The 288358-nt window shown below is 38.5% G+C and overlaps 1 protein-coding gene, 1 non-coding gene and 1 pseudogene across 2 annotated transcripts; 2 read left to right on the forward strand and 1 right to left on the reverse strand.

The window, feature by feature from the left end:
* Window positions 1–18649: 18649 nt before the first annotated feature.
* Window positions 18650–154809, reverse strand: TPRG1 (tumor protein p63 regulated 1). Its single transcript, XM_004603015.2, has 5 exons — window positions 154591–154809; window positions 142824–142915; window positions 112967–113143; window positions 38988–39141; window positions 18650–18844 (listed from the first exon to the last, which is right to left on the reverse strand). Exons 1-5 carry the CDS (start codon window positions 154807–154809, stop codon window positions 18650–18652), a joined length of 837 nt encoding a protein of 278 aa, XP_004603072.1.
* LOC129402698 (U2 spliceosomal RNA) lies at window positions 111987–112095 on the forward strand (annotated as a pseudogene).
* Window positions 154810–234218: 79409 nt separating the features above from the next.
* On the forward strand, window positions 234219–234325 carry LOC129402818 (U6 spliceosomal RNA). The gene has a single exon (XR_008628859.1). It is a non-coding gene; the product is annotated as a U6 spliceosomal RNA (small nuclear RNA).
* The last annotated feature ends 54033 nt before the right edge of the window (window positions 234326–288358 follow it).

Consider the following 288358-nt stretch of genomic DNA (forward strand, 5'->3'; position numbering starts at 1 on the left):
TGAGATCTCTAAGCCTGCTCAGATCGGAACTGGGCCTCTTCCACCCAGATCCCCCATTTTCCAGTAGCTAGGTGGTCACACCCAGAAACTGACTCCGGCACCGTGTAATCCCATCAATGGCCAACATCCAGAGACTATAAAACGAAACTTTCAGAAGCCAAACATCTTATAGCCTAGTTCTCCCTCTCAGAGAACCTGGCAAGCTACTGAGAGTTTCTTGCCCGAATGGGAGAGTCTGGCAAACTCCCCGTGGCATATTCATATGCCAAAACCAGTAACAATGATGGGTCTCATTCCTCTGACCCTGAAAGAGCCTCCAATGTGGCACCATTGAGAAGGACGATGAAAGAGAGGGTTCTAAAATCTCAGGGCTAGGGCGAATGAAGACGTTACTGAGTTCGCTCGAGAAAATCAACAATCAACGGGATGATGATGATGATGATGATGATGATGATGATTACTATATTTGAAGAACCCTAAATACTCTAACAAAAAAATTCCTAGATAGATTCGCATAGTAAGGTGGCAGGTTAAAAAGAAATCAATACCCAAAAGTCCATGAGGTTCCTATATGCAAATGAAAGAGAGGAAAGTGATACTAAAAATCCTGTGGGGCTGGAGCGATAGCACAGCGAGTAGGGCGTTTGCCTTACAGTAAGCCCACCCAGGCTCGACTCCCAGCATCCCATATGGTCCCCCAAGCACCGTCAGAAGTAATTCCTGAGTGCCGAGCAAGGAGTAACCCCTGAGCATGGCTAGTTATGACTCAAAAAGCCAAAAAAATCCCATTAACAATCATGCCTCAGAAAATCAAGTATCTCGGAATGAGCTTAACTAAGGAGGTAAAGAACCTGTACAAAGAACACTACAAAAGCCTAATTCAAGAAATGAAAAAAAAAAGGAAAGAAATAAAAAGATATGGACTGGTGGTATAGCACAGTGGGTAAGGCATTTGCTTTGCACGCGGCCGACGTGGGTTCTATTCCCAGCATCCCATATGGTCCCCCAAGCACCGCCAGGAGTAACTCCTGAGTGCATGAGCCAGGAGTTAACCCCTTGCATCGCCGAGTGTGACCCAAAAAGCAAAAAAGAAATAAAAGAAGATATAAGGAAATGGAGACACATTCCCTGTTCATGGACTAGGAGAATTAATATTGTCAAAATGGCAATATTCCCAAAAGCATTATACAGATTCAATGTCGCCCCATAAGGATCACTGTATCACTGCCGTTCCATTGTTCATCGATTTATTCGAGCTCATGTTGTATACTTCAATAATTCATAATGCATTCATAGAACTGTAGCTATAACTCTTGGAGCTACAGCTATATTCTGTGGTAGTGCCTGCCTTGCATGTATAAGGCCTGGTTCAGTCTCAGATAACAGAACAAAATAAACCACAGAAAAAGGATTTCACTGAGCACTCCCTCTTTCTATGTAGTACTGTGTGCTTCCTCTTCTCTTGCACTCAACCGTAGGATAAGTATCAACTGGTTACAAGTGGAGACCAGCATTCTCAATATCCTTCCCTCCACTTAGCTTATCACTCCCCTCACCATTTTAAGACTAATTTGAATACTATCTTCTCTAAAGCCTTCTGCATGTGTCTATTTAAGTGAATCATTTACCCCATCTTCTTTTTTCCCTAACAATCTATACCTTTAAAAATAAGCAATCCAATTTGGTCTTAACCTAAAGTCACAGCATAAATGAGTGGGAGAGAGACAGTTACTGACTCTCTTGCTATCTAGGAATCTTCTAAGACTTTATCATATTTCTTTTCTGGATCTATCACAGTGATAACACCTGTGTAGTCAATTGTTTGCATGCCTTGCTGAGTAAATATGTGCGTCCATAAAAATATTAAATTCTAAACTGTAATGGTGGCACTGGGTGATTTGAATTACGGAAACAAATATTCATGCTTTTGTGTCTGAGTCAAAGAATAATTGCTTTTGACATTCCTACACCAAACTTTTCTGTAAAGGTAAAGCAAAAGGAAAGACGGCAATTAACCAGATCATTGTATTATGCACCTACTTCTGTACAACTTAAGCATTTTCACAAAACATTTTTATATGGCTTAATAAAATAAAATAGTACCTCCAACTCCCTCACCCCAAATAAAATAGTACAGGCCAGGGAGTCAGATTTCGTGTTCTTGGGGATCACCCAAAATCACTGTGTGACCTTTGGTATTCTTTCTCGCTCGACTGTAAGATGAGGGCGGTAGAATTACATGAATTCCAGGTTTCCCTCCAGCTCTATGTGCCTACAATCTAATAATTCTAATGATCAGACCAATTCTTGTCTACACAGTGACATTCTGTTCTCTTCTGGTATAACCCTGGCATTCTGAAAACCCTGGATAAATAAAAATATCAATAACACATTGGTAAAGAACCAATTGAAGTCACCTGAGGAAGAAAAGAGTATTCTGTTGGAAGGAAGGAAGCCAAGATTCTGGAGGAATGTGATGTGTGAAATGCAGGCGGGGGGACGTGGGGGGGTTTAATGAGTTTGAGGCGTGAAAACCCAAGCTTCAGGGCCGAATTCCCTGGCAGTGTTGGACACGGCATGTTTCCATGCTCTCTGCGGCTGAGTTCTATTTCAGAATGTACTCAGGGCTGACTCTTCTAAACCAGCTGTGACTGTCGGTCAGCTTTCAGGCATGCTTCTCCATTCAAGCAAACGTTCCTGGCCTTACATTGACAGACATGCAGAAAAGTCAGCAAGAGGAAGACAGACCCAAAAACTGCCAAGGAGTTGATTGATGGCAAAAGAGGTGGACTTTACAGAGATTGAGATGCAACAAACTTAGCTCAATGTTCCAATTTTGGTACAACTAATTCAGCCAAAGGGATAGGAATGCAATTAAGACGGACAATTACTCTCAAGCTAGTAAGAGAATATTGCAAGAAAGTCTCACTGCACAGCACCACCCACTAAAATTTTAAAAAAGCATGTAAGAACACCCTTACCTTTATTGCTATGGTTGGGACATAGTTTTTGCTACTTTGACCGCTTTGGAATAAAATAGAAGAGTTTTATTGAGGGGAAAATGAAAAGGATGATTGGTTTCATCATGTTGCCCTCCCTGCCCCATTCATAATTCTAGAATCCCCTCCAGGGCCCCAAATGTAGAACTGTCAAGTCCTGCCCTGAATACTTTGAGTTAAATGGATGCCCAACCCAAGTGATGAAGGTGTATCAGACTTGGATTAAGCTCTTCAGCTGCTGGGAAGGGCAGAAGTAGTCCCCATGGAAACAAGTGCTTCATTAATCATTTAGTGACTAACAAGGAGATCATTATGACTCAAAGTATACTAGAGCTCCTGGAACACCTATGCCTTTTCCTTGCAAAAAAAAAAAAAAAAACACTTTGAGACTATATTCTGGGAAAAACAACCACAAAGCAGCCACTTCCAAAATTAAATAGACAAGGCTAAGCTCACTCCTGCCTCCTGACTGTAGGCCTAGAGACTACATCATGAGCCTATGGATTGGGAACACTCCTACCAATGTGAATTCTGCATTGCAGGTAGTCTTATTTTATACAACTCAATGCCAAAAAATGTAAGAAAACATTGGGCTTTGTCTAGGCCAAGGTCAATTTTTTTATTTTTATTTAATTTAAAAAAATTGTAATTGAATCACAGGGAGACACACAGATAAAGTTGTTTGTAATTGAGTTTCAGTTATATAATGTTCCCACACCTCTCCCTTCACCAGTGTACATTTCCCACCACCACACCAATGTCCCCAGTTTCTGTCCCACACCCTTCCTCCACCTGCCACTGTGGCAGGCACCTTCCTTTCTTCTCTCTCTCTCTCTCTCTCTCTCTCTCTCTCTCTCTCTCTCTCTCTCTCTCTCTGGTTTCCTTTAGGCATTATGGGCATTATGGTTTGCAGTACAGATACTGGAACGTTAACATGTAGATATCTTTACCTACTTTCAACACGCAGAGTTGTTTTCAGAGTCATCATTTCTAGCTATTATCGTCGCCATATTGGTCCCTTTTATATCCTATCTATCCTAACTCCCTTTGTCCTCCTGCCACACACACTTAGCTCACGTTTTTTAAAAAGGAAAAAAATAAAGGAATTGAGAAGTAAATAATTAGTTCAAGGTTCATATAGTGAATCATATAAAGTGAATAGCCAGAACTGAAACCTAGGTCTTGCATTTCAAGTCTGAATGTAAGAGTGAATTTAAAAGTCCTGAAGAGTAAACTTTATGGAAAGTGAAGAAAATGAAGTTCAAAATACCTCTCTAGAAGGTTCCTTCTCAGACCACATGATGGACTTAATCTATTTCTATGGTCATAATTATTCTTTTCTTAATTTTTGAAACCATGATATTTTAAATGCAATGTGTTAAAAATTGTTTCCCTTCACATTCTTTCTTTTCCATCATCTCCTTTCTCTGGACATTTGAAACGCCATGGATATTTGGGAAATTTAGCTAAGGGGAAGTTGAAATAGTTTAACTTTTTGATGGGAGATACTAAGATACAATCTTTCCCAGGCATCATAATGAAGAATTTCTATTCTTAATTAGAAATGATGATGTACAACTGACCTCCAAGAACACTTTTATATTATAAGCACCAAAATTCAAAGGAAGGGTAAGACCAAAGTTCAGCTCCTATGGAGATATAGACAGGACATAAAATATCTTGCACATTTGAAGAGCTGACCAACAAATATGCAATTGACATGGTTGTGAACAAAGTAACACATGGTTGTGTTAATAATGTTATTTTATTTTATAAATTTTATATATTTGCTTTATAATATGTGTGAGTTTTGTAACTGACTTTAATATAGTTTACTTTAATTTGTATTTATAATATTATATACTTGCTTCTTAAAGAGTTCAGATAATGTAAAATTTATGAAATTCCTATGTACACCCTGCTTACGATATCCCTTTAATGATCTCATATTAATCATAGCTTATTAAAAATAATAGGATATACCCTGAGTAGTTTTTGTAGACTAGCAGTCTATACTTACTATGCAGTCACCCAGAAACTACTCTGATGGAACTTGCACTATAAAAGAATGTTTAGATTTAATTTTTAAATTTGCCCTTTGTCAACCCATTTGGTTCAATTCCATTGTTAGTAATAGGAACATACCCTTACAATACTTCTGTATTACTCACCAGTGTGATGTTTGTATACTCCCCATCTCCCAAGAAACCAAACATCTTAATCTCGTTTATTTTTACCAAAAGCAATTCATCTTCCGAATATATACATTTGCAAAATGCATCTAGGGAATAAGATGAAAAGATTTAATCACATTGAAGAATTATTGAAATTCGAGCTACTCATTCCTTCTCTGAAATTTGCTTTGAGACTTACCGTGTGAATTAAATAATGTATGTAAAATGCCTAAACCCAGACTCTAGCACATGAGCGTTTAGAAAATGTTATATTGTTGTTAATGGACACACACACAACTACACACACACACACACACACACACACACACACACCCCTCTTTCTCTTTGTCTTACATTTTTGGTAATGACTAAGAGTTACACATATGCTTGACTCTATGCTTACTAGTTGTAGCGCTCACACATTTAGGTCAGAGTGCTTACCATGATAATACAACTGAGCACAGTGCTCAGACATCTCTCAATGTTGTGCTCCATGGAGATCACATAAGTAGCACTGTCATCTCGTTTTCCACATCAATTTACTCCAGTGGGCACCAGTAACGTGTCCAGTGTGAGACTTGTTGTTACTGCTTTTTGGCATATCAAATATGCCACGGGTAGCTTGCCAGGCTCTGCCAAATTGCTTAGACATGGTTATGGTGCTCTGGGGATCAAACAGTTGTGGAACAGACAGTTTCAGACAGCATAGGATGTCTGGATTGAATTTACAACTCTACTTGCCTGGCAGGTACTTCTGTAACTATACCATCCTGCCAGGCCTTTATTAATGGATTATTTACCCATAGTTAATCATTTGCCAATCTTTGTTCATAAAACACATTAAATGTCTCAAGGATTTCCTACAACTCCTTAAAGAATGTGTTCACAAATGCATAATTTTCTAGTTTCTCTGGCCCAACACTAACCATGGATTATAACCATAAGGCAGAAAGCCCAACCCATAACTTTGTTGCAAACTTGAATGGTTAAGAAACCTTACTAAGAAGATATTTGTGAGATGATTACATAATCAGAAATCTTAATGGACTTTCATATATGTATTTATGACTTATATGATCTTGCCTTTCGCTCCCCACCCCAAGCAGAGCCTTGAGAGTTGAAAACCTCCGGAACCCAGCCACAGCCATGCTCAAGGCCACTCTCAATATGTTTGGATAAGCCTCACACATGAAGGGACTGGCAGAGGAACCCAGCTGTGCTGGACCTGGGGCTGAGATATCCAAGCTTGCTCGGATTGGGACTGGCCTTCTCCACCCAGACCCCACATTTTCCAGTAGCTTGGCAGCCACACCCACAAACTGCCCCCAGCACCGTGTAATCCCACCAATGGCCAACAAACCAGAGACTATAAAATCAAGCTCCCAGAAGCACCTTGGTGTAACATCTGATAGCCTTGTTATCCCTCTTGGAGAACCTGACAAGCTACTAAGAGTGTATTGCCCCCACGGGAGAGCCTTGCAAGCTCCCCATGGCATATTCATATCTCAAATACAGTAAAAGATATATACATACCTCTGGGAGAGCCCGGCAAGCTACTGAGAGTATCCCGCCCAAACGGCAGAGTCTGGCAAGCTACCTGTGGCATATTCTATATGCCAAAAACAGTAACAATAGTTCTCATTCCCCTGACCCTGAGAGAGCCTCCAAATCATTGGGAAAGATGAGTAAGGAGAGGCTGCTAAAATCTCAGGGTTGAGTGTAATAGACATTACTGGTGCCTGCTTGCGTAAATTGACAAACAACGTGATGACAGTGATACAGTGATGACCTTGGTTAAGTCATTATATTTATTTCCATTTAATTTATTTATCTAAAAAATAAATATAATATCTTCTGATCTTATGTTAGCCACAATAAAATTAAAAATGTAATAATTCAGAAACATCAATGATGAGATGTCTTCAATTTTTTCACAGCAGCACAGTAAAATGGAGCTAAAGGAAGAAAATCTGCAGTAATCTGTATTCCTGCTACTACAAGCTATATCACTGCTTTTCATAGAATTGCTGGGTCCAAACAGTTTGGCACTCTTAATATTATTGCAGAAGAAAATGTAAATATTCAGAATCATCACATCCTAGGTAATGCAGAGGTAAATACATATTTTGTAGAAAAAAATTAAGTTCTTTGAATAAAGGTGGAGGCATTACCTTACTATATCATTATTTGTCTTAATTAAATACAGGTGTGATACAAACTGAAAAAAGAGAACTGGAACTAATATTATATTATTGAAGTAATGAACATAATTGATAAAAAGTGAAAATAGTAAGCATTTAAAGAGGACAGTAAAGCATTGAGTATAGAATAAATGAACCAAGTTCTTTCCTAAAAGGATTTAAAGAGAGAATATCTTGTGCTGAGGAAAAGATATAAATGTACTTCTCAGTATTGTGGCAGTAACTGCTATCAGAAATCTGAAACGAAGCCATTAAGTGACCACTGAGTCAGAAGAAAAAAGAGATGAATTGGGATGCTGTTGATTTCCAATACAAACTCTTCCATATCATTTGATTTTCTTTACTATCATATTCCATGTAGAAGGAGAAAGTTAACAAGTCAAAAATATAAGTGCTGGGAACTTAGAGACAGTGGAGGGGTTAAGGCACATGCCTTGTACGAGTCCATTGCAGGTTCAAGCCTTGGCACTGTATGGTCCCAGAGCATCACTCTTGGTGATGAGCACACCAGGTGATCCAAAAAATAGATGGTGCTGAAAGGTCTAAGCTGTACTTCAGTTCAGGGTCTTGCAATGAATCCCAGCCTGATTAATTGGAAATTATAAGGAGAGACCCCAGAGAGACTCAGTTGTCCTCTAAGCACTGCTAAGGAGCCCCTACCCCAAAGATATGTGTAATTACTTATATTTGTACCTATGATTCCAGATATTGCATATTGTTGTTATAGATTATTCTCTCAAGCATCTCTGTTACACATGTGTGCTGATAAGACATATGCCTATACAAAATTAAACTGAATTACAATTTAGAATTTAACAGAGAAATTGTTATTTTTTATTATTGCAGAAATGTCTAACCTTGATCCATCCATACTTAGTGCTTTAACTGTCAATCATTCTTGTTAACTCCCTAACCTTAATCTTTAGCCCAACAAGCTGTCTCCAGAGGAACATGCTTCCACATGCATCTGATAATAAGAGAGAAACATTTCACTCTATGTTCCAGCATCCTTCCTATCTACCTTATCAAGATCTGGACACATCACTTCCCCACAGAAGTCCATTTTACCTCCTACTATCCTACCTGTGATAGTGTAACTATCCTCTGAAAAGAATCTGGAATCAGATGTCTGGTCTCTATTGCTTTCAGCTCAGTCTTCTGAAGCTGACGACTGTTCCAGAAGAACCTCAGCTTATCACTTGTACTGACATTCCTCTTTGGGCCAGATTATCTAGCAGGTCATCATGTTCCGTTTTCTCTAGGTGTGGCCTTTACTTCTGCTGGCACAGCTTCATTATGACACCAACAAACTCCTATTTGGAACTCTGGGCACTGGGCATCACTCAGCTAGTTTGATTTATAATATGTTTTCAAAGTCCCAGTAAAATACCATTCCTTATTTTCCCTATCTATGACACATTCTGAAAGTTGCTTTGTGTATATGATGCAACCACAACGAAGTCCAGAAAATAAAATAGTTTGTAATAAAAGTGCCATTTCTGAAGTCAGGGGCTAAACTTTGTATGCTCTCTGTAAAACAATACCACAAAAAGGCCGTGGTTTCACAGAAGCTTAACTGTGTGCTACTGAAATGGGTTGAAACCAAAATGCCAATGGCATTGGTGACGTAAAACACATTCGCAGATTTCCTAACATATGCACAGGTTATGCTAGAGGAGAAATTGGACTATGTTTGAGGAGGTCATATTCATCAGGGGAGAAGTACCTTAAAACTTCTCTTTATTATGTCAGGTTGTGTACCCAGAGGGATTTTTCTAACCTTGGCCGAGCGGGTATTTTTCACTACAGAAGTACAAAGCTAAATTTTAAAAATCTCAGATCCCTTTGCTGTAAACTTAATCCTGCTATTCAACTCGTGAGTGCACACTCATAGCTGACTTTCCTAGACTCCTTTATTTCACATGCCTCTCTTAATTGTTTTATTTTAAATTAATTTAATCCAGAGGCCTCCTGAGTGGTACTTGAGAGGCCCAGGGAATCCATTGGTAATTCGTGGCCAGCCAGGTTGTAGTTCAATACAGGAGATTGAGGACGCAGTGCTGTTTAGGACCTACAGCACCAGGGATTACTGAGATCACCTGTTAGTGCTCCAGGCCTCTGAAATTGCACCTGGTGATGCTTGAAGAACTATGTGATACTAGGGATCAAACTCAAGTTGATCTCACATTAGGCACATGTTCTAACCTTTGTACTATCTCCAGCTCCCCATATACCCACTTTTTAAGTAGAGGCTGCGGGGGCTGGAGTAATAGTACAGGGGGTAGGATACTTGACATGTAGCTGACCTAGGTTTTATCCATAAAACCTTATGTGGTCCATCCAAGCCCACCAGAAATGATCATTGAGCTCAGAACCTGGAGTATGCTCTGAGCACCCCTTGATGTGGCCCTTCAAAACAAAACAAAAAAAAGAGGTTGTAACATAAAATATTCTTTCATACACAGCATGGTCCTTACAAAAACCTCAGTAAATTCTTGTTACTTTGAGTAGATGAACTATTATTCCCATATTCTGCTTCAGGATAAGTAAGTAAAGAAGAAGGGGGTAAAAAGTAATTGCAATCTCCTGATCTTCGGATCATTGGTGACTACTGATGGGGTCTTGACTTCCTGATTGTCTAGATTCTTGTGTGGGGCAGAGGAAATGTGTCTCCATCTTTTGGCGAAGCAATTATTGAATTCAATTCTGAGTTCTTCTAGAGTTTAGGCTCCCAGACTTTCTAATGATGTAAGTGCCTAATTTCATATATTAAACCACATTGTTTTTTAAATACCAAAATGGTTTCTATTATGTGAAACTGAACCCAATCTGATAAGGCAGAATGGAAGAGTGGCATTGTGTTTCTGCCATTAGCAACATATGGAGGCTTTGTGAGTTAAACATGACCATTGCCAAGTAATATCACCTCTCCAGTTCTGTTTCCTCATTTGCAAACTATAATTCCATCCTGAAGAGGAACTTGAATTCTGCTTTTTTCTGTCCACTACAAGGAAATGCTATCACAGCTATATTTTAACACCACCATGGACTAGATGCCACAACCCTCAATTTTTCAGAGAAGCAGGATCATGTGGAAGTCAAATTTTCTCTGCTCACTATTGATTGTATCTATCTATATCTTTCCATGAAGCCAAAGAATAGGCTGAGGATAAAAAAAATGTGTAGGAATAGATGTGTGTGCACCTTAATCATTCCTTTCAGAACAGTTTGATATATGATATAGATTACTATCATCTGTATTTGATAATAGAATATAGGTGTGCCAACTCAAATTTATTATAATGTGTTCAGCAAACATTCATATTATTATAGACATCTCAGGCTGTTTTGAAACTGGGTAGACTATGGTCATGTAATCAATCAACTAATAAATTAATCCATAAGATAGACCAATAGAAAGCTTAATGTTTTGTCTCAGTAGAAAAGTTGTTTTCTACAATTCTGTTGTATCTTTGCTTTAAACCTGTGACTAGTCAATGGTTTAACTAGGAGGATTGGTTAAAGAATCCATATAGAATTTCTATCTGCCATAGAAATATAGAATTTCTATCTGCCATAGACTAAATTAAATCAGGTATCCTAACTGTATATATTGTGTGTTTTATTGGGGGAGGGGGGCACACCTGGGGCTGCTCAGGGCTCACTCCTGGCTCTGCATTCAGAGATTAAAGCAGATTGTTTGGGAGATTGACTAATGCATTGGACCAAAAAGAAACATATGTTAAATGAAGTTAAAATACTAGAAGAAGTTATCTAAAGAGAGGGAAATTAGGATGATGCTGAGGTGAATGTATGATATAAGACTATCACACTTATCCACCATGTTTCCTAACAAGTCCAGTGAATTTACCCAAGTCATCAGATACATATATTAGAGGGAAATACTGGAATTCTTTTCTCTTCAATTTTTTAATAGACTGTTCCCAGCAGTATACTCAGGTGACCTAGGGATACTTCCAATGATGCTGAGAGCATCAAGTCATACTGGGAATAGAACTCAGGGTTTCGCACGTAGTAGGCCTGTGATCTCTCCCCAGCCCAAATTCTTTAGCAACTTCATTGGGCTGTTCTCTGTAAGCCAAGAACAACAGTGGAAACTATTGCTATTGATGAACCACTTATTCTGAATTCAATAAAGATTATGGGTCTTGTAGTGACAGGCACTGGTTCAAGTTAGACTTCAGTTTTTATGTACATATACAGACATATATATGTGTGTAGATAGACATATATGTAGATACATACACATATATATCCCATATATATCCCATATATCCCTACATATGTAGTTTGGGATGCCCACCTACTTTTGCTCTGGGGAGGAAATGATCAACTGACCAGTGGGTACAAACTCTGAGGGTGAACCATTCAAGTTACTGCTCTGGTAGATGTCCTTCATGGTAACAAAATCAACAATATCTACTATGCTTCTATAATAAGCCCATCTTGTTCACTAGAAAATAAGCAAACCAAAGAAGCACCTTTACTTAAAAATTGTGTTAGAGGACAGCTCAGTGGTAGAACTTTCTGGCAGTTATTAGGCAGTGAATTTAATTGCTGTCCCTATCACATATGCTAAGTACCACTATTTAGGCATAACCATAAAATAAATTGCAATCACATAATGATTGGAACAGAATTTGAACAAAAATAACAGAACTGAAAGTCAAGGAGTGAAAGCAGTGACTATTACTGATATTAATACAGTTTTGCTCTAAGTAATGCATTTTAAGTTGTCCTCATTTATTTCTGAATAAAATTACTGTATCAGCATGAGTTATATATCATATAATAATGACCATAAAAGAAATTTTAACCATAAAATTTACCATAAAAGAAATTTTAATTTAGAAATAAACAACATGAAGAATGGTTGCAGTTACTAGAGATTTTATGTTTAACACATAAGCAAATTACCTCTGGAAGGTACCAGTTATCTGTCTTTATTTAAAGAGTGACCTTATAAAAGAGGAAGTGAGTAACTGCAGAGCAAAATCTGAAATCGAGTAGACAGACTTCTAGGACAAGAATTGGTTGTTGTATTAGAGAAAACATTCTACACATTGCAATTGTTTAGCAGTATATTAGTGACTGTTGAAATCTAAGGGTTCTGTGCTCTATGAGTGTTTTGTAGAATCTGTTTCTGAATTTTCTCTGTGCATTTGGTTGAGTACATCCCTGTACTCTGTAGGAGGTTGGTCTACATCACCTTTAAAACTCTTTTTGGTCTAAGTTTCAAGGTTCCCATAAACAATGAACAGGGAATAGCAATGAAAGGCAAAGAAATTTTCAAAAATACAAGTCTTAGCCATTGTGGAAAAATGCATAAGAAGCAAGGTGGTACTACAGAAAACTGATTCTAGAATATTCTTCCACAACATCACATCATAATGCCTCACACCTACCTCAAAACATGAGATTTAGATAAACAGAATCCTAAAACCAGTAACCTCTAAATAACCAATAACTATGATTCATTCATTTTGAGGGCGTGAATGTCCCTGGAAATGGAGATATACAGAATGGGCATTGGGCCAGCTGCAGGAAACTGAAGCTTTAGAATCTAGACCCAATGCCACTTGATTAATTGAGAAACTTCTTGTAAAGACTATTTAGTCACTGAAAAAGTTACTCATAAGATATTTACAAAAAGCTTCGAATCGAGAGCAAAGTAGCTCATCACATACAAAATCTACTCTCGGAAGCAATCTTTGACTCTCCTATTTCACATTGGTTGCAGCCCTAAAATAAGACTTTCTTTTTGGTTTTATGTTTTAAAAGCTAAAGAGAGAGTTTTGCAGGTGGTATTATAATTCCTCCTTCAGCTAAAGAATTATCCCAAGAGGTTGACACAAACAAGTGGATTAAGATAAGTACTGATCAATACTCAGTCACTGGTTGAATCTCAGTTCTTCTGCAGCCTCTAAGGAACTGATATCTGCAAGGGAATCAGGAGGCCTGGCCCCCTGGCTGCCTTTGGAGCACGTTGTGGGAGGTGCAGACCAAAGGTTAGTTTACACATCAGTGACTAAAGTTTCCTGCCACTAAGCATAAGAAGTCACTCATGAGCAGCGTCCCTAAACCACAGCTACAGGATGTGGGCACAAGCCCTTGTATAATTGTTGGCCAAGAGCCAATGAGCATTCATCCCTGTGCAAATACTAGGGCTTTTTTTTTTTTTCTGTTGTTAACCTTTCAAAACCACAGGCATTAGTCTCTCTTTTTCTTCCCCTTGGCACGAGTCATCTTCTTTTTTTCCAATTTGGTCTCTTGTGTGCAAAGAATTTCTGAGGAGCTTTTAAGACTAAATTCAATACTTTTGTCCTCCCCTGTCCTGCCCCACAAAATGCCAGGCAGGGGTAAAACCACCTTACAAAATCTCTGCTGGCTCTGCCGGCTTCCGCAGCTTTGTTTGGGCTTTTTGATCAGATAGGAAATCAGAGAGTTCTATGAGTGACCTTAGCCTTTACGAAAATACAGGTGATACCTGGAAATCCCCCCCTAAACAACGGCGAGCTATTGTTTTCTTGCCTCAGAATTAACCCAGCAGCCCTGATACACAGATTTGTTACTGATTTAGACTCTATATCTTTCCTTGGAGATGGAGAGAATTAGATCAGAAAATTCAGAAACTGCTTGAACAGAAACATCTTTATTATAGATTGAAAATTGCGAACTTTAGATTCTTGCACTAGTTTTGTCAAATACTTACTAGCTGCTTTTTGAGCCCTCTCTTTCTGTTTCCACACCTGTGCCTTATTTTCTGTGAGATGACAGTTGTTAAATTAGAGGTTTCAATGCTTCTTTCGCCTCTGTGCTCTGAGTGTCCTCTTTAGTAATCTGAAGACAATGAGTAGGAGCCCAAATCCAAAGATCCAAACAAAAGCTGGCCTCTTTTTTTCTGCCTTAGATCTCTTAAGACGCTGTTCAGCTTTATCTCCACACCCAAAGGCCTCACATCCTGGTGTGGCCATCCATGTTGAACCCATCCCAGCATCAGAACTCTGTTTAAAATGAAAGGAAGGCCAGATCCATTCCACAGACTGTTAGTCGACAGGGAAAAAAAAATCTATCTGTACCAAATGATCAGGAGTCTGTGAGTAATCAATCTATACTAAAGATGTTTCTGTTCAAGCAGTTTCTGAAGGGGTATTCAGGGGTATTCATTGTGGATTTTTCTAGCCAGGTTTCCTGACGGGAATAAAGATCAGATAGACAAAATGTTCAACCAAACTTTTTTTTTTTTTTTTAAATGATGGGATGCTTGTGTCTGATTCTGTTCCCAATGCAATCTATTATTGCCAGGGGAACATGTTGGGAGTCACAGGGAGGAAAGAAGTAGCCACAGAAGAGAAAGTGTTACCACCCTCCTCTCTACAACAACTCAGCCGCAGAGCCCGGGGTGATCAGGAATTGGAGGAAATGTCAATCCCCTATATTTACCCAGGTTTTAGATTTGTTGTCAATTCTCAAAGAAAAGAATTACAGAGAGAAGAGGGAACCAAAGTGGTTTGATAACGAAAGAGAAAGAAGAGGAAGAAGGAACTACCTTGAAGAGAGGACCAGTTCTCCCTAGTCACAGGAGAACATCCTATAAAGGAAATGTGTTGGACACATAGAGAGAGAGTAAGGGGTGCAGGGGACCCCAGAATTACTTTGCAGTATGCATGGCAAAGGGAGGGCTACTGATCTTGCAATGATGTTTTAATTGGCATTTTCTAAGATTTCCAGGCTTGGGACTTTCTGTGCAGAATGAGTCCTTTCATTGGTCACTGACCAGACAAGGGCTTTGAGCACCCATGGTATTTTCAGTCATTGTCTTCTCAGGTTTTTTTCCTTGCTGAATATTCTCATGGGTGGGTCAAAAATATGGCTTGAAGATGGCATCCTCAGTCTAAAGCTGATGGCCTGTGGGGCAGGGACTCCATTTTTGATGGGAATTTGATTTTTATGACTTTTTTAATTCATGACTTAGGTGCTCTATCTGAATGCCTACTTCAAAATAATGCTCGTTTTGGAAACTTTACTGCTATTACTATAGCTGAGATGATAGTTGAAAGCTCAGATGTACACATTGGTTATCTGACTTGTAGTTGCTGATTAAACTTAATAACAAGTAGTCTTACCAATAACACTAAATGGGAAAATGATGATAACAAGAGGATTGATGATCACCAAGGAATAATTCACAGAGGAAAATGAGTTTAGGGTAGTTGGATATTGTTCCATTTTATGCTGTAAAAGTTATATCATTCTGCAGGCAAGTTCCAAATGCTATTTATTTAATAAAAAGAATTCAAGTATATTTTATTGCATCCCCTCAAGACTTTATGAAGTAGGCAGGGGAGGTATAAATGTTTTCATTTTTCAGGTGATTAATTTAAATTTTACAAAGGTTAAGGCAATTTTTTAGGGTTGCATGACTAATTTAACTCTTTCAAATAAAATAACAACATAAATACATAATCAACGGTATTTGGAGAATTGTGAGTTGAAGAATCATGCCAATTGTCTCTCTGTAAATATCTACTTTATCTAGCCCCTAGGAGAATACATCACATGAATGTGCCAATTTTAATGGGCAATACATTGCAACTTTAACTTTTGTCTTAAATTACAATACAAATGTATAAATTTTCTCATCCTTCTCCCTAGACCTCATTTATTAGTTTATGAAATACTCCATAGGAACCTTCTTTGTTTAAATGAAAAGAAAGTTCTCATGTTATCTCTGACTTTATACTTCTCCATACTAAAGAGGTCTGTGTTATTAAATGCTTATCTTATTGCTACAGATTAGGCCTCAGGGCTAAGAAATCTTTTCTGATTTGTTCACCTTGATGTTGCTGCACTGAGTCCCTTTAAAGGTCACTTAGGAACAGTCCATCTTAGGTTACAGAGGGGACAAATGTGCACAGAGAACTCAATTGTCAGGCTGATCCTTAAATGGTAACGCAAAGGAATGTGCTGGACATTTCAAGAGGCCCCTGCCAACAGATGCCCCTATCTTGAGGCGAATGGGGATTTTTGGAAAGCAGAGCTATAATAATTTGCCAGTTATGCCTGCTTCAGAACCACTGCCAAAACAATCCAACGACTTTTCATTCCACTACTGTTGACAGGACAGCTAAGGATTTCAACATTTCCTTTTACAGTCTGAATAGAAGTCCTTTGCCTTGGGAACTGTAACAATATTTGCCATCATGCGGTGAAGGGATGAGAGGGGGCATATAAAAGTAAATGCTGGGGAGGGGGGTAGGTTGAAGAGAGAGAAAAACGAATTGCAGTAAACAAAGACAAAATAAAATGTGAAATACTCAGATTGGGCTACATATGTCTGTACCACATTGGTGTCTAGTATGTCAGAGGACAAATCTTTAAAATAGTAAGCTTTTGAAACCAAAAAGACTTTAAAGGTAGTCTGCCTAACCAAAATAAAATTACCTGAATTTTTAACATTAAATCCAACTAAATTGTCTTAAGTTTAGGTCTTAGGATAAGAAAAAGATAACTGCAACAAAGGTGATGGTGTTGGACATGAAAATTTCAAAATACATTGCAAAAATATGTTCAAAATACATTTCAAAATACATTGGACTGGAGCAATTGCACAGCAGGTAGGATGTTTGCCTTGCATGTTGCCAACCCGGGTTTGATTTCTCCATCCCTCTCGGAGAACCCAGAAAGCTACTGAGAATATCCTGCCCACATGGCAGAGCCTGGTAAGCTACCCGTGGCATATTTGCTATGCAAAAATACAGTAACAACAAGTCTCACAATGGAGACATTACTGGTGCCTGCTCGAGCAAATCGGATGAACAACGGAATGACAGTGCTACTGTGCTACAGTGTTATACTTCAGAAGTTTGAAAATCAAAAAGAAAAGACAAGATAAGAACAAATGAACAAATGAGAGAAGCCGGAGAATAAATTAATAAAAGTCAACAACAAGCTCAAACCCTTTAACCCCGTAACCTTTCATGCTCTTTGATAACTCCCAGCATGGCTGCACCAGGCAATTCCCCATCACCTATGTAGCCATTGGAATGCATGCCCTCTTGGCAGAATGTTGAAGGGAGCATTGTCCCCAGGTCTTTCGAGCACTTTTTGAGAGTCGTGCTTCCCCATTCCACATACATGCATAGAAAGAACAGATATCCTGAGTTGTTTGAAATCAGAGAAGTCAAGAAATGAGAGGAACTAAGAAAGCAGAGCATAAGAAATACAATAAGTTAGTGAAAAGGCTTTGAAAACATACCTCTAAATATTGACTAGGATCCAAAGCTTCTCACAGAATTATCAAATTCCATTGCTCTGAGAAAAATCCTATTATTTATGTTTTACCTAATATGTGCTATTTTGTTATCTCAACCCAAGCAGACAACTATTATATGCATTTAAAAAGGAATTTCAAAATACATTTCAAAATATATTGGACTGGAGCAATTGCACAGCAGGTAGGACATTTGCCTTGCACGCGTCCAACCCGGGTGCATTTTAGGGAAATTAAAATTGATCATTTTAGGGATCTTTAACGAGAACATGAAAATGTCTGTCACAGAGGAGTTCATGATTTTGAAGTTGGTGGATGTGAGTGGCCCCTGGAATCACAGAGGTAATTTGCAGAGAAAATACAGAATAGAATTGAATCTCTTGAAAGATATAACAGGGGAAAATCTGAAATTGGAAGTCATCACATTAAAAAATAAAGATAACTAAAATACTACAGTGAGACCCTAAAGCAACAAAAAAGATGGGCAATAAGGATCAGATGAAGACCTGGAAAATACCTGCATTTATAGGAAGGAGACAAAACACTGAGGATGTGCCGATGTTATGAACAGAGATGTTCATCCAATTACACTCTTTTATGTGATTTTCAACATTTATTTTAGTTTTCATGACATTTTATTTCTCATATATGCAGTTTGATATATGTCATCATTCTAACCAAGGTTTTCAGATTTCTTGATACCAAATATATATATTTAAAAATGCATGACTATTTAAAAGCAACTGGGTGTTTTCTTTTGCGGGAGGGGAGGTGGTCTCTGCACTCAGGAATCACACCTGCCAGTTTCAGGGACAATATGAGATACAGTGATTGAACCTGGGTCGTCCAGATATGAGGCAACCACCCTAGCTACTTTACTATCTCTCCAGTCCCTATACGTAATTGTTTTCTTCTAAAACATGGTGAATTAAGACAGAACCTCAAATTATGACAGTCAAAACATTCTTATATACCAGACTCTCAAAAACCAATACTCCCACGGGCAAGGGAATAGCCAAGCTTGTTGCGGTTTCCAATGAATGACATCAGTCCAGTATAGGTCTCAATCAAAATGGGTTCAGTCAGCACCAACAACTCCTTTTCTCTTCCAGATTCAGGTGAGTTCTTTTGAGCATTCTGGATAGCTGGAACAAGTTTAGATGTGAGTCCAGCCAACTGAAGAAGAAAAGGAGAGGGCACAGTGTCAGTGGGTGCAGAAGAAGTCCAAATCCCTCCCTTCCAAGACAGACTGCAAAAATTCGGACCCGTCTTTTGGGACTAGACTTACTCTTCTCAAATAGAAATGATTTCTCATAACTCTTAACATCATTTCTGACCAGTCTTGATGAATCAGTTAACAATTATATACTTAGTTATTTGTCTAACCTTGTTTTATTTTCATAATTTTCACAACATTGAGAAGTCAAGTTAACAAATATTTGCTGATAGTTGATTTTGAGTAAGATCCCTGTTAGGTGCTATTGAAGATTTAAAGGCACATTATAGAGTTCATCTTGAAAAGGGAGGAAATTGCAACAGTCTAAGAAATTGGCTTGCAATCATTACACAAAATTTACAAAAATAAAAAACAAAAAGTACAAAATATTAGTGGAACATTAAACAGGGAAAATCACATGTTTAGAGGATCAGGAATGTGTTTTAAGGAAGGTTGAAGGGTCTTGGGAGGGTTTTAGATGCTTAGAGGGGTTAAAGAGCTTGTCTTGCACATGAAAGACCCCAATTTGGCCCCTGACATCAACTATGGTTCCTTTAGCACTGTCAGAAGTCATACCTGAGTGCAGAGTCAGCAGTAAGGCCTCAACACTGGGTATTGTCCAACACCTCCTCCCTCAAAAGACAGCATCTCAAAGCCATCCTTGGATTCAATAGGATTTCAAGATATGAAAAGGAATGCCCTGCCTCAAAGGCAGGGTGAGGTGGTGAGGGATGGGGTGGGGGTGGCTGGAGGGATACTGGGAATACTGGTGGAGGAATGGGCACTGGTGGAGGGATGGGTAAGTGATCACTGTATGACTAAAATGCAAACACGAAAGTTCATAAATTTGTAGCTGTACCTCAGGGTGATTCACTAATAAAAAATTAAATTAATTAATTAATTAATTAAATTTAATACAAAATTTTTAAAAATATGAAAAGGATTTGTGGGGACCAAGTTGATAGCTGTTTACTTTTCCTGTTTTGTTTTATTTTTTCCTACCCATCCTTTTTGATACTTTTGAGATACTTTTCTAATTAGAGTATCTTGATTTTCTCTTTGTAAAAAAACGTTCTATTTTTTTCATACAATTAGCTTAAGTGATGAGATTTTAGACTAATTATGAGAAGAATTTATTTCTCTGGTCATAGTTTGACTCAGATATGTCTGCATGATCACTGCGGCTGCAAAAAGTGATAAAACACAAGCCTAGAGGTATTTATGGCATTTTGCCACACACAGTGATAATTTGACTGAGAATGAGGCCAACAAAAGTGAAAGAAGAGGAGGAAGACACCCTTCTAACAAAGGTATGTGAATTACTACATCAGCCAACTGCACTTTTAAGTTAAAAGAGGGGGAGGAATATCCTCTTTTTGGTCAAGCCAAAATAAATTTTGTTACTATGCTTAACATCAAAAGAGAAGGGTAATTCTGAGATTTAAAAAGGGATAAACAATAAAATGAATCAGGAAACTTATATATTTTATTTCCAATAAGCCCTTTTAAACCCATTATCTCATATTAATAAAATATGCCAGGTAAGCAAAAAAGATAATCATCATTCACCTCAGAAACTATGGCTGGGGTGGAAGGTTTATGAGTACTCTAGTAGTAGGGTTTGTAGTAACTGTACGTCAATTTCATAAACTTGAAAATTATTATAATTCTATTACCTAAACAGTAGTTAAAAATGTATAAATTGAAGATAAAAACAACTAAGGGCCATAGAGGATAAATGACTTACATTTACTTCACTTTTTCAATTGGGTCTAAAAATAATATTAGGAATAAGAGCCTCCCACCATGAGATCAAACTTTTTTTTCCTAAGCAACTGATCTACATTAAGACTAAATTAAGACTGACAGTTATATCCCAAGATCAGTTCAAATTACTAAGCATTCTCCATAAAATTATCATTATTCCTCCCATTTGTCTATGAAAAAAACCCTTGTTTTAAAGGAACAGCACAAAAGTAATCATTCAAGAAATAATCTGTCTTTTGCTATAATCAAATTGTGATATAAGTTTTTATTGGATTCCTATTTTATGCAAAACTGATCAAAGCAGGTCTCCATTTTCAGCCTAATTTTCCTTGTCAGTAAGAATAAAAGTCTAACTGAAAAAAACTCCAACATTTAAGTGCTATCTGCTCTCCTACAAAAATAAGCATATAAATGAAACATCTACAACGTACTAGCCATGTGATACTGTAAATTCAATTCCTAGTTACAAACCGAATTTTCTCTTTTGATAAGATACATTAGTTCTATGGTCTTTATATAATACCAAAGATAAAAATATAAAGGTTGATGATAAAATCACATTGAGTTTGCTAGCATATCCATATATATACTTTAAATTAAAGGAAAACAATACTTCTTTTGCTCAAACTAGGATAACCTGGGTTATTACAGTTGACACCCAAAAAGAAGAGAATTCAGAGAACCAACGTTAGCTTTTAAAATAAACTAAAGTAGTTCCCTCTATTCTTCTTTAAAAATAATTGGATAATATGAAAACATTAAATTTTTATAAAAGACTCACATCGGTAAGCTAAAAGTTCTGACAAGACAAATCAGATTTGCATATTATCCATGGCTTTATATCTACAATGACAAAGACAGAGAACCTCTTGCTTTTACTTTCAAGTTCTCTCTGTAGCCTTAGATGTGTTCTAAATATTGGTACTACTGAATGAACAAACCATGGTGATATAGTCAGGGAGGAAGGAAGGATATTTTCCCTTTCAGTAAAATCCATTAGGGCTTTAATTGATTGGGTAATATAAGAATAAACTCATGTTCATTCTTCTACTTCCAAAAGATAAAAGCATAAAGGAGAGAACAAGTTAATAACAGGCATGTAATCATTGTGTTGTTTTTTTTTAATTTTTCTTATTGAATCACCATGTGGAAAGTTGCAAAGTTTTCAGGCTTATGTCTCAGTTATGCAATATTCAAACACCCATCCCTTCACCAGTGCCCATATCCCACCACCAAAAACCCCAGTATACCTCCGGCCCCCGCCTCCCCACCCCTAACTGCATAACTGATGAATTTCACTTCATTTTCTCTTTACCTTGATTACATTCTATATGTCAACACAAAACTCATTATTGTTGTTGGAGTTTCCCCCCAAGAAAGACAGCCCTACTTCCAAGGAAGCATTTGATAATTAGTTTTCCATTGCTTAGAATGAAGAGATATGTAGTCCCACTGCTCCAGGTACAGAACTCTTTTTTCCCCTTTCCTTTTTTTTTTTTTTATCTCATACCCCCTTCCCGCGCCTCATAGTATGGTGGATGCCATGCCACGTTTCTCCCTAAAAATGGGAAACAACCGGGAAAGAGGAATATTTCCTCTTTTCGGCCGGTGTGGGGCTATGGCTTAGTTCACAGTCTAGAGAAATGCCTGCTACTTTGATTACCTTCAATATTTCAACAAAAAAATCACTGTTATTGTTTGAAGTTTCCCCCCAAAGTCAGACCTGCTAAAAAGGAACACACACAACAATCAACAGAGAAGCGGCCAGGCATTCTGGTGAGCAATGCGGCCCGGAAAATGCTCCGGACCCAAATTGGGGCCAACAACACCGGGGAGCCGGAAGGAGGAGGTGCAGCCTGCACACCTTCTCCAGATGGAGCCCTGGCGACACTGAGCAGCAACTAACATGGCTCCGGGATTTGGAACTGGGACACATCTGAGCCGCGGGGGGGCACTGGAGTGGGGCGGCGCCAGCCCAAACTCCAAGAGGTCCCGCCGCCGGAAGTCACGCCCTCGACCCACCCTCGGCGCCATCTTGCCACAATCAACAGAGAAGCAGCCAGGCAGTCTGGTGAGCAACGTGGCCAGAGAAATGCTCCGGTCTCGAAACCGGGTCAGCAACACCAGGGATCCAGACAAGGAGGTACAGCTGGCACACCTTCTCCAGATGGAGCCCTGGCGACACTGAGCAGCAACTAACACGGCTCCGGGATTCGGGACTGGGACACATCCGCTAACACGGCCGCACGACCTTTTCTAAAACCTGAAAACATATAATCTTTTAATGGAAAACTAATTATCAAATGCTTCCTTAATAGGGTTATCTTGTTTGGGGCTATAACTCCCACAACAATAGTGAGTTTTGTGTTGAAATATGGAACGTAATCAAGGTGAAGAGAAAATGAAGTAAAATTCATCAGTTATACAGTTGGGGTGGGGGGCTCGGGGTATACCGGGGATTTTGGTGGTGGAATATGGGCTCTGGTGAAGGGATGGTGTTTGAATACGGTATAACTGAGACATAAACCTGAGAACTTTGTAACTTTCCACATGGTGATAAAATAAAATTTAATAAAATAAAAATAAAAATAAAAAAATAAAAAGGAACACACTAAGAAGCTGCTCTGGATGCCAAAATGGGTTAGAAGATCTCTGGAATCAAAGTTTTTAGGAGCAGAGGGTCCGTTTTGCGCTCTGCAGCTCCGGATTTATCTGGGCCGAGGGCATGCCGGTAACACCCACTTCCCATGATTGCCTATGAGCCCCAAACTGTAAAAACCGTATACCTCTGGGTTAGGAGTCTTAGAAGGTGGCTCTCGCCACGTGGATATTGCTGCCGCCGCCATTTTCCATGCAGAAAAACAGGGTGGAGAGGAAAAATCCATCCCCGGGCAGCGCGCAGTTGTAGCCCAGCTCACAGTCCCAGTACATTGCTGTAAGAAGCCGCTCTGGATGCCAAAATGGGTTAGAAGACTTCTGGAATCAAAGTCTTTAGGAGCAGAGGGTCCCTAATCATTGTCTTTTAAAATCATGGAATCATTAGGTCATAAGTGATTGTAAAGCTTACAAATTCCAGCCCGTTACCTAAAATTTTATCTACCTTTGTTTTGGATAACAATGTTACCCCAAAACCCTGTCACTATAAAGGTAAGACCAAGATTTGGAATTCAACATTTTCTCCTTACCATATCTGAGAACATGCAAAAGTGGGGACATCATGTTAGGTAAATACCAACCACCACATCAGAATGTTGTTGAATTTGAGTGAATTAGTAAACCCATTTTGTAATCCATAATATCTGTATTTTTAGAGCAGAAAAAGCTTTCGATTCTGTAGTGTTATTCTCTTTAATTTCATACCTGCAGAAGCACATTAAAGTACAACTAATTCATCTTTCCTTATATTTTTGTTGTTATAATGACCAGCAGTTGCACGATCTGGGTTTGGGAGCTCTCACACTTGGCTGTGAGGCTCACCAGAAGTCATGTACTTAGTTTTGGTGGTTGTAGTAAGTCCTTGCAAAGTTGTGGTGTTTGTGGTGTTTTCGTTTCAACGCTTGCAGGAAGATTGCAAGTGCTGCATAACTATCTATAATGCTTACAATGTTCTTAGTTACCATGTTCACCAGGAGTGACACATTTAAGCATAAGTTATATTTTGTGCTTGGTTGTGTGAGGGGTCACACTTTGTTGAGGCACCAAGAACCCCAAATATCAGATCACCAATGATGCTCTTCTATGCAGGTTGAAATGGTGCCAGGAATTGAATGTGTAGCCTTGCACTTGAAAGTCAATGTATCTGCCTCTCAGCTATACTTTGGCTAAGAAAGCTCTTTTCAAAATGGTGATACAAAGCATTTTTTTTGCAGAACCTGGGGCAGGGCCTAATACAGGCCATCTATATGCTTTACACCCTGGTGCTGTATTATTTAAAAGTAATTGCCTCTGGATTTTAAAAGATATATTTAATTCTATTGAAATACTCTAACTTCTTTTGCAGTGATAGGCACTGTTATAAGTCCTAAGGGTTGGATACATTCACTGCTTGTTCATGGTCACTGGACACCAGGAACTTCTCAGGGCTAAGGGCTCTACAATGCTGTGGACTAAACCATGGCCTCAAATACATAAGACACAACCACTTGAGTCAAATCCGTTATTTCAAAAACAATGGGTTGAACATAAAGTATTGTGAATCTTCCCCAAAATACTAGACATAAAGGGAAAACACTAATGTTCCATAGAAAGAATTAAACAAACACCACTATAAGCAGGATACAAGATTAATTTCATGAGTATTAAGACATGTAGGCATCACAGCTCATGCTATGGTGCCGTGTAAGGAAGGCCACACATTATTTATGTGCCAGGAAAAAAAAAACACTCATCATTCAAATTGTGAGAGAAATTAAGCAAAGACAAGTTGAAATCCATATGACAAAGTACCTGAACAGTGTTCATCAGAATCACTGAATTCTGGGGCCTGAGAGATGGCACAGTAGTTAATATACATGCCTGGTGTATTGACTCTGGTTCTATCTCCAGCACAATGTACATTCCAGTTAACACATCCAGGACTGATGCATGGGCACAAAAATAAGAGTAAGACCTGAACACAGCTGATTATGACCCCAGAACAAAATAAACAAAAATATTGATATCCTAAAAGGAACTCAGAAGTAGAGCATTTGCCTTATAGGCAATTGAATTTTCTGAATTGGAAAAGTACTAAGGTCTTGAAAATAAAGAAAAAATTGAAAAACTTGCAATTTGGAGGAAAACTCATCATACATAACTCAAATATAAAATTAAATTCTGGGGCTGGAGCGATAGCACAGCAGGTAGGTCGTTTGTCTTGCACGCGGCCGACCCGGGTTTGATCCCCAGCATCCCATATGGTCCCCTGAGCACCGCCAGGAGTAATTCTTGAGTGCAGAGGCATCCCATATGGTCCCCTGAGCACTGCCAGGAGTAATTCCTGAGTGCAGAGCCAGGAGTAACCCCTGCGCATCACCGGGTGTGACCCAAAAAGCAAAAAAAAAAAATAATAATAAATTAAATTCTAATTTGGGTACTTGAAGCAAACATTAGAAAAAAATGAAAGCAGGTGAAATTCAAATAAGTTTTACAGTTTCATTATTATCGTTGTACCACAGCCTAATTTCCAGTTTTAATAACTATTTTACAGGTATGAAAGTTGTTAGAATAGTTTGAATGACAGGTTTATAGAAACTTTACTATTTTTACACTTTTTTCTATAGGTAAAATATCATTCTAAAATTTAAATAGCACTGGTTTTCTATAACCTAGACTAAAAGACAGGTCAAAATATTATCTCCTCTAAATCATTCGTCTTATATTGACTTAGGAGAAAGATTAAAATAAGAGATGTAGGAAATTGTTACTTTTTTCTTTTTTGCATTTAAAATTTACAATCTCTATTAAATAATAAATTTAATAAGAATTTTTTTTCAGGGACTGGAGCGATAGCACAGAAGGTAGGGCGTTTGCCTTGCATGCTGACTCCCATTGGATACCTCCATTGCCCTCAGAGAACCCCGAAACCAAGAGTATCCCACCCACATGGCAAAGCTGGCAAGTTTCCCAGGGCATATAAGATATGCCAAAAATAGTAACAACAAGTCTCACAGTGGAGACATTACTGGTGACCGCTGGAGCAAATCGATGAACAGTGGGATGACAGTGCCACAGTACTATGGAAAGAATTTTTATTGAGGATATTTTTCAGACAAAAATTACTCAGAGCCAATTGCATTCATTAAAGAACGTTTTATTGAAACAGTTAATTTTTTTAATTTCTCTACTTTTTCTAAACTAATTCCACTGAATTATTTTTATATAAAATTTCACAACAAAAGTATTTGTCCATTTCAAATACAGTTATAATTATTCTTCTAAGGATTTTTTTATATTACTTTTTCTGAATGTAATTTTAGTGTTTATTTAATTTTGACTTTATCTCTAATAAGACTAAAATTTCTTAGGCCAAATTTTGTTTTTAATGTCAAATGTAATATATGATTTTTCAGTTTATCTCTTATTTAACTTCCAAATACCATTTTATTTTTAGCTATTTTATTTTTATATATGTATATAAATTATTTTTTCAGTACTAGCACTGTATTTAATTCAATAATATAACTCATCCAAAAGATAGTGACAAGGCAGACCTATACTATATTTCAGGTATGTTATAAGTATTATGAGTTTATAGGCAAGAATTTTGTTTTAGTAGAGTCTATATTCTGGTAGTATGGAAGATGAAGAAAAAATAGATATGACCAAATTTCATGATGATAAATGCTAAGAAGAAAAAATATGGTAAAGGGAAAAATAATATAAGACTAGGGCAAGTTTATATATATAAGACTTATAAGTTTACATAAGAATATAAGACTAGGGCAAGTTTCCCCGAGAGTGTAAAACTTGATGCTCATTATGAAACAAACAGTATATATAGGTTTTCCCGGCAGGAGAAAACAGATATGCAAATACTGTGAGGTAGTTATGAGCTTATTTTACTCAAGAAAGAAGGAAAAGTGTTGTTTGTTTCATTTGTTAGTTGAGTTTGAGACCATAGCCATTATATTGAGTGCAAGGCAAGTATACTATCCATTTTATTATATTTTCAGCCCCAACAAAGAAAAGAATTTTAAGGCTATGGTTTGCAGAAGCAGTCAGAGCACCAGAAATAAAGAACCTTTGGCCATATAAACAACTTAGGATGAAAATGACTTTAAAGTAACTTTCAGCATCCACTTTTATTTAGAAATATTAATAATGGGTCTGTTTGTGAAGAATTTGCTATAGGGATGAAGAACAGAAACAGGAAAAACCATCTGGAAGTCCAGTAGTCAAAACAAAAGATGATAGTGCCTATTTTTGATAGTCTTCAAAAATATTTAAGAACATGAGGAATGGTTGAATTATGGATCTGGGGGGAAATAGTACCACAGAAAAGCAAAGAAAAGCAAAGAAGAGAAAAGCAAAGAAAAGCAAAGAAGAGAAAAGCAAAGAAGAGAAAAGGAAAGGAAAGGAAAGGAAAGGAAAGGAAAGGAAAGGAAAGGAAAGGAAAGGAAAGGAAAGGAAAGGAAAGGAAAGGAAAGGAAAGGAAAGGAAAGGAAAGGAAAGGAAAGGAAAGGAAAGGAAAGGAAAAGAAAAGGAAAGAAAAGGAAAGAAGAGAAGAGAAGAGAAAAGAAAAGAAAAGAAAAGAAAAGAAAAGAAAAGAAAAGAAAAGAAAAGAAAAGAAAAGAAAAGAAAAGAAAAGAAAAGAAGAGGGAAGAAAAAAGGAAAGGAAAAGAAAAACAAAGAGATTGCGAGGCCACTAATGCAGCCACACACTCCAGGAAAAATTGCATCGCTCTCTTCTGGGAGCTTTGTTTTATAGTCTGTGGATCTTGGCCGATAATGAGATTATATTGCAGATAGTAAGTAAATATTAATATCTAAAATGTCTTTAATAGCAATATTGACCCAGAAATCAAATGCAGTATTCAGAGTGAAATTAGTAGTTTGAGACAGGATAGAGAGATTGGGCTAGAAATCAGCAAATTCAAAATTTTGTTGAACAAGATACTAGGTATTGAGAGCAATGCACATGAGGGTACAATTATTTCAGAAATCTGTCAGACACCAAATAGTAAGAAACTGAACAAATTTATGGACTCAAAGCTCCTGGTTTAAGTCCCAATATCCTTTGGTTCTCCTTGATAGAATGATTCGGTTGTGAGCAGTAAAGTTATAATATTTAGTGAAGGATTCATCCGCCTGTCTTCAAAAGGAATAGAGAAAAGTAAGACTGTAATTTTCAAACCATGTTCGTTAGGACACTGTATTTTATTATGATTGAATAGTCATAGAATTTATTATCTAAACAAAGCTACTTTTGACCAAAGTTTTTAAAAGTAAGTGCTGTTACTAACAATGGTGGGACAACAAATAACTAAGTTTGAGGGGATAGAATTAGGAGAAGGGGTAGAAGCTGAGCAACTAACCTGCCTTGTTCCCCTCAAACATTTCAGTTTGAATTTCTCTATTTTATTCAGTTTTATGGTTTTGAGTTCAAATAGGTTCTATTTTCTGAAGCCTTTCACTTAACAAAATGTTTTTGTGCCTTACGACAAGCGTGTTACAAGCTTGGTATTCTCTAGCAGAGGGTTGGTGGGAAAGTCAGTTTCTGAAACTTTTATTATCTCTTTTCTATAAATAAGAATAAGAATAGCATTAAAATCACAGAGAAGCCATAAAGATTAAGTAAACTTTAGCAAATAGAGAAGTTTGTATAAAAGTTCCCTATATGTGTGCACAGACACTAATGTACTTCAAGAAAGATATGGGAAATGAAATTCAATGAGGCTGAAATCTGAGTCATCTATTTTCAAGGATAGAAAAGAAGTCTATTGTCAATAGTCAGTAAATATTACAAATAAATCACTGATAGTATCATCCAACTATTATTTTCTAAAAGTCAAAGTGAAATTCATTTCAGCATTTCCATTGTCAACACCCCCCCCCCCAGATTGTCAGGATGCTATTTCATAGATAGATCAATAAGTTTCTCAAATAGGATTACTCTATGCATCACCAGTCCTCATCACAAGCTTCATTTCACGAGAATCCTCTGTGACCTCATGAATCTGTGCTGCGGAGCAAAAGTTGACACTATTTCCTACTCAGTCAACATGGCATTTCATTAAGTCAGACAAACTTTATTTCCAGTGACTTCTGCGATTCCTCTAAAAGGAGAGGCCAGACAGAATGACAAGCAGTGGATCGGAGGAGAGGCAGACAAAAGGCCAAGTCCCCTAGCTGGCTCTTGAACATTTCAAACACCTGAACTCACTCTGTGTGACAGGAAGGCGGTGTCATCTGATATGAATGCCAACAGCCACATACTTTTCTTTAAAAGCTTTTATACACCCACCTCTGGCTCCTTCTTTTATTCCAGTCTCAAAAACTGAGGGTCAAGTTTTAACAACTCCGGTTACATAGGACTGTGTGTTGGATAGGTAGGATAAGTTATACCAGCGTGTGTGTGTGTGTTGTGTGTGTGTGTGTGTGTGTTGTGTGTGTGTGTGCGTGCTACTGGGGGGGTTGAGAAAGTTGGTGGGAGGTGGGGGGTGGCGATGGGAGGGATGTTGAATATTTTTGACTTTACAGCAATTATTTAACAGCTGAGTGCCTGGGCCTCTGGTGAGCTTCAGGTGCTGTCTGCCAGCACTTCATTGCCTAGAGTCTCAATTTTCCTTATTACAACCATCACTTGTTTCCTGTTTACACTGGGTAAAGAGACCAGGTTTCATGCCTGCAGGCTCACATTCCTCAGCTGAGCAGGTTTTCCAAGCCTTCAGGCCATTAAGTGTCAACCTCTTGGTGTAGTTTGAAGCAAAGCATTCTGGGATAAAGTGTAAGTACATCCAATAGCTAACTGGAAGCCACTTAAAATGCCACACAGCTGGATATAATATAGATAGATCCGGAAATTATATTTATGGCCATTCTATATCTCTGGAAGTATAGATAGGAAAGGAGGTAGTACAAGCTTCTTGCCCACAAAAAGAAAGGGATTTACATGGTCCAGGTTCTCATACGCGTCTTTAGCCTATCTGTCCTCCAATACTATCTTCCATATCAATGCTCATGTGCTTGTGTTCTTTCCCTCTCTTACACACACACACATACACACACACACACACACACACACATATACATGGCACACTTTAACCTCTAGCTAAAATGAACTATTCTTTATCCAAGGAAATTTAATATACCATTTTCAAAGCACATTTTTTACTTAAAGTGTATTTTCTGAAAAGGGATGAATGATTTTACCTGAGTATATGGTAGGTTCAGCTTCTAGTAATGCCATTCACTGAGTGTGTCTTGTTCACTGTTTCTGCACTGACATTATTGCCTTTGCCTTGGACAAGCTGTACTCATGAACCACATGTCCCATGTCCCACAGTTCTGGGCTACAACATCACCAGAGAACTCAAGCTTATTGTGGTTTTTGGTATGCTGCTATCCAAAAAAAATTCTGCTATTTGGACTAAAAAACTTTTCAAAAGCCACGGTTTCATTCCATTTCCATTCAGATCATTTCTTTCTGGGCACTGTAGAAAAAGAAGTCACTTTCTTTCAATCCTAAAACTACTAGAGCAAATAAAAGCAAAGAAAGTGAAGTTTAGGATGGTATTTTTGTTAATGATGATTGCGGGGGTGAAACTGCCCATTGCTTTTTAAGCCAAGAATGTGAAAGGCTCTACTTGTCCTCAAATAGGAGATAAGTTGAGATAAGTATTAGTGAAAAACAGAGGCCTGATCAGCAGATTGCAACTTGAGGGTGACTTTTAGGTCATAACTCCAATTCCATGAGGCTCTTTAGTAATACCATTCACTGAGGATGTGACAACTCTAAAGGATGATTTTGGACTTTTTGAAACAGCCAATCATGATAAGGAAACCATTTTTCATTACAGTGAGTTCTCTGGTGAATAAGGCTCCAACACAGTCTGAGTACCACGGAATGATTAAGATCATGGAGGAGAGAGAAGTTTAAAGGTGAAGTCTCTCGATTTGGTATAGTTGGAATGACCAACAAAGGGCATACTCTACAGGAAGGGGGGGTGTCAAGTTTTAATTGTGTGTTCTGGGCCAAAATGCACAGGCTGCAGCCTACAATATCGTGTCCTTGCATAGGGCCACAGTGCAGTGTGCGAAAGATGTTTGGCTTCTTTAAGTATGAAGTAGAAGATAACAAGAAGCTCTTTTTCCGTGTAAAAGAGGTTAAGGATGGCATTGCGCTCTATGTAGGAGATAGGGCAGAATTCTCAGTGATTCTTAATCAGTATGCTAGCAAGTGCAGCATCTGTAATGTTTGGTAAGTCTGCGAGGGTCCCAAGACTGTTATGGCTCTTATTCCTTCTAGATTGGTCAAAGAATGTCTCCCTGGATAGAAGCCAGTACCCCCTGCCTAATGGGTCTTAATCAGCACAGGGTACCAGAAAACTCAATGGCAAAACCCAGATAACTCAACATCAAAATGTGAAGAAAGATCTGTCAGACTGATGTAATTGACTAACCACATCCACAAAGCACATCATTGATCCACTCTGATCAAATTGAGAGGATTCTGTTGAAGGGTTCTGAATACCTCCCCTTTCATTCACCCCAAAATCTGAAATACTTATTATTTTGAGCTATTATACCATTTTAATAACCTCCTCATGCTTTTTTGAAAGTATATAAAATTAAGAAAACCATATAAAAATAAATAAAATAAACTATTTTTCCTCCTTCTATGATGATCAAATTGTTCACTCCTTGACTTCCACAACAGATTTTATTACCCCTGCAATCTTCTTAATCTGCCCATTTCATTTTATGAAATCTTATAAAATTAACTTGTGATTCTATCAACTGGTTTTATCTTTTTTGCATTTTAGACTATGGACATAACATTCAACTTGTAGTATTCAATTCCAGTATGTATTAAATTATTTAAGTTACATTTAATTGGTGAAACACTGTTCACTTTCATTATTTCCTTAAAATCAGGGGAAAGATTCTAGGAAAGAGTAAATACAAAAAAAAAGTTAGTGTCAGTATCACTTTGATTCAGGTTATAGAACATCCATCATCCACTCATTATTATTTACCTGCTTTTGTTCCAGTTACTAGTCTCTCCCAAAAGAACACTTCACATCCTCCAAGAACCCAGCAAGGTCAAATTAGGGGAAATAAGGATAACAGTTGCAAATGTAAAATGGATAAAGCAACTGAGGATAGTTGAGTCTAACCATCATGTGTTATGTATCATATTATGTAAATGAATATGAATGCACACAAAATCTTTCCAGGTTTATGCCCATTTCCTTGTTTGAGTAGAGAAACAGTCTCCAGCTGGAGTGAAAAGGATAGAACAGCAAATAGACCACTTGCCTTGTACCTGCCAGACCAGATTTTATTCCCAGTACCATATATGGTCTCCTGAGGAATGTCAGGGGTGATACCTGACTTCAAATTCAGGATTAATCTCTGAGCACCACCAGTGTGGACCAAAAATAAAACAACAAAAAATTTTTTTTCATTGATTTAATCACATTGTATATCTTCATTTCAAAATGGAGATAGCAATTCTGAACATCAGAGTTTTTATTAATTAATTTTATAAAATGAGGCCAACTCAGTAAGCAAATATGAATGGTGATTATATAATATTGCATATTATGTTATGGTATCACAAAATAAATGTAAAATGTTATTTTCTGTTTCTGTAATTCTGTTACAAATTATTGCAACTTATAATTTGTAACTAATTCTGTTACAAATTATTGCAATAATTTCTGTTACAAATTATTGTTACAAATTATTACAAATTATGTTACACATATTGCAAAGTATGTGCATACAACAATTGGAAAAGGTTGGGGGAAAATGTGAAATGTGGGGCTGGAGTGACATCACAACACATAGGGTCTTGCTTTGCACATGGCCAACCTGGGTTCAATACCCAGCACCCAATAGGATCTCCTAAACCCACTTAAACCCACTAGGAGTGAGCATGAGTGTGGAACCAAGAGTAAACCCTGAATTACACCAAGTGTGGCTAAATAAACAAACAAAAGAAATAGCAAAAATATCTGGAAATAAGCTATGTGACTATATATATGAGTGATATAGAGTGACTGAAGCTAAAAAGAAAAGAAATTATGTATTTTGGATCACATTGCTTACCTTTGTTTTTGTTTTTTGTTTTTAGGTCACCATGGAAAGTTAAATATAAATAAAAATTAAAATGTCAATGCAATTGCATCTATTAAATACCTTTACCTACCAACCCAAGGGTCCAGCTTTGGTCTAGAGTTCCCATTTGAACTCACACCTAAATTTCTGTCAAACAACAAAGTCGATACCATGTTATATGGATGTTTCAAACTCAGTATTCATAGCCTGAACCTCAAAATCAAGGTTTAAGTTTGCTTTGTTAAAGTAAATGGAATCATCATCTTTCCAAACAGAAACCATGTCATCTTTGGCTTGTCTTTGATCTACAAGATGCTGTCAGCGCCCTACTAAATATTGATTCTAAATATTTCAAAATATACTTATATTTTTCTCCATTTGTTGTTGTACCTTAATATCAACTTTCGTAATTGTGATAAGAATCATTAAGATATTTCAAATTGTAGCTAAACAGAAATATTCTCTAAGAACTTTTTGTATGTTTCCTCTCTTCATTTTAGCCAAAGTTTTGTATTTATCAAGAAATAGATAATTTGAACTTTTTGCATTTTGGGGGGTCGGGAGAGAGTGGTCTTCCACGCTCTGCTCATGAGTCCTGGGAATTCACCTTGAGATTCTCTGCCAACCATGCAGATTAAGGTTCAATGCAAGGGACCAAGAATGTGGTACTGGTCTAGCTCAGGTAACTTTAGAATGCCTCCAGAACTATACAGGTAGTTCTCAGTGGAACCAAGAACCAGGCCAGAGTCTTAGCCTTTATACTCTCTCTCCAGCCCCAATTTTGCATTTCTTTCTGCCGCCTCATTAAACAATGGTCTTCCTCAAAAGCAAGAACCTTGTCTCATTATGTGTGTATTCTTAACAATAATCACATTCATAATGCCTGGAAGTATCAGGAAATATTTCTTGAATAAAGAGATCATTAAAAAAAGGATACAAATGAGTGCAGTTCTTCGATGTCTGTCCCTCTCTTTCTGACTCATTTCACTTAGCATGATACTCTCCATGTCTACCCAATTATAGGCAAATTTCATGACTTCATCTCTTTTAACAGCTGCATAGTATTCCACTGAAGGGGGGTATGCCTGGAATATTGGTGGTGGGGAATGGGCACTGGTGGAGGGATGGGTATTTGATCATTGTGTAATTGCAATCCAAACATGAAAGCTTGTAACTATCTCATGATGATTCAATAAAATTTAAAACAAAAAAAAGAGAAAGAAAGAAAGAAAGAAAGAAAGAAAGAAAGAAAGAAAGAAAGAAAGAAAGAAAGAAAGAAAGAAAAGAAAAGAAGAGAAACAAACAAAAAATCTCAAAAAAAAGGATAAATTTGCATTAGAAAAATATGTGCGACCAGAGCTATAGTAACATGGGTAGGGAACTTGCCTTACACATGGCCAACTGGGGCTCAATTTCTGGCGTCTCATATGTTCCCTGCAGCATCTCCAGGAGTAATTCCTGAATGCAAAGCAGGAGTCACCCTGGGGACCACCAGGTGTGGCCCAACCCCTTCAAATTTTTTAAAATAAATAAAAAATAAGAAGCATTTCCTTTATTTGGGAATTAATTTGAAATTAATTTTTTAAATGTTGCATAGTACTAATAAGACACTCTCTCCTTCACAAAAAATAATAAAGTGATTTGAATTGTTTCAGGTATTTAATGTATATATGTATTTCCCCCATAGCCTTTTTTTCTCCACCTTTATTCACAAGTGAAATTGAATAGTTCACTTTTATTCTTCTTCTAAGATCTTCTAAAATCTTGTTATGCCAGGATATTTATATAAAAAAGTACACTATATCCCTAGAATTTATTCTTATTATTTATTCCTTTACATCAACATAATTGGGTATTAAAGTCTCTGGAAAATGTTTTAAAAACAAATAATATTGTGACATCAAAAGCAACAACAAAAGGGAAACTAAGACTCAAAGAACTGGATCAGAGTACCCATATCTCACATCCCAGATGGAGTTCACTTGTTTTCCTAGAGTGTTGAATCTTGGTGTAGCCTTTGAATAAGAAATGGCTTGGCAAATGAAGCACCAGACTGTTGCCAGGAAGAATTAAAAGAAAAGAGAAACTTTGGAGAAATAGTTTAACTAAAAAAGCTGTGAAGGAAACACGGTTAACAAATACACAAAGTAGTTTGATTGATAGAAATTCAACCAACCAATTATTCATCATGTTCATGCCCACACATGTACAGACATACATGCACGTGCATGCACAAGCACACACACCTGATATTTTTACTTTCATTCAAAAGGTACTATATGAACATCAACTCTCTCTTTTAACTGATGATCCCTTTTAATATGATGATTTAGGCAAAATTTAATTCTCTAGTCTACTAAATATATTCCATAATGTTTGGGCAATAAACATTCCATTAACTTTTAATATTTTATTTTTATCTTTCTTCTTAAATTATTGGTTTTATTTGTGTATAGTATAATAAAACAAATAACTATGAGATATTAGAGTTATTTGGTAGTATTTCATGGAAGGTGATCTTCTGTCCTTCCCCCCTCAACTTTCTGCAGCAAAAAAAAAAACTCAGTAAATTAGTATTTAAAACCCAAACATAAGAAAATTGGGAAGCTTTAGCCCAGGAAGATAAGATATAGTAACCAAAGCTCTTAGTATTTATTTTGACTTAAAGTAAAATGCAATTACTATTGATTTTAAATTATGTATTGCACAGCAATTCGGGAGTTTGTCTTGCACGTGGCTGACCCAGGTTCAATTCCTCTGCCCCTCTCGGAGAGCCTGGCAAGCTAAGAAGAGTATCCCGCAAAGCCTCAAAAGCTACCCATGGCGTATTTGATATGCCAAAAACAGTAACAACAAGTCTCACAATGGAGATGTTACTGGTGTCCACTCGAGCAAATAGATAAGCAAGCGGATGACAGTGATACAGTGATGATACAGTGATTGCTTTAATAGTTAAAGAAGCCAGACTTCATTTAAAGATAGGAAATTGTTTCAGGAAAAATAATTTGGAAGAGGAAGCTCGCTCACACTGTTAAAGGACCTGGAAATCGTGTCCAGTGATTGGAGCTATTTCTGGGGACTTTAGGGAAAAATTAAGTTCTTTTAGTTGGTTAGTAGAATTTGTTCAAATAATAAAATGCTACAAACAGCTTAGAAGAAAAAAATAAAGAAATTGGGAAGCAATTAAAATAAGATAGGAGAAACGATTATCAAATAATGGGTAAATATAATTAGCATGAATTTTTATAAATACGGAATTATGCTGTCCATGATATGATAATTATTTTGGTTTGATTTGGGTTTTAAGGTCACATCCAGCTGTACTCAGGACTTACTTCTGGTTGTACACTCAGGGATCATCTACTTGAGATCTGTGACATTGTATGATATGATATATGCTCCCACTGTCTCCCTGAAGCCCTTAGTATATCTATGCTTATATAAGGAATTCTTTATGTTATACTGCTTTTACTTGTTTTTATTTTCTTTTGTTGACTTTAGGCAATAAAAATCATATTAGTGACTATTGCAGATGGCTTATGTTGACTTACTGTGGAATGAGAGCATCTTATGGAGGGATAACATTGGTTTGTCCTTTCTGCCTTGCCACAAAGAGCTTAGATTTATTGGATTATTCCCATCACGGTGCTCCCGAGGCATTCGAATTTTTCTGTCTTTATCTGTAACCTCTTTCTTTGTGCCTGCTTCCCCAACTGGCCAATCACCTTTATCTCCTAGTCAGACTCTGTTAACTTGTAAATATAGCTTTTCTCTTCTCCTTATGTCCTTCACATAGTTACTTTAGAGTAATGTCCTTTTGGTATGGACAAAGGAAGACAGTCAATGCTATGCTTTTGTAACTTGGGAGTTATTTGAATCTGAATAATATTCACTCTCGGGCATCTATTTCCTCAACTTAAGACTCAACTGGCATTTCTTCCTAGCACCCCAAAAGCAGGGTCCCCATGAAGGACTGGATGGACACAGGGCAAGCTACAAGCTACCCTGGCTTCGAAATGGGCCAAATCAAAGCGCCATAATACTTAAGTATAAGTTAAGAGCATGGTCATGGACAAATTCTGTCATGATCCAAAAAGCAACAACTAGATTAGGACCTTGCTAGCGTTAGGAAAGATTAATCTGGCCTGAGCACTGTAGTTTGAAATCTAAAGGAGATGTTCCCGGGAGAGCCACCCTACAAGCTTAACATATCTCTTATTGTGTCCATAAAAAATGACTAATATTATTAAGAAGTAGAATTCAGATGAACGTTTAAATGGCTATTGGACTAAGGAAAGGAGAAAACATACCCTAGGTATGTCTTTGCCCTTATTATTTAATAAAAATATTTTGCCCTCGCTGCAGGAGATCAGAAAGGGCTTTCATATGTTGACCGTGCTACCTACCGGACCTGGGTATGGTTGCTACTGCCAAGGGTTGGAGGGTGTGAGAGACTAGAGATAAGGCGAGTCAGAGCAGAGAGACTAGCAAGGGGGACAGGAGAAGAAGGGAATGGGGAGTTTAGTGAAACTGGAACAGGCACGTGGGGAGAATGGAATAAATGACAACTGATCACCAAGCAGCCTGGCACTCATTTCCTCTTTCATCTGCCCATGGCATCAGCTGTCCCGGGTGGGGAAGTGGCCCGAGACCAATGAACACAGGCAGTGAAAGAGAACTGTGGGCTCCTTATTCGTTTTATGAGTACACAAATCTCTTGCACCCAGGATTGTCCCCTGAACCTACCAGGAGTATTCCCTGAGCACAGAATTAGGAGTAAAGCCTAAGCACATCTAGATGTGGCTTAAAACAATAAATAAAATATTGTTTGGTAAATAAGATACAAAGACATCGAAATATTCCTACTTGCTTTACAATCATAACAATTTATTACACATTGTCTCATTAGTATTCAGTGATGTTGAGCTGAAGGACAGAGCTTATTATATCTATTTTAAAGATTAAGCTAGCATGGCCCAGAAATATTTTATATTCCTCCAATTATTTAAATAATTAGAATTTAATTGTTATCATTGTCATTGTCATTCCATTGCTCATCGATTTGTTCGAGTGGGCACCAGTAACATCTCCATTATGAGACTTGTTGTTATTGTTTTTGGCATATAGAATATGCCATGGGTAGCTTGTCGAGCTCTCCAAGATGGGTGGAGGAATCGAACCCAGTTCAGCTGCGTGCAAGGCAAATGCCCTACCTGCTGGGCTATCGCTCCAGCCCAGAATTTAATTATATACAGAAAATTTTAATCATCCTACAGACAATAAACAGTAAAAAAAGCACAAGTTGTTACATTTTAAATACTACTACACAATATTGTCTTACAAATAAATTAACAAGGAGAAGGCAGCATAGTGTAGTTTATATGAACAACATTTGTTCATATATGACACTACTCAATTTTTAATAAAAATATTCTATAAACCTATTTTTATATATTAATACTCCACTTAGCATCTTTCCCATCTTTGATTTTTTAAATAATATGTTCTTTAGAATTACATAACTTTATCGACAGTTAATCCAACTAAAATTGATGCTAGTTTGCCTCCTACCTTGCAAATTTCTTGGAACTTTTCACTGGTATGTTTCATAGGATGCTCGGTGAATGTAGCATAAGGGACCTCAGTGGACCATGGGTTCCAGCGGGACAATAGAGATTGCTGCTCTGGTTTTCCCCAGTAGATCCGGAGACCTTCTCCTTGTCTCCTGCAGGAAAGGAATTTATTTAAGATTCACCATTTTTATTATTATATTAAAACAACAGCAGAGACTCTCTTGCCCCGTGCCTGGCTGTCTTCTCCGGGGCCCCTCAAAGGGGATGGGCTCCAGCTTCCCTCCCCGCCCCGAGCAGAGTTCTGGTGGCCGAAGACCTCCAGAGCCTAGCCACAGCCATGCTCAAGGCCCTTCTCCACATGTCCAGACAAGCCTTGAGCATGAAGGTACCGGTAGAGGAACCCAGGTGGGTGGAACCCGGGCTGAGACCTCCAAGCCTGCTCAGATTGGGACTGGGCCTTCCCCGCCCAGATTTCCCATTTCCAGGTAGCTAGGCTAAATGGTCACAACCATGGACTCCTCCTCCCAACCCCCCCTCCCCCACCCCCCTGCCAAGCGCTGTATAATCTCATCAAAGGCCAGCATTCAGAGACTTAAAAACAAGCTCCCTGAAGCTCCAGAGTTTATAGACTATAGCCTACTTCTCCCTCGGGGAGAACTGGCAGACTACCAAGAGTGTCCTGCCCACATGGGAGAGCCTCGCAAACTCCCAATGGTGTATTCATATGCCAAAAAAAGTAACAAGCTGGTCTCATTCCCTTGACCCTGAAAGAGCCTCCAATGCAGCATCCTTGAAAAGGAAGAGTAGAGAGAGGCTTCTAAAACCTCAGGGCTAGGACGAATGGAGAAGTTACTGAGACCGTTAGAGAAATTCGACAATCAATGGGATGATGATGATTAAAGCAACAGGAAAAGGATGGGAAAATTTCATTCAACATTTTAATTGATGCTGGTTCATGTGGCGTACCTATAAACAGGCTACATCATTTTATGGAATTTAGATGATACGAATAAAAAGGTGAAGCTTGTTCCAACTCTAACTATAAAATTAAGGTATTTCTGAAGATTATATATGAAGAGAGATATCTAGTAATAAGTATGACTCAGATACTCAGGACAGAGGCCAGGACAAGAAATTTGGATATGAAAATCATGCTAACATTTTGATGAGATTAGAGCTAAGAGAAAAAGTGTCAGGGTAGTAGAGCAGGAGCTGATACGTTAAGGAGGAAAAAACAGTTTCAAAGATAAAAGAGATGATAATGACAACAATTTTTACAAAGTAGTAAACACAAGCAAGGACTAACTTGGAATACAGACTGGCAACTCAATACAAAAATGAGGCTTATAGATCTTTAAAACGGACAATAACACATTTGAAATGTCCTGTCACAGCAGCTTCCAAAACTCATCGTTCTCTATTTCCTGTATATTTCACCTGGTAAAAATGCAGCAACAATCATGTCAAAGCCTGTAAGGAAATTATACCTTTTCTTTCCTATTAAATTCATAATCCGGGCCATATTACATAGAAGACAGCCTCTATCTGGTTTTAGCCTGATCTGGTCATCTGGTAAACCGAAGCACAGAGCAAAAGAAAGTTTAGGAGTTGTAGGAAGGAGTTTGTGGCAAGGTAAATGATCTCATTGAATAACAAAATTATAATTTCTGTGACTTCACTTATTTTTTTGTTCTGTATGTGCCCATCAAAATGCATGATTTGTGGTTTTAGACATCTCTGAATATAAACAGATCCCTGGAGTTTAAACTAAGCTCGGGTGCTTTGCATTCAACAAGCTTTGAAACAAAGTTGTCTGTAATTCTACACAGCCAACCCAAGGAACTTCACAGAGGTCTCATTTCTTCTGGAAATTAAATCCAGGGATCTAGAATAAAAAATAAAAAATAAAAAAAAACAGAGCTTAATCATAGTACCCTCACAAAGCTGTCACTTCCTGTATTAAGGAAGGATTCCTTTGGGAATGCCATTGTGGTTTCTGAATGTTTATCCATGTAGGATGTGTATAAACACAATCTCACATGCATGCATGTAACACCCCTCTTCCCAATTGGTTGATCATTGAGGACCTTCTTACAAAAGGAAAGTAAGAAAAGAGCCTGGCACAGTCTGCTACCCAGATCTCAGATTTTTGATGATTATATCTGAAAGCTGATACCCATTCTGTTTTTTCAAAGATAGTTAATCCTTTACCCATAAAGAAAGAGAGATAAAGGGGGAAACAAGAAAAAGAAAAAATATTGCATATACCTCTAAAGTTTCCTTTATGACCCAATACCTTCTCAGTTGCTATACTGACATTTATCATCAGCCAGTACTTTTCTTGTCTTTTTTGTCCCCCCTGGCCTGGTAATAAAGCCTAAGCTCAATGAATATTCTATGCATGTTGGTTAATGAAGCATTCTGGCTTGGGTCCACTAAAATAACTTGCACAATGGAAGTATTTACTGCTTCATATGTCAATTTATGTGCTGGGTGCAATTTTGCCTTTATCCAAAAGGGATGAAAATCTGCCAAGATTGCTTCTTTTGTAAGTACACTTTATATTCTTGCACTTTAGGGAAATCCCAAATGAAGTTTAGACAAGAAATTCAAGAGGGACCTTTTTTTCTAAATAACCAATCAATGTGAGCATGTCAATGACCTTTGTCAGAGATGTAGAATTGGTTAAAAGATACAAGTTCATCCAACTTTCTTTTTTGAGCTCCCCAAGTGATAGCTGGCAAGATAAACTGAGAATTAAACAGCCTCTCCAATGGAAAAGCTAAGTGGTAAGTGATTTATTTCTCAGCAAATCTTTAGTATCAGAGTGCTATGAACATTTATCTTGTCTGTCAATGTCATTAGGACAATTTCAGAGAATATTGATGCCTTTACAACTAAGAATATTTTATTAGATGAATACCACAAATGAAATATGAATGGCATTACCATGAATGTGAGTAAAGGAAAAAATGCAGTGAGCGGTGTGTCAATCTGCTTGCCATTAGAGCTTAATACTATTTTGACTATGGGAAAGCTCAATTCTAATTCTGAATCTCAGTTTCCCCAAGTGCACTTCTATGGTAATGATCCTCCCCAGTACTGCCCAAGAACCATGTGGATGTCACCACATGGTGCTACAAGGAGCAGGCAGTGCCAAGGATTGAATTTAGAGTTCTCATGCATGCAAAGTATGTGCTACACCCTTTTAAACTATCTTGTTGGCCCCTCCCCATATACTCTTTCCAGAGTTGCCATGTGGTGACATTCCATGATCTCAGTAGCTCTTTATGAAAGGTGTAGATAGCTATGATCATAATACTGCTAACCAGACAATACACTATTCACAAGAAGTATCTGAATTATGACTTCTTTAATTCAGAGGCATAAAATGAGTTCTTCTGAAAATAACATTTTCTGTTACAAAGTCTATACCATGTATTAGTCCATCAGTCATAAGAAACTGTTTTCATCTACTATAGTAAATCATACACATGAAAGAAAGCACAGATCAACTGCCATGGAGTATGATTATCACATTTCTAAGCCACAGAAAGATGAGCCAGGAAGCTATAGCCCCATACCTTATTTTTGAATATAAGAAAACTGAATCAGAAATAACTAGGGCTTTATTAAACATCTCAACAGCCAGAGATAAACAGGTAAGATCTATGATCACCTAAGACCACATGCAGGAGTACTTTCATTGTTCTAAGCAACTGTTAAAAATGCATTTAAGCTTAATTGCTGTCACTATACTATCTTATTTCTTGTAGATAAAATAATAAGAATTGACCTAAGGAGTCTGCTTATTATTTGTTTGAAAATAGGTGACCAGAGCATCTAACTAAAGGTCAGAAAGAAAAATTTGTCTCATTAATTTGGGGGAAAGGGTGAAGGGATAAGTGGGAGTCTTAAATAATGTCAGGGTTCTAGGGCCCACTTTCATCAATGGTCAAGGAACCAGACTATTCAATTCCCAGCCACGCATTACAGAAAATATTTGGGTCAGTAGTTATGAAGGCCACCAGAACAACCCAGGTAATTCTTGAGTGTCTCCAGACAGAACAAGCAGTGGATGGACATGGGCAGGGGGAAAGGGCAGAGGTATATGCAATGAACAATCCACAAGTCCCTCATAAAAGAGATGGTTCCTCAATAAGTTTGCATCTATAATAAGTGTTAGCAATTATGAAATTGTAGAAACATAAACACCAAAATGGAACTGATGGGGGAAGTTATTTCAACAGAGTAAGAATATTGGGTGTTTTCAATGAGCTCTGGACAGATTAAGCTAAGTGAAACACATTCCTAGGTATAAAATGCCAGTATCAAAATATCAAGCAAGTCTTGGTAGCTTAATTTATTTTAATTCTACTCATTGTAAACTCAGGCTTTCTCTTGTTTTGTGTCTTTGGCCATTTTGCACCATTATTCTAAACTTTAGGGAGCAGCCAATTCATGAGGAATAGAATACAATGGATGAATAATTCTTTTACACACAATAAAGCACTATTCAGACAGCAAACATTGAGTTCCTAGTATATAGCAAAATGCTTATTCTATACTTCTAGGGAATATATGTGAACATAAACTTAGATATAGATTACAGTCCTTAGAGTAATTTTAAATTATTTGATAAAAATATGATAAAAATTTACATTAATAGGAAACATAAAATATATAATCAGGACAACCATGTCACCAAGACATACTTATGAAATGAGAACAAAAGAATAGAAAGCCTGGAGAGATAGAACCTGGAGAGGTAGAGCACTTGCCTTGCATGTCATCAAGCTAGGCTCAATCCTTGACAAACCACATGGTCCCCCAAGCCCACCAGGAGTGATCTTTGAGTTCTGAGCCTGAGAATAGCAAGGTTGGCCCCCAAATAAGCCAACTCTCCTCCAAAAAGAGAAGAGCAGAAACATAACAATCACAAGACAGACAAAACCACAGAAGCCAATATTTAACACAGACGAGATATTGTGATCTCCTATTTTTGTGTTCACTTATTGATTTCTCTCCTTTAACCTGATTCTAGATCCCCAAGATCCTAATATGTTCATCTTCTGCTTTCCATCAATGTATGTATCTTTTTGTTTAAACTTGAATACATCAAAAATACTTCCATTGAGAGAGCTTAAATCAACCCTACTATTCTTCAGACTAAATAAACACAATTCCATAATACTCAAAGAATATGTCTTGCATAGTGAAGCTCTGCATTCAATCCTTGGCACCACATGCTACTAACACACTGACAAGTGTAATCTCCATGGCCCCTTAAGTGCTGCTTAGAGAGGTCTTGGAACCCCAACATAATTAACAACAAAAAAATATAACCTTTGTAGTCACTTCAGAAGTTATTCCAAAAACATTTCCAACTTTTCTTTTGGCCATTTTGATTTCACCATTTAATTCGAACAGTTTCTGTAGTTTGTCACAAGGAGAGAAATCGGGAATATTTTGTTCTCCACAGTAGAATTTCATGATCTGATGGTATCTGGACATATTTTACAAATGGACTCTCTATAACTCTAGCAGAAAGAAAAGGCCAAATATATCCTTGTAGAAGTAGGAAAATGTTTACCTATTACAAATTATTTTGTTTCTATTTTCTAATCTCAGGAAAATCAGCTAAATCAGATCTCATATCACACAGTAGAGACAGAAAGAAGGACAATGTACCTGCGTTTTTGGTAAATTTTAAAGACTCACAGAAAGACACTGAAATGTAGAAAGAGTTCCATAAGGTCTTATCAGGACTTGGAGGAAGTGGGTTTATAATAGTCAGAGACTTTAGGAGTCTAGATTGTGTTGGAAAGTCTCCTAAAGGCATATTTCCAATTCTTCATTTTATAGATACATAAACTGAGAAACAGAATTTTCAAAGATCAGAGTTCCTCCTTTAGTAATGATAATTACATGCTCTTCTAGGTGACTCAGACTAAAAATTCTACTCAAGTATAGTTGTTGGCAGGGAGAAAGGCTTAAGCAATTACTACTTTAAGCCATCATAGCAATCCAATGGAAGTTTTGATTTCTACACCTAAAAAAAAAAAAGCAAAGCAAAGACATGTTGAACAGATGAGGTCTGTACAGAAGAAACTAACTTACAAGAGCTGAAAAAACTTATGACAATTGCATATGGTTTAAGTCACAAAAAAAGAGCAACAAGTTGAATGGAAGGAAAACTTTCCACAATCAAACTTTCCAAAAATCAGACTTTAAGACAAGAAATTATTTATCAAGGAGTCCTCTCCTTGGAATCACTTCCAGCTGAATTATAAAAATAAGCCAGCCAGTCACCAGTCTGGGTTCATTAACTCATGCCACACATTCTTCTTCTGTGTGAAGCCAGCATCTTTTAACATAGCACAACATAGCCAATTTCTTTTTTCTCTCGGTTCTCTCTGCTCCTTCGCCATAGCCTTCACAGATGCTGTGTTGAGGCCTTGAGTTCCTTGTTAGAAGAACTAAAAAGAGGATGCCAAGCTCCCAGAGAGAAAAATGGGAGCTTCCATTATTACAGTCTTCAGTTCCCCCTCCTTTCTACTCATCTCAAATCTCAAAGCTCCATCACAGAATTAAAAACATAGCTCGAGGCACCAAACTGAGATTTATGAGGAAGCACAGACATTAACTCTTACTCTAAACACAGGGCGTGTGCTTGTAAGTATGGGTGAGCAAACAGAGGGAGGCTGTGTGGGGGAAGAGGGCGGGCTAGGAGGGAGAGAGAACAGTTCAGAACAACACAATATATTTTCTTAGTGTCTCCTTTTCCCCTACCTTACAGCTTTGTATAGTTGAAAGGCAGGCCTTCTAGACCCATGAAATGTTAGTCCCTTGCTTATTTAATCTGGATAAAAGAGGGGACTGAGTTGGCACCCCGGTGGGTATTCAATGCTCCTTTGCTCATTGAATGACCTCAGACAAAATATTTTCCATGACAAGAACCCAAAAGACGCTGGCACAGAGTCAGACAATAAGATTTGCAGAATGTGTTTACATTCTCCCCGTGTCCCCAGGCTGTTCCAAACCCATTGGCAGGTGCTGCCTTTATCTGCTCTCTTTGCTCACCTGGCTCCCTCCCAGAAGTTTCCAGGGCCCTGGGCTCAGAAATTAACCATTTACTGGCATGGGTAACCAAGAAATTCTGTGGGCTCCACTTCTGGAAAGAAAAGTAATAATGGTAAAGTAGAACCTATCATAGATCATCAGAATCTACTACATTATGGGTTGTGATATAATGTAATAAGCAGCTTGAATGACTATTTGAAGACCTGGATGCAAAAATCAGATCTGCAACCAATTTGTGATGTAACTTAAACCCCTTTCTTTAGAAGCCCATCAATAAAGTAGGCAGGTGACTTGGATAATTTTTAAGGTATTTTTCTGACCCTACAAATTAATATTTGTGCTAAAAGGTCACGTGGCTTACATTATGCTATAGCACTGTTGTCCCGTTGTTCATCAATTTGCTCAAGCGGGCACCAGTAATGTCTCCATTATGAGACTTGTTACTGTTTTTGGCATATCAAATACACCATGGGTAACTTGCCAGGTTCTTCAGTGCAGGTGGAATACTCCTGTTAGCTTGCCAGGCTCTCCGAGAGAGGGACAGAAGAATCCAACCTGGTTCGGCCACATGCAAAACAAACGCCCTACCCACTGTGCTATTGTACATTATGCTACTAGACAATAAATAAGAGGATCCTTAGATGAATTTGAGAAATTCTCAGAAGACAGATAAAATCCCTTCTTCCCCTAGAAGAATGTATAATCCTATGAATGTAGGATTTGAAAAAAAAAACAAACATAAGATTAGATCAAAATTAGAACTCTGAGAAAATGAAGATGAGTAATTACAAAAGGGATTACATAAAAAGAATATACTGTGTTTCAGGTTAGGAATTGTAAAAAATGATTTTTATCTATTTAGGAAACTTTAGATGTGTTTGTCTCAGAAGCAATCACATTCAGGACTGAATGAAGAAAACTGTTCCAAACCAAATGTCTGACTTCAGACTTTTGTGACTCACGTTATTCATCTGTGTACTGATGCATCTGTGTGTGTGCCCAGCAGATACTTATTCTAAAATAAACATTGTAGGGATGGCCTGGAAGAGATACTGCAATAGGCCAAGAGCTTGCATTTGTACACATCCAACATGGTTCAATCTTGGACACTGCATATGCTCCCCTGAGCAACATCAGAAATGATTTCTGAATTCAGAACCAGAAGTAAGCCCTGAGTACTGCTGGGTGTGGACCCCAAACTCATCAATCAAAGTAAGTATGATACTTACAGTGGCAGGCATATAGTAATTGCTTAATAAATTCCTAACAAAGATGAATGAATAACTTCATAGACTAAGTCAGGATGACTATAAGTTTCAAAGGTGTATATTTTTCATTCTTAAAATGTTATATGTAAAAGTGGTTAAAATACTTGGGCAAATTGACTTTGATATCTGGCACTGATATTCACTATCAGTGGATCATAGAATTGGGCACAACACTTCTGATTTTTTATTTCTCTTTTTAATCATCTGAATGTTTGTGCTACCTGCCCTGCAAATTTATATTCTGAAATGCTAATCCTCAAGGAAATGGGATTAGGAGGTTAGAATTTGGGAACATGATAAAGTCATGAGGGCAGAGTCTTTCTCAATGAGATTATTGTATTAATCAAAGAGACCCTTCACTCCTTCCAGTGTGTGAGGACATAGCCAGAAGATAACCATCAGTGAACCAGAATTCAGGCCCTTACTAGTCACTGAATCTGCCACAACCTTGAGCTAGGACTTAGACTCTAGAATTGTGAGAGAAAATTTTCTACTGTTTTTAAGAAATCCAGTCTCCGGTATTTCATTGATGCAGTTCAATAGATTAAGGCACCCTCTTAAGAAAAATAATAGAAGTACAGACTTAGGTACTTCTTTTTTTTTTATTTAGCTATTTTCTAGTTACACTCAAACTATGCACATATCTAATATCTCTGACCAACCCAAGTTAAGAATTACTAACCTTTGTAAGTAATAGCATACAGGTATATTAGCATAGATATATTATATTGGAATAGTATGAATGGATTATTTTAGATAGAAGTTTATCCCCTCTTTTTTTGTTTTAGTTTTATGGGGCCACACCCAGGAGAGCTCAGGTCTTAGTCCTTGTTCTGAGCTGAGGGATCATCGGGCAGGGCTCTGGAAACTGGGGTGGAAGAGATCCAACCCCGTGTAAACCACATGTAAGACAAGAGCTTTACCTGATGACTATTGCCCCAGCCCTTTCTCTTTTTTTTATAACAATAGAAGTCCCCCTAAAACATATGCAACTTATTTTCTTAAGCAGACTATGTTCCCAAAAGCAATTCCTCTAGAGATTATTATAAATCATTGCAATCCCTCAATCTTAAGACCTAAAAAATATTTATTACTAATCATTCATGTTCGACATCCTTGACTACTGTTTACCACAACAAACATAGAATTAGATTGAAAAAATTCCCTAAATTAATTCTCAAACACCCACTCTTCTCCATATTCTAATGCTAGCTCTATGAAAACTATTGAGGTTAAAAGTAAGACTGTTTACCCAAGCTTTAAAAGAGTCTTGACTAAGTTTATTAGTTCTTATGTCAGCTGTCTCTTTCCTCACCATCAGGCTGTCATTCGTGTTGCTATTAACATTCCTGACTACAACAAATCTTTTTTTTCCCCTAATTTGTTTTTTCTAAACTCAACAGGGAAACTAGAAATGCATTACAATTGGTGTTGCAAAATAATTAAACTAAAATGCTCTCTTAGATCTTCTCTTATAAGGTGAGCTTATAACTTTTTATAGCAGAAGGTTTGGTTTTATAGATTGTATTCAAGTAGAAAGCTAACTAGCTCTTCGGGTTGAACTAAGTTAACTAAGAAATATGCCTGTAGGCAAGTGTTCCAGAGATTCTGAATATAGAAGGCTTTACCTTAACATGTTGGTCAAGAGGCAGAAACGGAGGAGTGAAAGACAGTTTAAGAGCTGGAGTTTTGGAAAACAAAACAAAACAAAAAAACATTGCTTTCCTGATAGAGAGATTGTCTGCAGTTATGCTGGTCAGAATCTCCCATACAGAAAAACTCTTCCTTTGGAAGAAAACTGTCACACATGCCATGGGGACTCAGTTATAAAAGATATGCTTTTATAACTGATATGCTTTCCTTATATATAAAAATAAAAGATATGCTTTCCTTATAAATCAAGTCCTTTTCTTTCTTTTTTTTTTTTTAACAAAACAGATGGCAAAGAGAAATGCTGGGACCAGGTCTTAACATAGGTAAAGAGGAAAGAAATAAAAAAAAGAATGTAGAACCTCTAACTAAGGATGCCCCAGGGACAACCAGAATTATAAGTGCCAAAAGGAAGGTCTGTATCCATCTTGCTCGCCTTTCACTATAGAATCTTTTTAACCTCATCAGATAGTACTTGATCAATAAAGACTAAAGAAGGAAAACTGAATAAACTGACATGAAATCTTCAGAAACAAAGCTGTTTTAACTAGGGACAGAAGGAGAGCAGCCCAGTCAACTGGATCAAAGACACCAAGAAAGAAACCCCTGCCACAGAACAAGCTGCAATCTGGAAGAAATTTTGAAACTGCTGGATTTAGGCCTGGGGAGCTGGGCAAATAGGAGATAAAAAAAAATACTCCAGGTTGTGAGCAGGGGCTGAATACACAGCAGGAACCCTATTGGTGACCTCTCTTGACCTTGAAGTCTGAGCTAGGATGGATCTCCTTTGCCATAGCAACAGACTCCTGGGGCAAATTCCTGAGGCCTGCTCCACCCACCCAAGCAAATAGCTGAGCTAGCTGGGGGCTGCAAGACACTTACTTACCTTGATTACTAGTGCATGGTATACTAGTGTGGCCCATCCCTGTCCTTAACACTGCTAGCAAGGGAGTCACACCCCTACTCTCAGAAAACATCCTGCAGACCTCAGAAGCTTAGCTAGCAAGCAAGTCAGCTGCCCACCCCGACATGGTCTCTGAAAGGGCGTGCTCTGGATAAACACTCTTGCCAACATCCTCTTAAGCCTACCCCAGAATGAATACCCCTACCCAGTTTCACTTGATCCCAGTTGCCTAGAGGCTGTTGAAAACCAGTGACTTTCACGCCCCTGTTGCCTTTTAGGCTTCCTTGAACTTAATGCACAGGTACCTAAGGGCATTCTGAATGATTGAACCCTGGGTCATCCGCAGGCCTGCTGGAACTTGGTCAGAGGTGTCCCCAGGTCATCTTGAGCTCAAACTCCTGATTGTTATCCAGAGCTGCTCAAATTTGCTGCACAAGTGCCTTCAGGCACCTGCTGATGTTGAACATTTGGTCACAGCCTCAGCCTACTCAAACTTGGCCCACAGGCCTTGCCAAATGTTTGCAACTTGCAACATAAGACATTGCTCAGGTCCAATTGACCTTAGTGCTACAGTTGCTCCCAGGTGCTCTCTACTACACATCTCCTAGATGCCACGTGGGCCTGCACAGTGCTATAGCTACTGTCAGGGATTCGAGACACCACATGCTGGCAGCACTAGCAACTGTGAAGCTGGGTCACTTTCCAGCTTCCTCAACCTCAGTTCTACAGAGGATACCTGACAACATACCCAAGGTAGTCTATGTGAACTTGAAAGCTGCCTGGAACTAAGAACCATAAGGCCCCAGTCACTACCATGCCTCCCTGAAGCTGCATCCTCACTCCAGTGTCCCCCATTGCACCAGATATAATGAGGAGAAGGAGGAATTCATCCACACTGAGAGATGAAGACAACATGAGAAGAACCCCAAATACACCCATATAAACTCTCTGATGGTGAGGCAAAGAGATAGTATACACGTATGTGCTTGCCTTGCCAGGGATCAACTCAATTTCGAACTCTAGTACCACATGTTCCTCCTAGCACCACTAGGAGTGACCCCTAAGTGCAGAGCCAGGAGTTAGCCATGAGCCGGGTTGGGAGTGAGCCAATAACCAAAACATTAAAAGATAAATTCTCTTCTGAAGAATTTAAAACAACAATCCTAATGATGTTTCGTGAATTGCAAAAATCACCAGGAGTAATTCCTGAGTGCAAAGCCAGGAGTAACCCCTGAGCACCTGAGCATCGCTGGGTGTGACCCAAAAAGCAAAAAAAAAAGAAAGAAAGAAAGAAAGAAAGAAAGAAAGAAAGAAAGAAAGAAAGAAAGAAAGAAAGAAAGAAAGAAAGAAAGAAAGAAAGAAAGAAAGAAAGAAAGAAAGAAAGAAAGGAAGGAAGGAAGGAAGGAAGGAAGGAAGAAAGAAAGAAAGAAAGAAAGAAAGAAAGAAAGAAAGAAAGAAAGAAAGAAAGAAAGAAAGAAAGAAAGAAAGAAAGAAAGAAAGAAAGAAAGAAAGAAAGAAAGAAAGAAAGAAAGAAAGAAAGAAAGAAAGAAAGCTGTAAAAAGAAAAGTCAAACATTTGAAGAACAAGCAGCATGCTCCTGAGTAACTGCAGGGTCAATGAGGAAATCAAGAAAGAAACAAAAATTAAAATCCTAGAAAGCAATGAAAATGAAGATATGAATGATAAGAATGTTGGGATGCAACAAAGTCACACAAAGGGGGCATTTCTTAGTAGAGTTACTGTTACTGTCATCCCGTTGCTCATTGATTTGTTCGAGCGGGTACCAGTAGCATCTGTCATTGAGAGACTTATTGTTACTGTAACACAAACATTATCTGGAAATATAGATAGTGGTTCTATTTCTATTTTTTGGATAAATTTCCATACTGCTTTTCAGAAAGACTGAGTTATATTCATATCCAATGAAAGATGAGGATTATATTTTTCTCCACATTCCTACTAGAACTTGGTTTTATTCCTACCGTTTAGATATATCATTTATACAGGTGAAAGGCAATATCTTATTGTAGCTTTGATTTGTGTTTCCCTGATAGTAAATGACAATGAACATTTTTCCCCCCATACCCCCCTAATTAACTATTGGTATGTCTTCCTTTGTGTAGTGTCAGCACTTCTTCCCATTTTTTGATGGTGTTATTTGTTTTTTTTTTAATTTGTTTTTTTTATTATTATGTCTTGTGACTGTTTTATATACCACATTAGCCCTTTGCCAGAAGTATGGTATACAGATACCTTTTTTCCACTCAGTAGGGATGGGAAAGTATTTTTTTCCCATTCAGTAGGAATTTTGTTTTAATAACAGCTTCTTTCACAGTTAGAAACTATTTAGTTTTATGTAACCCTATCTGTTTATTTTACTTTTGTTTTTCTTGTCAATGAAGTCAAATTGCTAAAAACATTGTGTATGCCAATATTATAGAGTGTCAATGTTTTCATTAGTGTATTTTATGCTTTGGGATCTAATATCTGAGTTTTAAATATGGTTTGAGTTAACTTACATGCATGGTATGAAAGAGAGACCCAAGTTTGTTGTTTTGCCTGTGTTTAGTTCTTCAGTTTCCATGCTATTTAGTAAGGAGACTCTCTTTTCTCCATTTTATGCTTTAGTCATCTTTGACATATAATGCTTTGGTATGACTCAATCGATTTACTCCTAGATATTCATTCAAAGAACACAAAGACACTAATTCATAAAAATATACACATATTTATGTTCATTGGAGAACTAGTAACTATAACCAAGATCTGGAAACAATCCTACTGCCCAACAATAGTTGAATGTATAAATGAGATATGTACACAGTGGAATACTATTCAGCAATTAGAAATAAATAAAATCCTGCCTTTTGATGCAATATAGAATTGTAGGTGGCATGCAAGCAAAATAAGTCAAAGGGAGAAAGACAAATACTGAATACTATCACTCAATAATATTTTATAAAGAAACAAAGCAAGGAAAGTGTTTATGCCATCTAATGAAAATATTGCAAACTCTTAAACACTATAGAATTAAAGTTACAATGATAGCAGGAAATAGATCAAAAAGGTCTGGTGGACTATAGGAAAATTACTGGGTTTCACACATGTCAGGAAGATGCTCTAGATCAATCCGGCTTACACTATTTCTCTCAAAAAAAAAAAGGACTTTAAGTGCTTTTCTCTTAGAAGCTACTTTTGGAATTCTATGATTTAAAAATAAAAAAAAATGTGATTCCAGGATTTAAGATTACAATCTTACTTCTGTTGAGAAGGATGAATTGAAAGTAGAGAAGGATGAATTGAAATTATGTTACCTAGTGTCATACTCTGGTATAGTATTGTTATACTCCAGGGGCCAGAAAGATAGTACAGTGAATAAGGCATTTTCCTTGCATATAGCTGACGCAGATTTAATCCCTGTAATCTATACAGTCCCATAAGGGCTATGTGATCAGGAGGGACCTCTGATCACATAACCAAGAGTAAACCCTGAGCACCACTTGATATAGCCTAATGCCATAATAAGAGTATTGTGATGTAGTATTGTTATACTACAAGGGTCCTCAGACTCTCTTATCTCCTTCAAATCCATTAGAGTAGAATTCTCACAATAGTTAAATTATTCTGAGAGATATCATCAGCAAATCAGAGTAACACAGTAGAATTACTCCATAAAGTTGAGAGAAATTTTTTTGGATAAAATTATGATGAGGACTCAAAAAAATGACTAAAAGTTTAAAGGCTAATGAATTGAGGAGAGCTGAATTCATTTAATATATACTGTCTAACTTGAAAATTTCTGCCAAGTCTCTCACACTGTATCTTAGAACATACAAAATAAATATTTAAGAAAAGTAGAGCACTAATAACTCTATAAAAGAAGTTTTCTCTTAGTCAGTAGACTTTAAAGGATGTAAAAATGGTAAGTTGAGGTGACTGAGAAAGAATATCATTCAGTGTACTAGAAACTGAAGAAATTATGAGAACTAAAACCACTGAGTATGTGTGTAAGGTATCTAAAATAAGGAGGATAGAAATTCCTATGTGTATGTGTATGCCAAGTTTCTTGTGTACATCATGATCTCATAGCAGGAACATGTTAGTGAGCAGGGTGGAAAGAGGTGGCCAGAAGAAATCTACAGCACTTTATAGGTGTTGGTGATAAATGGCTGTACAGGACAAAGAAGGGTTAGCCTACCCTGTTGTAGAAGGAGAAGTGATTGCACAAATTTTACTCATTGATTCGTTCATTTTTCTTCACAAAATAGTAGTTACCCAAATTTAGAATAGTGGTATGAACTAAAGACACAGACCAGGAAAAGTAAAAATTTACAGCCTTACACATCTAAGCCAAAGCTAGGACCCTGATGTAGATTGTCTAGTTCAGAGCCCAACATCTATGGACAAATATACATGGTTGAGGTGACATGAGGGAGAGTAAATACGAGAGTGCTAATTGGCACTACTACAAAAGTCAGCAAGACTGTTCTATAGTGAAGGAAGAGGAAGGAAGGCAAGAATAGACAGCTTACTTGGTCTTGCTCCTGTTCTTCCATTCGCAACACTTAGTCAAATTAGCAGCAGGATAAAGTTTTAAAAGGGACTATATTCAGCCCGCTTCCTTTAGCTCATTATCTTGCTACATGAATTACGTGAAAGGATTAAAAGAAATATACTTTTAATTAGATTATTTATGATGCTATTATAACTATGATGTACTTTTCTTCTTTTGAACATGAAAATGTCCAAGGTGATGGTCCTAGTTGAAGTAGTAAGGGGCTGAAAGGCTCTGAGTTCCCTCTATTCACTTGAGGGCAATGCAGAAGGAACAACCCTTGGATAAACCTAAAATTAATTTGGCCAAAGCCTCCTCAAACACCATACCTAGGTAATACCTTGATTTTAGATTCTGTAGCCCTCCAGGATTGTGAGAAATAAATGTCTGTTGTTTAAGACCAACAGTGATTTTTTGAACTCACACTTTCCTTTGTACTCACTCCTAATTTCCAAAGTGCTAATCCAGCCATTTCAAAAATATAATGGGATGTCCAGTAGGCTATCAAGTTCAGAAGCACTTTCTAGTCTAATGTCAAGGCAAATGGCTCTAACATATATTTCCAGTATGCAAAGTCACAGATCCTCAGCACTCCAACCAAATGATTCATTCAACCAGCTAAGCCTGTTTTCCAACGTTTGTTACTTCACTAGTATGAAATTATATTGAAGATATGTCTTATATCATCAAATCGCAAGCTGTTTAAGAATAGGCCCATGTCTAAATCATGTTTGTTATATTCTTCAATATCACTTTTTTAGTATATATTTAAATGTCCTGAAATGAATAGAATCCCAGTTCTTTCTGCTAAAAATGCAAATCATTTCTCAGAGTGTATGTATCTAGCTACTGCATTTAGCTTCTATTCATCTACATTTCTGAATAACATTACTTAAAACTGAACTCAATCAGTTCCCTGCTTGCTTAAAGCGCTGGGGAATCCTTTATTAATTTATATGTAAATATATCAATCTATCTATCTATACATATTAAACTTCTAGAGAAATGCCTGGAGCAAAAGGGGGCTATTCCCTGGCATGCAGGGAGTCAATGACTGTTCTGTCAAGTCACAGATACTACTAACTAGATCCATAGGGGGACTTTTCTGTACCAAGATTCTGCCAGGTGTAGAGAATAGAGGGAAACTTATCAAAGAAATAAGCAATGCACAGTAAAGAAAACTCTTCTAAAGAAACTCCCACCACTGTAAGAGTAGGGCATGTGACATACTTCATTGTCTCAAGTTTTTGTATATTTCTCTCTTCTCCTTTCAAAGAAAGTTGAAGAGTGAAATAAATCAGCAAGGACACTGAATAAGGCAACAAGAGTTGCAACACCTGACTCAGTTTCTTCAGGTGCCATCTGGAGTATATAAAGTCTTTGAGCACTCACTAATAACAAAGTACCAAATTTTTAACAGAGAGTAGCTAAATTTGAAAACAACAACAACAACAAAAAAACAATACCAAGAAAAACAATTTTTGCCCCTGAATCTCATTTGCTTTCACTTCCCCTCAGGGATCAGGAATACGCACATGAGCAAATAAAAATCGAATAGTCACTGCAAACTTCTGGTCCAAATCTTTAAGGTCTTGAGAAATAGCTTGTATGCAAGATATACAAGATATACAAACCTTCTCGCTCAACTGTCCCAACCTAGCATCATGTTCTAAGACTGAAATTACTTTACTTTCTCCACTGTGGGATATCTGAAATAAACAAATTTCAGGCAGTTATGTGTACTGTATTTCCTTGTTTTTCACTTTGAGTTTATGAAAACTTTTCCCGGGAAGGCTATGTACAATGTTCCACATTAAATCATATGTGGACAAAGCAAAATATCTATCACTAACTTCTACACAAAGATGTAGTTTACAGTTAAAACATTTTCCCTTGTGGTCATACCAAGATGAACCATTCAAACTGTTCAATAACAAAGGAGTGTCAGAACCCCTTCTATCTCTTACCAAGGTAATTATACCCTACGTATGTATCACAGGTTAAATCCAAAAAACAGCATCATAGCATGCTGTGTATGAAGTATTTTGAAATTATACAAGGAGGTATAGAGGTATATAGAGGTATAGAGGGCTTAGGCCTGGGATCAAATACCAGTGGCCTGTATTTACCAGGCGAATTAAGGAAATCCTTATTATTCTCATTAATGTTTCCTTATTTATAAACGGAGATAAGGATGTCTACTTAGCAGAACTACTATGAGGCTGGTTATAGAATGCTCTCATGATTGGGCTAAAATATTCCTGTAGCAGAGATCTGAAAGGTAAATCATAAGTTTCTGAAATATATTCTACCCCTACTTGTTCCCTTTGAAACTACAAAAATGTTTTCCAGTACTAAATTTGGGAGGAGGGGGGAAATAAATAACATGGTGTAAGTTATCAAGTAAGGTACAAAGTTGAGAAATGTTATTTATTTCCTGAATTAGAACTGATAGACCAACATTCCACAGTGTATGTTTACTTTGGGGTAGGTGAATTAAGGCTTACTTGGGGGTTTTGATTTATCTTCATGTTGCAATAGTATTGCTTTGCATACTTATGAGCTTGGGTTTTATTGTTTGTTTCTCTTCAGGATTTACCTCTACCACAGATTTATATTTCCACACAGTCCTAGAGCAACAATATAAATAGAGATCCAGGATACATTCTCCTATTTTTTAATCTGGATATTCTGTTCCATATTTTCCTTTGGAATACATGAGTGACAACAATCCATCAATGCAGCCAAGTTCTATTGTCAGCTGCTCTCCACAAATGATCACTTTTTTGTCAGTCATCCTGTTCAAGTATATGTCTAGTGGTGGCATAGTATGTGCTTTTAAGTACAAATCCATCAAAATGCATACATGGTTATTAAAATAGTGGAAGAGTCTTTAGGGTGAAGAATTCTAGGATATCCCCAGTACTTAAAGCATGATGTGAAGTCTAGACTAGGGAAGTGGTCTTCAACTGCAGGTCTGCTGGTGTAGAGAGGCTGAAAACCACTGGTCTACAGACTTGCTTCTAACTGCTGATGTGTGGACCAATTTGTAGGGCAGCTGCCCTTCTGCAGAGCATGGAACTAGAGAACAATTTTAAGAAGCCTTAATGTCGACTTGAATCATGTGTTCTCATTCAGTTGATGGACTGGGTTGTTAGTTTCTGAGCTCTGTACTAGTCACAATTTTCAAGGTGATGTGTGGTTATATTTCCTCATCCTTAAGTGGTTCTCACTCTTTTGGGATGAACACAGCTGGATAAGGATCAAAGAAGAGCTCTCTTGAGTATAGACTTAGGACAGGGATCACTGTTGACCTTGTCCCTGATTCAGGACCTCACAGAATAGATGAAGAAAAAGTAAAAGAGACTTCTCTAGCAATTTCTTTTTATTAAAAGCAAACTTCAAAAGCTGAATGCCAGGGAGGGAGTTTGTCTATTATATAGTGCGATTATCAAAAAGAAATCCTTGATAAAATTGATCCTTTATTAATATAATAAACATAACAGATTTGTTTTATGATATTTAAATGTCTATAGTTGAATCATAGAATTTAGTTTTATGAATATACTATATGTGTACATACAATATTATATATTAATTAAAATATATTATATATGTGTATGTAATATTATTTTTATTAAGTAACAGCAGCACGGCAACTATGCAGGCACCTCATTCCTTTCAACTATTACTCATTAGATAAGGTCAATATCCCCCAAGCAGCTAGGTTACTCTCTTCTAAATATATTCCAGTTTACCAAGAAAGGAATTAAAACAAACAAAAAAAATTACAACCACACCCGCCACACACAATGATCCTAACATCAGAATATGCCACAACCACACCCTCATTCTGTATAGAAGCTGTATAGCAGCTAATGGAGCCAGTCACAGTATTCTCTGTGGCAATGACTTAGCACTCTGCTGAGTTATGTGGAGTTTGCCATCACATACAGTTTCTACCATAAAATTCTCTTCAGTCTGCTGCTGCTGAAATACTAAAATACTGCTATTGTGAAGTATGAATTTTAAAAACTGACTTTCGGAGAAAAGAAGACAATGGAAAATTGAACCCATGGTTAAATTTCACTTTTGGACTCTGATCTTTCATAAACTTTTGATCAGAAGCTATATGGGGAAGGGAACTTCTGAATGCTTATTTAGTCTAAATTCTCAAAGTGAAAACAAAATAAATGTGTAACATCCTGACCAAAATAAAAAATATAGTGATCGACTAACTCATCAGAAAATATTTCTCCATTTTAGAAATAGTTTCTGAATTAGAGGCAGTATGGTCACAATTGATAGATTAGATAGATGATAATGATGATGATGATGATGATGATGATGATGAAAATAGATAGATAGATAGAATGCTTTATTATGCTTGTCAATGCTAATAAGCTTATGTTAAAAATAATATATTTGGGGGCCTAGAGACATATACAGGAGGTAGTCATTTGGCTTGATCATGGCTGTGGGAACTGTAACCCTGGTTTGAATTCTTGGCACCACATAAGGTCCCTCACCACTACCACAGCTTACTCTCGAGCACAGAACCAGGAACAGTCTCAGCAACACTAGGCACCTCAAATAAGCAAAATTTTAAGATAATATATTTTAAATAAAACCAAATAAATGAAATTTTCATAACATTCTTAGGAGATGACAAACTAGTTCATTATACAGCGATATTTATTTTTTGTATTATTAGCATTATCTAAAATATTATCAGCACCAGACGATGATAATTTAATCATATATCATGCTTGGAACAAGCATATGCACCCTTGAGAAGCTCTGGCAATTGAAATTAAAATTTTCATGTACAAACAATCCCTTAAGATACATTGAGTACAGGGCCGGAGCGATAGCACAGCGGGTAGGGCGTTTGCTTTGCATGCAGCTAATCTGGGTTTGATTCCCAGCATCCCATATGGTCCCCCAAGCACTGCCAGGAGCAATTCCTGAGTGCAAAGCCAGGAGTAACCCCTGAGCATCGCTGGGTGTGACCCAAAAAGCAAAAAAAAAGATACATTGAGTACAAATGTTTTCTTCTGTAATATTTCTCCATATTTCTATAATGACCAAAGTAAGTCTCCACACATAAAAACAGGGCCTTCATAATAATTTAAAGTCCAGAGAGCAATCCTTTTTTATTTCTGTCAGTACCCAGAAATGTTTATATTAACTAAATCTAAATGCTAGCCAAAAATGAATTCTTATTTAAAGTCACAATGCCGGTGCAATTTTAAAGATGTAATGTATTGAACTTAACCTAAGCAACAATGCTGTTCATTAGATGAAAATGCGTGCTCAATTGAGTCTGGACCTGGCTGCATTCATCAGAGATCAACATTCATCATAAATAAACAAGGAAATTACTCTGCACTCTGCTTGCCTGCAATCTCTGAGAAAAAAACAAAAAAGCTCTAATATAGATAGGAGAAATCCATGAGAACAGAAGCTATAACAACAAGAAAGGAATCCCAATAACTTATTTGAGGATCACTGCATTCTGGAAGAAGTGGCGATTGGAGCAAGAATTTATAAGAAACAACACTCAAAGATGAGAATCATTACTCAATCGAAAGGCACAATTTAAGGCGTACATATGAAGAACTTGGAATTTTTCTACAACTCACCATTGACAGGGTAAGGATAGAATATTGTATTTGAACTTGATGTCTTCAACGGGTTCTAGAATGAGAGAGAAAATGTCTCTTCTACTCCTCTACTCCTACCCCAGAGTGAAGCAATGGAGATGGGGAAGTTGAGGAACGGAGGAGAGTTAAGTGTTTTGGGATGGCATAAGAAAATTGAATGTTTGCATGAAAACATAGCTTGGGTAAGAGAGATGCTACAGGAGTTTAGTGCTTGACTTTTATATAACAGGCTCCAGTTTGATCCCTAGTACCACATATAGTCCCCTGAACACCACCCCGGAGTAATCCCTGAGCACAGAGTCAAGAGTTAAGACCTAAGCATCAGCAGTTGTAGTCCAACCCTTACACGATCCAAACAAAATAAAACAGATTGAACACAGCAAAATCTCTTTGCTAATCCGTAATCTTTTCTGATAAGAAATATAGTCACTGGGGCCAGAGCAATAGCACAGCGGGTAGGGCGTTTGCCTTGCATGCAGCTAATCTGGGTTTGATTCCCAGCATCCCATATGGTCCCTTGAGCACAGCCTGAGTGCATGAGCCAGGAGTAACCCCTGTGCATCGCCAGGTATGACTCAAAAAGAAAAAAGAAAAGAAAAAGAAAAAAATATAGTTACTACTTATTAATAAGACTCTAAATGAATAAGATTCTAAAGACTCTAATCATTATCTAGACATAACAATCTTACAAAGTAAATATTTTCTATAGTTACGTATAAATTGGACTGGAACAATAGCACAGCACGTAGGTCATTTGCCTTGCACGCAGACAACCTGGGTTCAACTTCTCCGTCCCTCTCAGAGAGCCCAGCAAGCTACCAAGAGTATCCCGCTCACATGGCAGAGCCTGGCAAGATGCCCATGGCATACGTAATATGCCAAAATCAGTAACAATAAGTCTCACAATGGAGACGTTACTGGTGCCAGCTCGAGCAAATCGATGAACAATGAGACAACATTGCGACGGTGATATATATAGTGCTATGAATAAATTGATACAGACTATACAAAGAGTCCACTTAAAAGTAGACAGGTATTATCTTTGGTCCACTTGACTCAGTATCTCAATTTTCCTGTAAGGTATGCAATCTGTTATCCAGCTCTACAGACTAAAAGAGTACTTTCTAAGTCTGTGGGCACAGGTAGGGAGTGAGGTAGGTGGGCGGGTGGGGGAGGGGAATAAGAGAGGAGTGCCCTGTGGTATAGACTAAGCAGTAGTCTTTCCAGACCCCAATGGTAGTATGATTTTCCCAGAGAGCTACCACAGTTTAATAAGGTTAGTTGACCATTTGAATTCTACCTTTGATCACTCTTTTTTAATCAAGCATTACAATGGACCCCAAGTACATGTTTTACTATGTTAATTGATAATATATACTATTTATGTTATTTTTGCATGGTTTAGAATTGAGTCTAAGAAACAACTTCCCTTTTTCTTTTTGTCTCCCCACTTCAGTGTTGTGTAGATTTTTACACAACATTAGAGAGATTGTATAGTGTCTGAATACCACATCTGAAGTTTTCTTTATTTTTCTTATTTTCTAGAACCTTAAACTTCAGTCTTTAAAAATCAACAATCACTCAGTCCTTTGGGGCATAACCATCTGGTGGGAAACTTTAAATTGATACAAAGACACTCACATGTTTTACATATCCAGCTTTTATAACTTTATATTACACCCCAAAGGAGATTGTAAAGCACTGGATAGAAAGTATTGAATGCTTCAATGTAACTTAAACCTGGTGTGCATTAGAGAAGAACCCAATCCAGATTCTGGGCAAACAGAATGTAGTACGTTAATAGAAGGTTTGTAAAGCAGGCATGTACGGATGATTTACATTTGTTTTGAGACATTATTCTATAAATATTAAGGGTTTTAGCATTTGGTAACAGGACAATATTAATTTGACCATGATCTTGATTTCTAAAGATTAAAAAAAGCCAGAGTTTATAAGACAGGAATGGATTTTGCTGAATATAAAGTAACAATGTCTCGACAGAAAAATGATGACACCAAGATCTGAGTAGTTACAAGGAGAATGAAAGGGAAAATGATGTAGACTTAAGTGTAAAGTAGTTAAGTCTTGATCTGTTGGGAATATCCTTAAATACCAGTCTACCCTTCACTCAATGTTCTGAAGATTTCCTTTCGAGGGAGTGTAGGAGAGAAAGATAGGTTTATTGCCTGGTTTGTTGAGTGTGGAGGGGGACTGTGGTACAGCAAACCCAACCTTGACATTCCTTTGTTTCCTTTCTACCACGTCTTTTCCAACCTTCCCTCTGCCACACCCTTTCCTCCAGAAGTAAAACAGCTCTTTAATTATCCACACCCAGCCAAGCCTTCAGTGCAGAAGGGAAGAAGTAGCAGGCCCCTGCAGGCACTTTGCCACCGGTGCCTTTCTCAGTTTGTAAAGGAGGAGGTGAAAGGGGGGGCCCTTCCCATCCAGAAGACCAGTTTTCCAACTCTGGATGGACGAGGAGGGGGCGCTCTGCCAGAGAAGGCCTCACATCCCTTCACTGAAAACCCTGGGGAACAACAAACAGACAGATATGGGTGGTTCGGAATCTCTCTTTGCAATCTGGCTTCAAGTCACCTACTTTAAAGAAAAGAAATTCCTAGGGAATGACATAACCAATTAAAGAGCTGCCTACACCCGGTCCAAGCACTGAAACAAAGACACCAGGTTCCTAATAGGCAAGATGAGGTGCACAATTGCCAAAACAAGCAGCTATGGGACCCAGGGGTGACCGAAGTCTGGCCTAGTCTGGAGACCGTCCACGTCTCCACGTGGCAGTAGCTGCTCTCATCCACAGCCCCACATCTCAGGGCATTTCTGTGAACTGTACTTTTAGAAGATCTTTCTACCACAGTTGAAGAGGCTTCTCGGTCCATTGCTGTGTAGCATTTAATTAGAATTTCTTGTAGGAGTCCACCATCAAAGGATGTTTGGGAATGGATGCATTAATATTTTGGAAAACTTGTTTCCTCAAAGATTTTACCTGTTTTTTACCTTTAATAGCTGTTTAATCTCTTCTGTATAGAATTCAGAGTTATCGGCTACCCTGTTTGCAATCTAGAATACACTTAAGGTTTTTTGTTTATTTGTTTGTTTGTTTTTTGCTTTTTGGGTCACACTGGCAATGCACTGGAGTTAACTCCTGGCTCTGCACTCGGGAACTCCTGGTGGTGCTCTGGAGAGATGCTATGTGGGATGCTGGGAATCGAACCCGGGTAGGCCACGTGCAAGGCAAGTGCCCTACCTGCTGTGCTATCGCTCCAGCCCCCAGAATACACTTAAGTTTTAAATGTAGACGTTTGTTTCATTTTATGGCACATTCTTCATCTTTGGGGTCATCCACAACTCAACGTGAGATGTGGATTCATGGACTTTTTTTTTCCTGGAGAATTCTGTATTATCTCCTAAAAATTTCTCTCTCTTTCTCTCTCCTTCCTCTCTCATTTCTCTAAAAACTATTTTTTTTTTTTTTTGCTTTTTGGGTCACACCCGGCAATGCATAGGGGTCACTCCTGGCTCTGCACTAGCTCAGGAATTACTCCTGGCGGTGCTCAGGGGACCATATGGGATGCTGGGAATCGAACCCGGGTCAGCCGCGTGCAAGGCAAATGCCCTACCGGCTGTGCTATCACTCCAGCCCCTCTAAAAACTATTTTACTTTAAAAATTATGAGGGAGAGATAATAAAAGTGACAGAAGAAATCTATGAATTGCTCTTTAATAAATGTTCCATTATGCTATCTGTATGTTCACCTTTGTCGCTTAATTATTGTGATGGGGGCGGTCTGTTGACCTTGGGGCTCACATGTTCTTCGCAGTACTTGCACATGTTCTTTCCAGGGGTCATCAAACCATTTGTTATAGTGCTCACACACATTCTGGTTGTTGTACTCACTGCTGATCTTTGTGGTCCTCATACCCATGGGCTACACACTCCTGGCCACAGTGCTCACAATTCTTTAGTTGCAGGGCTTGCCTAGGTTACCACAATTTAGTTGTGGTATTCACCATGGGTCACACAGTGGCAGAGCTCACTCATACCTGGCTGTGACTTGGGATCATACACACTGTTGAAGATTGCAGGGTTACAGTTGAGTTGTCAGAACTGCACTCAGCATATCCAGATTGCACTAGAGTTTGAAGTCATGACCTCAGGCTTGCAAGCTGGGCCGTTTAGCCATTGAGCTAGCCCCTCTTACCCTTCACTCTACTATTTCTTTGAATCCTACAATCCTAACGTTATGTTTTATTTACTTGTACTAGTCCTAGTTCAGAGAAAAGGAAACAGAATCAGAGAGAAGAGATTTTTCTAGGCCACCCTCCAAGTTGCAAGAGAAGGAGACATACACCAGCTCTAGAATGTGGTACTGCTTCTAACTAATATAATTGCTATTTTTACATAGATTTTAATGAGGGGGAAACAGGTAGTGAGTACAATAAGCAAGAAAAGGGAAAAAAGGGCGGGGGAGAGCAAGAAAAATTGCATCTAATCCCACCACCCAGAGATAATCACTCTTAATATTCTGTTTTGAATCCTGCAGTTGCAGAAGTTTTAACTCCCTTTTGGGGTTGGGGGAGGAGCTCCTATATTGATGTTGTAGAAAGTTTTCAAACAAATTAGGCCTTCTTCTTATATTCATAATCATTAAAAAAACCCAAAAATATGCATTTGCATATTAAAAAGATGCATTTGAGAAGTGCAAGTTTGAACTCTGCTTGCTATCTGGAGAATGGAAAGGCATCTGTTGTTTTTATGCATGTCCTCCAAAAGCTTACCTGACATGGTCACATGGATGCAGAGACAGAAAGACAGGAGCACTAGGAGAGAGTCTGTCATAAGCCTGTTTATCATAAACTATCATAGACTTGTTTGTGACTCTAGCCAAAATCCTATGTCCCCAGCCTCAATCTGTCCACCTCACAGTTTGCATCTATTACGCAGTGACTTAATGACAAGGTTGATTTTTCAGAAGGTTAAAATGTAAATATTTATTAAAACACTTTGAAATAAACAAAGCATGTCGCAAATGAAAGATAATTGTTAAAATCTCAAATAATTAGGGACTCCAGTTCTCAGATAAAGATTTTGCCAACAGGTTAAAGAAATCATGATACTTCCCCTCGACAACCTTAAACCATAAATTAGTGGCAAAACCATAATCAAAATGCTACCATAATAATATCATACCTTTGCATAGTCAGAGAATAGGAATAATGATGATGATGATAATGATGGCTAATACTTACTCCCTTTGGCATCATATTTTTAAACACTTTGTAACTGATTTGTGTGGCTTTCTCATTTAATCCTCAAAAATAACCCTATGTGGAGGTATATTATTATCTCCATTTCACAGATAAGGAAACTTCATTAACATTTACAAGGTGCTTTTAAATATGAACAGATCATCTCATTGACCCTTATAAACTCATCACTAATTCTACTTTGTTTGATGATGTAACTACAATCTAGAAAGTCAATTTACTGAAATTTGTCAGAAAATTTGTTAAAGGCAGAGCATGGTCTATAATCAGATAGGTTTATGGAGATTTTTGGGGGCAGGAAAGTAGGGTTTTATATAACCAAAATGTGATATGTCATAGATCAAGCCTATATAACTTAGTATAAGAATTAAGTTTCTTGTCTTGCATGTAGCTACCCCAGTTCAATCCTCAGCACTGCCTTTGGCCTCAGCACCACAAGAGGTGACTCCTGAACAGAGCCTGAAGTAGTACTATGTACTTCCAGGTGTAGCCCCCAACTAATTAAACAAATGAAAACCCCAACAATATATAACTCAAAAAACATCTACAAAGATTCTCTAAATGGCTTTATCCAAACACCGTCTCTACTTAAAGCAGACTTTAATTAAACATAACCATGCCATCTGTTCTGGAACCATTTGGAAATTTTATTTTTCAAAAAATCTTATTTCTCCAAAGAGAACAAATATCTCACTAGTAAACAGCTCTTCCTAAATTGCTGCTTCTGTTGATGACACACATATATCTATTTATTTCTATAAACTGCCAATAGCTTATTCCAAATAACATAAGACCAAGGTCACTTTCTATAAATACACAATTTATATATGATCTCAGATTTTATTGTTAAAATTTGAATTATTGTGTTTTCTCTTAGACTTCATTTATAAGAATGATTACAGTAAAAATTAAATTCTTAAATATAAACCATCTAGGGGCTGGAGAGATAGCACAGCGGGTAGGGCGTTTGCCTTGCACACGGCCGACCCGGGTTCAAATCCCAGCATCCCATATGGTCCCCTGAGCACGGCCAGGAGTAGTTCCTGAGTGTAGAGCCAGGAGTAACCCCTGTGCATCGCCAGGTGTGACCCAAAAAGCCAATATATATATATATGTATATATATATATATATATATATATACCATCTACCATTGGCAAAATTTTTAGATCTGGGCTAGATTTGTCATGTCCAAATAATGGCTTCTATAGCCTTAGTCCAACTCTGTTATCTGAGATTTCCTGTGCATTTTATGAAGAATAAAATAGGGCATCACCGAAAGAATTATGAACTGAGAGATAAATTGATCGAGGTGATATTTAAAAAGCTGAATGCTGAATGATAAGTTGAATAAATTGGAATACTGGTGGACACTGGAAACAGGAAGATGTAATAATCACATAATATTTATAACTATATAGCCTAGTATTCATCATCCTAGGACATAAAGACAAACCATTCCCATTTATAGATTATAAAGCAAAGGAAAGAACATACGAGAGGTAATGTAAAGCTTATATAGTAACTAAGCAACTAAACCTGAGATCATTTCAGCACTATAGTTCAGGTTCTTAACTACTAGACTAAAGTGAACTCAGGGGTAACATAATCAATGAGGTTAGAGGTGATACAGACCCAAAGTAAGATCACAGTAGAAGTGCAAAGGGTTAGGTTAAGAAATATGGGAAATAGACGGGGCAGAATTTGACAGTCTGATTAGATTGCAGGGAAAGGAGGAGTCAAAGATGACTAATATTTCAAGTGTGGATAATTGAGGAGATAATGAGGCCGTCCTAATAAATAAAGGCCAACAGAAGAGAAGCAGGTTTGTTGGGGGAAGTGTGAGATATGGTGAAGATGTGAGATCCGGTGAAGATGACATGTTGAGTTTGAGATGCCTGGGGGGCACGCAGGTGGAGGCAGCCCAGGGGAAGAGATGCAGGTGTGGAGTGCTTCCCATCATTGGGCCCCCAAACATGCTAAAGGTCCAATCAGCTATTTTCAGTCTTAGACTTAACTCTACACATTGGTGAGTGACACAGAATAAAGTTGTTTTTTTTTTCATGAATGTGTGGAGTCGGAAAATTAGATGGCTCATAAACTGATTACAGATACTCAAATCTCAGTCATCTTTAAACAAACTGGGGTCTTTTGAAAACCAAGCTTAAGCTGCTTGTTTTCCAAACTCTGAATATTAGGTGTATGTATCAGTGGCTTGAGGATAAATGCATTAATAACTGAGTAATTTCTTTCTTACCTGCAGCAAGCTGCCCTTGTAAGGTGCATTTGCTTCTGCATGACAATGAAGATTAGTTAGGATTTGGGGAAGTACATGTTGCTTTTAAATGATCTCCTATGCCCAGAATTAGACATAAGAATGTCTCTGACATTTCTGTGTATGAAGTACAAAAAATGACAGAAGGGGACAAAGAAGAAGATAGATTCACAGAATAAGGAAGAGATGAACTGCACAATCTCACACTGTTTCAAAACTGATTCTGCGTCTCAGTACAGATCTATGATCGTATGACTGATGGACTTTGTTTGACTCTTAAACAAATCAGCTTAATATCATATGCTGAAAAATATGTAATCTTTGTAGTGATAGTTGAGAATATTCCCCCAGCAATATATATTAACCTTTGAATTAATTTTTGTAGTGATAGTGAGAATATTCCCCCAGCAATGTATATTAACCTTTGAAATTTTGCTCAGACTTTTTACTATGATTTCACTAAATAAATATATCAGCAACAATGACATAGAATATATACATATTGGCATGTTAGTCATCAAAAATAGTACTCTCTGCTCCTTGAATAGATGTTTGTCACTCATAATTTTAAAAAAGCAACTACTTTATTTCTTCAAATTTAAAGTGTTCAAAACTAATTTTATGACAATTCACTTTAAATAGATGTGCATTATTGCTTCACTTCTGTTGCTTCTGATATAAATTTATAAATTAAAAAACAAAATATTAGTTTTCATAATTCTAAAATGGAGTGAAAATGTCCTATATCTTCATTGTGGACACTTAATCCTCTAAATATTTCCCAAACTCTTACCGACCTTGTCTTAAACTAGAGGGGAAAGAATCTAAATATAAATACAATTTAGCTTTACTTTTCAAATTGTTCCTCATTTGAGAAACAACTCAAATGCTGAACAACAGATGGGAAGATAGAGAAAATTTATATATATATAAGTTATATATATAAATATATATATATATGAGACATTGGGCCTTGAATTTTGCTGCACCATAACTGGAAGTAACCTTACTAAGTGAAATAATTCAAAAGAAAGAAACATACTAACTGGGCTTACTCAAAAGTAATATACAAAAAACAAAGCAAAGAAACATATAACATCCAAAGAAAACAAACCCTTAAACTTTGACAGTGAACTTGGGTTACCAAAGGAGGGGACAGTGGAAGGGAATGTCGTATGGAATGTGGGAGAACTATTGGCACTTTGAAGGTGGATGAAAGTGGTAATATAAAACCACTAAAACATGTCAACATTTGTACTCTGGTCAACTAATGTTACCTTTAAAAATTAATAATGAGCAATACACATACACACAAAAAAATGTTGACTTTTAAGAGAGATTACAAGAACCTAGTGAGTTTTCTAAGCAGCAATAACTCAGTGTTATTAACCAAAAAAACATTTGTACTGAAAGATATTGTGGCAACCATAGCACTTAAAGCAATACCAGAATATTGTCAGCACCCAGAGAAAATTACAAAGATTTTAGAAAAAGTTTTCAGAAAAAAAAAATCAGAATCCTGTCTAAACTGCCTAGGGGTGTTCAGGTATTTCTTATATGACTTCTCACCTTTTATGTTTGCTTTTATTTGTGCTCTACATTGAAGTCTACCAGCACCACATCATTTGCAGATAACCACTTAAAACGAGCATTTTAATAACTTTGTGCGAAGTTTATGATCTTTATTTTAGAGAAGTGTTTGATGGTACTCAAGTGTCTAATGGTAGGTACTTCCAGGGAAATGGCGCATGCTACCTTTAATTGAATTCCAGAAATATGCAAGCAAATGAAATATCGCCGGTGGGTTGATTCTCTGACAGAGTTCTGAGATCTGTCAGAACTAATTTAATGCAAGTATACTGATTTATTTTGGTTTCACTAAGCCTTGACTATGAAGATAATCCTGTGCTAGAAAAGTGCAAAAAAAAAAATTAAGACAGCCCACCTAGAAATAAAGATAAAGAATAGTTAGGGCCTGAATTTAGGCTGAAGTCAGGAATGCTGTTGGGTCAGTGAAGATAGCAGTTACTATTGAAGATGAGGGTTGGGAATGAAGCTATCTTCATGGAAAGTGAGATTCTCAGACCAAATTAAAATCCATCATTATATTATATTTTCAAATATATCTAAATCATTTATGCTTAAGATCCTACTATATTCTCTTAAATCAATAGAAGCATTCTAAGTCAAAATCCTTACTATCACAATAAATGAAAACAAGTAAAGCTAACTTCTAGGTGACATAGAAGATTCTTTGGACAATGTTTCTAGTGAGAAATCACAAAAAAAAAGTCATTTGTCAATCCCTTCTCTTTAGGAATAGTCATAGAGAAGTCTTCAAAAGGTGAAATATTAAATGCTCCTGCTTAGGAAAGAACAAAGAGATGCATTAACTACCTGTATTGCAAGCCATAAGACCCCCAGGTAGAGAACAAGTAAGAGGAAATGTGCTTGCCACAGAGGCAGGGGGTGGGACGAGGTGGGGATGGCAGGAGGGATACTAGGAACATTGGTGGTGGAGAATGGGCACTGGTGGAGGGATGAGTACTTGATCATTGTATGACTGAGATGTAATCACAAAAGTTTGTAAGTCTGTAACTGTATCTCACCATGATTCATTAAAAAAAAAACTTTTCTAAAGTATAAAAAATAAAAATAAATACAGAGATTCAAAAAAAAAAAAAAGAATTTTCTAACTGTTAGGGCACAGGTTCTGGATCTCCGTCCACAGACAAGGACCACACAGAAATGCAATTAGCAAGCAGGTAGTTTATTAAGCTGGCTAGCCAGGGTTGTGCATATGCACACAGCAACACGCAGGTCCTGTGTGCAAGGTAAGGCTCTGAGCTTCTTCAAAGGAGATTTTATATAGGCCTTCACCGGCCGTTACAACAGAGCCTGCGCATTTCATAGCCAATAGATTTGTAATGATACATATTTTCCTAACCAAACCATTTAGAAAGACATCACTCCTTAGCCCATGGTTTTAGAGATCAGCATTTGCATCAATGTTCAGGAATGTCCTGGGTTTTAGGGCAGTCATGGGTCTAGTGGCATGGGTTTTGTAGGAGGCATCTAAGAGGCATCTGGTTATCTGGTCTGACTTGCAACCTGGGGCGTCTGTTTCCGAGTTCCTTGCCCAGGGGCAGAAAAATAAGTTATTCTGCAATGCGGGATCCTGTAAAAAGAATCTTGAGAAAGCTAAACTCATTCCTATGGTCTGTTCTGGGCCAATTCCTCACACTAACTTACTTCCAAAATGAAACAATGAAACCTTACCAGGAGAAGCCTCTTTGCTATTGCTCTGATTTCCCTGTCTGACTTGCAGAGAGGAGGTTGCGATGCCAAGCCATCTGCAGTCTCAAGCTGACAAGTACAAATGCCATGGTCGTCACACTGAAGGGCAGAATGTGAAACTAGAAGGAGTCTGAATCCCTAATGAACTGAGTCTATCATCCCTGGACACCATCCTGAAGCTTTCAAATGCTTGTGCCAATGTTACTCATAACAGCTTCAAGCAATTTTCACAACTATACGCCTCAAGCTCACCTAAGGAAAGAAGATAATTCATTATAAATATACTCAAGAGTTTTTTTTCTCTAAAACCTGGTAGAGAATAGCAACTTGGTATCCTATCAGTGAGAGAGAAGAAAGCAGAAGCCCTTAAGAACCCACAAATTCAGGGGTTGGAGCGGTAGCATAGCGGGTAGGGTATTTGCCTTGCGTGCAGTCGACCAGGGTTCGATTTCCAGCATCGCATCTGGTCCCCGAGCACCACCAGGAGTAATTCCTGAGTACGTGATCCAGGAGTAACCCCTGTGCATTGCCGGGTGTGACCCAAAAACAACAACAACAAAAAGAACCCAAGTAATCACTTCATCTATTTCTCTCTCTCTCTCTCTCTCTCTCTCTCTCTCTCTCTCTCTCTATCTCTTTTGTATTGAATCACCATGAGATAGAGCATTACAAAATTGGTCATAACTATGTTTCAGTCATACAATGTTCTAACACCCATCCCTCCACCAGTGTAATTTCCCAGCACTAGTGTCCTCAGTTTTCCCTACCACCTCTTCAAGTCACCCCACCACCTCCTGACTCTGGCAGGCACCTCTCTCTCTCTCTCTCTCATTTTAGGCATTATGGTTTGCAGTATAGATGCTGAAAGTTTATCCTGTATATCCTTTTACCTGCTTTAAAGACTCAGTTCTTGTCCAGAGTGATCATTTCCAACTAATATAAGGAGTAGACCATCCTCTATCTTAATTACCATCCATCTCCCATACCATTGACCAACCATTGACCAGTCTTCCTGTTCTCCCTGGCATTGGGTATTCGTGTCATGTTCATCTATTTCTATTGAAGATCACGTGATCTTTTGTGACTGAAATGAGTGAAGCTTATTTCCCTGGTGAAGCTGCATCATTATTCTCTTTTTGGTAAGAGAACAAAAAGAGAATTTTCTCAGTCTCCTTAGGCTCATAGTTGATCTCAAAATCTGAGGACTTTTCCCATCTTATTTGCCATTACAATTTCCTTGTAATGGAAATTGTGGATTTGGTGCTACTTTAAAGAGATATCACACAACTAGGTGTCTGTGTGTCTGTGTGCCTATCTCTGTGTGTGTGTAGGCAGGTGGGAAAGTGGGTAGTAATATAGAATGAACATTTATTTATCACTCTGAAATCAACAGTGACTTAGAACCTGTAGCATGGAAAGGTATGGTACCCCTCTTGAACACTGGCAATATACAAGTGAACCAGATAAATACTGGAACTTAAAGACAGAAAAGAAACAAATATTTATAAAATGCGTGGTGAAAATATGTGACATAATGAAAAATTAAATAGGGTAAATCAAAGACAGACACATCATGGAAAATTCAATAGGATGCTCAGGGTTCTGGATAAGTAAAAATCTAAGAGATCTAAAGAAAATGAGGAAGTGTAACGGTTAAGTGGCTTTCTACGCAGGGTAAACAGTAAATAAAAAGATCCTGGAACCAGAACATTTTATTGGCTTTGGAAATTAAATATCAAAGAAGCCAGCAAGGACGTCTCTACAGAGTAAGATATGGGTCAGATCTTTGAGTTAAGTCAAGAGCCAGGCCAGATCTTCTGAGGTTCACCATTGTAGAGCAGAGTCCCCACCTGAAAACAACTGATATAGACTAGACAAGAACTCGCAAAGATGCCAACAACAATCTTATGTAAATGCCCTTGAGTATGTAAAAAAGAAAAGAGTGAGTTGATAGATGTGGAAAGGCAGCAAATCTCTATGGAGAAAGGAGACAATCATGGGTATTGGGGATCAGAAGTTATCTGAGTTCTAAATCTTCTAAGATGGTTAGACCTGTAATATTTAGGTCAAGTAAATTAACCTCTTTGTTTCTTGGATAAGACAGAGTTAATCCCTACCTTAAAGCTCTGTTGTGAGAAGGAAATAAGACAAATCATGCACGGTGTCTGTGAAATGTATACACAGAAATGCTCTACGAAGAGTGTCCTTTGATCAAAGAACATTGGAATAAGTCTCTCTTTTTAGATAGTCACAATATGCATTTGTCTATTAAAATTTTGGAAATGCATCAAGAAGTCTCTATTTGAGCACCTTTATTTATGTATGGGATAACACAAAACACATCAAGCCAGGTTTCCTAAAAGAGATTTTCCATCTCTGACACAGAAAATGTAGGCGTGCTATCATGAAGTGGGCCTTTGATTAGATCTGGATGGCCTTAGAAAGATTTGCAAGTCAGAATTCACCAAAATTTTCCAAACTGCTTAATACCTTCTTCCAAAAACGATCAACAAGCATTATAGAAAAAATAACGAGGTTCATGTTTTTTACAAAAAGTAAGGAATTTGAAAGGAAAATTTTATATGAGGGGAACAAATTGGCAAGAAATTTTCTTGTAGAATTTGAGAGAAAATATAGATCAAGGGCTAAAGAACATGAGTGGATGCCTGTATTTGTAAATATCAATGCATTATCATTTGGGGGGTTAAACATCATTAATCTGCCCCTTATTTTAATACAATTTTGTAATATGAAAAAAGGAAAACTCTCTCATGTTCCTATCATTTGCAAAACATTAAAATATCAAAGTAAATTTAAGTTGTGATTTATTTAATGTGAAATAAAATTTCTGTTTGTTAATTGCTTTGGGAAAATAATTTATTTTTTATTAATTCCCTTATGGATTATACTTTAATATCAGAAAATAAAGAATTTAAATGCCTCATGACTTACTTTCCTTGAATTTTGTTTTTTTTTCATTGTTTGTTATTTGGGGTGGTGCTCATCACTTACTTCTGTCTCTGTGTTAAGGGATTACTCCTGGAGGAGTCCAAGTGATCAAATATGGTACTCAGAATTGAATCATGTCTATCATGTGAAAGGCCTTAGTGCCTTACTGGCTCTCTGGCCCACTTTTGCTGATTTTTTTTTCTTTTTTGCTTTTTGGGTCACACCCAGCGATGCACAGGGGTTACTCCTGGCTCATGCACTCAGGAATTACTCCTGGCAGTGCTCAGGGGACCATATGGGATGCTGGGAATCAAATCCAGGTTGGCCGTGTGCAAGGCAAATGCCCTACCTGCTGTGCTATTGCTCCAGCCCCATGCTTTTGCTGATTTTAAAAAGGAAAATGATTTTTACCCCCTAGGGTTATAATGGAATATTAAATAAGATCATGGTTATACCAATCAGTTTTAGAATATGTTGATCAGATGAATAACTGTTTACTACTGATCATTCCACTCATGAAAATATCTTCACTCTTGGCTTCCAGAACTCCGAACTATTACCTTCATGAGATTCTGTGTGTATGTACACATGTATTGTGTGTATACATGCATATATTTTTGCATGTACATATGTATACACACAGGGATATACATATATAGGCACACACACCCATATATATATACACACACACATATACATATATGTTTCAGGCCACACACATTTGTCCCCAGGCCCTATTTCTGGCTCTGTGCTCAAAGATCACTTCGTGTGTGTGTGTGTGTGTGTGTGTGTGTGTGTGTGTGTGTGTGTGTGGTGGGGGGGTCTCAGGTCTCAGTGCATCATATGCAGAGCTGGGGATAGAACCCAAGTCAACCACATACAAGGGAAGTACCTCACCTGTATCTGATCCCTCTGTTTATATTTTTTTAAACACCACTAAGAATTTTAGTCAGTAAAATTACTAACTATATTCAGTTACTGTCTACTAAGTATACTCATGAAAAAAAGTACGCATTCCAATTTCCAAACATCAACATTTTAAACTTCCAATTAAAAGATATTCTTGATTTCTTTTAGATTTCTATGATGGATATAAAAAATGGTCGGTTGGTCTTTTGAAAGACATATATGAATAAAATCTGGGAGTCATATAAGAGGTGTTGCCAATTCTATACACTGAAGGATGCTAAACGCCAAATGAATGGATCTGAAAGTAATTACCAGTCCGTTAGATCTAGATGTCTCATTACTTCAAAAAATAGGTAAAAACACAAGGCATGAATAGTTGAGGCTTATAATAAAAAGGAAAATGAGTGGTCGAGGAACTCCAAAGCCTTTAATAATTAATACATAAGCCTTCTGGTAATTTAAACTATGGGCGAGGTAACTCAGATCCAATATATTAATTCACCTTGAGAGTGGGTTGACTTCAAGTTTCCTTTTTAGATATGCATGGTTTACTCAGTAATAATAATAAAAGAGAACCACAAAATTCCACATATACAACATCACTCCCTCTGAACCAGCCCTGGCATGCCAGGGTGCAGAGCACTTAAACCCACACACCAAGAGTTTGACTTCAGCTTGGCTGGGGGACTTGGATGAGACTTTCACTATTCAGACACAGAAAATATTAATTATCGTCAAATCTGTCATTATCTTCCCATCCCCCCCTTGCATATCCTCATCTCGCCTATCTGATCCTTTCTCCAGCCAGCAAAATGAAAAGCAGTGATTTGCTGAGTGGATTGTGGTTTTACTCGAAAAGAAAAGGGGCCAGCTGTGTATGCCTACTCAAAGTAATCAAAACAAGGAGATGGGAAACGTAGTCCTTGATGTGCCCCAAAGGCGATTTTGTAGAAAACCCAGAAAAATAGGATTTTATTAAAGCAACTACAAAAGGAAAGCAGAAAAGAGTGGAAAGAGAGAAAGGAAAAGACAGAAGGGACTGAAACAGAGGAGAGGGGAGAGAAGAAAGGGAGAGAGGAGAGGCAGAGACAACACACCCGAGAGAGAGAGAGAGAGAGAGAGAGAGAGAGAGAGAGAGAGAGAGAGAAGAGAACAAAGAAACAAAGAGGACAGACACAGAGGGAAATTAAATGAAAATTTAGATAAAACCAAATCCAAGGATGTCCTCTCCAAACTCTCTCTGCCCTTTGAACTGCATGTCCAGGCAGATAAAGGTGCTCGCAGAGTATGGAAGAAGCAGCCAGAGCTGACCTGGCTTGCCGATAGAGCAGACAAACGCCTACGAGATATGACTTCAGGAGCACCTGGATGACCCACTGCCCAAAATAACACCACTTCATCCACTGGCTAATACTTAAAATTCCACTCTTCATGCTTCATTTATTTTGGAAAGGGCTATAACGCTTACTGACATTGCCCTGGGTTAGCCTGTTTGCAACCATTTATAATCTTCTTGCCTTCCAAGGTCCTTCCTGGGTGCTGATTCGGACCCTGAGGTAAGATGAGAAAATATGAAGCACGGTAGCTGAGCCAGAAAAAGTCAAACCAGAAAGCTCATATCATTTGGACAGGATTCGTCTGTTAAACACACTTATGATTTTTAATTAAAATGTTTCTTTGGATTTAGAAATTAAGAAAGCTAGATATATCAATTGTATTTTATATTTATAATATTTTTAAGTGACAACAAAAAATATACCAATATTACAGTATATTTAACACATACAAATCTATAATAATACATATACAAATCTATAATAATGTAAACACATACAAATCTATAATAATACAATTACAAAATGGTTGATTCTAGGCCTATCATAAATAACCTTTTAAAAAACAGATATTTTTAACTTTCTGCTTTGCTGTCTTCTACATTTTACTTTAGTTCTTCAAATGGGAGTAAGATGGCTCAAAGTATTATCGGGTTTTTTATGTAGAAGCAGCAATAGGAAAGTTTCTTTCTCTCTCTGTCAATAGGGAACTCTATCTCTCCCTCCCTCCCCTTTCTCCCTCCCTTCATTCCTTCATTCCTTCTTTCCTTCTTTCTTCTCTTTCCCTCCCTTCCTTAATTCCATCCTTCCATCCTTTCTTCCATTCTTCTTTCCTTCTTTCCCTACTTATTCTTCTTATGAGTGAATAAAATTTTGTCCTTAAATTACCAAGCACACTTTCACTAATTGAAAAATGAGTGTATCTTAGTGATTAGGAGAACAGATTCCTAGGTCTGAAACTATAGCTATCTTATTATCTGTGTTTTATTGGACTAGTTACTGATCTTATTTTTTATTTCTTATTTTTATATAGTAGTATTTACCTCAACGTATTTTAGCTGATCCAGTACATGTAAATACATTATAATAGTATCTAGTTCATAGTATGTCTCACTACATGCTAGCTACTGTACCTGATCTAGATCAAACACTAATATCAAAAACTTTAACTGACAATGGATAGTCTACCAATCAATCATTTATCCTGAATCATATAACTTTTCAAAGAAGAGTTGTTCAATAAATATAATTGGTTCTGGTGGAAGCATAGGGAATGATTATTGAATAAGCAATAACATTATCTGCTACATGTATTATTTTTCATTAATCTTTATTTAAAAACCAGTGGGGGAGATAATATCATTCCTCTTGTTGCTGACAGAATCTAAGATGCACTAAGGTTAATTGGTTTGCCTAAGGTCATAGAAATAGCACTGATGGAGTCAGTACTTTAAACCAGGCTTCTCTAACTGTGAGTCCTTGTTCTCTTTATGGCCATCAGTTTCACTTTCTTAGATGATCTAAGACTTCTCTAACTCTCTATTTTTCCTTCATTTCTTCATGCTTCCTAGATTTTCTTTAACTTTAGGAGACATAAAACAAAGGTTTATATTCCAATCTCTATACTACACTTCAGAAAAAAGAAAAAAAATAAAAGAGAATGTAGGAGAGAGAGGAATTATGAGATCTTCTATTCTTAATATATATATGTATATATATATATATATCGCACTGCAGAGCCTGGCAAGCTACCCATGGTGTATTAGATATGCCAAAAGCAGTAACAATAATGGGCTTCATTCCCCTGACCCTAAACATGACAGGGACGAATGGAGATATTAACTCCTACATTAAGGAAAAACATTTTCTCTCACAATATGCTAGTCATGATGTATCCAAAATTAGGTAAGGCCCATGTTATCATCTGAAATATCTTCTGGTAGAGCACAGAGAATACCCTGTAAATAGTTGGTGCTGATAGCAAAATTTAGGCTGTTAGGCTAATAGCAAAATTTAAGCTAATAGCAAAATCTTTGAGTAACAAAAGAGAAAATGTAATAACAGTATTACCGTCTACCTCTTTCATTCCTCTATTTCTATCATTCACCCCACCACCACCACACCACACACACACACACACACACACACACACACACACACACACACACACCCTGCCATGACTTTCCATGAATTCATTACCAATAGGGAATCTATCTCAGTTTGTGCTATTCCATCTGTAGACAATGTGCAGGCTGAGAAATAACCTAGAGATTGGGTGGAGTAGCTTGCTTCTTCATAAAGAATCAGATTTTTACCAGTCCGTTCTCCTGATAATTGGACAACTTAATGAAATTTAGTTAATTAAAGTTGTTTTGTTTGGGGGCCACAATTGGCTATGCTCAGGTCTTACTCCTAACTTCGTGCTCTGGGACCACAAATGGCAGAGATCAGGGAACCATATGAGCTGCTGAGGATCAGACCGGGCAGGGTCAGCAGCATGCAAGACAAATACCCTACCCGCTACACTGTTGTTCTGGCTCCAATTTTATTTTGCTCTAAATTTAGTGAATTTTTATACTAATTTTTATTGGGAACTCACTGTGTGTCAGACTAAAATAGAATTCATAAAAATGAATACTTATAGCAGGTAGTAAGACTTTTTCTGAATAGAAAGAAGCAAGTTTATAAATTGGCAAAAGAAGCACTCCAAAGGCAATTATCTTTGTCAATGGAAAATACCTGCTTCTTTCTATACCCAACTGTGTTGCAAAATATATTAGAGAACAGCCTTGATTTCCCGACATTTGCACTTTATCAGGTGTTCCCTCTGCCGTTAGCTGAATCATACAGAGGAATGTTGGACAGAATAGGGCCTTGCAATAAGTCACCAACAACTGTCCTTTCTGCTAACTGTCCACCCTCTGAGGCAGAGATTGAAAAACAGGGCTGCAGTCAGTCTGATCCACTGCCTTTCCCCCCACCCCCCCACTTGCAACAGTCATATGCACTCATTAGATATTGTCTATGGTTTCCTATCTAGTAGCATTATTGAATGGTGGTAATAGACACTGCATGGCCCATAAAGTTTAATACTTTTTTTTATACTTTCATTTCTTTAGAGCAAAAGTTTGCTCATCTCCATCCTAAAACATACATGACTTCAAAATATATCAAGTATATCCTGAAGATTTTGCTTTTGGAATGTTATTTTCTTATACTTGTGCATGCACTTCCGAGGAAGTCTGAGAATAACTGCTTTATACTTTTCTTTTTCTGAAATGACACACTCAATCTCTTTTAATGAGCAATGGAACATGAGAGGGATCAAAAAAAAAAGACACTGTTCATAGCATCAGTAGCCACATCATGGATACAGGACGTTATAGATCTACGTGAATCGTCTACTCAGTCTGGAAGTCAATCTTCTTCCCAGCACTAGCTTACGGCACCCTGGACTAGCCGATTCATAGTTATGGTTGCCCAGTTCTTCACAATGTCTGGGGTCAAAGCTTCTCTGATGCTCTTTTCTCAGCCAGAATTCTCGCCTTTTTAACACTGGATAGGTGGTTACTCAAGCATTTCAGTGATTCTAAATTTGAAGCTCTTATCAGCATTTGATTTTTATATTTTATATTGTGTCATGTAAAGGATGAAATTTATTTTTATCAATTTATCATTGGCTAACAATAGAAATTTATTTGTATAAATTTACACCTTTGTGTTTTTTTTAATTTTATTGAATCACTATGAAATAGTTACAAGCTTTCATGTTTGGGTTACAATCATACAATGATCAAACATTCATCCCTCCACCAGTGCACATTCCCCACTACCAATATTTCCAATATACCCCCCTTTCTCACCCTCCCCCTGCCTCCATGGCAGACAATATTCCCCATACTCTCTCTCTACTTTGGGGCATTATGGCTTGCAACACAGACACTGAGAGGTCATCATGTTTAAACCTTTGTGTTGTATTTAGGACTCACCTAATTTCCATAGAGCTGTTTTTAACCGCAGAACAGATTATCAAATAAGCAAAGGAAGAGTAAGTTTAACCCGAATGAACAAGGGTAAGAAGAAGGGCATGGTGAGAGGTCTTGGAGTGACTATTCTCTGCGAAGAGGGTTAGTCAGCCTAGAGAAACTAAGCCTGAGAAATTATGTGTTTAACATTCTCATACAGGTTTGTAGATGTAAATAACTCAGCATCTATGTGGCTACAGAGGCCAAAGAAGCACCAGTGGGGAAGATTATGCAAAATAGATTTTCCAAGATTTCTAACTCATTAAGCTGCTCAATGAGTCACTTTTGAGCATGTTGAAGCAGGTACCATTTGCCCCTTGACAGTAATGTAATGTTTCTAACATGGGGAATGGAATGGGATTTTTTAGGGAAGATGGAAATGACATTCTAATTCATGAACTGAAGCATTGGATACCCCCATGTGTATATTTCCTTTGAATTTACCTATGCATAGTTTATGAATAATTGATCTCTGTTGATTAGTTAGTTGTCAGCATTTGAAAGTATGCATTTTCATTTAGCCATTCAGATTCTGTACACTTGTCAAACAGGTGTTTGTAGTAAAGTTCTAATGAATGGCACATTGTATTTTCTTTTTCAAAAGAGGTAAAAATTAAAAAGAGTGTTTTTGTTGGAGTGAAGTTATGTTGTTTTGATTTACTAACTTCATCCTACCTCTCCCTGAGTTCCTTTATTCACTAAATGATCAGACAACCAAAATTAATTTGTCTCCTAATCTAATTTTACAGTTAAAATTATATTAGGAGAGGAATTAAAAGGTGCAATTTTGAAAGTCCTCTTGGATCCCAGCACACGAGATGTTGCCTGTGTCTGTGTGTGCCTCTTAAGAACTAAATGGTTGTTTGGATAAATGTAACATAGGGACTCATGTCAGCTCACAATCAATGCCTTAGAGTCCTAGGATGGTTGAAAACTAGAGGGGAAGCTGTTTTGTTTGGGCAGAAAGCCACTAAGGCTATATGTTTCACACAGACCTCCTATTCCATGTTATTTCCTCTCTAGCTTTCTGTTGCCAAACCACTACAGTTCAGCTAATTCCTCCTTGAGCAGTGTCTCACCCAGCGCTGCAATTACAGTGGAGACAGAAATGGAGTTGGAAATGAAATAATGAGGGGCAAAAAGAAGAGGCCACCGTGAATCATCCCTAAAGCATGCCAGGTCATTACACACACACACACACACACACACACACACACACACACACACACACACACACACACACACACACACACACACACTCCAGTAATTGCAAGTTCTGCCCACTAGCTAAAAGAAAAACGAAATAACTGAAAAGTGAAGCATTCTTGAGAAACCCCTACCTCTGCGAACCTCTTCTCAAAAAATACCAAAAAAAGCAGCTTTCTTAAGTGGGCATATATATGTTTCAAGAAGAGTGCAAACCTGTCATCATAAATAATCCAAGGCATTATTTAGAAGATTCAAAAGCCAAGCCAAGGAGAGTCTAGGAATTGTTAACATTATCTGGATTTATAACTTGCCTAAGACATCACTATTTTTAAAATGTCCTTGAGGCATTATTTAGGCACCTGTCCTATAGTGTGAACTTTTGTAGGAGAAAAAAGTCAAGAAACTATGGCATTATGGCTGAAGAAATTTTGATGATGCTCAATTTGGGGAGAATTTTGCTTAATTGTTTTAATAGGCATCCAAAATCAAATTTCCCCTGAAACTCTCTTCTCTGGACGAATGCTTTCTTACCAAAAACAGATCCTCCTCCTCTTTCTTGGGCCTCACTTTTGAACTCCTTTTTTAAAATGCTCCTGCCTTTCTGAAAGTCTCACCCTAAATCCTGTTTCATCATCATATCTAGATTTTTGCATTAGAGTCACAATCTTATCCCTTGAGGGCTGCAGCCATCTTAGTCAGTTCGGAATCTTGTCCTTTTACGTGTCAAGAAAGCAATCCCTGGCCCTCCTACCTGAGAAACTCTTGCAAAGCTCTAAGTGGACCAGACTTTCCTATTTCTTTCAAACCAGCACAGCCTTACTCATGAAGAAACTTTGCATAATTCTCTTACTATCCGAAAAATGTACTTGTAGCTAGATTAAAATAATTATATGTGCCTCTCTATTCCATGAAAGTCTTTGAGACAGGACTTTGAGACAGATAGTTTGTTTTGAATTCTTAATAGTTCACACAGAGAGGGGTATTAAAAATGCAAATGGATGCATTTTCTCATGTAAAATTCAACAGTAGTTTTATACCACCAAATAAGTAAAACACGTGGGTAGGGCGTTTGCCTTGCACGCAGCCGACCTGGGTTCGATTCCCAGCATCCTATGTCGTCACCTGAGCACTGTCAGGAGTTAATTCCTGAGTGCATGAGCCAGAAGTAAGCCCTGTGCATTGCCAGGTATGACCCAAAAAGCAAAAAAAAAAAAAAAAAGTAAAACATTTTACACTGGCATTCAATCCTTCTCTTATGGCCCTGTGTCTTCCTTATCCACTAAGAATTTATTGTGCTCAAGAAAAACTGTAATCAGTCATTATTTTCTCATTTTCCTCTCTTCCCTTACCATGCAACTTTATTCTTCCTACATCTTCTATCTAAATTATAATCCCCCCATCACAACACTCCATTTTATTGTCGTTACCTTTTCCATTTTCCAGTGTGCTCTTTTATTTTTCTTTTTGGGTCACACCTGGCGATGCACAGGGGTTACTCCTGGCTCATGCACTCAGGAATTAACTCCTGGAGGTGCTCAGGGGACCATATGGGATGCTGGGAATCAAACCTGGGTTGGCCGTGTGCAAGGCAAATGCCCTACCCACAGTGCTATCGCTCCAGCCCCACTATGCTCTTTTTTAACCTGCAAGTTTATGATCTTCTTCTACACACAAATATAGTTTTATGTGGATGTTTTATTTTAACTCATGGTAACAATGTCTGAAATAATATTAATAGTTATCCTTTAGGCATACAAAGTTACGGTGCCATATCTACCAGAAAGTGCCAATATCCCTCCCCCATTGACCATAATCCCTAGGTTCCTTCTCATCCATCCCCCCCACACCCTTTATTCTTTTTTTTTTAATTCTTTATTAGTGAATCACCGTGAGGTACAGTTACAAACTTATGAACTTTCATGTTTGCATGTCATTTACATCCCTCCACCAGTGCCCATTCTCCTCAGCCAATGTTCCCCCTATCCCTCCCACCACCCCCACCCCAACCCCCACCACCACACCCTGCCTGCGCGGCAGGGCATTCCCTTTTGTTCTCTCTCCTGTTGGATGTTGTAGTTTGCAATAGAGGAATTGAGTGGCCATCATGTTCGGTCTATAGTTTACTTCAGGCATGCAGTTTTTTGAAACCCACCCTTTATTCTTGCCTCCCTCCCCAACCTTATGAATATCCCCACTTCCATTGACAGTCAGGGTTTGTTTTCACTGAGCATTGTAGATTTCCTTGCTCTGTTTCCTTATATTTCTATGGAAGTATCATCATCCTATATTTGTCCTCTTTTTGACTAATTTTTCTTAACATGACACACCCAAGCTGTAGTAAAATGCAAGATTTCCTTTATTTTTTTATTGCTAAGTAATATTATGTTGTGTATAGGTACCACAGTTACTTTAACTTTTTAACTTTAACATCTTCTCTTTCTATATCTATCCCAACTCCATGGCAGTATCCTGGCATTCCTCCTTTAAAGGTCATAACACCTACTGCTTTTTACATTCTCCAGCTGTATCTGTAAATGCACGAATAATCTCTTTGGTGTCAACTCATCTCTGATAGCATAACCTTGCTGCATCTTAAAATATAGCTGTTAAAATAATTGACTCATCCCTGGGGTTATAATGTATACTGTTTCTACTAGGGACTATATAACTAGTCTCTATATCACTGTGACATTTAAAAATGTGATGTGCACATATTTGTACCAAATGAATACTTATTCTATTTGAACAGATTGTCTGAACCCGATTTTAAGTATGACTTCTTTGCATGTTGCTTGTGCATGCAGAGTTGTCTAGTGGAGGCTTGATTTAGAGGTATTTAGTCAAAGAATAAAAAGGGCTCAGAACTAGCTAATGGTGAATGATTTTCTATTCTTCTCTTCTTAGGAAAATCAAAAGGTATACATATTAGTGGTGCCTTAACGTTAATGAATGTTGAATGAATTAGTGGCTTGTTGATTATAATTGTTATAGCCAATGATGACATCAAATATATGTAACATATAGTATATCTAAGCTATGTCATCACTTGCTATAACAGTTATAAATTATTATTGTATACATATTAATCATATATATATAAATGTTCACACAATTCCTAATATCTTATTTTGGGAAAATGGTTTTTTTAAGAAAATAGCACTGATCAAATATAGGAGATAGTTCAAATGGCCAGAGCACAAACTTTGCGTGAGAAAGTCCCAAGTTCAACTCCCCACAGCACCACATGACACACCTATCCCTGCATCATGTGAGACGATCCTAAGCATCAGAACAGGACTATAACACTATAGCACTGTCATCCCATTCTTCATCGATTTGCTCAAGTGGGCACCAGTAAAGTCTCCATTGTGAGACTTGCTACTGTTGTTGGCATATCAAATACACCACGGGTAGCCTGCCAGGCTCTGTCATGTGGGCATCATATTCTTGGAAGCTTGCCAAGCTCTCCAAGAGGGACGGAGGAATCAAACCCGGGTCAACCCAGTGCCCTGCTCACTGTACTATTGCTCTAGCCCAAAAATCATGCCCCAAAACAGGACTAATCCCTGACAATTAATAGACAGGTATATTTGCCCAGAATCTCTTAATTTAAGGTAGAAATGATTACTACTCATATTCCCTCAAATATTATCAAATGATCCTTTTCCAAATTTTTAATTAGTGAAAAATACTAATTGTTAGGCTGAGATACAAGTCTTATTTCCTTCAGTGTAGAGAAATGAGAAAAAACAAATTCTGAAAATTTTTGTGCAAAACTTTGAATTAATGATGAAGAATTATTAAAATTACATTAAAAATCTGCACTTGGGTATTATTTTGGTCTTCACAAATTATCAGTACTACAATCTGAGACCCATATCTCAATTTCCCCTCTCCCCAAAACACTTTCAAATTTCAACCAAATTTTATGGTCATGTTGAATCCATGTTTGAATGTAAGTTCTGCACTATGTAACATGTACTTATTTAGCATATTTATTTAATCACTGTCACTGTCATTTTGTTGCTCATTGATTTGCTCCAGCAGGCACCAGTAGCATCTCCATTGTGAGACGTGTCACTGTTTTTGGCATATAGAATCGCCACGGGTAACTCGCCAGGTTCTGCCATGGGGGCGAGAAACTCTCGGTAGCTTGCCAGGCTCTCCGAGAGGGGTGTAGGTATTGAACCCGGGTTGACTGCGTGCAAGGCAAACGCCCTACCCTATTGCTCCAGCCCTTAAACTAGAAAACATGTAACAAATTTTAATGAACAGTTTTGAGTTGAAATCATTTTAACTTACAAGCCAAATAACATAATTTTCTTCCCAAGACCAGAATGATTGATTTGAAAAGATAAATTTAAAACTATAAGGAAATAAGTTTAACATCACTGATATTACAAACATGGGTTACACATATTCATTTGTACACTATGTTCTCTATGTTAACATTTTTCTTTTTGATGACATATTTATATAAATGGCAATTAATGATATATGATTAGATAAAATCTAAGGAATGTCGTAAGCATTTTCTTTCCAGTGCTAAAATAATTTTGTTTAAAGTTACTATTAAATATAACAATAAAGTAAGAAAAAGTCAAAGCACATTAATATTTAATTACTTAAGTGGCACTGACTCCAAATTTCCTTTATTTCCACTAAATTAGTATCTGAAAAAGTATGAATATATATACATGATAGATGTTTATAATATAAAATATATATGCCAATTTATAGTTATACATCCCCCCGTTGCTCATCGATTTGTTCGAGCGGGCACCAGTAACGTTTCTCATTGAGAGACTTATTGTTACTATTTTTGGTATATCCAATATGCCACGGGTAGCTTACCAAGTTCTGCCATGAGAATAATATTTCTACAAATTCATATATAACATTGCAGAAAAATTTTGACTTTGGCCACACCCAGCAATGTTCAGTTCTTACTCCTAACTTTGTGCTCAGGGATCATTCCTGGTGATACTCAGGGACCTTGTGGGTGATAAGGATTGAACTCTGGCCACATTCAAAGTGGCCTTACAAGTAATATTTATTTAATATTCAGAAAAAAGCATCACTGACCTTGAAATTTATCCAGTTAAAATAATAATAGCATATTTCCAAGAAAATGGCATTTTGTAAAATGTGTCTTGAAGACCGGATTCCATATTCCATCAGGAAGGGACTCCTGCCAATGATTGTGAGACACCTCGGCAGCCCACCATTATTTCATTTCACCTCAGTGCCAAGAAATTGATCAGAGCTTTGTTAAATCAGGTGGTATTGAAACATCTCTGGTTCTAACAAGAACCTTCAGATCCCTGAGTCTGTATTACTATCTTTTTCTCAAAATACCTTCCAAAAAACTATCAGGGGGAAAGGTTAGAAACTATGATTTTTTTTTTTAAGGAGGATTTAAGACATCAACATTTAAGGTATAAAATAGCCTTTCATGAGGCTACTTTTTTTAACATACTTTTTTTTTTTTTTTTTTGCTGGCTTCCAGACAAACACAACATTATTTCCACATAGGAGTGGGCAGACACTACCTTAGTCATCTTTTTGTACTGGTCAATGGAAAGATCCTGGGGGCAACATCCAATTTGCCTGGGCACGTTCAAAATTTCTGTGGGTTTCTCAAAGTGTGTTTTAATTTAATGATCACTGAGAACGTTGTTTCAGGCCAACTTAAAGGTCATCCCAATACGGTTCAAACTATGAAAAAAAAAAAAATCGGTCAATGGGATTTGATAAGGCTCAGGTACAGAGGGAACCAAGTGTTGGTTGCATACTCTAGGCCAATATTTCTCAACCAAATTCTTCCTATAAGCTCCCAAAATGGTCCAAGAAGGCCAGAGGTGAAAACTGTGTAGAGGTGAGGCCATGCATGAGACTTGGGTCCAGATGGAGGAAATAAGTTCAGAAGGGGGCACAGTTGGAAAAAGGCTAAGAAACTCTACTTTTAGGCTTACCAGTGAGAAGCAAAAATAAGAAGAAACATAATGGTCCATATTTATTAGATAAGTCACCAACTGTTTTAAAATATAAATGACTAAGAACCTGGATGGATTCTATTTGTATTCTCTACTGTGGGAAAGGGATTGACTTTTTGAGTATCTCATAGGGATAATGGAGGCAAAACTAGGATTAGAGCTTAAATCTCTGGAGTCTTTCTATGAATTCTAAAATTACAATTGCTTCTCATATCCTAGAAGTTCAGTTTGCCTGGGGAGGATAGAAATGAAAGAGGACATGAAACACCCCCCCTTTAAAAAATTATTTAAACCATTGAGATATCTTTTCTGCACTCCTTATCTGAGTAGGAGAGTAAGAAGCCTCTGAATGCCCCAGACACCTTGTGCCTCCATCAAGTAGAGCTTGCTACATCATTCTGCAACTGGCATTTGCTGTCCCTTCCTCCTCAGCCACATTGTAAACGCTTGAAAAGAGATGTCATATTTTTACCTCCACAGAAATAAGACCACGTGTGGTATATAAAACAATTATTGAGTCAATGACCTGATTTTTTTTTTTTTAACATAGTCTTTACTTTATTTATTTATTTATTTATTTTGCTTTTTGGGTCACACCCAGCGATGCTCAGGGGTTACTCCTGGCTTTGCACTCAGGAATTGCTCCTGGCAGTGCTTGGGGGACCATATGGGATGCCGGGGATCGAACCCAGGTCGGCCGCGTGCAAGGCAAACGCCCTACCCGCTGTGCTATCGCTCCGGCCCCAATGACCTGATTTTGACTACTGTGCAGCTACATATGAAATTACTATCACCAACCAGTAACAACTTCAAAAGGACTTTATTACAGGAAATACCATTCCAACCAGAGCTCTGTAGAGTGGGACAGGCAAGGCAAGAAATGGTGAATTTTCTTTTAACACAATAATTCAGAGGCTGGATAGCCACCTGTCAGAGAAGATCCCTGCTTTGGGTAGTCTCCAATTCAGTGGTTCCCTAACTCCACTCCATTTTATGCCACAGGGCTCATCATTTATCTGAGAAGAATCTCTAGCACCACCTTCCTGTAAGGAGGAGAATTTTACCAAGGTCTATCTTTAAACAGATTAGTGGACTTATTGATTCCACTTTTTGCTGAACTTTTGCACTTAAAATAGATGAATAACAAAACAGAAATATCCATGTTATCCAGGGAGGTCTATTATATGTAATCTAATTTAATATTCCACCATTATTCATATGATGAGAATTAGAATCATGACATTTGCTTCCACCCCAGTTGAAATGTTATATGAACATAAAGAAAGGAATTTCAATACATACTAGTAGAAGAAAACACAGACAAATACAATCTGAAAATTTATTAGAACCTTATAAATCACCTAAACTAAAATAATCATATTTAGATCTCAGAAACATCTTTACTCACACAGCCAGTTCGTGGTAGAGTTGGCACAAAATTCAGCTGATTACAAGGCCAGAATTCATTTCATTACCCAATGCTGTGAATCCCACTATAATATAACTCTTAATTATACAAATTCAGGAATACAAGTCAAAGCAGATCCCAAATGTAATAATAGATGCTAAAGCTTCATACAGGAAAGCATGCTATAACATGGTTAACCTATGATGTGAACAAATTATAAGGGAATTGATTGCGCTGGATTTTTCCCATCAAGGACTTATAGCTATAGTATATTATATGGGTCATCTGTGCTTTATACTCTAAAACACATGAGCTCATTAGAATACAAACCATATGAAAGACATGGGGGGTGTATAAGGAAGGCAAAGTACACAAACAACGTATTAAATCTTTCAATACACTACTTCATTTAGACTGAAAAACTACCTTGCAAAGGAGTTATAATTATAACCATTTAAAAAGAGGAGCTGTGGATCAGAGACATAAAGCATATAAAGCATTTAGCCTGTTACTATACTACTAGTAAATGATAAAATCAGATTTTAATCTACATCTGTTTGGTTCCACAGTCCAAGGTTCTTTCCAAAGGATCAGAATAGCTCAGTCATCTATGCCTCAGTAACTGAATTTGACTTTACATAAATCTCTAAGAGACATTGTTGTAGGCCTTCTCTGAAAAACCCTCAAATATTTAATATTTGCAAAGAATTTATGTATATGTTCTGTATAAAAACAAATAATGCAATACATAAGCAAGTACGATATCTAAAATAGGATTGCTCTTCAAGCCATGATCTCCCTTGAACACGTATCCTACTTGCTTGCTTCTGTTTCTTTACTTGTTTTTTTTTCCCACTCTGAAAATTCTCTTATATCTTCCTAAATGAGTTTCAGTGAAAATCATCTTGCTCAAAGACAATATCTAAAATACCTTTCTATTTTTCTGCTAAGGCACATTTAACTAGGGTTGGCAGAAAATTGTCACCAGCTGAGAATCATCAGTAAAGAAGCAACATACTCAGTGTTTCATTATATGCAAGTAGGCAAACATAAGTCAGACAACCACTTATGAGCAAGGTCATGCAATCAGCTGCTGCTTAGATTGATTGTAAGTGAATACAAGAATATGTTAGTGCTCAAATACAAGAGCTATTGAGTGATCCCATCACGGTTACATCCCTACTCTGCTTTGAGGCTTGACACCTTAAGGGAACCCTTTACAGTTGAGTCAATTGATCTTAGAAAACTATCAATAAATAAATTACCCATCTCTATCCCCCCTCTTTTTCTCCCTCTGCTTCTCTCTCTTTCTCTCTCTCTCCTCTCTCTCTCTCTCTCTCGATTGATTTTGTGGTTCACATTACTATTACTTTTTCACGCATATAATTCCTACAGCACACCTATCCCCAATGCACCCACCATCCTTTGCCAAGAACACCAACAGCCCTCCATTTAACGCCCCCCACCCCCAACTCAATCATATAGAACAATTCTCCCATTGTGTTTTGTTTGGCCCTTTATTTCTACCTTGTATGTACTTTTGAGTCTCACACATGAGTGAGATCATTCTAAACCTATCCCTGTTTTTCTGATGAACTAACTTCTGTTATTCTCTAGTTGTATCCATGTTGCTGCAGATGGCATGATTTTGTTCTTTCTCGGAGGTGCATAATATTTCATTATGCACATATGCCACGCTTTCTTGATCCATTAATCCACACTTCAGGTTGTTTCCATGTCTTGGTTATTGTATTAGGTATGCATGAAATTATCCATACCTTTAAGGCACTGCAATGGAGTGGAAAATGTTCTAGCCTCGAAATCAAAAGATTGTAATGAATTAACCACCCTTTTGTGTCAGTTTCTAAAAGTGTGTGTGTTTTCTTGTATATGTGAACAAATACCAACTAGACAAAAGTTTTGAAGATTCCAGTATATTTTTTGCCTACATTTTCACTCCCATTGATTCAGTCACATCAAAAACATGGACTGGATTCATCTTTTATGACAGTGCATGACAGGGAAATCATGAATTTTAGAAGTAAATGGATCTGTGTTTCATATTAGGTCAACCCTTGCCTGATTCTATGTCACTGAATATATCACCCAACCTTTCTCTGGGCTAATAACATATGTCACTGTCACTGTCATCCTATTGCTCATGGATTTCCTCGAGCAGGCACCAGTAATGTCTCCATTGTGAGACTTGTTGTTACTGTTTTTGGCATATCAAATATACCACGGGTAGCTTGCAAGGCTCTGTCATGGGGGCGAGATACTTTGCCAGGCTCTCCGAGAGGGAAGGAGGAATCGAACGCAGGTCTGCTGCGTGTAAGGCGAATGCCCTACTTGCTATGCTATCACTCCAGGCCCAGAAGATGGCTCCGTGGCTTAAAGTGTTTGCCTTGCAAGTACAGGGTTGTGAGTTGAAACTCTGGTAATCCCCCTTACCCTCCCCCACACACACTCACTAAGGCAATCCTAATAGCTCTGCTGTTTGGGGAACCCCAGTGAAACAAGGTTCAGAGAATGGGGAAGGAAAGTGTTTAATTTAATTTAATAAAATATGCTAATGATAATATTTAAATTATTGACGCTGCAATATAAAGAGCCTAAATAGTGTCTGATCAGCAGTGGTTATTCAATTAAGTATGTATGTTTATGTGTCTATCTGTAGCACTGAAGCACTATCGTCCTGTTATTCATCAATTTGCTCGACGGCACCAGTAACGTCTCCATCGTGAGACTTATTGTTACTGTTTTGGGCATATCGAATACGCCATGGGTAGCTTGCCAGACTCTGCCGTGAATGTGTCTATCACTTTTTAAAAATGACAATCGTAATGGGAAAGTAAACTTTGCCTCTGAGAGATCCCAACCCTGCCAGTCTTGCTTGTAGTGTAACTCCATTGTTGTGGAGAGTTGTCCTCGGACACGCTCAGCGCTAGGAGAACATGGAAATAGCACCTCTTTTCCTGTTTTCCATTCTGCTTGTTCCAGGGTCACTACTTTAATACTTCTGCTGCCACCCAGCAACTGTCCAGAGGAATTGCATGGCTTTCAGACAAGGAGAATTAAGGCAACAGTTATTTGAAAAATTTAAGAAGCCACAAGGGTGGGGAACGGGAGCCACCCATTTTTCTGCAGTTAAAAATATGCAAGAGGGGCTAAATAAAAGGAATGGGTTAAATTCAAAATTCCTAATGCGGATATTCATACAAGCTCCCTTCTGCACACTACCTGAACCATTTTCCCCCCTCAATATGATATGATGATGATGATGATTGTTAAGAGTAACCAATTAGAAAGTTCAAATGAAAGAGTTTGTTGCTTGGAAGTACACCTGAAAATTTGTAGGCCATGCTCTCAGTTCTCTACAGATATTTAAAAGTTCAGAGAAGAGAAAAGCCAGTTGATAGATTTTAGTCAGGAAGCTTATTTATGGAAAGTCAAAAACCGTAATTCCATTATCTATTGCCTACTTGGTCAATGCTTCATTTCCTAGGTACTTCAAAAGAACAGATATCTTTTCTTGTGACAGATGGAAAAGAATACCAAAAATATTAGAACTTATAAATTTAGATCAATGAATAAGCCCATTTGTTTGCCTTTCTTTGAGATCTAGTTTTGAGCCTTTCATTCGAGGGTCTTAACCACAACTCTCAGAACCACAGTTTACAACAGTAAAGACTGAATGAGGCACTTTGAATTCCTTTGCAGCTCAAAACGCTGAGTTTGCTGATATTTACTATCATTTACTTATATAATATTAATAGCAATTTGAAAGTTTAGTTTTGTTTTCACCAAGGGAATAGAACCCAGGGCCTCACACATGCAAACCAAGTACATCTTGAAAGGAGTTAAATGCATAATGATAGCTTTGTTCTGCAATAAATCTGAGAGACAAGGATAAATTCTAAACTTTAACTTTCTGCTAGGCATCCCCCAAACCTAATTCATTCTTCCAGGGTGGTCCTCATGACTACATACCTTACATAACCCCCAGGGCTCAACCCCATCTGTCTTTTCTCTCTTATATTTAAGTTCTTATATAAAGGTAAGAGCTCCTCCTTCTTAAGTGGTTTATGTCAGTGGATATTCATAAATCCCTAATGAGAAGGAGTTCAAGGAGTTAAAAACAGACAAGCATAATAATATAGGGTTAATGAATTTGAGATACTTCTTCAGAAAATTAGGGACAATCGCAACAAATAATGTTGATGTTACACAGTGTTATGGAGGATATTGTTGTTTAGGGTGGATGACAATATGAGAACTGAAAATGAACTTTGACTCAGCAGGGTAAGAAAATAATTTTTAAATAATTTTTTTTGTTCTATACCCTTATTTTATTGGGTTTTCCTCATGTTCTTTTCAGTTTATTTCTCTAAATAAAACCCTGAGGAGGTTAATTGGAATAATTTTAAAACATATAATCCAAGGAGCAGTTATGAAATTTAATTGCTGAGCCTTAATAGTCTTGCCTGTCAGGAGGAAGACGTGACCCACGAAGGAAAGTGGCTACTGAAAAAATCCTAAAATGTATTCTAAGGACCAGCAGCTACAATGTTCTTCACCATGTCACTATCGGAGCTGATCATGAGAACGGAAATAATAGTCATGTAAAAAAAAAAAAAATCTTTTTTCTGAAAAATAATGCTTGAATGTCGGCCTAACTGCTCAATTTACCCTAAAAGGCACTTTAGGAATACTAACAAATACAACTGTTCCTTTGGATATCTTTCTAATAATCTAAAATCTACTAAACTAAGACCCTAAACCTTCCATCTCCTCACCTACATTACCTTCATAGTATTTCCTTTCTATTTTTTTTAAATTTTTATATAATCTGTAACATTTCCTCTCTCAAAGTGTAACACACCTTAACACTTCTCAAACAGACATACCCTTTTGAGGGATACATTTGAAAAAGAAAAATGTCTGTGAAAATGAGTGGAAAATACATAAATAAGAGTGATATTTCCTTAAAGAGGCTAGAAAAGTTAAATTCGTGGAGCTTGAAATGTTAACTTTTAAACAACAATGGCCAGCAGCAAGAGCAAAGACAAGAGGATCCAGGGTCTGAAAAATCAAAATTCCTTGGCTTCCTGATTCTGTACTTTGGATTCCAGAACGGATTCAGCATTTTTTGAGAGAACCATTTTTCTCTTTAAAGATAGATTTCTGACATGGATTCCATTTGTCCTTCAAAACCCTACCATTACAATGCCAAAGACCAGAGGCACTTCAGCAAATGCAGCATCTCTAAAACTGATGGGTTTTCTTTTTTATTCAATGCAACAGATATTTGTAGAACCTCAATATGAACCTTTTCTCATTAAATGTATAACACTTGCAGTTAAAATTGGGGGTAGTGCTCAAGCACTTCACAGCTGGGATGGGATCCTGCCCCCTGCAGGAATTCCTAGGCAACGACTTCCTAAGGAAGTGTTTGTCATTTAAATATAACCTCCTGGCAACCAAATATTTATCTGGAGGAAATTGGGAGTGGTTCTATCCAATCAGGCATCTGGGTTCAGTCCATTACTCAAAAATAACAGGATTGTGGCATTTGGGGGAACGCCTTCTTTCTGATATATGCCAAGAAATAGCTCAGCAATCCTCTACCATCCACCCATCCTTGTCAACACGCCTCTCTGGGCATTATGAGAGTGGACAGCACCACACCCAAGATCAAATCCAGGACATTCTTGGCACAGATCCCCAATGGCAAAGTCAAGAGCATGCATGACAAAATCTTTGCCTCTTGCCAGGATCATCATAATATATGAGTAACTTGATCTCTGTTGATGGTGGCGAGTCCATAAACTACAAAGCCCATCTGTTTTTGGACTTTATCTGTATCCAAGCAAATCTCATGTGATTATGTTCCACTAAAGTCTGAGGCCATTCGTATTGCAAGTAAAAAGGTGATTCTTAGAATACCTAATATAAATTTCCTTCCTACATTTGACTCTAGCAGGTATGCCTCTTGCCAAGACTCATTTAAAGATTTTTTAATGATTTTGATTCTTCTCACATATTATTTCCTAATCCTTTGCTCACCCAAGTCATTTACTTAGTCCACGACATTGTGTTTGCCATATACTAATGTTGTGGTAAAGGGTATGAAACACAAAGAGGCATTAAACCACTCTACTAAATCTTTGTGACTTCTATCAGTCAATTAAGATATATGTGTATATATATGTATATATATATATATATATATGGGGGTGGGGAGAGGTATACTGTAATTCTTGGTGGTGGAATATATACACTGGTGAAGGGATGGGTGTTCAAGCACTGTACAACTGAGACTTAAACCTGAAAGCTTTGTAACTTTCCACATGGTGATTCAATAATATAAATTTTAAAAATAATAATAATAAAATAAAATATATAAATCCCAAGGCTGGAGATATAGCACAGCGGGTAGTGTGTTTGCCTGGCATGAGGACAATCCGGGTCCAATACCCAGCATCCCATATGGTCCCCTGATCACTGCCAGGAGTAATTTCTGAGTGCATGAGCCAGGAATAACCCCTGTGCATCGATGGGTATGAGAAAGAAATGAAAGAAAGAAAGAAAGAAAGAAAGAAAGAAAGAAAGAAAGAAAGAAAGAAAGAAAGAAAGGAAGGAAGGAAGGAAGGAAGGAAGGAAGGAAGGAAGGAAGGAAGGAAGGAAGGAAGGAAGGAAGGAAGGAAGGAAGGAAGGAAGGAAGGAAGGGAGAAAGAGAGAGAGAAAGAGAGAGAGAAAGAAAGAAAGAAAGAAAGAAAGAAAGAAAGAAAGAAAGAAAGAAAGAAAGAAAGAAAGAAAGAAAGAAAGAAAGAAAGAAAGAAAGAAAGAAAGAAAGAAAGAAAGAAAGATCATTCAGCTTTGTCCATGAGTAGTTTTGTAGTTTCCTCTTCTTTCTCCTATCTTCTCCCCACTCTCCAGCCACCTAGATACAAGTTAAGGTTTCTGAAGTAATTTTGCAAATAAAGTTACAAATATTATTTATGAAATTTATAAATTTACAAATATATAGAGAGAGAGATGATTTTTTGTTGTTTTGAGGGGGTCATACACTTAGCTGTGCTCAAGGCTTACTCCTGATTGTGCTCAAGGGTCATTCCTGATGGACTTGGGGGACCATGTCTAGTATTAGGAGTTGATTTCAGGATGGCATCTTATAAGGCAAGTGCCTTACCCACTGTACTATCTCTTTGGCTTCTTTAGTCATAATTTTGATAATATTATTCTTTCAGCCTATGAGGTATTTATTTAAATCAGTCTACTGTTTCTTCAGCAATCATTCTAAAGGAATGATTGCCTAAAAAATATTCACATGGCACTCTACTTTTGTCATTTTTAGTTTATCATGGTATTTTTTTTATAAAAAATAGTCTTCTATATTGGTCTTGTATTATATCTCAAGTTATTAGAAGGTATATAGTTCATCTTTCTCTCTATAGAACACTGAACTGTTGTTCTTCTTTTACTGAATTATGACGTTAAAACTATCACAACTTAAGTTTTGTTTCAATATCTTGGTACAGTAATTTGCAATTTATCAAAAGAAGAAAAATGAAAAAAAACACATTACAAAGTTGCTGAAGTGAAATTTTAATTAAAACAAAAATCCGAATTACTTAACGTTCGATATTTTAGATTTGATATTTTAGATTTCCTACTAAAGCCAACTTTCTTTATGTATTACTCCATCATCAAATGACACAATGATACTCAAATAAACATTGAGTTTAGTCTTTGTACATACCTATAGAGTCAGTTCTCATTGAACCTCCAACTCACTCTAAATTCAGATAACATTTTTGTCCCTAGAAACATTTTAACAAGCAACTTTCCCAGGTCATAGAAACAGCCTTATTCACAGAATCCATCCTTTTTAGGACATTCAGCCTCTCAGACTAACTCATTCATATCACAAAATAGTCTTGATTCTCCTCTTCCGTTAGTTTGCTACTGAATTACAGATCTTCAGTTCAGTGAATGAGTAACATATTTTCCCCATGGAACTTACGGCACAGACCTGGAGTTCAACTGCCCCACAAGTGACTCAGTAGCTTCTTATGGCATCACTATATATTATCATTTTGCAATAGCCTAAAGGTTACATAGGAAGTGTGATCTTCCAAATAAAAACAGAGCAAATGAGAAATAAACAAATATGTTTGGAGCACCAATGGCAGTCTCTAATTTAGCAATTCTTAAGTGCTCTCATTCAATTGTCACCATGACAAGTGTTGATATATTCATCCATTTTAGAGGTCTCAGATTAACTTTGATTTTTTAAATCAAAGCCAATAAGTGATTTATCAGGTATTAAATTGTCTATAGAATAATGGTCTATTGATTTTGGAACATTTTCTCACACAACTGCCACCACGCCATTGTTAACTTCAGCACTTGGAAGAACACCTCTATTTTAATCTATTCCTGTATTAGCATAGAAGTTGTCTATGTATGTCAAACCCTCAACTAATAGAATGAAATTCTCTTGCAACACATCTAAGATGGGCAGAGCAAGAGTGAATGGGCAGTTACACGAAACACAAGCTCTTTCAGCTTCCTCTTATGCTTTTCACACTCATATTTAATCTACAGGTCCACAATACAAGATGTGACTGGAGCATTCTATCTGTGGAGAAAGATCAGAAAGGGGCGGAGAATAGCATTTGCTTGCCTTCTGCAGGAATCTTCTCAGAAGCTTTTCTGTTTCCTCTGTTCCTATTTCATTGGCAGAAATGTAGTTAAGGGACGCAATGAGCTTCAACAGAATTCAATAAATGTAATACATAAGTAAACATATGTTCCCTCCAGTAATATTATTAGAGGAGGGGCTAGGAGAATGCTGCTGGACACCAACAGGTCATTTGCTTTGAGAAGGTTATTTTTCTTACTCGAAAGGCTAAAGTTCAAAGAAAGAATTTTCAGGATCCTAATTTGGAAAGGCAAAATGTATAAAAGGGAAAGGGAGTCCTTACATTCATGCTTGAGTGGAGTTTAAAGAAAAGAGTTGTCTGTCGCAGAGGCAGGGTGGGGTGGTGGGGGAGGGGTGGGGGTGGCAAGAAGGATACTGGGATCATTGGTGGAGGAGAATGGGCACTGGTGGAGGGATGAGTAAACGATGACTGGATGAGTGAAATGCAAACACAAAAGTTTATAAGCTTGTAACTGTACGTCACAGTGATTCTCTAATAAAAATTGTTAAAAAAAGATAACAGTTGTTGCATTTTGCTTGAAAGAAAGGAGATGAGCAGCGTAGCAGACTCTTTTTCTTACTGTTACTCTTCAGAAGCCAGCACGCACTTGACTAATGGTCTCTTGCTTATCCTGACAGTGATACTAAGACTACAAGCACAGTAACAGCCATGCTATTCTCTACTCAAAACACAAATAACAAGAATCAGGAAAAAAAATCATAAATTATGAAGTTAAAAGTTTCCTCTTATGATTTTCTGTTTTAAATCTTTTTTGTTTGTTTGTTTGGGGGGGCATACTCAGTATTCTCAGGTGTAATTCTTGATTCAGAAATTACTCCTGGCAATACTTGGGGGGTATATAGGATGCTGAGGCTTGAACCCAGATTTGTCCCATGCAAGGCAAACACCTCACCTGATGTACAGTTGCTCCAGCCACTTAGCATATTTAATAAGTAGATTAATACTGAACTTCTGTAATTGCTTGTTGTCTGTGTTGAGCTATGATAATTTGACTATGCTATAGAGGCTTGAGGACAATCCTATGTGTATAATTTTTCTTTGATTTCACTTGCTTCCACTGCTCCAAATTGACTCCTATAGAGGGTAGAAATGTTCTTTTATATGTATAAATAATGTCTAATTCAGAGGACAAAAGTAAGTATTGCTTTACTTATTGAACTGAGTGAACACTTGACATTATTTTCTAGGAGAAAAATAAATTGTCCTTGGCTCAATAACATTACCTTGATCCCACCTAATAAAATGTTTTGTTTTCTTTAATATTTTCTTTGCTGGGATACTCATTATTATTCTCATACTCTGGCACACCTAAAGAAAGAATAATTTTATGCAACCCTCACATGTTGCAGGTCTTTATTAAAAAGAAAAATGAGGATGATATGAAATGTAAAGACATGAGCTATCTATAGCGAGGTTCAGAGAAATTGGCAGAAGAGCAGAGGATATAAAAGAGAAGAAAGAAGAAAATGTGACTATTGAAACAGGAAAAAAAAGTGGAGAAAACACCAACTCTGGCTATTTTCTCTTTTCCATTCCATCTGCCCCTTGGGTCTACAAAATAAGTAACAAATGTTGAAGTTTTGCCACCAACATTAAACTTTTCCAAAACAAAAACTTTTTGGCCAGTATACTGTGACCATCGACAAGGAGTTCTTATTGTTCTTACTTCACGGGAGCAAACTAGAAAAAAAATGTTAGAAAATCTTAGTTGATCTTTGGCCCAAGAGATAGCAGAGACCTTAAAGATATTCTAATTTAGCCTCTTAATGTCACAAAGAGTTGGCAAATTAAGGTTCAATGAGTGTAAACAACTTTCTTTCAAGGAGACACAGAAAGTGGAATAAGGACAAGAATTAAGATTATTTCACACCCAGCCCAGTAAGAGTCTCTATTTAAGTCCTCACACTCATTAAACTAGAATTCACAAGAGCAAGTGCTCCTCTCCATCAGAGTGAGGTTGCTATAAAAAGAACATTCCCTTAGCCCCACTCATCCTGTCTACATTCATTCCAGTCAACGCCCAATTACCCTGCTACCTTCATTTCTTAACCTAACGTGAGTCTCGAGAATAAGGTACATTTCACAGGACTCTGAGTTTGGAATAAAGTGCTATACTGTCAAGATGCATATCTGATTTTAATCCCTGAAATCTGTTTCCATCATCACTGATAAAGCACTGTGTTTATGTAATACCTTTCCCCAAGAGGCTCAAAGTGATTTATGAACATTATCTCATTACACAATAAGTAATTATCTTGAGATAAGTGGGCAATTTTATTCACTTTACATACTGAATCAGACCCATTTCCCAGCAGTTGCAGAGACAGTCTCTGGGTAAGAGTAAGAGTTTTCAAACTAGCTTCAGCTATGAATCCTTGCAGTCTCTTATGAATGCCAGTGCAAGTGGCAGATAAAACTCTCACTCACCTATGGGCCAGAGTGATAGTATAGCACGTTGCCTTACATTTGACAACCTGGGTTCAATCCCCAGGCACCCTATATAGTCCCCTGAGCCCTGCCAAGAGTTATCCTGAGTGGAAAAGGCAGCTGAGATAGAGAAGGGAACACTTAGTGGAGAATGTTGGGAGGACCCACTCGGGTTGAAAGCTGCATGCCGAAAGTAGACTATAGACCGAACATGATGGCCACTCAATACCTCTATTCCAAACTACAACACCAAACAGGAGAGAGAACAAAAGGGAATGCCCTGCCGCAGAGGCAGGGTGGGGTGCTGGGGGTTGGGGTGGGGGTGGTGGGAGGGATACTGGGAACATTGGTAGAGGAGAATGGGCACTGGTGGAGGGATGTAAATGAAATGCAAACATGAAAGTTCATAAGTTTGTAACTGTACCGCACGGTAATTCACTAATAAAATTTTTTTTAAAAAAGTTATCCTGAACACAGAGCCAGGAATCAAGGTGTGGCACGAAAAAAAAAAAAAAGGAAAATCAAACTCTTCTAAATGCCATGGTTTATCAATATTTAAGTTCAGAATGCATCTCCACATTGGTATACCTCTTGCATTCCATATTTAACAGACTACATTGGCCTGCTTACAGTGCCCCAGAGGGGTTAGGTGCCCTACCTCTTCACATATCCTTCTGCCTGGAGTACTCTTTTCATAATCCCCCTTCATTCTGACATTCCTATGCATCTTATTAATCACAGCTCCAGAGTTCCTTTCGCAGAGAAGATTCCTGCTCTTCATCTTCAGTTAGTTCTAAATCCTATCATGAATTCTCTGTTATTCTTCATATAATGCCTTTGAGATGATTTGCAGTTTTGCCTACTTCCTGAAATTCATGCTTGCTCTTGTGTGACAGTCTCCAAATGAGGTTGACATGGTTTTAGTGACTAGCTTCTAATGAACAAAGGATAGCACAGACAATGGGGTATCACTTCCCAGATCAGGTTTCCTAAAGAATGCCTCTTCTAGAATGTTAAACTTCTCTTGTACTTTCTCACTTCCCTCTGCTGTTCCTTCTGAGGGAAACTAGAAACAGCATTGTCCATCACCACAAAAAAGAGGTGCGGAAGGTCTAGAACTTGACCAACCACCAGTGAGAACCAGAGCTTGCTAACTACAAGTATCAGCTTAAAAGAGATTTTCTTCTGGGGGAACCTCAAGCTGCCAGTGAATTTGATCAAAATTTTAAGACAGATCCTGAACCCGAGAAGTTGGTGAAGCCACACTCTTGATCCTGACCCCGAAACAGGAAAATAATAAATTTCATTGTGTGTGATTAATTCGGTTTGTTTTAGAGTATAGGTGCTCATTGGCTATTTCTCTTCTGTGCTCAGGAGTAATTGCGACTGTACTCAGGGGACTAAACTGCAGTTGGATACATGCAAAGCAAACACTTTATCTCCTGTACTCTTGAGCCTTTATACTATTAAGTCTGTGCGGTATGTAGATTCATAACAATAGACCTTTTCCACACACCCAATATGTTCCTCCTACAAGGAACTTATCTCTGTCCTTCCTATTGGTACCGTTATGTGGTCTCTCTCTCATGGCTCCTTGACACTGGGCTCTAGGGGTGCAGACCCTCTTAGCACAACGGCTCTAGCCCAGAAACTGTCAAGACAAGAGTTCAGTCAACGTCAGTTGCCTAAATATCTTATTTTAGCTATGACCTTTTCCTGCAGTCAATGATAACCTCAAATAATAAATAATGAATAACCTATTCCATTGGCCCACAATCTCTCCTGCACCCCCCCTCCGCTTCCCTTTCACTTCTCTAGGAAAACTCAATCCAGTCACCACATGCAAGAGAGTTGGCTTCAGCCAAGTCTTCTTGCTCATCTTTTCTCACCCATGGCTCCATTTACCAGGTGCTTTCTTCAGAGAAGTTTCTTTGCTCTAGACAAACTCCTTCTCTATTTCCTCTACGTTACTTCTTATCTTGTTACCACAGGTATGTGCCTAAAGCAATTTTAGGCTCTGTCCTCCCGATATTTAACATCTCAAATCCTTATACGAGGAACCTCCAAAACCTTTAACTTAATAGTCAGCACCCCTCAGAAACTCACACCATGCTTTCCCAACACCTGGCACCCAGCTACCTGGGTCACCTTGCATGATCATGCCTGTTGGGACCTTGCCTGCTGGTGGCTAGATGGCCCTGTTTCTTCTTTTATTTTTGCACAAATTCTGCTTTCCTACAAAGGTCTGTTCAGACTCTACCTACTTTAAGACCTTCCCATATCTCCCAGGAGAAATTCTCTCTCCTTCCCCTGTGGCCAGAACCTATTGACTTTCCATTAGCTGAAGTCTTTTTAAAGCATAAGTGTGTGGCTCTGGCTTCTCATGAGCCTGTGAACATGTTGGGGACAAAGACTACATTCATCACTTTGTCATTCACAATCCCAGCCACATGACTGGCACTCAGGAAAGACTCAATGGAAAGAATCAAATGATTAAGTGGAAAGAACATACATTTACAGAGTCGCTGTTCTTTTCAAAATGCTGCTGAGAGAAGAGATGATTAAATCCATAGCTTAAAAAAAAATAAGACAAAGAAAAAGCAGAGACCACAAGCCACATTTGGAGTCAAGAAAAAGCTGTGCTGGGAGGGAAATAAATTGGTATCTTTAATCCTCCACTGCCTTTGAAAAAAATAACCAAATGCCAGCTTCCACCAAATTATTTCATTTTAATTAAAAAATAATCCAGCATCTTTTTAAGCACTCAGTTTTCCAGTCAGACGAACTGAAAGTAACCAACATTATACACACCCCCTCACCTTTCCTCCCAACCTCAGTCCCAGAGTTGGGCAACCCTCTGGGGTAGCATACACTTCAGCTGTTTGCTCTGTGCTCATAATTAGATTGTCTAGACAGGAGATGTTGCTGGAGCAATAGGAAAATATTTTACAAGGTGTTCCGCAGAAGCACACTTATAACAGTGATTAGAACACACTGACAGACGCGAAGCCAGCAGAATCAGCCTGGGCCACAAACACGTTCCTCCCAGGGCTGAGCAGAGGCCCTTTGAAGCTGTTGTCTGAGAAGGAAAAGCCAAATAAAATCTCTAGGGGCCCAGGACAGCATGTGGCCTTTGAGTCCAAGGAAACAAGGCTGAGGGAGTGGAATCATGTCTGAAATGCCCTTTACCTGTCCTCCTGATGCTGACCCTAAGTCAGAGGGTCAACTCCTAGCTGCTGCTTTCACCAGCATCTCCCCACTTGCAAAATGCGGGGTAACCAATATGAGTAGTTGCTTTTTGAGTCTCACTTCTACAGCATGGCCTAGCCCTTACCTTTTGCTGAATGCAAATTTCAAATGATACTGAAAGAAAAATATGGGATGTCGACTCTTGCAGGAAGACATGGGTTGGCCTGACCTTCTAGCTCAGCTTGTGTTGGCATGTCAATGTGACAGGAACAATATTTTCCAGCAGAGAAACCCCTTTAGAGACATTTTTCAAAAGAGTAATTGCTTAGGTAAAATAATTTAGCTCTCTAAGATGAATGACTTGGAGGAAATTGCTATTCCAATAGCGTACCATGAGAACAGGATTTTAATGATTCAATGCCATTGGCCAAGCAAATGAAACAAAAATAAACAATTGGGATTACATTGAACAACAATGTTTCTGTACTCTAAAATAAGTGAAAAAAATAAAAAAAAAAGCAAATAAAAAAAATAAGCAAAGGCCAGAATCAAAAAACACCACACAAATTGGGAGAAAATATTTGTCCACATTCATCTGATAAAGGGTTAATACCCAAGATATATAAGGCACTAGAAGATCTTTACAAAAATAAACAATAAAACCTATCCAAAAGTGGGGGGATGAAATGAATAGAAAAGTTCCTCAAGGAAGGCATGTAGGTGGCCAAAAAGACTATAAAAATGCTCTGCATTACTTATGATCAAGGAAACACAAATCAAAACAATAAGGAGATATTATCTGACACTGACATACATCACAAAGAACAAAAACAACCAGTGTTTGTGTGGATGTGGGTGGGGGGAGCCTCATTCAATACTGATGGGAATGTTGACTACTTCAGTCTTCTGAAAAAACAACATGGACACATCTTTGAAAACTAGGAACTGAGTCTTTATATAACCCAGCAATTCTACTATTTTAGAATTTACCCACAGGACCCAAAGGCTCCACTGAGAAAAGAGGTTTATGATCCTACACTCATTACAGACTTGAACAGAAACTGAGAATTGATGTCTGTAGGAAGGATATCAAAACTGGGAGGCAGAGATACTAAGAGAGGGGACAAGAACAGGGTAGGGAGGGGTGACATGAAATGAGGAGAAATTTGGGGCAATGGTGAAGAGAAGCAGATGTTTTTGGTGAAGGGTGCAGTGCTGAAATGCTTTATACAAGAAACTCTACCAGGGCCTTAAAAAAACCAAAGAGAAACTAAAGGTTAAAAAGTTGACAGGTTCTCACATAGCTTGGATTAAAATCTTGAAGTAAACACACACACACACACACACACACACACACACACACTCCTTAGCAATTTTATGAAATAAATTTAAGACTCAGCAATGAGAGAAGACTAACATCATAAAAGTGAATCAGGACCTAGATCTCTGAATCTTAAACCAGTTTCTACACAATTCATTATAGAATTCTGCATCCTCAGTGCTTTCTGCATGCCAGCTAGAGTTATGACAGTTTTATATGTAATATCCTATTTATTTCTTCAAACAAACCTATGAGGCTAATACTACTATCTTCTATTGTTTACAAATGAGTCCAATGCAATAATTTTGGGTTGACATGTACAGGGTCATTCAGAACCAGATCTCAAAGGTAGCGTCTGACTTCAGAGCCTGCTCTCTAAGTTCTAGATCATCTACACTGTATCTCCTTATTAAAGAGCTCAGATGGAAACAAAGGCAAAGAAACAGGCTTATTTGGTCTCAAACACTCTAATTCAGGAGACAGAGATATATTCCAACAGTGGAGTATTTGCCTAGAATATGTGAGTCTGAGTTCAATCCTGGTACCCCATGGCCCTACTTGCACTGGTGGGTATATCCCCGTTTGTTCTTGAGAGCCAGCACTGGCACTATTGCAAATGATCAGGCTCACACAGCTAGAAGAATAGCCAGGACTGGGTCTCTCTCCACCCCTCAACCCCAGCCTCTATTAAAACAAAAAAAGGCAAAATAAACCAACAAAATAATGTAATGCTATTAAGTCTAGTGAGAATTAGATGCATGACAAGAGAAAGCATGTCTTAGAATCCCAGCACTACCTGGTTGCAAGATTATGTGAAAATCACTTGACCAAAATCTCAGTTTTCTTATTTTTATCTCTTACGAGCTTATTCATAAAATTAAAGAGTGGACAGTACACAGAAGTGTTGTCCCCTGAGAATATGGTAGGGCATTTGCTTTGCACATGGCTGACTGAGTTTGACCCCTGGAGCTACAAGTAGCACCCCCTGGAGTGATGCCTGAGTCAAGAGCCAGGAATGAGCCCGGAGCACTTCTGGGGGTGGCTCCCAACCAAAAACAAAACAATGAGTATTTTTAAGTAGAAAAACTGCTTAACTTTATGTCTATAATTTTATAAGTTTATAATTTAAAAGGGGCTGGAGTGATAGCAGAGCCGGTAGGGCCTTTGCCTTGCTTGCAGCCGACCCGACCTGGGTTCGATTCCTCAGTCCCTCTCGGAGAGCCCAGCAAGCTACTGAGAGTATCCCGCTCACATGGCAGAGCCTGGCAAGCTACCCGTGGTATATTTGATATGCCAAAAACAGTAACAACAAGTCTCACAGTGAGAGGTTACAGGTGCCTGCTTGAGCCAATCAATGAACAATGGGACCACAGTGTTACAGTGAATAATTAAAAAACACACTTAAAACCTTAAATATTCAGTAACTAGAAAGGCCAGAAAGGATTATTTTTCTCCAAGAGGAGCCTTTAAGGCTGTACACTTGGGACCCGGGGTCACTCCCAGCAATACTTGGTCAACAAGGGCAGTGCAAGGGCTCAAGGATGTGGTGCTTCTTAGCTCTGCAGTGCTGGGGACCACCAGGGTCACGCTGTGCAGAACCCTGGGGCCTCTACGGTGAAACCTGGCAATGCTCCAGGGACCACGAAGTGTTGCGAATCGAACTGATGTCAGGCAAATGCAGTGTATGAGCCATAACCCATGTGCTATCTTCCTAACCCCTGAGGATTTTTGTTATTGATCTTATGGCCGGCATGTCTAAAGCACCAAAATTAAAATGAACTGCTCGGGGCCAGAGCAATAGTACAGCAAGTGGGATGTTCGCCTTGTACGCAGTTGACCCAGGTTCGATTCCCAGCATCCCAAATGGTCCCCGGAGCACCGCCACGAGTAATTTGTGAGTGCAGAGCCAGGAGTAGCCCCTGTGCATCACTGGGTGTAAGCCAAAAATAAATACATAAATAAAAATAAAATGAACTGCTCAAATTCAAACAGTCAGAAAACTGGTGTGGCTAGGATTAGTCATTGCTTTAACCTTATGGTCAATTCTCATAGAATCCTAATCTTCTCCACCCTCTTCCAGTTTTTCAGGAAGGCTCTAGACACAAGAGGATTACAAAATTGATTTTTAATTAAAATCTGGGAAGGAATCCAATTATGATAGAAATAAGATTTAGGGTTCCCATCTCAGATAAGGAAGGATAACAAAAGAAGTACACCAGTTATTAGTTACCGAGGTGGATAACTAGGCCTTTCAGCATTTCTTGATTTTATTTCTGGGGAGTGTACCAATCAAAGAGTATCTGCATTTATCTCACAGATACAAGATCTATAGCCTTTAGTTGTCTCATGGCATCACCCTCTCCCTTCACATTAAGCCAAAGGCAAAGAATAAAACAAAACAACTCTGTTTTGTAAGCACCTGTGCGTGGGATATGCTGACACATGTTCTACTGAGTTCCCATGTCTTCATAGGAGGAGCAGATGCCACAGTAACAGAAGCGGTTATCTTTTCCAGAGGGACAGAGAAGAGGAAAAGAGTGAAGGGGGGAGGGGGGCGGAGAAAGGGGAGAAGAAGAAAAAAAGGGGAGAAGAGAAAGGAAGGAAAGGAACAGTATGAAAAGAGAAAGTATTGTTTATTTAGCCAACAAATGAACAATGGACAGGAAAGTTGCTTCTGAAGCTTAGCTTTAATACAAAGAGCTGATGCGTCCCTGGTTCCCAAACTCTTTTGACTGGCATTTTTCACATCCATAATATGTGGTCAACGTGCCTCACTTATTCTAGGTAAAGATCAAATAATAGAGGGAAGGTTAAAGCATTTGGTGGGCAGAGTCGATGTTTCCACCTGCAGTTTGCCAATGCTCATGGGAAATCGTTGCATTTTCCTACAGCAGAAATTCTCTAAGACTCTGCCCTTCCTCTGGGCTCAGCTTCTGAGGGTTTGGCAGCCTATTTTTCTTTGCCTCTTCCTTTATTTTTGGCCTGCCGCTGCCTGACCTCTGACTTTGTAACGGTGACTTCATTCCCATCCACGAAGTGCTAACTGACTTGAAAACAAAGATAACAATTAAATCAATCTATTCAGTTCCATGTTAATAAAAGCTTTTATCTGAGAGAAAATCAGAACTTGTTAACACCTGATATCTATGAGGCATATTAAAAGTACATTCAAGCTATCTCATTAGAGCCTTACAATAAGACTGTTAATGAAGCAGAATGGTGATTAATGTCACCTTTTGATAAATGAGGAAACAAAACTGGGGCTGAAATCCAGGACTATATTATGAAGGTTTATGAGAAAAACCAAAACCCAAACAAACAGAATTTAGCAGGACTTTAACCTCCTCCTCCCCTCCCCACCCCCCAATTACTCTGGGTTCCCTGAGAAAACCCTTCAGCACTAACCAGCAGGGCACAGGCAGAACTTTCTTACTCTTAACTCCACAAATCAAATCTGGAGAAAACCACACAAGTTAATTAGGAAAGCTGAAATTACACTGACTTTCTTTGATAATTAATGGGCACCTCATGGGAAATAAAATATTTCATGTAATGTGAATTTGTCCTGTAAAACTAATGAAACAAGGAATGTAAAGGACTAAAGAGAAAATTTGGGTATTACAAGAACATGGAGTTATCTTATCTTCCAGAATGGAGACAATCCATACTATTAAAGATAACATTTTAAGTGGAGCCATATAATTTAAATAATCCTTGAAGTAACTAATTGTTATTACAAGAAACTTTTTAAAAAGGAACAATGGTGAAATACCAAAAAAAAATGAGCAAAGGGAATTAATTAATATTATAAATGAGTTTTTAATACCTTTTAAAAGTTAAATTACACTTAAAGTCACACTTGGGAAAAAAAGAAGCTAAAGCTGATGTTGAAAGAAACAACACTCAATGAAGGAAAAGGAAACAGAAAATACGGGTGCTATATTTAGAAAAATATAATAAACAAAGGCAGCAGAACTAAGGAAGAGCTGTCATACCATATTTATAAATAGACTAATTTTCCAACAAAGAAAAAAGACCCCCATGTCGATCATAAAGTGAAATTCAATTATATGCTGCAACTAAGAACACATCAAAGAGTCAGAAAGTTTAAAATAAAAAGTAGGAAGTCCCAAAGAATAAGGCTCTACAGATTACAATATTAATAGACAAGTCCAAGGAATTAAGGGAGATAAAATTTAAAAAGAAAAAGCTTATGATGTAAAATAAATATTCAATGTCTACAAGTGTTTCTTCATCAAACAAGATAATAGTAATAGTACCAACATAAAATCATAAAGAAAAAAACAACTATGATTGAGAAAAATTATTTTTCTTATTCTAGTAAGTGATATCTATAGTCTCCAAAGCCAACAAAAATATCTAATAACCAAATTCGCAAAGGTAGAGATGACAAAAATAGCATATTTTATTAGATCGTGATAAAATTCACTAGATATTTCATATTCAGCAGATAGAATAAAAATAGCAAAGAAGACATTTGTTTGGGGGCATCACATGTGGTGGTTGTGGAGGTTGTTCTCTATGTTCAGAGAAAAGATGAAGAGGTTCGACGATAATCCTTGAACTCCTTGCAGAACATGCGTTCCACACTATAATCCATTTCCCCAGGCCAGGACAAGTTTTATTGTTGTTTTTGGGTCACACTCAGTGGTGCTTAGGGCTCTTTGCTCAGGGATCGTTCCTGATGCAGTGTTGGGAATTGAACTACCATTCATCACACTCAAGACAAGTGTCTTAACCTCTGTACTATCTCTCCTGCCCCACAAAAATACATTTTCTGAGCACAAAGTAATAAAACTAGAACAATTTTCTCAAAAAAAAAGAGAAGTCTTTCAACTTAAAATTAAGTAACCACCATATTTTCTTGGATCCCTGCCCAATAAAAAAACAAGTATAGTTTGTATAATAAAACACTATTATAGCTGAAAAACATAACTAAAGAAAATCTAATCACTGTAAATATATATCAAAAATTACAAACTAAGTTTTTAAATAAATATGCTACAAAATCACAATAGACTATGTGTAAGCTCATCAATAAATAATACAGATAAGTGTAGAAAACAGAAAATAGTAAATGGTAAAATGAAAAACAATTAAGAAGATAAGAGTCAATTGCTAACCATCAAGTCACTAAATTCACACACAATGAAGTAAAATGTTACATATAGAATTATTTTATTGGGGTCAGAGAGATAGTACAGTGAATAAATATTGAATGCACTGTTAAATTTTCTGTATATTATGAAACTTTAACAACCAAAAAAAATCTTTTTTGTCTGCAGAGAGGCTTCTCCTTTTAAGGGTCTAGTTCCTTCTTAGAGACAGGAAAAGGAGTTCAGTTCTTAGCGCAACTTTGATACACAAGTTACATTTTTTTTGTTTTTTGGGTCACACCCAGCAATGCACAAGGGTTACTCCTGGTTCTGCACTCAGGAATCAGCCCTGGCGGTGCTCAGGGGACCATATGGGATGCTGGGAATCGAACCCGGGTCAGCCACATGCAAGGCAAATGCCCTACCTGCTGTGCTATCGCTCCCGCCCCACACAAACTACATTTTTATTGGCATAGTGACTTTTAGGACAATATATTATTATTCCGCCTTAATTAAATCTGGGCCCAGTACCAGGCATCATGGTATCACCCCTATAGCTTATGATCTACCAAAATTATTCAAAAGAACCAGTCCTAAACTCTCAAATCTGTCTTATCTTTCCTGCAGAAAAGTCATTTTCTATGTTCTCTGCTATCTCCTCTTCCTTCTGTCTCTTGGTCAACACTGATACTGTCTCCTGTGTGTCTGGAAGACATATGGTGGGTCCCTTTTTTTTTCTGTTCTGTGAGCATAGTTCTTTTCGCCACTCCCTCTTACTTCCTCCAGTGACCACTCATTATCATAGCCAACACTTACATTTATAGAGCAATGTGTTTACAATCTATGTTTTAAGTGTAGCTCTGTAACATGGACTTTATGTAGACTGTGAAAAGTTTAAGTATTTATCATAATTCCTAGAGCAACAGTTCTCAGTCTAGTGATTTTTGCTTGCAGAGAACATTTGGCAATGCCTAAGGACATTTTTGATTGTCATAACAGAGGCAGAATGCTGCTGGCATCTAGTGGGTAGAGGCCAAGGAAACTGCGAAACATCCAACAATGCACAGAAGAGTTTTCCACACCAAAGATTTCTCCTGTTCAAATGTCAGTAGTGTTAATTTTGAGAAATTCTGTTCTAAAGCAACCATAAAAGTACAGAAAATATTAGCTAAAAAAACTAATATGTTAAAATTAATTATAAATACTACTTAAATGATTAAATTAAAGGTTGAAAGAGGAAAAACATACAAATGCAAGGGAAACAAAAAAATTACAGGTAGCAGATACCAAGCATAGGTATCTAAAATATTCAAATTACATAAAATGCGTAGGCTTTTTACACTCCAACTAGAAAGGTAGATAGTATGGGGGCCAGAGAGATAGTATAGTGATTAAGGCACTTGCCTTGCACGCAGTTAAACTGAATTCAATCCCTATAACTGCATATGGCCCCCAGAGAACCACCAGGAGTGATCTCTACCCAAGTCACAGATTTTGTTTTGTTTGGGAGCCACACCTGTCGGTGCTTGATGCTTACTCTTGGCTCTGCACTCAGTTATCACTCCTAGTAGTAACTGGAGGACCAAAATGGGTGCCAGGGATTGACCCAAGCAAACCATAGTCCCAAATGCTAAGGTTGGCACTGCTCAGACTCTGCATTGCCAAAGGGCCACTGGGATGGTGGTGGGATGGAGGGCAGGGACTCTTCAGGACAATACCCAGCAGTGCTAGTAGGGCCAAGTGGTGTCAGGGCTTGAATGGGGATTATGCTCGATCCCTGTGAAAACTCTCTGCCTTTCAAAATTCTATTAAGCCTGAAAGGAAGAAATAGCATATCTAATAATGAATATTTTAGAGAATGAAAGAGAAGGAAATACATCAAAATTGTTTTATGAGGAAAACATTGCATATTAAAAACCGGCAAAGAAATTAATAAAAGAATAATAATAAGAGAGAGTCTAATATAAAAGCATTCATTTATTCATTTCACAAACAACTAGAATATAGAATACAACACTATACTAATAGACTCTGTGTTTATCATAGAAGTGCAATACTGAATATTTGAAAAACATAAAGATAAATGTCTACTAATTAGGGATTGATCATCATCATCATCATCATCATCATCCCTTTGATCTTTGAATTTTTCGAGTGGGAGTGGTCTCAGTAACGTCTCTATTCATCCTAGTCCTGAGATTTTAGAAGCCTCTCTTTACTCATCCTTCCCAATGATGCTGCATTGGAGGCTCTTTCAGGGTCAGGGGAATGAGACCAGCATTGTTACTGGCTTTGGCATATGAATATGCCATGGGGAGTTAGCAAGGCTCTCCCATGTGGGCAGGAAACTCTTGGTAGCTTGCCAGGTTCTCCCAGAGGGAGAAGTAGGCTATAAAATGTCACATGGCCGCTCCTCAGCCTTTTGGCTAAGATCAAGGGTAGTATCTGTTCTTATCAGTTTAAGTCTCTGGATGTTGACTGTTGGTGGGATTACACTGTGCTGGAGGAAGTCCCTGGGTGTGATCGCCTAGCTACTGGAAAACGGAAAATCTGGGCAGAAGAGGCCCAGTCCTGATCTGAGCAGGCTTGGAGGTCTCAGCCCTGGGTCCCACACACCTGGATTCCTCTGCTGGTACCTTCACACATGAAGGTCATCTGAACATGTGGAGAGGGGCCTTGAGTATGACTTGTTTCATGCTCCGGAGGTCTTCAGCCATGGGACCTCTGCTCGGAGCAGGGAGGGAAGCTGGAGCCCACCCACTTTGAGGGGCCCAAGGGAAGACAGCCAGGCGCATGGGCAAGAAACTCTTAGGGATTGATAGTTATAATAAAATGTGATGTTCTTCTCTATTAACAATTCTGAGGTTGTTCTACAAATGTTTATATGTGAAGTCTTAAAGATTTATTTTTTTGTAAGAGACTGAGGTAGAACAGTTTATGACATGTCTATTCATTGAGTAATATTCCCAAAGACAGCACACTTTTTGTATAGTATTCTTCCACTCCTTGTACTGTGCTCTTTTTCCCTTGTCCTGTATATTCTTAAACATTTAATATATTTTTAACTAACTCCTGCCCAATACTTAATTGAATAGAAACCCTGCAAATTTCTATCACCTAAACTTCTTCCATGTTCTCACAGTTATTTGTACTTTAACACCTAACCAAGTATTTTCGTATGTTTTAGTGCTCAAATTTATTGAAGCCACATCCCTTGCCACTGACATAGAGTAGGAATTTCAATATTGAGGAGTTTTACTGTCATGTTTCATTGCACTCCCCTGGGTTATCTCAGTTCACAGTATGCAAGCAAATTTCATTGTCATTTTCCCTCCATGCCCCATCCCAACTGCACAAACATCCCAAAGCAAAGATTTCATACTCACTTGTCCAGTGATAACCCAGGAAAGGCAAACTTGCCCAGGCAGATGCGATACACAGCACTCAAGGGGATCCGCTGCAACTGCAGGCAGCTGAGCATGATAAAGTCATACTTGCAAATTAGAAGAGTCTTGTCTGTGACCAGCAAAATCCTCTCCTTCTCATTGTTCCAATGGTCTATTCTGTAGGAATCATCACAGAGAAAACAAATTAAAGATAATGGTACTCCCTGAAACATGCTTGCTACAAGAGAAGATTGGAATGGAAGAGGAATACACTACATCATCCCCTCTATCTTGTCTTCACACCAAGGGAGAAGTAAAAGATTGCCAAGAAATATTTATGAGCACAGCGTTCGCCTGTGACCGAATCCATTAGGGAATTAGTATGTTGTGTCGTTGGTTTGTGATCCTCCAGATCTTCTATGAACATTCTCTAGAAAATTTTGTAGAGCACATTTTCCTCCAAAAACTTTATTTACATGTCTTCCACAAATGTTACTCATCAAGTCCACTGAAACTTCAAGCTGTGTTTTGAACTCTCTCTGTTTAGTTTTTGAGGTTGTGATACGGTAAAATAAGTAAAGTGGGATTCTTATGAGACAAGGATAAAGAAGACACTAGACAAGTTTTGACTAAATTGATTTGCTTCAGACTTGAAAGCTTTTCAGGGTATGCATAGAAAATTCTGAGTGAAAGTTAAGAATATTGCCCACAGAGAGAATAAGAAGAAAACAAAATATCTGCTTCTGGTAAAAAAAAAAAAAAGTGTGTGGACTATAATTCTTTTCATCCCCAGCACTTTTGTTAGCACTTTATAAAATTCACTAGAATTGCTTCAACAAATATATCTTTCCTGAAATACTGAAAACGGATGATATGTAACTGGTTCTTATCTGAATCCTCACTGCCCAGAATCAAACTAATGAAAAGGAATCCAGACACCGTGTTACCATTCATTCTCACACAGTAAACACAACGCCTCTGAAAAGATAAGAGTAACCTCTTAAAATACAAGAGGATGATTTCATTCTATTAACTTTAATAAATAACCTCATTTTGATTTTAGGATTTGGAATTCAAATTATAGGGATGACCATTCACTGCTCATACACCTATGCTCATGCCTACCATCTTCTCTGAGCAAACTGTGAACAGATGTTCAAGTTGCAGTACAAATGCCTCATTTGAAGATTTCTTCTACTCTTACAGAAACATGATTCCCCGTTACACTCTTAAAGCACTCTGACCCAGTCTCTCGTGGCACTAACCATATTTTTTCAGAAGGATGATAATGTAAAATGTTTAGCAACAGGCACCACACAGACACGAAAGTCTCAAAATGGTCACTGAAGTCTCTGTGGTGTGAGGTGATATCTCATTGTTGTTTTGATTTGCATATCTCACGGTGATTCAGTAAAATTAAAAAAAGGAAACAATCACTGAAGAACATAAGGTAAAAGAATGCCAATAAATACAAGTCTGTGCCACTCACACACGTGTGTCTGTGTGTGTGTATGTGTGTGTGAGTATTCCAAGAGAGGAGTCTGTGCCAATACCATTCAAATAGCCACCCCTAAATAAATATCAGTTGGAAAAATGATTGAGAGTTCATCATAATCATTATCAAAGTCTTTGCCAGCAATGAATGAGAGCAGCGCAAGAACTTCCAGCTCTTTTATTTATCATCGCTTAAAAATCGAATATTTAGCCTGCCTATGCCTCATGTTTCATGTTTTTTTAACAATAAAATGGAATCATATGATGACTCTCTTATAAGTGTGGGGATAACATAAATTATCTCATTATCACTAACAATAATTTGTCATTATGTGACCTTGGATAACCCATATATATGCTATTCCTCAATGTACTATAAAGATAGACAACAGACAAGCTATAGTAGAGGTCAACCCAATATAAAGATGACTAAGACATATAAATGAAGGGGAAAGAAAAAGAAGCAGAAGGCAAGAATCATTGATCGAGGCATTAAATGTCGATCATTATGAATTTGCAAACATTAGTTCTATATTTCCCCACAATTCTTCGAAGAAGTTTGTATCTAATGTCTCTCAGATAAATCTGATAGTAGAATTAATGCTATAGAATAAGATATTTGATTTTTAAAATCTTGATTCTGTGATTTCCATCCACTCCTATATATATTGCAATACTCAAATCCTATTTCCCTAAAAAAAAAAAAAGGAGTGAATTCTTGTTAATCTATTTAACACTCTTAGTCAGAGAGTTGAGGACTCTGAAATGCCTTATCAGATATCTACATAATTTTCTCTAAATAGAATGCATCTACTTAGCAGCAAGTTATAAGCTGCTGCCTAATAAACCAGACTTGTTTTAAGTCTAAAAAAACTGCAGTTCTGGGTGAATGGTTTTACTGAAAATGTCAGCACTCCATAATGAGATTTATTTTAAAAGGTAAAGGATTTGGGATAGGGGGAGATAATTCTTTTTAGGAACACAGTGTGCTATGCTGTGACACAGACTGCATAATTTACATGTTAGGGAAAGTCTGAATTCAAGTAAACATGATTTATAAATAGTCTGGGACCATCATCTCTAGCTACTGAGTGGTATTTTTATATATATGGATTTAAACTGCACCATCTTTTCCCAAAAATCCAAAATGTTCCCCCAAATCATGGACTTTGACTTTCATATTTCTAATAGTAATATAATTAAAGCTTGATTGATTATATCCACAACAAATACAGAAGATAAGTAACAATATATTGTGTTTGTACAGTTTATGGAGGTCTACTAAATTCTTGAATACCAATATCTTTATTTAATATTCACAGTAACACTTTGGACTTGATATAATTAGTCTTATTTATTTATCTCTCCTTCTATTCTCTCTCTTCTGCCCCTACTCCCCTTATTTGAAAGACAAGGTACTAATATTCAGAGACTTAAAGTGACTTATCCACTTATCAAATGACTTAGTGTTTTCCACTTAGCAAACAGCTCTAGGGACTATCTCTGGACACCAAATTCAGGAATTGTGCTTACTTCCTCTCTAGTACCCTCTACCTCAAAAAGGAGAGCTTTCAATATTGTACACAAGTGTGACTATCTGCACCAGCGAAAGAGTTGATGTGATTGTTCATACCCCTCATGGGATTGTTCCTTCTGAGAAATTGCTTCTCCCAATCAACACTGGCAGCCCTTCAAACGTTATTCTCTGTGATATTCCCTGTCTTAATAAATAATATTCCTCCATCCAGGTAAACTAGGGATTTCCATTTTAAGACTTATTTTAGACAGCTTTAGTTTCCACAAATACCAACTCTCAAAGAATCTCTGAACTCCAACCCCTCTGCCCCCATCCCATGCATGCACATGCTTGAGAACACACACACACACACACACACACACACACACACACACACACTCCCCACCCTCCCATCTTAATCTTCACCACTCTGACCCCGTTTTCCAGTATCTCATACTTGAACTATTGGAATAACCATCTCATTAGGTTAGATCTATTAAGTAACTATTTTCCATAGACCTTTGCTTGTTCCCTTTAAAGCTCTTCACCCTATTTTACTTTTCCTCTTGCGTTTAGTTAGCAGAATTTATTTTTTTAAAAACAAAGCACGTGTTCTACTTTATTATTAAAGACACCTTCTGTAAAATGAAAAGCCTTGTCCACCATGTAGATTTCCAGATTAAATGTTGTTTTGTTTCCTGCGGTATTATCACTCTTTTACTTCCCAGTGGCTGAATGCTTCCCGTCCATACACACAAGCCTTCATTAGGACCTGTGATATGACTTTCATTACAATTTCTATATTAAAGTGATTTAAATACATGTTCTACCACCCCACTGCTCCACATTTGATGGGGCACCCTCTAGTACAGAAACTGTCCCTTTAGCATCATTTTTTAAGCTTTATTTTTTTAAGGTTATATTTGTTTAATTAATTCATTATTTTTTATTGAATCCCTGGGAGACAGTGTTCCAAAACTGTTCATGGTCGGGTTTCAGTCATTCAGTGTTCGAACACTCAGCCTTCTACCAGTGTACATTTCCCATCACCAATGTCACCAGTTTCCTTCCTTCCACCCTTATCCCAGCATCTCTTTATGGAAGGCACATTCCTTCTCTCTCTCTCTCTCTCTCTCTCTCTCTCTCTCTCTCTCTCTCTCTCTCTCTCTCTCTCTCTCTCACCCTTTCTCTCTTTCTCCCCTTCTGGACATTATGGCTTGCAATACAGGTGCTGAGAGGTTGTCATGCTTTATACCCTCACCACAGCTAGCAAAGAGCATAAGAGAAAGTAGGATTTGGCGAATAAACAGGACATAAAATAAATAATAATAATAATAATAATAATAATAATAATAATAATAACAACCCCCTAAAATTCATTCCCTTAATTGCAAGGAGAGTTTCTCAGGACAAGATGTGTTAAATATTCGTTCACCTCTGCTTTTCCTCAGCCTTAGTGTCATTTACCAACTTGACAGAGAAAACTATGAGCACCTCTCGAGCCCACACAGTAAGAAGGAACTGAGTTAAACCTGCTGAGTTTTGCAGTTTCCTTGGATGATACATTTTACCAGCAGAGGGCGACAGTAAACCAGCAATGACCCTGCAGGATCCATCTCAGCAAATTTCCAGGACCCCCAAACCCAGTTACTCAAATCATCTCAGATGCCTTTCCAGTGGTTTCAGCCCTGTGCTTCACAATACTTTCGACTGATTTCTAAAAATTGCATAAAGTACATAAATAATGTGTAAATAATTCTCTTCCGTCATTTTTTTCTAATATCATTTCTTCCTCCTTTATGTGCAACACACACACACACACATCATGTTCACAAATGTACACAATTAAGTAGAAATATTTCTTCTGATATTTAATATCACGATGCCTGATTTACAAATCAATTTTTCTCTGCGTGCCCCTCAAGCCTTTTTTTTTTTTTTTTTTTTTTTCATAGTCCAGGCCTTGAAAAGGGAAGATAGTATCTTGGCTAACCAAGAATGAGCAATCTAGAAGAATAACAGTAAATCATTCATTCTACATATGCTCTCTGAGCACCACTGGTTCCAAGTCCTGAAGTCAATCCAACTGGAGTTTGCTCTTCAAACACAGAGGAAAAATCTTCGGCATTGAAGCAAAGCAATTTCTCCCCCTTGAGTTCAGTAAAGTCTTATAAAACTTTGAGCTAAATAAACCACATACAATTCTTTTAATCGGTTGGTTACTCTTCCCATGGGCCTCTCCAATTTGCTTAAAATAGGGGATTCTCCAAGTATACACAGTATGCTAATAAAAACCTGATGTCCAAAAATCTTCACTGTTCCCAAGTCTCCTGATTTGACTTTCTGTGATTCATTTTTTCTGCTCACTGTGCATGCAGTATCTGTGAAGCATTGAGACAGTAACTAGTGGGAACACTAAGAAGAATGTTCAGTTCTCAAGGAAAACAGAGTTCTAGAAGATGTGGGATAAAATCACTGAAGGAAAAGCTAATTAATAGGACAAGACTTGGGAGCAGAAACACAGATCCCTAAGGCCACATGCTCAGGTCTCTGAATCCTCAGTCTGTTTCTCACAAGACCAAGGGGGAGAAAAGGAAAGAAAGAAAGAAAGAAAGAAAGAAAGAAAGAAAGAAAGAAAGAAAGAAAGAAAGAAAGAAAGAAAGAAAGAAAGAAAGAAAGAAAGAAAGAAAGAAAGAAAGAAAGAAAGAAAGAAAGAAAGAAAGAAAGAAAGAAAGAAAGAAAGAAAGAAAGAAAGAAAGAAAGAAAGAAAGAAAGAAAGAGAGAGAGTAAAAGAAAGAAAGAAAGAAAGAAAGAAAGAAAGAAAGGATGGAAAGAGAGAGAAAAATAAAGGGAGGGAGGGAGAGAGAAAGGGAAGAAGGAAGGAAGGAGGGAAGGAAGAAAGGAAGGAAGGATGGAAAGAAAAAAAAGATAAAGCAAAGGGGTTTGTGATGTATATAATTTATGACTATAATCAATTTTAGCTGAGAAATTATATACATACTGAATGTGTTTTGTACATGTAAGCTTGAGTGCATGCATATATGTATATGTATGCATTATATGCAATACCTGAAATTTATAAAATCTGCATGCACATATGAATAATTTTACCATGTAATTTTGTTGTTAAATAACGGAATCTCCATTTACTTGTGGCAAGGTATATTCTCTGACTCAGGTATTATACATATCACTTTACTTTAATCCTTACCCAACAATAGTGATAAATACAGATATCGCAACTTAGACCAATAGGTTTGTATAGTTTGAAAGTGGCGTAAGCTAAATCAGAACTCCCAAGTACAGTAGTTAAGGATTATAGCTCTAAGTAAAGTCATTGATTCACAATGAAATTTCTCATCATGTGTCAGAAGGAAGTTATTTATATCAGAAAACTATCAGTAATCAATACAGAGATAAATCCCCTTTAATGATCCCAAATACATATGCAACAACTATCATACTGCCTGTATGCTTAGTAGTGAACCAAAGAAGCCCCTGTCTTCTTATACATACATTTTAGGAATAGATTCAGGCCAGAGAAAAATAGACATAAATAATGGGCACCTGTATAAAGAGGGGACTTGGAGTGAAGTGAAAATAAATAGAAAGATGTGAGGTGGGACCCACTGTGATCCAAGAACCTCCTGGGAGTCAGCGTGACCAAGGCAAAAGGAACAAGAGGGTGGAGGGATATTTAAATAGAATTCAGCTCACACACTGGAACAACCACAGTTTCTTTTCAACTTATGAATGGATTTCCCTGAATGGTTAGTATCCCCTACTCTCTGGATGAAGGAATCAAGTCTCAATAAAGCGACCAGAATTAAGTGCTAAGTGACTGAGCCAGGGCCAGCCTCTTGCCTCTCTGACTTGCCAGCCCAGGCCAGGGACTCTCCATCTAGCTTTCAATTCTTTCAATTCTTTTCCTTACACTGCCAGGAAATTTTGTTCTCCCTACTACAGAATTATCAGAAAAAAAAAAAAAAATATATATATATATATATATTAAAACTACACAAAAGACTATGCACACCCTGTCCTTTCTTTCCCACAAAATGACTGAAGAGCAGTTAAATAGCTCAAGTCCTCCACTGTACCCCAGGAACTAACAAGAGGGCCACCCCCCGAGGGATTCTCTCCTCCCCTAACTTAGCTTTAAGGGGATTCACTTGATATGCAGCCAAGAATCTGGCAGAAGAACAAGATTTAATTTGGAGGAGGCAGCAGAGAGGAAAAAAACAGAACAAGATACAACAAATCAAATGCTCACATTTGCTACCTCCATTGTTTGACTTCAAAATGGGAGAGATGGCTGCTTACTGTGGACGCTGTTTGTTAACAGTTATTTGGGTACAGAAGATACCGCCTCCCTCCCCAGAGCAGGCAAGCCCAAACAGAGATGTGTTATAAAAATACCTTGAGGAATCCTCTAGAAATCCAAGCACAGGGTTGTACGCTGCCTGAAAAGTCAGGAGGGATGACTGTAGCTCGTTAGGGTGTCTGGGTTTCTCTCTAGTCATCTCAACTCTTTGCATTTGACTGGTGTGACCTACAACTTAATGATTTTTTCCTCTTTGATTCCATTGAATCTATGGACTTGAATTGTTTCTTTACTTGTGATGATATGGGCTGGAGCAATAGATAGCACAGTGGGTAGGGCATTTGCCTTGCACTCGGCCAACCCGGGTTCGATTCCTCCACCCCTCTCAGAGAGCCTGGCAAGCTACCGAGAGTATCTCGACCCCACGGCAGAGCCTAGCAAGCTACCTGTGGCTATTCCATATGCCAAAAACAGTAACAACAAGTCTCACAATGGAGACGTTACTGGTGCCCACTTGAGCAAATTGGTGAGCAATGAGATGACAGTGACTGTGATTTTTTTTCTTTTTGGGTCACACCTGACAATGCACAGGGGTTACTCATGGCTCTGCACTCAGTAATAACCCCTGGCGGTGCTCGGAGGACCATATAGGATGCTTGGAATCGAACCCGGGTCAGCCGCGTGCAAAGCAAACAACTTACCCACTGTACTGTTGTTGCTCAAGCCCCAACAGTGACTTTTGATGACATATGAGTTTTCAGATTCAAACTGTGATTCTCACAGTTAAATTGGCCTCTAGCTCTGTGTCTTCCAGTTCAAGTTTTTAAGACAGGAGAACCTATTGGTTTACATTATTACTTTGAGTTACTCTCTTTTCCATTACAGGGTAACTATAAAGTAGCTCCCTTTGTCCCACCAGGAGTTGAGGTTCTGGAGTAGAAAAGAGGAATTGCCAGTGAGGGTTTGTTCCTTCTATTTTATCAGAATTGTTTATTCTAATTCCTGTGTTTTTCCATAAGAACTACTGGATAGTCTTGCTCATAATCATGAAAACAATTGCTGAAATTTTAAATGGAATTTTGTTATTTTAAGATTTGTTTCAAGGTTTGAAATTTTGAAATTTGCTTGCCAAGTTAATGGAGAACTGATATCCTTATTGGGACTTCCAATCTTTAAATGTGGTCTGTCTTCAGTTATTTCATTTCTTTATTATTTGATCAGAATTTTAAACATACAGACTCTATAATTATTTTATGATTTACATCTAAAAATTTCTTCTATTTTAAGTATTTGCATTATTTCTATCTTGATCTAACTTCTTCAAAATTAACACATAAAAATTCAATATTTTTTGTACATTAATCTTGTACCCTAAAAGTTGATAATGTGGCTTATTAGCTATAAAATGTTTTATAAAATATGATTATGCAATTTTTCTCCTTTTGTCTATTAACATGGTGCATTATATGTTTAAATTTCCAGTATTGAATCAATCATTCATACTTGAAAAAAATCTAACTCAGTTATGATGTATAATTACTCTTATTTGTTAATATTATAAGAATTCTTCCATATATATTCATAAAATATAGTGTTCTCTGATTTTATTTTTATATTAGTTTTGTCTAGATTTAATGTCACCTTAATGATGACTATATAGTAAAATGGGAAGTGTTACTGCACTCTTCTATTTTGTAGGAAAGATCACATACACTTGTTTTTTTTTCTAAACAGAATAGAATTCTCCACTGAAATGTTATTTGTGAGTTCTTTTGGTAAATATTTTAATTACACACTTTTATACTATTTTTGTTATTCAATATTTTAATTTTTTTTCTTTTTGGGTAACACCTGGCGATGCTCAGGGGTAACTCCTGGCTTTGCACTCAAGAATTACTCCTGGCGGTGCTCAGGGTCCCAAAAGAGATGCTGGGAATTGATGAACCCAAGTCGGCTGCGTGCAAGGCAAATGCCCTTCCCACTGTGTTATCGCTCCAGGCCCTCAACATTTTAATTTTATAGGCCTATTTATATTACCGACTTTATGCCAGGTGAATTGTGGTAGTTTTTGTGATTTGAAGATGAAGCCACTTCAGTAAATTTTGTAAGTGTAGACTTATGAACTATAATACTTTCTTTATCTCTTCATTGTCTTGCAGGGTCTGTAGTGACTTCCAGTTTTAGCCCTACACTGGAATTATTTTTTCTATTCTTTATCCTTTGTCAATCTTGCTAGCAGTTTGTCATCAAGGAGTTAGAGAATTAGAGAGTTAGATTTTAAATTTATTAACCTTGTTGCTCTCTTTTCATTGACTTCTCTTAGAGCCTCACCCATGAGTAAATAAATCCACAGAAAACACAGGTGCAGGACTTCTGACTGAAAACTTCAGGCTCAATGGAACTTGGAATAGGTGGCCTTCCCCCAACTCCCACCTTTTCTGGCAGCTTGGCAATAACCCCCCACAAGCCATCACTGGTGCCATCTAATTTCATCAATGGCCATGATCCAGGGTCAGGCTGTTTCATTTGGGGCAACTGGGACAGGAGTGGGTGAGGATGCCTCAAAAGAGCCATCCTGGGCAGACAAAATTTTCCAGAAATCAACTGCTGCCAGGCTCACGGCTGCTCTTCAAATGATTGGACGAGCCTCACCCATGAATGAATCTATTCCTGGACATACGTATCATACTTTACACCACCGATATACCAAGAGTAGCACACCACATTTGATGTGGTTTAAAGTAGAAGGCAACCAATCTTAGGGAGAAATATTTTTTATTTCTCATTATAATGTTTATATTTATAACTCAGTATAACCCAGCTTCACTGAACTTAGATATATAAGCACACAGGGCTTAACATTTAACAAATATTACTAATCTCTTAAGAAAGGGCATAATTAGGCTCCTGGGTAAAATACAACAGTCTTCACACACTTTCCTCTAAGAAACATTTTTTGGATCATTTTTAGCAAATAATTCATAACGAGCAATACAAAATAATTAATTTCAGTTCTGCTTTGGAGGCAGAGTATGGGGTTCAAAATGGAAACATCCAAAATATGATGGTAGGAAGGTGTAATGGTGGTGGGACTGGTGTTTTATTAAATGTAATCAAATATTGTAGCACGTAGCACTGTCATCCCATTGTTCATTGATTTGCTCGAGCAGGCACCAATAATGTCTCCATTGTGAGATGTGTTACTGGTTTTGGCATATTGAATATGCCATGGGTAGCTTGCCAGTCTGCCGTGTGGGTGGGATACTCTCAGTAGCTTGCAGGGCTCTCTGAGAGGGACGGAGGAATCGAAGCTGGGTCAGTTGCATGCAAGGCAAATGCCCTACCTGCTGTGCTACATAGTAATATTATTATGAACAAATTTTATAATAATCCTCCATCCTTCAAATCCCACCCAATACCCCTTGACCACCCCCCCTCTCTCTCACACATACACACACACACACACACACACAGTGACACTAACTAATAAGACCAAATATTCAGGGCACTTTTATTTACAATATGCTACCAGAAAAAAAATTGCCCCTGATTGTTCCCTACTTTTGGAGACAATTCTAATTCTATCAAAGTTCAGAGCTCAATACAAACAGCAGGTAGATAATATATTGTAAATAACTATAAAAATAAAATTTTAAAAAATTATTTAAAATTTTTAATTGAATCATCGTGAGTTACACAGTGATAATGGTGTTCATGATTGAGTTTCAATCGTCAGTGTTCCAACACTCGTCCCTTCACCTGTGTAAATTTCCCACCACTAACGTCCTCAGTTTCCTCCAGCCAAACCCCGTCCCAAAGCCTGACTCTAGGGCAGACATTTTTCTTTTCTTTCTGACTCTCTTTGCCTCTGTCTCTGTCTGTCTGTCTTTCTCTCTCTGCCTTTCTCTCTGGTTCTCTCTTATTTGAATTTCTTTATTTTCTTGCTGGACTCTCCCTCATGTCATGACCAATTTTTTCTCTTCCTGGTAATTTTCTGTGCACATAAGTCTTCCTTTTTGGAATGGAGGAGATAGTCCATACCAAGCGATGCTCAGGGGATTTGTTCCTTATTTCTGGTTCCGTGCTCAAGAAGGTGCTTAGGAAATCATATTTACCAGCAGGCATTAAACTATTGTTAGCTGTGTTAAGGTATGTGCCTTAGCCCCTGTACTATCTCTCTAGCCCAGAATGACTATTTTATTAATTCATATAGCATATCATTTCAAAAGCCACAGCCATTATTAAACTGTGTAGTGTTTTATACCAAACCAAGTAATGTAAGCCAAGTTTTCTTTCTCTTCACAGGAATTGCACTTTCTACATCTACCCTTCCTTCCTCAATAGGGAATTTAGGGACACTTTGAAGCCCCAGAAAAGAGAGGCCTGTTAGTATTTGTGAATTAGTCAGCATGTTTATTCATAAAAAGCTTTAATAGTTATTTGTATAACACCAGTAGTACCCTAAATATGTTGATAACCTCAAGATTATGATTATGTTCTTATTTTTTTCTTTAATAATAACAAACATTGGCACTCCACTAAATAGTCAAGGTTAATTTAGTGTCAGGCAATTATTTCTAGAGTCTATTGATTTCTAAATGCCAATGGTCCATTTTGTGTCTTTCAGTAGCTTAAGACAGAAGGGCTCATGGTAGTTATGAAGGAAGCAAAAATTTAATGATATTCTATAGATGGTAAATATATTATGAAATAATAATGATAGTAATGATGCTTCAATTCCATTTTCTTGGTTTAATTTCTTCTACCATGACTAACTTCAAGGTGAGTCACTGATAATGTAGTAGGAAAAGGTATGCACAGTTGATTAACAGGAGACAAAGAGCTGGTTCCCATGTGCTGCTGCCTCAAGGGAATGAAGACAGGCCAGAGTGTGGCAGTGAGGAGTGAAATAGTCTTGGGAACTGGGGGCCTCTACTGTATTGGAAAGTATCCAAATTCAAATGTTAAAAGACACTGAGCAAGATGGAACCTATGAATCTGTAGTTTGTCTCTAAAAAAAAAATATGATCTGAACTCCATAGCCTGATATTTTACAGTCCTTACTTCCTGGATCCTTAATATCATTCTAGTTAATTTTTAGTCATTATAATCCAGCTTCACTGAACTCTCTGGGTCCCCTTATCTAAATTTGTCAGCTGAATATATACTTCTCTTTCCCCAAAAAAGATCATCTCCAGCATACATTAAACAAACAAACAAAAATACTGTTCCTTCTTTAACCTGGATCACTGTGATCACCGTCATCCCATTGCTCATCGATTTGTTCGAGCAGGCATCAGTAATGTCTCTCATTGAGAGACTCATTGTTACTGTTTTTGGCATATCCAATAAGCACGTGTAGCTTGCCAGGCTCTGCCACGTGGGCTCGATACTCTTCGGTAGCTTGCCGGGCTCTCAGAGAGGGGCGGAGGAACTGAACTCGGGTCGGCCACGTGAAAGATGAATGCCCAACCGCTCTGCTATCGCTCCTTAACCTGGAGCGATATTAATTAATTAACCTGTTAATTCTTTGAATTAACAATTGCACCGTGAGTTTTGTGTTTCCATAGAATAAGTGGCAGGACCACTTTTAAGTATGTAGTAGACTCTCCTGTGACTTCATTCCCAGGCATGAAGTTTATCTTTTCAATCATTTATCTTAAGATTGAAAGTTCCTTGAAGAGCTAACCTTGTCTTTCCATAACCTATTTCTGTATTTAATCCATTAGGGTGGAATCTGGGTTACGGTAAATTAATAAAGTATTTCAATGAATGCATCAATAGATATTTTTATAATAGTAGCCACAATAATAATAACAATAATAATAAAAGTCAACCCTTATGTGGCACATGCCATATGACAAAATATAATCGTGAGCATTATATAGACATATAAAGAAATTAATCCTTAAATAAACAACCCTCTTTAATTCCCAGTTTATAAACGGAGATCCAGAGAATGACTGAGGTGGCATAGTTGTATGCCTGAACTCATATAGCTAACTAAGTGATAGATCCGGGCTTTCAGCTTCGTCAGACTTTTTTCATCCCTTGGCTTTTTAAGACTCCCGAATTGGTAACAGTCTTAGGAAAACAAACACTTCCAAGTACATTTGTGACTTCAGTAACTAAATGCCCTCACTGTCCTATAATTCAGGTCACTCAGGGACCATTAGCTATCTGGATGAGGCTACTGCCACGGGGAATTTATAGGGAAAAGCAATGTGTTTAATTAAGTGGTTGTCGAAAACACCCACCCAGTATAAATGGATTCTGGCAACAGAGGTGCTTTTCTTGCTGCCAGAGTCCTGCCACAGGTCATTAACATCTTGATAGATTTGAGGCTCTTTTCAGCCCCAGCGCTTTCATTCAAGGTCGGAGGCAGGTCTCATTGGGCTTTGAGCTGCTTGGAGCCCAGAGAAGTGGAAGCAAGACTCTATGAATGGAACTTGCTAGTGTTCCTGAAGGGCTTCAAGCAGCAGAATCACAGTAACATCCAAGTCAAGTTCATGATAGATTCTGAGCCCCTACTATGTGCCAGATACTACATTTAACAATGGGAGATAGAAGTTCTTGGTCAAAAGTGAATCAGAATCAGATGCTCCCTCAAATAATATTTTCTCACAATGTGCACAGGGGGTTATGCTTTATTGTCTAAAAGTAACCTAAAGAAGGGAGACATTATTCGAAATTAATATGGAAGGACATCAAGCACTACAGAACCCCTGAAAGATAGGAAGAGTTCTGATGAACAGAGAGAACAAAAGTCAACAAAAATAGCCAAATGGATGAGTAGAATCATTGTGTTGGGAATTTGGGGGGATAGGAAACAGTTCATTTCAACAGAATTTATAAAAGACCATAAAGATAATAATAAGTTAAAAAGAATACTGGTGAGGAAATTTCAATTCATGACATGTAGAATTCTCAGGCCATGAACACAAGAGTAATCTGGCCCAGAGCTTCTCAGATTTTCAAGTACTTAGAATCTCAGACACATTCTCCAGACTCTAAGCCCTTTCATGCAGATGTGCATGGGGGATATGACCTGGCTCTTTTTTTTCTGCAACTGCCAGGCCTGCTGTTCTTTGAAGGTAAACAGGGTGATGTAAAAATTTTTCTTCTTCTCTGACTGGGAAGGACCATAGCTGCTGTAGGGAAAGAGATCTTTGTAGGTCTCTAAGTAGAAGGCTAAAATCCTGTTTTCTCTGAGCAGCAAAGGCTCGTATAAACACAAGTACAGCTCATTATCTAAGGAAAACACTCAACTCTATGACTCCAATTGTGGCCAGTACTGCCGAAAACGGGACTAGCTTCATAGTACTACAAATGGGATTCCCACAATGTTTTCTTCCTATGTCTGAGAATTATCCTCCATGACGTTATATTTCTCCAAGAGAAGGCTATTTAATTTTGAGTTCATGTGTTCTCTCAATTGTTTAACATTAACATACATAGACTCAGAATCCTTGTGAAAATATGGTTCTGGTTAAATGTGTTTTTGATGTGTCCTGAAGGTCAGGATTGCTAATGCCAAGACCACATGTTCAGATAGGTGAAACCATACAAAAATTAATGGGGTTAGGCAGGAGATGTAGTTTAAAATGTGAATTTGGATTCGAAATCTTTTGTTTCCAGTCTCTTGGTCCTCTCATTTTTAATTAATTGAAATCTTGTTTATTAAATATGCACTATAACATACTTCAGCATTCCCTAGAAGATAATCAATCGTGACAACATAAATGTATGATTAGCCTTAGCCGATCAAGGGCACTGATAATCTGTTCACAGGTAACTGACTTTTTAGTTGATTTTAGAAAGAGTCTAAGTGAAGTTAAATGAACAGCACAAGAAAGGAGAGGAAAAGAGGGAAAGGTCTCTGAACATGCCCAATGAATTTCTGACCTTCCTCCTTGAAAACAATAGACAATCAACAAAGAAACCTACACAGGCACAAAGATCATTTAACCAATTTAAACTACAGTTATCACTGTGTCAGGAGATGAAAAAAATCACAAAAGACAGCCATGGAAGTGCAATGAGAAGACAGCTGCCCAAGAGAAAGGTCCTTTGCAGTTAAGCCCTTCTGTGACCTCAAATAAGTAGCTGCCCTTCGATAGGTCATTCAATCTCAGAGGTTCTTCATCCATAAAATAAAGTCAATATTCCTCTTTGTGTTCTCCCATGGGTCTGTTTGAACGGCAAGTGTGGTAGCAAGTATAAAGACAATCTCTCCCCATACTACATTATGGCTGAGTATATTGTAGCCATCCTCTGCACTGGGACACTGTCACCAGTTCCTTGTGTCTCAATATTCATTTCTCTCTGAAGATGACTTTCCTCATATCAAAATATATTTTGAAATGTTTAGAGCAACTTTTTCCCCCTGAATGAATCTTTATAAATCAGAATGAGATACAAGACATTTCTACTTCCTAAGGGGCAAACCTGAAATCTCAGTGTAAGAGCAACGTAATGCACTTAGCAAAAAGGTCAAGGCAGTTTAATGCCTCAGAGACCAATCTCCACTGTCTTTGAGATGCGCTGCATGTAGGTGTCTTGATTTCCTCCATGGTAAATTCACGGCATATTTGATGGAGTTCAGACAGTAGGCAAAAAAATCATAGAGAGTTATATATATATATATATATATATATATACATATATATTTACACATATACCTCTTGGAGAGCCCAGCCAGGTAGCGAGAGTATCCCTCCGACACGTGAGGAGCCTGACAAGCTACCCACGGAGCATTCGATATACCAAAAACAGTAATGATAGTTCTTATTCCCCTGACCCTTAAAAAGCCTCCAATGGTTGGGAAAAACAAGTAAGGAGAGACTGTTAAAATATCAGGGCTGGGAGGAATAGAGATGTTACTGGTGCCCACTCGAATAAATCAATGAACAACGATATGACAGTGATAACAGTGACAGTGATATTTTATTTTTATAAAGTTGTTCATAATAATTCGTTACAGATAATATTCAAACACCAATCCCACCAATGTGCACCTTCCCACTACCATAAGAGGAAAGTGTGTGAAGATTGTCATATTTCATCCTGGAGCCATTTAAGCCCTTGCACAAGAGATTACAAACATATGTTACACCCCCAAAAATGTGTGCTACTTTTGGTTCATCAGTGGACTAGACTATAAGAGGTTGCAGGGCTGCATTAGTGGTCATGTGTTCAGGAAGTTCTGTGTCACTCTCTTCCAAGAGCTTTATTTCAGTTTATGGATCTTGACTATTGATGAGATTATATGGAGCTGGAAACAGTTTATGGGTGTGGCTGTCAAGCTACTGGAAAACTGGGGAGCTGGTGGGGAGGAGGCCCGGTCCTGTTCAAAGCAAGCTTGGAGATCTCAGTAACCAGTCCCCCAATACCTGAGTTTTTCTGCGTCTTCCCCTGTAGGTTGGGCTCGTCTGAGCCTGTGGAGAGCAACCTTGAGTCTGGCTTTGCAGTTGTGTCTGGAGGTTTTTGGCTACCGGGGTTCTGCTGGGGAGGGGAAAGGAACTCAATCTGCCCCCCCTGAGTTGCCTCGTCTCATGTTATATTTCTACCTCAAAGGTGCTATGAATATTGAATAAGAAGAGAAGGGTTGGAGTGATAGTACAGTGGGTCGGGCATTTCCCTTGCACATAGCTGATCCATGTTCGATTCCCAGAATTCCATATAATCCCCTGAGCATCACCAGGAGTAATTCCTGAGTGCAAAGCCAGGAGTAACTCCTGTGCATTGCCAGGTGTGACCCAAAAAGCAAAAAAACAAACAAAAGAGAAATTTTAAAAGCTTAAATTAATATTAAAATAAAAATATTACTTATTTTTATCAAAAATAAATGGGAATGTCTTTTAGTTTTATGAACATTGAGTCTCATTCTGCTAGATCCCCTTACTCAATGCTTGATTTGCATATAGCTATAAAGATAGATATGAAAATTCTAGCTATAAACTTTTACATGTATTAACACTGAAGTATATGCTTATGTGGAGCCCTCGACTGTATGAAAAATAATTGCCCCAAAATAAATGAATGATAGGAGCAAAAATTTTTCAATAATTATATAATAGAAATAAAACAAGGGAAAAGCCAAAAAAAATCCACTTAGAAAAGATCCTCAAAATCTTAAGTATTTGATTAATATAATAGAACAGGCATAGGCAGCACTTGTAAAAACACTTGATTTAACTTAAGTTCTGAATAAATATTATCTGCTAATATAATTATCTTTGAAGAAATAATGTATTGGAATTATTTTTATCAACAATCAACATAGAAGTTCAATTTCATGGCAATGTGTCTTTTAAGAATAGTAAATCTCTATGAACTACAAAGCATATCAAAACAAATTTATTAAAGAAAAAACAGACACCTACAAAAGTTTTCCTAGCTACAGTAAGAGAAAGCAATAGATCTAGATTTCAAACTCGAGTTTTCTAATTCCCAATTCAGTGCTCTCTGTCTCTCTATGACACCAGGCTATCTCCTCTACTTCATTCTGTTGTATATGTATTTGAAGTAGGAAGTTAATAGGATTTTGTGTGTTTATGCTACCAAAGCTCTAGGGTAGGCACCTGAGTAGGTTGAGGGAGAAGTAGGCAATGAAAGATTTTGTTAAGTATTTTTTACAATGCAGAAGAGTTATTTACTTGATTCCAATTGCTAGGGCAAGCTGCAAGCCTCTCTTAGGAATAAGGACTAGAACAACAGCTTCCCCACCCCCCTCCAACTCCACCTAACAAGCACCCCTTCAAATTTACTGTGTGAAGGGAAACCCCATTCTCCCCCACCTTTGCAAACTCCTCAATATGCAAAAAGCATATAGAGTGTTTTCTGCTGAAGATCCACTACTTCTACCATATCACACTTTCTGAGACTTTGTGTCATATCAAGATGTTCTCCTTGGTACTGGCTTAATGGATTGCCTTAAAAGTACACATGATTGCTTAAAGAAGTCTTTTCCAAGAAGGGCCAAATGAGACATGAGTGGAGCAGGACAAGTTGAGATAAAAGCTATGCTGTGTTGATAGCTGTAGAAGCACGTAAAACTCCAGGGAGGGCTGGACTGCAGGCCTGGATCCTAGATGGGGTGTCTCTGTAGATAATTTTATTCTAGCACTATAGCACTGTCATCCCGTTGTTCATAGATTTGCTAGAGCAGGCACCAGTAACCTCTCCATTGTGAGACTTGTTACTGTTTGGGGCATATCAAATACGCCACGGGTAGATTGCCAGGCTCTGCCCTCCGGGCAGGATACTCTCGGTAGCTTGCCGGGCTCTCCGAGAGGGACAGAGGAATCGAACCCGGGTTGGCCAGCTGCAAGGCAAACACCCTACCTGCTATGCTATTGCTCCAGTATATTAGCAGATGATATTTATTCATAACTTAAGTTAAATCAAGTGATTTTATAGGTGTTTCCTATGCCTGTTCTATTACATTAAGATTCTGATGCTCTTAATGGTTTACCCTAGATGGATCTAAGTGGCGTTGATCTTCGCATACCTCTGCTTCTCCTTTTGGTCTCTTGTCCATCCACCTCATGTTCTCCCCCTAAATGCCTTTATTTATTTATTTATTTATTTATTTATTTTTGCTTTTTGGGTCACACCCGGCGATGCACAGGGGTCACTCCTGGCTCATGCACTCAGGAATTACTCCTGGTAGTGCTCGGGAGACCATATGGGATGCTGGGATTCGAACCTGGGTTGGCCGAGTGCAAGGCAAATGCCCTACCCGCTGTGCTATCACTCCAGCCCCCCTAAATGCCTTTAGATCATGTTTTTTCTTATTTTACCGACTAATACATATCTAGGTATAAATTTATATTGTCAAAAAGAAGCTCATCTAAAAAATTGAGGGAAAATCCTTTGAAAAGTAATTTAACTGACTTACTTTTTCATGCCCTTAGGCACTATAGAAGATAGAGGTTATAAGCGGAAAAAGAACATGTCAAAAATTATTGTTCCTTGGGCCGGAGCAATAGCACAGCAGGTCGGGCATTTGCCTTGCATGCAGCCGACCCAAGTTCGATTCCCGGCATCCCATATGGTCCCCCAAGCACCACCAGGAGTAATTCCTGAGTGCAAAGCCAGGAGTAACCCCTGAGCATTGCTGGGTGTGACCCAAAAAGCAAAAAAAAAAAAAATTATTATTCCTTAAAAAAATACCATTAACCTAGTTTCTGGATTAAGGTAGCATCTGGACTCTGTAAATACAACAAATCCAGGGCCAGAGATGTGGCTCTGTGGTAGAATATATGCCCTGTAGTTATATGGCTCTGAGTTTGATCTCTAGCATCAAAAAGTAAAACAAAAACCAAAAGTTCCATGAGAATTCTCTAAGGATACCACCAACACAACATTTTTCCCCAAAACATGTATATATGTGTGTAAATACACACACACACATATAGATAGATAGATAGATAGATAGATATAGATATTTATATGTTCTCTAAAATTTATTTATTTATTTTTGATTTTTTGGGTGACACCTGGCGATGCACAGGGGTTACTCCTGGCTCTGCACTCAGGAATTACCCCTGGCCGTGCTCAGGGGACCATATGGGATGCTGGGATTTGAACCCGGGTCAGCCGCGTGCAAGGCAAACGCCGTACCCGCTGTGCTATCTCTCCAGCCCCCTGTTCTCTAAAATTTAAATGACAAGAACGCTGGGAAGATTAAGTGAGGTTGTGTGCACAAAGTTTCCTGACAGCGTTTGGCATGCAGTGGCTTCTTTGTAAAGCAGTGATCATGTCCTTCTTAATCCTGGGTGATAGCACACTTGCTCCATTAGTTTCCCAAGGCAAATCCCTAGATGACCCTGGGTTACTTCCTCATAGGTGACTCAACAGAAAAACCCACAAAGATCAGTTATATTAATTACTAAACTATTAAATGTCAGTTCAAAACATACTCTCCAGTGAAAGCTCTTGAAATAAATAACAAATTCCCTTAGTAATTCTTATATATATATAAGAAATATGAAAAATATAAAAATAAGAAAATATAAGAAATATTATAGTATTTAATTATATTATTATTTTAATATCACTGTCATCCCATTCTTCATCGACTTGCTAGAGAGGGCACCAGTAAACTCTCCATTGTGAGACTTGTTACTGTTTTTGGTATATCAAATATGCCATGGGTAGCTTGCCAGGCTCTGCCGTGCAGGTGGAATACTCTCCGTAGCTTGCTGGGCTCTCCATGAGGGACGATGGAATCAAACCCAAGTCAGTCACATGCAAGGCAAATGCCCTAACCTCTGTGCTAATATAAATATTAAAAATTCCTCATCAGCCGATCTTCTCTACCTAACTGCCGCCACTCTCCAGGCCACTTTTCCAGATCATAAACACTTTTCTGGATCATAAACATTATAAACACTTCCTACCCATTTTCCATCATTACCACACAATATTTGATGGGATTCAAATATGGTGTGTACCATCAGAACATCTATAAAGGCGATGGAGGCCGCTCCAAAAGCCTCCAGCCCTCTTGGAGAGCCCGGCAAGCTACGGAGAGTATCCCGCCAGCACTGCAGAGCCTTGCAAGATACCTGTGGCATGTTCGATATGCCAAAACTAGTAACAACTATGGGCCTCATTCCCCTTCTCCAGCTCCATGTAGAACTTCTCAATTTCTTCCTAGTTGTAGTTGGACGTTGATGCGTAGACAACAAAGATAGAAACTGCCGGCAACAAGCTACATCTATTCAAATGTAAGCATTTGATTCCAGTTGTTAGGTATTCGAATGAATCAATGTTCATGGCTAAGTTCGTGTTGATAAGGATACCAACAACACCGATGACTCTACTGTCGCATGTTCTGAGGAACAGTTCTCCTCCAGTGTCAAAAATGGTGTGATGTGTTTGATGCCTTCTCCTCTCAGTCAATCCAATGACATCGTACTTGATCTTCTGCGCTTGCACCATCCAACCTCACTGGATGCTTTAGATGCCAGCGAACGTGTGTTAAAACTGAAAATAGTCAAAGCTTTGCAGAGAAGCGATAAAGGAATACCTCAAAGAGAGAAGAGCAGCAATATTGGCCGATGTGGCAGAAGCCGGGAACAGTATTTGCAACGCCTGCCTGTCCTTCACCAACTATAAGACCAAGATGACTGCCCTCCGACATTCTGATGGATCTATCACATCTTTCAGAAGGGCATGTGAGCAAGCTGGGTTCTGAAAAGGATTCAGCACGATTGGCCACAGGCTTGGGTCTTCACACACTACCTGTCTGTATGCAAGGTTCTGTCCCAGTGGAAAACCAGAAGGACCATCCTGTTGTACAAGAAGGGAGACATCCATGACATCAGCAACTATCACCCAATCTACCTGTTGTCTATAGTCTACAAGTTGTTCACTCAAGTCATCCAGAATAAGATTGGCAGAACACTAGACAGAGGACAACCATGTGAGAAAACCGGGTTCTGAAAAGGATTCAGCAAGATCAACCATAACCACACAGTGACCAAGCTCATTGAGGTTTCACGAGAGTTCAAGATGCTGCTCTGCTTAGCATTCATTGATTTAAAGAAGGCCTTTGATTCTGTTGAGACTAAAGCGATCATCCAAGCCAAACAGGGTGTTGAAAATCAATACATCAGGATCCTCCGTGAGCTGTATTACGGATTCACCACCAGGGTCTCACCATTCTACAAAGAAGTGATCATCTATGAAAAGAGGGGTTCAGTAGAGCGACACCATCTCACCGAAAGTCTTCAGTGCCACCCTCGAGAACATCATGCAGTGACTGGAATGGGAAGGAATAGGAGTGAAGATAGACAGTCTGGCAACTACACCACCTCTGCTTCGCTGATGACATTGTTCTCATAACACCAAGTATCAGCCACGCTGCACAAATGCTGGCTGACTTCGACCATGAGTGTGGAAAGGGCAGACTGCCGCTAAGTCTCATGAAGACAATGTTCGTGAGAAATGGACTAGTTCCTAATGTTCCAGTTTCCCTCAACGGAACGAACATCTCTGAATGCAGCAGTATGTGTACCTAGGTTGAGAACTCAATATGACAAACAAACTGGCACCTGAACTGCACTGAAGGAAGAGATTGGCATGTAACGCCTTCAAGAGTGTTGAAGAAATGGTTAAGAGGACAATGAAACTCCAGCTCCGGGCACATCTTTTCGACTCCACTGTTCCTTTTTTTTTTTATAAGAATTTTATTTTATTGAATCACCATGTGGAAAATTACAATGCTTTCAGGCTTAAGTCTCAGTTATACAATGCTGAAACAACCATCCCTTCACCAGTGCCCATATCCCACCACCACCAAAAAAAAATAAAACCCACACAGTGCACCTCTCATCCCGCCCCGCCCCCGCACATCCCCCCTGCCTTGTAACTGAAATAAAGTTTCACTTTTTTTTCTGTTTACTTTGGTTACATTCAATATTTCAGCACAACCCTCACTATTATTGTTAGGAGTACCCCACTAGATGACTCCACTGTTCTTCCTGCACTAAAATAAACCTCAGAGACCTGGACCCTACAAAAACAGGATGAGAACACTATTCGGGTATTCCAAAGAGGAACCGAAAGCTATGCTTGGAGTATAGCTTCTCTCAAGTGAGAAAAGGAATCCGGAGTTCCGACCTCCATCGATAATCAAGAATCAGGAACACTCTCTCGTTTGCCAAGGTGTCAAAAATCAGATGGCCTGGACACGTAATGCGATTTAGAGACGACCACTGAGCTAGAGCTGTTACCAACTGGATACCATGGGATGTCAAAAGACCACATGGCCGCCCACCTACGAGATGGTAAGACTTCCTCATCAAGACCCTGAATGGACAGTTTGAGGCTCTTCGTGTTCCTGGAGAAAGCAGAAGCCATTGGGCTACACTAGCACATGACAGGGATGAATAGAGACATTACTGGTGCCTGCTTGAACAAATCGATGAACAACGAGATGACAAGTGATGACAAATGATACAAGTAAAGAAATTACATATATATGTATATATCATTTTGTCCTTTGAATAGTGCTATAAGGATATATTTAGAGAAAAGGCTTTTGTTTCCCAGCTTGGGCTGGAAGTAAGAAGTGTAAGTGTTAGAACAGTAAACGTTATGGTCAGAGTCATAGTACAGTGGGTAGGATGCTTGCCTTGTGCGTAGATGAACCAGGTTCAATCCTTATTACTTCATATGGTCCCCTGAACCCCACTAGTAGTGATCCTTAAGTGCACAGCCAGGAGTAAGGCCGGAGTACAACCATGTGTGGCCCCAAAACAGACAAACAAAAGAAGAGCTGAAGATGCCCAGTCAGGGTCCAGAACACAGATTCTCTGCTACCTTGGCACCTCTGCGGCATTGACCATTCATTGGCAACCAATCCAAACTGCATCTATGTCTCAGTGAAAACGGTGACTTTATGCTGAGATATAGAACAGTTTTAAAATGCTGGAAGGATAGTTCCTCAATATTTTTTGTGCTATTATAATGTCATAGTCATAGACACAACACACTTTTAAGCTTCATCTGCATTGATAATGTATTCATACTTTCTTAAATTTATACAATCAACAAAGCACTAAACCAAGCTTTGATCTCTAGTGTTTGCTGATTTCCATTGTAGAATAGCTACCACCAGGGTCAATTCCAAGCTCCCTCAGTGATATCCCTGAACGTGCAGTTGGGAAGAGATACGCAGAAGCATATATATAATTGCTATCAATAGCCCCAAGAGCATACATAACAGCCAAATTAAGTATGTTAATCAGAAAATGGGGTTGAGTCTATTGCTTTTTTAAATTTAATTTCTTTCGTGTAAATTTGTGTAATTAAAATTTCATAACTGAGAATTGACTCACAAATCACTCCTTCTGAGCCAACGTGAGCCTTCTCCAGCACATTGCTAGATCAGTCCTCACTCATACTGCACAAGTATCTCACATATCACCCAGGCTCCCATCAATTTATAGATCTTCCACATTTCAAACATGTCCTGGTCACCAACCCTCACCTCCAAATCTGTATTCATAAAGCTGTGATATGGCAGCATAGTATACATTCACTTTTGGGAACAACTAGCACAGGGACCTTTCTATTATTTTTATATAACTTTTACCTACAAAACTATTAATATATTTGGATATGGTAGGCTGACCTGGACTTCCACCAGGAACATAAAATAAAGTGCATACACATTCTTTTAACTTTCTAAAATCAAAACCTGTCTCAATCCAATTCACATCTGGTCCCAAGGGTTTGGAAAAGAGATAATGGAGATTGTGTGATCCTCATAAAATATAAAGTCACCCTTTCTCATTCAAAATGCCTTATCATTACTGCGGAGATAGAGTCTAAATTCATATATATATAACACAAAGTCTGTAAGCAAGATACAGGAAACTTTTAGTATTTCCTACCTTGTTTTCCTATTCCAAACTACTCATGGGAGTCTCACCAACATCAATTAAAGATTGATCTCAATCCTCTGATATGCCATATCCTATCATTTATCACTACATCTTGGTACTTTTTCTTCCACAGTTTCTATTTCTCATATGCAAAATGGTCATCACAAAGACAAAGCTCTGGTTTTTGTTTTTTTTTGGGACACACCCTGTTGAGCTCAGCTTATTCCTGACTCTGTGCTCAGGAATTTTTCTGTGCTCAGTGATCAGTGGACCATATGCAGTGTCTGGGATCAGACAAAGTCAACTGTGTATAATGCAAGCACTTTAACCCCTGTACGCTTTCTGGCCCCAAAGCCATGAGAGTTACAGTGAAGTAAACAAGTTTACCAAGAGGAAGGTACTTCGTAAAGTGTTTTATTTGAAGAGTATTTTACCCTCATCAGTTTGAAAACAGTTGATTTAAAGCTGGGGCTTGTTTGTTTGTTTGTTTGGGGCCACAACAGTGATTCTCAGGGTTTATTCCTGGCTACACACTCAGGAATTACTCTTGGTGGAGCTCCAGAGACCTTATACGGTGCCAGGGATCAAACCCAGGTATCTCTCCTGACCCGCTGATGCTTTTTTAACTGTTGAATGAATAACAGTTGAGGAAGGAGAGAGTCACCCTATATAAAGAAATAAAAGGAGTTTAAATTGATGGGAAGCTGAGATTATTTCTCTCTCTATCTTTCTCTCTCTCTCTCTCTCTCTCTCTCTCTCTCTCGCACACACACACATGCACACGCGTGCACATACATGCACACACACTCGCGCGCACACACAAATGCAAAGCTTAAAAACTTAAGGGACTGGGGAGAGTTACAGTGTTTTTAACTCATAATAACTAGATGGGTGTTTTTCTGTTTATTATGAAAGAGAAAATGGGCAAGAGAAACCTTAAGCACTCATCATTCTAAGCCAGTACTTTTCATGTTTGCTTGTTTTTTGTTTTCTTTTGCTATTGTTGTTTGACTTGAGTGAGGTGTTTTGATTTATTTGTTTTTGCTGTTACCATTTTGCCTTCCTACCCTGCAGCAACCACAATCTCAGAACAAACAAGTTAACCAAAAGTTTTGAGTGTGAGGTCATTTAAAACCTTTCCATACACCCGCCTTTGAACAAGAGCCTTCTACCTTATGCTTGAACAGTCACAGTACTGGAATCCTATTCACTGAGTCCAGGGATTGAATCATCTCCTCTATAAATGTCAGTTATTTTCATTACAAAAAAAAAAGCCTAAGTCAACCTGAACGCTTAAAAGACAACGAGAAACTGGCAAATTATTTCTAGAGTAGAAATTACCAGAATCACATAATTTTTGGAAGCAGACAGGGGAAAGAGTAAGAGTATTTAATGGAAAAAAGACATAGAAAAACACACAAACAAATGCCAGTTAAAGAGGAGATATGGACTCTAAATGCAAATGAACAATGTCTCTAAAAAAAGAAGAACATAAGATTGTTAGAATTCTATGGGTACAGCATGCATCATCCATCCTTCTTCATTGTTTTTACTATGAATGTGTGATACAAAGCATAAAAGAAGTAGAAAACTAGTTGCCAAATAGTTCTTACTGGTTAACTCTTTCAGATTTTATGTTAAAATCAGTGCAAAACCTGGGTCTTACTAGTGTAATTATTAAAAAAAAAACCCTTCCAACCCCATCAAAAAATGGGGAGAAGAAATGGACAGAAGCTTCCTTAAAAAAAGAAATACAAATGGCCAAAAGGCACATGAAAAAGTATTCTACATCATCAGGGAGATGCAAACCAAAGCAATGAGATATCATGTTACACCACAGAGACTGGCTCACACCAAAAAGAATAATAACAACCAGTCCTGGAGTGGATTGGGGAGAAAGATCCTCTTTCATTGTTGGTGAGAATGCCGACTGGCCCAGTCTTTTAGGAAAATAATAATATTCCTTAAAAAACTAGAAATTAAGCTTCCATATGACCCAGCAATGCCACTTCTGGGAATATATCCCAAGGGTGCAAAAAAGCAGAGTAGGAACTACATATGCACCTGTATGTTCATTGCAGCATTGTTCACAATAGCCAGAATCGGGAAATAACCGAGTGCCCGAGAATAGACTGGTTAAAGAAACTTTGATATATCTACACAATGGAATACTATGCAGCTGTTAAGAAAGATGAAGTCATAAAATTTGCTTATAAGTGGATGGTCATGGAGAGTATCATGCTGAGTGAAACGAGTTTGAAAGAGACGGACAGATATAGAATGACTGCACTCATTTGAGGAATATAAAATAACATAATATGAGACTGATACCCAAGGACATTATAGACAAGGATCAGGAATATGGCTTCATGGTTGCAAGCCAGCCTCATGAGTTGGGGGAGAAAGCAGCTGGAATAAAGAAGAGATCAATAACTCAATGATGGTTGGAGAGATCATTCAGATTGGAAATGTGTGCTGAAAGTAGATTAAGGACCAAACGTGATAGCCTCTCAGTATATGTATTGCAAACCATAATGCCAAAAAATAGAGAGACAGTATTGGAGAAATTGTCACCCATAGAGCAGGGGGAGGATTAGGATGGGGTGGATACCGGGAACATTGGTGGTAGAAATGTGTACTGGTGGAGGGATAGGTGTTTGATCATTGTATGACTGAAACTCAAACATGAAAGCTTTGCAACTGTATCTCACAGTGATTCAATTAATTTTTTTAAAGACCCTGGGTCTTAGGAGCATAGCTATTTCTGTTTATGTGAAAACTGCTATTGTTACAAATCATCCTCATTGAGGTTAAATCAAGCCTAGTACAAGCCAAAGGAGATCACACAATCTGATTTATTTTTGGGCAACTGTTATCTAATTACTGAATTTTTTTATCCCTATCAAATTTATATACAAATATAACTGAACAATTTCAATCTAAACTACTAAAAAAATACTGGCTCTAAAATCACCGCCATAATCATGGCTAATCACTACAGTCTCAAGATGTGAGAGTGAATCTGTTGAAAAAATTAGGTATGAGTATCTTGTGACTGAAATCTCTAGGCTCTCAGAGAATCTAGAATGAGCAATCTCCCCTTACCTCCCTGTTCTTCATGGAACCTAATCAAAACAACATTCTATATCCACAGGCAAGTTTTTATATGGGTAAATAAAATTTACCTATAGGGAATAAAATGTGGTCTGGTAAAAGTAAAACAGTGAAAAGTCTGAAATATGGATTTTTCCATTTCACTAGTAGAAAACCAGAGACTATAGAGCAAGACAGGCAGGATAAAAATAATTCAGAAATTATAAAACAAAACAAGGTCATCTTTTAACTAACGGTATCATTTGTGAGTACAGGAGGGACACTAAGGTATATTGAAAAATCTACTGTGTACTGGGAACTTTGCCAAGGATTTTAGCTCATCTTTCTTAGTTGTCTTGGTAATTATTCAGGTCATATGATCTCCATTTATAGATGAAGAAACAAAAACCTAGAAACTTTTAGGCTGATTTCCCAAAATGTATTTTAAAAATTATTTTACTCACCATGTTTTACTTTTGATAGGACTGGAGCAATAGCACAGGGGATAGGGTGTTTGCCTTGCACGTGACTGACCTGGGTTCGATTTCTCCATCCCTCTCAGACAGCCCAGCGAGTTACCCAGAGTATCCCACCCACATGGCAGAATCCGGCAAACTACCCATGGCGTATTCAATATGCCAAAACCAGTAACAACAAATCTCACAATGGAGATGTTACTGGTTCCCGCTCGAGCAAATAGATGAACAACGGGCTGACAGTGCTACAGTGCTACAGTATGATTTCAACATACAACATTCCAAGACCACACCTCCACCAGCGTATCTCTATCCCTCCACTATTCTCAGGGCTTCCTTTCCCCATAAAGTCTGTCTTTGCATCATGGTAAAGTTATTTCTGCATATCAATTCAAGGATTCTGTTGCTTTGGAACATTTGCTATTCTATTACTGTACTTCATTATATCACCCACATATGCATTTTTACTTATTTCCTGAAACGCATTTGTAACAATATTATGATTTAATTGTCAGTCACTGACTCATATGATCTAGCTCTATACAGTCCAATGATTAAGAGATGTGTACAGCTGGCCCATGACTAAATATAAAAGTGTTTATTTCCAGAAAGGTAGTAAAATTTAGTAAAAAGAATGTGCTGCCCAAGAGTGAAAGATTAAATAAGTTTTCATTCAAAAAAATAGGAATTACTGAGTCTTTGTACTGGAATCTTTGGTGATCCGATTACCAAACCAGAAAATTTGATGATTAAACTCAAAATGAGGTTTTTGCTATATTATCCATTTAATATTAAGGTTCTATAACATAAAAGAGGTCAAATTTTCCTTTTTTCTATAAAAAGTTTACCTATGATTGTCAAGGCCATGCCATTTCTAGTAGTTTCTCAGTAAGTAAAATAAAGGTCACACAGATACCAGTCTTTGGACAGGATATGAAGTTAACTATCCTCATGGGGGCATTTGCAATGAAAGCTCTTACAGCTGAGAAGTCTTTTGTTTGAATAGAGTCACTTGCCAAAATGGTAAGGACTTAAACATTAGATGTGGGGTGGATTCTAATGGGAAAGGTGGCCTATCCCTCCTAGATAGCATGATTTCTCTGGTTTTGCTGATAAAGAGATAAAACTCAATTGTATATGTTGATTTTATACCTCCTGTTTTCTAAACTTATTTTCACTGTATGAAAATAAACTTCACTGTATGCTTAATAAACTGATGTTTTGGGAGGAAGAAAATTTGTAAAAGGAGCCTTGAAGCCAGAATAATAAGTTTGCAAACCGAGGCAATAGTCCTTGAGAGCAGTGATCACAGTAGTAGTTATAGCTATGATTCAGTCAAGCAAATAGTTCACAGAACAGCGGCAGGAAGCCCCACCTGGAGAGATCATTATGGGCTCCATGAACTTCACTCTATAACTAAATATGCCAACCAAATGCCTTATGTAGCAACCCAAAAAAATTCTCTCCTAAGTCCATCTCCTTCTCAGCTCCGGCGGTGGGTCAAGAAAAATGTTAAAATTCCTCTACCTTTTACTTAGTCATAACTACTCACTCGGTCAATAGCCAGAAGCCTTGAATGTTCTCTCCAAAAGTCTTAGCTATGTGGCTCTTCAAATCTTCCAAGGCAGTCTCTATTGCACCTGGCTGAGCAAGAAGAAGAAAACACCAAGTTTAGAGAGAATTGCATCTTTTCTGTGCTTCTGAGTAGTTTGTATATCCCAGGAGCTCCTATAGAAAACTGACTAGGGAAGACAGTTCACATATTTACTGGTTTGTCCTAGGTCTGTATGCAGGAAACTTAACTGTGAACTCTCATATTTACTCTTTCTCCATGGACAGGTCAAATGTGACTCAAGTCCCATATTTCATAATCCTACTCAATTTGACCAGGAACATGACTAAGTGGTTCTATTTAATGTGCTGGAGTACCTGCTAGCAAGCATTAACAGTGAGAGCAATCTTGGGATGACACTGCCATTTGTGATCCTGTAATTTCATGAGCATCACAGCCAAGTGTGTACGCACAGCAATAAGCATGTGTAATTCCCAGTCATCACTACTGAAAGAAAGACAAAGGGAAAATATTTATCCACTCTTTCTCATAGGAATGGAGACAGGGATTTTCAAAGTACCAATTTTCTGTACACTATTTTATCAGAAAGTTAAAAGTTCTTAACAATTTATGTATTTCCTAAATCGATTATTTTATTGGTCAATAAGCATGTGGCAATAAAACAGTAAAGAGAAACCATCTTGCAATGTAATGCTCTGACTGTAAAGTGTTGCCACCACTAGCAATGAATCTTTTTCATTTTTACCATACCTTCTTCGTTTGTCTCTAAATTCCTGATAGGTCTAGCTTAAGTATAAACATTAGATATAGGTCCTAATTAGAAATTTGAGCTTTGTAAATTCTAGATAATTAAGTATTAAAATTCAGTGCATATCAGAATCGCTGGATGTTTTGCACACATAGATTTCTGGGGCTAGAGAGCTAGCACAATGGGCTAGCTCTGTGTGGAGTATGCCCAGGTTTGATCCCTGGCACTTCATGACGCCACTTCCATCCCCCAAGCACCACTTGGTGCCACCCCTGAGCAGAGTTAGGAGTAATTGCTGCCCATCTCCTGCTGAATATGCCTACAGTTTGCCCCCAAATACAGACAAACAGAAAATCCCACAGAGTTCTGAGCCCAAATACAAGAATTTCTGTTTCATAAATCTGGGGTGGACCAAAGCATATTCACTCTAGCAAGTTCTTAGATGATCTTCTTAGTAAGATATTCTGCTGAAAGAGCAATTATGCCTCGATAATTAGCCTCAACTTTGACCACACATCAGAATCACCAGAGGGGCTTTTAAAAATCTTAATCCGCAAACTGCACATCACAACAATTATATCACAAACTCCGTGGCTGAAACCCACATATCAGCTCATCGAGAGTTTTTTTTTTTTTTAAGTCCCAGATCAATCCAATGTGTAGCCAGGTTTGAGAATCACTATAATCTAAGGCTTATCCAGAATAAGACATTTATTTAATTTCACAGGGGTCATGCTGCAGCTTTGTGGGAAATCAAGTTGCCAAGTTCACTTAGCTAAGAGGTGACAGAAATAAACCAGAAAATTCAGAACCTTCATTCCCAGTCCCAAGATGCAATTGATGTTCTTATTCTCAAACTCTGGACCACTGACAAATAATTGTCCAATTCTGCCACCACATTTTTATAATAAGATTTTAGTGCCAAACAGCATACCTCTGAATATCAACATAGCTAATCCTGCATGCCTGAGTTCCTTCTATCACAAATGCAAAACAGGAACTCTATCTTCAAGGACCTTTTCCTCCAGGTGAGGTGGTGACAGGATTTTGGTTTACCTATTTCCTCATTTTATGCTAAAGCCTTTAAAACAGTTTGACCACAAAGTACAAAGAAATATATTATATGAAAATCCATATATGTCAAACACGAAAAGAATAAAATCCACTTAGATGGAGTGAGGTTAAATGGAGTCAGATTTATCTCCTTGCCCTTAAACCTCCTAATTCACTCCACCCAATGACCCATGTCCCCATCACCCCAAAATTACAGGATAATTCCTGAACAGAGTTGTGTGACTCAGGTTCATATATAAGATCTAACACGTGTAAATCTATAACCTATAGCCAATTATTTGTCATTTATTTGTTTGCATTTCTTTACATATGAAAAAACTAAGAAGACTGCACCAAAGTTTCCTGAGCCAAGTTGATGATTAAAACCTCATAGAAATCTTACAGAAATATGTTCAGAGCTTTTCTACCAAGATACTCTGAGTCTATCTTTTTAACAAGTTTCCTATTGAATTGATCCGTCAGCCAGTGGAATGAAGGATTCATAACTCTTTCGTCATTGTTTGATGCTAACAAAAGGGCAATTTTTTTATTAGCTGACATAACCAGTCCTGGCTGCTAAAGCCTGTACATCATGGAATTTGTAAATTCCAGAATACTAATCAAATAGACCTTGAGTTCCCACTGACAAAGGAAAGGAAGCTTCACCTTTGGATTCAGGGTTCTTGCCAGCAGAAATGTACTGCCCTGAAGGGAAAGTCCCTATTATCACATGGTGATTCTCTCTCCACACAACTTCAGATTCTCAGGGTGCAGCTCACCAAAGAATTTTGTAATGATATTTTATTGCCAGAAGTATTTTTCCTATCACTCTCCCTATACTCACGTAATTCCTGCCTTAGCTAATACAACTTGGTAGTGAAACTATTAATTTTAGAAGAAAAAAAATTGCAAGTGAAGTTGAAGAATAATAAAGTAATCCTAAAATAGCCATTTTGTTACACTCTTTTATGCCAGGCAGTTTGCCAGCAATATGTGAAGATGAATATAATACTGTAATTTTTTTTAACCTTACTTTGGAAAGCAAGAGCAAAATCTATCAAAGCCATCTAAACTATGATCTAAAATTCTACCTCTGTGGTCATACTACAGACATTCTTAAATGTGCGCAAAATGGCATATGTATAGTCCTCACAGCTCTATTTGTGGTTAGCAAAAAATTGGAACAGCCTCAAAATCTATCAATAGAAAATTTGTTAATATTTTGAGTATATTCATATAAACGAATATGAATAAGGTATTTTTAAAATGAGAAAACTAGTACTGACATGGAAACATTTAAAATATGTATATTTTATATTATTTTTAAGTAAAGAAAATTTTTATTCAGAAGAGAAGGTGAATATGCAGGCTTGTATATAAAAATGGAGTATAAAGAGTAAGAAAAACATTTGTGTTTGTTTCATATGTCTAAAGAAACTGTGAAAATACCTATAGAATTTATTAATTATTGTTTCTAAGGAAGAAACTTGTTGGATTACTATAGATAATTAGATAATAAAGTGAGGCACAAGGTAAAAGTTACTTTTTACCTTCTAAAAAAGTAAGATATTTAAAACAAAGTGTGTTCTTTACTGAAGATTCTTGAAGTCTCTGGAGTTTTGCAAGTGTCCTGACTGTGAAATTTTACTTTCAAGTGAAACATTGATCATGCCCTATGGAACAATTATGCATTATGCTATAATAAAGTATTTTATTCTTTCCACTGCAATTAAAATTCTGTTATAATAAATTAATTTGGGCTATCTAGTACTATAAATGAAAGAATTTGTGTAAACACACTGATACTATTCAGAACTTGCATGAACAATTGTTGCCCAGGACAGTAAGTCTTAAATCTTGCCTTTCTGCTTGCTGTGAGACTCATGTTGTCATCTTCTCATTCTGTTTGCTGATGAACTCATTTGTTACACGGGTAAGATTTATGGTGACAGAGCTGTGGGGCGATGACAAGAACTTTTGGTAATGTTCACCAATAAAATATTTTATTGTCAGTTTTATTGTCATCATTAAATGAAAGGGAAGTGTGGTACTATGATTTGGGGATCAAATTATTACTTCGATGGGACAGTGAGAGCTCTGTATCCTTTTAAATCTAAACTAACAGAAAATAATGATGAAATACTACATGTTCATCAAGTGATAGAATGAGTCTTAGCAAGATACTACACATTTGTTTCTAATTCTAAATTTGAAAATAAAATCACTGGAGAAAATCTATACTTATAAATCACTACATAGAAAATTGGACAAATGTACTAAATAGTCCAGAATTAAATATCTTCAGTCAAAACAAATATACTGAGGAAATTTCAGACATATGTTTATTTCCTTGCTTCTCCTTTAGCAAAACAATTACTGGGAAATCATCATACAAATAATACTCAAGTCATATGTAATATTTTATTTGTTTTTGGCACTAAACCCAATGATATTCAGGCTACTTGCAGTTCAAGGGCTCTGGAGTTGATCTCAGTGGTATTTGGGGCAACCTGTGGTGCCAGGGATCAAACTCAGGACCCCTACACTTAAATATGTGCTAAGCCCATTGAGTTAATTTTCCAGTACTCCTATACTTATTTTCTCCTATGCATTGAACTTAACTAGACAATGAGAGCATGGGGAATACAGAAAGGAATGCTCTCACAGACTCAGATATACTAAAAGTTCTATTGGGGTGTCATGCCTGAATAAGATTTTGGGGGAATATATATATTATCAGAAAACATTATCGGTTTTATGTAATTGGTAAAGTCCAAGGAAACTGGTGTTTTCCTGAAAATGAAGGAAATGCATCTTATTTCTTTATTCTTAAATATCTGCTCATGGACCGGGGGTGGGGATAGTCATTAAATCTTCAAGGGATTTTAGTGTAAGGAATGGAGTTGAGAGCACTTCTGTACAGTAGGATATATAATTTCTAAATCAGAAAGAAGCTCACATAGACAATAACAATACAACCAATATATTTAGTTGTTCTCCATGCAAGAGCAAGACACAGGGAACCCTATAGTAAGGGAAGAGGAAAGGGAGAGGGTATGAAAGCCAAATTAGTGTCATGAAAGCAATGATATCTTGCTACACAATGGGAAGTCCCAAACCTGCTTATTAAAGTCTCCTTGCTCACAATAGAACACAGGCTATAAAAAGGCCATGGGGAACCATTAATTAAATATTAAAAGATCAAATAGTTTTAGTCCCATTAGTTTGTATGTAATTTACTTTCTCAAGTATAAATTTAGAGATAATTCCCCATCCCTAATCACTTTCAACTTTCTGATAAGGTATCTGAAAATATAGAGTCCTACGGGGAGCTTAAAAATATCTTTCCCCATGTAGATTAAGCATTGTTCCTTTCATAAGAAGTTACTTTTGAATATCAGTCTCCACAACCAAAGTGATTATGATAATATACCTCAAATTATTAGCCTTGAGGGGTATTTATGTTCTAAGAAGGCACAAGGATCTTTTTAGATATGTCTAAGTAATAATAGCAGATGAATTAAAACCGGAGGAAAAGGTTACAAGCAGACTGATAGCAAGTGGTTTAGACACTCATTGCTATGATCTAATTTTGAAGCCAATAGAGGGTGATAGAAAGTATCAGAAGTCTTGGCTGCCTGTTCCTGTCTTGATCCCAATACTGCAGGATAACAAAATTACATATTCTTTGCATGTTTCAGGGATGTTTTACATTAAATAATCTCTAAATTGTCTTCATCTCTCAGAAATGATATTGTTAAGCTGAGACGAACACAATTTAGTAAGCAAATGGTAGGAAACATTAAAGAGGAAAGAAAAATCTCCAAGTGACCCATACATAAACACAATAGAGATTTGTTTTTGGAGTTTGGTTGGGGGGAGGGGTTATGGGCCCTACCCAGAGGTGCTCAGGACTTACTCCTGGTTTTGTGCTTAGTGCTCACTCCTGACAAGGCTCAGGGGACCATAACGGATGCTGGGTATCAAACCCAGGGTAACTGTATGCAAGGCAAGCACTCTATTCCCTGTGCTATCTCTCCAGCCCTGCACAATAGGTTTAAGGAATGATGCAGATTCCTTCATATCTTGTGTAAAAAATGCAAGTGCACCTCATAAAAATATAATACATATAGTTACATATCAGTCATGCACAATGCTAAAATATGCTTCTTATTTGTCTTGAATTAATTGACTCTTTAAAAAAAGCCATATGCTTGCATTTGTAGCTTAAAATCATGTACTTTATCGTCCCTTAAATATTAGTATTGGCTACCTACTCCTGTCACCTGAAACAATGGGTGCCACCCTTCCACTATAAACCAAAGAATGAGTGCCCTTCCCAGTTAAAAGATATGTAACAGACACTAAATACCCAACAAAATTCAAATAATGCACAGTTCATAGGTATTGTAGGATGTTATGTGTCTGGAGAAAAGATGCTATGGAATGATACTGATCGGCATAAATATGTAACTTTAAATACTATATTTTGAGGGCTGGAGAGTAATATATTCTGTAAAGCATTTTCTTGCATGTGGTCTACCCAGAATTGATTCCCAGCATCCCATATAATTCCCAGAGCCCATCAAAAGTGATTCTTGAGCACAGAACAAGGAGTAATACCTGAGCACCACCACGTATGGCCCAACCCCCACCCATTACGTTTTGCTCAATAAATTATACATAAAGAAAATTTTAAAGGATACACAACAAAACGTATAATAGAATATTCAATGCTCCGTGGTTACTGTGTTGTTGTTGCTGTTATTGAATCACCATGAGAAAAGTTACAAAGCTTTTAATTATAAGTCTCAGTCATACAATGATCAAACACCCATCCCTTCACCAGTGCACATGTTCTACCACCAAGAACTCCAGTACACCTCCCATCCCACCCACCCTCCCCTGTGTGGCTGATGATTTTTCACCTTACTCTCTCTTTACTTAGATTATATTCAATATTTCAACATAAAACTCACTATTATTATTTGGAATTTTCCCCCAACAATCAGACCTGCCAAAAAGGCATCATTTGATAATTTGTTTTCCATTTCTGAGAATGAAGAGCATATGAGGTTTGGGATTTCTGGTATTTTAGTAATCAACTGCCATAAGTCGTGTCACTGCAAGCTCGTACGTCTGTTTAGTGTGCTCTAAAAGATGGTGGTCGCCAAGCCGCCGCCACTGCCACCACCGCCAAAAGGAAAGGCCAAGAGAGAAAAACCTTTCCCCTCCCGGGGCGGCATGGGGCCTTGGCTTAGTTCACAGTCTAGAGGCATTTCTGCAAGAAGCCGCTGGGTTCCAATAGTAGTTAGTGGACTTCTGGGATCATGGTCGTTCAGGAATGGAGGAGCCGTTCGTGTGGCCTGCGGTTACTTTTAAGCAGTGCAATTATGATGACTTTCATTTTGCTCATCTTCACTTTCCACTTTTTAAAATAAGTCATCTCCTATGAAATCACTTTAAAATACCTGATGCAATGAATGATCAGATTTTTTAAAGCTTCTGAATTCACAACATGTGCTTTAAATTATTATTCTTTAATAAAATTATTTTTAATTGCTTCATGGGAGCATAGAACTGATACTTGTGGGACATTGATTCTAATTCTAGTTTTGCCATTCATTTAGAATCTTAGACATGTCAGTGCTCAATAATCAGTAAGACACTAGTCATGCAATAAAATTCTTTGTTATTAACTTCTGTCTTGGAACATGAGAGTATTGACTACCTTCTCAGTAGTTCAAGTGTGACCTATGAGTAGAGAGAATCAGAATTGTCAGAGGCTTTATGTAAATGCAGAATGCAAGATCTCCTTCTGGACCTATTAAATCAGATCAACATTATAACAAGACTTCCTGGTGATTTGTTTAAGCAAGAAAGATGTAGAAGTTCTGTCTTACATTATCAATAGATAGCCTTTCAGTTCCAGAGGCAGTTCTTTGATGAATGTTTTTAGTGTATCTAAGTCAATGAGAGATGTGGTCATATTTAATTTCCTTTTGTGAAAATAAATCAGAATCTTTATTAGTACTCCTACTATAGACCCTATACATCTGTATTTATAGCTCATCCTAGAGTTCACAGATGCTTCCTATGACCAATTACAGAAACGTAAATACAAACTTTTTTTAAAAAAGAAATAATTTATAATAATAATTAGATGTAAATTATGAAATGTTAATAAATATATCTGGCTTATATTAAGAAATCTTGCAAAGTTAGTCTTGTTTGTTTGTTTTTTAACACACCCCCCTTATAGAAAACTGGTATTTTATTGACACTTTGCAGAGGATGTAGACAAGAATACTTACACTAACATACATGATTTATTTCCCTGATCCCATTTCTCATATCCCATCATGTAAACAAATCTGTGCTTCACAAGATAGTTAGATTGGATCATTCCATTATCTAATTCAAAAATATATTGATAATTGTAAGTTTCAGTCGAACTAAAAGTTAAGTTTTCATTATCCTCACATACATTAAAGTACATCTATTATACTCAAATACTATGTATTCTCCCTTATATATGCTTTGTGCTTTTTTTCTTCCTTTTCCTCACTCTTTTATCTCCTAGCTCCTAAATAAAATTATTTTCTTAGTATTTTTGGAAAAAATATTAAAATATATTTTTCATATATATCTACTGCTCTAAATTATATACGTTATTATATTGGCCTAAAGTGTATATATTGATCTTAAATATATATGTATACATATGAAGCGTAGTGCTGAGTGCATCAAAAATGTAACCGTAATAGGTCCTAAAGAGTCCTCATGTATATTTTGACTTATGCTAAGATTAAATTTTTCTTCTAAAACTTGAAAATGTTAGATTGTTTCTATACATCTGATGAAAAAAATGTTCATTACATAAAATGGAGCCATTGGTGAAAACCCTTATGAGGAGTCATTAATTCAAATGTACATTTTGTAGGAATAACTTTTGACATCACTGTGTCACACTGTCACTATCATCCCATTGTTCATTGATTTACTAGAGCAGGCACCAGTAATGTCTCCACTCATCTCAACCCTGAGATTTTAACAGCCTCTTCTTACTAGTCTTTCCCAATGATTGGAGGCTCTTTTAGGGTCAGAGGAATGAGACCTGTTATTCTTACTGTATTTGGCATATTGAATATGCCAGGGGGAGTTTGCCAGGCTCTTCCGTTTGGGAAGGATATGCTTGGTAGCTTGCCGGCTCTCACTTTCTGATGATGTGTCCAGGAATATGTTCACTCATGCACAAGGCTTGGCCCGAGCATGTGGAAAGCGTCCTGGAGCATGGTGGCGGTTGAGTGGTGGAGGTCGGCTGCCAGGGTTGGGTCCCTTGGGGCAGGGAGGGCTCTCACAGCCCCTGTCTGGGGCTCCTCGACTTTTGACATACAGAGATATAAATCCTAGCTACAGTTTTCCACTATATTATATAATGGGTGCAAGTTATATAACCCCTCTGAAATTTCAGTATATTGACCATTAAAATAAATAGCCTTCCTCAGTGATGTTCCAAGAGACTTGGCTTTATAATCTCCAGAAAACCATAGAGCCAAAAAGCATCATGGAAATGAACAAATAAAGAAGCAAATTTTGTGTGATTAACATAGATCATCTGGAGCATTTACTAGGACTACCTACTTTTCCTTTCTGTTTTCAAGTTTGGGTTGAGTGCAACAGACACTTCTGTAAGTTTTGAGAGCCTGAGGAACATAGTAAGTCATTTCCCTTGCCAATGATGAGAACCACCATCAGGCATGGTGGCAGCATGTATTCCCAGCTGCTGGTTTCCTGGTTTACATGATGGGAGAGAACAACTGCAGAATCTGTACTTCCTTTTACTAGTCAGAACTGCTCCCTCAGATCCTTCTTCCCCTACAGTAGCCAACTGTGAAACTTAGTGAAGAAGGAGACACCAACTTTTCCTGAATATGATTCAGATTTGCAAGTGTGGACTCGCAGAGAGATCCAAGCTCCAGTTTTTCCTGATGAGTTCCACGTGGTCATAAAGAATTCCAGCTTCTCTCTACAGGTTGCAATTTGTCCTTATTACTTATCCCATCTGTACTTGGTTACTATAAAAATTTGGTTACTATAGAAATTTCAATTCCCTCTCCAGATGCTAAAGGGAGTATCTTTGCATAGACTTCTCAGCCAGGTTTAACAACAGCAGCTGATGCCAACAATAAAATATTTATTCTGTGTTACTCGTGTTCATTCTCCTCTCACTAAACTCTGACATCATCAATATGAAAGATAAGAAATTTTGAGAAGTGCTTTTATTTTCTTCACAGATGTATCTCAAAATTAAGCTTCATATTCAATAAAGTTCACAAACTTTGGAACACAAACTATGTGCAGAAAGTATAAATATAGAATATAGAATCTATTAAAGCAGTTTTCACATAAAAATCTATATTTTCCAAAACATGTAGATATATACATGCCTATTGAATCACTTTCATTTTAATTTTTTTCTACCAGAACTATATTATAAAAGCAACAAAGACAGGAGTCAATAGTTAAGGTTTCATAAATATGGCAGCCAATGTTTTCCCAAGCCAGTATGAAATTTGTGAAATTTTACGCATCTGTGAAATCAAGTTGAATATTTTTTTAAAGAGAGATGTCTCATGTAAACTTCAAAAACAATACAGTCTCTGCTGCCTGAGTGTACAGTCTGTGATTTTGTCCCAATGGATTGTAGCCTTGATACTGATCACTAATGGGTTGACAAGAATTGGGAAAGATCTGTAAGCAGGGAAAGGGGAACTTAATCAGAGAAGTATAGAAGCCTATGAATCACTCTTTACTTGATTCAAATATTACACAGTTACATTGCTATTTTCAAATCAAGATATTTAAAAAAGTAACTTGTTACCCACCTATATACTTAGTAACATATTTCCAATATTCAGGGAAGAGACCTCAGCATAAAGCTGCCACTACAGATTGAGAATTTTATTTTTTTTTGTAACTGTTTTGGGGGATGCGTCCAACTGTGTTAAGGCTTATTCTTTGCTCTGTACTCAGGGATCACTCCTGGTGGTACTTGTGGGACCATTTTCAATGCTGGAGGTCAAACTCAGGTCGGCCATGTGCAAAGTAGGCACGTAACTTCTGTACTATCTCTCCAGCCCTAAGTTTGACAGTACCAATTCCCAAGTGAGAAGTTTGAGGTCAATCCATTCTCAGGAATTCTATCTCCATCATCCATGTCTCTTTCAAATATAGAACAAGTCCCAACTTTGGGCTCACAGTTCTCAATTCTATATATCTGTTACTCTCTATACAGGACGTCAGTTCATTGAGGTTAGATTTTGCACACAGTTTGGATAGAAGAGTCCAAGATCCTTAGTACCTGGAGTTTACTCTCTTTGGTATTATTTAGCAACCAAATATAGGCCCTGACAGAGAAATAGTACAGCAGGGACAGTGTTTGCTTTATACACAGCAAACCCAGGTTTGATTTCCAGCACACCGTTGCGTATCCCAAGTTTCTACAGGAGTGAACTCTGATCACAGAGCCAGAAATAAGCCCTGAGCATGGGTAAATGCTGTCCAAAAACAAATAAAAATTGAACCTTAGGGGCTAGGTAGTATAGGGGTGAAGCATACTGCCTTGAATGTGACTGACCCTGGTTGAATTCCTGATATTGCATGTGGTTCCCTGAGAACCTCAAAGAACGCCAGGAAGAAGCCCTGAGCATCCCTGGAAGTGGCCCCCAAACAAAACAAAACAAACAAAATAGGATTGTAACTTCTCTAAAACTGACATCTTTCATCTAGAAGATGAAAGGTAAGGATTCCAACTTCACAGTTATTGCAAATATCACATGACATAACGAACATTAAATTGCATGATAAATGATGTGTCATAGCTCTATAGAAGGAGGAAATTGCCCATAGTATTTAAGAGCATAAATGACTTTATTATTTTACCCTTGTAACGAAGTACTTCCGTGAGGTGTAAGACTGGAGATAAGGATTGGGGTACAGTGTCGATTCAGTCACACTTGTCTGACTTGAAATTAGCCTCGTTGCTAGGTCCTTGCCTGGATCCTCCTCCTCTCTGGAGAGCTGATCAGTCTCAGACAACTCATCTCCCTCTTGTTTCAGAGATACAGGCTGGAATCCTTCAAAACTCCCAATTGATGACATTTCTTCAGTCTAAAACAAGAAAAGAAATAGCCTTCTCACTAAAAAAAAATAGCACCCTGTATTGGTTGTTAACAGCAGTACAGGCAACTGTGAGCAAATGGTGTTATTGAAACCGACAAAGCTTACAGAGTTAACTAAAGATGGGTACTGAGGGTTGCTCATCAATAGCACAGACCTTATCAGGGCCTTTCTGACAGGGTATAGAAGCAGGAAACTCTGAACAGAATTAAGGGGATTGTAAATAGTTCTATTTCCTCTCTCTAGACCCCAGAACCCAGAAATATAACAAAGAAAACCAGTAAGAAATATTATCCAGCAATTTCTCTTCAAGATTTTCTAATATTTTGGCTCGTGAAAACCCATGAACCTCAAAGCTTATTTAAAAGTTAAAATCAATGAACTGTTCCTTCTTGTTTGCTTCTTGGGTAGCTATAGAGCACAAATGGATCTATAGCTGAGTGTATATTTAAGTTGAACACCACAATTAAGAAAGTGTATTTGACCAGCGCAAGCTCCACCAAGATGCGACCCAGGTGGCCAAACTTTTGTGCGGCTGCTTTTCTGCTGATCGACCAGGATCCAGAGGCCAACTAGACTACTTTTGGTCCCAGAAACTGCTTGCAGCCATGCCTCTAGATTGTGAACTAAGCCATAGCCTCACGCCGACCGAGGAGGGGAAATATCCTTCTTTCTCATTTTTTTCCCTTTTCAGGGAGAAGCAGCATGGTGTCCACCATATTATGAGAACTATTAAGCAGGCACGAACTTGGGGGCACGGGAAGGAGAAAAAAAAGAGTTATGTACTTGGAACAGCGGGACTTCATATCTCTTCATTCTCAGCAATGGAAAACTAATTATCAAATGCTTCCTTGACTGTCATTTTTTGGTGGAAAACTTCAACAAAAATAGTGAGTTTGTGTTGAAATATGAAATGTAATCAAGGTAAAGAGAAAATGAAGTGAAATTTATCAGTTATGCAGGCAGGGGTGGGGGGACAGGGGTGGGAGGTATACTGGGGTTTTGGGTGGTGGAATATGGGCACTGGTGAAGGGATGGGTGTTTGAGTATTGTATAACTGAGACATAAGCCTGAGAACTTTGCAACTTTCCACATGGTGATTCAATAAAGTAAATAACTTAAAAAAAAGGAAGTGCATTTGAAGGATATAATTTAAACAAAGACATATAGAAAGCTGTGCATAACTAAAACAGAAAGTATTACAGTTTGATGTCTAAACACTGTTCATGAGAGCAGCATTGGACACTCAAATAACAATTTCTATAATGCTACAGATTTTATAACTTAGAGAAATACATTACATATATGCAAAAAATTGGCTAATATATATTCATTATACCATATAATGAATTTTACTTAGCTATTTAAAATGTTCCTATGTATTTTATTATGGAAGATGAAAAAAATTACTAACAGAAAATTATAAAATAATATAAATTATGTTTAAAATTTGTTTAAATAATTCAGAAAGAAGAGACAGGGCAAGAAAAGAAAAGGAAGAAGAAAGAAAGGAAGAAACAAACGAACAAAGATTACTTATATGCTTAATATACTTAATACTTATATACTTAATACTTATATTAGCATGTGTGACTACATATATGGTATAGAAAGCTATGAAAATACGGAATGAAGTAAAATAAAGTACTAATGATGATTATATCATTGCAGTGAATTATAATAATTTTTATTCCTTCTTTTCATAAGTTTCTGAATGATTATGCTGAGCACATAGAGCTTAAAATAAATGGAAACACAATTTATCTCAAATTTGTAAATATAAAACGAAGTAGTACAAAACAAAATGAAGTCATGTGTAATTCTAGTGACAAGTGCCTCTAAATTTGTTCAATTTCCAAGTTGAGATCAGAGTCGACCTGAGCACTGGGCCAACTTTCCAGGGAAGGAGGCTCTTAGCCAGCTTCACCACGAGCCTGGGAGCATTCTCTTCTTCCTGGGTTTTTCATCAAAATAAGGTGATTTCAGTTCGTTTCCCCAGGTGCTTATGAAACACCAGACAGTTGACAAACAGCTTTATATATAGCTCGCAACTTAAAATTTATAAAATTGGTTGGGATTAATTAGAATTTCGAAGAAAAGTAAAGACAGTATGACCATACAATGCACTGTCTAAACTTGGGTGTGTATAGCTCAAAAATGGCACTATATAAACAATAATTATTCCAGAGGCTGAAACAATAGTGCGGCATGTAGAACAATTTTCTTACATGGGGCCTGAGTTAAATTCCTGGGCCCCCTCTATAATCCCTCAAGTACAGGCAAACATAATCCCTGAGCACAGAACCAGGAGTAAACTCTAAATACTGATGGGTCTGGACTAAAAATCCTCCCCCCAAAATTTTATTTTTAAGTTAGGAATGGTTTTAGGCGAGGCTGCCAGAAACTAGACTGGAAACTCCTGTCACAAGTAAAGCTTATTTTAAAGGGAAAATCTGCCCGGCAAGAACACATCTAGAGTAATGGTGCTGGGGCAGGAAGCTGGGTGAAATCTTTATATGAATCAGATTACAAGGAGGAGGGAAGGGAAGGCATCTCTCTTCAACCACAGTTCACGTTTAGCTGGAGCTTAACGGTTCAAGGAATGTTCTGTTCCTCCTTTTTCTCAGGAAAACTTATTGGCCACATTTTCTGCCACTACAGGTGGTCGTTGAGTCCTGCAAGCAGTCTGGTGGCCTTGCTTTACATTTCCAACACCTATGATGAATAAGGGACAACTCTCTCAACCTGTGTTCTGTTGATTGGGAGCAATGCAAATCCACATCTAGAGAAAGCAAGGTTGAAAATCAGCAGGGGGATTACAGTAGCTACCAGCTACAGGGAGGTGTCCTGTGGACAGGGGAGTGGTTGATTTGGGTATGGAAGTAGCTGATGGAAAGTTTATTTACTGGCTTCCAAGATATGATCCTATATATCCTATCAAAAAACAAAGAAGAAACATTAAATCAAGACTAAACAGAGTCAATGTTCTCATAATGGGAAAGATATAATGTAACACGGGATTACCAAAAGCTTTGCATTTCAGAGTGTGAATTAAGACAGGTTAGTTCTTCAGCTCTAAGGAACTGAGGGGCTGGAGCAATAGCACAGTGGGTAGGGCGTTTGCCTTGCTTGCACTCAGCCAACCAGGGTTCAATTCCTTTGTCCTTCTCAGAAAGCCCGGCAAACCACCGAGAGTATCCTGTCCACAAGGCAGAACCTGGCAAGCTACCCGTGATGTATTCAATATGCCAAAAAACAATAACAAGTCTCACAATGGAGACATTACTGGTGCCCGCTCAAGCAATTCGATGAACAACAGGATGACAGTGCTACAGTGCAGTGCTAGTTCCTCAGCTAGATTCCTCCACTTATGCATTCTTGCTCAACCTGACCTGATTAGTTAATATAATAACAGCATACCTCTTTCAGACAAAAAGACATGTTTTGTCACCACAGTGTGAAAAATTCACCCTGGGTATAAAGATTCTATGGGAGTATACCGATAAAGGCATACATGTTCTTAAAACAGTGGGGTAAATACAGCAGAGGACTCATCTTCTGCACTACTGAGAAAAAGGTGTGATGGTGGTGTTGGTTGTCAGCAGCACACAGTGTTGGGAGATAATGGCAGAGGCATCAGTGTCAAGGGTAGAATCGTTGCACAGAATGACCTCCAAGCCTGTTAATGGTATTTCAGGACCCTGTCCATCTCTAAGGGAAGTGCATAGCTCCTTGGTAATACTGAGAGTATGCTGTCAGAAGAGGTCTCTGCACAGACCCAAACAAAAAGCAGTCTGCCCGGAAAAAACTAATGCAGGTTTCTGCAAGTAAGTCCCTGAAGTACTTAAAATGAGTAAAGTAACTTTGAACAGAACCTAAGCTCCTAGAGTCAAACCTATTGCTTGCTTTAAAGGGAGTGGCTGATTTTACTTTGGATTCTTATTGGAAGTTTTGTTATCCCTTGATAACAAAATTTGGTTTTTATACAAAGAGGAGTGTCCCTGAAATGCAGTCTGGTTTTCTTTCCACCTATACAATTAGCATAAAGATTATTTGTCTTTAGTATAAGTGGTTGTTGTTTTGCATAGGTGCAGCAAGAACTGGGTAGTAACTCTTAGCATTAGATTTTGTTAAATTAGAGTACATTGGCTATTCCCGGGAAACATTTAGTCATATTTCCCAATTGCAGGTCTCAGGCAAGTCTGTTCTAGTTTGACTAACCCCAAAGGATCTTTTTTCCAGGTCTTTGGGGAAATAAAGTTTCCGTTTCCACCCCTTTATTCAGGTTAGTGGCTGGGTTTTTTTTTTTTTTTTAAGATAATGCCCTTGAACAAATGTTTTTCTGAGCTCCAGGGCCCTCCCATGCATTGTCAGGGTGGCAGAAAGCCTGCCTCATGGTTCAGTTGAGGTCTTTGGTGCAACCCACATTTTGGGGTGTTAGGAATTAACGCTAATTCTTAGAGCAACTGAAGTTTAAGTTTTGCTAATATGACATGGCCCTGTAGAGATAGCATAGTGGGTAGGGCATTTGCCTTGCATGCGGCCAACTCAGGTTCAATTCCTCCGTCCCTCTCCGTCCCCAGTAAGCTAGCGAGAGTATCCCGCCTGCACGGCAGAGCAGGCAAGCTACCTGTGGTGTATTCAATATGCAAAAAACAGTAACAAGTCTCACAATGGAGACATTATTGGTGTCAACTGGAGCAAATCGATGAACAATGGGATGACAGTGCTATATGACATATGTCCATAGTTCTGCAGACCCACCTGCAACACTTGAGCTCTGGCGTTCATAGGTCTCCACTTGAGGTTTAGAGACATACAGGTGGCTATTTTGTAACTCTGTTAATGGATGGGAACCCCTTTTCCATCTTTCAGTATCTTGAAAGAGCAATTTCGTTGTTTAGACAACAGGTGCTAATTCTGAATGTTAAATACTGGTAGGACAAAGATTTGTATACAATTTTATAACTCTAAAACCCCATGTTTTATACTAAACCATTACTCTTTGAACCAGTTTTTATTTACCACAGCTATTTCAAGCTACAAGATTTTCTAGGTCAGATATTCTAATAATTCAATGCAGAGACAAAACAAACATGTATATTTAGACATAGAAAGAAGCCTTTGATTTTTACTTGACTTTTAGGTATCAGCATGAGAAAATACTTATACTGTCAATGCTGATAAATGCCCCCCCCCAAAAAAAACCGTGTTTTTGACTTAATTTTGATAGGTTTTGTACCTCTGTTATTTGTAAAGCAGTCTAATTTCTCATTGAAATTGACTTATACCTGTAAGATAAATCCTGCAATGGTCTTACAGATCTCCTATCTCACTTAGCTCTAGGCTCTAGTTCCACAGCCATTTTTAAAGAGTACAAATTCAAAGGCTCAAGAGAATTTCAAATGTTAGGAACCATTTAACTTTTTTCCAATAAGCACTTTATTTAGAAACTTATTCATGGTGCAAAAAAGAGGGCCAATAGCACTTAGACTTTTTTATTTTTTCAATTGTGGGGTTACATATCATTCTGATCTCTAGTGATGATGCAACTTGCAGGATCTAAGGGCTTCTACTTCTAATTTCAGCCGGGTTTTAATTTTCCAGGGTTCCACACAAGACAGACAGACGGATTGACTACAAAGAGAGGTGGCCACCGAACATATGCACATATGCCCAATGGATTGATTTCCTGTTTCTTGGACCCCCTAAGAAGGGCAGGAGGGAATCTGAGGTTGGTCAATAAAGACAGGATGTCTCCAAGACAAGTGCCATTCTCCAGGCACTTGAAGTCATTTGGCAAAATATACTGGGGCCAAAGGATGCTACAGTAATGCATCATTTGCTTGGTTTTGATTTCTTTCTCCATTCTTAAGGTCAATAATGACCCGATGAGGCATCCCAGAGGTGAGTCTGTCTCAATTTTTTGAGTGAGAATCTCCCATTATTTAAGCAGACAGAAGTTTCAGGAGAAGAAGAGACAAAGATGGGCAAGGGAAAGCAGGATCAGAAGGAAGGTCTTTTCAGGTGGTCACCGGGCTGGGCCCCTCATAAGATCTTAAAGACATCTTAGCTCAGGGCCACAGTCTGAGAAGGAAATCCATTAGGGTGAAACCCTGATCAGATCCTGTACCCCAAGCCATGGGATGCTGAATACACTTCAGGAGAGAAAGAAAAACAGAGAAACAGAGAGAGACAGAGAGACAGAGAGACAGAGAGACAGAGACAGGGGCGTTGGGTGGTGGGGGTTTGGGGGTTAGATAAAAATCAGGTGTCTTGGAGGGGCTGGACTTATAGCACAGCGGGTAGGGCATTTGCCTTGCACTCGGCCGACCCGGGTTCAAATTCCAGCATCCCATATGGTCCCCTGAGCACCGCCAGGGGTGATTCCTGAGTGCATGAGCCAGGAGTGACCCCTGTGCATTGCTAGGTGTGACCCAAAAAGCAAAAAAAAAAAAAAAAAATCAGGTGTCTTGGAAATGTAATTACTGGCCACCTGCAGTGACCAATCATTTTCACCTCTGAGTCCGCATGAGGAGGAAAGGAGTGAAGGACAAGCCAATGAAAGGGATTGAGGAAACGAGTGGGTGACTTCTGTCGGGTCAGAGTGGGGGAGGCATGGGAGATAAAGACTCACCATAATCAACCATCATAAAGAGGTGATATTATTAGTGGTGGACACTTGATTCCTGAGGTCCAGGCTCATGGAATCACAGCAGGAGAATTAGCAGTATGGGTTAGGAAGGATGAGGCCCAGGAACAGGGTATATCCTTGGCCCAGTTGGGAGCACTTGTGAGATCTCCTAGGGCTCAGCACCAAAGTGTTAGGCTGGGCTCCAGATGTCAGGCTGGACTCCACTTGCAAGGAAAGCCTCATTGAGAGGCAGAGGCGGCCTTTTGGTACCTCGAGAGCACAGGCACTGCAGGGGACTGAGGGACTCCTTTGAACGTATCTTAAGTTGCAAGGAGGAGAGAAGGGAGTGGTATCTCGCCCCAACCACACGTTCACTTTTAGCAGGGGCTTAATGGTTTGAGAAACGTTCTGTTCCTCTTTTTCTCGGAAAAACCTGCTAGCCACATTTTCCGCTACCACAGGTGGTGGTAGAGTCCTGGAAGCCAGCCTGGTGGTCCTGCCTTCCAAATGGCCAATAGGCATATTGAGAAGTGTTCACTATCATTTGCTATCAGCGAAATGCAAATAAAAGCAACAGTAAGGTATAATCTGACATCAGTTAGAAAGGCATACATCAAAAAATATGAGAAACAAGTGTTGGGAGAGATGAGGTTAAAAAACAAAACAAAACACTTTCAATCTTAGTGGTTTTGTCATCTAGATTCATCCTCCATAGAAAATAGCTTGGAGATTACTCCAATAGAATAGAAGTCCCCATATGACTCAGTGATTCTAAGTATTGCCACCTACCCTGGAAAAACAAAACCGTTAATTCAAAAAGCTATATGCACACATTTGTTCATTGCAAGTTTTAATACAATACGAGGACATGGAAACAACCCATGGGTCCAGTGGTACAGGGGAAATAGTACAGTGGATAAGGCGCTTGCCTGGCGTTTGGCTGTCCTGGGTTTGATCCCAGCCCCCACATATGGCCCTCTGAGTCCTACCAGGACTGATCCCTCAGCACAGGCCTGTAGCAATGGCTGAATTACAGTAACCAAGATTCTGATAAATTTACACACACACACACACACACACACACATATATGTATATATATACATGTATATATATGTATATATATATATATATATATATATATATATAGAGAGAGAGAGAGAGAGAGAGAGAGAGAGGGCGAGAGAGGGCTGGAGTGATAGCACAGCAGTTGGGCATTCGCCTTTCAAACAGCCGACCCGAGTTCGATTCCTCCGCCCCTCTCAGAGAGCCTGGCAAGCTACCAAGAGTATCAAGCCCGCCCGGCAGAGCCTGGCAAGCTACCAGTGCATATTGGACATGCCAAAAACAGTAACAATTAGTCTCTCAATGAGAGACGTTACTGGTGCCCGCTCGAACAAATCGATTAGCAATGGGATGACAGACAAATATATATATATATATATATATATATATATATATATATAATTGGGCCACTCCAAGCAATACTGGGAATGATTGGGGGGTGGGAATGACAGGGACCCTCTAGTTGGTGGAAGCCTAAATGTTTAATACCCCTGCAGGTGATGTTCAGAGGCTACAGAGTCATACCCAGAAGTGCCCCTATGACCATACCAGAGCTGGAGCCAAACTCAAAGCTTCACACAGGCTAGGCATGTGCCCTACCTTTTGAGAGTCATTGTTCCTTCTCTTTAAGTTTAGGAGTAGGAGAAGCAGAGATTGGCCTGTGAGAAAAATAGGCACAGTGTGTGTGTGTGTGTGTGTGTGTGTGTGTGTGTGTGTGTGTGTGTGTGTGTGTGTTGTATAAGAGAGGGCAGGGTAGAGAGGGACAGTGTGTGTGTGTGTGTGTGTGTGTGTGTGTGTGTGTTGTATAAGAGAGGGCAGGGTAGAGAGGGACAGTGTGTGTGTGTGTGTGTGTGTGTGTGTGTGTGTGTGTGGTGTGTAAGAGAGTGGGGTAGAGAGGTACAATGTAACACTGGCCTCCCAGGCTGCTACAGACTATTTCTGTGAGTCTGCCACATCTACTCCAGGAGTAGGTGTTGGAAGGAAGCATTTTTTCCAGAGCCTCTGTAACCTGAGAAGGAAGGTTTGTGCCTTTGGGGAAGGAAAGCCGACTTCTGTATTTGCTGCACTCTGTGAACACACGCTTTAACAACAGACATCTGTGAAAGGCTCCTGTGCCTGGAAAACAGAGGGAGGATTTAATTAGCACCACTTCCTCTCCCTCAGGCTGTCTTCTCTGGAAACACTTGGGGAAGCAAAACGGAGCACTTTGAGACAGAACTGTCTGAGATCCAGGAAAGAAGGAAATTCTCAGCTACAGTTAAATACTTACAGCCATAAAAAGTGGGAAAGTTGAGCCCAGCCACCACAATTCAGAATGATTCCAGCTCTGCTGCAATCAAGAAGACATGTTTCTAAGGAGTAGGCTGTAACTTGTTCTACAATCAGAGGTTAAGAGGAATGTCTTGAATCTAGGCAAGTCACTTTACCTCTCATTGACTACCAGCCTCATAATTTGCATATTCCTAAGTCAATAGAATGTCTACTACTACACCTGCATAGACTATCACTGTATCACTGTCGTTCTGTTGCTTATCGATTTGCTCGAGCGGGCACCAGTTGTTAGGACCGAGAACACCCCTCAGTATTCAGAGAGACCAAGAGTCCAGCAGGATTGCAAACCACGCACCGAGACTTTATTATTCCAGCTAGCTGGGGTTGAGGTGTCCTGACTTTGCAGTCAGGTCGGAGCTCGAGGAAAAACAATTGCAAAAGCAAAAGTAATTTATAAAGAGTCCAAAGCAAACAAAGGCATACAAAAGCAAATTATCAAGAAAACAAACATTCCCAATTAAGAAGACATTCCCAGTTCCCATACATCAAGAACACATCTTATCAACTAGACACGAAAGCATGAAAGTACACATCTCAAGAGGGACGATGCGGGCAACACATGTGCTTGGACACATGTGCTTGACCACGTGGGCACAAGCAGCACATGGGCTCAGGCAGCATATGCGGCCCTTCCTTTGTTCAAGGTGGCCTTTATGGGGTTTCTCCAACCTGCCCCCACCTGGGCTTATACCTAAGTAAAAGTCCGGTTGCTAAGGCAATTACCAGAGGGCTTGGGAGTGGGGATGGTCTTCTTTGAAATTCCTTTCCTGGCCTTATATTCCTGCAGGAGCTTCTCTGGATCTGTTGCTGTAAACTAGTTAACTCAGATCATTTATCCCTCTTGGCCAGAGCTGCCCCTTACAACTTTTACGACCAGGGTGAGAAGAGGTGAGCTAGCTGCTTCTCATATTCCCCTTTTCCTAGCATTTCACTGAGGAACCTTCTGCTTCTCACATTCCTCCCTTTTCTATGACCATATTGAAGAATCTTCTGCTTCTCACACCAGTAACGTGTCCATTGTGAGACTTGTTACTATTTTTGATATATCAAATATGCCAGGGGTAGCTTGCCAGGCTTTGCCATGCAGGTAGGATACTCTCGGTAGCTTGCCGGGCTCTCCGAGAGGGATGAACGAATTGAACCCGGGTCTCTGGGTTGGCCACATGCAAGGCAAACACCCTACCTGCTGTGCTATGACATCTACATATACATTGAAATAATAATACACACACATACACACATATATGTTCTGGAGCCAAATCTAGTCATATTTCAGGGCTTACTCATGGCTCTGTGCACAGGGATCACTTCTGGCAGTGCAGAGGGACTCTTATACCTGGAATTAAATCACGATTAGCTACGTACAAGGGAAGAGCCCTTTACTATTTTTAGGGTGCAATCAAATATACTAATATATTGGTAACAAATCCAGCTAAATTCACATACTTCTACTGCTTGTACAGGGATACATTTATGCCTTGTAACAGATTTATCCAAATTTTTTAGAAATCGAAAAGAATTATTGTTCTGTAAGGTTCCCTAAGAGATTAATTTTAGCAATAAGTGCTCAAGAATAAAGGTAGCACAATTTCAAGGGAAGCAAAAAGCTAAGGCTTAAAAAAAAACATACTCATACTTTTGATCTAATCTCATCTTAGGAAATTCATATAATGAAAATTATCCAAAGGAGAGAAAAGGCTATAATTTAAGTTGCTTTATTCTGAATGATCATGAGAAATGGGAAACCAACTAAACCCCTAATGATTAAGAAATGGCTAAGTCTTTCCAATTAATATTGTACAGAGAATTAAAGTATCACATGTGATGGCAACATAGAACTAAGGAATATGTCTTCATAAGTGAATAGGAAGAAAAAATAAAATTCCTTTGATAATTGCTATTTGAATATTTTTTATACTGGAAGGGACTAGAAGGAAAATATTTAAATTCATTGAAGCAGTTTCATTGTGAGTGGATTTTTCTTTCTAAGAAATTTAAAATAGTATTGTTTTCATAATAAAAGATAAGATATATGAATGTTTTATATACATAGCATGTGTACATAAATATAAAAGTACAACCCTTCCTTTGGTCAGACAATAATGATTTTTGAATTACACAGACATATTTTGTTAAAAAAACATTGTCAAGTCTAAGTCCTCTTCTTTGCAAATTTTGGAGCATTAAATTGATGATCTTGTGCATGATTGCACAGCTAAATGAATAAGAACTTGAAACTAGACTCTAGATTCAACTAGATTCTAGTTTACTCTTTACTCTGAAGCATTTGAAAGGAAGGCAGAAAAGCAGGCATCAAAACTTTTTCATCAGTAAACTGTAGACACTTCTACCAAATTTCTATGGTTAGTCACCTTTGCTTTGCTCTAAGACCCAAGACAAAACCCTAGAAAGCTGGTCTCCCCTCAGCTTCTCATGTATCAGTTGGGTGGGAACCCAGCTCTGCATATTGTAGATTTCACCTTCACCTGGTATCGGTTTGGTTGCCCATGATATATAGAAGTCAAAACCAGTCTGATTAAAATGAATTAATCCAAAATCTTTTAAGAACTTAAGACATATTTAACTTATCAGGAGATTTTTAGGCCCTCTAGTAATTTTTGCCAACAAGGCTGGGGTTCACTGTAAGAGTTTGATGATGCAGTGTTGTTTGGACCAGATAGTGCTGGAATAACCCAAGCTATTCTTGTGGTCCTTTGGAGGCCTCCAGAGCTATGCCCCGTGGTGCTCAGGGGCCTGCAGGACTGGACCCAACAATGCTCAGGGTGACATGGGGTGCTGAGAATTAACTGGGGCAAGAGACATTCACAGTATGTGCCTTAACCCCTATATACTACATATATGGACCAGTGTTGTCCTTTTGAGTTTTAGTAAAAATGCAACATATTTTAGGGTGCCTTATAAATTTTGGCTTCCTCTGCTATGAGATTAGAAAAACTAGGATATTTTCTTTGATCAGAGAATTTATTTATTTTTCTTAATTTTAAAATATGATGGGTTGAGTAACACAGGCAAGAGGATTTGAAACTCCCAAATGTTGTATTATGACCTGAACTCAACAGTACTTTAGGGTACTATTTATATTCCCTACTTAAAAATCCATTCCAGATATAAAATAGCATAGTATGAGACTGACACCCAAGGGCAGTAGACCCAAAAATCAGCACTATTGCTCTATATTTGGAAGCTTGACTCTTTTTTTTAATTAATTTATTTTTTAATTAGTGAGTCACAGTGAGGGTACAGTTATAGGTTCACACATATTCGTGCTTGTTTTTCCCTCATGCAATGTTTAAGAGCCCATCCCTCCACCAGTGTCCATTCTCCACCACCCATGAACCCAATATCCCTCCCACCCCCCCAGTCCCACCCCCCCCACCCCACCCCACCGCTGTAGCAAGGTATTCCAATTTGATATCTCTCTTTTCTTTTGGGTGTTGTGGTGGAAGCTTGACTCTTGAGCTAGGGAAGAAGGCAGCTGGAATAGAGGAGGGATCACTAAATCAATGATGATTGGAGGGATCATTCGTGATGGGAGATGTGTGCTGAAAGTAGATAAAGGATCAAATGTGATAGCTTCTCAGTATATATATTGCAAACCATAATGCCCCAAAGTAGAGAGAGTATGGGGAAATTTTTCTGTCTGCCATAGAGGTAGGGGAAGGCTGGAATGGGGGCAGGGGGTGATACTGCAGACATTGGTGGTGGAAAATGTGCACTGGTTGAGGGCTGGGTGTTCGATCATTGTATAACAAACTCAAACATGAAAGCTTTATAACTGTTTCTCACAGACATTCAATAAAAAGAAAATATTTTAAGAAGCTTATTCCAGGATTCCATCATAAACCTTTGAGCTAGAAACACTCCCCACATCCATTTCAATGTTTTTCAGTCTATCATGGAAACGTTGGCTCCACTATAACCGGAACGATTTGTCTTTTATGCAACCATGCAATCTAAAAAAAATGTTCTTCCTATCATAAATTTGAGAAAACTTAGACTCTAATGGGTCTTGTGCCTTCTTTATACCTCAGTTTAATTAATGTAAACTAAGAAAAACACAATAAAGAATGAAGAATGGCCAATACGCGACTAAAAATAGTGTTCTCAGAGGAATACTTGTGTGTAGCCTGCAGAGAAAAGTCTCTGTGTTTTGGAGGCAATCTGGGGGCTTGGGGGTCAGAAGGAAATCTAGTATCATTGGTGGGGGAAAGGGGACACTGGTGAAGGGATTGGTGTGAAAACATTGTACGCCTAAAATTCAATCATGAATAATTGTGTTTATTTAATCACAGTGATTAAATAACGCTTTAATTAAAAATGCAACCCCACAAAAGTCTGTGCTTATTTTATTTTTTCACCTTAACTGCACCCACTACAGGTGGCAAAACACAAAGCCGGGACGGTGCGTGGGAGGTCGTGCCTGGGAGGTAGTTCCTGTCGCTTGTGTTGCATTCAAAGATGTCAACGTGTTTTTCCGATGGTGGCAGCTCTGCCTCCAGGAAGGGGTTAACATTCCCAGGGCACATTCCCCAAAATAAAAATCCACTTTTAATTTTGACATTTTGTAAAGGTAATTTATGTGCATTTATGTGTGTGGCCTTTCCCGAGTCTCTCGAACAGCCAAGGAATGTGAAGTGGATAAACAACAATACTCTCTAATAGTCAGAAACTTTCCAACAAGCGCTCCTCTGTGCTAGCTGAGATAAGAAAATGGGCAAATGAATTCATGAATTCACATTTTGTACATTATTGATAACATGGCAGGAGAGTGCTCTGTCCCCGGGGAAGTGGATATTGACGGAGCATCCTTTCTCGCCCAGCTCTGTGCCAGCCAGGCAGCACCTCTTCTCTGCTGCTAAAGCCTTTACCAGGCAGGAAGTTGCTAGGAGGAATCGGGAAGGGAATAAAGGGCCAAAATAAAGAATTGTGGAGCTTCACTTCCTTATATACCAAGTGACGCTAAGCGAGTCACCTTCCATCTCTGCGCTGTAGGATTTTCACTGATAAACTGGAAATCCAGTCTGTCTGCAGGCCTCAAAATGTGTTCCTAGAATCAACAAACCAAGGTCACTCAAAGCAGATCTATTTCTTTATCCCTCACATTGGTAGGCATTTGGTAGGGGTTAGATTAAATTAGATTAATTTAGACTATTTTAGATTAAATTGCTCCTGTTTCCGTAGAGTTCTATCATTCCACTATGTTTCTCCTGTGTCCAGAGTAGTGTAGATCCAAATTTAAAGAGTAGGAGAGGAACACATACAGTTTCTCGGTCTCATCTTTATTATGAGTCCAATTGAGCACATTAGCTCCCTTGTGACTGAAGTGATGTGGGTCAGAGGAAGAAGATTGAGATTCTGGTCTTTCACTAGGTTCTCCAACATAAAGACTCTGCAGTGTTGGACCTCTGAATCTAGGTTTTTATTTTATTTATTTATTTTTTAGAGGGGGGAGTTGTTTGCACCACATCTGACAGTTCTTAAAGAGTATTCCTCGTTCTGTGCGCAGGAGCCACCTGGCATAGACATATATGGAGTTGAGAATCAAATCAGGGTTGGCTGCACTCAAGCAAGTGCCTTATGTACTGTACTATCTTTCCAGCCCTGACTTGCTTCTAATACAAATGAAGAGCCACCTTGATGGAAGCTCTGGGGACAAACATGATTGAGAATTGGATCTTCACCTGGGCCATAACTCAAGGCACACTAGAACATCAATAACTGTCTTTGCATTTAAAAAGTGGAAAATTAAGTTACTTGCTAAGCTCCTTACATAGGTTATTTATTTTAAGAAGCATTCTCTCAATAATATGTAGCACTGTAGCACTGTCGTCCCATTGTTCATCGATTTGCTTGAGCAGGCACCAGATGTCTCCATTGTGAGACTTGTTGTTACTGCTTTTGGCATATCAAATACACCAAATATGACAAATATGCCATGGGTAGCTTGCCAGGCTCAGCCATGCAGGCAGGATACTCTTGGTAGCTTGCTGGGCTCTCCAGAGGGATGGAGGAATCGAACCTGGGCCGGCCACATGCAAGGCAAACACCCTACCTGCTGTGCTATCGCTCCAGTCCAAATAATGGTAAAGTCAAGGATATTGACTAGAAAAATTTTTAAAATTCCAAAGATCTTGGGATTAATTTCCTTATACATTTTCAAGAATGTTTCCACCTCTTCTCCAGTGCAGCGTGTGACAGCACTTGAGTTTCTGATTATAGCATGTATCAAGCTGTTCTGTAACCACCATTTACTATCCTGTCTTCACACCTGAGCCATGAGAAAACTTAATGGATGCCCTGCTTGTTTCTCTGCTGGGGATAAAATCCAAAGGGCAAGATTAATGTCAGATCCATTGTTGTTTTCACATTACCTCAGACCTCATACAGGAGTACTCAGCTAACATTTCTGGTCTACAGTAAAGCTCTCCATGGGAGACATATTAAAATATTTTCTGTATGCACACACACATACACACACACTCACACTCATCTGTACATACATAGACATGTATGCAATTTACCTAAATATGCACAGATATGTATGCAATAGTCTTTGATCTATAGAAACTCATAATCTAGTAAAAAAATAACAGATAAACAGACAAGTCTGTCCCATGTGATAGATAGGATATCATCAAAGAATACGGTAGAGGCAATCTAAGTATATAGAGAGAGACAGGGTAAGGATTTGGCATATTAGAGGTGTGGAGAAAGGTATGTAAGGAGCTCACTGAACTGGATAATAGGCAAAAAATACAGGCAAAGTTTGTGGGTATGAGGAAGAAGGAAAAGGTGCAAGGGCGTGTGAGAAAGCAGGTAACATGTATTTGTTCCTAAGATGTCAGCTGCCAACCTTCAGGCCCCACCCTTAGAAGAGCTGGTAATGCTTAGTTCAAATGAGAGTTTTATGATGGAAGTATAAAATCCTCCTCCTCACACCTGTGCTGCATCCTTTATCCTTTCTCTCAGCCATCAAACCTCCATCCCTTCTGGAGCCGCTCCCTCACAGTCAAACCAAGTGCAGTGCCTGGGTTTGGCACTGCAGCAATTCTACTTCTGTCCATAATTTATGATATTAATAACTTTATTAAAGAAATAAGGATATCATAAAGGCCTTATATGTATATGTACGTGTGTATGTGTGTATATGTACATATGTATACATATACGTATGTGTATACATATGTGTATATATGTACACATATATATGTATATATAGGCCAAATGTCAATCTTCAGTCTTGGCTTCTCTCTCCAAATTAAATAATATTCCTAAATCCTTCAAACCAGATAGTACAGATAATATGCTTAGGAACTAGAACAGACCTATTTTCTAATTACTGGAGCAGCTCAGGAGAATGTATAGATTGTATCTACAGGAAGTATTATCTAGTCAGTATTAACACCATGAGGAGGAACACAAGTATTCGTTCCACACAACCAGAATTTCCTGACTGAGAACTTCATGTAAGGAAGTGATCCCAAAATCTGGGTTTCCTGCTTGACCTATTTTTCCTCCTCACAAACAGATTTTATGAAATTTGGGGAAATACATATTAATCCAAATGCTGACAACAGTATTTTCCTGCCAAATTTAAATGATGATATTTATTATTTTAGTGGCATTTTTATTATAAATATTTTACTAAAGTGACAGACATCTCAAAAATCACAAACATATTAATCAATGAGCAATAAGTATCATAAATTAAATAGTTATGTACCCATTATATTCATAAAGATAAAATATACAACTGTCTCCCTCACAAAACTCTTTCTCAAAGTCCCAAAGACAACTATTCTCAGTTTCACATGTTGAACTTTAAGGGAATTACCAGTTATTCTAAGTATCCCTGAACTCTATACCCTCATTTTACATATAAGACCAGAGCCTGAGAGGAGAGCAGGGAAGTAACTCACTTCAAATCAAAAAGTAAGAGGAAGGAAGTTCTGGTGTTTCATTGCTAGGAGAGATTAGCTAGTCCATGAAGTAGAGAAACCAGTTTCATGGCTGCTCCTTTCTCCAGGAGTTTGAGTTCAGCTCTCTCTAGTACACATAAAGCCAGGCTCTGAGGAGCTTCCCAAAACATCACTCTGAAGCTTTCACAAACCATTGTTTTTTTTTCATAGGGAGCCTAGCATGGTCTACGCTTCCCCAAGTACCTTCAGCATGGAGCCAGATGTCTGCCCGAAACACTGCCAAATGTCACCCAACCACCCCCACAAAGATAATATTATTTTATTTATGGTTTTATGTAATAACTAAAATACATAGATGAAATTTATATAGACTACTATGTGGTTCTGTCACAAATATTATACAATAGAAAGACATAAACATGCATTCAGGTATGTTTATAAGAGGTTATAAGACATAGCATAAAACATATAAAAACACACTATATGAAAACATACTACAGATATTCATAAAAACACACTTCAAATATATATACTTTTAAACGTTTATAAGGCCACCCACCAAAAGGTTAACTTTAGTTTTCCTGAGCTAATAGGAAAATAAAATTTTCTGCTTAATTATATTGTTTCATTTCCACAATGAAAATATTATATAAAGAAGACAACTTGAGGGGGCAAATGTGTTTTGTACAGTCAAACTGAAAAATAACTCTTAGGGGTTTGGGAGAAAATTTAAATCTTAGAGCACATGCCTAGGATGCGAAAGACCCTGAATAGGATCCCTGTAATCACCTGACCAACAAATACTGATGGCTGTAGCCATTAATAAGCCCCTGCAGCACTAGTTTCAGCTCCTATAAAAATGCAAACAAAAGACTTAAGTGCTCACATATTTATTACAGATTTTGCTTTCCCTAATACCTACCATCAAGAAAAGTGAATAAATTCCGTTTCATAGAGAATATGTTAAATCTGCCCTTCAAAAACTCTATAAAAATTAAAGTCAGCTGGAGATTAAAATTCATATTTAAATAGAGACTATATCTTAGATATAATTGGATTATCAGGAAAACTTTTATCTGCACAATGATATGCAAAGATTACATATAGAAAATGAAATTAAAGGAAACTTTGGGGGACAAAGATAAAGACTGTGCCCATTAGGCAGTTTTGTTACAATAAATTAAGAAATTTCCATGAAGGTCAAGAGTTTACAAACTTGTTATGTAAATTATGTAAGGAAAATTGAGTGGGAAAATATTTTTCTTAAAGAGGTAAATCCAATATACTCCCAATAACAAGAAATTTTACAGTTATAGATGTAATGTGGTGGAAGTTTTAGGGAGTTTTTAGTCTTCAGGAAAAGGGAAGTTATGTGGAGTTGGAGAATGGAAAGCAGGTAGAAATCCTATTTTAAAAAGTGGTCTAGGAAAAGGTATTTGAAGTGTGACTGTCAAGTGTTGTTGATTCCGTCCCCACCACTTACTGACACATGTCAGATTCCAGAACATTTATTTGTGACAAGCTAAAGTAAACCTTTTATTTCTGCAACCTGCATAAAAATAAGAGTTAGGTAGCAGTCATAATACAATCTCTTTCTTAAGAGCTTAAGAAAAAAAATTACCATGCCAAAGATATACATATACTCAAACATAACCCTAAATTCCCTTCTGGCCTGATAACCTTATAGTAAAGCTTCTAACATCACTGCTTCTTTCTCAAGTGTATTCTATTTCTTGGCAGAGAAGTAATTATTTATATGGTAGCACTGCTGTCCTCCTGTTCATCAGTTTGCTCGAGCGGCCACCAGTAACATCTCCATTGTGAGACTTGTTGATGTTTTTGGTATATTGAATATGCCACGGATAGCTTGCCAGGCTCTGCCAACTTATATGGTACTAAACAATATTTTCTTCTTATTTTTATTATCACTTATTTTTCTTAGACTTTTGCCAAAAGTTTAACAATTGTCTGTTTGTTTTCAATTCTTAAGTTTTAATCATATTTAGGAGTTTTGTCAGTCAGTGGGTGTGGCTAAGACACACAGTTTGATTTCTTCCATCAAAGCCAAAATCATGTCTTTATTTTAATTTGAACACAAACTTGGAGTGTTATGTATCAGGATCACTCACCTACAATTCAAAGGAACAAAAATTTTGGAAAACTGTATTAAATAGATCACCCCCTTCCATAAATTGTACAATAAAATGTATCATTAAATTAATTCAGGCACAAATTGGGGGGGAGAAATCTCTCTGTGTAAAGCATTACACTGGAGGAAATGGGATACAGTGTAGAAAAAAAAACTTAGGTAAGGTTTCTCAGTAGTACACTGTCTGTAAAAGTATTAATCTGAAAATATATAAGATAACTAGATAAGCTCTCGAGCATATTCAGTACAAGGAGAAATGTAAGTATTCTAAGAATACTTAGCTGACAATATGTCTTTATTAGAAAGCACTGCACAGTTATTAAAGACTCAGTATGACCTACTACTAAAAGAAATATATTGCATTTTACTCTGGGAATTGACAACAACAATTGGAAAATTGTAATCAGTGGCGTGTGTGTGTGTGTGTGTGTGTGTATGCCGCGTGTGCACACACATATATGCCTCATGGAACACAGGATAACAAATGGCATGCAAGATGTTTTATTCTTTTATTCTGAATATGCAATGTCCAGGGCTATGTCAAAAATCTGTTCCAATATTTATAAAGTAACAATGCCCCAGTTGAGAATCAGGCATAGATGAAGACTCAGAAACATAATTATACATTCCATGTAAAAAATAGAAATGAATAGTGTGCAATCCTCTGGCAGACAGAAAACAGCAGATAATATTGACAATATATGATAGATATAGTAATTATCTATATCTAATCAAAAAGCTACTACTAGATAAAGAGACATATATGATAATCAGTTTTTAATTATAATATTAGTGAGACAAGAGGGAAAACACAAGGATTCTGTGTTAGACTTTTATGTGGCCAACCCTGATTTAATTTCTGGTACAATCTGAGTACTACTGGTAGTTACTCATGATCAGTGTGACCCCCCAAACTAAAAACAATAAGTAGACGCTTCAAATAAAATTATAGGCATAAAAATTACCATATTCCATCAAACAAATGTCCCCAGATAGTTCAACCCAATGTCCTATTGGGAGCATAGTTGGGGACTCTTCAAGTATTGCAAGTTTTCAATCATACAGACAGTCCCATTATTTCCCCAAAGTTTCAAATATCCTGCACTTGATACAAAAGCATCTTCAGTATAGGAAACAGAGGTGTGATTTCCCCAGAATTATGAACAGTTCTTAAACAATGAAGTAGTGAAAGGGTTACGGAGCTTTCCCAAGAGTTCGAAGCTCTATGTGCTTTCTAAAATTATCTCTTAAAGTGAGTCATTGAAGAGAGTAATGATCTCAACTTTTAGAACCCTGACTTGAGTTCCAAAGTCTCTTAAATTTCTGGGTACTTTGGGGGTGATAATTTTAACCCCTTCTAATTTCCTCTGCTTAATAATTATAAAAGTGTATCTTTTACCATACTTAACTGGGTGGTCAAAAGATTAATTACCTTGCTCTGTCTTTCAATCAAGTTACAATATATGCAAAAGTATATTTTTATCATCTTTGTCCCCTCTTAAGAAAAACAAAAGAGCTTCTATTACTTCCAGGTAGTGTTTGACTTCTGTAGCTTCCTTTAAAATTAAGTTTCTTTTTAAAAAATGTGTTTTCTATCTTTAATTTTTCTTTCCCTCTTATCTTTTGAGCCCACTAAAAACAAACTGCAAATCCATGTTCAGACATGACCTCATTTCGCTTCTTAATAGCCCTCATACCATTTGACCACTCTCTAGCTTGGAAAACCTCTTGAATTTTAGAGCCAAACTCACCTAGTACTAGCCCACTGTTCAAACTTTCATGTTTTTTATGGTTCCCAAGAAACAGGAAGGGGTAAAGGTTTGTAGGAGTTTTCTGGGTATTTTATTCCAGAGTGAACATGACAGAAGGAAGCATCGAAGCATTGTCTATAGAACTGCAAATAAAGGATGCTTTCCTTATACCCATGTGCTGGGAATGCTAAAAATTGTCCATGATGAAATACTCCACTGGAAGGGACCCTCCCCTTCCTCTGTGCTACATTATTAACTGATTCTCCTGATCAAAATTTTACAAGACACCAAAGTCCACCCTTAAACCTCTCCTCTTTTCTTTATATGCAAACTCCTTTGATGTTCTCTTCAAGTTTCCTTGCTGTAAATATCATGAAATATTGATGAGCCCATCTTTTGTTTTTAGCTTAGGTGTTATCACTGAATCCCAGAATCTTAGATTAGTTCACCACTTGACATCTCCAATTTAATTTGTCTAGAAGTTAAGTTTCAAATACTCATTCAAAAATCTATTCTTCTCATGGTCTTCTTCATCTCAGACAAAGAACACTCCTTGCTACCAATTTCTCAACAAAAACATTGACGTCACCCCTGGCTATTCCTGTATTATTATTTCCCTTCAATAAATCAACCATGGGATCCAAATATTTGTCATCACCTCCACCACCACCCACTTGTCCAAGCTTCCACATTGTTTATCTGATTTGTAGCAATGACTTCTTAATGAATCCACATTTCCTTGTGACTTTATACCCATCTTCATCTACTTTCAGCAAACAAAGGGATTTCTTTGAAAAGTAAGTTAGACCTTGTCATTCTGTCAAAAACCTATAAAGCATTTCATTCAGTGTAGACGTCAAAATTGGCACTGCATTTTTCAGGGCCCTGAATTATCTCTGTCCCAGATCCTGCTATATCTAATCTTATTTTCAAAGATTTTTTTTCCATTCAGTTTAGTCAGTGGTTTATTCTCCCAAAGTGATAAGCATGTATGAACCCACACTCCAAACTGTTAAATTCATTATTACAGCTGCTTCTAATGTTGATTCCCCATTTATTTTATTTTTGCATGACTTGGCTCGCCACCTTGTGCCATTAAGGTGCTCATCTAAATTAAACTCCATTCCACTTCAAAGGCTCTCTCTAAAACCTAAACTACTAAAATTTCCTCTCTCCCTACCCTGTGTAATTGTTACAGCTCATATATTATAGTGTACTGATTTGTTTTATTTTTCCATCTATATTGTTAGAAGTGTCAACTGCTAAAAGACAGAGATTATTTTTTTTCTTGCTCACTATTATTATTTTTCCAAATTCCAGAACACATATTCAGTAAATGAGATGTTATTTGTTTTTTTATTTAGGGGCCATTCTGAAAGGTGCTGAGAAGTTACTCCCAGCTTTGTGCTCAGGGAGTCATTCCAGCTTGTGTAAAGAATCAAATCTGGGCCTCCTACATGCAAAGCATGTGCCCCAGTTTCAAGGAACTCGCTCTTCTACCCATCAGTAAATAGAGTTTTGTAATAAAATTGATGCTCACATCACACAAATGTTTAATATTTTTGAAGAATGTTCAATAAATAATTTTAAGCTCTCTAACTCAAATACCTCCTACATCACTTGCCACATAATTCACCTACATTCCTGAGGTGTAGACTTTGCAGATATCATGGCAATTCTGAACCAATCTCACACACATCCGCATGCATGAAAATGAGGAAAAATTGGCAAATTATACAAAAGCCTTGGAATATTTGTGTAAACATTGCTCTGATGATTAGTGGAGCCCTTTGCAAGAAGCAGTTCCCTTCCTTCAACCCACCAGAGATGTTGCAAACCACAGTGGACTATTCACATTCTTGTGGAATACTCCAGCAGCGTTTATTATTTTTAAAAACTCTAGGCCAGAACATTCAAGAATCTTCTATATTCCTTAGAGGATGTCTGCTTTCTGTATCAAAAGACGAAACTTATCAAATAAAAGTAATCCTCCACATCCCACAAGTTAAGAACTTAGACAACATCCTCTTTTCTAACTTTTAGATAACCCCAGAGGGATAGACTTTCTTTTTTGTTGAAAAGGAAAAAAGAGAGAAAGCTTAACCATATGTTCTCAAAACATCCCCCTTATGAATTGCTGAGTACACTTTTAAGAATGGTTTTGTCTCTCACTCTAAATTATTATCTTGCCTTCCTCACTGAGCATGTGAAACTGTCATTATATTTTTAAAAAGTCACATTCTGAGGGCCAGAGCAATAGGACAGCTTGTTAGGCGCTTGCCACCGCACCACATACAGTTCCTTCAGATCTGCCAGGTGTGAGCTATGAGCACAGATCCTAGGTAGAGCAAGGTGTAGCCCCCTAACAAAACAAAACCAAAAAAATGCTCTTGTGGTTTCTTTTGTTTTCTGTGAATTCTCCTGTAAAATATAAAAACCAGGAAATATTCTATTACTATGGACTTGAATATCTATAGACTTGGACTAGATATCTGCTCAATCATTGTATTGTTCCTCAAACCTTATTATGCCTGGTCTTAAGTTTTTTCTTAGCCTGCCACTTAGCATGAGGCCCTGGTATGAACTCACCTTTCCAGCCTCATTCCAACTGGCTTCACCTAAACATTTCAATGTACATTTCAAAATGTACATTTCAAGAAGACAATACTGATAACTTATATAATTATGAGTTTGATTCAGATTTTTGGAGGGTAAAGGCTAAGGAGAAGACTGAAAAATCTTCATACACCCGTAGTCCAGAGCCCATTATTGTAGTTGTAGTTCCTCTTACAACTGTCCCTGCTGGCAACCTGTCTAGTTGCCATGAATCTCTCCTTAATAAATCTGATAACATTCACTTAATGCCTTATTTTAAATTTTATTTTTGTATTTGGGTCTCACCCACCAGTTCTCAGGACTTGCTTCTAGCTCTAAGCTCTGGGGTTACTCCTGGAAGTGCCCAGATGACCATAGGTAGTATTAGCATATAGAATGAGGGTCAGCCTTATGCGGACATCTTACCTGTTCTATTTCTTCCGCTCTAATATTTATTTTCCTCTATTTAAGGTATCTTTTAAATTTTTAATTTATATTAAGTACCTATGTTATAATTATTTGTTTGTACCGTAGCACTGTAGTACTGTCGTCCCGTTGTTCATCGATTTGTTCAAGCGGCCACCAGTAACATCTCCATTGTGAGACTTGTTGTTACTGTTCTTGGCATATCGAATACGCCATGGGTGCGAGAGCACAACGGGTAGGTGCACGCACCCAACACGGGTTCGATTCCTCTGTTCCTATCGGAGAGCCCAGCAAGCTACCAAGAGTATATCACCTCCACGGCAGAACCTGGCAAGCTCCCCAAGGCATATTTGATACGCCAAAAACAGTAACAACAAGTCTCATAATGGAGACATTACCAGTGCCCGCTCAAGCAAAACAATGAACAACCAACAACAGATTGTTTGTACATTTAAAAAAAAAAATGTATGCTAAGCTACTTTGAGGAACAGTCATTATTCTTCAGCTCTAAATCTCTGATTTAAGGTGGTAAACACCTTAGGTTATCAACAGTGAGTATCTGATAAGCAAGTTTAATAGAAAACGTAACAGATGGATTGCTTCCAGGATGTTCGACAATCATTTCTGTATTCTTTGGGAATCCATGGCATGTGTTTCTATCTGTGCATTATAAATCACTTCTTTTTCCTATTTTTATGCTATTGATATTCTGACTGCAATATCATCTTGCTCTTGTCAGCTTTATTCTCTCATAGGTACCGGGCAGTTATGCTAGAGTTGTGTCAATATGCTTAGCACCCTTTCAAGATACCAGCCTTTGATATCTGACTTAAAGTACCAGGTAGGAATCAAGGTCTGGTCCGTTGGAGTCTTCACATCCCTTCCTTCCTACCTCTTTAATAATGAGGGTTTATGATCAAGAAATTACTTTTATCTACTCCCTGGTGACATTGATCTGTGGCCTAAACATTCAGAATGTAGATTAGGATTCCCTTGTAAAAAATGATTGGAACTCACAAGAGATTGGAATCATCTGTATTGGCAAAATCAAATACCTAGTAACCTAAACTAATCCCCAAAGAGACTGAAAAAGGATGGAGAATACAAAATCTAGCTACAGGGAGCAGATGTTCTTCCCAGATAAATATATATATTTTATGAGGGACTGTGGCTCCAATGATTACCCAGAGAATCTATATTTTAATTAAAAAATTATTGAGACTTACACCTCAAGAAATATCAAGGAATTATTTTGATACAAAGAATATACAAAAGTCTACCAAAATAGTTGTAGCGTTGCAACCCACATATTGTTCTCCCTTGAACATATAACTCGCTTGTGTGTCTCTGTGTTTCTTGGCTTGCTCTTCAAATCCAGGTTCTCTCCTGAACATCCATTTCTCTATTTCTCTCCTCTTACATTTAAAAAAAATCTAGTTCAATAAAAACCATCTTACATTTAAAAAAAATCTAGTTCAATAAAAACCACCTTCACTACTTCATGTCTCTCTGATAGGAAAAACAATGGAACCAGAAAGCCTGTGCTGAGGTGAGGACTGACTTTCCTCTACTGAAAAGAGCAATTTCTCACTCCAGCCTGAGTCCATGGCTTCCTGAGAAATCAGGTAGCAGGAGTCATCACCCATGCCATGCAGAACAAGAGGACTCCAGAAGCAATTTGACAGCTGCCTCATGGGGCTGGCCGGGAGTGAATGCTTATGCCATGTAAGTACTTGCAGCCAACTTTGCCAGTCCAGTCCCACGCCAGGCATTTTTCCTAGTGTGGGTGGTCAAGGCTAGTTGAGCAGAGAGATGGAAGCACTCTTCTAGAATATAGCTCCCTAGCTATCCACTTTACTGACCTGCCAGCATCACTGGATAAGTACCGCCTCTAATTTTATTTTTTTTTCTTTTTGACATTTAGTGGAAACACCTCTGCGTGCTTAATTCTCCTATGGCTTCCAGTGTGTCACCATGCAATAAATGAAGTCATAGGCTTAACAATATCCTTATTTTTTATAATTATGAATGAAAGATTAATCAGCATCAACTTTTATAGCTGTCATAAAAGAGTAACGACTCTTTAGAAGGACCCTACAAGATACAATTCTGGACTGACTGGATAAAAAAAAGAAGACAGTACCAGTGTTTGACTCATTATAAGAAGCATTCCAAAATTTGGCTAAAGCCAATATTCCACAGGAACCAAGTTAAAAAGGAAAATGAGTTCTCTGGAAAAAGTCCTCTCCTCTACAGGATACAGTGACATTTCTATTCTACGCAAAGGAAAAGTTAAAACTTAAATTGAAAAGGAATCTTAATTGGAATTTGACTGAATGGAATCTTAAAGGACATCTGGATGCAATTGCCCAAATGCCACAACTATTGCTTCTTCTTAGAGAGCCCAAGCACCATTCACCTCAGGTCCTACGCAGTGAAAGGGTAACAGGCCAGTCTTGACTTACAGCTCTAGGGATCACTGACTGTATGGCCTTGTGGATGTAGCATCACCTTTCTGAGCCACCATGCTCTATTTTGTATGAGGGAATTAATTAAGTAAATTCTTTAAGATCCTAAAGCCCAGGAAGATACAAAGAATATACAAAAATCTACCAAAAATTTTGTAGCATTGCAACCCACTGCATTGAATGGATCCAGAGGAACGAATATTAATACTGTCATAACAAACTCAAACACACACACACACATTCACACACAGGAAACATTTTCTTTCACAACTAAGAAAGATACAACCTTTTGAACATAAAGAGAAAAATGATAGCTAAAATTAGCATCTTTAAAAAATAAACTACATAATCACCGAAGATAAGATTTTCTTAAAACTGTAGAACAATGAGACATAATGATAGCTGTCATAAGAGAGGAAATTGCAGGAGTCAATTTGAAGGCAGTTGGGGGTGTTCCTCCCCTAACTCATTCCCTCCCCATGAGATTTGCTTTTCTACATTCCTCAGTGAGAATGAAAAAAAGCCAACATATTTCCTGGAGCCTTTGTAACCTGCACTTCTGAACATTAAAGTTGACATTAGGAGAGTGCCATTCAGCCCAAATAAAGGCCCCTTATAGAACGCCAGGGTTTCAGGCCCCATGTAGTCCCCTGCTATCATTTGCAAATCACTTCACAGTTTTCAAGGCTCCTCAACATAAATATTCCTATTTTGTTCTCTAAAAATAGTTCTACTTGATGGAGTCTATATACCATTATAAAATCTGTCTCAGATGAATTCAAAATATCTCTTCCAACCTGCCTGCAAGGAAACAACACGTTTGTCTGCCATTTGGTAGCTCAGGAAGCCCTTTTGCTTCTTTCGGTTTCCTGAGATTAGGTAGAACCTGCTGGGCGGTGCAGTAAGCGAGAGAGTGGGGGAGAAATCGAATCTAGTCTTGGTCCTAACCTGCCGACGAAACTGAAACAAACCCTGTCTTAGTGAACTTAGTTCGTTAAGCCACAAACTGGAAAAATTAGACAAATACTACAGTGCTTTCAGGGATATGAAAATGAAAATCAAGATCTATATGAAGTAAATTTCTAGAATGCAAGTGTTGTTCTAGAAATGCCATCACCCTGATCAGAGAGGAGAGTGGAAAACTTTCTGATGGTTCTGGAAGACTGTGACTATGGATGGGTTGGTAAGAGGTAGAGAGAACAGGAGAAACCAGGTTAAGGAACAGAAGCAATCAGGTCAGACACAAACACAATCTCTTTCCTGAACTGGTGACAAGCCTCCCAGTCTTACCTGATCAGACCTGTGGCTAATCTTCCAGATCTTCCTCTGCCTTCCTGGAGAGAGGCAGTCAGTTCCCCTTTCAGGTATGGTGGACTCCAATAAAGCCCCAAAAGACAGCACTTTTGTACTCTGAGGCTCACTTACCTAAGTGGCTGAGAGTTTTGTGCTCATTCCAAAGGGTCAAGTAAAGGACTGAGTGTATTGAAAGGGTGGAACTCACCCTGTCACAGACTAAATTGGGCTTGTGGGTGGGGCCTTTCTGGTTCAACAGAGACACACCTCTCTCTCTCTCTCTCTCTCTCTCTCTCTCTCTCTCTCTCTCTCTCTCTCTCTCTCTCTCTCTCTCTCTCTCTCCCTTGCTCGTTCACTCACTCGCTCACTCGCTCTCCCTCCAGTCCTCTCCTTCAGGAAATCCTGAATGCTTTTGTTCCTCTTCAGTTGAAATCACCTGCATGGCTGGCAACAGCTGCCTTTTGTCCATTTCCCCATGACATCTGTGAGCTCTGCAATAGATAGAAAAAATAATTAAGCTTGAAGGCAATAGTCTGATCATTGAGAGTCTTTTACCATCATATGATTCATTGAATGCCAGTGATTTTGAATATCAATTTGAGTCACAAGTGAAGAGGACCTATAGAGCAGGCTCAAATGTGTACACAGACTCTCTAGTCAGCAATCTTGTGAGACTGTTGGTCCCGTGACATTGCTTTCCATTTAAGGACTTGTCCCTCTCACTACACTGTGAACCCCTTGAGGCTAGTGACCACTTTTTACTCTGAACTTAGACACCATGCTATACTGTTAGTATCAACAGCAAATAGTAATAATCCATAATATTAATAATTCATACACGAATCTACTATATTAATGTTAACAATGCTGATATAAATGTTTACAGCATATAAAATTACTACACACCACCTCCAGAATGTCAACATTCCTCCACCATTGTCTCTGGGTTCCTTCTTACCCTCTCCCACTCCAATTCTATTGTCTGAACCTCAGAATCTTTTATCTTTGCTATAGTATCTTTTTTCTTTTTTACTTTTTCTGTTTCTGTTTGTTTTTAGGGCCACATCCTGTTGAACTCAGAGTTTTATGACTAGTTCTGTGTTCAAGTGTCATTCTTGGTGGAGCTTGGGGGAACCATATGAGGTGTTGGGGATCAAACCATGCATTCGGTGACTGAGAGTCACCTCCCCTGGCTTCTCCAGCAGAGAAACAAAAAGACGGGGATCTCAAAGATAGATGCTAAAATATTGCCTGTTTAATGCAAAGCTGTTAGCATACACAGAACATCTGAAGAGTTCAACATATAGGATTGCATGTAATTGTGATTGATCATTTATGGAGGTAAAGAGCTTTGGCAGAGGCAATTCCCTTGGGGGGATCAACTCAAGACGATGCTCTGTCTCCCAGGAACATCTATATTGCTTTTCCCTTTCCCTTTGGTTGTACATATTAAATAACTAAGTTTACTTCTTATTAATACTTGCAGTATTTGGATAAACACCGTAAGAGATGTAGATTCCAAAACTCAGTTCTCTGGGGTCCAAGGATATGCAAAGCTTTTACCGTAAATCCCAGACTAAGTTCTCAGGTCAGTTCAGCTTGTCCTTCCTCATAGGGATCCTGTCTGTTACGTCATAACAGCTTACATTAAGACCATGCTTTTATGCTTTCTAGACTGCCCCATTTTGATGCCAGTGTAGCTTCTCTGCTTGCTCCAGGTCCATTCCAGTCCCATGGAGGGACCTCCCTTTTGGGGTGTTATGAACTACGATAACCGAAGCCTGAGTTGAGTAATTATGGCAGATGTCCAGGAATAGCTTTACTTGCTAGACATCAATTCCCAAATATTAGGAGCACAGCATTTGTGGTCTTCCTGTGTTTAAGCAAAGAACATTGCTCTATGGCAAAATATGAAAAGGCTATAGGGGAAAGAGAAAAACAAGTAATTCACTTCAAATTCAAGGTCCAGAATCACCAGAAGATTTGGCTTATAAGTAACCAAGATAGATTTGGGGGACATAACAATGAGAGGGAAAGCATGAAAGAAAGGTTAAAGATAAGCTCAGGGGTTTGGGGTGGTCATAAAATCATTGTAAGCTTCTCTGGGAGAAGGATAAGGGGGCAATTCACTGATAAAGCTTAAAACACTTAGAGTTAATATCCAACAAGCTCTATTCTACCCACTGTATTATCTCTGCTGTCCAACTATAGTAATTTATTTTTTTAATATTTATTTATTTATTGCTTTTTGGGTCACACCTGGTGATACTCGGGGGTTACTCCTGGCTCTGCACTCAGGAATTACTCCTGGCGGTGCTCAGGGCACTATACGGGATGCTGGGAATCGAACCCGGGTTGACTTTGTGCAAGGCAAACGACCTACCCACTGTGCTATGGCTCCAGCCCCTACATTAATTTATTTATACTCTACATATGAGTGAGATCATTCAATATTGATTCTTTTTCCTAAGCATGATACATTCTTGTCCTACCCAACTTGTGGAGAACTGTATATACCACCTCTCTATGCAGTTGAGTAGCATTCCATTTGAATATATCTTAACCCCTTTATCCATTTATCTGCCATGGAGTATTTGGGGTGTTTCTAAATGGAGTTGCTGAACCATATAGAACCACTATTCTTAATTTTTTGGAAATTTTCCATACTGTTTGCTGTAGAGGCTGAACTCAGACAACAGCCCCATCAACACTGAAGGAGGGCTCGTTTTTCACAACAACCCCAGCATCCTAGATGTTCCCAAACTTTATAAAGGGGACCATTCTCACTGGTATGAGGTAGTATGTCACTTGTAGCTTTATATTCATGTCACTAGTTATAAGTGATGCTGATAATAACGATATCTTATTCTCCTTCATATTTGCCACAAAACTTTATAGCAATGCTCATTTAATATCTATTTAATAAGTCATGATCTACCATTAAGTGACTATGCAGTCTAGAGCAAGTCATACTTTTATCATCCTGAACCAATATTTTAACTATCTGTAAACAGAAAGCATGATTCTTCCTTCAGAGTTCTGGACAGAATGTGAGAGAAAGTTTAGAATGATCTTTGATTACGACTAAACAGAAGAACAATTGTTAGAACATGTAATTGAATCTTAATGATTTATGAAAAACAAATAAGTTTTCTACATAAAGAAGTTGGTTTAAAGTATAGTTTTCTAAAACATATCACTCATGCACTTGTCACGTAATATGCTCTTGCAACCTCCACAACATAACAAGTTTATTCTTTTATTCATCAAGTGAGCACCTTGGCTCATCCAGTTTTAGATTAAGCAAGACATAAAATGAACCGCATAGACTAGGTAAATAGTCAAGTTTAAAGTGGATTGTTGAGAGAAAGAAGAGGACAGAAATCAAAGTGTATGTTATATAGATATGTAGATATGTGCATATGTCAAACATGTATAATTGAATGTGGAATTTTGTATCCTGAATTCTCTATCCCACTCACCAAACTCTAAGAAAGTTAAATTGCATTTATTTGATGCCTGGAAAAAACTGGGGTTCATGGAACATTAGCCTTGTTTGATTTTACACTGTTATTTTCCGTTATTTTTTTTTTAAAAAGCTGATACCTCAAAGGTAAGGCATTTAAAAGTTATTGTGAGATTCTACAGGAAGTGAAATGCAAAATACAGACTCCTACCAAATCATATAGGAGAGGTCACAGTGAGTTACATCTATTTACAAGTCTCCACAATATCTAGGGCATCGTCAGTTTGTGGTTTCATTCAATAAATTGTTAATGAGAAGCTACCTTGATCATTCTCAGATATTAGAGTGGAAAAATTTGCAGAACTATAATTAGATAAAGTGTTTGGTAGAAGGACTTCAGAGAAATAAAAGATGTAGAAAATTATGAGTACCACATATGTATCATGAGAATCAAAAGGAGGGATTAATCCAGGGAAACTTCACAGAGGAAGCAATAGCGTAAGTATTGAAAGAGGATCTGGCCCTAAACCAAGATATAAATGGTAGATATAAGATAGAGCAAGTCACTGTTTTCTGTTATAAATGATGTAGGCCCTCGTTCAAACTGACCCCAAACTAGAAAAGAATTGCACATAGTATTATCTAGGTCACACCACTTATATACTATAAAAACTACAGTGAAAGTAAGATGTACTTGAGAGGCAATTATTCTTTTCACTCAGTTTCAAGTGACTTTATGATGGGTCAGGGTGGAAGCAAAAGAACAGAAAGTGCTAGGTCTCAGTCTGATTTCTTCAGAATGGGACCCCAAAAATGCATTGCATTTTGAAGTATGTTATTTTATGTTATTTTAAAGGACTAGAAATTCTGACAGGATAGCACATGTACACATGGCAATGATATAATTAGCGTTTCTAGTGACCTCTGAACACTTCTGAATGTCCTGATGCATTTATGTTGCACCCAACCCAGTGGGAGTTGAAAGCATATTCAGTGAGGAAACCAGAAATAAAAGAATGTCTCAGGGGTGGTGATCCATTGTCTGTCACTCATTGGGATCCGTGGCAAGCAACCTCAGTTGTGAGAAGAGGGACTAGTAACACCTACCTGCCTTGGTGTTACTGAGATTTTTAGGCAAGGTGAGCTTAAACGCCAAACTGTTGCATAAATGCACAGCACCATCATGATGAGACTTATGACACAGTAGAGTCACCTGAGTATTCTAATCAGACTGTAACTTCTGCTGTCTTTCTGAGAACTTCACATTCGAAAGCTAAGGAGCAGAAGGTCACCGAGAAGTTCCAGATCAATGCTCAGAGATAGATCTCCTGGTGTCTTATTCCTTCTTGCTGTTCTGTCACTGTCTTTGCTATTCTGTTTTCTTCTCAATTTCAATTTTGTCATCATTGCATGAGAAGGTAGGTTTTTACTTATTTGTATTTGAAAGCACTGGTTTATTATACACTCTCCCCTTCTGTCATTTTCCAAATGAGATAAGGTAATATCTTGATGAGCACACACATAGCTAGCCCTCGCTTAGGCCTCAGTAGTGTTGTTTTCTGTGTAATTAGTTGAAGTATCAGAAAGCACAAACTAGTCATGAACCCTTATTTCTGGACCATTGTCTTTGGGGCCATACCAGGTGGTGTTCAGGGTTTACTCCTGAGACTGCACTCAAGAATTATTTCTAGAGGATTCAGGTGATCATATAGGGTGCTAGGAACTGAACCCAGGTTGACCACAAGCAAGGTAAAGAGCCTCCCCACTGTACTATGTCTCTCACCAGTGAACCAAAGCCATTTTTATTCCAGGTAACCACCTCCTCTACGGAGGATCTGCAGAGAATTATGTGCATCACCCAGAGTAAGTACGTTTACAGGTGTCTATAAAAATCTAATGTACCAACTCTATAGTTATGACTCCTTTCTACGAGTTTCTTGAGAAAGAGGAATACAATGATAATGAATATATACAGGCAGCAGTTGTTAAAGTTTTAACTAACCTGAAGCCAGGTAATCAACTGAGACATTGAATCAGTATAAATTTCTCCTTCTTTTGGATTATAATAGCACTATAGCACTGTAATCCCATTGTTCATCAATTTGCTCCAGCAGGCACCAGTAACGTATCTATTGTGAGATTTGTTGTTACTGGATTTTGGCATATCAAATATGCCACGGGTAGCTTGTCAGGCTCTGCCATGCAGGCAGGATACTCTCAATAGCTTGCCAGGCTCTCCAAGAAGGACAGAGGAATAGAACCTGGGTCAGCCACATGCAAGGCAAATGCCCTACCCACTGTGCTCTTGCTCCAGTCCCACAATAGCATATAGATTGCACCATAGTCTTATTCTCTATTGTAAAACTAGTTTTCTCATCCATTTGTGTCCTCAAACATTAAATGCTCCTGTTTTGGGTTTTTTGGGGGTTTTTGTTTGTTTATTTTGGTGGGAGGTTGGCATTTGACTTTAGATTTCTATGACGTACCTGAGCATGCTGAGGTGCTACTTCTTCCGTGGTACTAGGGATTACTCCCAGTGGTACTCAGGGAACCTACAATACCATGAATCAAACTAGGGTTTCACATGCACTTAAGCCCCATGGTCTGTTTCCAAAGATAGCATTTCTCAGCTAAGGCCCCTTTGAGCCCCAGGTTAGTCTAAGATGGAGACAAATGAATACTGCCTAAATGTGAGAGCATGGCAGGTAATTTGGGTGCCAACCAGTTGAACAGGGGGAACATATGAAAGAAACAGAATCAGAAAGAGGTCAGAAAAGAAAATGTTAAACACTGTCCTGAGGTCCCTGTCTTAGCTTGCTCTATAGGATAGCCCAATACAGTGCAATACAGACGCCCGAGAAGAGCTTGGTGAAGAGGGATAAATAAGTCCACAGACACAGGAACTATGTCATCTCCCTTCCAGGCAACATAAGACCTTGCAGCTGGAAAGATATCAAACAAGAGAAAGAGAAACAAGTTTTCCTGTGATTTTGACAGAGGACTAAATTCAGTCCCAAGCATCTTTTTTTCCTCTCCCTATTTACTCTGGACAATCTGTCCCTTATCAGATGAGCTCAAGGCTGGTGGGAAATATGTTTATTTTATTTGAAAATATCTCCTTGCAGTTTTGTTTTTCTGCACAGACATTTGTCTGTTTTGCTGTATGTTGTGTATCAGACAGGACGCAGGCAAACTGCTTTGATTTCCTAAACTGCTTTGTTTTCTTTATTTAATGATAATTTACCTCATCTTTCTCCCTACATCTACTCTTCTTTCCAAGTTCCAATATAATCTGCACTGAAAGAAAAACATCAATTCGTGACTCAGCTATACCAAAGGTTAGAAAGGCCATCGAAGTTAGAAAACCTTTGAGTTAGACCTTAAGTTCTTTTAAGGGCTATGAAAGCAGCCCTTTAGCTCATCACTTCTCCTATGCTGACTTGTTTTTTCTTAGCTAAATAAGACCTGCTCTTGACTGTCATGGAATCTAAGCACAAGAGTTCAGAATTTTCTTGACTCCAAGTTGAGGTAACACTTGTAACATGCTTTATGTTTGGTGCAGCTCGAGAACTCCCATGTTTGACTTTTCTTTTTTTTTCTTTTCCTTTCTTTTCTTTTCCTCTCCTCTCCTCTCCTTTCCTCTCCTCTGTTATCTTCACTTTATTTTCTCTTCTCCCCTTGTCTTTCCTCCTCTCCTTAACCTCCCATCCCTCCCGCTCCGCTCCCCTCTCCTCTCCTCCCCTCTCTTCCCCACTGACCTCCTCTCCTCTTCTTACAGGTCATATTTGTATTAGGCTTAATTCATCCCCTCAATCTTCACTGTTCCTTCCCTCTCTTCTCCTGATCCATTCTCAATCTATTATTATTATCAATTATCCATTCATTCCCTGATGCATCCCCATACTTCATAGCTGTGGGTGGCATGAATGCATCAGGGCCCTACACTTGTTTTTTTCTCTACTAGCACTGACATTGACAATAATTTGGAGGATGTGCATTTTGCTTTTGCAGTACATCTGGCAAAATCTGGCAGTCTTGGCCCTATTCTCATGCTTTCACTCACCCCAAACAGTGCAGAATTTAACATGCGTTAGCAAGAACACGGAGTGATGTTGCAGACTTGCCACCCATCAGGGGTAGAGTAAAGGGCTTCCATGGCAGGGCCTTGCCATGAGACTCCCTTCTTTTCAAATACAAAACCAAAGAGGAGATGAAGTAGGAGAACGTGAAACTTGTCACCTGCCTCACCCCTATCAATCTTTTCCATCTTGGGTGGAATGGAGGGCCTGACTCATGCCACAGGTGTGGCTCGCCATTCCTGTTAAACACACTGGACCCCACCCTTTTTGCAGGGCTCAGAAAGAAAATGTGAGTTACTTTGGGATAGGTATGAAAACTGTCACTCACAACCCAACAGGGAAGACCGAGATGAAATCACAGAGCAGATATTACAGTCACCTTCCTTTACCAGTGAAACAAACCACTCTAGATTAGAGAATGGAACTGATCCACAAGTTTGTATTGTGAGTACCGTTTCTGGACTGATCTTGGAATGAATTCTGCTTTGGATCATTCATTTTTCTCTATATATGTGTACTCCAAAGGAGAAGAACAGATTCCTCTGTCACTAAGTTAATGCAACCCCACACTCAAGTCTGTGATCAGCCAAATTCCACTGAAGATGTCTCTGAGAGTTTGCAACCATAATAAAATGAAGTTATTACTATTGTCACTTTTCTCCTAACCACGTGTCTGAAATTCTAAGTCATTTTACATGTCTCAGGGGGAGTAAGTCAAAGGAGGTGGTGAATCATGACAAAATTTACCCAAGTAAATAAAGAGCAAGCGATAAACTACAATGCAAATAAGGCATGCTTTTGAAACATTGGGACTCCAACGCAAATATGAAGGGTGTGGTTTCTGGTGAAAGAAATTATACATTTTGTGTAATAGAGTTGCTACTTATCCCAATTTGGTAATTTTCTGGGTGTACCTGAGCAACTATCTGTTTGGAAAAGTTTCCCTCTCTCCTTCAGCTTCTTGCCAGAAGCAAGGAGAGGTTTGGATGCACTTGCAGTGAGGACTTCTCAGCACTCTGCAATGCTCAGTCCAAACTGTCACTGCCTCGCTGTCAGTAGTGATCTTTCACTGCAAAAATAATCTTCATAATGAGATTACATCCTAGAACCTAAATTGACTTGACAAAATAATGAATGCAGCCAAATAATTCCACTCAAGAAGTTGAGTTCTGGCATTAGGCATTGCATCTGGAGGAGAAACTTTGTAGAATTCTTCTGATCCCAAGAGGGCTACACCTGTGATGTGTCAGAGATACTCAGTTCAGGCCCAGATATGCAAGAAGGCTCCCTCGTGCAATGAAACGCCTCCTCCACGTGACTCAGTGTAGTCTGAGCACAACTCCAAGTGAAGCCTGGTGAACAGTCATTCTGCTCTACTGGGTTGGGAACTAATAAATGTAGGGTGTGTGTGTGTGTGTGTGCGTGTGTGTGCGTGTGTGTGTGTGTGTGTGTTTATAGTGCTGGGCGACATACTTAGCAATTTCATCCTGATATTTAATAAACTTCTGTGAGCAATGACCCTATGTGGTCAAAAGTATCAGTTAGTTATCTTGTTAGGGCGCGGATCGAGATCTCCCTATAACGACAAAGAGACTCCAGAAACTGCAAACAGTAAGCAGGGTTTATTGTAAGACTGGCTAGCCAGGGTCCAGCTGCCTAAGCGGACACGCAGGTCCAGCAGGCTGGGCAAGACCCCGAGCTTCCCCAAAGGAGATCTTATATAGGCCTTCCCTGGCCATTAGAGCAGAGCCCGTGCATTTCATAGCCAATAGATTTGTAATATTACAAACTTTCTTCACCAATCCATTTAAAAGGACTTCACTCCTTAGCCTATGGCTTTAGAGATCAGTATTCGCGCCAATATTCAGGAATGTCCCAGTTCTGGGGGCAGTCCTGGGTCTTGTGATATGGGTCTGGTTATCTGGTCTGACCACCACCCTTCTTGAGACCCAGGGTGCCTGTATCCAAATTCCTTGCTCAGGGACAGATAGACAAGTTATTCTAGAATGGAAGCTGCTGTAAAAAGAGTCTTAAGAAAGCTAAATAGATTCCTGTGGTCTGTCCTGAGCCAGTTCCTCACAATCTGAATCTTGTGAAGAGGATATTAGTGTGTGGAGTTCCTTGCGTCTGTCTGTCCCTGCCATAAACCTGCAATGTAAGGAATTTCTTGATTGGCAGTACACCTGAACCTAAACCAGCCTCATGATTCAGGCTTTTGACTCCAGTGTCAGGCTGGACCTTCATGCCATGGCACCACTTATAACAGATCCCAGAAAAGACAACACCAAAGGGAGCATTTGGTATGCAGGGAATTCCTGGGACCACCTTCATGAGAGTAGCACTGTAGCAGTTTCGACCCGTTGTTCATCGATCTGCTTGAGCGGGCACCATTAACGCCTCCATTATGAGACTTCTTGTTACTGTTTTTGGCATGTCGAATACACCACAGGTAACTTGCTCCGCCTTGTGAGCGGGATACTCTCGGTAGCTTGCCAGGCTCTCCTCGAGGGACAGAGGAATCGAACCCAGGTCAGCCGCGTGCAAGGGAAATGCCCTCTCTGCTGTGCTATTGCTCCAGTCCTGAGAGTATCGTGCAAAAATACATACTCCCAAGCCTTTCTCTTGATTGAATAAATCTGGATATTTGGAGTAAACCCAGTAATCTACACATTAAGAAATTTCTCTATGTAGTGGAATGCACAAAAAAGCTTAAGAAGCAGAGAACTAGATTTTTCAACCCATTGTCAGAAAGCTCTTCAGTGGAACATACTTTTCTATGGCATAAGGGGTAGAGTTGGTGGACTAGCTGAAACAGTGGCTAGTAACAAGAAAGGAGAGAATGGAAAAGTTTGGAAACAAAATTTTTCTTTTTTTTTTGTTTTTTGTTTCTTGGTTTTTGTTTTTGGACCACACCAAGTGGTGCTCAGAGCTTACCCAGATAACACTCCTTGTGGTGCTCAGGGATCCATGAGGCCAGGAATCAAGTCTATGCTGGGCACATACAAAGCAGGAACCTTACCTTCTATAATTTTTCTGGCCACTGGAGACAAATAACTTGTACAAGGTTGACCACAACTTATATTTTTGCTTTGCTTCTGATTGTAGGATGTGTATTTCTAAGCAAATTTGGAGTTTCAATAGTCTGCATCTTAGATTCTTGTAGCAGAATACCTGTAATCTCACTGAAATTATATAGAAGAGATATGCTACTTTAACAATAACCACAGTAGGGGGGAGGAAAGGAAAAAGGATTATTGACAGAGGTAGCAGCATTATGTGAGGACCCACAAGTGCATCAAGCTTTTGTAAATGGATGGAGTCCCAGGGCTATCCAAACTTTCAACTTCTCTGCTATGCAAAAGGTGTGGGACTAGGGAAGACGTGCTTCCTTGCTCCCTAGAATTTTTTCCAAGCACGTTTGGGACCCCAGGTGATGTGGGAACTTCAGAGGGAACCTGCCACACAACATGCCATATCCATTTTCAGAGGGTGTCAACACCCTCCTTCCCACACCTGCTGTTCCCAAATATCACAACCTGATTTTTTTCTCCAACCTCCTGTCTTGATGATGATGATTAAATATTCATAGAATGCTGTGATGCCAGCAGACTTTGTGAAATTTCAGATACCTTTTTTTAAAATGGAAGATTTTCCCCCCCTTTTCTTTCAGATTATCCAATTTTGAAGAGAGGTAAAAAGAATGACAAGTGTCAGTAGAAGACAAATCACAAAAGTGGCTCCGTAAGTTTTCATAATATGTTGCCAGTCAACCATGTCCAACTTCAAGAAGAGTAAGCATGAAATTTAGGAAATTGAGATACTTAGGAGCAGCTGTTTATATTACAAATTTTTGTTTTACCAGGGGACCTATTTAAATAGCAAAGTCCCCAACTCTGTAAAATGCAAGCAAATTTATTTATAGAGGTATATAAATAAATGTTATACATATTCTGTATTCTGAGTACTCTGTGTTCCTATTATACAGAGAAGTTTGTCTAATTTTTTTAAGATAATGGTTTTTGAGAATCCCAACTCATTAAATGTTTAAATCTCACTTTATCTGGTTGTTTTCTAAATTAGTTTTGGGGAGCCCTGCAAGTCCCACTGAGGTGTTTTAGGAGCTGCTTGGAGAGACAGATTGAGTTCAAGAGGGTACAATAATCAAATACCCATGCCAAATCAACCAGTTTATCTCCACTGCTATCTGGGTATTTACCTAAGACGGCCTAATATTTAATTTTAGGAAGTTAGGGAGCAATGACAGCAGTATATATAGAAGCCTAATTTCTTAAAGATCCTTTGTCAGAAACTAAGTCAGTGAAAGAAGATTATTATCCCCCAAGTCATATCTTGATCTTAGCATTAGTGCTGTGTTTCTTATTCACTGTACTTTGTTATTCCACAGACACTCATATTTATTTGTGGTGTGCTCTGCTTGTTCAAGAATTACTCCTGGCTCTGTGCTCAGGGGTCACCTGAGATGCTCAGAGGACCAAATATGGTGACTGGACTCATATTAAGGAACATTTTATATTTTTTAAACTTTTTAATTATAATCTTTAAATTTGGGGGACTGTAAAAAACTAAAGCATGCCGAAGGGCGTGTGCACTCGCGGGCTTTCCGAGCGGCTCTGTCTCACTGCCCGCGTTTGGTGCTCTGGAACCACTGTGTATGGGCTGGATCTGGATGGCCGTTGGCCAAAGACAGGTGAAGGAAGAACGAGGACCAAGCTGGTTGCTGATTAGTTACCGTTTATTCAATCTTCCATCTTTCCCATCTCCCGCACTCCTAGCTCCGTCCTCTCTCTGGATCTACTGTGGCCTCTCTCACCATCTCTAGTCTCTCCTCCTACTTGTCTCTCCCGCCTTGCCCTCTAGGCTACACCCAGCCAGGTAGCAAAATCAAGATAAGAAAGCCCTTCCTGAGGGCAAAGCCCTTACTGACTCTTAAGGTGTTTTTCTCTTTTCTTTGTCCAAACACTCATTAACATCTTGATACTAGTTATTTTTGTATGGACATAGCAAGAGATACATTGAGGCTTGCAGCTCTCCTGGCAACATCTTGCCACAGACTCAGACTACAGCACTCAAGCCAGATTAATCATCCCTCACCCTAGCAGGGTCCAAATCTAGTTATCACTGTTTGGATCATGACGACATTTGTCCATGATCAAGCTCTTAACTTATAGTTAAGCATTAGGCACTTTGGCCAGGCCCATCTCAATGCCAGGGTAGCACACAACTCACCACTTGCCCTGGGTCCGTCTCGTCCCCGTCAGGACCCTGCTTTTGGGGGTGCTAGGAAGTAAGGGCAGCTGAGGCTTAGGTCGAGAGAACAGATGCCCAGGAGGAAAATACCATGTAGAGTCAAATGACTCACAGGTTACAAAAGCATAGTATTTGCTAAGTCTTCCTGTGTCCATACAAAAAGGACATTGCTCTGAATAAACTATGCAAAGGACTCAAGGAGAAGAGAAAAACAATATTTACAAGTCAACAGAACACTAAGAAAGAAGCTAAAAATAAACACAGAGGAATGAAAGCACTGTAATGGCAGTAACCCAATAAATCTAAACTACCTGAGGCTATGTTATCCTACAGGGGACCACACCCAGTGGTGCTCAGGACTTACTCCTGGTTCTGTGCTCAGGTCACACCTGGTGGGACTCAGAGAACCATGTGGGCAGCCAGAGATCAGCTATGCACAAGGCAAGCATCCCAACTGCTATATAATCTCTCCTGCTGAAGAAAAATTTTATTTTTAATCTTCAAGAAATGTTATGGCTTAAGCCCAAGAGTAGTAATTTATTGAAATAACCAGAGCAACTGACTATGAAAAAATCATAAGCTGAAGGTAAGATGCAAAACATTTTGCTTCCTGCACAAGTCTGACATTCTCAAAGGTCTCCAGATAAGCTGAATAATGTCACTGTGGAACACAGCTCTTTCTTGAATCTTAGCACAGATAACTTGGGCTGGCACATTCTAAAATTGTATTTTAAATATCAACTAAGTCAAGGTGTCATCATACTGAATCAATGCCTCAAACAGAAATAGTCACTTAGAAAAAATAGTTTTAATAAAAACCTTCTGTGGGATTCAATTGTACTCTTGTGTTTGTTTTTCATTAATTAACAATTTCATTAAATATGTTAATTTGGAAAACAATCCATGAGAATTATTGTCATTTTACAGGTGGAAAAACTTGCACAAGTGACTAAATAACTGAATTACTAGAGAAAAGTTCTTCAATGGGCCAAATCTCAAGGTTCTTAGGCCACATTCAACATCAAGATTAGAATATATCTCTTTCAACATTCTTTCACAAACTCCACTAAAATGACTTTAAACCTTTCACAAAGCAGAACCAGCTAGAATCTGTGACTTTGATTTTATTAACAATTAGATGATGTTATCTGGTACATTTGACTTTGTTAACAATTAGATGACGTTATCTAATATTCTTTTAGAATTACAATTAGCCAAAAGTTAATAATCTCACTTTACCCAATCCTTTGCCTCTGCACTCTGACAATAATGTAAATGACATTATGTACTGACAATTCAATGAGAGAGAGAGAAAGAATGAGAGAGAGAGAATAGAATTATTCGTCATTAGACCATTGTTATACAGGAGAAAAGAGTCTCAAAGAGATTAAGGAACATGCTGAAAATCACGAGAACCTGAAAAGTGTGAAGATAAAATTCAAAATCAGAAATTTCTAAGAGTATTGTATATGTTGGAGCAGAGGTTTGCAATTGACATCTGTGGTTTTCTTTTGCCCATGTGCTTTTATAATTTATTTAAGGTGGTAAAATCTCATCATAGAAATAGTCCAGGGGCCAGAGATTTAGTACAGTGGGTAGGACGCTTACCTTGCACACACCTTAAATGGGTTCAATCCCCGGCATCCCACAAGATCCCCTTCAGCTCACCAGGAGTGATCTCTTGTCACAGAGTTGGGAGTAAGCCCTGAGCATCACCAGGTGTGGCAAAAAAAAAGAGAGAAAAAGAAGAATAGAGAGAAAGAAAGAAAGAAAGAAAGAAAGAAAGAAAGAAAGAAAGAAAGAAAGAAAGAAAGAAAGAAAGAAAGAAAGAAAGAAAGAAAGAAAGAAAGAAAGAAAGAAAGAAAGAAAGAAAGAAAGAAAGAAAGAGAGAGAGAAAGAGAAAGAAAGAGAGAGAGGAAGGAAGGAAGGAAGGAAGGAAGGAAGGAAGGAAGGAAGGAAGGAAGGAAGGAAGGAAGGAAGGAAGGAAGGAAGGAAGGAAGGAAGGAAGGAAGGAAGGAAGGAAGGAAGGAAGGAAGGAAGGAAAAGAAAAAATCTAGGTGAAAAATCTAGAATGAGTCAAGGTTTCCCTTTCGAGGTGAGCCTTGTACTTTGAGTGTCACAGTTCCTACAATTTCCAATCCTCTCAGACCCTCATACGCAGCCTACATCAGGCTTTTGTTTGGCCTGCTTGGCTTCCTGAAGCATTCAAGCATGAACTGCTTGGGAAGAATACTTGTTGCTGCAAGTGATCTTTAGCAGTAAGCTCAGAGATTTTCAAACTTGAAGATAAATACATACATTTTACAAGAAAGAAATGCTGATATAAACCCTAAACTATATCTAAAGCCTATGAGAAGTTTCAGAGTTCTATTCGAGTATTCTGCAAGTTAAAAAGAAATTGTTGTTGTGAATGAAAACATTTCAGCTCCAAATGACCACTTGCATGGAACAAAATGTGAGGTTACAACTGGCACATACTAATAAGATTGAAAGAAAAACACAAATTAAGAACTAATATTGCAAAAAACTATTTTTTCCCATTATCCACAGTTTATTTCCCAGTTAAATAATATTACATTGTGGAGGAACCCTACTGTTCTTCTTTTTTCATTTACTTTTCCTTGTCAAGTTGGGCAGAAGGCAGAGAGGGGTGGGGGCTCACTGCTTAATAGCTACAAATTTTTGTTCAGGGTGAAGAACAATTCTGGAAATAAGTAATAGTGATGATTGTGCAGCGTATGCTTATATTTAATATTTAAATGTATATTTTTTGGTTAGTAAGATAGCATGATGGTCATAGGTAAATGTTTTTCATGTGTCAGGACTTGAGTTAGCACCTTGCACCACTTGGTCCTCTAAGCACAACTAGTTGTAGGTCTGGAGAATCCCAGGTATTGCCAAACCCTGTAAGCCCCTGACTACTTCTGGGGTGATCCTCAAGGTCACTGACATCACAGGGCTCTCCATCATAGGGCCCAAGATCAAATCACATGGTCAAGTTGACTGAGTAGTGCTGGAAGTGGCTCCTAAACTCTCTGAACACTGAGATATATATATATATGTATATATATATATATATGTATATATATATATAACATTTTATTACTGTAGCACTGTAGCACTGTCATCCCATTGTTCATCAATTTGCTCGAGCGGGCACCAGTAATGTCTCCATTGTGAGACTTGTTGTTACTGTTTTTGGCATATTGAATACGCCACGGGTAGCTTGCCAGGCTCTGCCGTGCAGGCGGGATACTCTTGGTAGCTTGCTGGGCTATCCGAGAGGGATGGAGGAATCGAACTTGGGTCAGCAGCATGCAAGGCAAATGCCCTACCCACTGTGTACACATTTAAAAAATCATTAACAGTATAGAAACCTTCCAAAAGAGTTCAAAGAAATAGTCATCACAGTAAAATTATTTAGATTCTTTGACAGTTATACATGAATTCTGTTCAACTTTAAAATAGAAAAACAGGAGCCAAAGAGATAGACCATTATTAAGATGCTTTCTTTACAGATAGGCAACTCAAATTTGATCGCTGGCATCTCATCTGGTCCTCTGAACCTTCCAGAAGTGATCCTTGAGCACAAAGCCAGGAGCAAGCTCTGAGTACATGTCAGGTGTGACTGCAAAGCAAAACAATACAAAAAAAAAAAGAAAAGCTGCATTCATATCAGCCTTCAATATTCCAACATGAAATTTACTCTAAAATAATTTCCCAAATATTTGCATCTGATAAAATCTAATAACTCCACAGTTAGAAAAATAACAAAATCCCATCGCAAAAATGGAAAGAGACAATGATGAGAGAGACATGTCCTCAAAGAAGACATACAGATGACCAGTCAGCATTGGAAAAAGTGTTCATCATCACTTATAACACGTAAAATCCAATAGAAATAACAATGAGATATCACTTTAAACCAGTAAACATGGCCTATATAAAAAAATTAACAGAAAACAATAAGCATTAGCCAGGATGTTCTGAGAAAGAATCTCTCATACATTATTAATGGGAAAGTTGACTCAGCCCCTATAAAAAACAAAAGAATCTTTTGGAAAATTAAAATAGAATTCCCATGTGATCCAGTGATTCCACTTCTTGGCATATATCCCAAGAACACAAAATCTTTTTTAACTTGAAAGGATATATGCACATCTATATTCATTGCAGAGCTATGCACGATGATAAAGATATGGAAACAACGCAATTGGCCAAAGATGGATGAGAGGAGAAAGCAAATGTGGCATATGTACGTATGGATTGCTACTGGGCTACCAAAAAAGATTGAATTACATCTTTTTTGTGTGTGTGTGACACCAATGAAGCTAGAGGGTACCATGCAACTAAGTCGAAAAAAGGACAAACATGAGCTGGTCGTGTGTGTCCTATATAAATAAGAATTGTGTCTAATAATAACAGATCCTTAAAACTTTCAACAGAATTGAGGCTCTTGAGAACTGAAATTAAGGGAATTAAGGAGGAAGAATGAGGCCAACTAGAGGTGACATATTGACATATGGACAATGGTGGAAAATCTTTGGTACTTCGGTGGTGGTGGATTTGCAATAACTTTATAAATAAAACATCAGCACTTCTATTACCATGTTCCCTCAGATTAATTAAAATAAGATAGTAAAACATATATTCAATCATCTAGCCAACAAATTCCACTTTAATACCCTATTTGTAATCATGGAGGTTTTTGGATGATTTCCCAAGTCTGGGCCACTCTGTCTTCCTGTCCTCTCATATAATCTCAGACCCAGATAAATAACTTTATGTGACCTGCTAAAAATCTGATATAAACTAAAGTTCTGATGTAAGTAACTTTCTTTCTTGTGATAGTAGCTACCTCTTCCTCAAAGAGCTCTCAGTGTTTCCTCACTGCAAATGGAGCAGTACAAAATTATTCTCCTGCCATTAAAGGCCCTTTATACACATGGTTTTCTCTTACTCCCCACGATCTCCTTTTACATCTCATTGAGTACAGACAAATTAAATTGTCATCATTTCCAAATTCATATCAAAATCTTCTACACTGGTGCCCATTCTCAAGATGTTCCTTCTGCTTGGAGTAATCCCACCATCACGAGAAAGAAGGAGTCACAGGCTTCAAGACAGTCTACACCCTCCCAAAGGCTTCCTCCAGTTCTTATCACCATTCCAACCTTCAGATTCCATCTGCCCTACAATCTTCTCACCCTTTTTACAGCACAAACATCATCTGTCATACAGCCTAATAATTTCTAGACTGGCCTTTCTCTGACTATTCGGTGAGCTCTTTGAGAGCAAGAACTGTCACATTAATCACTCAAAATTCCATTGTCCCTAATATACAATAGGCACTCAATTTAAACTTATTTCATGGAATGGAATAAAATAAAGGGATAAAGGGTTTAAAAATTTATTTAAAAGATAAAGACTGGAATCCTTTTGCGGTGCCCCCTTCCTGTCCAGCCCTGCGCATCCCAACGCCAGTGGCCAGGACCAGTCCCGAGGGCACCTGCCTTGTCTTCTGCCTGCAACACCTGCCCAACTCCGAGGCCGCTCTTCTCAATAGGTCCATAGACCCAGGCATTAGCATCCAGACTGGCTGCGTCCTCCACTGTAGGGGGTTTGGCCTCCTCAAAAGTGGGAGTGGCCTCCTGTGTGTTTCCCATTCCCAGCACTCTCAACTCACATCCCAATCTTTATTATCTAAGTCTGTGGAAAACGTCCTGGCCACCTTCAACACAATACAACAATAATCCACTGGCTTATTCCAATTCCACCAAAAGACCAGTATACACAGGTAGCTGTACAAAGCCCAATATAAAAGAACACTTCCTCCAATGCTTCACTAGATGCCTATCATAAGTCATAGAATCATGTCTGAGAGGAAGGATGTACTCTAGAAGGGGAGAAGTTTGGCCACCATCAATCGAGCTTATTCAGAATTCTTTCCTGCAGTAAGAGAGAACAGTGCTAGTGAACATGATTTACCTCTATACAACCACAACAGCATGAATAAATAGCACAAATCTCCACTACAAGTAGAGGACAACTAAAAAAGTCTAGGATCCTCAATAGGGGGTACCCACAAATATGATCTTTTCAACTAAGAATTACGAGATGAAATGCTGAGGATGTTTAAGGAACTCAAAGAATCAATGGAGCAGACATACATAAAATTAAAGGAAGAAATGAAAGAAATGGTGGAATGGATAGCTGAGAAAATTCAGGGAGAAATGAGAGCATAAATAAGAAAGCAACAAAAAGAAATGTCACAAATAAAGGACTCTATAGATGAAATTAAAAACTCAGTGAGTGCTCTCAACAGTAGAAAGTCTACAGCTGAAGACAGAATCAGTAGACTTGAAGATGAGCAGCAGAAATCATACATGCAGCAACAAACAATGGGAAAAGACCTCAAAATAGCTCGAAGGCGAATGAGAGACCTTGGAGATGACTCCAAGAGGAACAACATTAGAATCATTGGAGTACTAGAAGGACAGGGAGGCAACCCCAATGAAAAAAGCCACAGTTAAAGAAATCATCGCTCGGGTAGGGGGCTGGAGAAGTGGAGGGAAGTGGGGAGGTATACTCTTGGTATATTCTTGGTGGTGGAATATGTTCACTGGTGAAGGGATGGGTGTTTGAGCATTGTATAACTGAGACTTAAACCTGAAAGCTTTGTAACTTTCCACATGGTGATTCAATAAAAGAATAAATTAATAAAAAATAATAAATAAATAAATAAATGGAAAAAAAGAGAAATCATTGCTCAAAAGTTCCCAGAGATAGAGAATGCAGGCGTCCAGATCCAATGAGCCAGAAGGGTGTCAGCTAAAAGAAACCCTAATAAAAACACTCCAAGGCATATCATAGTCAGAATCATGGATGCTGTGGATAGAGACACAATACTGCAAACAGCAAGGTCAAAGAAGGAAATCACATACAAAGGAGCACCCTTTGTATTTACGGCAGACCTATCAGAAGAAACCCTCCAAGCCCGAAGACAGTGGTGGGATATAGTGAAAAAACTCGATGAAATGAATGCCTCACCAAGAATTCTTTATCCAGCTAAACTGTCACTCAAACTCAATGGAACAATACACTATTTTATTGATAAACAACAGCTCAGGAACTTCATAGACTCAAAACCAAACTTAAAAGAAAGACTAAAAGGGCTCCTGTAAGACAAGAAGGAAAACACCCATAAGCATAACAAACCCTTACAGAACGATAGCACAAAACACATGACAATACTCTCTCTCAATGTTATGGTCTAAATGCATCTATCAAGAGACACAGAGTGGCAAGATGGATCCAGAAACTGAAACCAACATTCTGCTGCCTACAAGAAACACATCTGAACAATCAAAACAAACACAGACTCAAAGTTAAAGGATGGGAAACAATCTTGCAAGTAAACAAATTCCTCAAAAAAGCTGGGGTGGCCATACTAGTATCTGACAACATAGATTTCAGGTTGAAAAATATTAGAAGGGACAGTGAAGGCTATTTTCTATTTATCAAGGGATATGTGCAATAGGAAGAAATCACACTCTTAAATGTATATGCACCTAGTGAGGGACCAGCTAATACTTAAAACAACTGCTAACAGCTTTTAAGGAGGACTTTGCTAGCAATGCAATAGTAGTCAGAGACTTTAGCAATGCCTTGTCACCTCTGGACAAATCAACAAGAACAAAACTCAGCAAAGAAACACTGGCTCTGAAGGAAGAAATAAAAGAGAGAGGGCTAACAGACCTATATAGGGCTTTACACCACAAAAAAGACAGAATAGGCATTCTTTTCCAGTGCACACGAAACATTTTCTAAAATAGACCACATGTTGGCTCACAAAACATACCTCAACAGAATCAAGAAGATAGAATTGCATCAACTATCTTTTCAGACCACAACGCAGTGAAGATAGGAGCTAATCACACACAGACGTGGAGAACCAAATCAAACCCCTGGGAATTAAACAAGTCAGTGTTGAACAATGAGTGGGTCAGGAAGGAAGTCAAGGAAGAAATCAAAAGATACCTGGAAACACATGAGAATGAGGACACAAGCTACCAAAACCTATGGGACGCAGCTAAAGCTGTGTTAAGAGAAAAATTTATAGCTTTGCAAATATTACTCAGGACCTTAGAAAAAGATCAACAAAAGGAACCCAAACCCAGCTGAAAGAAAGAAATAATAAAACTTAGAGCAGAAATGACATGGAAACCAAAAAAAAAAAACCAATCCGAAACGTCAATGAAACCAAGAGCTGGTTCTTTGAGAAAATAAACAAGATTGATAAACCACTAGCAAGAATCACAAAGAAATATATAGAGAGAACCCTAATAAACCGAATCAGAAATGAAAAAGAGGACATCACAACAGAAACTAATGCAATTCAAAAGATCATCAAAGACTACTTTGAGAGTCTGTATGCCATGAAGCAAAAGAACCTAGAAGAAATGGATAAATTCCTGGATTCCTATCATCTCCCAAGACTAAACCAAGAAGACTTGGAATACCTGAATAGACCCATTAATATCAAGGAAATTGAAACTGTAATCAAAAGTCTTCCCAAAAACAAAAGCCCAGGCCCAGATGGATTCGCTAGCAAATTCTTCCAAACATTTAAAGAGGACATGTTGCCAGTTCTCCTCAAGCTTTTCCAGGAAATCAAAGAAACAGGAACTCTCCCAAATAGTTTCTATAAGGCACATATCTCCCTAATATCAAAAGCAAACAAAGATACCACTAACAAGAAAAACTACAGGCCAATATCCCTGTTGAACACGGATGTGAAGATCCTCAACAAAATATTAGCAAATAGAATCCAACAGCTCATCAAAAAGATCATACACCACAACCAAGTGGGATTCATACCAGGGATGCAAGGATGATTTAACATTCTGAAATCAATGAACATAATCCATCATATCAACAAAAGTAAGGATAAAAACATATGATCATATCAGTAGATGCAGAGAAAGCATTTGACAAGATCCAACACCTGTTTATGATGAAAACTCTCACCAAAATGGGTTTAGAAGGAACTTTCCTCAAGATAGTCAAAGCCATCTACCACAAACCTATGGCAAGCATTATCCTCAATGGGGAAAAACTAAGGGCCTTTCCTCTAAGATCAGGGTCAAGACAAGGATGCCACCTCTCACCACTTCTGTTCAATATAGTACTGAAAGTACTTGCAATAGAAGTTAGGCAAGAAAAAGATATTAAAGGCATATGAAAGGAAGAAATCAAGCTCTTACTATTCCCAGATAATATGATATTATATCTAGAGATTCCTAAGACCTCTACCAAGAAACTCCTAGAAACAACAGACTTGTACAGTAAAGTCACAGGCTATAAAATCAATACCCAAAAATCCATGGCCTTCCTATACGCAAATAACGAGACAGAGGAAAGTGACATGAAAAAAAAAAATCCCATTCACAATCGTGCCTAGGAAAATCACATACCTTGGAATCAGCCTAACTAAGGAGGTAAAGGACCTATACAAAGAAAACTACAAACACTACTCCAAGATTTAAAAGAGGACACAAGGAAATTGAAACATATCCCCTAATCATGGATAGGAAGAGTTAACATTGTCAAAATGGCAATACTCCCCAAAGCACTATACGGATTCAATGCAATCCCTATAAGGATACCCATGAAATTTTTCAAAGAAATGGATCAAGCACTCCTGAAATTCATATGGAACAACAAACAGCCATGAATATCTAAAGCAATTCTTGGGAAAAAGACGATGGGAGGCATCATCCTCCCCAACCTCAAACTCTACTACAAAGCAGTAACAATCAAAACAGCATGGTACTGGAACAAAGGCAGAGCTGCAGACCAATGGAACAGGGTGGAATATCCCTACACACAACCCCAAATGTATGAACATCTAATCTTTGATAAGGGAGCAAGAAATGTGAAATGGAGCAAAGAAAGCCTCTTTAACAAATGGCGCTGGCATAACTGGACAACCACATGCAAAAAAAATAGGTTTAGACCTCGACCTAACACCAGGCCCAAAAATCAGATCAAAATGGATTAAAGACCTCAACATCAGATCAGAATCCATAAGGCATATTGAAGACAAGGTCAGCAAAAGCCTCCATGGTATTGAAGCTAATAGTATCTTCAAAGATAACACGCCACTGACCAACCAAGTGGAGAGATAAACAAATGGGACTATATTAAACTAAGATGCTTCTGCACCGCAAAAGATAGTGCCAAAATACAAAGACAATCTACAGAATGGGAAAGAATATTCACCCAGCACCCATCTGATAAGGGGTTGATATCAAGGATATACAAGGCACTGGTTGGAATCTGCAAGAAGAAAACATCCAAACCCATCAAAAAATGTAACGTTGAAATGAACAGAAACTTTCCCAAGGAAGAAATACAAATGGCCAAAAGGCACATGAAAAAATGCTCTCCATAACTAATCATCAGAGAGAGGCAGAACAAAACAACCATGAGATACCATCTCATACCACAGAGACAGGCACACATCCAAAAGAACAAAAGCAACCGCAGTTGGAGTGGATGAGGGGAGAAAGGTACACTCCTACATTGCTGGTGGGAATGCTGACTGGTTCAGCCCTTTTGGAAAACAGTATGGATGCTTCTCAAAAAATTAGAAATTGAGCTCCCATTTGACCCAGCAATACTACTCCTGGAAATATATACCATAGAGACAAAAAAAGTATAGTTGAAATGGCATCCTTATGTGACTGTTCATTGCAGCACTGTTTATAATAGCCAGAATCTGGAAAAAAAAAACCCGAGTGCCTGAGAACAGATGACTGGTTAAATAATCTTTTATACATCTACACAATAGAATACTATGCAGATGTTAGAAAAGATGAAGTCATGGCCTTCGTATATAAGTGAATCAACATGGAAAGTATCATGCTAAGTGAAGTGATTCAAAAAGAGAGAGACAGACATAGAAAGATTGCACTCATCTGTGGAATATAAAGTAACAGAATGGAAGACTAGCACCCAAGAATAGTAGAGGTAAGTACCAGGAGGTTGGCTCCATGGCTTGGGAGCTGGCCTCACATGATGGAGGAAAAGGCAGCTCAGATAGAGAAGGAAACACCAGGTAAATTGTGGTTTGAGGACCCGCTGGGGATGAGAGATATGTGCTGAAAGTAAGCTGTAGATCAAACACAATGGCCACTCAATACCCCTTTTGCAAATCACAACACCCTAAAGGAGAGAGAAAACAAAAGGGAATGCCCTGCCACATAGGTGGAGTGGGGTGGGGGGGATGAGATGAGGGGGTGGGAGGGATACTGGGATCATCAGTAGTGGAGAATGGGCACTGGTGGAGGGATGGTTACTCGAGCATTGTATGACTGAAACACAAGCACAAAAAGTTGTAAGTCTGTAACTGTAGCTCACGGTGATTCACTAATAAAAAAAAAAGAAATAAATAAAGGATAAAGACCTAGGCATAATCATTGGTTTTAGCCTACACATAAAGATTTGGGGCCTAGTTAATGGGATGTTTTGTATAGAAACCAGTTGGTGAGGGAAGGCGGGAAGATATGGACAAGAAGAGCAAAAAACATAATGCTCCATTTTTTAAACTATGTATTAATAATTTTGGTAGGAATTCAACGTATTTACATTGTTTGTTCTTTTAATATCCCTCCATTTGAAGGCTTAAGCAACAAGAGAAAATAACTTGCTCCAGATCCAATTCTAAAAGTTGAGTTTCCTCTCTATATCCTACTAGTTATTCAACATTATGTGAGCCATGCCTATTTTCTCTGTCAATACATTCTATGAAATGTTGCACAGCATTATTCAGGCAAATATGTGATAACAAAAAAAAATTAACAACAAAAGTAAATGTCTCCTAAATGCCATGATTGCCAATTAATAAGATTCATTGTCTCAAACTCGCAGCTATTCTGTGAGGTAGGCATTAGATTTCTTTCTTTGTCATCACAAAGAAGAAAAACACTCCCTGCAATGGTGAGTCCAAACTCAGTACACAGTGCAAAGCCAAAAATCCAACCAACCATCTAGGAAATGCCCTTTTAATTATGCCTGAAAGCTTTTGCATAGATGTTTATTACAGGGATATCAAAGGATTATCAAAGAATCACCACCCTAAAAAGAAATTACTACCTTGGATATGAAGAATGCAATAAGAATTTTCCACTTGGTGATACAAATTTTCATCCCCCAGAGAAAAATTACATGGACACAGGTCCAGTGAGTGAGGCAAGGACAGCATTCAAACACTTCCTCTGAGATTTACCTATCCCTGGAGTTGTTTTATGTTGGTTGCTGTTGCTACCATGAACCCCATTTCCCAGGGAGAGTTTCCATCTCCCAGGGTTAGGGAGGAGTGAAAGGTGCAAAAGAAATGTGTCCTTCTTTTCTTTTCAGTTAAAGGTAAACATATCTTTTTCTATGTTTTTCTCAACACAATTGAGACACTGTAGCACTTTCATCCCCTCATTCATTGATTTGCTCCAGCAGGCACCAGTAACTTCTCCATTGTGAGACTTGCTGTTACTGTTTTACAAGCTGTTACTGTTTTACAAGCACTAAGAAATAAAATATCCTAAAACATGAGGAAAAGAACAGCAGTACAATATACAGGACTGTCTCAAGACAGTCTAATCAGAGTCTAATCACAGTTTTTCTGAGCACCAAATTCCATTCCATTGCCCCAACCAAAGGTAATCTCAATAATGTTTAACAGCTCCCCTGGGGTCTTTCCTCCTTGACTCCCATATGACATTTCCTTCTAACCCTGAAGAAGAAATCAGTCACATTCACAAAGTCAGTTCAAGACTGCCTTGAAGTCTCCCATTCTCCTTTCCTTTCAGAAGATTCAGCTTCTAGATCATTTGCCAAAAGCTGTTAGCTGACTGCCATGAATGCAAATGAGGTCTAGTCCATTTCATTCAGAACTGCCCACTTCCTCCTTAGCATCCAATGAAACCATCCACTCACTCATTCACTAAAGTGAGGTATTCTTTTAGAACATACATTTTTTTAATTAATTATGATGTAAACCATAGAGGGGCAATACTGAGAAGGTGCTCCTGTACTTCTTTACAGTGCTGGTAAAGATTGAACACAGCCCGTTTTCACAGCTCATGAACAACATTTTATCAAAGCATGTACCACAAGAGAATTGGCCCCTTGACTGGGTGTGTGAATGAATCTGTAGTACCAGAGTAAAACAGATATCCTGATCTAATTTTTCATGCCACATTGCATTTCTAAGAACCAAGAAAAACAGACAAGTTAATTAAACCACAACAGGCTCTGAATTAGATCATTCTCATTTGGGACTCGTGGCTAACTTCAAGTTAACAACACTGGGAATATATAAATAACAATATTGGCATGAATAAACATGGATGCCTTATACTAATGCAGTGCTCTAATCTTTATGAAAGCTTACCATCAGTTCTAATAAATCACCAGAACAGAAGGATAAAACTCTGCCTGTCTCTCTTCTCAACCAGCTCATCTAGAATGTTCTCTCACTTTCCTCTTCTGTTCCTCTTTGGACTACCTTGACATCCCATGCTTATTTATGATTTCCCTTTTATCTATCATGTTCTTACTACCTGAATTACCACATCCATCTCTTTCTTCACCCGGTAGAATATACCATGTTCTCAAGGTCTATTACTTGAGAACTTCTTTGTACTTTTAAGCTGGGTCTCCTTTTGCTTATCTCTTTATTTTAAAAATTGAAAGGAGGAAAAAACCGGAAAAAGCTGGAAAGAAACCTTATCCTTTTTATATGCATTTCTCAGATTAATTACCACTTTGAATATTTTTATTTAACGAGTGTGCTGTGAGTTACATTGAAACCAAAGGTGAGAGGGCAGAAAGGCACACATCCAGGGCTGCAGGTTTAAATGGTGAAGGGCGTACACTTTTATCACTGTAGAAATAACTACAAGCTACTCAGAAGAAAATCCTGAAGACAATAAACCTCATTATCTTAATAGCTTCCACAATAATTCTTTTTAAGAAGAAAATTGCCTTTGTCTAGGGCAAAGAGGAAAAAAAAATACCTTGATAAGCTCTTGGGATAGAAAATGCTTTTGCGGACAGCTTCAAAGAAGTGGGCAAACATCTGCGGTGAAAATGAGAGTAATTTAGTTTTATTACACAGAAGAGGGGGTGAATAAAAGAATACAGCAGGGCTGTGGAAAGAAGGAAAAGAGCAGGAACCAAGTAAGATGGAGAGAAATCTAATTATATCAGGTTAGACCAATGACACCCCGCATTGGTGGGAATACTGGAAGATATTTTAGGATGCCTGCTCTTCTCATTTGAAGGTGATAAAAGGCTTTATTGATTTCTTTGTTTGTTTTTATTCGGGGAGTTGGAGGGCTCCCAAGAGGTACTCAGGAAGCCCAGGGGCCCCTTCCTGTGATTCTTAGTCATCCAGGCCCATGGTGTAATGCAAAAGCTGGAGGATGTGGTACACAGACCCTGTGTAGCAGCCCTCTTCCCGGACTGCAGCAGTAGGCCCGGGGACCCTTATGGCCACCACTGGCATCATTCAGGGATGTTAAGTGATGCATCCAAAGCTATTTTGGAGATCACGTGGTGCCAGAGATTAAACTGGAGTTAACTGCAGGTAAGGTGAGCACCTTATCCCCTAGACTACCTGTCCAGCCCTAATTTATTTTTTTTTTCCTTTTTCATTTATTTTATTCTTTAATTAGTGAATCACCATGAGGGTACAGAAACAGATTCACACATTTTCGAGCTTGTTTTTCCCTCATACAATATTTGCAAATACACCCCTCCACCAGTGCCCATTCTCCACCACCAATAAACCCAGTTTCCCTCCCACCCCCCAATTCCATCTCCCCCCCACCTCACCCTGCCTCTGTGGCAGGGTATTCCATTTTGATCTCTCTATCTCCAATTGGGTGTTGTGGCTTGCAATTGTGGTATTGAGTGGCCATTGTGTTCAGTCTCTAGTTTACTTTAAGCACGCATCTCCCCGCACGGGATCTCCAACCACATTTTACTTGGTGTTCCCTTCTCTATCTGAGCTGCCTTTTTCACTAGAATGTGAGACCAGCTTCCAAGCCATGGAGCCAACCTACTGGAACTTATTTCTATTATTCTTGGATATTAGTCTCCAACTCTGTTATTTTATATTTCACAGATGAGTGCAATCTTTCTATGTCTCTATCTTTCTGACTCATTTCACTTAGCATTATACTTTCCATGTTGATCCATTTACATGCAAAGTTCATGACTTCATCTTTTCTAACAGCTGCATAGTATTCCATTGCATAGATGTACCAGAGTTTCTTTAAAAAAGTCATCTGTTCTCGGGCACTCGTTTTTTTCCCCAGATTCTGGCTATTGTAAACAGTGCCGCGATGAACATATAAGTGCGGATGTAATTTCGACTATACTTTTTTGCTTCTGCGGGGTATATTCCCAGGAGTGGTATTTTTGGGTCAATGGGAACTCAATTTCTAATTTTTTGGAAAGCATCCATATTGTTTTCCAGAAGGTCCAGCCCTAATTTATTTTAATTAAAATACCTTTGGTGGGACTGGAGCGATAGCACAGCGGGTAGGGCATTTGCCTTGCACGCGGCCGACCCGGGTTCGAATCCCAGCATCCCATATGGTCCCCTGAGCACCGCCAGGAGTAACTCCTGAGTGCGGAGCCAGGAGTAACCCCTGTGCATCGCCAGGTGTGTCCCAAAAAGCAAAAAAAAAATATATCAAAAAATGAAAAAATAATAAAATAAAATACCTTTGGTTTATAAAACTATGTTTTGGAGTACAGTTTTACTATTCTTCACACCAAAAACAAAAACAAAGCGTTAATATTTCTCTACCATAGCAGGTCATTCACCACTACTTTGTCTCTCCGACTAGCCACCTCACTCTTCCATCGGGTTTCTCTTCAGTGAGAGTCCAAGTTTTGGTTTTCATTTAGCTATGTGTGTTCCTTTGCATTGCTCCTCTATAGCCCACAATACTATACAAAAATCTTGTGTTTCTTTTTCTTCCTTTGACTTGTTTTACTTAACATGACCCCCTTTAGCTCCATTCATGTTATTGCAAAAGAAAAAATAGTCGTCTTTTACTAACACTGTATAATATTCCATTGTGATTACATATCACAATTTCTTTATCCACCCATCTGTTACTGGTATTTGGCTTTTTCCATACCCTGGAAATTGTAAATAATGCTGCAATAAATATAAGTATGCATATCATTTTTCAAATTAATACTTTGTGTTCTTTGAATTGATACCTAGGAGAATAATTGCTAGATTAAGTGGTAGCTAAAAGTTTTATTTTTTTGAGAAATCTCCATACTATGTATTATTCATAAAGACTGGACCGATTTGTATTCTCTTTAATAGCAAATAAAACTTGTTTTTTTAGACCCCAATCCTCTAAGCACTTTTTCCTTTGTTTTATTCACCTGTTGACCATTCTCCCATGTATGAATTAATAAGACACTGTTGCTTAGTTTGCATTTCCCCATTAATAGGCAATAATGAATGTTTTTCACATGAGCCTATCGGTCATCTGTATGCTTTCTTTAATAAAATAAGTGTATGTTCAGTTCTGCTCCACATTTTTTGGTATTGTTTGGAATTTTTCATTAAGTGTTTTAAATTCATTATAGACCTTGGAGCGATAGCACAGCGGGTAGGGCATTTGCCTTGCACGCAGCTGACCCAAGTTCGATTCCTCCACCCCTCTCGGAGAGCCCAGCAAGCTACCGATAGTATCTCGCCCGCACGGCAGAGCCTGGCAAGCTACCCGTGGTGTATTTGATATGCCAAAAAACAGTAACAAGTCTCACAATGGAGACGTTACTGGCACCCGCTCAAGCAAATCTATGAGCAACGGGATGACAGTGACAGTGATAGTGATCAGATATATCAGGTGAAAATATGTTCTCTTATTTAATAGTATGTCTTTTTGTCTTAATGACAATTCTTTCTCTGTGCAGGAGGTCTTTGATTTGTGATATCAAAAAGTGTTCCAGTTTTCCATTTCAACATCTTGATGTTCCACTCTTTCCAGTTTACAAGATGAATAATAAAAAAGACTTAGTTCACTCACAAGTTTCATAGAACTGTTTGTAGGAATGAGTCATAACAATGAGCATAAAATCCATTGGAAAATCAGGAAATAATGATGATCTTTCTATGAGAGAATTTTGAGTATTCTTTTACGGTGATGGGGAATAACTCTGATGTTGAAATTCTGCCTTTTTGATTAGAAAAAATGTTTGACCGGACAATTTGTTTTATATATGTGGCCCCTGAGAAATGAAAAAGTTATGCAACATTTATAATGTCCCACAATGAACAGTCCTTTTAATCCATTTGCTTATTTATTCAAGCCTTTATTAGACTCTATAACATGCCTTGCACAATATTCAGCACTAGTAGTTCAATCTTTGATGCTATTAAACTGATCAAGTTTCCAAAAATGAAAGCGAATGGCAGAACTTAAGAGAACTCCCAACACAGACATTCAGCAAGTCACCAGCCTGGTCCAAAGAGAAAGATGGGAAGCTGAGTCCCAGAGCACACTTGCCTGTCCCCCTGGGAAACTGTGGCATGGTGTTTTGTTTTCATGGAAACTGCCTTCCAACAGGTATAGAGAGCCCGCCGTACTCCCCACACAGCCTCACCACTTCCTTCTTTTCTTTTTCTGCGCTTCTCGTCTGTGGCCAAAAGCATCATTAGGCAAAACCAGAACAGAAGGTGGCCGGAACCTGGCCTGGCAAGTCAGAAGGAGGATGCCCCTTACTGAGTTCTTGGCATTTGGTACTCAGTCTGGAAAGGAAGCAAGACCATCTGCCTTGGACTCTACTGAATGGACTCTGTGCTCATGGCTCGGTCCTGAGGACATGTGAATCATGGACCCGTTGGAATACAAACAAGCTCTCTAATACACTCTCTAATACAGCCTGAGCGAGGACAGATCAAGGGGCAGAAGAAAATCCGATCATGCTGCAGGGGGAGAGAAATGAGAGAATTGGGTCAGTGCCTGTTCTTTGGAACTTCAGACAGAACCGTGTCCACTGAGACCCTGGATGGTGGACTATGCCGTCAAGCTCCTCTCCAAGGCATGCCACTGCTACCAGTGAGAGCCAGGCCGATGCGGGTTCATGGAGAACATGAGCTTTAGCACCTCCATGTACAAATGAGGAAACTGCAGCTCAGAAAAAGGGGGTCAGTAGCCAAGCCAGAGTCTAAATCGGGACTTCCATGTCCTGACCCATAATTCCTTTTTTGACATCGCTTCCTGAAGGGAGCAGGCAGGAGTGGGGTGGTTTGAAACTGTCTCAGTGATGCTCAGGGTAAGAAATTCATCCCGTGGTGGGCCAGAGAACCCAACAAACAGACCATCAACAGGCCTCCAGATAGTACAGTTTACGTCAAAACAACTTTTATTTCCTGAGTGTTTTCTCAGCTGTGCCTTAAAATAAAATAGATGTGTCTAATCTCATCCAGTTCTGTGCTGCTTGCTGCCATCAGAGAACAGCGAGGAAGTGCTGATAGAGGGAAGCTGCAGAGAGAGTGTGAAACTCGGCCAGGAAATTAGGGGAAGGGTGATGACAGAGCAGAAATACATCTGACCAGCGGAGTTGGGTGCATCTCCCACCAATTGACAGTGAGGCTTGGCCTGGTAGTGCAAAGGGACTGGTCAAATGAGTGAGCACTTCACGTCATCCTGAGCAGTACTTCCCCAGCATAATGAAGGACTCTCTCTCTCTCCCCTCTACTCCATTGCGAACTTCAATTCTCTCTGCCTCATGCTCTTCATTCAATCCAGTAGGAGCCATGATTGACTCTCATTTCATCATATCACCTATGGCTGCTGGAACAAATCATCGTCCAAGCAGTGGCTTAAAGCAACACCAATATCTTATAGCTCAGGAAATAAAAAAATAAACAGGGGGAAAAGGAAATCACAAAGCTGCATTGTTTCTGAAGGCTCCAGGGGAAAACCTTGCTCTTAACCTTTCCAACTTCCAGATGCCAGGGACATTCTCTGTTCCTAGCCCCTTCCTTATAGTCAGAGACAGCAGAGTAGAGTCTGTTGTTATGTTTCTGCTTCTTCCTCTGTTACATACTCTTCTATGCCCATCGCCTCCTGAGTATAAGGACCTCCACGATTACCCTGGACTCAGCCTCATGGTCCAGAATATTTCTCCCATCTCAACAATATTAGTTTAATCACTTCCGCAACTTGCTGTTTGCAAAAGATCCTTGGGGATGAAGTCATAGACATGGCTCCAGGATGCAGTAACCAGAATTGTACATAACTGAAAGTCTGCTTATATCCCCGAGACTATCATTGCTACTACCTAACTCCTAGTATCAGCCTCCATCATCACAGACCTGGTTTATTGCAGTAGCCTCCTACCATGTTGCGCTGTTCTTGCATCTCTTTATTAGCACTCCCTCCCACACAGCACCCACATGGGCTCTTCCACACAGAGCCATCAGACTCATTTCTAAGAAACATAAATAAAATCATGATAATTCTTCTGTCAAAACAGCTGATGAAAAGAAGGGCCAAAAGCATAGTGCAGAGGTTAAGGCAAATTCCTTACATGCAGCCAAGAGAGGTTCTATACTTTGTACCAAATGTCACCTAAGCATCACTGGGTCCAGCTCTGGAAGCCCTGAGTACTGCCAGGGTGGCCCAGTTAGTCCCTGGTACAACAAGACCCAACTAACACAATATCCTCATGCCCTTTTATTGAGCTAAGGCCTTACTGGCTGAGAATTTCTGGGAGGGGGTAGTCTATCTTGAAGCTCTTGAGTACCACCTGGGAAGACCCCCCCACAAGCCTATATTCTCACACCAACTTTAGGTCAAAGGCTAAATCACTGTAGTGGCTCCCATAACCCGGTTGCGATTACCTTCATCCTTATCCCTGCTCCTACTCTGTTTCCCTGCTTGCTTACACCCAAACATACAGGCCTCCATGTTGGTCTTTGAGCATGCAAGGGGTACTCATGCCTCAAAGCAGTCGGTCCTTACCGTTTCCTCCACTGGAATACTAGTCCATATATGCTTATATACCTCATTCCCTCAGGGATTTGATATGTCAGGTCTGTGATCTAAAGTCCTGTCTTAGCAAGACCTATCTTGAGTGCCCAACTTCAAGTGGCAACATTTCTGTGATACATTCATGTCCCTACACTCTTTCCCTAATTTAATTAAATTCTAAACGTGTATATCTACCTGACATACTATGTTTTCTTTACCTGTTATTTTCTCCCCCACAGACCCTACAAATGTACACTGAATGAGGGTCAAGTTTCTGTCTATTGTGTTCACAACTGAATCTGTAGGATTAACACATAGTAGAGACTGAACAGTTATTATTTAATAAATAACATGAAAGTATGTAAGATCTCTAATAAATGCAGTTATTTCTCTGAGCATATTCCCTTAACATAGGAATCAAACCAACTGGCAAGCTTTTCAGAACGTGTTCCAAAATTTCCCTTTGACTTAGCTATCTAAGATTCGACCTTTCTATTTCTAATGAGTTTATCAATGAGATGCAGTCTTCTATCCCACCCAAGAGAAAGTTTTCTCAAACTTTTAGGCATATAGGAGGAAGCTTCTGATGGAGATTTGTTTAATAAGACATTCTACCCTAAGCACTGGCTTTGAAACAATGGCAAGAAGAAAGAAAAACACTTAAAGTGACTTTGGTGATGTCCAGTGGGCATTCAATTAGGGCACTCTCTTGACTAGGAAGTCACGGCTGAGTGATACTTGCTGTATTGAGGGCTTGCTAATACCTTGTCCTCTTGGGTTTTTAAGGGATTGTTGGCCTCTGACAATGGTCCAAATCAGCTCTGATTGACTTTCTACACCTACCATCCAATGCCTCAGTTTGTTCACATTATTAAGAGTTTTTGCTGCCTGTAGCTACACTCTCTGTAGTCGACTAAGCGCTCTCAAGTAGGTGCTGTTAGTGCCTTGTTTAGATGCCACCTACTCACCTGGGCACCCAAGCTGCAGCCATACAGATGCCACAGCTCACAGTTGACACGTGTTTTTTTCAAACAGTTGCCCTGGACTGATGAAAGCTGACTCATTGGAAACACTTGGGAAGTGTTATATCTTTATACATTATGTCAAATGAACAATTAGTACAAGGCTAAGTATTTACAAACCCTTTGACTCAGGTTGGAACAAGTCTCCCATGTGAATTACACTAAATTAGAGCAAGAATAAATGTCACCATTGCTCAGCATTTTTCTCTATCACCCACCTCTCTCCCTTAGAAACGTATTTCTAAAGACTTTGCCCTTCATAAGCCCTATGTACCTAAATATCTTTGTTGAGACTCTGCATGTACATCTAGGAAAACTGAATTAAAATAGATTTCAACTAATATTCAGATAATGATAAACAAGGTATTTGCTCACAGCAATATCAGACAATGTCTAGCCCAATACTGCTCAATAATGGTAACCATAATATTTGTAAAAGGCTAGCAAAGACAAATTTTCTATCAGATATAACCTCCAACCCAATCAATGTTGTCAGAAATTATTTTTGATAAATAGCATTTGTCAAATAATAAAAATTTTAGCAAATAATCTTTGACCCTCAGAATTTTTTTATCTCAAGCTAAAAATGCCTTCCTAGCAAATACTGGATTACCTTATTTATCTGTGGTGTATAGAAAACAAAACAGGCACATAGAAATATTAATTGATAAATTCTGGGTACTAGAATATAAACTGAGAGCACAATATTGAGATGGAGAAAATAGGGAGACTAAAATCGACTTGGGGCCATGGGTAGAGAAGTCAAGACTTCTTGCTGGATGTGAGGTGAGAACTATAAATGTCCAACATTATTGAGAAATATAACCTAAACTATCATAGAATTAAAAATCACTGTCACTGTTATCCCATTACTCATCGATTTGCTCGAGCGGGCACCAGTAATGTCACGATTGTGAGACTTGTTACAGTTTTTGGCATATCGAATACATCACGGGTAGCTTGCCAGGCTCTGCCGTGAGAATTAAAAATAAATAGAAAATGAATAAATAAAGCACTTCTCTCTACATGTATGTTCCTTGATCCCACTTTTTTCCTTTAATGTGGTCTCTAAATTATGCCTCTGTCACTCTCATAAGATAGGCAAGAAGTAATAAAGAGTAGAAACTTGCTTCTTCTAAGGTTTTCGCCTCATAACACTTTCATTTCCAAAGAGCAGAAATGATTGTCTCACCATCACAGCTCCATTTGTCATGGACTCTGTTCCTGCATTATTTATGGGGAGAAGGAAGTTTCCTGAACTTATCAGTTGATAAACTAGAACCTGCTCCCTGACAAATCTGAATTAACCTGGAAATGCTTGTTACTTAACAGCTGCCAAAATACTGGCTCATCAACAACTATGTTGTGATGTAAAGGAAAAGTCTGCCCTACCTGGGGCTAATGCAACCATCAGACCATCATATCTCTCTGAATTGTATAAAAGAGAATGAGCTGGTAGAGCTTGCTTGGCAGCTGGAAGAGAACAGATTAGATTTTAAGAGAGGCAGAAACTCAGATTAGCTTATTTGCACTGAAGACAAAGAACAGAACATGAATGATGCCCCTAGAGAGTTGAGTTGATCATGGGATGCAGCAAACCTTCCCATCCAGACTACCTCCCATCTCATAAGGACTGATGTGTTAAGAAGTGCCTGGCTTCCTATAAGAGCAGAGGTCCATTTTCACATGTATGTGTCTTAAAATAAAGTCTTTATGACTTGATTGAACTTGAGTAAATTTCCCTTTACACTACCAAGGTAGCTGGACTAAGTAGAAAGTTCTGCTCTAAAACCCTTTACCATGCTAAGGTTTTAGTTATATTTAGGGTCAAATTTGTCCCTTCAAAATACATCACCAATATTCTTAGACTATAAGTGAGAAGACTGTTGCTGGGATATCAGTTCTATCTCCCAGCTCAAATCAGCTTTTTCTATATTGGTGACTTCCTAACAATACGGTGTCCTATAATTACAAAACCCATTTGCTTTTTTGAAAGCCTGAACTCACTGAACTCTAAAGAAAACCAGAGATTAGGAACCTTCTGTGGAGATTTCCTTGCCATTTGGATGATGGTGACAAAGGCATTGTTAGACGAAAATGGGTATTAGAATTGGACTTTAATTAAAATATTATCCGATGGCTTTTAAAATGTTGTTTTCTTTTCTGATTGCTGTGTATGTGTGTGTGTGTGATTCTCTTTTGGTGTTGTGTACCTGATATAAAATCAGTGAAATCTTAGAACATTGTCAGTAGTGAAATATCCTGGGCAATCAATTCTTTCATTTCACAGAGAGGAAAACTGAGCTTCTGAGATAAATATCTTATAAGATCACCTATGCAGGACCCGAGGATCCAAGTTTAAAACAGATAATAAACACCCCTCCCACCTCTCTCTACTAATATTCAACTATTCAGGCCCTAAGATAGCTAGGAGCTGGCCGAGCAACCTCAGAGAGTACTTGAGTATCACTGCTTTATACTCACCACATTGTCAATTTGTATTCAGAAGGATTTTATAAAATATATGACCCTTTTGTCTCGGAAAAATTCTTCCTGAGGATTGAAATGTCTTTAGAATCCATATGGGTCCTTACAGATACACAGAAAACCATTTGAAAGAAATTTATTGATCATGTACAGTAAGCCTGTTTCCTAACTAAGCGCTGGCTCCCTTTCTCAAAGATTCATAGTGTAACAAAGAAAGACAATCATAGAAACTAACAGTTACGATTGAATTAGGAGAGTGAGTAGCATAAATCCATACCGAGTCTATAAAGCATGCAGACACAACTGCCTTGCTGCTCTTCTTCAAAGGAACATTAAAATTACATTTCCATTTTCTCTAGCACAACACAGAGCAGCCCTGACCCACTCATTCTGAAGTGTGATATTCACTCGATAAATGTTTATTGGGCTTTTCAATAGGGACAGTAAAGGACACTGGTCAGTGTGCCCTCAGGAAACTAACAATTAACCTAAGTAATTTAGGCAAGAGTCAATGCTAAAGTAGTTGTGCAACCATGTGGAACATACTGTGTACATAATCAAGGACTGGAAAAAGTCTCTGAGTGCAAGTTAACATCTTTTTTTGTGTGTGTGAAGGACTCCAAGGAAAAGGTGGGGGCCTGTGTTGGAAAGATGTGGCAGCTGTCAGCAACCAGATGGCAAGAAGGAGGCTGTTCTGGATACAGGCTGACAACAGAGAAGTTAGTGTGGGAATGTGAGAGGAAATTGACCTCCTCATACAGAGAGAGTGGACAAGGCAGCAGGGAAATGGAATAAGAGGAAATACTGTCGGGAAGTCGAATTTGTGTTTCCCCATCCAAAAGCATGAATCTGAAAGGGCAGCCAGAGAACCATGTGGATCGAACAAAACAATCTTTAAGAATCAGGGAGTCAGTCCCTTTGCATCAGTTCTTGTATTTACATTTCTCTTCTCCTGGAAAGGGACATCAAAGGAAACATATCTCCCAAGAACAGAAAGATCTGCAGGTCTTAATCAACCAACCACTCATCAGAGGGTTCTTCTATACTTTTTAAAAGAGGGCAGTTCCTAGAACGAAAGTAATTATTTTCATGCAATTTATTAAGACTCCACTTCTTTGTCCTTTATTTTATGTTATCTGGGGGCTGAGGACAGCAGAAATTCTGCAGATTCTGAATGTGAATGAATATTAGGAGTAGCAGAGAATTGGCGCTTTATAGATACTGCGGAAGTAACGAATGTCTTTCTGCCTTTCTACTTATGTCTTCCAGTAGATAAAGCTGGGGAGTGGGGACCAGACATAGTCTTTAGGAAATGTTACTTATGCATAAAATGAGTTATCATAAAATAGAATCTCTGGAACTGTGAGCAGCTCTAGCCAAAAGATAGGATAGAAACCAAACTGAAAAAACTACATTATATGGGATCCATAGTATCTGACACTCTGGAAAAGGTAAAACAATAGATACAGGACAAAAGATTGTCAGGAATTTGAGGAGAAAGATGGATAGACAGAGCACAGGGGAATTTTTGGACTGTGAAAATATTCTGTATGAAAATATAATAAGAGACACTTGTCCTAATGAATAGTTTGTCCAAACTTAGAGAACATGCAAGAGTGAGCCCTGATAAAAAGCATTGGACTTGGTATGGCAATGATTATGTGGCAATGCAGATTTATCTGTTATAGCAACTATGTGAGTCTGGGGGGGAGGCGGGAATGCTGATAATGGGAGAGGCAGGATTACAGGGACAATCTCTGTGCCTTCCTCTTAATATTACTAAGAAAGAATCCTAAGTGACTATAAAAATTAAATCTTTAAAAGTAGCATTTAGAATGTTACAAATAATTAATTAACATAGGAAAGATTTCAAACTCGGCTTATGTATGCCTATACTCTAATAGGGACAGGAAAGTCACTGTCACTGTCATCCCGTTGCTCATCGATTTGTTCGAGCGGGCACCAGTAACATCTCTCATTGTGAGACTTGTTGTTACTGTTTTTGGCATATCCAATATGCACAGTTAGCTTGCCAGGCTCTGCCGTGGGGGCGCGATACCCTCGGTAGCTTGCCTGGCTCTCCGAGAGGGGCGGAGGAATCTAACCCGGGTCGGCCGCATAAAAGGCAAACACCCTACCCCTGTGCTATCGCTCCAGCCCAGGAACAAGAAAATATGGTCTTTAAAGACAGCACAGTAATGAATGGCCATTACTTGTACAATAACCAGAGGCAACTACCAGTGCCAGCACAGGGAACACAGGTTTGGACCCCACATTTTTTTTTATTAGCTTTTTGGATCACACCCAGCAATGCTCACGGGTTACTCCTGGCTCTGCACTTAGGAATTACTCCTGGTGGTGCTCAGGGGACCATATGGGATGCTGGGAATTGAACCCCGTTGGCCGTGAGCAAGGCAAACGCCCTCCCCGCTGTGCTATGGCTCCAGCCCCTGGATCCCACTTTTGTTTCAGTCAGTATTATTCAGGTTTCAGCTGCTCCCCAGGAGGCCTTTCCGAGAAGAATTTAACAGGGAAAGTATCTGTAGACCCACTGTCCACTTTATTTCGCCATGAAAATCTTATCCTGTCATCATCTTGCTAAGTAATCTTAAGTAGACATTGCCTCACATCGTCAGACTGGCAAGACTTTTCACAGTCTGATTTTTATCTTCCAACTTTTTTGTTGACTCTTTCATCCCACGTTCTTGACTTCCCAACAGCCTACACAAACAACTTGCTGCACGGTTCTGCTCTTGCTGTTTTCCTTATTTCTGCTCCTGCCGGCAGTGTTAACTCTAATGTTAACTAACTTCAATTTTCACAGTGCTAACACTTAGCAGCATTAACTAACTTCAAGCTCTAACTCTAAAATCACCCCAGACATCCTTTGCTTTGGTAACACTTGACAACTTTTCCTTAAAATGGTATTTTTCAGGTTCTAATTATTTATTAACATGTCAGTTTCTTCCATTCCCAGGGAAGCCCATTAAGGGCAGTAATCAGGCTCTGTTTATTGATACTTTGTTAAATTGGCAGAACTCCTGGCCTTTTCCTAGTCCTTGTTGAGTGAGTTTTATCCTTCAACATGCAGTGACAAGTAACAGCCGCCAGATGGCAGTGTGTGGACGTTTTTCCCTTTACCCATCACAAGAAAGGGTCAAGTTGGATTTTATCTCTGCCCTTGCAGACAGATCAACTAATCTCTGCAGAGACCAGGACATCTGATTGGTTAGAAGACACGTCACTGAATCCAAACCTCCAACAGCCATTGTAATGCTTAGATTCTGCCACTTTCTGGAAACATTCCCCCCATACTTTGGAAAATAATTATGTTTGTTCTAGGAAAGAAGAGCTTGATTTTCTGTAAGCAAAAAGTGACCATCTTTTCAAAAGGAAAGAATGATGACGACCAACACCCACTGATTTCAGCCATCTGTTGAAGTTCCTAAACCTCCTGCTCACCTCCATCTGCCAGACGTGGACAGCAAGAAATGTCAGCCAAACGTGTCGACTGACTTTTGAAGACAGTGTTTTCCTGGATTCCTGCTTCCTTCCCCACTGTAGATCACCAGGTTGGAAAGGAAATCTACAAACTAGAATCTGCTAGAGTCTTTAAACTCACACTCGTCTTTGGAGCTCCTCAAGGCAGAGGGCTCTCATAGGGAGAAGAGGTCCAGTTGACATAAAAAATCAAAGAGAAAATAGTTCCAAAGGATCTTCCAGACTTGAAAAAGCTAAAGAAGTTTCACCTTTCTACTTCCCGCTGTTTCGTCTGTATAGTTCTTCACCTCTGGAATGCAGGAGAATTCTGCTCACACTTTTCTGTGATCTCCTGTTTTCTGTGTCTCCATCTATGAAGTTCAGGTCCTCCAGATGTGCTCTGTTCTTTTCCTTTGTCCTCTGCTAGAGAAGAGAAAAAAACGAAATGTGAGGCTCAAAGATTCTGGAGCACTGAAGCTCAGATGGGGTTCACTGGCTACCTACCAACTCTTTGGTCAATATGTCTTATTCATGGAGAGTAAATTGCTTAAGACGCAAACTCAGGAATTTATAGTGCCAAATCCAGCTAAGACAAAGGAATGGGTATACTTTTTCCTCTCTACATTTTATCTTCTCATTAAGGAAATGTGATGGATAGATAGATAGATAGATAGATAGATAGATAGATAGATAGATAGATAGATAGATAGATAGATGGATCTCAAAGGGATGTTGTACTAAATAAGCAATAGTGCATGGAGAGTATTTAGTCCGTTTCCTGGACTACCATATACCTTCTAGCAATTGCTACTATCATTAGCAGAAACTCCCTGCAGAAGTCACCACTCTCTACAAGTAAATCTTTGTTATTGCTTTTTTTTTTTTTTTTTAGCCTTGCCTGGGAAAACTCTAGGGTTATTCCTAACTCTGTACTCAGGAATCATTCCTGGTGGGCTCCAGGGACCAAATGGGATGCCAGGGACCCAGACTGACTGCGTGCAAGACAAACACCTTACCTACTGTACTCTATACAAGTAATTCTTATTATTTTTAAAATCGGTGGCTCCAAAAGCTTCAAAGGACTCAAGACCTTTTCATTAAGTATGCTATAAATTCATGCTTTACAGGAGAGACCCATATTGCTTTTATCTATTTATTATTCCATTCTGTCAAATTGATAAACCATATCTAATTCTGGGGAAGCCAGGTGAACCCACCGACCTAGAAGACCTAGCTCTTTGAACTCACGTCGCTCACACCGAGGAAACACCCAAACAAAGCACAGAAGAATCCAGGCTCTCACTTGTGCAGCCTCATGCACAAGATCAGGAGGGAGTCTGACCCTCAGCACCCTCCACGGAGTACTCTGCGACTGCACTGCAGTCTGACCCCTGGTGTCCTGGCGATCTACTCCCAGTAATCATTGTCATGTTTTGGAAGCCGGAGCAATAGTACAGTGGGTAATTGCTTGCCTAGCAGGCGGCTGACTTGGATTCAGTCTCTGTCATTCCAGGTGGTCCTCCAAGACCTCAGGAATGAGCCCCGAGTATGCCCTGAACACCACCAGGTGTGGCCCCCAAACAGAAACAAAACAACAAAAAGAAGATGTCAACATCAAGCCTGGATTCCCATCCTGGCTCTGCTTCAGACACCTTGGGTTTTTGTGAGCCTCCCCAAAGCTGAAGAGCTTTAAAAGCTGAGTGACCAGGGCGGACAAATAGGACAGAAGGGAAGGTGCTTGGTTTGCATACGGCTATTGCCACTGCTACCCTGGTTTAGATCCCTCGCACTATGGGTGGTCTCTTAAACACCATCAGGGCTGACTTTAAGCACAGAGGCAGAAGTATGCCTGGAGCACCTTCAGGAATGGCCCAAATTCTCTTCTCCTCCCCCTTATCCCTCCCCCAATGCCCCTCCTACATGCTTACCCCCAAACTCTTCAGTGACTGCATGTATGGGTGACAGAGCGAGATACTATCTCTGGTTAGCTTATTTCCACAGCTAAACCAAGGGATTTTAGAGCATGTCAAACACACTCATGGACATACAGACATGCTTCTGCACACATGTGCACAAACATGCAGAGACACCTGCCTTTGCCCCAACAACTGTAGGTGGCACCTAACATACCAGCTCTGCGCTGAACCCTTTGCATGCATTTGCTAATATGGCCACACCACTCTGTGCCATCAGCTAGGTGCCATAAAATGACAGAAAAGCATTGTTTGGGGGCCAGAGAGATAGTACATTTGCCTTGCATGTGACCAACCCAGGTTCAATCGCCGGCTTCCCAATGGTCCCCAGGGCTCTGCCAGGAGTAATTCCTGAGTGCAGAGCCAGGACTAACTCCCTACCTGCTCCCCTTCCCTCCCAAGAAAGATCAAAACAAAAAGTCAAAAAAGAAAAGAAAAGAAAAATGTTGTCTAACAGTTCCAAAGGCTGCAAGTCCACAAGCCAAGAAATTGTCCGGCAGACTCAGGCCCGAGTTAAGATGCTATTCTTGACCGTGGCCAACTCCTCCAGTCCCTAAAAACTTCCAGGAACAACACAAGCAGCCTATATATCACTGCAAAACCCAGTCCACACACCCTCCACACACACAAAAAAAAATAGACATCAGTAGGATTTTGTTCCGTCTGAAAGCTGTAGGGAAATCCTCCCCCACCATCCTTAGAGCTCTTGGTTTGTTGGTCTTTGTGGGGGTTCCTTGGCAGGTGGCCCTTTAAATGCTGCCTTGGCGGGGGGGGCTTAGGGTGGGGGGGCTAGGGGCGTGGGGGGGTTTGGGTGTGAGGGGGCGGGGTGGAGCTATACTGGGATTCTTGGTGGAATATGAGCACTGGTGAAGGGATGGGCATTCGAGCATTGTATAACTGAGATTTAAACCTGAAAACTTTGTAACTTTGTAACTTTCCACAATAAAAAATAAAAAAAATAAAAAAAATAAATAAATAAATGCTGCCTTGGTCATCAAAAAAAAAAAAAAAAAAAAGAAGATGTCATCGTGATCTCTCATCCCTTAACCTCTGCACTGACTCTGGATTGAATGCCTTCTCTCCCAGAGAAACCTTTTCTCAGTAACCTGTGAGAGGCCTTCCTCACTCCTCCAAGGACACTGACAGTCTTCTCTGCGTGGGTTGAGCCACACACGAAGCATATTCAGTAATGGGGGCGCACAAATGTTGTGTGGGTGAATGTCCCCCTGAGCCTCCTTATGTCAGGTCAACTTCCCCTGTGACAGCCCTCGTCAGGAAAACCAGGTGAGCTCATAGAAAATGTCCTGTCCCAGGGGTCACAACCATTGCAGAACAACAATGGAGCTGTTACATTCTCACTGGTTAATTTTTTTTTTTTTTGCTTTAGAACAATATAGATCAATTATGTCTATTTTCTTTAACACAACAGCCCTGCCTATGTATGAAAATATCTGCCAGGTATAAAGTCAGTGTAAGATCTCTTTGTGTTTTCTCCTTTTTGCTCAAACACAAACAGCTAATTAAATCAACATTAACACACAGAGTTAAGTGCCTGACATATGTTGAGCTTCATAGAAACTCTGAGTTATAGTTGTTCATAATGTGAAGGCAATTTCTGAGCAATAGAGGGCTAGAAACATGACTCAGGGGTAGAGACATGCCTGGCATATGCAACACCATGAGTTTGATCCTTGGCCCTGCGTGGTGGACCCTTAACCACTACTAAAATGGTCATAGGGCTCATTAATACTTTCAGACCTCAGAATTTACCTGTAGCACTGTAACACTGTCCTCCCATTGTTCATTGATTTGCTCGAGCGGGTACCAGTAGTGTCTCCATTGTGATACTTGTTTTTACTGTTTTTTGCATATCAAATACATCACAGGTAGATTGCCAGGCTCTGCCGTGTGGGCGGGATACTCTTGGTAGCTTGCTGGGCTCTTGAGAGGGACAGAGGAGTCGACCTGGGTCAGCTGCATGCAAGGCAAATGTCCTACCCGCTGTGCTATCGCTACCATCCAGAATTTACCTATTTTTTTAAAAAGTAAGTAGGGAAGAAGGCCAACATGACCAAGTACAGAGTGGTGTCTGTCTAGCTCTTTTCCACTGCAAAATTTATACCAATGATCAGATTGAATGCAGAGTCTGCTTGAGTTTTGGCAGAGGGAATCACCAGGGTTGAGTATCCGTTGGGGAGAGGGATCCTTGCAGTGAGATTTCTAGCAGTAATGGAGAAACAGGGTAGAGGAACACATAGAAGAGCTCGGATAGCTCAGAGGGTATGACCTGTCACTGACCACCACCATCCATTGGCAGATTTCAATTGTGTGCTTCCATAGAAATAAGGTGAGGGTCCACTGAGTTCCCAGGTAACCCTCATGACCAGTTCTGTTTCCCAATCCACTGAGAAACTGTCACTGTCACTGTTATCCCCTTGCTCATAGATTTGCTTGAGCGGGTGCCAGTAACGTCTCCATTGTGAGACTTGTTACTGTTTTTTGGCATATCAAATACACCACGGGTAGCTTGCCAGGCTCTGCTGTGTGGGCGCAATACTCTCGGTAGCTTGCCAGGCTCTCTGAGAGGGACAGAGGAATTGAACTCAGGTCGGCAGCGTGAAAGGCGAACGCCCAACTGCTGTGCTATCGAAAAGGCATGGAGTTGAACTCTGAGTTGTGAGCTGCCCCTGGCAGCCTTGCAGGGTCCTGCCATTCCTGAGCCACACCCCACCTATCCCGGGCTGGTTGTCCAGTTGACCACTTACATTTGCTTATCCACATTGACAGACCCAGCCCCAGCCAGTTTTTCTTGTGCTCTGCTACCAAACAGATAAAGCATCTCAAGGCATTTTTATATGACAAAGAGACCTCGCCTCCAGCCTGTAGAAAAGTGTGGGGCAGACAGAAATCTGCCAGGCTCTGCTGGAATAGAGATCCGGATCGCCACTTACGCCTCGTTGGTATAAATGCCCAAGCACCATCTCAGGGACATGTTTAATCTGAATCTGAGGTTGAGCTAATCTGGCTCACAGTTCTCGTCTGTCTGTGGACAAGCCTGAAGTCACTGTGGCCCATGTTCTTCAAAGCTGGTTAAAAGGTTCCTCTGGTTGCCTGAAATCTAATATATCTGACAGCCCAACTTAGCATTCGAATTCAATACAGTACCTATCACAGGGTTGCAATGATTGTGCCCCCTTGTCCTCTTTCAAACCTGCTTCCATGTAGCCCTGAAGGATGTTGAGAAGCACATGTTGAGATGCACAAGACTTAGTTCAGGTGGAAGGAAGCAAATACCCAGCAAATTTAGTGCCACAGGTCCACCCAAACACTTGGTCACTTCCCAGAGCTACTGAACTTTGACTCTCCAATTATAGCCAGATGCTGCCAAATGCAATCTCCCTCCTCGAACCCCTCCCGCTGCTCACTCTCACCACACACACACACACACACACACACACACACACACACACACACACACACAATTTGAAGATCAGATCACTGAGCAGCTGTTAGTGGGTCCATGTAACTATAGTTTTGGCCATTGCTCAGCCAAGCCAGACTTTGGCTTCATATATTCTGTCAGTCACCAGCAAAACTAGGGTCCAGGCTTCCTCCCTTTCAGAACTGCAGTAGTTTGGGGGCACTTGAAACCATAGATCCCCAGTGCTCATTCATCCACAAAGTCAGTTGGTCACAGGGACCAACTTGCTACCTGATAGTTGTCCCTCAGGACAGCATTGTCTGGGTTGTCATCCCTAGTCCTAACCTAGAAAAAGGCATAAAGAAGAAATGGGGGAATTCACCCTCAGCCATGGATGAGGATAAAAGTCTGGGAAGATTTTCAAGTACACCAGAGTTTTCTAATCCCCCAAGCTACAATTCTATCGATGGTCAATAAAATGAAGAATTTTGTGGCGTATCCCAGTAAAATGAAAAAGGGAAATGATGAAAGTTATGCAAAATTCCAACAGAAATTATTAATAGTGGGACTAAAAAATATAATAGTGCAACTTCACATCAATATAAAAGAATCTAAAAAGTGAACCTAGAGAACAAGATAGAAGAAATAATCAGGAAAGATGAGATCAGAGAAAAAACACTTTTTATATGTTGAAAAATAAAAGGGTTGTAGGATACAAAGAGGAGCAATATTTTCATAAAAGGGGTTGAAGAAAGAGTGAAAGGGAAAGAACTGCCAGCAGAAGAAATAATAACCTAGAATTTGCCCTATCTGAGGACACTGTCATAGACCTTTCTCTGGGAAGTCCAAAAAGTTAAAACAATAATCTGACCAGGAGGAACACCAAGATACACTGGAAGCAAAAAAGGCAAGAATGCAAGAGAATAAGAGTCCCCTAGGCAGAAAAACAAAAACTCACATATAAGATTTCACTGTACTTCGCAAATGAAATTTAACAGGACAAAGGAAATGATGTGATATATTCAAAGTCTTTAATGAAAATTACCAAGGATCTTTCATCGGACCAGTTTTTCACTCAGATTTGAAGGAATGATAAAAGCATTTTCAGACAAATAACAGCTAGAGACATTTATTACCTCTAAACCAGCTTTGCAGGAAATGCTTAATGGTACTCTATAAAAGGCAGGAAAACCAGAAAAACACATTTTAGAAATGGAGAAAAGAGTGTAGTAGAAGTGATTCCCAGAATGAACTAGACTAACTTGTTTTAAATCCAAAAAGGAGAACAAGCTAAGAATTTTAATTGTAAATTTACTTGGTAAACTCAATCTCATCATAGTAAAATCAAAGCAAAGATACTCAAAAGAAGCTCACAAGATAAGGCAAATGGGAGCAGATGATTACAAAGGTCAATCGCTTGGGGCCAGTAAGAAAATAAGGGAAAGAACACTAGGAGAATACCCTATATCCTCACAGAAAAATATGACAATGAATTCCCTGATAGCAGTAATTTTTGTAACTATCAATAGGTTGAAAATCTTAGTCTATAGAAAATCTCAGAGTGGCTTAAGGGTTCAAGGAACAAGCAAACCAAAAACAGTAACAGCAAAAATCTTTCTTCAGCTTACAAGAACTTACTTGAATTTTCATGATAAATACAAATTTAAAAGTCAATCATAAAGACAAATGATAACCTAAAACCTAGCTTTTTAAACTGTGAGTTAACAATTCATATGAGGTCTTATTGCTGAATGGAAGGGTCATCACCAACTCTAAAAAAATTTCTGAAATGACAAAAAAGCAGAGGTGGTCATATTTGTATATGACAAAATATAGTTCCAACTAAAGAGAGTAATAAAAAAGGGATAAGATAAGATAAGATAAGAGAATATAACTTTTACCCATATATGTAGGACTGGAACGTTTGGGTAGGGCCTTGCACGCGGCTGACCCAGGTTCGATTTCTCTGCCCCTCTCAGAGAGCCCAGCAAGATCCAAGAGCCCGAGAGTATCTCACCCGCAGGGCAGAACCTGGCAAGCTACCTGTGGTGTATTCAATATGCCAAAAACAGCAACAACAAATCTCACAATGGAGATATTACTGGTGCCCGCTCAAGCAAACAGATGAACAACAGGATGACAGTGCTACAGTGCATCATTTTTCCCAACCCATATATGTGTATATATATATATGCCTTTCATTGTATACATAAATATGTAAAATGTTATCATTTATATTTATAATTTATCGGAGTCTCGTTCGTTATATAAGGATATATATACACACGTATATATATACATATATATATATATATATATTTATGTCCTTAAAGCAACTACTGATGTACCTTAGGAGAAACACTGACAATAGATAATAGTAATAGTGACTTTAAAACCACAATCTCATTATTGTAAAAATCATACAAACTGAACATCAATAAAATACCAACCCAAATGAAAAGTTGGAATTACTGGGCTTATATAAAAGTCTCTCCACCTCCCTCACAAAAATGTTCTTCTTCACCAAAACACATGAAGATGTTCAACCACATGCTGGGCTACAAAAATAATGTCCATTGTCATTAAAATAGAAATAATATCATGTTTCTTTTCAGACAGCAATGCTATGAAAGTAGATATTAACCATTAAGAAAAAAGGATATGGACAAAACACAAACATTTGAAGACTAAACAGCATACTATTAAACAACCACTTGGTGAAAAAGGAAATCAAAGAATAAATCAAAAGATTCCTGGAAAAGAACAAAATGAAGACAGACTTTAAAAGAACATATGGGACATAGCAAAGGCAGTATAAAGATAGAAGTTCATAGCAATACGAAATGGTATCAGGAAACAAGAAAAGGATGAAATAAATAACCTAACCTCAAATCTTAAGAAAGTATATAAAGAACAACCAATTTTGCCTAAGAGAATAAAGGACTTTTAAAAATAGAGTGAATTTAAATTATGCATAAATCAATAGAACCAAAGAATCAACTTAACAAAAGAGATAATAAAAGACCTATGATAAAAATTATTGTTATTAATAAAAGAAAAATTAAACAGAAGTACATAGAAAATATCCCATGCACATATTGGAAGGATTAAAATTATTGAAAATGGCCAGAGCACTATACAAATTTAAAGCAATCCATATAAAAATTCCCATGACCTTTAAGTATATACAAGAAATGCTACTAAAATTTGCCTGGAACCATAGAACACCCCAAATAGTTTAAGCAATCTTAGGAAAAAATGAAAATGGTAGGCATTGCACTCCTTGACTTTAAATTATGATATGAAGATGAGGTAATCAGAAGTATGTTGAACTGAAATAAAAGCAAATTCTTATAAAGATGAAATGGAATTGAGAGCCCAGAATAAACCTTCAGATTACATCTTGAACAGTTAATCAATGATCAATAATAAAGAGCTAGAAGTATTAGGTGGAGAAAGGAAAGCCTTGTTAACAGATGGGTTAGGCAGACTTGAAAAAAAAGAAAGAAACCTGATCCCTATCTCACACCACACACAACAATTCATAATGGATGAAAGAACTCAACAATAGTTTTTTGTTTTAATGCATAAAACACATTTAGAAAAACAGAGTTCTCCGTGATACTGATGTTAAAACAGTCTCGAATGATCTGAGCACATTGGCAAAAAATAAGCAAAAGTAGAAACAAAACAAATGCAGTTATATCAAACTTAAAGGTCTCTGCACTTTAAAAGACACTATGGTTATAAAAATCTTCAGTAGGAAACTTGTCCTGCTGGGGCCTGGGGGTATGGTGAAATGGAATGGGGGCGGCATTGGGATAATAGTGGAGGGAGGTAGACACACTGCTGGAATGGGAATGTAATGCTGGAATGATTTATGCATGAAACTCTACCACTAACACTATTATACACCTAAAAAGGGTGCCTAAAAGTAAAATTTTAAAGCAGAGCCATGTGGTTTTTTACAGATAATTCAACTTTAAGACCAGAAAAATAAAAATGTATTTAAAGTATAAAATCCATCCTACTGAATGGGAGGAAACGTTCTTACACCATACATGAGACAGGGTTAACATCCAAAATACACAATGCACTCAACAAAACTTAATAAATACTAAATGACCCCCTTCCTCCCAAAAACTAAAATAGAGAGAAGAGTTGAATAGCTACTTCCTCAAAGAAGAAATGCCAATGCCGGTGGCCAGCAGGTGCATAAAAATTATTCATAATCACTGATTATCAAAGAAATGACAATGAGATTGCACCTCAAACCAGTGAGAAATGCCTATATCAAAAAAGTCCAGAAGCAACCAATGTTTGCTAGGATGCAGTGAAAATGAAACCTCATTCTCTGTGGTGGGACCGACAGCTGGTTCAGACTCTATGGAAAACAGTATGGAGAGCTCTCTAAAAATTAAAAATAGGATTATCATATGATCCAGCTCTTCTACTCCTTGGCAGCTATCCAAAGAACACAAAAACATTAATTCAAAAAAGATATATGCACACATATCTTTATTGCAGTGCTATTTATAACAGTCAAGACCTGGACACAACCCAAGTAAAGAAATTGTAGTATATATGCACACAATGGAATACTACTCAGCTATAAGAAAAAAATGAAATCTTGCCTTTTGGTACAACTTGGATGGAATTAGAGGGTGTCATGTTAAGTGAAATAAACTAGAAGTAGAGCAAATGCCAAATCATCTCACTAATATGTGACATACAAGAAAGCAAAGCAAGGAAGTGAACAGTGTTCAATGAAAATAAACCACTGGACTCTGATCTCAGAATTGAGGTTACCAAGTGCATGTTTAGTCCACTGCTAAAAGTCCCTCCTCCTGGACCAGTGAGATAGTATAGCAGGTAAAGTATTTGCCTTGTACACAGCCAATTTGGGATTTGATGGTCCCTGACATCCCATATGGTCAGTCCCTCAAGCACCTCCAGGAATAATTCCTGGGTTCAGAGTCAGGAGCAATCCTCCAGCATGGCCAGGACTGGCACCAAACCAATCAAAAACGTTTGTCCTCCTGATTTGCAATTTAGTGGCACAACGAAAAAGGGAAATGTAGTCTGCTACCATGACCTATTGTGGTCAACTATTGCACTAACTTCTGGTCCTCATTGTCTTTTCTTCGAAATCCCCACAAATCAATTTTACAATAATCTGTTCCAAAATGCCAGCAATAACCAAGATAAAACTCACACTACACTGAACTCAGCCTCTAATCCTGGGATAGAGGTAAATTTAGCTTCTATATTCAAAGAGGAAACCCTTAGGAACCTACCAACAGTATTACCTGTTCCCAGAACTATTGAGAAGTATCTCTATGTGACCTCTAGTGCAAATCTTGTTAGATGATATAACTCTCTTCTTTGTTTTGGTATATGAAATCCCAACAAAATTCCATGCATCTTTTCCTCTTTGTTGTCTATCTGACACCTTGCATAGTATTTGGCTAAATATTCTTAATTTCTAAATGACAGACAAAAACCTCTAAAAATGGTAGGAATAAATGATTCTCTATGAGTTATATGGATTCACATCGTTGAAGTTTATTCACAGGATGAATTTCCTATCACAAGTACATTAAATCCAGATCATGTGGGATATAGGATGGCTCATCATTATATTCTTAATGACAGGACTGTAGTAAGTATCAAAAAGTGTTTGTGATAGGAAATGAGAAGATAATAGAAAATAGTCTATCATTTTATTTTATTTATTTATTTTGCTTTTTGGGTCACATCCAGCAATGCTCAGTGGTTACTCCTGGCTCTGTATTCAGGAATTACTTTTTGCAGTGCACAGGGGACCATATGGGATGATGGGGATCGAACCCTGATTGGTCACATGCAAGACAAGTGCCCAACTAGCTGTACTATCGCTCTGGTCCAATAATCTATCCTTTTAAAAAGAGGGAAAATTCAGTTTTAAATGTAAGCTAAAATACATGGGAATTCTATGGAAGTGTTTCTAGAAAGCAGTTTTGTTTTGAAAATTTCAGAAAGAATTCCTGGCAAGTCCCAAAGAAAAATGAGAGAGCCAAAGGGAAAGGAAACAAAAGAAAAAAGTAGATATTTGGGGAGCTGTCCTGAAAACAATGGAGTAAGCCCTCTGTCTCAGACCAAGATCCAATATCTAAGTCCCAAATTTCCACATCAACTGTTTACCACTGGATACATTGTGCACCTTAGCAGGGCCTTATTTCCTACATGTTGTGATAAAAATGAGAAGTTACTTCCCAAGTCAGCACTGTATGTATGCAATGAAGTAAAGAACTAGGAAGTACAATCATCACTACATTCTTTCAACCTCAGAATATTATTGATTCTACTCCACACAGGTGTCAGCTTGAATGAAAAAATAGTGAATATTTGAGATGGGCTAAGAGACTGTTTCTTGACCGTGGGTTGCTGGTCAAATTTGAAATGTTCCCGACTTAAAGGAACAGTGGTGCTTGCTTCCACAGCACATCTACTAAAATTGAAAGGATACAAAGAAGATTAGCATGGCCCCTGTGCAAGGATGACATGCAAACTTGTGAAGTGTTCCATTATAAAAAAAAAAGGAACAGTGACGTTCAGCTAGGTTGAAAAGACAGTGCTTAGACCCAACTGGAACAATTGAAAGACAAATCGCTATGAATCTGAGTTGAATTTATAATCTTTTGTAGAGCCACTTAACCCTAGTTAAGTTGCTGACAAAAAAGTATCTGAGGCCACTCAGACCTAAAACGGTGTAGTCACTGTCAGTTTTCTACATCTCTAGGAGGGTTTAGGAAGTGGAAGGGACTTTGTGTGCAGAATTGTCATCCTGAAAGATCTACTCTGAACCCCAGTATTCTCATCTGTTGAACAGATATAATATTCATGGCCTCACTTAACTTCAATATTTTATAAAAATGAGCTGATTGATTAAAAGGCCTTTTGAAAAAAATTGGAAGACTATGAGAAAAGAGGGTCTTAATAATGTTAATACAAAAAGATCAAACTTGAATGATCACTTTATCTAGTCTCTACATGGAAAGATGAGTCTAAAAATACCATATTCAATAATTTCTAATGATACTGGTCCAAGAATTATGACCACCATCTTATAACTCTTCTACTATTCTTTGGCAAAATGTTTTGAGTCCATGGAGTTCTGATGCTAACAGAATTAAAAAAAAAACCAACATTACAATATTGAAGGTGCAAAAATTTTAAAGACTATTAATGAGGCAATGGGAAATGGCTGACAGTAAGTGTGTTTGGAAGTATTTGGTTTCTCTAATTAAATGAATCTAAAGAGTTTCTTTGCTGAGCTTGAGTGCTGGGCTAAACAGTCTAACAAGCCTCAGATTTCTGTGATCTTTGTAAGGGAGGGCTGATTGACAGTTGAAAATATCTGTATCTTGTTATGATTCATCCTTCAGACCTCTGGGTGAAACCTTCCCTTCAGAACAGAGAAGCAGGTGACAAATGCCACTGAAGCAGAGGGAGTGGAGGTTGGAGGCTCAAGGGTTTTCAGAGCTACTGATTCCTCATAACTAAGGGTTCTTAGCACCATGCGACAGAGCGAAGCAAAGTGAAAGCTTCCACAGACCACTTCTCAAAGCAGGGAGCAAAGTGGAAACTAGGAGATGGGATTTAATGTAAGCAACATCAACTATTGGCCACAGAAGTGGAGGTAGGATACAGATGCAAAAGGCATGGCATGTTCGTGACCTTCTCCATAAAGCCTGTGAACAGGAAGAGACCTAGAGATGTGAATTTTAAAAGTTGAGAGACAGCTGATGGCTTTCTGAATCTTCAGAGATACTACGATGCTTTTAGCCATAATAAATCACTTGATGTTTTTTAAACCATTTATGATGTGGCCCCGCCTTTTTCCCATATCCTGCCACTCCTGGAATTTTTCACACATCTACGCCATCTAAGAAACACAGATGGATTCTTTTGGAACTGGTGTGTCCCCTCTAGTCCTGTACCTTTTTCTGTACATGTCTCTTCTGCCTAAAAGGTACCCCCTAGTAGGATCATTGGCCAAGTTTTTCCTAAACTGCCCTAGCACTCAGACACTCAGGTTTTCCCAGTTTCTCAAATGTTTTAAGTTCATGCCTTCTTATGGGTTTCTACACATGCAAACTGTCCTCTCTCACACACACTCTCTCTCACTCTCTCTCTCTCTCTTTTATCCCGACTCCTCAGGTCTTCAATTAAATTAAACTTAAAGAAGCATATAGAAGCATATCTTGGTACCTCACCCACCTTTAATTCTGACACTCATCTTATTTTTCTTCTTTACATGTATCACGGTAACTGGAGCGATAGCACAGCGGGTAGGGCATTCACCATGCACGCGGCTGACCCGGGTTCGATACCTCCGCCCCTCTCGGAGAGCCTTGAAAGCTACTGAGAGCATCCTGCATGCACGGCAGAGCCTGGCAAGCTCCCCGTGGCATATTCAATATGCCAAAAGCAGTAACAATAAGTCTGACAATGGAGACGTTACTGGTTCCCACTTGAGCAAATCAATGAGCAATGGGGTGACAGTGACAGTAACATGTATCACAGGTTTTAATAACCCAATAAATAGTATATTGTGGATGTTCTGATTTAAATTGATACACAGAAATAATCAAGGCATTAGTCTTAATGAATTCCAAGGGCTATATTTGGTGTAGAGTCAGAACACACTGAAGCTCAATAAATATCTGTGAAACAAATTCTCTCCTCAAGGTGTTCAGAGCACTTTGTGCAATCTTTGAGTATATCACCATTTCACAGCATTGCAATCATTATATGTCTCCGGATTTTTAAGCTACTCAACATTGGTTAAGTTGGTCCCAGAGCATCTTATACCTGGCGAAATATAATTTTATTAGCCCATATGAATTTACTTCAATCTGTCTGCCAACTTCTTTGAGGCAGAAATGAATTGTTTGCCTCTTTTTCCTTCAGCTTTCCTGTCTGTTGCTTCATGAGCGGAGGGGAGAAGGCAGATGGAATAGAGAAGGGATCACTAAAAAAATGATGGCTAGAGGAACCAGTTGGGATGGGAGATGCATGCCAAAAGTAGATGATGGACCTAACATGATGACCTCTCAGTGTCTGTGTTGCAAGCCATAATGCCCAAAAGTAGAGAGAGAGTATGGGGAAAATATTGTCTGCCATGGAGGCAGGGGGAGGCCGGGAAAGGGGGGGTATACCGGGGATATTGGTGGTGGGGAATGTGCACTGGTGGAGGGATGGGTGTTTGATCATTGTGAGATTGTAACCCAAACATGAAAGCTTGTAACTATTTCACAGTTATTCAATAAAATAAAATAAATTTAAAAAATTTAAAAAAACAGAAGTTATGGCCAGGCTGATATCATATCTCGCTTGAACACTAAACGGTGTGCCACATGGGCATATGCAAGCATGGGCATACCCATGGACAGACCCCAGACTGTAAAGCTGGAGACCAGGTTAGAATGTACACAGCACAGTAGTGTATTAATTAAATGCAGGATATGAAGTTATTCATGATACTGGACAGTGCTTGCAGTTTGCATAGAAGCTTCTATAAATACCAAAAGGTCATTGTGTGCCCCCTAAAAAAGACCCAGTTAAATTTGATCTGTGTGTCCCATAAGAAAGACTATAGGTAGAAACAAGTTTTTTACTTACTATAATGGAAAGGTACATACAGTGCTGCACAAAGAGAACAAGCTGACTTGGGCAGGAATAGACTTCCCGGATCCCTAAAAAGTGTAAGACAAAAACAGTAGAACAGGCAAGAGGTTTGGGAGATAATAAGCATCTGATTTATGAATGGGAATGGTAAATGTGATTTCAAATACTAATGGTCCATCACTGTATCATTGATTGAGTCATTTGCTAGACATTTAATGCCCCCCCTCCACACACAGAGATACACTCACAATTCTAAATTGTGTTAATATTCTTATTACGTCCCATTTAACCAATAAGAAAACTGGTTGAAAAAACGTAAAGTACTTTTTTAAGTACTCAAAAAAGTACTCAAAGTCATCAAGCTAGGCATTGCATCAGGCTTCAAGCTCAAATTTATTTAATTCCAGAGCCTGTCCTTTTTAGCTCACAGTCGGCTAGAGTCCTGTAAGATCTAATATAATGGGACTCTCTGAATATTAACATGTCAAGGGGGAAAAAATCAGCAAAGTAATCTCCAACGTAACTAGCAGAGTCTTCACCTTCCCATTTGCCTTTGTCCTCAAGCGTAATTCCTAAGCCAGTGAGTATGGAGTATCTAACTGGGTTTCAAGTTTACTGTGTCTTTGTGTGTATGTGTGCATAGCTCTGACAGGGCTAGTTCATTTCAAGTAACCAAGTATGTCTTTGGACAGCTCTTGTCAAGATCCAATAGAAGAGCCAATTCCAAAAATATGTTCCTTTAGTGGTTTTTTAGGGTTCTCTTCTCTGCACGGATTGACAATGTGGTAACAAGAGACATTCTGGAGACTGGATTTAATGCAACCATATGCTAGACAGAATGAGAACCCATATTGCAGCAGACCAGCCGGTACATTTCCATGTTAACAGAAGCTTGATTGCAAATTACATTTAGTCTCAACAGCTCAGTTCACTGCACACAGATGCCATGGGGGACTGTAAAGTTAGCGAGATGTGGGGGAGTACGACTAACATTTTTTTTTTAAAAAAAAAAAAACTCCTTCAGCTGATAGAATGCCAAGGAGCATCAGCGAGGATGCTGAAAAGAAAATGCTGCTATATTTGTTTTGCCAGGAAAAGAAAAATAATCATTGTCGCGAGTTGTTAGTCAAATGATGAATACGAGCTCGGTTGGTAATTGTCTGATAATACAAACAGTGATATTAGGGCTGTCAGATGCTGCATGCATGGCCTGACAGCTAACGTGTACATGCTCTCTGAACCGGGAGTTGCTTCACTGATTCCAAAAGTCAGGCAGACGGAAGGGCGGATGTTTGAGGAGGATTTCCACAGGGTCCCTGTCTCCTGGCTGGGGCTGGATCTGGGTCAGTGTCCTGCATGCATTGTGTTCAGCTTCTCTGGCAGTAGAGGAGTAAGTGTGGAATTGTGGAACAAATGCAACATGTGTTCCAGTTGCAGGTCTGTGTTTTCTTTTGATGTACAACCTGTGACTCCGGGATTGGAATGGCAGCTTTGAAACTAGGGTGGCCATTCTCTGTCTGTCTCTCTGTCTCTGTCTCTGAATCTCTCTCTGTCTCTTTCTCTCTCTCTCTCTCTCTCTCTCTCTCTCTCTCTCTCCCCCTTTTCAATTGAGTTATCATGAGATACAGAGTTACAAAGCTGTTCACGCTTGGATTTCAGTCATACAGTGTTTGAACACCCATCCATCATCCATCCACCAGTGTACATTTCCCACCACCAATGTCTCCAGGTTCCATCCTGCCACCCTCACCCCAGCCTCTCTCTCTCTCTCTCTTTATCCTCTCCCTTTCTCACTCACTCTGTCCTTTTGGGCAGTATGGTTTGCTATACATGCCATACATATACTGAGAGGTTGTCATATTTGTTCCTTTACCTATTTTCAGCATGCAGTTCTTGTCCAGAGTGATCAGTTCCAACTACCTTTTTCATAGTGATCTGTTCTCCATCCCTACTGCCTTCTCACCCAGCACTTGAAGCAGTCTTCCAACAATGGACCAATGCTCCTGGCCCTTGTTTCTGCTGTCCTTGGGCATTAGTCTTATATTATGTTTTTTATATTCCACAAATGAGTCCAGTCATTATATATTTATCCCACTTATTCTGACTCATTTCATTCAGCATGGTGTGGCCTATGTCCATCCATTTATAGGCAGATTTCACTTTTCATTTTCATAATTTAATTTTTCCTAACAGCTGCATAGTACTCCATTTTGTAAAGAGACATTAAAAAAGTAAACAATCCCATTAAAAATCATGCCTCAGAAAATCAAGTACCTTGGGATCAGCTTAACTAAAGAGATGAAGAACCTATACAAATAAAACTACAAAACACCACTTTAAGAAATAAAAGAGAACATGAGGAAATGAAAATACATCTGCTGCTCATGAATTGTGGGGATTAAGATTGTCAAAATGGCAATATTCCCCCAAAGCATTATACAGATTCAGTTCAGCCCTTATAAGGATACCCATGACATTTTTCAAAGAAATAGATCAAACACTTTTGAAACTCATATGGAACAATAAACCCCCAGGAATAGTTAAAGCATTCCTTGGAGGGGAAAGAGGTGGGAAGCATAACCTTTCCCAACTCTACTGCAAAGTGGTAGTAATCAAAACAGCATGATAATGGAATAAAGGCAGACCCGAAGACAGAGTTGAATATCCCTGCATAGACCCTCAGATGTATGATTACATAATCTCTGATAAAGGAGTAAGAAGTATGACGTGGAGCATGGAAAGCCCTTTCAACAAGTGGTGCTGGGAAAACTGGCCAGCTATGTGCAAAAAATGAACTCAGACCTCTTTCTAATGCCAGACACAAAAGTCATATCAAAATAGATCAAATATCTCAGTGACAGACCTGTATCCATAACATACATGAAGGAAAATGTGGACAGAATCCTCCATGAAATTAAAGGTAAAGGAATCTTCAAGGATGAAACATTGCCGACCAAGAAAGTGGAAGCAAAGATAAACAAATGAGACTACATTAAACTAAGAAGCTTCTGCACCTCAAAAGAAACAGCAACCATAATACAAATAAGGCCCACAGAATGGCAAAAATTATTTATGCAATACTCATCTGATATAGGGTTAATATTAAAAGTGTTTAAGGCACTGGTAGAACTTTACAAGAAAAAATCCAAGACATCAAAAAATGGGGAGAAATGAACAGAAACTTCTTCCTCAAAGAAGAATTATAAGTGGCCAAATACATGTGAAAAAATGCCTTACATCAGGGAGATGCAAATTGAAACAACAATGAGAGAGATAACAGTCACAACACAGAGACTGGCACACATCAAAAAAAAAAAAAAAACAAGAGCAACCAATGCTGGTGTAGATGCAGGGAGAAAGAGACTCTCTTTCATTGTTGGTGGGAATGCTGGCTGGTTCGACATTTTTGGAAAACAATATGGGCATTCTTCAAAAAAATCTAGAAATTGAAATTCCATAAAATCCAGCAAAACCTCTTCTGGAAATATACCCTGGGGGCCCCAAAACACACACAGTAATGCTATCAGTACTTCTACGTTTATTGCAGCACGGTTCACATAGCCAGAAGCAGGAGACAATACAAGTGCCCAAGAACAGATGAAAAGGTGGTCATTCTTAATCAACTCCTTCTCCCAAGGCTGGCATTAAGACCTGCTGAGAATTTCTACGAGTGATATAAAAGCACATGATGCTTTCTAAATGTTGTTGCTGGGGTTTTCTGTTTTAAGAATTCAGCTGCAAGGATTTTTTGTCCATTTTCTCCTGGCTACAGTAGACTTGTTTTAAATCTATGTTACCTTTCAGTAAGCATCATCTGTCTTCTTTCTTATAAGGAGAGTAGCCATCGAGCACCTTTTACTGGAGCACACTGTGATTGCTTCAGCACATGCTTTACCCCTTAGGATAGCAAGAAGGCATTCATCAAGTCCCACCAGGTATTCATAGTGTCCACATTCTCCCCATCTTTCTGTATTCCGGACTCCAAACTGTAGCACGGACTATTCTGTTTAACCATACAAGTTCTCAGCCTCTCATTCTCCGGATCCTCTGCATCCCTTGTGGCCATATGCTTCTGGTCAAAGGCATCAATCACTCACCAACTGCACAGTTCCAAGTCTCCCCTTTAAGCTTCCTAGGAGTGACTTATGTGTTCTCATTTTCTGTCTCCTACCAGATTAAAAGGAACCAGGACACCTGAAAGGAATTCCTGGAGCACAAACCCCCCTGAGGTGGAAGCAAGTCATTTTTGGAATGTTTTGGATTTTGTTGGGTGGCCACATCCTGACTCTGTGCTCAGGGGTCACTGCTAGTGGATACAGGGGACGGTATAGGATGCCAGGGATTGAATTTGGGTCACCAAGTGCAACTTATCCAATGTACTAATCTCACAGGTCCCCAACTACACGTTTTGACTGCGCCAACCCCTATCTGCAATACCCAGCTCTGAGCCAACCACTCTGACAATATTATCTGCTCTCTCCTTTGGGTTTTTGCAAAACATGACCATACCCATTATTCAATTTCGGATCTATTATTTTTCAGACCTGCCTCCCTCCTTTTGAGTTTGAAGCCCTGTGTATTCCAAACCCTTGACGTCTGAGAGAGTACTCTCCTTTCACTTCAGTTCTTGTTCATTGTCTGTGGCATTGGATGTCCTGGGGCAATACTCATCTTCCCATTTAGAGTTGGAGGGGCAGAGACATTTATCAAGGCCCACTTTAGAAAACGTCTCATTGCAATTTAGAACGAGAAAGGTTGTTTTATCCTTTCTACTCAACCACCAACCAAGTCCCCGTTGCGGAGTTGTGGAGGGGTCACGTTAATAAAGGTCTCTACCCCCTCTCCCTGCTGGCCTTGCTCCCATCACAGCCCAACCAAGTGCCGTAATTGATGATCCTTCAAAAGACAAGAGGCAGAGCTGTGTTCTTTTGACATGTGAGTTCGGCTCTGTCAGTTCGTCAGGGTTGCTTAGCAGATAAACGTGTAGACTTCTGTTCACAGCAGGACTGCAATGTTCACATCAAATCACTGCTTTGCACAGCCTTGTGATACCCTGCTGAGTATCCCTTTTTGCTTTGAGAGACAGAAAATGCATTTTTTTTGTTTTTATTTTCTAATGACTGTCGTTATTGTTTCTTGTTTTCCTTTGGGCCCCTTCCTTGGCCCACTTGGGGGATTTCAGAAGTTGATGCATTTTTCTTAATTTCTTACATTTAATAATATCATTGAGCTCTGTAGCTTGCCAGGTTAGCATCCTCATTGCCTTCTGATTGCTATTATCTTTTTTTCTAAATTTAACTGTTCAGATATTCTTTGGGGATTTTCTAATGGTAGGTAGGTGTAATAGATAAAAACTTCAAGTTGTGGACTAGAAACAGGAATTTCAGGTGGCTCCTGGTTCTACTTTGGATAAATCAATTTGCTTTCATCTCTGTTTTTAAAATCAGGATAAAATTTTAAACTTTGTCCCTCTATATTTACTTTCTACTTATGCAGGAATCATGACACATTTATTGAAATATGTGTCCTAATAAATGTTACACATTTGGTATACTGTAAGCCATGAAAAAAGATTGTTGAATGATTCACTAATGATTGTGGTGACCACATACGGTAATGAACATGAAAGCAGTTTTTAAATCCCATAGTAGTTCACATAGGGAAATATTATTATTGCACAGATGGGGAATGCATGGACTGTCCCTAAACTGAAGAGTTACTTAGATATTTTAGGATCAGGAAGACACTTTGCCAAATATATTTCAAATGTACAAAATATTCTTGCTGTGGCACCCTGGTTGCAATTCAAATAGGAGGCAGGGCAGAGAAGAGAGGTAATACCCAGTTTTAACAGAGATTAGGACAGAGACAGAAACATGTTTTAGGGAGATCTGAAATAATCTTAGGCCCATATGTGATGAGTCTTATGCTCATTTGTTAAAAATGAAACCGGTTTTATTGGCTACTCACAGACACTGAAATCTAAAGTCAAATGCAATTTTCCAAAGCAGTCACTAATTCCAATGAGTTATGTATTTATTTACAATTCTACTGAGTCTTACAAAATTGCTAACAAGAATTTGTCAAAATTCACCATTCCGTCTGACAATGGCGTAAACGGAATCTCTCATCTTACAGATGGAGGGTATGAGGTAAATGACATGTCTAAGGTCAAAGAACTGTATGTACATCTTATAAATGTAGCAAGAACTCAAAATTTGCCACATTTCTAACAAAACTGTAAATCATAACGGGCTGTAAAAATATGAATACTGACATATATGTTTTTTTTTAAGAAAGAGTATGCATAGGTTGGAGTGATAGCACAGCAGATAGGGCATTTGCTTTGCACACGGCCAACCTGGGTTCAACTTCTAGCATCCCATAGGGTCCCCTGAGCATTTCCAGGAGTAATTCCTGAGTGTAAGAGCCAGGAGTAACACCTGTGCATCACTGGGTGTGACCCAAAAAGCATATAAAAAAAGAAAGAGTATGCATAAAGAGAGCACGGGGCTAACACTTGTAAGTGATTCTGTGTTAACCCACACTCTCTATGTATGAGCTTTCCATTCCCAGGTTCCACCTCCATTAGCAACCCTGTGTTCCCTATCTTTGATTTCTGCCCCCCCTCCTCATTTGAAAATAAACTTATCCTTACAACCAAGGTAGCACGGTTGTTTTCTATTCATGGAACCAGAATCTTTAGGATTCCAGCAACTAGAAGAGCTCCTTGAGCATTTATATGTCCACAGCTCCCAGCACCTGGGGAAGTGCTCAGGGACGATGTGGATGTTGAGTCTTTCATAAAATTTCCTCAAGACCTGCTCTTCTAAGGTGGATCTCTTTTTCTAGACGCTCTTTCTCATAAATATCTTGGCCTATAATCCCCAATATATCCGGCTCACATCCCTTTTCTAACACGATGTTTTATATACGCAAAACATGTCCCGTAACAATCAGAATAACTTCAGTATCACTATATAGGTCCAGGAAGTAGGAAGAGAAGCAAAGAAGCTGGAGAGCATTGTAATAGAGATGGAAACTCATGGTTTGCATGAAGTTCATCAATAATTAAGTCGACATAAAATGAGTAAGGGAGAACAGATTCACTGTTCAAGATTTTTCACTCAATGATGAGTTAAACATAATTCCTGACCATTCGGGGGCTTAGAATTTATTGTGAGTTACACACATCTACTCATGTTTGTGTGTACACACAAACACATACAACAAGAATATGATTCAAATGTTCTAATAGACATAAGAACATAGTACTCCAAATGTTTAGAGGTTATGCTGGGACGTGGGATTAAAGAAGGCTTCAGAGAGTAGGAGATATTTGAAGTGGGCCGTGAAATATGCGTAGGATTTCCCCAGATGGCAAGTCAGGAAGAAGGGCATTCTAAGAAGAGGAAATAACAAGTTCAGTGACAAAGAGGGGTGGACAGATGTGACAATAATAAAGGACTAATTCATCAAGAATGGCTGAACTAACATTTCACAGAATGCAGTCTGGGGAAAATATTATTCCTTGGTCAGTAGGTTTGGAGAGGCATTCTATACTCTGATTTAGATTTTTTTTAAAATGATTATTGCCTATCAAAGACTCTGAGAAGTCAGTTAGGAAATTGTCTGGATAGTACAAGGAAATAATAAGCTGGGTCTCAAAGAGGGCAATGAAAGTGAACCCAGAGAGAGATGCAGATCAGAGAGATTTTTGAAGTAGAATGACCAGAAATTGCAAATGCGGAAGAGGAACGAGTAAAGTACCAAGTTAATCTATCTACATGAAATTGCTGGAAGTAAACAATTTTGGCAAAACAAATAGGAATATTGGAGGCACATGTCACAGGTTTTGCTTCAGTCCTTTTGAAGGTGAACTTATTGTGGGACAACATGTGATTATGTCAACCAATGGCTGATCACAGAGGACTCGGTTCCACAAGCAATATTATAATCCAATATACTAGACAGCTACTATAATCATTATAGATAGGATCAAGCACTGGACAGAATTGGGGATTGAATGAGCTCCGCTGTCCATTTTGGCCTCTTGTCAGTAAAATTTTATAGCCAAAGAGAGCTCTGCTGGTGAATATAACTGACCTTGCCTCTGCTTGTGGAGCATCTCTGAGTATCTCACCTCCTGCAACTGGTCATGGTTGCAGATTTCAAAGGCAAGAACAACTGCACACATTCCATGAAAGGAAGTGGTTTGTAAAAATATCTCATTCACAAATAAAACTTTGCAGTGACCCTGGTGAAATAGTTCTTTTTCCTCGGCCACACTGAAGATAAATCATGGTAATACAAGATACTCAAGAACAATCAGGGAAATAAGGTATACTCCTTGCATTGCAAGAAACTTACTTGGTCTTTCCTCGGCCCAAAATGCAGCCTTGAAAAGTCGGGAGAACGCTGGGGTAGTAATCAGTAAACTGGGATCCAGGTTTTGACTGTATCATTATATACTTCAAATCTTTTGGAGAATTCCCACCTTCTATGTGTTTCCATTTTGCTATTCATACATCCACAAAAGAAATTAAAAATAATTATACCTCCATTGCCTATTTCTGGAGCAATAGCACAGTGAGTAGGGAGTTTGCCTTGCATGCCACCAACCCGGGTTCGATTCCTCCGTCCCTCTCGGAAAGCCCAGCAAGCGACTGAGAGTATCCCCGCCCGCACGGCAGAGTCTGGCAAGCTCCCTGTGGCATATCTGATATGCCAAAAACAGTAACAATAAGTCTCACGATGGAGACGTTATTGGTGCCCGCTCAAGCAAATTGATGAACAATGGGAGGACAGTGTCACAATGCCTATTTCTAGAACTGTCAGGAGAAATCAACAAATAGGCTTGTTTTGCAACAGATAGCAATAGTTATTTGTTCTAAGTATTTGCTCTTAAACCACCGGAACTGTAAGTGCTCTGAGCACTGAATAGTGAAACATGCTCATTTTGAAGATGGTTAGCAAGGTTCAGAGACGGTAGGTGAACTGTTCCAGGTAAGGAAGGCGGCAGCCCCAAATCAGCAGATATGTGATCCTCTTTCCAAGATGACTATCTTCTAAAGACTAAGAACTGGGTCCATAAATTAAAAAAAAAATCAGAAGCTTAAATAAAATGTGACCCTCGGCCACCCTCCAGTATGAGAACCCCAAGTTGCAAATCATATGCAGTGCAAACAGGCTAGCTAGAACAACTTGTTCCAACAACTTGTTGTTCTAGCTCTGTAATGGGCAATCCTTTGTATCAAGCTGAGTGGTCATCTCTGAATCTCCCTGAACCCTCAGTTCAGTAACTTGAGCATACAGTGAACCCTCTGTGATACTGAACACTTTTTATATGCTCACTGACTAGAAATTGAGAGTCACTAACTGCACTCTCTGTTGTAGATTCTCTCTGCTCTATAAACCCAGAGGGAATGTTTTGGATTAGTATAATGACTTGTTTATTGTTATTCACCATTGTCCATTACATTATTGTTACCAACATTTCTGACAGAAAATTAAGAAGGGGAGGGATTTACATCCCTTCTCCCCCACCCACCCACCTAACAACCACCTCTGCAATTCTGTAGCACTGTAGCACTGTCCTCCGCTTGTTCATCTATTTGCTCAAGCAGGCACCAGTACAGTCTCCATTGTGAGACTTATTGTTACTGTTGTTACATATTGAAATGTTACTTGTTGTTACATATTGAATATGCCTGGGCTAGCTTGCCAGGCTCTGCAGTGTGGGCAGGATATTCTCTGTATCTTGCCAGGCTCTCGGAGAGGGAAGGAGGAATGGTACACAGGTTGGCCACATGCAAGGTAAATGCCCTACCTGCTGTGCTTTCGCTCCAGTCCCACAACTCTGCAACACCAACTAATCCCAGTTGAGTACAGACCCCACATGTAAATAGTTCTTTTCTGTAAGACTTTCCGTACTACTGACCCCCCAACTTCAGAAGCTTGTCACCTGGATTTCTGTACAAATAGCTGTAAATGCAGGAGATCTCCCCACTGTTATCTAATCAAGTTTGAAAATTGCTAAACAATGTACAAAATAAATTTACTTGTAGTTACTGCCTATTATGAAGGATACAAATCCAGAACAATGAGATGGAAAAAGATGTTTAGAGTAAAATATGGAGGATGAGAGTATAGACAGAGCTCTTTTGTTATCTGGGAAGCTCATCCTCTATGTCCTCCAGTATATTCATCCCAGGAGCTTACAGAACTCTATTGTTCAGGGATTTTTACTGTGTTTTAATTACATTTGCATAATTGATAAAATTACTGTTTATTGGTAACTTACTCATGCTTTATTCCCCAATCCCACTCCTGAAGAGCTGAAAAGCCCGACTTGCTTGTCATACATGGATATTTCTGGTAACCAGCTCCGTTCTGAAGTCCTGAAGGGCATCCACTACCATTTATATCTTAGGGGAAAATATATTCTTGAGGATGGAGAGAGGCATTGCCTTGAATACAGTTGACTTGGGTTCAATTCCAAGCATCCCATATGGTTACCTGAGTATGACCAGGAATGATTCCTGAATGCAGAGCAAGGAGTAACCCTTGAACATTGCTGGGTGTGTCCCCAAAAAAGAAACAAAGGAAAGAAAGAAAAAAGGAAGGAAGGAAGGAAGGAAGGAAGGAAGGAAGGAAGGAAGGAAGGAAGGAAGGAAGGAAGGAAGGAAGGAAGGAAGGAAGGAAGGAAGGAAGGGAGGGAGGAAGGGAGGAAGAAAGATAGAGAGAAAGAGAGAAAGAAAGAGAGAAAGAAAGAAAGAAAGAAAGAAAGAAAGAAAGAAAGAAAGAAAGAAAGAAAGAAAGAAAGAAAGAAAGAAAGAAAGGAAGGAAGGAAGGAAGGAAGGAAGGAAGGAAGGAAGGAAGGAAGGAAGGAAGGAAAGAAGGAATAAAGATGGAAAGAAATATGGAAAGAAGGTTACTCTTATAACCCAGAAAATGACAAAGGATTTAAGAACTCTATGCGATGAACCGGGGTAAAGACCAAGTGTATATTTTTTATTCTGTCTCAAGTCATAATTTATGCTTTTGGGTCCGGATATTCTCCTTCATCTTTCCTCCTCTTGCAATTAGCATAGTTATCTTGCTACCCTATCACTTATTTCTGCTCTTCATGTGCACAGCATACAAAATAAAGAGAATAATGCTCCAGGTCTTCTTCTGACATACAGGTACCTTTCAGAACTAGTCCCAATTTCTCTCTTTCAAGTTTTATTCCTACTACGCTCTTATTTGTACACTACTTGTAACAATAGACCTAGACCTGTCACTAAATCCTGAATATAAACAAGATTTTCTTCATGTTTAAGTCAAGTTAAACATTGTTATTGTTCATCTGTTTCCACCCCAATGGTTACATCTCTTTCCTGTTTTCAGCACATACTTCCTGTCATAATGTCATAATGTATGTCCTTGTCCCACTTCCTTATTAAATGGCATCATGTCTACTCATCTCTTTATTCCATACAATACATCACCACTGGCCTAGAAACCAAGACTCAGCCAGAAAACTAACGGACGTGATCTGAGGAAGAATATATACACATATTACAGCAGAACGGAAGACCACCCTAATAAATGGAAGTGGGGTGAGGAAGAAAGAAGTAAAATCTGTTCACTAAAGATGAAAGCATTTCGATGTAATTTCAAATTAGAGTTGAATAACTTGTTTTCCAGACAAGCACTTGAGAAATTGTTTTACCTGTTCCCCCTCTTGTCTGGTCAGTAGCCTAAGTTGCTTTGATGTCTGCGACATGGCCAATATCTCCAATCAGAGCGGAGTTTCCTCTCCAGACAGGAAGTCTGCTGCTAAGTAGAGAAGCCCTGCTTGTTTTTTTGGTCTGGACTGCAACAGTGACTCATCCAGTAAAGCCAGAGGCTGTCTATTTTGATCTTCCTGTGTTCAGAGTCTATTTGCAGTTGTGATTTTCTTTCTTTCTCTTTCTCCTTTCCTGTCTCTGACTTATCGGCATTGGTCACACACATTTGACAAACAGAACCTGTATGGGGAGAGAGAGAGAGTAGACTGAGCATGCTTTCAGCTAAAACCCACGAATGAATGCTCGTGTTTACAGCTCTGATGATAGGGTTCCGGTAATGACTTGGCCTTTTTCTCCTTGATTGAATATTCCCCTGGGCCTGCCAGTCTGGGCTCCTGTTATTTAATGAGGACATTGGAGCACAACCTCAAGATGTCTGCAAAAATGACCTTTTCTTTGGGCTCATTCCAAATGCAAAGGAAAGTAGAGCCCAAGTTAGAATGGGTGCTTCTGAAATACAGCTTTGGAATCACTTTTTTTTCCCCCAGAAGCTCAGAATTATTGAATCATGTACTCTCAAAGCCAGAGAGAACTATAGAGATCATCATCTGGTTGCAAGTTTTCTTTCTGCACATGGAGAAAACCGTCTCTAAAAGGAAAGCGAGTCCCTAAGAATCATCTGATCAGCCACTGTTACAATGAATTTAGGCTTTACCTGTGTCAAATGCTAGCCAGTGTTATTTCAAAGACTTGAGATTGAAATTTACAGCTGACTTAAATGGTTGCCTAAGTAAAAGAAATGCTTTTCTCCATTTCTGTATGCCACACGGATAATACCAATATACTACCCTTTTGTATGGCCCAGGAGAAAAGAGACTAGCAGTACGAGCAAAGAATCAGTCTCTAATTAAAAGCAATATCTACCTTTAACTTTGAAAGCCAATGCAGGATAAGAGTTAGTGGTGTGGGGCTGGACAGATAGCATAGCAGCTAGGGCATTTGCCTTGCATGTGGCCAACCTGGGTTCGATTCCCAGTATCCCAAATGGTGTCCCGAGCACTGCCAGAGAAATTCCTGAGTACAGAGCCAGGAGTCACCCCTGTGCATTGCCAGCTTTGACCCAAAAAGAAAAAAGAAAGTTAGTGGTTCAAAGTCTTAACTAGGTCAACTTCAGAGTGCAGAGAATTACCTTTTTCACTTTATAATTGGATTTTGACTTTACCTTCATAGTAGACAAGAAAGGGTCAGAGAGAGAGAGAGATGGGGAGCAGGAGAGAGACCGAGAGAGACAGACAGACAGACAGAAAGACAGAGACAGAGAGGGACAGAGAGAGGGAGAGAGTGTATACATGTGTATAGGGACAAAGGCACAGGCCTTGCATGCAGTCGTGCAGTCATCACCACTCTGGTGCTTGGTACACATGGTCAAGTGAACATTATTCCAGGTGCAGTGCTGGAGACCCTGAGTGCTGCAGGATGTGGTCCTGAAGCCTCCTGAGATACACCAGGGTGACTCAGGTAATCCCTGGCACAGGAAGGGACAAGCTTCCGTAGCCTCAGGCCCTCGCATGGAACCACTAGCCTGGTTGTCAAGAATTTCCGGAAAGGGCCCCCGAAGCCTTCTAAGGACTGTTTAGAAAACTGGGGAGAAAAAACACCAAAAAAGAACATGGGGAATTAATGTGAAATATTCTTCTAAATTTTAAAGGAGAAAAAAATAACCAGAAAATTCTTGGTAATTAAAAGCTCTGCTCTACTTGTGAAAGGATTATTATATATAGTTTATTTCTCTCTTGGGCGTTATTTTCTCCAAGGTAGTGTTTTCATATTCTAATGTTAAAAGAGGTTCTTAATTTTTTTTAATTTTATTTTTGGCTTTGGGGCCACACATCCGGCAGAGCTCAGTGCTTACTCCCAGCTCTGCACGCAGGAATTACTCCTAGAATTGCTCCGCTTACCATTTGGGATGCTGGGACTCACACCTGGCCAGCCACGTGCAAGGCAAGCGCCTTGGTTGCTGTACTATCTCTCCTGTCCCATCTTTTAATTTTAAGATCATTTTGTGGCTATAAAAATTTTGCATCCCTATCCAAATGATTAGTGAATCCAAAAACACTTTTTTTTTGGCATTTTGGGTCACACCCAGAAATGCTCAGGGCTGACTCCTGGCTCTGCACTCAGGAATCACTCCTGGAGGGCTCGGGGGACCATATGGGATGCTGAGATCGAACCCGGGTTGGCCACGTGCAAGGCAAACGCCTTACTCGCTGTACGCTGTACTATTGCTTCAGCCCTCCAAAAACACATTTAAGAAAGGAAAATAAATTGAAATAACATCATCTAAATCTATTTACATACATCTAAAATTAGGAAAAAACGAATTATGGCTTTGGCTTTTACTTCAGGCCATTAAATATCATATATATTTAATACTATACGTTTTATCTAGTATTGCATAAGGTAATTGTATCTTAGAATCTTAGATTTTTTTTCATATCTGTATTCTTCACAGATGTGTTTAAACAATTAACATTCTAGCTGAATATTCAAGTAATTGCTCTGATATGATTAAAAACGTAGACATATACATGGAAAGCATACATTTGTCCCCAGTGGAGTTTCACTGCAAGTCACATATTGGGACTATTAGTTTTCTCTTTAAAGCTGTTCTTTAGCTCTATTGTTTTAACTATTGGTTAAATTAATTTAATCAATAGTTAAAATATTATTGGCTAAATTATTTAACAAGTATAATTTTGAAAAAGCTGTTGCATAAAATAGTAGGCTGCAATTTGAAATCTTTTGACCATGCCAGCCATTTATCATCTGCTGACTTTTGAGTACTGAGATCATATTTGAATAGTCTGTTTCAGTTCTCTGTTAAGAAAATTAGCACCAGGGGCTGAAGCTATAGCACAGCAGGTAGGGTGTTTGCCTTGCACGTGGCCTAACCGGGTTCGATTCCCAGCATCCCATATGGTCCCCTGAGCACCGCCAGGGGTGGTTCCTGAGTGCAGAGCCAGGAGTGACCCTTGTGCATCGTTGGGTGTGACCCAAAAAGCAAAGAAAAAAAAATTAGCACCAAAGAATAGAAGTTTGATTTTTTTCAGGTACTAGATATAATTTTAGTTTCCTAATGAGGAGCAATGCTTTAATTCTCTGATATCTGTTATCTCTTCTAGGAATAAAAAGAATCAGGAATCCCAAAGACAGTCATAATGGTGATTTCCTAGATGGTATTTGTCTATAAATCATTAGAAAAAGACAATGATAATAATAATTCCACAAACTAAGATACCATTATCTGAACATACATCAGAATAACCTGTCTGGGAATATTAAACACTACACAGAACTGACCTCGAAGGGAAGACATAATAATGACATTTTGATACACTTGTTTTAAGATAATAATCACTTACATCTTTTCCCAATCAATATACAGTTGGAAAGGCATGTTATCTCTTTTATCAAGAGTGCCTTAAATATTAGTCTTTGATTCATTAGATTTCTTAGGTTTTTTTGTGCATATTTCTTCTCTACAATACTTCACATGAAGTTTAATTTAGAAATAAATGTTTGATCAGTATCTATGAAATAAAAAATATTTTCACTTATTTTCCACTGCATTCTTTAAATATGCCATTAGAAAAACTCAAACTCTAACTATTTCATTGACTTGTGCTTTTTTAAAAAGAGTGATAAACTCAAAATCACACTGACTTTAAAGAAGAGTGTTGGAAGAGCATGAAGTTATGACTCTTTGTCACAGAAAAATTCCAAGTGATAAATGGGGGAAGTAAAAAATGAATTATAGAATGCAATATTACAATAATAATCTAAAGCTATTAATAGATGCTACAATAGGTGGGAAGATTTTTCTTTTGAGTAGAAATAGAAACATTTGCTTATGGATCCAACATATTCTTCATAAAAATTATTTAAGGGTCTAATAATTGAATTTAATGAGCTGGAGCATGTACTTTGCATGCAGAAGGCCTGGGTTGGATCCCTGGTACCTTCTGAGCACTACTGTAAATAAAAATAAATAAATAAATAAGTGGAAATATATAGAAATAGCAAAGGGGAAAATGGCAAGCTTACATGGAGAAGCTCAACTGATGCCACTTTAACCAAGTGATCAAAGTTAATACCACCAGTAGTACATTACCACTCAGGACAAAGCACCTCTATATTGTCTTTTCCAATGCCTTCAACATAATTATGTATTATGTGAGAATATCATGTGACAAAACAAAATTTAAGAACATTCTAGTAAAATAATTCATCAGTACTCTTCAAGATTGCTTAGACTCCTGATGTCAGGAGACTAAGAAGAATGTCCTATGGTAGTATATGTGGGAATGAGAACTGGATCCTGCAAAAGAAAAATGACAGTGGAAAAAAAACTGGTGAAATGCTAAAAAATTCTGTATACTAGTGAATAGAACTGTTTCCCAGTTAATTTTTTAGTTCTTATTACTATTCACATTATTTAAGATAATTATCTTACAGAGAGCATCTCATTATATAAGATGTTAATAATATTAGGGGGAGTTGAGTGAAGGGGTGCATTACATTATTTTTATGAGCTTAAAATTATGCCAAAAAAAGCTTTAATAATTGAGTAGGGACATTGCCATCATATGTAATACAACCTTAAGTAAGTCATATCTGATTTGAAAAACACAAAGACCTTTACTAGGGATGATAGCGTCACTATTTATGTTTTGGGGGTGTTTTTGTTGGTTGTTTCTTTGCTTTGAGGGAAAATATTCTGTTTCGTTCACATCAAAATGTCCTACAGTGTCTGCAAAGCCAAGCAAAGGTGATACTAAATGGGAGTTGAGATCCTAAATCCTGGTTTGAATTAACTACCTTCTTTGCATATTGGTGATAGTACTTACTGATGAAAATGAGATTTTAGGTTGCTAAATAGTGTTTATTTTCATAGGAACTCCTAAAAATATCTCTAGGATTTCCAGAGTTGGCATTCAGTCCTCACAAACCCTGGCTGCTATTCTAATTTCCCTTTGGTTGTTTTGGTTTTGATTTGAGGGCCACATCTGGTGGTGCTGAGAGACTGCGAGTGGTTTGGTATTGGGGTTGCTCCTGGAGGAACTTTGATTAAACAAACCTCTCAGTGGTGTTTTTGAGATATTGACCAACCGTCTTCCTGTTACTGAAAACAGTTACACTGTTATCAGTAACTGTTACACTGTTACACTGGAGCATACTTAAAACTCAAAGCTTTTCTCTCTGCGCCTTAGAGCTCTACCAGAAACAGCAAAAGTATGGCTTTACCACAGGAGCTGTCCCTGTGTCCAAGGACTACACCAGACGAGGAGAAGTACATTTCCCTTGGATCAGCATCAGGAAATCTCAGGAAGTCTTTTCCCCTTGGTCTTTTTCAGAAATGATATTTCCTGACACCATAGAGTCAGGTGCTAATTTTACTTTAACCAATAGTAGTCACAAGCTCTAAGTGTATGTGTTGATTTACAGGATATCCCTGCTGGATTAAAGCAGAGTAAAACACTGAATCTTTCTGGGTTTCGTGTCACAGTAAACCGTATAGATAAGAACTACTCTCCTTTCCCATGGAATTGGGTATAAATCAAGTGAGAAATCAAGCAAACACGTAGAGGGTCCAAGAACCACTAAATGTGAGACCTCAAGCCAAGCACTTCCTATCTATCATTTGATCTTCTTATATACCTCTGACTTTGATAGGACAATTTCCTTTGGAGGGTGGTGGTTGGGGCATACCCAGCAGTGCTCAGGTCTTACTCCTGGCTCTGCACTTAGAGATAACTCCTTGTGGGGCTCAGGGAACAATATGGGGTGCCAGGGATCTAACCTGGGTCAGCTGCATGCAAGACAAGTGCCATGCCTATTGTACTGTCCCTCAAGAAATCATACTCGATCAGCTTCATAAATTATACAAAATCCCAGAACTAAGAAATAATTGAATGGGATTCATATATTTTATATTGTTCCCTCCAACCTGTGCTCTTCACTAGAATCCCCACCTGCCACATAAAAGTGATTTAAAATCAGAAAGCATCATGCATCTAAAGGAATTGGCATTTAATCCTTGCCAAACACCAGAGCATAAGATGGAAATTTTTCATCCCCACTTTACAAATAAAAACAGATCAGTCCTATTGTCATTCAGCTGATAACAAAATTAGAAGTTAAGATTATAGTCGGATTGCATGGTTAGAATGTCTTAGCCAAGAAAGATACATAATGTTCACGTTCTGTCTAAATGCACATCATTTTATATATATTAGTATTTAGTGTTATATTACTAAATATATACATGTAGTTATAAATATATAAATATTATAACATTACATTATATATCATATGATATATGCTATATAGTATATATGTCAGATATATACTATATATATACATATATATAGTATTTGAAAAGGTCATGCCACCTTCCAAGGGTATAGCTTTAACCCTCAGCTATCTTCTGAGTCAGATTGATTCATTTTATCTGGAACAAGGAATTTTCTGTGTCAGCACTGTGTATCCCAAAATGGACTTTACTCTGTCTCATGCATCATCCCCCAAACCAAAATTGCCAAGCAGGTCTTGATTCCAGGATCCTTATTGTCTATAATGATGCTGTGAACAAAGGGAAAGATCTGTTCCAGGCATCAGCAGTGCTTAGCACGCTGGCAGGGACAAACCTACCTGGCACTTTGTAAAGCTCATTTGGTAGGAGACAATCAAGATGGAATGTCATCAGGCTGGTGTTCTTGCAGAACCACTTTGCTGATCATTAAAGAAACATTTTAAAATTACAACAAAATGCAACAAAACCAAAGCTCCCCTCCCCCCACCCACCTAACCACCCACCAGCCAGAGGACATGCCACTGAAAAAAGAGTAATCTGTGTGAAAAATCCTGCAGAGGAGGAGGAAGAATTTTCTCTAAGTTCTGAGGCTGTGGGTCTGGAGAATAGAAGAGCAGGGAGTGTGCTTGCCTTGCATCATGCATGTGACAGTCAGACCAGGATTTGATCTGAAGCATCCCAGTGGTTCCCCAAGCCTGCCAGGAGTGATCTCTGAGTGCAGAGTCAGGAGTAAACCCTGAACACCACTGAGTGTGACTTCCAAAGAAAAACAATACCAAACCAGCTAAGATCTGAGAGGCTCTCGAGCTGCTAGAATCCTGAGGTGGGGCTGAGAGCTGGTGCTTCATTCGTGCCTTGTGATTAAGAGAAGGTCTGAGTGGGGAAAACGAAGCGGGAGCAAGAGGAGAGAGACATTATTTACATGCAAGCTGAAGCGTTTGATTTCTTTGCCAATTCCCCACCACTTCAGGCCTTAAGAAGCAGACGGACCACAGAAATTAATCAACTATAAACAAACAATCCTGGAAAAAGATCATATGATCTGTCAGGCCCAGGGCTCCATGAATAATAAGCACCTTCACTCAGTAGCGCTTTATAGTTCACAGTACACTTGCAATTAGATGATTTCTTTTGATCCTCAAAAACAATAAGGGGGGGTCCGTAGTAGTAGTAGTAGTAGTAGTAGTAGTAGTAGTAGTAGTAGTAGTAACTCCATTTCCCACCTGAGAAAACTAAAAGCGAGAAAGGAATGAGATGCCCAAGGTTCCCCATCTAAGTGGAAGTAAAGTAAGACTTAGGATAACCTTCTCTGATTCTAGAAGCGGATTTGCCTCTCCTTCCCTGCTCCCATTTCTTCAAAGTAAATTCTGAAGAATAAGTGATCTAACATTTGAATATAGGTAGACAGACAGAAATGAATAAAGTGGGGGGAAGTAAAGGGAAATAAATTTATGAAATGGATAAAATAATGTACCTTTACTTTTCTAAGACGGGGAGGGAAAGCATACGTAAATCATGTGGCTGGGAACATAAAAAGTTACTAAGAAAACTCAAGAGAATCATTTGGTTTCCGGATGTAAATATCTATTATTCCTTTGGCAAGAACAATAGAAGAATAACGAAGAATCCTTCAGATGGTCAGAAGAGGCACTTCCCAGGATGTGTCACTATGGCATATGGATTATTTTGAGCTGAGTTCAGTCAAGGCCTGGCAATCTCTGAAAAAACAGCGAACACTCCCTTAGCTATCTAGGACAATGAACATTGGTGATACTAATGGGAATTAGAGTTTTGTACTTTCAGAGGCAACTTTTAATCAGAGAAATCTAAATTTATGGCAGGATAAGCATTTGATTAGAGAGAAGTTCCTCATAGGAGCCATCCTCTCTTTATCATGTGTATCCTCTTCCTCTGTCCATCAAGCTCCCAGTCCCTGTCCCATTTCTTCAGCAAACTATATATCTCATTTCACTGCCATTGGTTTAGAAACCCACTTGCAGACTGCCCTAGCACAGGTAGTTTTTTGTTTTCTTTATGTTTTTTTTCTCCTACTTTTTTTTTTAATTGCTGGGGAGAAAATGTAAAGGGATAGGGAGAAATTTTCTCTCCTCCTCAGAGCAGAAAGTTGACTTAGGTTTTAAAGTAGCCAACTAAATGCTACAGGGTTCTTTATACAATGATAAGTTTAGTTTCTGTCACTCATCCATTCAATAAACATTTCTCTGATTTGTTTCCTTTCTTCTAAAACTGAGTATGAAACTATTCTAATAGATTGATTTTATGGAGAAGAAAGATAACCCCTACATTTAGCACTGACCACAACATAGCAAATGATTTTTTAAGATAACTAGATTTTTCCTCTGTAATACGGGAATGACACGGCCTCTTGCTGCTAGGATCACTTATCCAAGGAGCAGAGGAATTAATAAAAGTACTTTATATCATTCTTTTTATTGTTGCTTATTAGTTCTTATAAAGCCTTTTCTAAAAGAAAAATCCCATAAAGAATGTGTTTACATTGATAGGGAACAGGCAGAATAAGTTTAGGGATATGGCCCTGAAAAACAAGAATCATTTGGTAGGGAATGCCATGAGGGAGGGCTAAGTGGCCCCTGATAACCTGGATAACCTCGGCCGGATGGTGGAAGGACACCAGAATGTAGTCATCTCAGCATCCTCTTCCTTGTTTTACCGTAATGATTTACTGTAATAAAGAAATGCTCAGCAATGGCAGCTGTTGAGGTGTGAGTGAGGCTGCCGGACCCACCCTCACCTCCCCCAAGAGATCCCTGGAGGTCTCAGGAAGGTCTCAGCCAGGACTGGTGTATCTGAGAACGTTTTGCTTTTTTTTTTTTTTATGGCCAGTGATCTCTTTGGAGATCATCTAATTATGAGTCTCTGGAAAAGGGCCAATAGATGAGATTACATGACTGTGGAGGTGGGACATGGGTGTGGCTGCCAGGGCTTCCCCCAACCCCCTACCCCTGCACTTCTGAACCCCAGCAGCCTCACCCACATTCCACTGCCACCTCCATAGAAGCTCACTGCCAGTTAAATACTCTAGAGTTTCTGGAGAGACATCTCCAAACTCTCTAATACTGACATCTCAGTAGGCGCATACCGGGTTGGGTGGGAGTGTAATGTAGAAGCCAACCAAGCTGCATCAACAAGAACATGAACACAGACAGGCTCAACTAGCAACAGCGGCTAAGTAAACCCTCAGACAAGGACTTCATGTCCCCATCGTGAGAGTTAGCCATTTTCACAAACTTTCTTTTACTGAAGTAATCTTTGATAATTCTGTCAGCCATTTAGTGGTAATAACCAATAAAAATGATTTTTGGCCTGTGATGGGGGAAGGCTTGAGAGGTGGTTGGGAAATGGGGCAGTTACAGTGATGTGAATGCCTGTAACAAAAGCATTGTGGACAACTTTGTAAAACATGATGCTTAAATAAAGTGCATGGGGGAGGGGAGGAAATGATTTTTTTTAATTCACTTTATAAAAAATGCCCCCCCCTATTCACTTTTGTTTAAAAGGGCATAAAAGGAGAGCAACAGCTTCTGCCTTCCTGATAATCCTTCTTTAGGAGACCCCTCCCATAATCTGGGAATTTCCCTGCCTTACTTGCCCTTTCCCTAAAATATTTTCTAAATTCAGCCATTTGATCTCTGTGCTTTTAATCTTAACTACCTGAAGACAATACCCTGAGCACCTGCACCCTCTATAATAGTATGAAAAAGATTAAAGGTATCATTTGATAGAGCGTTCCGATCCCAGCCTTCCTCTTGTTGTCCCTGTCTCAGTTCCCCAGGGTTCCCTCCAAGACCCTCAGAGCACCCACTCATTCTGCACTCCCAGTGCAATCTCTGCCTGCCTCTCCTGTAAGCAGCTGCGTTTTATTCTCTGAAAGGCAATACCAGAGTTAAGTGCTTCTTAAGGACAGACATTGTCTTACTCAATGACCTTCCCCATTCCCCAGCCAGTTCCTCCCAAACTCTGCCATTCTTGAACCCATGTTCTAAATGAATGTACATGCTAGTGACAATTTTTTTTAAAAAAAAATGCACCTTAAAAGAGTGTTATTCTGAAAAGCTGATCAGAACAAGTATAATGAAGATAATACTCTACCGCATTACACTAATGCACTTCAAAACCTGAATCAGTAAAAGGTAATGCCTTTGCCATTTTGTAAAAGGAGAAAGTAAGGGCCGTGGTACCTGCTAAGGCCAGCAGGTCAGGTTTGAGAGGGAATAAGGACTATAGATCCTCAGGCACATTCCCAGCTCAACCAAGAATTGCTGCTGTCAACTTAATCAGCCAAATCTTCCTGATTACCAGAGGTCAAGAGCATAGACAGCAAAGCATTTCTCTACTTACTTAAGCCAAGGAGAATCTTGATAGAGTGCCAGGAAGTACAATGGATGTTTTACCTTACAAATGCTGAGGAGACAACATGTTCCTTTTAGCATTAATTGCTTCATTCAAAGAAGCCATTTAGAATGAGAGTCTAGTCTTTTTCCTTGATGAGCAATTTCAGGCTGCCTCCCAACGCTTTTGTTTGTTGGAAGGAGAGGAAGAGAAAGCATTTTGTTAAGGCATTTTAATTTTCATATTTAATGAAACAGATTGGGTAGCAGGTTCCTTTGATTTTATTTTCTGTACCCTGAATACCTTCTTGTGTATTACATATTCCTCTGGAGCTTCCTGCAAGAACTTTTTCTACATTTCACAAGTCGAGGCTGTCAAATGTTACCCACTGAATCAAATATATTCCTCGTGCCAATATTCAGTTGTTATTATTGTAACCGACCAGTCATAAATCTCAGTGCTGGAGAGAATGGGAACATGTACTGATGTTTCCCCGTATTCTCTTGAGCACATAAAATTATATAACTCTCTGAAGCCCACTTTTTATTGTTGCATCTAAAATGCTTCGCATTCTTTACACGATAGAGCCTTTAAAGGGGTTATCTCTCTATTATTAAAAAAAGAATGTAATCAATTTATTAAAAATTTTATTTGCTTTAATTAACAAAGACATAGTGTAAAATACCCCTGGATCGGAATTAGGAGGCTGACTTCCTCATTTTAGATAGTTTTTTTCCTTTTGTAGCTTTTTCACTCTCTCTCTGAAAAGGAGAGCAAAGATTTTACTTTGTTCATATTTAAAATGAAACAAAAGCAGTGCATGGACCATAGTATAGGCTCAATCAATATTTGTGGAATAAATGAATACGATAATTTACTTGATTTGTTGATGTTTTTTTCTGGTCCTCAATTTTCTTGTTAAAAAGCAGAAAAGGTTATTAACCTCTGTGCTTCTTACCTCACTTAGTTGTTGGAGGGTCAGTTTAGATAAATGAATGTTACTTTGGGAAAATGTTGAGCTGCTCACATAATTAGAGGCATAGCATTATTTGCAATAGCAGCAGGTCTGTACTTAATCAAAAAAATATTACTTAGAGAATTTCAATTCTCTAGGCTATCTAAATTTCCTTCCAGCTCAAAGATCTTTAAAAACAGTCAACAAATACCCAGTACCCACTTTATGCAAACTACTCTTCTAGGAAAAAAAATACCAAAGGGCATTTTTTTAGAATTAATTTTCAAAAAAGGGGGGAGGCAAGTTTTCTAAAATACTTTTCCCTGATTATTTTTTGAAATATAAAAGTAGGCCATTAGGGAAAAGCTTGGGAAGATGCAAAAACCAGATTTCACAAGAAAAGTCATTTGAGGAAATCAAAAATTGAGTTAGCCTCTGGTATGCATCCGGTGGAGATCATTCTGACCTTCCAGACTTCTTGTGCAATGAACTTGGATTTGACATCTGGTGTTAACTTTTACAATCTACCTAATGAGAAATATCTTTACAAAGAGAAAGACCAAGCCCCTTAAAAATGTTCAGGGAATATGTAGAGTTAGGAAGAGAGGACGCTAAGAAATGAAGCAGCATGAATATTCTATTGTGATGCTAAACCAACTACTACCTTGAATGTGTGGAAAACTCAATTCCAAGCACAAAAAACCTTCACAATTCTTAGACTCTATGTCTAATGACTAAATCCAATGACTCTAAGTCTTAAAATTTCCTTTAAGCCCCTTTTCAGGTTAGTGGAGTGAACGGGCGCCATCCCATCTGCGCCTGCGCCTGCACCTCCCCCCCACCCCCCCACCCCCACCCCCTGCCATCTTCCTCGGACCCTGGCTCCACCTTTCCTGAGCAACGCCCATCTAGACCCTCATCAGCTTCCAGCGCCGGCCCACTGCTCCGCTCCCCTTTTCAGGTTAGTGGAGTGAACTGGCGCCATCCCATCTGCTCCTGCACCTCCCCACCCCCTGAGGTCATCCAGGCACATTTTGTTAGTGGGCGTGGCCTCAACAAAAGTGGGCGTGGCTTCGACAATGTGGGCGTGGCCTCCTCCGGAGCGGGGTTGCTAACTGACGCTGCAGTTATTTTTTTTTCAAATACCAAGCAGTTGTTTGGTACTTCTCAATATTCATCACCTATATCCCTGATTATCATCTTCGAGGGCCTTAAAATACTTCCTAAATAAGTTCCTAGCTAATTCCAAATTTTGAAAACTACCAATGAGTAGAAGCAGCTATTCAAGCCAAACCTAAGGGACCTCACTCTCAAAAAGTATTGCTTGAACTTTCACATAAATAATAGAGGAACATCAGAGAGGGACATCTTCTAGAGAGAGTACAGAAGAAATTGATCACCACTGACCAAGCCCATTTAGAATCCTTTTTCACAACCAGAGGTGAACTTTAAGGCCTCTTTGCCATACTACCACAACAATATGAAGAAACAGCGCAAGTCCCCGCCACAAGGAGAGGACGAAGAAAAGAGTCTTGATGCATCACTAGACCTTACCTACAAACTGGAGCTCTCCAATAAAGAATTCAGAGCTGAAATCCTCAAGATGTTCAATCAACTCAATCGAAAGTTTGACAAGGTATTCGTTACATTAAAGGCGGACCTCACAGAAACAATACAACAGACAGCTGAGAAATTACGGGAAGAAATGAGAACAGAAAGAAAAAACCTACAGAAGGAAATGTCACAAATCAAGGATTCCGTAGATGAATTAAAAATCTCAGTGGGTGCCCTCAACAATAGAATGACTGCAGCAGAGGACAGAATCAGTGAGCTTGAAGATCAGCTCCAGGCAGCCTATAGGCAACAACAATCAATGGAAAGAGACCTCAAAATAGCTCTAGGGAGAATTAGAGTCCAGGGGATGAATTCAAGAGGAACAACATTAGAATCATTGGACTACCAGAACCACAGGGAACCAACCCCAATGAAAAAGCCACAGTCAAAAAAATCATTGCTGAGAAGTTCCCAGAGCTGGACAATGCAGACATCCAGATTCAAAGAGCCAGAAGGGTACCAGCTAAAAGAGACCCTAACAGAAAAACTCCAAGACATATCATAGTTAGGATGATGGACGTAACAGATAGAGACACATTACTGCAAGTCGCAAGGTCCAAGAAGGAAATCACATACAATGGAGCACCCCTTAGGTTCACAGCAGACCTATCGGAGGAAACCCTTCAAGCTCGAAGGCAGTGGTGGGATATAGTGAAAAAACTCAATGAGATGAATGCTTCACCAAGAATACTTTATCCAGCCAAACTCTCATTCAAACTTGAAGGAATTATACACTATTTGGGGGATAAACAACAACTCAGGAACTTCATAGACTCTAAGCCAAACCTAAAAGGTCTAAAGGGGCTACTATAAGACAAGAAAAACCCCTACAAGCACAACAAATATTTACAGAAAGATGGCACAAAACCCTATGACAATAATCTCTCTCAATGTCAATGGTCTTTATTCACCAATTAAGAGACACAGACTGGCAAAATGGATTCAGAGACTCAACCCAACATTCTGCTGCCTGCAAGAAACACATCTGAATAGCCAGAACAAACACAGACTCAAAGTCAAAGGATGGAAAACAATTCTGCAAGCAAACAACTCCCTCAAAAAAGCTGGGGTGGCTTTACCAGTATCAGACAACATAGATTTCAGGTTGAAAAAGATTAGAAGGGATAGTGAAGGACACTTTTTATTAATCAAGAGATATGTTCAGCAGGAAGAAATCACACTCCTAAACGTGTATGCACCCAATGAGGGACCAGCTAAATACCTACAACAGCTGCTAACAGACCTTAAGAAGGACATTGTGGGCAACACGATAGTAGTTGGAGACTTCAACACCGCCCTATCACCTCTGGACAGATCAAGAAGATTAAAACTCACCAAGGAAATAATGACTTTGAAGGAAGAAATAGAAGAGAGAGGGCTAATAGATCTATACAGGGCTCTATATAAAAAAAAAAGGGAATACACTTTCTTTTCCAGCGCACATGGAACATTTTCCAGAATAAACCATGCGCTGGGCCACGCAACATACCTCAACAGAATCAACAAAATAGACGTTGTTCCAGCTATTTTTTCAGACCATGATGCACTGAAAATAGAAGTTAATCATGGACAGATGCAGAAAAATAAATCAAACACCTGGAAATTAAATAGCTCGAGGTTGAACAATGAATGGGTCAGGAAGGAAATCAAGGAGGAACTCAAAAGGTACCTGGAAACAAATGAGAATGAAGACACCAGCTACCAGAACCTGTGGGACGCAGCTAAAGCCGTTTTAAGGGGAAAATTTATAGCTCTGCAAGCATATCTCAGGAAGGAAGAAAGGGCCCACATGAATAACTTGACTTCACAGCTCAAGACCTTAGAAAAGGACCAACAAAAGAAGCCCAAACCAGGCAGAAGGAAAGAGATAATAAAACTTAGAGCAGAAATTAACGACATGGAAACCCAAAAGACAATTTGAAAGATCAATGAAACCAAGAGCTGGTTCTTTGAGAAAATAAATAAGATTGATAAACCACTAGCAAGACTCACAAAGAAAGAGAGAGAGAACACTTATAAGTCGAATCATAAATGAAAAGGGGAACATCGCAACAGAAACCAATGAAATTCAAAAGATCATCAAAGACTACTTTGAAAATCTGTATACCATGAAAAAAGAGAACCTAGAAGAAATGGATAAAATCCTGGATTCCTATAATCTCCCAAGGCTGAACCAAGAAGACCTGGAGTTCCTGAATAGTCCTATTAACATCAAGGAAATTGAAACGGTAATCAAAAGTCTTCCCAAAAACAAAAGCCCAGGCCCAGACGGATTCACTAGCGAATTCTTCCAAACATTTAAAGAGGACCTATTGCCAGTTCTTCTCAAGCTTTTCCAGGAAATTGAAGAAACAGAAACCCTCCCAAACACATGAGGCTCACATCTCCTTAATACCAAAAGCAAACAAGGACACCACAAAAAAAGAAAACTACAGGCCAATATCCCTGATGAACACAGATGCGAAGATTCTCAACAAAATATTAGCAAACCGAATTCAACAACTCATCAAAAAGATCATACACCACGACCAAGTGGGATTCATCCCGGGGATGCAAGGATGGTTTAACATTCGGAAATCAATCAACATAATCCATCATATCAACAAAAGAAAAGATAAAAATCATATAATCATATCAATAGATGCAGAGAAAGCATTTGACAAGATCCAGCACCCCTTTATGATGAAAACTCTCGCCAAAATGGGTATAGAAGGGACCTTCCCCAATATAGTCAAAACTATCTACCACAAGCCTATGGCAAGCATCATCCTCAATGGGGAAAAACTAAGACCCTTCCCTCTGAGAACAGGGACAAGACAAGGATGCCCACTCTCTCCTCTTCTGTTCAATATAGTACTGGAAGTACTTGCAATAGCGATTAGGCAAGAAAAAGATATTAAGGGCATTCAGGTAGGAAAGGAAGAAATCAAGCTCTCACTATTCGCTGATGATATGATATTATACTTAGAAAACCCTAAAACCTCTACCAAGAAACTCCTAGAAACAATGGACTCATATAGTAAAGTTGCAGGCTATAAAATCAATACCCAAAAGTCCATGGCTTTCTTATATGCAAATAGTGAGAGAGAAGAAAGTGACATGATAAAAGCTATCCCGTTCACAATTGTGCCTCAAAAAATCAAATACCTCGGAATCAGCTTAACTAAGGAGGTAAAGGACTTGTATAATGAAAACTACAAAACGCTACTTCAGGAAATAAAAGAAGACATAAGGAAATGGAAAAATATCCCCTGCTCGTGGATAGAAGAATTAATATTGTCAAAATGGCAATTCTCCCCAAAGCATTGTACAAGTTCAATGCGATCCCTATAGGGATACCCTTGTCAATCTTCAAAGAAATGGAGCAAGCGCTCCTGAAATTCATATGGAACAATAAGCCCCCACGAATAGCTAAAGCAATTCTTGGGAAAAAGAAAATGGGAGGAATCAACCTCCCCAACTTCCAACTCTACTACAAAGCTGTAGTCATTAAAACAGCTTGGTACTGGAACAAAGGCAGAGCGTCAGACCAATGGAACAGGGTTGAATACTCTGACACATCCCCCCAAATATATGACCATCTAATCTTTGATAAGGGAGCAAAAAAGGTGAAGTGGAGCAAGGAAAGCATGTTTAACAAATTGTGCTGGCAAAACTGGACAGCTACATGCAAAAAAATGGGCTTAAACCTCCACCTATCACCATGTACAAAAGTCAGATCAAAATGGATTAAGGACCTCAACATCAGACCAGAATCCCTAAGGTACATTGAAGACAAGGTCGCAAAACTCTCCACGACATTGAAGCCAAAGTTATCTTCAAAGCTGGCACGCCACTGGCCAAGCAAGTGAAAACAGAGATAAATAAATGGGACTATCTCAAACTAAGAAGCTTCTGCACCTCAAGAGAAACAGTGACCAAAGTACAAAGACAATCTACAGAATGGGAAAGGATATTTATGCAGTACCCATCCGATAAAGGGTTGATAACAAGGATATTCAATGCACTGGTTGAACTCCACGAGAAGAAAACTGCCAACCCGATCAAAAAATGCGGTGATGAAATGAACAGAAACTTTCCTAAAGAAGAAATCCGAATGGCTCAGAGGCACATGAGAAAATGTTCCACATCACTAATCATCAGGGAAATTCAGATCAAAACAACCATGAGATATCATCTCACACCACAGAGACTGGCCCACATCCCAAAAAACAAAAGCAACCGGTGTTGGTGTGGATGCGGGGAGAAAGGGACTCTTCTTCACTGCTGGTGGGAATGCTGACTGGTTCAGCCCTTTTGGAAAACAATATGGACGATTCTAAAAAAATTAGAAATTGAGCTTCCATTTGACCCAGCAATACCACTCCTGGGAATATATCCCGGAGAGGCAAAACGGTATAGTAGAGATGGCATATGTATTTCTATGTTCATTGCAGCACTGTTTACAATAGCCAGAATCTGGAAAAAATCAGATTGCCCCAAAACAGATGACTGGTTAAAGAAACTCTGGTACATCTACACAATGGAATACTATGTAGCTGTCAGAAAACATGAAGTCATGAAATTTGCATATAAATGGATCAACATGGAAAGTATCATGTTGAGTGAAATGAGTCAGAAAGAAAGAGACAGACATAGAAAGATTGCACTCATGTGTGGAATATAATGTAACTGAGAAGTACAAGTTGGCAACGATGCAACTTCTGGCAGATATCTCTCTGGACTTAGTTACTAAAATACTAAAATACAGAAACCCAAAACCAAGAGGCTGCTAAGTGTGGTCACTCGACCTCATACCTCTTCATGCTCAGCAATGGAAAACAAATTATCTAATGCTTCCTTTTCAGCAGGTCTGACTTTAGGGGAGACACTCTCCAAACAATAATAGTGAGTTTTGTTGAAATATTGTATGCAATCAAAGTGAAAGTAAAGTGAAATTTATTAGTTACACAGGCGGGGGGGCTAAAGGTGGGGGGGCTAGGGGCGTGGGGGGGGTTAGGGGTGTGGGGGTGAGGGGTGGAGCTATACTGGGATTCTTGGTGGTGGAATATGTGCACTGGTGAAGGGATGGGTATTTGAGCATTGTATAACTGAGATTTAAACCTGAAAACTTTGTAACTTTCCACATGGTGACTCAATAAAAAATTTTTTTAAAAAATTTCCTTTAAAATTTGGCTAACCCAGTGAAGGAATCAAGCCACCGTTGTCTGCAGAGAGATAAGGTAACTATAGTAATGTATACTAGGAGAAAATACTGTCTGGAACCTAAACCAGCCCAGTAGCTTAAAGGCCCTTGAGACTGATGACCCCTCATCTTTCCAATGATGGAAACCATTGAGATGTAGAAATCCAGGCCCAAAGTTTGCCTGGAGCCCCAGGGAAATAGAGGCTTCACTGCTGAAACAATGGCCACACTAAGAACATCAAAAGAAGACCTCCAACAACTCTAAACTCACCCTCTGTGAACTTAGTAAAGCACTTAAGCACTTTGGGCGATGTTTTGGGAAAACTCTATATGTAGACTCATTGTAGAATATATATGTATATATGTAGTAAATATATTATATATACTCTACATATATGTATATATATATCACTGTCTGTAGCACTGTCATCCAGTTGTTCATCAATTTGCTCTAGCAGGCACCAGTAACATCTCCACTGTGAGACTTGTTGTTACTCTTTTTTGGCATATCGAATATACCATGGATAGCTAGTCAGGCTCTACCGTGCGAGCAGGATAATCTTGGTAGCTTGCCAGCTTCTATAAGAGGGATGGAGGAATCAAACCCAGATCAGCTGTAAAACGCCCTACCCACAGTGCTATCACTACAGCCCATATGTGCATATCTGTATCTATATCTACATTTATATACATATACATATATACATATATATCTATATATATAGAGAGAGAACATCATCATCATCATCATCATCATCATCATCCCGTTGTCGATTTTCTCCAGCGGTCTCAGTAACGTCTCCATTCGTCCTGGCCATGAGATTTTAGAAGCCTCTCTTTACTCATCCTTCCCAACAGTGCCACATTGGAGGCTCTTTCAGGGTCAGGGGAATGCGACCCATTATTATTACTGGTTTTGGCATATGAATGTGCCACAGGGAGCTTGCCAGGCTCTCCCATTAGGGCAGGAAATTCTGGGTAGCTTGCCAGGTTATCCTAGAGGGAGAACTAGGCTATAAACTTCCAGGAGCAGTTTTATAGTCTCTGGATGTTGGCCATTGATGGGATTTGCAGGGGGGGGGAGGGGGACAGTTTCTGGGTGTGACGGTCTAGCTACTGGAAAATGAGAGATCTGAGTAGAAGAGTCCCAGTCCCCATCCAAGCAGGCTCAGAGATCTCAGCCCCAGGTCCACACTTGCTAATTACGTGGGATTACATGATACTCAAAATTGTTAAAAATTGTAAGAGAAATATCCTCTTTCTCATTATAAAAATGATAGATGCTTATTATAAAAAATTCATAGTCCAAAAATATATGCAAGAAACTAAAATCCTGACTGTACTAAGACGATTACTTTTCCTTATTATCTCGCCAGTAACTTGAAATATAGATTAATAAAATTGATGAGCTTATATTTTTTATTTGAGAATATTATTTATATGCCAGCTTTGAATAATCAATTTTAATTATTGCAATCATCACTTTTTGTGTTTGCTATAAATTTGTAACTGGTTAACTAGTTCTCTCTGTAGACCGATTTTAAGTAGCCTACAAAATTTAGCTATTTATTGAGATATGTACTCAATGTGTATAGACTCGTTGGTAGAGAAAAAGATGTGTGTTTACCCAGTTCTCCATCTGAAATATGCATTGCATTTCTCTTACCTTGTGGCCTCTTTGACCCATATGTGTCCATGCCCAGGATGTGTACGTTTTTACCTTACCCCTCTGTGTCCACCACCCGGACTGCCTGATTGAGATGTTGAGATGTGTACTTTGATTTCTACTCTGGGGAGATTTCTGTGTTTTCTCTTGAGTCTCTCTTCTCTCTCTCTCTCTCTCTCTCTCTCTCTCTCTCTCTCTCTCTCTCTCTCTCTCTCTCTCTCTCTCTTTCTCTCTGTGTCTTTTTGTCTCTGTCTCTTTTTTCCCCGAGTCTCTGTGTCTCTGTCTGTCTGTCTTTCTGTCTGTCTGTCTGTCTCTGTCTCTCTCCCCAACACTCTTCTCTGATAGGATCTTCTCATATTGAGGGGAAAGGCACACATCAGACCACAATATTTGCCCTTTTATATATTTATAAGCTGGACATGATATCTTCCTAACTTACCATGTCCAAAGTGAATTTCATGATTCTCATTTTTAAATCATCTTTTCTTCATTTGGCCTTTGTTGAAAAATTCCATCTCAGTTTACCGTTTTGCATGCAAAGTCTGAAAACCAAAACTTTTCCTGACTCTTCTCTCCGCTTCTTAAACTCGTTGAGTTATTGAGGTTTATTTTCATCAAAAGTGTCTGCAAAATCATAGGAAGACACCTCAAGCGAGGAGGAAGAATGTCTTTATCAGCAAATAGGCTGTGTCTCAATACCGTTTTTAAAAAGAAATCCTGGAGTGTCAATGACTTATAAAACAGTTTACTTGCTTCTATTGTAGTCTGATGTTGGTTGGTTCTACTCAAAGTCACTTCTACTTTTTATTCATAGACAAATAGTACAGTTGGAAAATATATTGGGGGAGGGAGCAGATGACAGAATATTGGAGACATGACCTCCTTACTTTTTGGAGGTAAGCCTCCCTGCCTTTTGTTTTTTGTTGCTGCCTTCATTGCTATGATGTTTGGGAGATACATGCTTAGTTATTGGTGTTTGCTGGGGTCACCCCCTAAGTGACAATCTACACACCTGATTTTATTGCTCTGGACAGTGCATGCTTGTGGCAAAGGAGATCGTAGCTACAGTGCCACCAGGGATCACACTCAGTGATATGGGGCAGTTCCAGATATCCTAACTTTTGGCTTTGTACCTTCAAAGCAGACACTACTTCCTAGTGCCTCAACAATGAGTTTTTTTTAAAGTCTGAGCTTAGAAGTGGCTTATATCTCTTCTGTTCACATCCCGCTGGCCAAAATTTAGTAACATAAAAACATAGCCTTAATCTAATCACAGGGGAGTTGAGTGAGGTAGTCTAGTATTTCCTGGAAGAGGATGTTTTGTGGTGAATACAGAGCAGTGTCCCTGCCACAAGCACTGATATTTAAACCAGATTCAGTACTCTATTTCAAGACACTTTCAGCCACAAAAATCTACAAATCCTTGGGGTTATCTACGTAACTAAGAAAATTTACCCATAGTCTTCCTACAAGTCTGGTGATTTTATACCTCCACCCCACTGTATTTGTGTCTTAACTTGAATTTTTGTCACTTACCTCGTTTTGGGATCAAGGATCGCTTCAATGTAATTGTGCATTGAATGAGTGATGCCAAGTGATCTAGTTAGATACAATTGGTTATTTAAAATATCACTAATGACACTAATAAAAAACTTAATTAAAAAGTAAATAAAAATAAATAAAATATCACCTACATGAAAGAAAGTCAGATAAAGGAAATGGCTAAGCTACAGGGAGAGGAACACAACAAAGATATATAGAACAGGCAACTTCCTGTTTGACCCTTTACCTGTTCCTAAGCAGAAAACAAGAAAAGCAAAACTTCTCACCCATGTGATCTACAAACAAAGAAAAGCCCAAGGAACAAAGAGTGATGGGCAAAGGACCTTAAGAAGCAGGTCATGAAGAACCAGTAACAAACCACAGAGTAGTAGTAAACAGCAGACCAGGAGGACAGGAAAGGACATAGGACATCTCAGAATCTTAAGGAACAGGTAATGTGATATTCTACAAAGGTCTTTGTCTCTGTGTATTTTTTAAGACTTAGTTCACTGTCATGTGAATGGTAGAATACTGACTGTGCATGGTAGGAATTGTATCCTTTGAATGTAATTAAAAGTTCTGACACAGAATATAGAGGAATTTGACATCTAAGTATAACCATGGGATTTTACCTCTCCAAATCTGTATGCCCACATGGATTCAAACACTTTTTTTTCCTCTTCCCAGATAATTTCTCATGTGTCTGTTTAGGAGTATCAAAGCCAAATACTTTGCAGAGAATAAAGTTTATAGAGAGCTTTGGATAAATCCATATCCTTTATGACACAATATTTTTCAGAAGTTGAGGACAGTGGCCCTTGTCCTGGATAAATCACTAGGAAATATGTAACTCAAATTGGATACTATTATAGTGTTGGAAAAAAATTAACTATTAATTGATCATCATTTCATGTCACCTAAAGGCAAACTGATTTCTTGGGGAAAGAGACTCAAAGTACTTGAGGTAACACTGCACCCACCTTTATGAGTTATCTTCCATGAACAAGGATCCTGTTCTTTGGTATATCTCTTGGGACAAAAGTAAGCTGTTGAATTCTACCTGTAAAATGCACATATACATAAGAAAAGTTATTCATACCCTTTCACTATTCTAATTTACTCTCATTCATATTATTCAATATATAGACAATATAATCAAATATCAAAGTAATTACTACTTAGAAATAAAAAGCCTGTTATAACAAATGATAAGATATCATCTTTTCTTACAGCTACATAGAAATCCATCATTTGTGTATATTGAAACTTTTTTATTCATTCATCTGTCATTGGACACCATTATTTCCATCTCCTGGTTATCGTACTATATTTTTTTGAGCTATCCTTAAAAGTTTTATGCCTCAAACTATGTATTTTTGGAGTTTTCCTCTTTCATTTAATATTCAGAGAATTAGTTGGCTCAAAATTTCTAGCAAAACCCAGCTTTCCATATTATCCCTAGTCAATATTCTCAACTTTTAAAGTAGTTGAGAAGTTTCTTAAATACTTTCCAAATTAAATTAATCTATTTATGTCCCATTGGCTCAAAAAAACAGAAAATTAAACTGAAATCATTACTTTGTGATAATTAAATAGTATAGTAATTGTATATCTCACACACTCAAAATATGAAAACAAATTCTCAGCTTCTCAGACTGTAGAAAAAATATTCCAGCCAAAACAATTCTCCTAGATCTTGATATCTGAAACTTTAAAAAATATATAGCTTTTTCCAAAACTCAAATAAATATTCAGGACATCAAAGTAAGGATAATTAAAATGTAATAATATTCACAATAGTCTCCTTGTCCAGAGTTTATAACTTATAACTTAAAGTTGGTAAAAATAAAGTATCTTATTAGTAGATTAATAATCAGGATTTTTTCCACCATTGCAGATAGGGAGAATTCGCTTATGAATGTTCTTGGCTTCTCTTCTGTTACTTTGAAGCATGATTACTTGTTTTTAAAAATAGTGGAATTTCCACATATAGAAGCCCCCATCATAAGGTTATTCTTTAGTTTGTCTTGTTTTACCCAGAAACACAAAACACACTTTAAAATATGTCTAGCTTTATATTAAATCTTTGTTCCTAGTACTTCAACACTGGATTAAGAGAGACATAACTTTCATACCCTATTTGACACAGGTATTCTTTCACAGAGCTATGGTCACTGTCTCAGGTAGACACTGATTTGCCATTTGTTGCAGTATCTATTGTTTCTTATTCTCACCAATATAGATATTCATCGATAGTAAAAGTTATGTTCTGAATTCTAAGTTTTCCAACTGCATCTATTTTAAACCATCTACTTTAAATCCGTTCAATATATCTCAGCAACAGAATCAAATTTGGAGCATATTCCATTGAATCAATATGTACCTCACAACTGCATACCACTACTTACTGACTATATTTTCCTTTAGTATGTCTCTGTCCTGGGCACAATTATTATTCCCTCACCTCTAAGGAGCTCTTAATTTTCTCCCAGCTACTTGAACTTTTCTTAGAGAGAGAAGTCTGAATTCTACTGTAAGCTCCAGCACCTCTTCATCTGCTAGCATGGCCTTCACTGCGCCTGATGTAGCCAGAGCCCAAATGCCCCAGCAGTCATGTGTTGACTAAACAGAACCCAACTTGCAAAGGTGCTATTTCCTTCGACGAATACATAAATTGCAAAATTATAAACTTTTGGAATATTTCACAATAAAATGAATATTACTATGCAATATGCACTGTAGCACTGTCGTCCCGTTGTTCATCAATGTTCTCAAGTGGGCACCAGTAACGTCTCTATTGTGAGACTTGTTACTGCTTTTGGCATATCGAATACACCATGGGTCACTTGCCAGGCTCCACCAGGCGGGCAGGATACCCTCAGTAGCTTGCCAGGCTCTCCAAAAGGGATGGAGGAATCGAACCCAGGTCAGGCACATGCAAGGCAAATGCTCTACCCATCTTTGCTATCGCTCCAGACCAGTATGCAATATACCAATATTTTAAAATATGTTTTTATCAAGGTACTGTAATATACAACGTTATTCATGCACCCAACTTTATAATCAGCCATGATCAAATTCCATGTGTACAGTTTTCCCAACCTCAGATCTCAACCCCATCACGCCAGTAATTAGAGATCACTCCCGCCTGGGCTCTGTGGCTATATGGGGTGCCAGGGACTGAACCTGGATCAGCCTCACAACAATGCAAATGCCTTAACAGCTGTCCTATCACTCTGGCTCCCTGATTTTTTGTTTTTTTAAGACTCAATAAGATTCTAATATCGTCAGTGGCTCGGTACAATGGGGAACAGGGAGGCTGACTCAGGAAAGAGTGTTTCTGCCTCTGGGTAGGTCACTTGTCTTACACATGTCGGACCTGGATTCTGTCCCTGGAGTTCCATAGGGTCTCTTGAGCACAGTCAGGAATAATCTCTGAGTGCAGAACCAGAAGAAATCTCTCAGCATTGCTGGGCATGCTCCCCCCACACGTCCCTGCCCCCTTATTTGGGCGCCCCCCCCAAATAAGAACAGCATACTGGGCTAAAGAGACACTTATTTTGCATGTGGCCAATTTTAGATTGATCTCTGGTAAACGGTCCCAAGTAACACCAGGAATAACTTCTGAGCACAAAGCCAGAAGTTGCCCAGAACAAAGATGATATGGCCCAAACCCAATCCTTCATCCCCCACAAATCACTGTATCACTGTCATCCCATTGTTCATCGATTTACTCAAGTGGGCGCCAGTAACGTCTCCATTCATCCCAGCCCTGATGTTTTAGCAGCCTCTACTTATTCGTGTTTCCCAAGATTGGAGGCTCTTTTCAGGGCCAGGGGAATGAGACCTATTGTTGTTACTGTATTTAGCATTTTGAAAACATTACAAGGAGTTTGCCAGGCTCTTCCCCCACAAATACCACCAATAAATAAATAAATAAATAAACAAACACTGTCACTGTCACTGTCATCCCGTTGCTCATCGATTTGTTCGAGTGGGCACCAGAAACCTCTCTCATTGTGAGACTTATTGTTACTGTTTTTGGCATATCCAATATGCCACGGGTAGCTTGCCAGGCTCTGCCGTGCAGGCTAGATACTCTCAGTAGCTTGCCGGGCTCTCCAAGGGGACAGAGGAATCAAACACGGGTCAGCCACATGAAAGGCGAATGCCCTACAAACAAACAAAAACAAAACAAACCAAAAAAAGATTGTTTCTGCCTCTCTGCTCAACCCACCTCGACCACCAGTGCTCAGGAAAATGTGTGGCCTGCATCTGGCCAGTCCTAAGCTGGCTGTTACCTTTCTCCCAAAGGGAAAAAAAAATCAGGAGGAAGGAAAATGACAAAGCAAAGTAGTTTTTGTTGAAAGTTATTTAGAAAGATGTGAGGGGAGAGGAAGTGAGAAGTGTATGTTCAAGAGAGGACATAGGCTTCTAGAGGCGTGAAAATAGGCAATGAAGAAACAGAGGCAAAAAAAAGACTACATACGTGTTCAAGAAAGAATACAAGTTTGAAAATCAGTGCTGGATGGATTTTGGGAGGAGATTTCATACAGTTCTTCCAGTTTTTATGGAGTTTTGGTACGTGAAAGTTCATCTGGGTGTTGTCACAGGAAATCTTTGCACTGTTGACTGTTCATTGTCTCAAGATTCTGCTGTAGCTTCTCCTTTCATGAGGGATCCACTTTCTCCAAGTGGATCCGTGGGTTTCTCTAACTGGGTGGTGCCTCAGTCTTTCTTTTTTTCCTCCAAAGAGTTTAGGATTTGTATGTGTTAAAGAATTGTGGGTTGGTTTTGTTGTTTTTTTTTTTCCTTTTGGCTACTTCAGGGCTAGGCAAATCTTTTCTTAAGTTTTTATTATTTCCCAAAAGTATATTACCAGACCCCCCACTACCCATCTGCCTACAACACAATTGTATGCATAGATAACATTTTTTGTTTTGTTTTGTTTTTTTGCTTTTTGGGTCACACCTGGCGGTGCACAGGGGTTACTCCTGGCTCTGCACTCAGGAATTACTCCCTGGCGGTGCTCAGGGGACCATATGGGATGCTGGGAATCGAACCTGGGTCGGCCGCGTGCAAGGCAAACGCCCTACCCGCTGTGCTATCGCTCCAGCCCCTAGATAACATTTTTGTTATTCATTCAGTGATCAATAGACACAGGTTACTTCCATCTTTCTGCTAATGAGAATAATTTTGTCATGGACATGGTGTCACAAAAATATCTAATCTACTACTTTCAATTTAAGAGGTTATATAACAGGTGAAATTGCTGAGTCACAGGCTAATTCTACTTAATTTTTATTTTTTTTAAGTTTGAGCTAAACCTGGCTCTGCTCAAAGCATAGCCCTGGCTCTTTGCTTAGGGTTCACTCCTGGGAGTGCTCAGGGGACTATATAGGGAGGCAGGGAATAAGCCTAGATCTGTTACATGTAAGGCCAACATCTGATATACTGTACTATTTCTCTAGCCCCACCTACTTTTAAAATTTAAAGGAACTATCATACTATTTTCTAAAGTGATTGACTCACTTTGCATTTTATCATCAATAAAAAGCTTTATAAATTCTCTGTATCCTTATCTAAACTTGTTTCCTGGTGCACTTGTTTGTTTTTGTAGTATCCATTTTAATGAGTGTGAAGCTGAATTCCAATGTGGTTTTAATGTTTATATCTCCGAGAGGGATTTATAAGAAAATTCTTCATTGTTAGGACATTAAAATTAGTAATAAACCCAATGGAATCATAAGAATCATAAGAAGAAGAAGAGGATAAAGATAAGAAATAAAAATCTGTGCTTTTCTCCTTGGCCTTAGAACTAAATGCGATTCCAAGTAAGTTTAAGAGTAACAAAATTTAAGGAGATGGAACTAATCCTAACTGCTAGCACTTAATACAATTTTGGAATTATGACTCACCACTGTAACTTTGTGAAACTTAACTTCAGATTTTGTACTCTTAAAATACAGATCTATAATGTTAACAGAATACCAAACACTTGGTGAACAACTTCTACAATGGCTTCAATAATGAAATAAGAGTAATCTAACAAATCTATGCTGTCTCTGGAACATGAAAAACTGTAGATTTTCATATCATTGAAAATTCAGTTATATGAATAATTACAAGTTACTGTGAATTATCAAGGTTTGATACACAAAAACATTTAACTTGTCAAAATATTAAATTCTGTACCGATTGCTTAGCTATGTGCAATGTTCAATTTCTCCCAGATGTCATCTCCAAATATCAGTCTCTGGGATGTATCTTCTCATTACTAATATGCTATAATGGGCAGTACAAGATAATAAATTACAATTCTTTTCTCAAGTTCTTAGTCAGTTGAGAAATAACTCAGGAATCATCTAAGGCATGACAAAACTGTCAACTTCTTTGAGGTAGATAGGTAATAAGGCCTTATAAATGTATTTTTAGGGAATAATAAAATTTAAAAGGAGATTCCCTAACTGGGAAGAAGTCATGAGATACAAATCATGTCCCTTTGAGATACAAATCCTGAGCTCTTTGAAGAGGAGAAGCTGAAATACCACCCAGATGCAGAAATCCAAGGTCCCACCCAGAGAGAGTGGGCCCTCAGAAAAGAAAAAGCTACAGAAGAATCTCTGAGATGATGAAAGCCCATCAACAGAGCTTTCCTATAACAACACCCAGATTCACTTTTATTAGCAAAACTCCAGGAAAAAATCCAGTTGGAAGATTTATATATAAGCTCCTCGCCAAAGTCATCCTGACTTCAAGCCTGTGTTCTCCCTTGAATACGGATCTCATTTTCTTGTCTCTAGGTTCCTTTCCTAGCCTATTTCCACTCTGGAGAACCTGGGTTCTTCTCTCTAAAACATGTACTTCTCTTTCTCCCTCCTCACATCTTTCTAAATAACTTTCTAAATTACCTTGATTCATCACTTTGCCTCCTCTTGAAATTTTCTTTCTTATCGTTATCCTTTCCTTCCTCTTATGAAAGGTGATGGACCCACAGTTCCTGTACCTAGTTAGGATTGACTTGACCTAGATCAGGCATTTCCTTGAGTGTTGTGGACAAGGTGGGTAAAACAGAGAGGTAGAAAGTCTTTCCTCGGCCCACCTGCTGTGCTATCTCTCCAGTCCCAGTCTGGCTGACAATTGCAGAGGAATGAAACTGACCCAGGAGGTGAAAGGTTTTCCTCTCTCGACTTTTCCTTCCCCCGGTGGTGGCAGCGTGGTGACCGCCATCTTATAAGACCCACTAAACAGAGGTACAAGCTTGCAATGATGCAATTTCTGGCAGAAATTTCTCTGGACTTAGTTACTAAAATATCAGAAATCCAAAACCACGCGGTCGCAGCAGAGACCTCATATGCTCTTCATTCTCAGTAATGGAAAACAAATTATAGTGAGTTTCCTGTTGAAATATTGAATGGAATCAAAGTAAAGAGAAAGTAAAGTGAAAATCATCAACCACACAGGAGGGGGGTGGGGGTGGGAGGGAAGGTATACTAGGGTTCTTGGTGGTGGGACATGTGCACTGGTGAAGGGATGGGTGTTCAATCATTATATGACTGAGATTTAAGTTACAAAGGTTTCAGACTTAAGACTGAAACCTTTGTAACTTTTCATCACATGGTGATTCAATAAAAAATTTTAAAAAAGAGTCTTTTCTCAAGTCAACCTCTTATACTCCCCACTTTAATGAGCCACCAACAGCAAATTATACTGCATAAAGATGATTTCCCAGAGCCCAGAAATAACACAAGAATTAATGTGTAAACCCTGGTTGAATGTGGTAAACCCCAGGATGATCCCAGAACCCCATTTGGTCCCTCCCAGCACTGCTGGGAATGATGCCTGTGCAAAGGGCCAAGAATAGCCCTTGAGCACTGCTAGATGTGGCAAAAGCGGGGGAAAAAAACAAAAAGAAACAAGAAAACTAAAAATGTCCTCCCTGTTCTGTCTCATGTTATATTCCATGAACTGAATATATTCTCCTTCTCTTAATCAGAGATGGAATATATAACTACAGCTCTTACCAAACAAAGTCTGCAAACCCAGAACTCCTACAGAAAAAATACAGTGGAATGGGGTTCTCCTTATGTGGTCCTTCAGCCAAAACTATACTTTAGTTCAATATGCCTATTGAAATAGAGGTTTTTCTAGGAGTTTGAAATCCCTCAAAGTCATCATTGAGGAATCCAATTCTCAGATTTATTAGAGTCACATGCACCCTTAATCTAGATTCTATAACCCACTATTCTCTATCAGGTGCCAGGAATCAAGACTCAGACAACGTGAAAAATAAGACATTCTTCCTTTCCAAAAACATACAACCTAGTATGAAAAACTATTAGTCTTGTTTTTAGTTATAACTATCAAACTTTTGTTTAAAGGTTGATGATCTCTGTGGGTAAGCTTTACATCGATGTCCCATTCATTCATGAAAAAACTCAATGAGGTGATTTCTCTTGATTTAATTTAAGGAAACATTATTTCCAGAAACAAAGAACTATTAAGCAAACATGGTATCTATATGCAATATTAAAAGTACTATTTATTCAGTAAAAGGAGAGAACTATGGATAAATGCAGCATTGATGAATCTAAGAAAAACTAGACTCAATAAATGTCGTGAAGAATTCAGGACCTTGGGAATTGTGACTTTAGTAAGTACATGACTAAATTATTTACCTGAACTTGAAGAAAGCTTCCTAAAATTATTAATTTTACTGCAGGTATATTTTACCTCAGATTTTGCTTGAGGGACGATTCTGGACAGTACAGCAATTATGCCTCTAAGGTCACATAATTCAGTATACCATAGACATCTATTTCCTGAATTCAATAAAAATTTGTATCTGGGTTTCTATTCTTCTTGTTTGCCCAAAAAAAAAAAAAGGAATTCCAAAACATCCTTCTCATTAAGTCTTTCTAAAATGCATCTCCCTATACCTGCTTCTCCGGAGCTTTGGTGTAGTTAGGATTCTATATGCAGAAGCAAGGTGAGAAAGTAGAATGGAGTCATAAATGTAAGTCTGTCCAAGTTATACTACACTTGTACATTATATAGACTTGTACATCATACTAGACTTCAGGATGTATTTTATCCGATTACTCATATCGTTTCTCTATTACTTGTGGGAAAGAGAGTTCTTCTGACAAGGTTGCAACATATCAGTTTTTTCACATTCTTAATCCATGCAGTAAATCTACCACTCCCTTTTTCATATCTAGTTACTATTCCATCAAGCCTTATGGGAAATCAGTCTGTCTCTGTCTGTCTCTGTCTCTGTCTCTCTCTCCCCATCCCTCCTCCCCCACTTTCTTTCTCTCTCATCCACATTTCTCCCTCCTGCCCTCCTTCCACTCATTCATACCCCACTTCCATCACTCCCCATCCCAATGGACATTCTGCTCTCCCATCTAAGTGCTTCTGACCAAAATACTTGGTCTATCTATACCCTTAATAAATACTCACCCTTAACCTTCTCCAAAAACTCTAAAAGTTCCCCCAAGGCCTTGGGTATTTTCTTGAAAAATGTCAAAAAGCTTATTCTGAATTCAGCTTTATTTTCTACCTTCCCTGAGACATACAGAATTAATTTACAGATGTGCAGAGAGAGAGAGAGAGAGAGAGAGAAACATTCATAGAAAAATACAGGTTTCTCTCTTACTACTCTGTCTCACTTGGATAAAGAAAGAGAGAGAAAAAGAAAGAAAGAAAAGAAAGAAAGAAAAGAAAGAAAGAAAGAAAGAAAGAGAGAAAGAGAGAAAAAGAAAGAAAGAAAGAAAGAAAGAAAGAGAGAGAGAAAGAAAGAGAGAAAGAGAGAAAAAGAAAAGAAAGAAAGAAAGAAAGAAAGAGAGAAAGAGAGAAAAAGAAAGAAAGAAAGGAAGAAAGAAAGAGAGAGAGAAAGAAAGGAAGAAAGAGAGAGAGAGAAAGAAAGGAAGAAAGGTAGGTATGTTCGAAAAAAGAAAATTTATGAACACTGCTACCAAATGTTAAGGAAAAAAATCAGTGAAAAAGAGTAATTAATTCATATATTACATATTCTCTGTTTTTAATCCTCCTCCATGGTAATCATGTACTTTTGAGGGGGACATCTGGAAAATTAAGCTTGCTTAAAACATTATCTTTCTAGCAAGCAGCCAGGAATCTCCAAGTTCTGAAAGCTGCTGTCAGCTCGCCCCTGTCTCCTGTCCCAGAGAAAGTCAGTTTGCCTCCCTATCAGACAGTCTAAACACTCACACGTTGGCTCCCAGTGCAGAGTGGGCTCTCCAGATGCTCAGGATTTAGGAAGCTACTGTTCAGACATAAACAAAGCCTCAGACTTCATAAACCCACAACCACTTGGTGAATTAGAGGGACCACATTTAGTAGAATGCTTTGTTGGATGGGGAACCAATTATTTGATATACTCACTTCTGAATATATCTAGTAGAAGTGAGGAGGTGATTTTCTCATTACACTCAATATTTAAGCAAGAAAAGATAAGATTTTGGAGGGACTTTTTTTAGAAGTGAATTTTTAGAAGTAAGACAAAAAAAATTAATGACAAAAGAAATCTACTACCATAAGATGCTGTGAGCTTATGAGTCTCTCTTATTTAAATAATTTATGAGTACTATCTTATGAGAAGTTGCTTTTCTTCAATGAATCAAGTCCTAAAAAGTAGTAAATAATAAATATTTCAGAATTGTATAACATGATGGTCTACAAATAAGAGAGTCTATAAATAATGAAATCATTTAAAGTAGATAGTAATTCAGTAAATAAATGTAGTAATATTTATTAATTTCACTTAAAATACATTTTTGTTATGTGAGTGTACTGAGACTCTTTAATTTTGTGAATCCAAGAGAGTGAACAACATACTTTATTAATTTGAAGAGATAAGAATAGAATGAATCAGTGGCAGTTGGAGGAGAAGAAGTCTAATGTATGGACATTCTGTATATAATGATGCATTGAAGTCTACATACTATTTGAAAGGTAATCATTAATAAAGTAAAATAAATTATTTAAAAGCATAATAAACACGCTATGCACCAAAAGGTATATCTAAAATTTTTAAGTTTTAAAACCCCGTAAAAATGTAAAGATTCATGAGATCTTTCCTCCACATTCTTCTCTATAGTAGGTCACACAAGAAATCAGGCCATAAAAGTCAGGGACTGCAAAACAGCACATGAGGACTTTCTTTGTCTTCTGCTAGGTTTTGCACTAAACACAAAACTGTTCTAAAACACAAATTATAACAAAAAGTAAAATGTCATGGATCAACATTACCTGTTCTATCTTCCAGGTAGCAGAAAAAAAAATTTTCCGATTTTTCTCAAGAGTAAAAAACAAATTATATTCCTTTCACTTGAATAATTTTTTTCTCAAAATCTTTATTTTGGCTCTAAATTTATTTGTGTATTTATTTTTAAATTACCTATTTTCTTTAATTTTTTTAAAATTACTAATGAAAAGATCATTAAATTCGAAGTCAACATGCAGTTGTGGTTCCAACTCTATTCATGGATCTACATGTCAACAGCTATGTGACTTTGTGTTAGTTATTTTTTGGACTCCATTTAATCAAACTAACATTGAGTTCATCATAATCACTCTTCACTACCTAAATCATAGGAACATAAAAACCACAAGACCATACAAAAATGTCTTTTCTTTTAAAAATATGTCAACAAAAAAACCCAGCATTTTGTAGAAATCATTCATTCATTCATTCATTCATTCATCTATCTGGGGAATACTTGTGATTTTCCGATCATAATTAGGTTCTCTGCCAAGTACTGGAACTTTCACAGTAAACTAAGCAGACAGAATTATAACCTTTCCAGAGTTTAAAAAAAAGTGAGTTCAGTAATTATTCAAATAAACATATTTAATGTTGTGCTGCTTGTTATAAGAAACTAAAAGCAATTTGGAAAATAATAATGTATGATGTTATTTATATGGAACTTTGATGTAGAGCAAAAGGAAAAAAAGACTTCAGTTTCTCATGCAAACACTAACATGTAAACATGTAGCCCAAACTATAATAATTCTCTCAAAACTGGGGTTTTCCTAAGGATGGGTTCAGTGAGAGATAAGGGCCTTTCTGATATTGGTGGAGTGACAGTGACACTGGTAATGGGTGTGGGGTTGAAATATTGTATGCCTGAAACTCTCTTATCATTAATAGCATTAGAGCAAATCGATGAGTAACAGGATGGCAGTGATACAGTGGCAATGATAAACCACAGGGCTTAAATAAAAATTGGAAAATTGAAGGATTTTTAGAGACTTGAGAGAGGAGTTGGCTATCAAAACTTTGAGGAAAGAGGTGTAAAAAAAGTCTTTGAAATAAGAGAAAAAACTGTACAAAGTCTGGAAGTGAAAAAACTTGACATATGCAACACATTAGCAGAAGACCAGAACTGATATTGATGGTTCTTGTCTATTTTTCAATCTATATTACCATGATGATGATCTTATGCTGCTCTTGAGACAACATTGGAATGATTGTGAACACTGACATACTAATGTGCTAAGCTTTTTATCCTCAAAATATGCAATATGTAATGTCTCTATAACCAAATCAAATCCTTAGTCCTGCATATTTATCACAATATACATATTACTATATACTGATTATGACTAAAGAAATTTCTAGGCATTATCTATGTTATAGACTTCTAGGAGAAAGTCAACCTGTCAAAATTGAGAAATCATAAAGAAAATTGATAGAACAGAATCTATCCTGAAAAGCAGAAAGTGAACCCTAACCATACCACGAAAAACATTTGGGTGGCCCTATGATTATTGGGGCTAGAAAAGAGAAAATTAAGGAGACACACTCTTAATCCCACATGCCAGTTATCAACACAGAGAACAACTTTCCTCACTGCTTACCTGAAGTTTACATTTCTATTTTTCTGTTTTTTTTATTTTTACATTTTGGGTATGGAGGCCACACCAGCTATGCTTAAGGGATATCCCTAGCTCTATGTCCCAGTGGTAATTGGAATACCATGTCATAATGATAATTGAAAACAAGTCTTCCCTCCAAATGCAAAGCTTGCACTCAGCTCAGTGAGATACCTGTCGAGCTCAGGCTTCAATTTTAAAGGGTGCAGCAATTAAAAAAAAAGAATTAGATGGTGGAGAAGAGTGTCAAATCTCCTATTTGACAAAAAGTAGAAACAGCTATTTCTCTATAACTCACAAATTATGGATACATATGAAGAGTCTCTAGAAAATATTTGAAAAGATTCAGACATCTTTCAGATATAATAGATGAACTCTAAGGTGTTTTCCAACACTGCAAGGATACCCTCAAAAATGCCTCCTTATATGTGAAATGAGTCAGAAAGAGAGGGACAAACATAGAAAGATTGCATTCAGTTGTGGAATATAAAGTAACAGAATGGAAGACTAACACCCAAGAATAGTAGTAGAGATAAGTACCAAGAAAAGTACTCCACAGCTTGGAAGCTGACCTCACATGCTAGGTGAAGAAGCAGCTCTGATAGAAAAGGGATCACCAAGCAAAGGGTGCTAGGCAGGCCCACTAGGGATGGGAGATACGGGTTGAAAATAGACTATAGACCAAACATGAAGCCTACTTAATATCTCTGTAGCAAACCACAACACCCAAAAAAAGAGAGTGAGCAAATGGGAATGCCCTGCCACAGAGGCAGGGTGGGTGAGGGGGACAGGATGGGAGTGGTGGGAGGGATGCTGGGATCATTGGTGGTGGAAAATGGGCACTGGTGGAGGGATGGGTACTCGATCATTGTATGACTGAAACGTAAGCATGAAAACCTGTAAGTCTGTAACTTTGTCTCACGGTGATTCACTAATAAAATAATTTTAAAAAAATGCGTCTTTAACAGGAAGATTTAGGAAACTATCTGTAAGAGGATAGTTAGAGAGGTAGAAAGGTAGACCAGGGTTCAGGCATTGCTTGTGGTAGTCATCAGTTTATGAGCGCCAGCACAATGTGGTCTCCTAAGTCTCACTTGATGTAGCCCTGGAGGCCTGTGAACACCATGTGATGGTTCGTGGGTCTGAGCAGCATCATTACAGTCTCTGACCTTCACATTTTTCTAAAACCCAGTTGGTATGTAAGTAATCAAAGTGAAGAGAAAGTAAAGTGAAATTTACCAACTACACAGGCGGGGTGGGGGGCGGGGGGGGCGGGGGGTGGGTGGATGGGAGGTTTACTGTGGTTCTTGGTGGTGGAATATATGCACTGATGAAGGGATGGGTGTTCGAGCATTATGTAACTGAGACTTAAGCCTTAAAGCTTTGTAACTTTCAACATGGTGATTCAGTAAAAAGAATAAATTATTAAAAAAAAAAAAAAACCCAGTTGGCTGACAATTCCCCTGAGGAGCATGAGAGCCTCGTGAGCACAACTTGTGAGTCCATTCCACCCATGCCTGGACCTGAAAGCAAACTTTTCGAGTAAAAGAGTTTTTCTTCATTTTTAAAATTGAATCTCAGTGATATACTCTGTTACAAACTTGTTCACGATTGAGATCCAATCATGTAACATTTCAACACCTATTCCTTCACCAGCATACATTCGTACCACAAATGCACCAATGTCCTCAGTTTATCCTTCCATCCCAGTTGGTTTCAATTATTAGAAATATTTTCATATCAGTGCCCTATGTAGGTTTAGAAAAATCAGTACGATAAGAGAATTGGCGGAAGAAATGAGATCACTAGGAATCTCTCTGGAACAGAAAGGGGAAATGTTCTGTGTTGGGTCTAGAAAAAAGTAATTTCATTACTTCTGGGATAGGACACTAAAATTATAGAGCCAGAACATTTTCTAAAGTTTAGAGGGTATGTATTTGAGAGGAACAGGGAAGAGGAAGCATTTAATAACAGATAAGAGCAAGTGCTGCCCTGGAGGGAAAAAAATAACACATTTTTAAAAAGCACAAGAATCAAGAATCAATCATCTGAGTGTAAGTTTTTGCTGGGCTCATTTGATAAATGAAAAAATGTGAGGATTGATATTATTCCAGTAGAGTTTCTATTAAGTCTTTCAAAGATATGAATGCTATCTCTTATTGGTCTAATGAAGGCTTTGTTCTGTGATCTTCTGGAATTCCCTTAAAGAAAACAATGGCCCAATCTGAACCAAAGGAGAGTACTAATACTTATTTATGTTGACGAAGTAGCTTAGGAGACAATATAGGACACAGAGATTAATAGGTATTTTGTGAGATCATCATGCTGGTAGAATTTTCAAAGTTAAATGAATTTCCTAAAACAACTCTATTATTATGAACAACTCTGTAAATCACAGTGTCTCAATAAACATTTAGAATTAAAAAAGAAAACTTAAAATGAATTTCTCCTCTCCTATTTCAAACCATATAAGGGATTAAAACTTTTCTGAATGCCTATTAGATGCAAAGCATTGCAAGAGTTTTTTACTCTCAATAAAAACTTGTAAACACCATTCTCTTCTTTCAGAGTAAGAGGATCTTTAGAGGTTAACTCCTTTATTCAGTGCAGTCAGTCATTTATTTATTGATTTGCTGTACATACATTAAGCAAATCTTACATGCTTCTATACAGAAGGTACTCTGTTGAGAGCTTCTATAGTTAGCAATATTAATTTTTTTCTGCTGACTTCTGAGAATTATACTGCTTTTCATTGGATGATCTTTCAATTTCTTCAGTCCATACATATTATTTACACTTTTATTTTCCTACTTGTCCTTAACTCCCTGACCACATTAATGGTTAACTGGCTTAGTATTTTAGGGTTTGAGACTGAGAGAAAAATGGAAAGTTTTGGTCAGTTTTTGAAAACTCTAAAATAAAAACTTCATGAACTATAATGGGTTTTGATTTTTGTCAAGTAGAGAAAGTCCATAGTGAAAAGGAAATAAAGCTGAATCAATAAAAATAATAACAGAGACATGAGATGAAAACAGATTCTAGTGGTGGTTATATATCAGTTTTGTTATTAGGTCATTCCCAAGGATTGAATGTTCCTGAGATTCTATGAGTATACTCCAGGATACTTGAAAAAAATTCATTTAATCTTGACTTTTTATAAAGAATTTTTTACCATACTAGCCTTGGGAAACTTAAAGGTGAAAACCTTACTGTTTTACAATTCCCTAAGAGGTGTTAATCAGGATACATTTATGAACATAGATCAAAACTATAAAATGCAGAAGCTTAGAATCCAAGTAAGAAATAATTTGTACTGATCAGAAAGCAATAAAGACCTAAATTTAGACATAAGAATCAATTGATACATTGATTATGCAAGAGGCTTCACCTTGTAGGTATGCGATATCTAACAGGAGGAAATAAAAGCTCACCTGTAGAGCAACTGGGGGGGTGCAGATTAAAGGGAAAATCATCAATATTGAAACATTTGGAGCACAGATAGTTTGTTTGGTACATGTTGAGTGTGAGATACCTATGGAAAATTAAAATAGAAATATAGAATAGACTAGATGGGAAAAGGGATATCCGCTTTTACATATATCTGTTTATCTTGTAAGATCCAACAAGATAAGTGCTGTCATTTCATAGATGAAGGTAACAAAAATAACAAAAACAACATGTAATTCTATTCTATAAGTTCTTGAAGAATTCTTATCTTGTGTGCCTGAATTACACAAGTATGAGATAACTGAACATAAAAGCCAATACAAGGTTATTTGGACTGAGTACATATAACAAGAGAAAGGAAGATGGAAGCTGAAATATTAGAAACAAAATCTTTAAGGAGAAAGGACAATGGAGACTATTGTGTCTACACCCACCCCATTCTAGAGGTGAGCAGGAAGAACAGGTTAACATGTAGCACTGTAGCACCGTCATCCAGTTTTTCGTCAATTTGCTCGAGCAGGCACCAGTAATATCTCCACTGTGAGACTTGTTGTTACTGGTTTTGGCATATTGAATATGCCATGGGTAACTTGCCAGGCTCTGCCGTGCAGGCGGGATGTTACACTCTGGGCTCTCCAAGAGGGACGGAGGAATCAAACGCAGGTCAGGGGCAAGGCAAATGCCCTACCCGCTCCAGTTCCTGCTACAGAAGTTCATAAACTTGATATTCAAATATTATAAATTTGATTCTAAGAAGGCTTAGAACCCCTGAGGTTCTCAGCCCATTATACCCGATTAACATGAATTGAGAAAAACTATTAGTTGGGGAGATGTAGGTAAGGATATCAGAAGAAGTTTGAAAGACCTCAGGTAAAAGATGAAGGAGATAGAAATTCTTAGTCAGAGACCAAATATTTGTGAAGGCCAAGAATTAATTGACTAACTAACCTTCGGGATACTGACTGATGGCTAAAATGGTAGGACATAAAGATGGCAAGAGAACAACAAGTTGTATACCCAAGTCCTCAATGAAAGTGAAGATAGTTTAAGAGGTCCCTTAATAGTAGTGAATGGTTATACAATGTGAAATATTTGGGCAAGAGAGTT

Source organism: Sorex araneus, chromosome 2 (assembly GCF_027595985.1).
Source record: "Sorex araneus isolate mSorAra2 chromosome 2, mSorAra2.pri, whole genome shotgun sequence".
NCBI classification, from domain to species: Eukaryota; Metazoa; Chordata; class Mammalia; order Eulipotyphla; family Soricidae; genus Sorex; species Sorex araneus.

Excerpts from the sequence above, each read along its gene's own strand:
- TPRG1 (XM_004603015.2), bottom strand. The coding sequence starts at position 154,809 with ATGTCATCAATTGGGAGTTTTGAAGGATTCCAGCCTGTATCTCTGAAA. Across the intron at positions 113,144-142,823 it reads GGCTTCTGGCTATTGACCGA|AATAGACCATTGGAACAATG; the intron begins GTGAGTAGTTAT and ends TGATTCCTACAG. Across the intron at positions 39,142-112,966 it reads CCTGGGTTATCACTGGACAA|GAGACAAGGAGAAGGTCTCC; the intron begins GTGAGTATGAAA and ends CCTTTCCTGCAG.